This window comes from Sturnira hondurensis, unplaced genomic scaffold (genome assembly GCF_014824575.4).
Source record: "Sturnira hondurensis isolate 20B ecotype Veracruz unplaced genomic scaffold, ASM1482457v3 Scaffold0016663, whole genome shotgun sequence".
NCBI classification, from domain to species: Eukaryota; Metazoa; Chordata; class Mammalia; order Chiroptera; family Phyllostomidae; genus Sturnira; species Sturnira hondurensis.
The window spans coordinates 8,591,268-8,879,625 of record NW_028089294.1 but is presented as its reverse complement, the minus strand read 5'-3'; the positions used below and the strand labels follow the sequence as shown (position 1 = coordinate 8,879,625).

The following is a 288,358-nucleotide window of genomic DNA, read 5'->3' as shown; positions in this document are numbered from 1 at the left end:
GAGCTTGCTAAGGACTTCTCTCAGGTACACCAGCTTGGCCAGTCTTGGCATCAACAAAAAAGGAAGCTGATTATGTGCTTTTGGCCCCAAATTGCACAGAAGTGCAATTGCCACTCTTCAAGCATATGAAAAAAACTCATATACAGAAAAGGAATGTTCCGCCAGGGGCACATGGTAACAGTAAACTCCAAGGGTCTGTAATGCAGCCAACTCCAGGATATGCTAAGGAAGCGGGTAGGTTGGGGAAGGTTTGGGGAAGGTTTGGAAAGCCATGACCCATGTCAGGGTTGGGAAATCCATTTCAGAAGCCTGAGAGCTAAGTGGTGAAAGAAAAACATCTAAGAAGACATCTCAGCTGGGTAACCAAGAAAGCTACTATGCTATTAGGAAACATGTAAATATCATGTCTTTGAAATAGAGTTGCCAGGCTTTGCAAATAAAGATGCAGGATGCACCAACGCTCCATAAATTTGAATTTTAGACAAGCAACAAATAATCATTTAAGTCTGTCCCATGCAATATTTGGGACACATTAAACTTAAATTTAATTGAGCATTCTGTATTTTGTCTGGTGACCCTTCCGCACTTAAATGACTGATGTTTCTCTCTGAATTATATCTCTAGGCCTGGGTCCACCAGAGCAGCAGTTTTCAAAAAGTGTAGTCCCTGCACCAGCAGCCTCACCCACACCAGGAAAGTTAAGTTAGAAATCCAAATGTTCATTCCCACTGCAGACCTACTCCAGGCCTGGGGCCCAGGAATTACACTGAGGGCCCTGGGAGATTCTGCTTGGTACTCAGATGCAGAACCACATCCCTGAGCATCAGCAGGCTGAGGGACTATCGAGTTTTGGTGAGATAATGAATAAAAGATGACAACCTGATCTGGGGAATCTAGAAGAAAGAGAGTCGGTTACAATCCCAGGTACATCAGCTGGGCTGAAAACCCTGAGATTCTTGTCCCCTTGGTAGTACGACTGTGTTCATTAAATAGACTTGGTTTCCACCGTTTTCTAGTTCCTTCCAGCAATTATTAATAAAAACATTGATGAGGAAGAGTTTGTTTGATTATCATCAAAGACTCTGAAGATAGATACATGCCATTTTGGAAGAGTCATGTAATAGAAAAGAAGTTGTGGGCTCCACAGCTGTGCAAAGAATGGCCTCTAGTCCTGAAAAATGACCCAAGGAGGTTCCAAGCAGGAAGATCCTTGTGTTTTCTGACATGAACATGACGCTGAGCCTGGGGACTAGAGTCTCTCCGCTGGCAGTCATACTTAGGGACTAAAAATGGTCCGGACCTGGGGCTTTCTCTGGGATTCCTGCAGCGTGCCAGCACGTTCCAGGCAGACGGGAGGGGCCCTCTCCCCACCACCCAGTCCAGACTGCCTGGTGATCCTGCTCCAGGACACAGGCGCTGCTTGCCAGGCCCCTCCCTTCCCATGCTTGTCTTCCTGGGGTGGGCTCCGCAGTGGACCTGCCCCCACCATCACCCTAACCAGCAAAAGGCTCATTTGAGGCTCTTTTATGTTTTTTCATTTTTATTTTTATTTAATTCTTGTTCAAGTACAGTTTTCTGTCTTATATTCCCAACCCTGCCCCCCCAGTGCCCCCCACCTTAGTTATTGTCCATGTGTCCTTCATACTTGTTCATGTGAGTCCTTCCCCTTTTTCCCTGTGATTCTCTTCCCTCTCCCCTCTGGTCCCTGTCAGTCTGTTCCATATTTGAGTGTCTTTGGTCATATTTTGCTTGCTTGTTTGTTTTGTTGTTTAGATTCCTGTTAACGGTGATGTCATATGGTATTTGTCTTTCACCACCTGGCTTATTTCGCTCAGCATAATGCTTTCCAGTTCCATCCATGATGTTGCAAAGGGTAGGAGCTCCTTCTTCCTTTCTGCAGCATAGAATTCCATCGTGTAAATGTACCATAGCTTTTTGATCCAGTCATTCACTGATGGGCATCTAGGTTGCTTCCAACTCTTGGCTATTGTAAATTGTGCTGCTATGAACATCGGGGTGCATAGGTTCTTCTGGATTGGTGCTTCAGGGTTCTCAGCAATTCCACTGTTAGGAGTATACCCTAAGAACCCTGAGGCTCTTTTAAACTGAAGGGATAAAGCCCTCTCACTTTGGATCTGCTGAACATCTTAGTCAACTTTCAAATTTATCTCCTCTTGAAATGCAGAGTAACCTAGTGATTAAGGGAACAGGCCCCTAGACCTGCTCTGCGCTTAACAGCTGTGCCTACGTTTTCTCTCTGCAAAAATGTGGGTACCGATAATGCCTATCTTTGAATATTGCTATGAGAATTAATGAATTAATGCATGTCTTTTTTATTTACTCTTTATTGTATTTATTCCATTACAATTTAGTCCCCTTATACTATCCTCCCCCCATTAACCACCACATTGTTGTCCATGTTCATGAGTCCTTTTTCCTTTTTTGCTCAACCCCTCCACCCTGAAACTTTCCCCACTCCACTAGCTGTCATCCCACTCTGCTTCTATGAGTTCTGTCCCCATTTTCCTTGTTAGTTCGGTTTGTTCATTAGATTCCACAGAAGAGTGAAATCATATGGTATTTGTCTTTCTCTGACAGGCTTCTTTCACTTAGCATACTGTTCTCCAGGTTCACCCTGGCTGTCACAAAGGGTAAACTTTTCTTCTTTTTTACAGCCGAGTAGCATTGTGTAAATGTCCTACAGCTGTTTTACACACTCATCTACGGGTGGAGACTTGGGTTGGTTCCATACCGTGGAGACTGTAAACAGTGCTGCAATGAACATAGGGGTGCTTATGTTCTTTCAAATTAGTGTTTTGGGTTCCTTCAGATATATTCCAGGAAGTGGGATTGCTGGGTCAAAAGGCAGATCCATTTTTAATTTTTTGAGGTATTTCCACCCTGCTTTCCTCAGTGGCTGTACCAATCTGCAAAAGGATTCCTTTTTCCCCACAACCTCCCCAGCACTTGTTGTTTGTTGGTGTATTGATGATGGCCATTCCGACACGTATACGATGATACTTCACTGTGATTTTAATTTGCTTTTCTCTGATGATTAGTGGCATTGTGCATCTTTTCAGATGTCTATTGGCCCTCTGTATGTCCTCTCTGAGAAGTGTCTATTCAGGTCCTTTGCCCATTTCTTAATTTAATTTTATAAATTTTGGATACTAACCCCTTATCAGAAGTATCAGTGAATATTTTCTCCCGTTCTGTGAGTTGTCTTTTTATTTTTGGGATGATTTCCTTTGCTGCGCAAACACTTTTTAGTTTGATATAGTCCCATTTGTTTATTTTTCTTTGGTTTCCTGTGTCCGGAGAGATACATCCAGTAAAATACTGCTACACATAATGCCTGGGATTTTACTGCCTATGTTTTCTTCTAGGGTTTTTATGGTCCGGGGTCTAACATTTAAGTCTGATCCATTTTGAATGTATTCTTGTGTGGGCGTAAGAAGGTGGTCTAGTTTCTTTTTTCCACACCTATCTTTTCCATTTTCTCACACCATTTATTAAACAACTACCGTTAGCCCACTGTAAATATTTGCTTCCTCTTCCAAATATCAGTTAACTATAAAGGTGTGGGTTTATTTCTGGGATCTCTATGCTGTTCCATTCAGTAGGAATTTGACTGATTTTGTGTCAGCACCATGATGTTTTGATTACTATGGCCCTATAGTATAGTTTGGCATTAGGTATTGTGATACCTCCCACTTTGTTCTTCTGAGGATCATTGTTGCTATACAGGGCCTTTTGTGGTTCCATATAAATTTTTGAAATATTTATTCCAGTTCTGTGAAATATGCCATTGAAATCTTGTTAGGAATATTGTTGAATCTATAGATTGCTCTGGGTAGTATGGACATTTTAGTGTGAAAATTCTTCCTATCCATGAACACAGTATGTACTTCCACTTATTTACATCTTCTTCAATTTTTCTTCTTCAGCGTCTCATAATTTCTCAAGTATGGGTCTTTTACATCCTTATTTAAGTTTATTGCTAGGTATTTTATTCTTATTGTAGCAATTATGAATGGGATTGTTTTCTTAAGTTCCCTTTCTGTTAGTTCATTGTTGGCCTATAAAAGTACAACTGATCTCTGGATATTAATTTTGTATCCTGCTACTTTGCTGAATTTATGTATCAGGTCTAATAGTTTCTTGGTGGAACCTTTGGGTTTCTCTATGTACAGTATCAGGTCACCTGCAAATAATGACAGTTTCACTTCTTCCTTTCCAACTTGGATGCCATTTATTTATTCTTGTCTGACTGCTGGGGCTACTGTGTTGAATAAGAAAGGGAAAAGCATACATCCCTGCCTTGTTCCCAGTCTTAAGGGGAACACCTGTAGATGTTGCCCATTGAGTATGGTGCTGGCAGTGAGTGGGGTTGTCATAGATGGCCTTTATCATGCTTAGGTATGTTCCCTCGAATCCCACTTTGCTGAGAGTTCTACCACAAATGGTAAATAAAAGGCTGGTATCACTATCATTATTATAAAATTACTGAGCTGGAAGATTCAAACCTCTGATTTCCCAGGCCAACCTAGTCCTGAACCTTTAAAAACTAAGTTAATGCATTGAAAGTTTAGAACAAGGCCTGGTTCAGAGGAAGGGCTCAGTAAATGTTAGCTGTTATTGCTGCTGTTATCGCTGCTGTTATTGCTGCTGCCACTGCTGCTGCTGCTGCTGCTGCCGCTAGAAATCATATTCCCTGGCTCGGGGTTTGAATAGGAAGAAAGAAAGGAATGATTAACACCAGGAGGATAAAACACTGTGCACTCTGGCTTGGCTTTCCCAAAAGTTGGTCTATGATCGAAAGCTACACTGGCTTCCTAAAGATGAATTTAGAAGCTTATTTTATATATATATATATATCCTGGGTCTTTATCTCAAAGGTCTGATATGGCAAGCATGGGATGGAGCCCCACGGTCTGCACGTTTGGCAAGCACTCACGGGGTTCCCGATGGTTTGTGAGGTTTAGGAACCTCTGTTCTGGGAGACAGCACCTCAAGACACAGCTGCCCACAACTTCAAGAAAGACCTTTCCCAAGCAACTCATTCTTCCATTCAATCAATTGCTTCCTTCTACTCCAAGTAAATCCTTGAAAAGTCAGTTGGTAGAAAGTGTTAAATGGTTTATTCTGAGACGCTCAGTTCTGCTGGCATCGAGAAAGGCTATTTCACCGCGGTGATGTATGAGAAATAATAGTAGCCGCTATATGTTAAGTGTTTACAATATGCCAGGTATCATACTAGGTGGTTCTTACACAAAGCACTTATCTTTTCCAGGAAATGGTATTAGTCTCATTTTTCATAAGAGGTAACTGAAACAAAAAAAAAGGTAAACATGTGCCCAAGGTCACAGTGCTTCAAAACGACAGAGTCAAGATTCAAGCGCGTCAGTCAGTGAAGCTTAGGCCTTTTTCTCTACTCCAGTAATTCTAAACCCTTAGCATGGAGGGGAAAGAACAAATATAGAATCCCTGAGCCACCAAAAAACAAAAAAAACCCTCCACACAGATTCTGGTTCAATAGCCCTAGTCGTGGCCTAGAAACCTGCATTAACCTGCACGCAGGTGGTCCTAGCCCACATTTCAGGAAACACTACTCAGTACAATTTGTCTCAACGTATTTTTCTTCTGTTTTTAAAATACATTATTTTTTTAGAGAAGATTTAGATTCTCAGCAAAATTAAGAGGAAGGTACAGAAATTTCCCATGTACTCCTGATGCCACACATGCACAGCCTCCCAACCTACCAAAACCCTGCACCAGAGTGGTACATTTGTGACCACTGATGCATCCACGTAGACACAGCATGGTCACCCAGAGTCCATAGGCCCACAGTTTCCACGAGGGTTCACTCTCAGGGTTGTATGTTCTATGGGGTTGGACAAATGCGTAATGACATGTGTCCATCACTGCAGTATCATATAGAGCAGTTTCACATCCCTAAAATCTCTCCGCACTCCATTGATTTTAAACCTCTTCAACCCCAGTGACTATAAAGAGGTTCAAATAGGTCCCAAATGTTTTCTAAAATGATTGTTTCATGTTGATTTTGAAAAGTTTGAATAAAAGTTGTGCGATTAGCACTTGCTCCAAGGAAATCTTAACTCTAGTTATTGCCTCCAACGGCAACAGATAAATAGCCAAGCCTCCTTTTGGATTATGTCTTCATCAAACACTCTACTCTGAAGAAGATTAATTGGTTTTTAAAGGCTGCTGTTGTTGCCTTTTGTTTTCTAGCCATGTTGCCTAGATGAAATATACTTCCTTTTACATTATCTTGAAAGTGAAAATTATATTCAGGTTCCTGAATGGAACACGCAGACTTCCCTATTTTTCTTTATCTAAAGTAACTACAGGAATTCTTTAAACATCTGCAGTGCAGACAAATAAGAAACTACTAACATTTATGCCTCAGCATACAATAATATCAATAAAAAATATATGCTTGGAAACAGAAAAACAGTGACTTTATTTAAACTCAGAATTCAGATCTGATCTTGATGTGATTGTCCTTCAATAGTGGCAAGAGTGGATGTTTGCTCCAGGGCACAAACTTAAGCTCTTTTTTTAGAAAGTTCAGACCACAGTGTGTGACCCATCGCCTCAGGGAATTGGAGGAGGTCCTAGTCGCAAATCAGCTGAGTGTGACATTCAGAAAGAACTTGAGGTGTGACCTTCAAAATTGGAAGAAGGTCAAAATATTCCCATCCTCAGGTAAGCACCAAAAGATAGCTTGCTGCCCCCCAAGTAACTTCAAAAACATCAAAATGGACAGGCAGGCCAGACAGATGGGAAGAAGCAAGACTTTACTCACTCAAATCCATTCATTTTTCTAAGTTTCAGTTTCCTCCTATATAAAGTTAGGGGAGAAATCTCCTTCCACATGGAATTATGAAAAGAATTAAAGATTTTTGGTCAAGATGGAGGCATAGGTAAATGTAGCTCAACTCCTCACACAACTACAGAAAAATTACAGCTAAGTTACAGAACAAATATCACTCAGAACTCTCAGAAAACCAAGCTGTATGAAGTCCAACAACTCCGAAATTTAAAAAAAAAAAAAAAACACCTTCATCCAGACACGTAAAAGGGATGGAGGGGTAACAATGCCAAGATGTGGATCTGGCTGCCCCCAAACCCACATGTAGTGGGTATAAAATGGAGGAATATCCCAGGATCAAGGGATCCCAGCCCCACACAGACCACCCTGCCCAGGGTTCCAGTGCCAGGAAGATAAATCCCCACAACTTCTGTCTATAAATACCAGTGGGGATTGGTGGCCAGAAGAAACTGTGGAATTCTCAGCCCTCTCCTCTTAAAAGGCCTCGCACCACGCACAGACTCACTCAGACTCTCGTCCTCTGAGCTCCAGCACTGGGGCAGCACCTTGAAGGGCATCAGTGGCATACAGGGAGGAAGTGAAGTGTCTGGCAACAGAGCAAGAGCCGGGAGACAGCTTCCTCTCAGACAGAACTTCAGACAGTAGCCACTGTACATTTTTGAGCCCTACCCCACACAGAGCCGCAGTGCAGTGGCACCATATCTGAGTTTCTATCAACCCGTTTCACACAGTAAGCTTCACCCTTCCTTCATGATTACCTAACAGTCTGCCCCATCCAACTTACAAGCCCACCAAGCTGGTAACAGAGGCTTTTCCATTTGAAGGGCTGGGCTAGCTACAGGCTTCAGACCTTCCTAAATCTGCTCAAACAAGCAACAGCTGAGCCCAGCCCTCATACCTCTCATGGAGTGGCCCCAGGCCCAGCACTAGCAGCAGACATACGCAGATTGCCTTATAGCTTAAGTGAAGGAGCCCCAGACAAAACATTAAGTGGAGGCTGATTTTAGCCAGCACCATCTGGGAAACCCCAGAGCCCGTGCACCCAGGGGACAGTTACAGTCCATGCTGGACACCACCTAGGGACCTCCACACACCATGGAAAGACATGATTGCTAGCCAGGGGTCATGGCCAGTCCTAGAGGCTGTCTGGACTGGGTAAATCCCTCCTATTGGCCTGCTGACAGCATTCAAGAGTCATCTACAAAAGGAAGGAGTACTCAGCCCACACATGGGGTACACCTCAAGTACACAGCTTGACAGCTATGGGAGGCTGTGCTAATGGACTCTGCAGGACACCTACCAAGACACAGAGTCAAAGCAGCCCTACCTAATACATAGAAACAAACACAGGGAGCCTACCAAAATGGGTAGACATAGGAATATATATAGCCCAAATGAAAGAACAGAACAAAACTCCAGAAAAAGAAGTAAACAAAATGGAAATAAGCAATCCATTAGATGCAGAGTTCAAAACACTGGTTATTAGGGTGTTTAAGGAACTCATTGGGTATTTCAACAGCATAAAAAAGACCTAGGCAGAAATAAATTTTATACTAAGTGAATAAAGAACAATTTACAGGTAATCAACAGTGGAGGGGATGAAGTCAAGAATCAAATCAATGATTTGGAACATAAGGGAAAAAATTTCAATCAGAACAGCAAGAAAAAAAGAACAAAAAAAAGGAGGAGCCTTTGGGACAACTTCACACATACCAACATTTGAATCATAGGGGTGCTGGAAGGAGAAAAGAAAGAGCAATAAATGGAAAACTTATTTGAAACAATAATGAAAGAAAACTTCCCTAATATGGTGACGGAAATAGATAAACAAGTCCAGAAAGCACAACCGTCAAAAACAAGTTGGGCCCAAAAGAGGACCACACCAAAACGCATCCTGATTAAAATGCCCATGGTTAAAGATAAAGAGAAAACTTTAAAAGCAGCAAGAGAAAAGCAAATAGTTACCTACAGAGAAGTTCCCATAAGACTGTCAGCTGATTCCTCAAAAGAAACTTTGCAGGCTAGAAGAGACTGGCAAGAAGTATTCAAAGTGATGAAAAGCAAGGAACTACAACCTAGATTATTTTATTCAGCAAAGCTATCATTTAGAATCAAAAGGCAGATAAAGTGCTTCCCAGACAAGGTAAAAAGCTAAAGGAGTTCATCACTACCAGGCCATTATTACATGAAATGTTAAACGAATGTATTTCAGAAAAAGAAGATCAAAACTATGAACATTAAAAAGGCAACAAATTCACAAGTATCAAAATTGAATCTAAAAAACAAATTGAGCAAACAAGCAGAACAGAAACACAATCATAGAAATGGAGATCATTTGAATGGTTGCCAGTTGGTAGGGGGAAGGGAGAGAATGGAGGAAAAGGTTCAGGCATTAAGAAGTACAAATGGGTAGGTACAGAATAGGCAGAGGAATGTTAAGAACAGTATAAGACATGGAGGAGCCAAAGAACTTACATGCATGACCCATGACATTGCTGGAGGGAACAGGGGGTACTAGGTGGAGGGCCACAAAAAAGGAAAAGTTAGGACAACTATAATAGAATAATCAATTAAAAAATTTAATTAAAATGGATACATTTTAAAAGACAAATAAATGAGGTCACTTTTAGGGAGCACTTAACACACTGCCTGGCACAATGACATGGAGAAAATACTAAAATTATGTGTGTATAATTTTCCTTTATTATCCTTCGACAATATATAAATTAGAAAAACACTGAAAAAGGCTATAGGGCATAGTAAAAAGGGAAGCTGTTAAATAGTGTTCTCTGGGAGCCTTTTAATGGTCACTACCTAGCCCACATTATGAAAGTGCCTGGGCTTAAAGTAAATAGATGTGCAGTCTGATCGCATAGAAGTGTTCGGGTCATTTATGGGGGAGGCGACCTGGTGAGTGCACCTTGCATTAATGTTTTCCAGGAACAAATTTTACCTAAATACAAATGTGCTCACCTCAGGCTCTCCCGAGGTGTCAATGTTCTCTGCTGCAGAAAAGCGAAAGAACTCTGTTTATGTTCTTTCGGTAACAAACACCCACTAATCGAAAGTAAAAGGCTCTCTCTGGCCCTGCTTCCCAGGTACAAAGCACTGTTTCTCTGATTAATGACCTAGATATCGACAATAACTGCAAAGGCAACATCCTCTGGTTCTAGCAGAGTCAGCTGCCTCTGCCCAGGTGCTAAGCCAGCCAATGCCCTTGTCCTGGGGGGGGTGCTTGGTAATTAGTGGTACCAGCAGGTGTTTGCACTTGCTGCTGTTCCTGGTAGTTGAGCATATGTGTCAGGTCCCTGTTTGGGGGAGAAACGAGGGTGAAATAAATGTCAGCCCAGCTCCAGCAAGGTCAGCTCCTTAAAGAAAGAAAAAGCAAACTTTCAGCCTCTGCTTTATACGCCATCTTGTTCATCTGCCCAAACTCCCAGCCAACTGTCCAGGTGGCTTTGCCTCTGTCTCCTGCTCTCATACAGCGACACCTCCTCAAGGGGGCACTCTCCAAATAGCTGCCCTGGGATTTGCTGTGCTCTGGGCTTTTGTCAAGATTTTGACAAGATTTTCAACACTTGAACTTCCCTGTCTTGAGGCTTAACCATGTTTTCTCAGACCCTCCTCCCTGACTTTCCAGGGACTGCTTAGTTAGGCTGATAAAGTAACTCTGCCGAGGTTTAATGAGTGCCCAAGTGCTACTGGAAATGGGTCTCATCTCATACTAAGCCCCTCCCCACAGAGCATGCTCAGAGGCTGACTCACCCTGGCCTGGAAGGGGTGCAAGAGAAAGAACCGAGACTTACGGCATTGGCTGTTTCCAAGGTGCAAATACTCCCACCGTGGCCAGTTTCGAGATACCAACCTGACAGACTCGTGCACAGATGTGCAGATCAGCTGAGTGAGTTCCAGCAGACCCCTGAATACCCCGCGATCCACTAGTTTCTAAAGAAAATGCCCTTATTCTCAGGGAGTGAGAACAACATAGCTGGACTGAGTTGCTTTCAGAAATATGTTAGGGCAACAGGTCATCTCACAGAATTCTTCAGATTGCATTGAGGACTTGTGCAACTTGGGAACATGAACTTGTATGTTTAATGCCTCTCCCTCCACGGGGCTCCTTTAAAAAAACTACAAAGGATTTTTTAAAAATGTACAAATGTACGGCAAGATGCCAGATGATAGCTTTTCACAAATTTCCATGAGACAGAGAGGAAATGTAGTGTTGACTGACAGACAGCACAGAGTGGAGGAAGTGTTCCAGGAACCCTCGCAGAAGGGACAGGATGGAAACCTTAGGTAGTCTGGCCATCGGAGCCCTCTGAAGGCTCGGCATTCTGGGGGGACTAGAACTGTTGGCGAGAGTGAGGAAAGCAGCTGAAAGTTGTGAGGAAGAGTAGGAAAGTCAAATGGTTCCTGTTACTAGAAATACTGCTGACTGACAAATAACTGAGTGAAGACAGTACATAGGGAATCCAGAGAAGTTTGGACTCAGAGACCCTTGAAGAACTCTCTAGTTCCAAGCAGATCAAATTCCTCAAATATCCTCCTCGGGGTATTCAGATCAATGGTAGAGCGTCAGGGTATCAATTTATATCAAGCCTTGGAAGTCCTGCCGAATAGACATATCTCCATAGATGTCAGTGAGCAGCTATGTTAATGTGCACTTTGGGCAACGGCCTCAACACTGTGTACTGAGCAAGAGTAACTCACACCCCAACAGAAGACAGCACTGGAGCAGATGACTGTCACACTTAGGAGACTACTGAGTACTCTGGGGAACACAAACTTTAGGTAGCAGATAATTTTGCCTTCAGAAAAAAAGCTCTGGCCCTGAACAACTTGCTGATGTAGCAAATGCCCTCATTTCGGTCTATAGAAACACCTGTGCATCCATTAAACAAATGCACATCCATCTACTAAGTGCCAGTTCTCTGCTACATGTTGTGGAGATAAAGAGATGGATCAGGGAAGGCTTGACTTCAATTTGCTTAGAGGAGAAGAAATACAATAAAATTAGTCTCCGAGTAAGTGTGATGTCACAGTCCCCTGGTGTCTTAAGAGCACAGGGAAGGGACAGGGCAGTTCATAAGAGAGAAGGAAGATTTCCAGTACGGAGGACACACTGCGGCGCTAGGGTTGTTCGAGAAAACACAGGACACCCAGTAACATTTGAATTTCAAATAAATAACAAATCTGGTTTCTGAAGTAAGTATAAGCAGACTACCGTTGAGGCTGGGTTTTGTAGGGCGGGAAGGGTATGAATTGCCAGAGAGATTGGGAGCGATGCATTCCAGGCAGAACGGAAAATAGAGTTTGTTACTCAATTTTTGAACCTAAATGCACCTTCCCAGAAAAGCCTTTCTGACTGCTTTCTTTAAAACTGTAACTTCCCATCACACAGGATTTTTCTCCATAGCATTTAACATCGCATGACACATCGTGTGCTTATCTGCTTATTGTGTGTCTCCTCCTTCTAAAAGCTGCAGCAGGAAATGTCTGTTTTATTCACTGCTGTAGCCCCATGCCTACAAAACCCGACAGCATAAAGTAGGTGTCCAATACGTATTTGTTGACTGAATGAATGACAAGTGAACAACTAAATAAATGAAGAAAACAGTCAGGAACGGTCTCATTTTCTGCCTCCTGTGACTGACACTTGGTAACGCTCCATTTGTATCTGTTGAAATGTGAAAATACCAAGGCAGTCCCAGCCCTGAAGGGCACCTGAACTAAAAGCAGACAGAGAGACAGTAACAAGAGGAACCTGTGATCGTAAAGAAATGCAATCTTAACCAGGAATCCCAAATAGTGTATGCAAAACCCACGTCACTTCTGCCAAGCCAGTGGCCGGAGGACCCAAGTCAGCAGTGCTCACACCATAGGAGGGGTGGACCTTGCAGAGAGAGGAGGATGCAGAGGCTCTGGTCCCTCTGGGTCTCCAGAGCAGTTGAATTCCTTGCCTTCAGATCTCTTTCCTCTACAGGGCTCACGCTCCCAAGAGGCAAACACCCAGCCCAGCCTCCTGCCGCTCATCTTCCTCCAAAGCAATTGCCGGCCTTGCAGATGGTCTTCAGAGGTGATAGAGGGGCCAAGTGAAAGGAGAGTATGCATCTTGCTTAGAGGGGGATGATGTGTTGGAACTAGAAACCAGGAAAGTAAACTTTTGCCTACTGCCTCTGGTAGATAGGTGTTGCTTGGCGGTTTCTCAGAATCAATCAATCGATGCTGTAAATTGTGGCAGCGCCCCTTCCCCCCACCCCTGGAGAGGCCGACACAAAAGCAACATCTCCTACAATTAAAGTCAGGCCTGGTCCCTGTCAATCCATATCCCCATATAACATGCTCTCTGTCAAGAAAGATGCATGTGTCTGTAGATATTAATTGATGGGTAGATTGAAGATAGGAGACTCTCAGAAAGGAAGAATCAGATGGCCTTGCCATTTAACAGCTCCTGCATCACCAAGACCATTTAACACTTAGCTAATACAGTAAGTGTATCCCTAATGCTTTCTGTACGCACAGGTCACCAGACTGCTAAAAAAAAGAAAAGAAAATTAACAAGTGCAGGCAGAACTCTGGATTTTAATGGTTGCACATTTGTGCCTCTAGCTTCCCATTTCCCCACTTTCTAGTGACATCTCAGAGCCTTAATTCTGTTATTAAATCGTCGGTCACTCTCTTTTATGTGCTTGTGTCATTTAGACTAGTATTTCCAGGAAGAGAAAACAAAAAAGGAAAAATGAAGAAGGAAAGGAGGAAAGGGAAAAATAAAAGAAAGGAAAGGAAAAACATAAAATATGATTGACTGTGTTTCTGGAACACTAAACAATAGGAAAACAAAGCCAAAAACCCCATTACAATATAAACCTCTGCTATCTTAGAAATTATACACCTTTAAAACAGTGAAAACTTAATTTTATTGGATTCAACCTGAATTTAAGAGCTCTGAACTATTTAAAGATTTGCTCACTGGCATCTCTCCAGGGACTAGAAGAGGATCTAGCACATAGTAAGCACTCAATAAACATGTATCAACTGCATAAATAAATTGGATTAATTTAGATATCTTGGCTGAGAAATGTAATACAGTATTCTTACTTGAATGTTTTATATGAAGAAAACTAAAAATGGAACAAGGAGCCTTCCGTTTAACTTAATTAATTAACCCAAACCCTGTGACACTGTGGATGAGAAAAAAAAGTCGATTTTTGTCCAAGCCCTGGCTCAGAGCAGAGCGTGAACACCCATAACCTGGGTTGGCACCACCGCCTGGATACTCACATCACTGGGAAGAAAATAATACCAGCTCCTATCCATTGCTGAGTCCCATTCAGCACCTAATGTGGTGCCCTTCCTGGGAAGAGCACCCATGTGCCCTCCATTACCATGGCACATCCAGCCCAGATGGTCCTTGCCACTGACTGACCATGTCGGCAACATGATGCCATGACAGCACTGGCAAGAGATGGACACACTGCTTATTCTGAGACTAGGCTTAGCTAGACCGATGAAACCTAAGAAATTTTGCATGGTTATGTCAGCCTTTATTCCTTCCAGCACTTATTATCTTAATTCCAGCAGGACATCAAAGCATCTATTAGAATCAAGCAGTCTGTGATGTCCCAAATACTTGGCATTTCTCAGACAAGAATCGAGTAGAAAACATAGACTTCAATGGTTGTAAGAGAGGAAGGTGAAATTGAGTGCAGTGGTTAGGTGTCAACTCCGCCTCCTAGCCAGAAATTTATTTTCTTTTTTGAAAAATGTGTATTGAATTTATTGAGGTGGCATCGGTTCATGAAGTTATGTAGGTTTCAAGTGTACAATTTTATAACACACCACCCCAAGTCAAGTCTCCTTCCACCACCTTCTATCTCCATTTTACCCTCTTCTACCTTCCCCCACCCCTTTGCCGTCTGGTAAGCACCATACCGTTGCCTGTGTCTATGAGTTTTGCTTCTATTCTAGTTTTTTGTGCTTAATCCCTTCACTTTCTCACCCAGCCCCATACCCCTCCTCCCTTCTGACAGCTGTCAACCTGTTCTCTACCTGTGAGTCTGTTTCTATTTTGTTTGTTAGCTTATTTTGTTTATTATACTCCACATATGAGTGAAATTATAGGGTACTTGTCTTCCTATGACTGGCTTATTTTACTTGGCATAATGTTCTCCAGATACATCCATGCTGTCACGAAGATAAAATTTCCTTCTCTTTTTACTGCTGAGAAATAGTCCACTGTGTAAATGCACCACAGTTTTTTACCTCCTCCTCTGCTGATGGGCCCTTGGGCTGCTCCCAAATCTTGGCTGTTATAAATAATGCCACAATGAAGATAGGGGTGCTTACGTTCTTTCAAATTAGTGTTTCAGGTTTCTTCAGATATGTTCCCAGAAGTGGAATCACTGGGTCACAAGGCAGTTCCATTTTTAAGTTTGGGGGGTAACCTCGTATTGTTTTCTATAGTGGCTGCACCAATCTGCAATCCCCCCAAGGGTGCATTAGGTTTCCCTTTTCCCCGCATCCTCACCAGCACTTCTTGATTGTTGATTTATTGATGAGAGCCATTCTGAGGGGTGCGAGGTAACATCTGACTATGGTTTTAATTTGCATTTCTCTGATGATTAATAACGTGGAGCATTTTTCACATACCTACTGGCCATCTGTGTGTCCTCTTTGGAGTGAGCTTCTCTCACACAATCCAATCTCTTACTACGAGAAATAGCACTGAGAGGAAAATGGCCCTGAACACATTTCCGAATGCGCCCTGCTCTGGCTGCGTTGCCTGCCGACATGGCCCAGCTGACAGGCAGTGTGGTGACTTTAGGGCCACAGGTGACAGAAGACCAGAACAGCAGCTCTTCGAGTGGAGGGCAGAGAAGTAGGAAATGGATTAAGAAAAAATAGATTCAGCAACTTCGCATTGTGGAATCTGTTGAGTCCCTCATGCGCTTTCCTTTCTCTTTTTTTCAAGAAAATAATTCTTTTCTTTGAACAGTCAACTTATATGTACCCTGTCGTATCGGGGTTATAAAGTTAAATAAAACATTGTTCAACAAGTATTTCCCTAGTGTCTCCTCTGTGCCCTCACGGATCTTTGAAGTGAGGAAACAAGTTCTCACCCAGAACCTATAGCCTCCTTGAACTGAATCCAAGGTTATTGATTCTCTTTTTAGAACACCCGCAAGACTAAATAGAAATGGGTTTGTCATGATTCATGGGATTTTCAAACCCGAACTTCATTTGGACCAGAAACTTGTTAGACAATGAGATCCACCTAGACATGTTAGTTGGCCACATTAACGAAAGGTTGCCAACCAACAATCTAGAGAAGTATAAAAAACTTCCTGATCTAAATGTAACTTAAGCTTCCCCAGGCCTCCTGCACCAATGAGTACAGAGGGCAGCACAGAAGCAGAAACAATGTGCATCTCATTGGCTCTTCCCCCATCTACTTAAAAAGGGTCCAACCCAACCCCTTTCTTGTATCTGGTAATGCCCTAAGTTGTCTCTCGGGACTGGGAACTAGTCTGTGAAGTACACATTCTGCCACATTTTTCTTCTGCTCTGCACTCCTCTCTTCTACTTGATGTCCACTTTATGAGTGTGTGCCTTCTGACATTGGTACTGCTGCCCTCCTGAGAATAGTCATGTCTTTGACACCTGTACCCTCCCAAAGGTGCCACCCCTTGAGGTGCCAAAATGGCCCTGGGAGCAATGGAGCAAGTGTCTCTCATGTCAAACACCAGGTGTGTCACATGCCTGACAGACCCTCCTGGACCCTTCAGTTCACCCCCCCTCTTTTATCAGAATGCTCCACACAGAAAGCTTTGCAGCCACATTTCCATTTTCTTCCTCCCACGTATGTGAACTTAATAAAATAGGTACAGTTTCCTGTGTGTTTCCCACCCTCCCAAAGGACAAGCCCTGATGCATCTGAACCCAGTGGCTGGCATCATTCAGATCCAACCTGAAGCCCTTGATGAAGATAAATCCTGGATTCCTATGGCAGAGTCAGTAAATATAAATGTGGTTCATTTATTCTTTAAAAAATACAGCATCCATACTGTGTTAGATACTGGAACTATATTGAGATTTTATAAAAAGCTGATCACTATACTTATAGAACTAGTAAATTCAACAAATTATAGTTAAATTTATAATTAATAATCAAGATGAAGTGTTATGAATAAAATAAATAGGATGGAATGATTTTTCCAGGCCTACTGACACATAGCCAACATCACGGAGCCAGCCTGAGAGCTCTTGACAATGCTTTATTGTCCATGTTGTGTTGGCTACCGCAAAGCTGTTGAGATGGAACAAAAATGTCATCCAGGTAATTCTTGCAATTCAGTGAGTTCTACAGAAAGAAGCACCCTGTACTTTCTCATTTTAATGATAAGCCAGACTACTGTCAAGTCACTGAAGAGGATTTGGAACTGCTCTCAAGCTTCTTGACTCGAAAGATTATGCTATGTTCTTTGTGAGTGAGCTGTGCGGTATTAAGCCCCTCCATTTTGGTAGTGTCTGTGACTTGATAAGGTTCATAATGCATTATCCAGGTTACTGATTAAAAAATAAACTATCAATCGCATGTCACCCATTGACAATGTCAACCGGGGTGGATAGATATTAAGTCAGTACTACTACAAAAAAACACTTCTTGTTGATCTTAATGCCATGAGAAATGAAATAAAACCCATTAAGATCCAAATATGTTGCCTGTATCACTTTTCCCTTCAGCAAACTGCCTGAAAGAGACCAAAACCTCTGATACAATCAGCTCTTCGTGGAATGACTGGGGTGACCATGAAGTATCCTCAGGTCTTAACCATACTTAACCAATGGTTTATTCATTTATGATCCCACATCACAGGCATATGGTTTTACTGATGCCTATTTTGGGTCAAACTCTGTATGAATTGAGTTACCAGAGGCTGTTCACATTTAGCATGTGTGTTTGGTTTTGCATTAGGCATTCAATATTTTACTGAGACATCATGTAAATCAATTACTTTAAAAACTATTGGATATGGAATTCCAGTCAAGATGGAAGTGTAGGTGGACATGCTTCGCCTCCTCACGTACCCATAGAAATACTGTACCCTTGAATACTGCGTATTCAAGATGTGCCCTTCGTGTGTGCTAAGTACTCCCTCTTCCATAGCTGAGTCTTTGATTGTTGTTAGCAGGTCAATGGGAGAGATTTACCCAGGCCAGTCAGCTGCAAGGACTGGCTTTGACCCCTAACCACCAACTTCTGACCTCAGTGGAGGGTCAGCTGTGCAGGAGCAGGATGGTGGTGTTTCAGTGTGGTCTGTAGCTGTCCACTGGGTGCCCAGGCTCTAGGGTTTCCTGAGTGGTTCAGGCCAAGATCAGCCCACACCTGTGTTCTTCCCTGAGGCCATCCTGCCTGAGCCACAGAGCAATCTGAGATGGCTGCTACTTGTGCTGGGCTTGGAGATTCCCATGCAAAGCCACACTATTCTAGCCAAACTAGAATCTAGGCTAGTTTCTGCCAGTACCATGCCTGGGCCCACTTAGCAAGAGGTATGAGGGCTGGCAGCTGGCTTAGGCCAGCTTATTTGAGAGGATTTAGGAAGTTGTGAAGCATGAACCAAGACCAGCCATTCACATGAAAAAGTCACTGTTAACAGCCTGGGTGTACCTGTAGGTTAGGTGGGACAGAGTCTCGGGGAATCTCCAGGGCAAGACAAACAGTGTTAGCTAGGTTAATGGAGTCTCAGATATGGTACCCACCTGCTGTCTCTGTTGCTCTATGGGGAAAGGGTACAGAAAAGGGACACTGGCCTCTGCCCACCTTTCTGTCTGGACAAAAGCTGTCCCTCAGCCCGTGCCTTGATGTCAGACACTTCAGTTCCTTCCCGTACACCACTGGAGCCTTCCAAGCTGCTACCCTAATGCTAGAGCTGGGAGGAAGCGAGTCTGAGTAAGTCTGTCTGTGGGTTTTTAAAGAAGAACTGCTTGGGACTCCAGAATTTTTTTTCACCAACTCAATTCACATTGATGCTTGTGGCCAGAAGTATGGGGCCTTACCTTTCTGGCACTGGAACCCTGGGCTGGGGGTCCAGATGTGGGGCTGGGACTCTTCACTCCCAAGATATCACTCCTGATTGGATATTTCTACCACACGAGGATAAAAAATTGCACATCTCTGGCCTTCCTGCCAGTCTGGATGGATGTGGTTTCTTTAATTCCAGTCATCAGACTTCCTTCCAACTCAATTTCTGATGGTTCTTAGTGGTGGTTGTTCTATATTTTAGTTGTAACTTTGATGTGGTTTTGCAAGGAGGCAAACTGTGTTTACCTATGCTGCCATTTTGACTGGAAGTCTAACGATGCATTTTTCAAGGAGCACATAACTGATATGGAAGTTAAACATGTAAAGAAAAATACTCAATATCACACATAAATGTGTTATATTAAGGAAACACTGACTAATTAATTAATGAACATGATAAATATCATCAGAAATATAGTTGGAGTTTTATCAGATTACATATTGCCACAGTAGCTGCTAGACTCCCTCCTCCAATAGCACATGACTAAAAATTCCAAAGAGATGAATACACCCACACACATGCATGTGGAAGAGCTACGCGTTACAAGTTCAGGACAGAAAATTCTATAGTAGCAGAGGTGGACCTCAGCACCTTCCAACTCCCTCTCCCTGTTCAACTCCTTCTTCTAGTCCATTCCATTCCAAGAAAAATGAATCCACGTGCTGGCAGAGGAACCAGCTCTGAAAATTCCAAAATCATTCCCTTTACACAGAATCTTGAAGCAAATAAGTGGGCCGTGATCTTTTTCATGCTAACAATACCCCCTTGCCCACTCAATAAATTCATACTCATCCTTAATACCCCAGCCCAATCACCACTTCTGTGTTACATTCAGTGTCCCTAAACCTCACGCTCAGCAAAAACAAACATTTTATACACCCTCGACTTAAATACTTTTTGCACACTGTAAACATCCTACCTCCCTCAATGTCCTTACAAGACTGCATTGGGATTGTTCATAATAATCTGTCTCCCCATTGGAGTAGTTCAAGATGGGTAGTTTAAGAGCCCATTAAGACTATGCATTATAGTTGTGTATTTTCAACTTTTTCTCCAGTGTCTAGCACAATACCTGGCACAGAGAAACAAAACATTCGATATTTGCTAAATCACTGAATTAAATTAAAATTGATAAGAGTCTCATTTCTCACCTCTACCAGAGAGAACTGAATGGGAATTGATCTGATATCTTTACTCTTGGGTTCATCAAATTGTTCTGTACAATTCTGTTTGAATACTTCTCTTGCTATCACTTTGACCTAATCATGCATAGTTCTATGAAAGTGTATTCCCTCTCATCTGTTTGAATGAATGGAGCAAAATGAAGAAAGGAGGAATAACTTTACGGCTAAAAAAGTGCAAACTGCAGCCTAGAAGCTTGGTTCAAACCCTGGTGCCCGAATATTCAAAGATGGGTCATTTGGGTTCTGTGAGCTTCTGTTTCCTGCCTTGTAAATTGAGGGTGATAATGCCTCCCACTGGGTGTGCTTGTGGAAATCAGAGCAACTGTGTGCAAAGCCTCGACCAAGCACCTAATACACAGTAGGTGCTCCACAAATTACAACACTGGAATGTAGGTGAAAGCTCTCTGGAAACTGTAGAGCACAATGCAGCTGTTAGTCACAGAGATGACCCCCTATCCTGGCATTTCATTGTTATCTACACTTATGATAATTGTAACATTTAGAAAAGTGTCCAGGAAGAAGCCAAGGCAGAGCCTGGTCCCACTACCATAGTAACCAATGGAGGGAGAACAACAAAAGGAGTACAATACACACCTGATTGCTTTTTGTTATGCTCACATGTTTTCTGGATGATCAAAATCCTTCCCCCTTTCACACCTAAATGTGTCTTAGATGATTTAACAAGTATTTGTATCCCTAGTAGTCCCAGGTAATTGCTTTATTCTGTTTACACAATAGCCATCACTCTCCAAGTCAGGCACTTCAGTTGTGGCCTCCTCGCAGCTCCTCTGTGGGCGTGATGACCTTGGCATTGGCCCACTCTTTCCCATCCTCAGTTCTCTAATGTCAGAAATGGAGATTCACTTGGGACACCCTGGGATGCAAATAGCCAAACCTAACTCCAGCTAGTTCTTCAGGAAATCAGTCAGGAGGTGCCCAGACTGAAGTGGAGCTGGAAACTGGAAATGCCTTTGGAATCTGGAAAAGGTGTCATCTTTTGCTTGTCATCTCTGCTTCCCTCTTCTCCCCCGATTCATTCACGCTTGTTTCTCCATAATCTGCTTCTCTGTTTCCCAATCCACGCTCACCAGCCTCGCCTCTTACCTTTCATTTCTTCGTCACCCACCAGTCCTCATCTTACACATGTCCCTCAGTTCTGGCCACACGTAGAAATTAAGTGGCGTCTCTGGATCAGAAGTGCACCCTGTTCTCGTCAACACCGGTGGGAAGCGGATGGGTAGTTGAAGTATGGAAGCTACGGAAGGCAAGGGAAAGTGATGCAGGGACAAAGACCAAGGCAGGAAATACACTTCAAACTATGACACAGGAGAGCTATAAACTAGAAGTGGTTTCTCCTTACAAAGGAAATGCTATCCCTAGAAAGAAGTAGTAACTTTTTTTCCTGTCTTATTTAAAAGGTCAGAAAAGGGCTAAGCACAAGATACCAAATGAATGCATATATCTGCCTAAATAGAGCAAAAGTTAGATCTGTCTATTTTTTGCTGACCTATTAAATAGGCTATCTCGGGAGGAAGTAATGCAGGGTGAAGCTGGAAGGATTATGCAGACCTTGCAGGAACTCGTAAGAACATGGGTCATTCGCCCAAGAAAAATGGGCAGCCACTGAAGGAACTGGAGTAAAGGTGGGATGTAGCTCCCTCTGGTTATTGGGTGGAAAATGAATGAAGGGGCGCCATAATAAAAACAGGAGGCTCCTGCAGATATTCGATCAAGAGATAATAGGCAGAGATCCTTGGGTTTCTTCTATTTTTCCCAACTTGCTTCTGGTCCTTCAAGGTTTCAAAAAGCCCTTGCCCTTGTGAATGAATTCATTCCCACTTTCTGTAGGTGGTTTCATCATCGTTGTACTGTCCACTAACGTATTAGGACCGTAATGTTTGATTCTGCCCAATATCACTTTCCCTTTAACAAAATCTCCGAATTTCCAGGTCGGTGAACACGAGGTGTTCCGGGAGGGTGGTGAGCCCGGGGAGGGCACAGACGCTCCCCGCCCCTTGCCCCACACCTTGCCTCGTGCATCTTTTCCATTTGGCTGTTCCTGAATTGAAGCCTTTTATAGTAACCAGTAATCCAGTTTCAGAGGGAAGTTCAATGCTTTGTGCACTAAAATAGCAAAGCCACTTGCAGGAGAAAAAGAGTTTGAAGTTGAATTGTGTATTTCCTCATTGTCCATCCTGGGGGCTTCTGCTATTTCACATGCAGCAGGCACTGACTTGGGGGAGCCAGCACCCACCCAGGGAACCACGGAAGGGCAGTTTAATTAATCATCCTTCTTAAATGTGTCGCTGATGAAAGGCAATTAGTCCAGAGTCAGCTAACAGTCAGTGGCTCCTGCCCACCCCTTGGCACTGAGGCACCCTACATGCCTGCAGTAGGAACTCAGTTCTTGCCCAGCATCCAGTGGTTCGGTCCCACAGACCTGTTCACATCGTCTACAGCCCTGCACCCACCTCTCTTACTATTAATGCCAATCCCCTGTCATGCAGGTAAACAAGATGATTAATATAAAAAATCCCATTCAACCTGTTTATTTACAGCAACCATCTCAGATTTTAAAATACACACTAAAAGAATTTTACACCAGAGACTTATACTTACCCACACACCTGACCTCATTTTATTCCGTATTTTTCCTTCTTCCCTGTCTTTTGTTCTTTGGGTATTAGCCTTGGTTCTGAGTGCTAAGCTTCACTAGTTATTCCTAAGACAATGGCCAAGATAGGAAATCCACTTCAAACTATGACACAAGAGAGTTATGCAAACTAGAAATGGTTTTTTCCTTATAAAGGAAATGGTATCACTAGAACACAGCAATAATTTTTTGTGTTATTTAAAAGGTCAGAAACAGGGCTAAGAGGAAGATTCCAAATGACTGCCGATATCTACTTAAACAGAGCAAAAGTTAGATCTATTTATTGCTGACACATTGAATAGGCTATCTTGGAAGGAAAGAAACTTTTCATCCTTGGGAATATTTAAACAGAATTTGGACAGCCACGTGACACAGAGTTCAGAAGAATCAAGCACCAGATGGAGACTGGAACTGGATGATCCTCAAGGTCCCTTTGGGACCTTCCCCTCCACTACACCTAATGCTCCATCAGCAACCCTCACACAGGGGCGGGTGGAGCTGGGCCTTGTTTTCAGGTCCCAGATGACAGAGAGGAGACCGTACCCCCAAGAATCAGGCCAGTGTTTGCAAGATGTAAGTATATGTTTAGGTGACTTCATTCCAAAAATATGTCCACTCAGTTTAACTGCTGACTTCAGTCCTTTCCAAGAATTCATACACTATGCTGCTGATTTGCATAAGATGGTTACATGTTAATCAATCACCAAATTTGTAAAAGAGAAATTGCTACTTTTCAATACATCCTCAAACAAAATTTGTCAGAAAAACCTATACAATCTTAATTTCTTTCAAAAGCCTGCATTTTATGTGCTTTCAGTGACAGATTTAGTGATATCTATTTCGACCTGGTGTGCCTAGCAATTAAAACATAATATTTGATGATGAGGAGATTCTAGTTACAAGTTTCTTTTCCAGCACCGGACAATTTAGCTCTAAAGGAGAGACAGCAAAGAAGAAACTGGTCATGCCGACATGACCGTGATGCTTAATTCCATCATTTTCTTCTCCTCAAACAGACGACAGCACTAATTATTGCTCTTCAGATGCATTTAAGCTCCAATGCACAGCTCCGTATATGGAAATGATTTAAGCAACCTGATGGAGCAGAAGTTGGCCGGGGGGACCTGTCTCCCCTCTCGCTGCACCCATACGTACAAGCTCATGTTAAAAATCCCCTGGGTTGTCTCCTACCCTCATGAAATTCACTCCCAATCAGAGCTTTAAAGAGAAAACACGTTTCTTTGTTCTTATAGGTCACTCTTGTTTTCCTTCTACTTTCATCTCCTATCCTCTCTTTCTCCCTCCTATTGGGTGTGCACACACACATGTGTGCACACCTACAGCTATTCCCATGACGTCTCAATACGGCATTCTAAACTCCTCCCTTCCCACACTCCCATTTTTCTCTCATAATCAGTTAAGTGGAGGTCAGTGGAGAACACAAAGAGCAATGAACCAACTAATTTGCCTAATGAACGGTCTTTTAATTACAGTACTAGAAAGTCTGGAACTTTTGAGTATGTGTCTTTTTGAACTTTAAAAACATGTTCTTTGAATGTCTTCGAAACTTGGGTGATGAGAATATGGTTCAAATTTAATAACAACAAACACTGGAGAGAGAGAAATGGGGGTTTTGAAGTAATATGATAACTATATAGTCTGATTTTTTTTTACACTGCTGTGGGCAGGCCATGTGGTACAGCCAGTCCAGAAACAACCTGGGTGCACCCAATGAAGTTAAGTGACATATTACACATGGTCCGTCAGTCCTACTCCCAGGCATATACTCCCTCCACCCACATTCTGTAGTGTGATGTTCACAAAGACATTCACCAAGCCATTGCTTGCGATAGCAGAGAATCAGAAGCAACTTCGGTGTCCATCACTGGCAAAAGGTATGGTAAATATAGTGGACTCATATAGAAGGGAACTGAAATCATTTGCAACAATGTGAACAGGTATTATAAATCTTACCATGTGGGCTTCCTTAACATGACCACCTACTTCATTAAGACTGCAAGGGGAATCTCTAACTCCAGTCTACTAACAGAGCCGTGTACGACCAATGTAACCTAATCAAACCCAGTCATGAGAATGACCTCCCATCACCTTTACCGTAGTCTATTGATTAGAAGGAACTCACAGGTCCCATTCACACTTGAGGAAAAGAAATGACACAAAGATGTGAGTGCTGGGAGGTGGGAATAAGGGGTCACCTTAGGGTCTATCACCACACCAGGCAATGTTCTAGATCTTGACAATGAGATTACATTAGTGGGAAAAAGAGGGGAAAAAGTCTGCCTTCATAGACAGTACAATCTAATACACATTAGACTGAATATATATTCCTCTTTTTAAAACCAATAAGGCAATACTGCACATAATCTTTTGTATCTTGTCATTTCAATGTATAACCTAGCTTGGAAATTTTTCCTTTCAAGGACTTACAGAATTTAGGTCATTCTTTAAAACAGGTGCAACAGTGCCCTCACATATATTGGGCAGGTTTATCCAAATTTTATCTCCAGAAGGTCATTTGTAAAGATGTTCTAATCTGCTCTGGCCTTGGCTTTGCTTCATTCCAGCTGTGAGAACTTGGAAAAATTACTTAAGACTTTGCATTTCATTTTGCTACTGTATTACAGAATGGTAATTTAAGTGGATTTGTGTTCAAAAGGCACAGAATATAGTACCTAGAACTATGTGCCTATAGTGTATGGTACACACTTCACCTATTACCTTTCCTTTCTTGTGTGCTTTACCAACTACTTCATGGAATGCATCCCAAATCTCCCTGTATTTTCCAAATTAGATAAGAGAAAAGATGCATTCTTAGAAAGGTGAGACAGAGAGGCAACTTTGCAACAGGGGTGGATGATGACTTTGGCCTCTCTACATTTCCTGTGACTCAGTCCTGCCCAGTTTGATTGTCTTGATCAAGACCTGTCCCCACTCCTTTTTTTCTTTGTTACTTAAAACGTATACCCTCAAATCTAGGCCCTCTGCATTTTTCAAGGAGACATACAGGTATTATCACTTTAACTGAGTATACCTGCAAAATCGAATTTAATGTTAATGTGCTCATGAGGAGTACAATATAATATATACATCTAAGTAACAATGTTATTACTTATATAATGTGCCTAACTCAGGGGTAAGATTCCACTGGTGGGAACTTCCCCCCAGGAAGGAGGGGACTCACTAATGAAGTGAATATTAGAGGCGGGGAAATGATTGTAGTCATAGCTTCAAATCACACCATGAAGGTACCTCCCCCACAGCCCCCGGTGAAGCTTGCCTGCCCCCAAAGGATCAGGAGTCTGAGGAGGTGCTATACTTGGCTATGTAACCTCCAAAAGAACATATGTTTCTTCAACCAAAAACAGCGTTTCCTTAGCTTTAAACTCAAGGGAACAGAAGATTGACCTGAGGGGAGGAACTCAAGAAAATTTTCTTTCAGATCTAAAGAAAAGGCAAATTAAAGACTTTCACTGATGAGGGAAAGGAAACTAAACTCATTGTGTGCAGATTTCTGTCTATCGTAGAAAAGGAGAACAGATTTACCAAGGAATCAGGTTTTCTTGCCTTTGCATCTCTAAGTATAGGCATCTGTGCAGAGCGACACCTAGTGGTCACCAGAGTGTCTTGAATAGCAAGTCCAATGAACACTGTGTGTGTGTTTGAGCATTTGTAAAGGCCTGTTTTCTTTCTCCATATTCACAAGCTGTGAACAAACTGAGCTGTTGATTAGTTTGGATTCCAATACAACTCTCTGGCCACATATCCACTTGTTGTTAAATCATAGAAAAAATTAATATTTGAGTAGTGGGTAGAAGTTGCCAAGTGGATAGGAACAGTGATTCTGATGTGTGAGAAAAATGATTTATCCAAATTTGGAATCTGAAAGGCAGAAGCAAAGCACAGTACCCAGCCTAACAGATTTCAAAGGACCACTGGCTTTTGTGGTTTGACTCTTTTGGGTTCATGCTAGAGTTCATTGCTACATGGTTCCCACTCTGCCTTTAAAACCACATCTGGGTGGACCTGTCCAGTTACCCATCTGTATTCCTAATCGGACAGAGGAAGTTAGAGAGATGAGAAGTCTATAATGGAGGAAGGAAATGTCAGCTTATTCTGGTGATCTGCCTTACCCAGGAGCCATTTAAAATTCCCTAGTGCCTTAAGAAAGGAATTTCTATTTCCTCCACTTACCAATAGGTTGTCTCTGGAGTGAGATACAGAAAATTTTGGACTTGGCCTCCTATGGCTTGAGGTGACAAAGACTTCTTTTTAGGTAATGTGCAAAGTGAAAATTGGGAAAGCCACCAAGAATTTATCAAATCTAACTCTCATAAACTTCACTTTGAGGATTAAAAAAGACAGGTATAATGAATATGACTGAATTTGGCCACTAAAACAGATCGTGAAAAAAGAGCCTGGAAACTAATAATGGGAAGAATTTTATGGGAGAATTTACAGTAGTTCAGATTCTAGTGGAACCATAAGAAACTGGTTTTCCCAACTTCATAAACGAAAGGTTAATGGCCCCAAAGTTTGTCCATTTTGTTACCTGGGACCTGGTATTATTTCATCACATTTCACAGTTGACTTCCCAAAGCTTATACCAAAGGAGATCCAGAGAACACTTCTTACCACAAAACTGAGTGGTGGTCCCTGATGATTCGTACACTGTTTCTCCTTGTCATCTCTACAGGTGTAACTCTATCTAATTACACTTGGAATGCACCCATCCCAGCCCATTACCTTACAAAGTGTGCAACTCCAGCTACATTGGTTTTCTTCTTGATGAATCTCAAACCTGTTCAACTCAAAGAGCAAGCAAGCTTTGTGCACATTTCGTTTTCCTCTACTGTCTACACTTTTATGTTCTTTGTCACCTTAAGATACTATCTGTTGAAAACAACATATAATGTTGTCCTCTAAAACCAGTCAATGATGACCTACACTACACTAGTTCAATGAAGATTGCCCAGTTTTTTAAAACCAACACAGAACCTGCATATTACCATAGGGTTAGGATATTACCATATTACCATAATGACCGTATTACCAATGGTCATCAACAAAATTTGACCAATTTGACCATTTACCAATGGTCATCTTTTTGAATAACTAACAATTTGAAATGGGAAAAAGTAAGAACGTGTCTGGCTTTCTTTATTTTTAACCAGTATCTTAATATGTTTTTTTTTTCACAACCTGGGTGCCTACACTCCCATGTTCCCCATGCTCAAAAAAAATAAATACATAACATAAGAATTATAAGCATTTCCACCTTGTAGATGGCTTCATGTGATTGCCATGCATTTACTGGTCTCAATAGACAACGGGCCCTACTTTCTATACAAAACAGTCACAGTCCAACAGTTTGAAGCCCCGGGGCCACTTCTGAAAGAAGCCCACGGCACCAGCATGCACCGGCTGCAGGTTACAACCCTGCGGAACAACACGATGTATTCGAGTTCTTAGTTGTACATTTTGAAGGTAGTTCTCAGATTTCTCAAGGCAGTAGGTTCTATTGGTATTCTACCAAGTTACTCCACGTTCCATGTGGGCATTTGTTTACACCTCTTATGAAATAGCTCTAGACTGATAGTATTGCGATCCTGACTAGGGACTAAAGGTTTAGGATCATGAGCAGCCTTCTTCATAGAGATGGAGTGAACCCAGAAGTAGTTCAGAAAGAAAGTTTTGGCCCAGCCCAGGAATATCACCTCTCCTTTTCTGATGGGCAGGGCACCAAGGAGGGTACCAGCGGCTTTTTGTTCTGGACGCATGTCTTTCTCAGTGTCCTCAGCCTCCCTCAGAGGGTATAAACCCTATGTCCAGCTCTGCTGAGTGGACGAATTCACAGTTCTTCTCTTAAACGATATATACGGGAGCTTCTACCTGGTGCTTTTCATATCACGGAGGACTAATTTTAACTCAAAGTCACTTAATATTTATCAAAGGTTGAGTTGAAGATAACAATATTTATATAAAACCCTTTATAAACATAGGATCCACTTTTCAAATCAAGAAGGTAATTAGAAAAATGAAAGTAAATAAATTTTGGAAATAGAACTTCCCAAGAAGAGGTATTAATAAAAAATATAAATCAATGTAAGAGATGTTTAAATATATTCTTTTTTACCAGAAAGTTCTAGGATACATGTCTCATCTTTTAAGGTTAAATCATGAAAGATAAATATATGTATAAGTAGATATCTATGGATGTTATCTTTCATTCAATTTATTGGGGTGACATTGGTTGATAGGATCATACAGGTTTCAAGTATACAGTTCCATGATACATGATCCGTATATTGCACTGTGTGCCCACCACCCAAAGTCAAACCACCTCCTATCACCATATATTTGGCCCTCTTTGCCCCCTGACCCACTTCCCTCTGGCAATGTATTCTGTAAATATATTTCTGGTATATTCATCTACCATTGACAGGTAAAGAATCCTTGTGTGCCTGGAAAATGTGAGATCCCAGAAGACAAGGGCTTTTAACTTCACTTATTGACAAACCCTAATCTCTCAACTTAACTTTGAAAACACTGAAGTTCAAAGAGCCGTTTTGCTTTGTGGACCTTTGAGGTAATACTTCCCTCCTTTATCTGTGGATGTGCAATACAGTTTTCTACGATATAGAAACAGAGTATAGTCTTCTTCCACTCCACCCACCTCCCTGATTCTTTGCTTCAACATGTCTAATGGAAACAGAGAATTGCTTGGCACTTTGCTGGCAACCTGTTTAACCGTTGCCTAACAGTTGCCTACGTGTTTCTTGAGGAAACACAGAAGGCAGAACAAGCTGTTTAAATGAAAATATGGGTGTGTGTATGTGCGTGTGTGTAGGGGAATATATACTATATTTCCTGATGTTTTCTCCCTCTTCAAAATTCCCAAATCATAGAGCCCCAAAGTACATGAAACAAAATCTGACAGAATCTAACACAAAATAATTTAACAATAGTAGTTGGAGACCTAGTACCTTACTTCCAGCAACAGAAAGACTAAGACTGACAATCAACAAAGAAATAGAAGACTTGAATAATAATATAAGCCCCTCCCCCTAACAGAGACCTGCAGAACGCTCCATCCAACAATGGCGGAATACGCTTTCTTTGCCAGTGAGCATGAAATGTTCTCCAGCAGAGGCCATGTGTCAGGTCATAGTATAAACTTCAATAAAGTCAACAAGAGAGGAACACTACAAAGTGCATTCGTCAACCATGGTGGAATAAATAAAAAATCAACTACCAGAAGGAAATTTGGGAAACTCACAAATGTATAAAAATTAAACAGCATGCTACTACTAAATAACCAATAGGTCAAATTTAAAAAGTCCCAAGAAAAGTTAGAAAATACACTGAGATTAGCCCTGGCTGGTGTAGCTCAGTGGATTGAGCACAGGCCTGCAAACCAAAGGATCGTGGTTCAATTCCCAGCCAAGGCACATGCCTGGGTTGCAGGCCAGTTCTCAGCAGGGGACACACGAGAGGTAACCATACATTGATATTTCTCCCCCTCTCTCCTTTAAAGATAAATAAATAAAATACTTTTAAAACAGAAAGAAAATATATTGAGATTAATAAATATGAAAATACAGCACACTAAAATTTTGGAAAGCAGTAAAAGTAATGCTTAAAGTGTTATTTACAGCTGTAAATGTTTATATTTTAAGAAAAAGATCCCAAATCGATAACTGAAACTTCCATTTTAAAAAAACTAGATAAAGGAGAGCAAACAAAAGCAAGCAGGAGGAAAGAAGTAATAAACATTGAATTGGAAGTCAGTTAAATAAATAACAGAAAAACAATAGAGAAAAAAAAATTCAAATGTGATTTCTTGAAGAGGTCAACAAAACTGGCAAACATTTAGCTAGACTGGGCCATGAGAAAAGTGAAAAGACTTAAATTACCAAAATCAAAAGGAAAACAGGAATATTGCTACCAACCTTAGAGAAATAAAAAGGATTATAACACAAAATATAATTGTATGCTAAGAAATGAGGTAATCTAGATAAAATGAATAAATTTCTAGAAAGATACAAACTACCAAAACTGGTGTAAGAAGTAGAATATCTAAATAGACCTATAACAAACCTTCCTACAAAGAAATTCCAGGATGAGATGGCTTCATTGATAAATGCTACTAAATGTTCAAAGAATGATGAACAGCAGTCCTCCACAAACTCTTCCATTAAAAGGAAGAGAAGGGAATACATACTTCCTAACATTCTAATATTACTGATTTCAAAAGACCTCACAGGAAAGGAAAACTACAGGCCAATATCTCTTATGAATACAAAAGCAAAAATCCTCAATAAAATACTAGACAAATCGAACCCAGCAACATATACAAAGCACACCATGACCAAGTGGAATTTACCCCAAAAATATAAGGTTGGTTTAATATTTAGTAATCAACCATGTAATATGCCACATTAACAGAATATAGGATGAAATCCAGATGATGATCTCCATAGACATAAAAAGCATTTGACAAAATCCATCACTTTTTCATGAATAGAAATAACAAGCTGGGAATAACAGGAAACTTCCCCAACCTGGTCAAGAGCATCTATGAAAAATCCATAGCTAACATTATATTTAATGGGAAAAAGGACTGAAACTTTTCACCTAAATCAAGAATAAGATGAAGATATCCATTAATAGGCATCCATTTGGAAAGAAACAATTAAAATTATTTCCCTTTTCAGATGGTATAGTTTTATACATAGAAAATTATGTACCTAAGGAATCTACATAAACACTATTATAACTAATAAGCAAGTTCAGCAAGGATATAAAAGCAACACGCAAAAGGCTATTGTAACTTTATATACTAGCGATGAATAATCAGAAAATGAAGTTTTTTAAAAATGCCATTTACAATAGAATAAAAAAAAGAATACCTAGGAATAAATTTAAGAAAATAAGTATATGACTTGTACTTTAAAAACTACAAAATATTGTTGAAAGAAATTAAAGAATATCTCAATAAATGAAAAGAAAATGATCTTGGATTGCAAAGCCTAATATTGTTAAATAGCAATACTACCTAAACTGACGTAGAGTTTAAATGGAATCCCTGTCAAAACACCAGCTGACCTGCCTACAGACAATGACCAGCTAATCCTCGAATTTATAGGGAAATGCAAGAGATTAAGAACAGCCAAAACCATTTGAAAAAAAAAAAAAGTATACAATTGAAGGATTCAAACCAAATTTCCTGATTTTAAAACTTCCTATAAAGCTCCAGTAATCAAGCCAGTGTGGCACTGGCAGAAGGGTAGGCGTAAACATCGTTGGAATAGATACCAGAGTCCAGAAATCTCACATTTACAGTCACTCTGTGTTTCAGAATCGGGTGACAATATGGAAACCCAGAGAGACAAAAAATAGATTAGTGTTGTCAGAGGCTAGAGGGAGTGGGGAATGAGGAGTAACTGTTAATGGTTACTAGGTTTCTTTTTGGGTGATGAAATATTCTGGAATTATATCACTGTGATAGTTGTACAGTTTTATAAATATATGAAAATCCACTGAATTGCACACTTGATAAGAAATGAGTGAATGACTCTTCTAAATCGTCTTCATACTTCTGGGCATTTATCTAAGTTCGTCCCACTATGTAATTATTTCCGAATATATATAGTCTCCCCCTATAGACTGTATGATGTTTGAAGACCGGGATTCCATGTTATTCACTTTTGTACCATGCTAAATATTTCTACGTAGTAAAAAAAATCAATAAACACTTTCTGAAAAATTTGGTATCCCCAACACTTCAAGCTTCCCAACATTTGTTTCCTTAAGAGCCTTCAAAGGGGCTTGAGTCAATTCCAAAACCACTGATCTAGTTAATCCAGCCTCTCCCACTCACTTTGGAGATTTGCAGCAAGCAGTTGCTGCCAAATAATTAGAACCAAGAGCTCGTTTGTGTCAATGCTGATTTTACTCCATTTCTTGTCCGAAGAGTTACTTTGTTAGAGTGTTTTTCATCACTTCAGTCATTCAAGTCTCTTTTATGTTGATCTTCCAGGTCCCTTGTAAATCCAGGCCTCACTGTTCTCCCACCGTCCCTGCTACCTCTACCTGTCCTTCTGCGCCTCCTGCTTTCTCAATCTGGAGTTCTGTAGCCAAGCAATGAACACTTTCTCCATGTTTGTAGTCCCAGTCTAGTGCCAGGCTGCCAATGACCTCTGCCTTCTTCTTGAGCATTTATTCATTCATTTACTCATTTGTTAAGTAAATATGTATTGAGTGCCTAGTACATACTTGCATTGTTCTAGCTGCTATTGCTTTGATTACCTTTTATGTTTACTCACCGATGTGGAAATGGAGCATTTACTTATACAACTAAAGGAATTTATGTCCGATAGTTAAGAATGTTAGAGGAATTTGTGTTTCGCCATGTAAAACACTAGCAGGCTCACTGACTCATAATTTTCATATGTGAAGGACCTTGGAAAATGAGGCAACTTCTTCTCATCTACTACAGGCACTAGTATTTTTAATCAATTTTTATTTCAAATCTATCTTGCAATGTAAGCAAATTAGCATCAGTTGCTTGGGTTGTATTGGTTATGACTTCAGTGTCAGGGTTACCTTCACTGCTTAAATCAGAAAAGAAACATTGTTGAACATTAAGTCTTGCTTATAAGTGTATTCATACCGTATGATTACTGCCAGCTCTTCAGAAAATCTGGCCTAATTTCTGGAAGCCTCTTCAGTCTGTCATATTAAAAGATGCACCTTAATTTAATCAACTCAAGAATTTGATTATCTTCACCTATTATTTTAATAGTGCAACGAAATCCTTCATTCTCATTTTAAGAGGGCCCGAGGAAAGCCGAGGAGGGCTTCACAATGAAACTGAGTTCAATCAGCCCGGAAAAGCACGGATGTGAGCCTGGAAGGATTAGTGGGGCCAAACCCCCCAGCTCCCAGGCTGACAGGTCCAATTTCCAAAGAGTGTCTGCATGCCTGCATAGTGCTTGCTCAGGCGTGCCTCCTTCTCTTATGTTTCCCCAAACAACCATTAGTCCCATTTGGTGGCAACTACCTACAGAGAAGAGGGACCAATATATATTTTTTAATTTAATATATTTTATTGATTATACCATTACAGTTGTTCTATTCCCCCTTTCATTCCCCTCCACCCTGCACACCCCCTCCCCCACCACTCCCCTCTTTAGTTTATGACCACGTATCTCAAGTTCTTTAGATTCTTTATTTCCCCTACTATTCTCGCCCTCCCCCCATCCATTTTCTACCTACCGTCTATGCCACTTATTCTCTGTACCTTCTCCCCCCTTCTCCCCCTCCCACTCCCCTGTTGCTAACCCTCCATGTGTTCCTCATTTCTATGGTTCCACTCCCGATCTAGCTGTCCTCTTGGTTTGCTTTTGTTTTAGGTGTGGTTGTTAATACCTGCGAGTTTGCTGTCAGTTTTTTAATTGAGTCTCCTCTGGTCCTCGTGCACAGCTGCCCGCTCTGTACACATACAGACAGAATGTTTGGGCAGGAACTGGCCTTCCCCTGCCCACCCAGACCTCTCTGCCGTCTGGCAACTAAACATCTCTACCTGAAAGGTCGGGTGTGTTTAAATCCTGACACTAATCCGGAGTATCAGAGCTGGAAATCCCCTTAAATCCTTGTTACTCAAAATCTAGGCTACAAACCAATAGGATCAGCATCTCATGGGTACTTGTAGAAATGCCCACTATTAGACACTGCTGCAGATCTTAAAGGAATCAGACTCTCCAGGGTGGGGACTGAGAATCCATATGGCAACAAGGCCTCCGGGTGATGCTGATGCTCTCTACACTTTCGGAATCACTGGCCTGGTTGTTGTCCTATGTCATTCTAAATATGCAGACCTCTGCCTAAAGCCTGTTCATTTCTTCCCCAGACCCTCTGGCCTGCTTTCCTGTCCCATTGTTTCCTGTCCCTGTTACTTTCTTTTTCTCCTAGGCGAGGTTCCTGACTCCAGCCTCCACCGACGTCTCTGGATAGGTCTCCTCACCTGCATATTTCTTCCTGCATTTGCTCACTTTGCTGAGCTCTGCCTCTGACTTGTTTGCTTATGGCAGCTACCTTCTTACTTCCTTTCCAACCTACCTCTCGGCCTAGGGCTCCTCCTGACCTGGCTGCACAGGTGACATCTACCCATGAGAGCCTCCAGGCATGGTCCCCATTGGCACAGGTCTCCCCACTGTCCTCTCTGCCATCTGTCTTCCCCTCACAGCCTGTCCTTCTCACAGCTGCCAGAGACTTTTCTAAGGAACGAAATTGATATTATCTTTTGCTTAAAAACTCCTATAGACTTCTAATTTTCTGCACCATAAAGTCCTAGCTCCTTAGCATGACTCCCGAAATCCTCCATGGGCCCCTCTCTCATACACTGGACTCTCTCTCTTTCGCCCCATTTCGCTACCCACCCCACCACAGTGGCCTCGTGTCCCCACGCTTGTTCTCAGCCTGTGGACTCTCACTAGCTGTTTCCTCTTCCAGGAAGAGTCTTGTGTCTCATACTTGAATGACTCACCTGTCATCCTTCATATTTTAGCTTAAAAATTACTGATTCAAAGAAATCTCCCATAAATCATCTCCACCTAAAGTAGCCCCTTTGTCCATCTGAGATGACCATCATGTCTGCTTTAAGTCGCTATAAAGCACTTAATACCACTATATTTTTTTCTTGCTTGTTTGTGGTCTGTCTCCATTCATTTTAGCCTAAGCTCCATAAAAGCAGAGACCTTTTCTGTCTTGTTCATTTAGAAACTGTGCCTTGACAACAGGGTAGCTTCTCAATAGGTTATTTGAAAAAAGATGAAATGCAAGGAAGGAAAAGCAAGAGAAGGTAAGAAACACATAAAATAAATGTGAGTGAGAAAGCATTTTCCCATATTATAAAAGTAAATGCATGAGGAAGATATGAAAAAACAACAATAAAAGTGATGCTGGTGATGGGGTGGCAAGCTTTGACTTCCTGGCTGCCCCTTGGCAAAAGTTAATCGTTTCACCTTTGCCAGCACAGTGATTTCTGAAAGTCCAGGCAGTAGCATTTCTCACCTTGTGTTGTCATTACTTACTCTCGCAATTGTCTCTCCCTAGAACCTGTGATCTCCTTGCGGGCAGAACATGTGTATTTATAGCCCCGGTGCCTGGCACAGAGCCTGGAAAATAGCAGAAGCTTAATAAATGCTGAAAGAACAAGTGGGCAAAAGAGAAAGAAGGAAGCATGAGCACGATAATGTGAGGAACTGAAGGTGTGATAAAATTCCTCACCTTTTTTGCCGCTGTTTCCTGGTCCAAGTCATTGCAAATGAATGCAGCAAAGTATCCACTTACAAGGTAGGCACTAGACCAGACAGCATAGCCTGGAGGTTAACTGCATGACTCTGAAGCCAGTCCATCTGGGTGTACATCCTGGAGTAAGCACTTACTGGCTAAGCGACTTTGGGCAAATTCGTTAACCTTTTTGTGCCTCAGTTTCCTCATCTGTAAAGTGGAAATGATGAGGAAATTCACCTCAGAGTGCTACGTGAGAACTAAGAGTTCATTTACGTGTACGTTAGCATTCGATGCATAAAAAAAACTATCCCCAAATTTAATGGTTTAAAACAATTATTAAGTCATGATTCTTTGAGTGGACAATTTGAACTAGGCTCAGCTAAGGAGTTGTAAGTGGTTCTGCTGGCCTCGCATGGGCCCATTCTGTGCTGACAGTCAGCTGGAGGGTCAGGAGGGGCTGGCTGGCCCCAGGTGGCCACACTCACATGTTGGGTGACTGAGCCGTGCATCTTCAGCGTGGATCAGTGTAGCCTGGACTTCATGCAGTGGCTGAGTTCTAAAGGCTGACATGTGAGGTCAGGCACAAGTACCAAAGCACTTTCAAACCTTTTGTCACCTCTGCTGATTTCTCATTGGCCAAAGCAAGTCATGTGGCCAAGTCCAGAGTCAAGAGGTAAAGAAATTGACTTTACTTCTTGATGAGAGGAGTACTGTGGCCATTTTTTTTAACTACACGAAAGCACAGGAAAAAAAACCCCTTGGGATAGTGGCTAGTACATAACACACAGTGCGTAAGTACTAGTTACCAGTCCCGGTGGCAAGACCCATATAGAGGCTTCACAACCCTGCCCTATTGCACTGCTCTGGGTGACAAAGTGAATTATTACAAAATTAGAAGCAGAAACAGAAAACAGAACCAGAATGGAATATCCTCACACAGTTTTATTTTATGGGGGAAAATGGTAAATCTACAAAGACAACTCCATTTACAACAGGCTCTTCAGGTTTCTGTATTTCACTGTGGCTTAGGAGGCAGAATGCTGGGTTCTGGGATCAAATTGCCTATGTTAGAATTGTGAAAATTCTAGCTCATGGCTAACTTGCCAGGTAACCTCAGACAATTTGCCGAAGCACCCGAAGCCTTGCTTTCTCCATCTGGAGAAATGGTAAATGTTAATTCTTGAGGCTTTTAAAAGAGGTTGAATATGTACAGAGCTTCTGGCATATAGCAAGCATCCAATAACAGTACCTATCATTTTTCTTATTTTCTTAAGAATCAAAAATCATCTGATATAGTTCAGAGATTTCCAAATTTGGTGGCACATTGGAATTACCTGGGGAGCTTTGAAATACTGACACTTGTCCAATTCCAGAGACTCTGATACATAGGGTCTGGAAGGACACCCTCTGCCTGGTGGATTTTTTAAAGCTCCCAAGGTCGTTCTAAGGTGTAGTGGAGATTTAGAACCATGAGTCTATAGAAGAGGTTGTTAGAGATGATCCAGAGTAAATGCTTCATTCCATAAATGAGAAATCTGAGACCCAAAGAGGTGATAGACATTACTTCATGGCAGCCAGCTGATGGGTAAGAAACCTGGAAGCTGGTACCCACAGTTCTTTCCCCTCTGTCTGGCCCAGGCCAGGACAGGTTATCCCAGGTTATCCCAGGCTGGCCCCTGTCACCCTCCTCACCAAGAACCAGGAGCTGAGAAAGGGGACGTCGATCTGATGCCAAACTCAACGTTCCGACATTAACTCCAGGAATGCTTTGGGTTGCCCTTGGTTTTATTACCTTCTCCCTACACTTTTCAGGTTTGAGTCATAGGAGGACTCGGATGCTGCGTATGTTTGTTTGAATGGGACTTTTATTTCATTTATTCATTTTTCCTCTGCAATGAAATTTCATCTTACAGTTCCATCCATGTAAGCTTTGAGCTGTATTTCAATGCAGGAAGAAAAGCAGACTTTTCTCTTTTTTTTTAATTTAATTTTTTATTGTTTTTCCATTACAATTGTCCCCATTTTCCCACCGTTACTCTCCCATCACCCCCCCCACCCCATTGCCTTTGTCCATGGGTCCTTCTTTTCTTCTTTTCTTCTTCCTTTCTTCTTTGCATCCCTCCCCTGACTCCACCCCATAAAGCACATTCATCTGAGATTACTACCTTCCGAGAAGATGAATAATCTTTAGTGTTGGGAATTTCCTGCTCCTTTTAAACTGTTTATGGCAATAGAAGTGTTCCTCAGTTCATAAGAGTGATTCCGTTGAAAGGCCCATAATTCTCAGGCTCAGAGGGCCAGCGTCCTTCTGAGGTCGGGAAAGATGGGCCGGGCCAGGGTGGGGGAGGGAGGCGGGGCTGTCCCCTGAAAGGCCGACCCAGGAGGGCCAAGGTAAGAGGAAAGTGGGTGGTGTCGGGCATTTCTGAGGAGGAGGCAGAGTACTCAAAGAACATTCCTTTATCTCTTTTCTTTTTCAGCTTTAGCCTTTACAAGTATTAGCCCTTTGTCATTTTCTCAGAACGTCTAATTACTAAGATGGACAGGAACAAATTTAATGAGCAAGGAGAAGGTGGGTACAGAGCAAGATTCTCAGGAACCCGGCCTTTTAAAGAGGAAGCCTTCTTATTTGAATCCAGTTGGACACCAAATTGAAAATGCAGCATGATCTCATTTTGTGTGTGTGTGTATACACACACACACGTGTGTACACACATATATATACATGATTATGCCACTGAATGATGGAATCATAGAGAATGTTTTTATTTCTGATTTTTTATGATAAATGTGCATTACTTGTGTATCTGAAAACAATAAAGTCATCATTTCAAAAACAAAACAAATGCTATGGATATTCAAATACAGCCCTGTAGTCATTCTCTTTTAACGATCGTTCGACCCAAACTGTTTTCACAAGATATCTGGGATCATTCAAGTTATCCAATTAATCAATTTCTTTAATTACTTACTGATTCATGCATGTACATGTGTGCACGTGTGCTCAGGTCTGTTGTATTTCTGGCCTTTCTTCCAACCCCTACTTATCACTTTAAGCCAATTTGTATCATTTCCCTGGCCTTCTCAGCATTTGTGACATTTCCAATTCCATCTGCAGATTTAATTAACATGTTGCTTATTCACTCTTCCACATCGCTGATAACAGGAGACATAAAACTGGACTCCACAGTGACTGCCGCATCACTTCAATACCTCCCACAGCTGGACACATCCTCCTGCTTCACCCGGTTTTTAAGCCAAGCTGATTGAAACTGATTTTGCAAGTAAAATTCACTTAGACATTGCATCAAATGATTTATGAAGTCCACACAGCCGTGTGGTGTCCCATTAATCACAGACACTACAATAATCTATTTGTGTGCAGCAGGCCTCATAAATCGGAATAAAATAAATTCCACAAGCGCATCCTCAGGTCCTGTGGCAGGGCGTGTGGTTTTATTCAGGGCACCATCCGCGTAATGCAATGTTAGCAGGCTTGCAGATTCCTGAGCTTGGTCAAGCAAGTAGAAATATGCATTCATTTGAAAATGCATGCCAAAGCTAAAGAAATTATGGCAGTTTGTTAATCCACCAGCGAGAGAACGTCTGCAGGGTTCAGCTCTCTCACATTATTTTATGAAAGCTGAAGTAAATAAACAGACCATATGAAGCACAAGTGATGAGACGATTTTGTTAACAAACAGTCCAGAATCACATGATCAAATAATAAATATTGAGCACTTAAATGTCATCATCATTTGGAGAATCTCATTTCAATGATATTATTAAATAGCTGTGTAAATTCTCTTTTGTGATCATTCTGTTTCACATAACAAAACAGTGTTTTCGGTTATGGCAAGCTCACTTCTTTGTGAATGTATTTCTTATCTTAAATACACTGCAACATTATTGCAAACCATGACTGGTAAAGATTGTGAATGATCTAGCTAGGAAGTAGCCTTTTTTTCCTTCCAAAATGTAAATAGATTTATTTTTTAATTATAAAAATAATATTTTAAAGTGAACATTTAACAATATAAGAATACATTGCATGAAATAATAGTAGCATGAAAATATATTTAAAAATGCCCTGGGTGGTGTAGCTCAGTGGATTGAACGAGGGCTCTGAACCAAAGGGTCGCCAGTTCGATTCCCAGTCAGGGCATATGTCTGGGTCTTGGGTCAGGTCCCCATTGGGGGCCACGTGAGAAGCAACCACACATTGATGTTTCTCTCTCTTTCTGCCTCCCTTCCCTTGTGTCTAAAAATAAATAAATAAAATCTTTTAAAAAAAAGAAAATATATAAAAGAATTGATGAATCCTAACACACAAAGATGATGGCTCTTAATGCATTAGGTGAATAGCTTTTCAGAATATTATCTACACATGTATGTTTTTGTGTACAGAAATAGATATAGAGATACAGGTATAAATAGAATGAGATGAGATTCTACTGCAATTGTTCTATTATTACTTGCATTTTCAACACTATATTGTGAATATGTCTCCAATATAATAAATATGGAACCCTGTTTATTTAACAACTATATTTTTCCATTACATAGATTTAGTTCATCAAAATTCCATGAATGAACACTTGGTTTAGTTTTAATTTTTAACTATAAGCAAAACTATGGTGTATATCCTGATTACTAAATATTTGTACATGTAACCTTATTTTCTTCTTAGAATAAAAAGCTTTCTTAGAATAAGAATTCTTTTTAAAAAAAAGACTATTTATTTTTAGAGACAGGGTAAAGGAAGTAGAAAGAGAGGGAAAGAAATATCAATGAATGGTTGCCTTTCATGTGCCCCCCCACTGGGGACCTGGCCTGCAACCCAGGCATGTGCCCTGACCGAGGATCGAACGGGCAACCCTTTGGTTCGCAGGCCCATGCTCAGTCCACTGAGCTATAACGGCCAGGACAAGAATTCTTTTCTTAAAATAATCTCTTACAATTGTGATATCTGATCAGGGCTTTATCCAGGTAATATTTTGACATTTATTGCTGAACTGCCTTCCCAAAAAAATGTACTAAGTTATACCATCACCAATAATCTGTAAAAGTATTTATTGCCCTCATCATTGCTAACCCTGGATATTGCTACTCTTTAAAAATGTTTGTCAGCCCTGGCTGGTGTAGCTCAGTGGACTGAGCGTGGGCCTGCGAACCGCACGATCGCGGTTTGATTCCCAGTTAGGGCACATGCCTGGGTTGCAGGCCAGTTCCCAGCAGGGGACTCACGAGAGGCAACCATACACTGATATTTCTCTCCTTCTCTCTTTCCTTTCCTCTCTAAAGATAAATAAATAAAATCATTTAAAAATGTTTGTCAATCTGATCAGTGAAAAGTGTTTTCTCATTATCTTAATTTGCATGTCTTTGGCTATATTGAATTGAACATCTTTTTATATGATTATTGGTTATTTATGTTTCTTCTTTTGGGACTTACCTGTCCTTGTGTATTTCCACTTGGAGGAGGCAATGTTAATCATTTTTATTGACTTATAGAAATACTTCTACACTATGTTAATGCTGCTTTTAATCAAAGCCATGGTATGAGTCTAATGAGTCTAATTTCCTTATAGATTTGCAACTGAATCAGAGGTCAGTTCCAAAAATACACTGAAAAATGGCAACATTCTTAGAAAATAGATTTGTCCCCCAAACTGACAATGTTGGTGCTTTGAAAACAATACTTATCTGTATATCTGATTCTTAGAGATTTATTTAAGTAGAATGCTATAATCCTGAGGCTTAAGAGCCCGTGGTTTGAAGTCAGACTGTCTATCTTCAAATCCTGCTTCTTTCATTTAGAACTTGGATGACGACCTAAGACAAGTTATTTAACTATTCTGTGCCTTGGTTTCCTCCTCTATAGAATGTAGATAATAATAGTCCCTCCTGCACAAAGTTGTTGGGTAGTCAACGAGAGTAAGCACACGAAGTATTTATAATAGAACCGAGAACATTTAGGGCTGAGCTATTTAATAGCTATTATTGAGTGTACTATTATACGGTTTCACAAACTGCTCCAACCTAAACCACAAGGTGTACTTTAAGGCATTTCTTGAATGTATGTTTATTGCTCTATTTGTAGGTAAGCTGCCCTGATGATATGTTCAGCCTCCTCACATTTCATTTTAAGAACTTAAAAATAAAAGAGAAAGTTCTAGAGTGAGATACAAATCAGAAAACAAAGGGCACTCTCTCCTTAGTCCCTTTGGTAGTTTTTTAATATAACAAGAGAATAATAATAATAATAAAAAGATGTTCTAATTCTTACACAGGTCTAAAGAGTTTACGCATCGCCTAAGCAGGCTTGAGGTAGTTGAGAAGCAGGACAAGGATGAGTTGGATGATGAATGGGTGGGAAAGACCTGCAAGCTCAGTTGGTTGGTCAGTGAGGCTGGGTAAACTCATTGTACTGAAGAGGTGAACGAACGGCCACTGCCCTGATCTTCCAGTCAGGACCTGGAACCATGAGCAGCCTAGCCGAGCTGTTCCAATCCTGCAACAAGATAACCAGACCTGACTCAGTGTTTGGTGAGTTGAGGGAGCTACAGGGTCACAGGGAGTAAGGAGTCACCCAACCTGGATCTCAGTCTCCTTTTCTTTCTTCCTTTTTGTTTTGTTCTTCCTTTGCATTTAAATTGATTCTTTTTTTTTTTTTTTTTGGTATGTGGTTTCTTTCTTTCTTTATTTACTTACTTATTTAGGATCTCAGTCTTAACTCAGGCATGCGGTCTATGACCTTGGGATATTTATGTAATGTCTCTGAGCCTCCATTCCTCTTCCATAAAAATATGTTTGATCAGCCCTGGCTGGTGTAGCTCAGTGGATTGAGCACGGGCCTGCAAACCAGATGACCGCGGTTCGATTCCCAGTCAGGGCACATGCCTGGGTTGCGGGCCAGTTCCCAGCAGGGGACTCATGAGAGGCACCCATACATTGATATTTCTCTCCTTCTCTCCTTCCCTTCCCTTCTAAAGATAAATAAATAAAATCTTAAAAAAACATTTAAAAATATGTTTGATCATACTTTACAATCCGATTGTCCTAAAGATTGAAGGAGTTAAGGTATGGAAAGCATTTAGCCTATACCCAGTTCCATGTGTTCAATTAATGCTTGCTAGGAAGCAGAGGAGACATTAAAATCATTTAAGACCTAAACTCCATGAGCACCAATTCATCAGAACGAATGCCTGACCAGTGAGGCCAATTAGAAAAGAACTCCAATGAATAGAAGTCGTCCCAACCAATAAGGAGACATACAGCCCTGCACAGCCCACTGATGTCTACTGTTTCTTAGGATAAAAGGGGGTTTTCATGTTGGAAAGCGATCCAGAGTTTGGGGCTTGGAGAAAAAAAATAAATACTCAACACAACTCCATCCAGCATGCCATATAAACAGTCTGGAATCAGATGGAGGGGAGAGGGGGACAGTAATCTGTGGAGTTCTGTTTTTTTCCTAGAGCGGCTACTCTGGAACCAGGTGAAATGCCTCAGGGTGATGGGGCAGGAGCTGGCGCTCAAAGAGACAAGGGCTGCCCATCAGAAACCCCGCAACGAAGGCCCAGGCATCCAAGCACAGCGCAGACACTCTCCCCCTCGGCTGAGGGTAGGATGATGCAGACCACCAGGGATCTGGGCACAAGGAGTAAGATTCCGGCTATAGAAGGAGTCCAGAAAAAGAGAGAGAGAGAGAGAGAGAGGAACGAATAACAAATTTATTAATTCTAAATCATGGTGATTAGAAGCAAAGGATTCTCTTGTACTGTCTGCTCAGCAGCTGGAGTCAGAGCACATCGGAGCGGAGAAAAACCAGGAAGCTGCCCATCCAGAGGAGAGGCGGGAGGGTTCCACGCTGCAGCCTCCAAACAGGAGGCTGCTAACAGCAAATGTGTGGTCATCTGTATCCCAGGACCTCATGTTCCGCATCTACAAAATGGGTATCTGGAGCCTCTGCCAGTACTTTAACTTCATTTCTTTAAGAAATAAATAAGAGCAAAGAGCGGACAACTGGGTAGGGCACTAACAGGGCCTCCAGCTTAGTGGGCTTGTCCTGTCCTCACAAAATGTCGACGCCTAATAGACGGTAAATAATGCTCCTTATACTTAAGTTACTCATCTGAAAAAAAATAGAGTTTTCATGAAAAGCTAGAGGCATTTTTAGGTTCTAACCAGGCAGCCAAGGACAAAATGAAAAACCCCAAAATGTTTAATTTGTTAGACTCAGGGACTCCTAATCGACCTCAGAATTTCAACACGTGTTGTGGCAGCGTGGGTTTTGTATCACGCTTCATCGTCTCACAGAGATGCCATTTGGCCTCCCGACTCGTTTTCGGGCTTCCAGCCATTGTTCCTCTGTTACTTTGTTGACACCGTTTCAACTTTGTTATTAATTAGATACCATCATGTGCAATCAATGACATTATTTTATAAGCCCCTGAGCAAGTAAACAAGTGTCAATTAAACCAAGACATGCCATCAAATGTGGGATGCATCTCACGTCACAGTTTTTAAAATATTGTAAAAGTGTTTTAAAATCAACAGGATACAGCAGCTTTATGCAATAGGAATCTGAGGAGGTCACTTGTCTCTAAAAGCTCCCAATAGTCCCCTGTAGAATGAAGTCTAAACTCTTTGCTCTAGAGCTTGGGCCTTTACAAGCCGGCCCAACCTCACTGGCCTTGTCTCCTAATTGTTACCACCAGGCATCCACTCATCTCAAACTTTTTTTTTCGTCATTGCAAAAGCACATGTTTTTTCTTATAAAAACATACAGGGTGAAGCAAACGTGGGTGTATAGTTATGAGTACACAAAACACAGAGTTTATTCTTGTATAATTATTTATTGGGTATTGCATTATTTTCCAAAAGAACAACTATAAACCTACCTTTGCCCCACCTTGTATATTGAGCACCTACTATGTACCAAGCCCTGTTCTAGGTACTTCCTATTTCCTTTGCTTGCAGATTCTTCTCTTCCCTCCCTCAACCTTAAACCTGGCATCTGTTCTTCCTTCAAGATCCAACCCAACCCCCAACTATCTCCTCCCTCATGAAAAAGTTTTGTGAATCTCTCTCCACTCTCCTCATGTAAAGTTCTATTGCACTATGTTAAAACTGCTGACTTACCAGTTGCCCATGCTAGACGGCTGACACCTCAAGCACAAGAAAAGTGACATTTGTTTTTATACTCAGAGTAATGATTAGGAGTGTAGGGTCTAGCTCTGCCTGTTTGCAAAGTCCCTAGCCTGCCTATTAGGAAACTGCGCCTTAAGTGGGGAGACAGACGTGAAGAATACACCTGAGGGGAAAGGCAGGCTGCGGGGGAGTGGAATTACTAGGCGGTGAAGTTCTTGGGTGTGATCCTGACACAGGCCAGCAGCACTACCGTGTTCTAGAACCAGAGACTAGGCCACGCCTAACAAGCTTTAAAAGTAGCAAACACTTAGCGAATATCTGACCCTATTACAGGTTTTTAAGAAATCCCATCATTACAAATGTCAGAAAACGTATTAAGTATCACAAGCTTGGAATCCTATAGGTACCAATTCTCTAAGTGACTGAGGGAAAAAATGGAACACATAAAGTAACACTCAAAGTCACGCAACGGTAATGAACACAGAACTTGACCCTGTCGGCCTGATTCCCAAGATCATGTTCTTTTCATTAGAGCCCTTTTTGGCCAAATGCCTTACCATCATTGAAGACATTCCTAATTTAGGCAATAATCCATCAAAGAAAAAATAAAATAGCCCTCTTCTTCAAACACCTGTAGCTGGCATGGCTGGCTACCCCTTCTCCCTGGCAAATCTAAACAGAAAACAAGGCATGAGCTTTGGCACCCATCAGCTAATGATAAAGACGTTCTTGGAGTCTCTTTCCTGTATCCTCTTCCTACAGGGTTTCCTGCCTTGTGAGTGCAGACTTCGAGTTTTCTTGCTCATCTCAGGGCAGTCATCATTTACACAGACGTAGCCTCCTGGGCACTAGCATTTGGTCAATGAACTTGATTTGTGGCACAAACTTGTTTAGCTTGAAAAAGCTGGTGAAAAACAAGCAATGTAGCCAATAAAATGACCAAGGCACACAAAGCTATCAAAGAACATTAATAATACGATGGAGATGATGACCTAGAAGCCAATGTCAAAATATTAAAATATTCTTTAAATTCAAATGACAAACAGTCCTGGTAGGTGTGGCTCAGCGGACTGAGAGCCCTGGCCTGGGAACCAAAATGTCGCTGGTTCCATTCCCAGTCAGGGCCCAGGCCTGGGCTGTGGGCCAGGTGCCCGACGGGGGGGCGTGTGAGAGGCGACTGATCTCACACGACTTTGTTTCCCTCGCTGCCTGTCTCCTTCCCTTCCCCTCTCCTTCCCTTCCCCTCTCTCTTCCTCTAAAGAAAGAGGAAATACATAAAATCTTTTTTAAAATGACAAGGAGATACTGCTTTGAAGACCATAATAAACCTATGGATTTCATGCAATGAGGATAATACTAGGGAGGAAGACCTCCAAGTGGGGCAAGTTTTACAAAAGAGGTGTGAAGAGGAAGTAATAGATTCTGGAGGACCTGGCAAAAGGGGGAAAAGCGAGGACTTGAAGGGCCTCATTCTCATTTTCCTGTGAGCACACACAACCTTGGTAACTCACCACAAAGTCATGGGCAGAGGTGGTCTGAGCATGTGGAGGCTCCGAAATAAAACGTACTGGGTAGTAAAAGGAGATGGCCGCCCTCTCCTTTGAGTGGGTGGGAAGTTTTGTGTTACTTATTTTAATTGCTTTTAATCAGTACGAACAAGTGCTAAGGTCTTTTGGAGCATTATAATATCGAAAATATTTTAAATGCCAGGATTCATAATCTAATCATTATACATTCATTACATAGTCAACAAATAAATGCAAGTTAGTTATAAGTACATGTCTAATTCCATTTTGTCTGGGAACATACAATAATAATTGGGGCCTGAATAAATAGTAAATATTATTTCTATCCAAACTAGAATAGTGTGTTAGGACAGGCTAACCGCTGTAACAAACAGCCCCCAAATCTCAGTGACTTATCCTAGTAAAGATTCATTTCTCATTCATCTCTCACTGTGAGATTCAGTGAGGTGTGCATGCGAATGTGTCATCCATGGAAGGTCTGCTTCATGCAGTTTCTCAGGGATCTAGGACCTATCCACTGAGTGTTTCCCAATTCTTCTAGGCCCTCAGAGTCCTCTGAGGTGTGCTATGTAGTCTACCAGCATAGGGAATAAAAACATACGCAGAATTGTGGAGATGTTTCAAAGGCCAGCCTAGACAAGATCCCCGTTCTTTCCACCGGCATGCCACGGCCCCACCCAGCTACAAGGAAGATGGCCAAGTGTTGTCTAGTTGTGTGTCCATGATGAAAAGCAGGAATATAGGTATTGGTAACCTAGGCGGTGAATTCTCCTTTCAACGACAAGACAGCTGTACGGAATATGAAGCAGAAACATAAAAGTACCAGAATTCTAACTAGCATGATCATACCGGAATTTACATTCAGATGAGTGATGTCTCCTTGTCACCGGTCACTGGAAAACCTATATGTACCCTTGTTCCATGGAAATGGAACCAATGCCTACATTTTAAAAGAAATATTTTTTTCTCAGGCGCATGGGTTGGTTCTTTTAAATAGTCCCAACAAGTCTCCATCCTTTGAGGATCAATTTGCAAGAGGTTATAAAACATTAGGTGGAGCCAAGTCTGGTGAGTGAAGAATGACATTAGATATGACAACTAAACAAGGAGGCTGTTTGCTCATGGGACCACATCGGGCAATCCAAAATAAACATTGTAAGAATGTTGGGAGTAATACCGTCATTTCTGAAAGAAAGGTAATTTTATTTATTAGCACAGATGCCATGTGGATTTGGGGGGAAAGTGCCTACAATTTGGATATATGACTTTTCGGACTACTGTAACCAGGTAGTGAAAGAGGCAGCTGGGCGGATGGGAGATGGGGAGACGGGGAGCAAGAGTAAGTGGGGGCCCCTCTTTCTTGTTGCAATGCAGGGCTGGATCCGCTTTTCTCAATTTTCTTACACTTGCTTTTTCCAGCTCTCCAGAAGGACACCTGCAAGCACAGAAAATCAACTAACACAGCCTCACCTTTTGAAGAGAGAATCGTCTATTCACTTTTATTAGTTCCGTTTTATAAAAGCACTCCTCCCCTGGGGGCAATTTTTAATTGAGGACATAACACTTTCCCTTAAAAATCCACACTGCATACAGTTTGCCAAGTTATATGATTTGGTGATTTGTAAGGTTAAAAATATTTCATGATTCACAGCTAAAACTTCCAAATGTTGAACATTTTCAAGGATCTAATGAAATAATGAACTCAAACACAGTTTCTAAAAGTTACCAAAAAAGAAAAAGGAAAGGCTTTGCAATATAAGGTGCTTTTCAAGCCAAAGGAAAAGGCCTTTAACCTGAAGGCCTTGCCCCGTGGGGGAGTGAGCACTTCCACTTGGTGCTTGAGGGACTGTGTGCAGATTACCAAGGCTCCCGGGGGGCAAGCTGGCAATGTGTGTAAGAAACGGGCAGACTTTTTGACCCAGAATAAACAATTCCCACTTTAGAAATTTACCAAAGAGAATCATTGGACAAGTGCTTAAAACTTTGGCTAAATGGGAATACATTATAGCTTTGTTTGGGACGGCGGGAGTGTAAAACAAATAAACAAAAATCCTAAGGGCATATTAATACAGCATTATTAAATATAATGTAGAAAACCTGCTCAATGGAATGATATTCAGTGGCACCAAAGGATGCAGTTATTGATCCTGAAGATCAATATACCATGTATAACTATATGTGAAAAAGCAGTTATACACTAGGATGTGAATCCCATTTTATATTGTCTATTTTATTGGGGAAAATAAGTCTTCAAGAATGTGTAACAAATATTGGTGATTAATATCTCAGTGGTGGGATTTGGGGTGATTTTTATTTCTTCCTTTTTAGAAACTTGCTTGTATTTCTCTTACATTTCCCCCAATGAGCACCTATTTGTAAAAAATATATATTAGGAGCAGCATTGCATAATGTGCATTCTTGAGGCACAATGTATGGGTTTAAACCCCAATTTTTCCTTTTAAATAGTGTGGCATTGAATATGTTACTTAACTTTTCTGTGTTTCTGGTTCTCCACCTATACAATGCTGGTACAGTAATTAGGAACCTATCTTTTCAGGTTATAGTGAGGATTAGATGTGTTAATACACCCAGGTAATTAGTGTACATACATAATAAAGTCTATATAAGTATTTGTTTTTCAGTAATTAGGAAAACAATGGAGAAAAGCGCTAATTACTATTTTAACTTTTCACATGCAAATTAGCAAAGAAGGCAAGATATTGCCATAGATGTTAATTTTAAATTAGGTCCACAGAAAGTGATAAAACTGAATAGAAAAGCAACTTGCCATTTTCCAACTCCCTGTAAGAGGCAGTTAAATATACACAGGTTCTCAAGGCAGAATAGGGTGGGGTGGGTTTCAAACTCAATAGTCATCCTCACAGCCCTGAGACCTCGCAAGTCACACCACCTTCTGTGCCTCAGATTTCTCAACTATAAAATGGAGACAATAGAAGACAGTGGAGCTGATTTAAGGCATTGGCTTTATCAGGCTATTCTGCAGATCAGTTAAAATAACCCATGTGAAGTGCTTACTAGTAAGCACTCTGTAAAGCTTAGCTACTACTATCATTATTATCATTATTTTTAATTACTACCCTTTAAAGTAAGTCTTACACTGGAATGAGTGCCAAAAAAAATATCGGAAAGGCTACAATTCCAAGACTGGAAAGACTGCAAAGTAGGACCAACAAGAAGAGTGGCAAGGAGGGGGCTGGAGGAGCACGTATCTGGTCAGCCCGATGTTGTGAGGTACCACACAGCAGGGAATTCAGCTCAGGTGCAAAACTGGAGGAGACATTCAACGAAAAGGACTCTATAGCAATAGGGAAGGAGAGCAACCGTTTTATTCACACAATCAATGCCCTGTGTGGTTGGTATTGTTGTCCCCATTTCACAAAGGAGGAAACAGATTCAGAAGGGATAAATGCCTTGTTCCAACTTGCGAAGGAATTGGGGAGAGGAATCCTAGGCCCAACTTGAAAGACAGCCTGTGTTCTACGACATGCCTCTTCTAGTAGCTCTGAAGCAGCTGCCATGCCCAGGCAGGGGAGCTGAGGCAGAAAGTCCCTTAGTAAAATGAGGTACTGAGTGGTGATAAGACACCCCAAGGACCAGATCCAGTGTTCAAGGTCAGATGGCTGAGTTCCCAAACTAGGCGTCCCCTGACATCCCTGAAATGGCCCAAGCCAAGATTAAGTGAGAACCCATGTATAGGCGACACGAGCTGAGGGGAACCAGAGATGGGGTGGTGGGGAGTGAAAGGAGCCAGACCTGTTGCCTGGATTTTTTGCAGATCTTTCTGCCATCATTACAAAACCAGACTTTTTATTCTTGTGCAACTCGGTTCTAAGAGTGTGTGTGTATCAGATTCAAAAGGCAACTTCTACATTTTTCTTCTTGTCTCAGGAAAACATCCTGGACTAGACACTGTATCAGGGAGGAGGGATGATGCCTTATTTCCACTCTCTGCTAGGCCCCCAACTGGGCACTTTGATTTCCAGACATTTGCAACAATGTAGTAAACTCCTCCCACCCAAACCCCACAACGGCCGATAGAGGGCAGACTGTCTCTTCCTCAGACCTCCATCAGGAGCATATTCTAGTTCCCTTTCCTTTCCCACCTGTGGGATCCTTTTGTTTTCTGGGGTGTTTTTGTTTGTTGTGTCTTTTTCCAGTTTAAAAGACTCCCTCTTGCCCAACCATCGTTTCAAGTGCTTCTTTTAGAGGCATTTACTAAAACCAAGAGACAAGGGCCACAGACAAGAATATTCAAATATTGTTTAGGTCTGTAATTCTTCCCTCCCTCTCTCAACTCACCCATGCATGTATTCTTATAAATGCTGCCCCCTTCAATGAGCTGTCAATCTAATGGAGTTCAGAGCTATTTAGATACATATTTATAATATAACATAAATGCTACAAGCAGAGGTCCTTACAAAATGCTATGGGATGAGGGAAGAAGCTCAAGACACTTCCCAGAGGCAGAGGCATTAAACCATGTTCCATGTATGATTCCAGATCTTGTATTTGTATTCAATACATGTCTTACAGGGTCTATGGAATCTCCCTCAGTCCACTTTCTCCCTTGACTGCCATTTGTCACCATGTTGGGCCCGCCAATTTCTCTTCTGCAGCCTTAGTCTTGGCTCTAAAGATGAGGGAATCCTGTGTTTGAGCCTCAATCTCACTGCCTTGGCTTATGGGAGAAACAGCGACTTGGTAACAAAGCTCTAGTTCACACTCTGGTTTCCCAAAGTTGCCAGGCCTTTGCCGGGTTTCTTATTTGCCACCAGTTACTGGTTGTCAAGTCACTCACTATTCCTGCTTTCTCCTTTGTTTCTCTGACTTATCAATTCTATGGCAAAGGACTACCCGTAACTTGATTTTTTTTTTTTTTTTGAGCTGATCCACCTTAAGACTCTCTCCATTTCTAAGTCTGGCTTGAATTTCCATAAGAAGTCAACCACTGTCTTCCTTCCAGGTGGTTCTACCTCTGGAATCCCAGGAAAGATGGTGACCTCCATATTGTCCCTTGCCTGTGTTCAATCTCTAGCTTCCCCTAACCTAATATTGCCTTAAAAAAAGAAAGTAAGAAACACAAATAAAGAAGCAAGGCCCAGTAGTGGTTATTCCTTTTTTTCAAAGGAACGTGGTTTTCTCACTTCTGCATTTTCTTCCCATCGCCTGACCTTGGCTTCTCCTGTTGAGTCCTACCAATGTTATCTGCTGTGTTTAAAAAATGTCTTTCTACTTGCATTCGAACAGAAATACAGATAACCTCCTCTGCAAAGAGTGGGAAGGGCCTTTTAACACGTGACAATGATGACAGTTTGTTGGCAAGGTCCCCCAGGGAGGTGCTCCTGCGTAGCTGGGCTACAAGAAACAAGCCTGTTGAACGGTGTTGTGCGGCTCACTTTTCTTGGATTTTGCTACTCTCCAATCTAGCATATTTTATTTTAGTTTATTCATTCGGAGGGAGGGAGAGCCCTAGAGAAACACCCGCTTGTTCTTCCACTTGTTTATGCATTCACTGGTTGATTTCAACCCCTGTTGGAATCTGCAACCTTGCCGTACGGGGACAGTGCTGTAACCAACTGAGCCACCCAGCCAGGGCTAGCGTATTCTAAATGACTTATGACTTAACACTTACAACCATAGACCTTCGGGTATGAAGTCCTTCCGAGGTCATTTAACCTGACCTCTCCACAATTGCAGGAATTGTCTCTACAGCATCCTTGGAAATGAGTCATCCCAACAACTCTAGAAGGGTTTACCTTCTAGAAAATGGGGTGCTCATCCCCCCTTTCCACTGCTGGACATCTTTTCTACTGCCCTCTGATAATCAGTGATCAATCGTGAAGGAGCCTCTTCCCTTCCCAGGGACAAAGGCAGATGACTGGAGAAATGTTTGGATTTCTGATGCCAGAGACTGGGGAATATTCCACTGGTTTCTTTGGCTTTTCTGTTCAGGATTAGAGTGGCTAAACCAAAATATTTATAATAAGTATAAATTTGTTCCGCAAACAGAGGATTTCAAAGGCATCTTTGTTTCCTTTCTCCTTACACTGCCAGGCTATTAACTTTGGTTCATTAGTCATGATTTTTAGGATCCATTCGCCTGCCACCTTCGTGCAGTCAGATCACCGTGGATCCGAAAGCCCACTGGCCAGGACCACCTCCCACCTGCCACAGGACCCGACTGTCTTTCCCACAGGGACCCCAGTCCTTTTTGTCAATTCACTAATTTCACTGACTCTGGGACTCTTCCTGTGAATGAGTGGCCGGCCACGACAGAGTCCCTCATCTCAAGACGCTTTTCCGACAGCTCCAGGAGACAGACGATGCTGCCGGAAGCGTTTTTTGCATCACTTCTGTTGCTTTTTCAAACTGGTTTATCATAAAGAATATTAAGCAAACGTCTTTATTGACATATTCACAATACATGAATAAAAAATGAAACCCACCATTTTTGTCCACGAGTTCGGGGAAGAAAAGGACACTGTCGGATGACGTTACCGATGCAAGAGCTACACGGGTCTAGTCGCGTCCAGACCTGCGATCATCCGGTATCTGGCCTTACTCGAGGGAGAAAAATTCAGCTGTTACTTTCCATTCGCCCCCTCCCATAACACGGCACCTCAGCGCAGAGCACGGAGACAAAACGTACCGAATGTGGACAGTTAAAATTCAACTCAAGCCACAGCAGCCCCCAAGAGTCCTCCCCCACCACCGTGGTATATTTATCGAGACCGTTTAAAGCACTTAATTAATTCACCAGCAGCTTCGCTGGAGGCGCCTCGAGCTTCCCGAGACTCCATTACATAATATCTTTTACAAAGTCTATTCCCAGCTGGAGTGGAAGATGGATTCTCATTCAGTTAGCGAATGTTCCACGCGTTTGCTTCCCTTTCCCGGGGTTCGGTCCGGAGGGTGCCCCAGTCCAAGCTGCAGCAATACCCTCGGCCCCGAGCTTCTGGGACCGCGTCGCTGTCGGAACTCAGAACTGGCTCCGGGGGTCTCGCCCTCGGGGCTCCCAGGCAGGCCATGGTGGGCAGGGTGCGGGCGGGCGCTCGGGACGCCGCGACCCCCGCTGCTCGCCCGGAGCGCCCCAGAGCCTGAGCCGCAGCGCGCCCGCGGGAAGAGGCGCGCAAAGGCTCGGCCGCAGGGCCGGTTCCGTGCTCCGAGCTTCGGGAGGAGGAGGGGGAGGAGTAGGAGGTTTGCGAGGGAGGGAGGAAGGGCCGGGCCGCCGGGGAGGGGGGCGGGGGGAGGGGGAGGGGGCCGGCCCGGCCGGGAGGGGTGGGGGGGCAGCCAATGAGCGGCGCGCGGCGCGGGGGGGGCGCGGGCTGGGGGAGGAGGTAGGATGGGGGAGGGCGCAGCCCGGGCGGCGGAGGCTCCAGCCATAAACAAGCGCCGGAGGAGCAGCGCCGGAGTCGAGCGGGGCGCGCGGCGCTCACAGCGCGGACCTTCTCTGCTCCACCGCGCCCACTCGGCGGCTCGGGAGGCGGGGACCCGCCCGGAGGCTGCGCCGCCGCGGCGGAGGAGCAGAGGGAGGCGGCGCGGCGAACCCGGGCTGGAGCGGAGCGCAGCCGCCGCCGCCAGAAGTTTGGGTTGAACCGGAGCTGCCGGGAGGAAACTTTTTTCTTTTTTCCCCTCCCTCCCGGGAGGAGGAGGAGGAGGGGGAAGCTACCGCTGGCGCCAACGCTAGTGGGCTCGGGGTCGGCGCGGCCCGCACGGGGGGCGGGGGCCTCGCCCCGCTAGGGGAGGCGCGCCCCGGGGGCCCCGAGGGGGGCGGCGAGGACCGCGGGCTGCGGGTGCTGCGGCGGCGCGTGTGCCCCACTCAGGGGAGGGCGCCCGCCCCGCTCCCGGCCCGGCTGCGAGGAGGAGGCGGCGGCGGCGCAAGAGGATGTACTTGGTGACGGGGGGCAGGGGGCTGGCCGGCTGCGGGCACCTCCTGGTCGGGCTGCTGGGGGTGCTGCCGCCGCTGCTGCTGCTGCTGCTGGCTGGCTCGGGCACCCGGGCGCTGGTCTGTCTGCCCTGCGACGAGTCCAAGTGCGAAGAGCCCAGGAACTGCCCCGGGAGCATCGTGCAGGGCGTCTGCGGCTGCTGCTACATGTGCGCCCGCCAGAGGAACGAGAGCTGTGGCGGCGCCTACGGACTCCACGGAGCCTGCGACCGGGGGCTGCGCTGTGTCATCCGCCCTCCCCTCAATGGCGACTCCATCACCGAGTACGAAGTGGGCGTTTGCGAAGGTACGGCCTCCCGCTGTGGACCCCCTCCTACCTGGCCCGTGCCGTCCTCTAGCGCTGAACAAAGTTTGGCCGAGACTTTCCCGGGAAGAGAGGACTCCGCAGGGGAAGGGGAGGCCCCCGACCCCGGGAGGGAGCCCCCAGCGTCCCAGCTTTCCCACTCACTGCCTCTCCCTACGCCTGGCCCGCCGCGGGCGGGGTTGGATTTCGTGGGTTGGAAGCAGGCAAGTTGGGGGATCGCCCCCGGCCGCATACAGACTCGCACGCGTGTGGCTATTCGGCCTTGGGCTGGGTAGGGTGGCCGGGCCTTACGCCCCGAGGTGGGGGTGCCACGGGCCGGGGGCACTGCAGTGCCATCGCGAGCCCCGGGGGGAAGCCGACCCCTGCCGCCCTCCCCACACTGGCGCAGCGTGGAACCGAGTGCCGCACAGCGACTGCGAAATCCTCTGTTGGCGGAGCAGACGGGGCTCCAGCTCACTCCCTGGGACTCTTTTATTATTTTTTCCTTGCTTTCTTCCTTCACCCCCTTCCTCCTCCGCTTATAAATCAATTGCGGCTCCAGCATATGTCAGCCCAGGGGAAGTTACATACGGTGGTTACTCGTTTATTTGCCTATTGAAAATGGTCAAAGGCTTTCTCTCCTGAATGAAGGGGGGAGGGGTGTGCACCTGGGAGTGGAAGTTGTTTCTACTAGAGGCTGCTTTGGGGGATCAGATATCCGCGTGCTTCCAGTCGCGTTGCTGCTTCCTTCTTTTGGTTTGTGTGACAGCGAGGGTGGTTCTGCTGGGCTCTGCCCTGAGCACCGCGGTGTCGAGATGGTTGGGAGGAGAGAGAGTAGGTTGATGGAGCCTCCCCAATCTGGAAGAACGTCTGTGGAAGGGTGTTGGCCTTAAACCCGGCCCGCCTGCCTCGGCCCCGAAGTGCCTGGTCTGATTTGGGGTCTAGACAGAGGCCGTGAGTTCTTTTTATTTGGCGAGTGGGCAGGACTCGTGGGCACGGGTTGGACGTGGGCTCGCGGCTGGGGCTGACGTGGGGATGATGCTGTTCCGGGGCATCCTTGTGCCTGAGCAGAGGAGCAGCCGCAGCCTCACCTCTGGGTTAGCGGCGAGGACAACGCACAGGCGCCCTCGGCACCTCGTCCCTTCCTTACTACTCACAGCCAGCGCCTAGTGAAAGAAGGGTTTATTCTGGAGCATCCTTCAGTATGTATGGTTTATTGTGCTGAGACAGTGGAAAGAGGGCAACCTTAGGGATTTGATGGGTCTGTTAGAAGGCTTGAATTCTGCAGTTTTCTTTCAATACACAACCTATGCATATTTACTAATACCTGCGGATTTTTGAGTTTGGACAGGAAAACCCCGGGAGGGCTTCCTGGTGGGCAGTAATGAATAGAAGGGAACTCTCCTCAGAAGGGACGCGCACTGCACCCGTGGGACACTGGGTTAGACGAGCTCATTTGCTTGAAGTACAAATGCCTCTCACCTGGTGTTAAGTCCCGTTTTATAACCTTTGGATGTATCACATCAGGAGAAAGGGCCGGGAGATTAACTTCTGATACAATGTAGGACCTGGACTAAAAGATGCATCTTTGCACCCTGCCACTTGTTACAAGTTACTTAAGCCAGCCTCCCATAAATCTACAAAGAACAAGCAACGTAAAACAGGGTTAAATGTAGTGGAGACTGCTGTGCTCGGAGAAGGTTCTAAAGATTGTAACACTGGTTTTGTTTCTTCGTGATATATTTCTGGTGAAGAAAGTGTGGAGCTCAGGAAGCAGTCCCAGAATCAAGTGTTTCGGCAACAAACAATAGACCTGTGTCACAGTCAACGTGATTTTGGCAGCGTGGGGGTGACCTCCCATTCCTCCGAAATGATGCGACTCCTCGCAGCTTCCTTTCTTCTGGTAACACCCCGTGCACTTGGTATTAGCCTTGAAAACGCTAAGGAATATTTGTTGCCGTGATTATGTCTGAATTCATGTTCTTTAGCAACACTTTTCATTTAGCAGGCCTGTCTTCGGCTACCAATATTGAATGCCCAGGGCGTTTTTATTTTATTTTTATTTTTTAATTCTAAAAGCAGCAGTAAGTTGCATTCTGATCCCATGAAACCAAAGTTAGAAGGACATTGTTACCTGGCATGATATAATGGTTGGGTTTAGAAGTTTTCAGAAGTGTGCCTAAAATTTCTGTATTTCCACATTGCTACAAGACATATGAAAAACATAGCTTAAGTGAGTAACCTTTTTTCTTCCTTTTAAGAATTGGAGGATTCTTTACATGTCAGTGATTATCTAGGAGGTGCTGACTTTCTCTTTTGTTTTCCTGTTACTTTGGAAGAAATTTCTCAATGGCCAGTGTTTCCCCCAGTTTCCATTTTTATTCCAAGAGTCATACGCTGAAATGCGACCATCACAACAAACGTGAATAGGAATTGATACACTTTATTCATGTGGAAGTCTCTTTTGCTGAAATTTTTGCACTAAAATGACCCCTACTGGTTGTATTTGTTAATGAAAACTCTTGAAAAGCTTTAATTGACTCCACTGAGAAAAAATAGTGCATGGTGTGGAAATAATATCATGACTACCTTACCTGCTTTCGATGACATAATTTAAATGCAAATCACATTGCTCTCTTTGCCAGCTTGCCTTGGTTTTTATTTGTGTTGCTTCCCATCCTGGGGTTCGGTGGGGGTGGGGACGATGGAGGGAAATCATGTTTTCAAATCTAGTTCACAAAGTGAGTTAGATCAATTAGGGCAGAAATAGACCCCTTTCAACTTGGGGTTCACTCACTGCCTCCGGTTGTTAAGGCTTGCCGCCCCGCCCCGTCCCATAGTGGGCTCTCAATAAGCGTGCGCTGGTGAGTCTTCCAGTGCCTTTGGCAATATCCCACGTGGCCTGTTTCTCAGCTTGGCTGCTGGCCTCCAGGTAAATCGCCTGAAAGCCAGAGAAACAAGTTTGGGTTCTGAACTCTGGAGAAGGAAGCCAGACGGGAGACCTCTTTAGGAGATCAAAGACAGAGCGCTGAAAAATGACTGAAGCGGGATTTTCCAGGAAGACTGTTTTAATTAGACGGTGGGGGTTATATTTTGAGATAAGGGGGTGAGGGCCACTTTTTTTTCCCTCCTAAAGTGGACTGGTGCTTGCCCTTCGGTAATGGGTGGGGCCAGGTGCAGGGCAGTGCGGCCAGTCTTTTCCCTAAGTAATAAAGGGCAGGTGCTGGCTGGAGTTTGACTGTGTGAGGACAGAGTGACTTGGGAGCTGGTGGACACACTACTGAGTGCTCGGCCCTGAGAACTTGGTTGTATTAGATCCAGGCGATGCCTGTTGCAGACAAGCACCAACTTTCTTCCCAGTGATTATTTCCTCGGTGGCTTCATCTTTATGGAGCACCTGTGTTTGCACCACTGCCCCTTTCAAGACACAAGTCCCCCTTTTATTTCCCCGGTATTTTAAACTTTTCTTCTCCCCACTTTTTTTCCCCCCACAGGGCAGTGAGTAGAATCAAGGAAATGTTCTGGGTACTAGCACAGAACAGAGTGTGGTTTTCTGATACTGTTGCCATTGGAAGACTATAGCTTGTCTCCTAATCACTGCAAGACAGTTGTTGAGTAATAAGTTTCACTTTCTACCCCAGAGTCTGTAGGTCGAGTGAGCTCTCCGTGCTAGAGAGAGCAGCAAGCAGAGGGCCTATAAAAATATATTAATAGGGTATGGAAAGAGAAACCAATGCAAATAAACAAGGAAATAATTAGTTTCTCCTGAAAGTAAATATTGACAAAACTTGGAGAGACTATTCACTGCACATATACAAGTGACAGCCCTTCCTGACCTTCACTTTGACTGTCAAACTCACAGAATCCTCACTGGCATCTAGGAGTCCAGTCACATAAAACACTTGGCAAAGGAATTGCGTAAGACCAGAAAGGCAAAAATAGCAAATCTGGAGACATTTGCAGCCATTAATATCTCTTTACCAGTGACCGGGGCAGTCTACAAGCAATGTTTTGGCGGTGCGGTTGTGAACAGATAGGTTACTTTATGAAGAAAATTATTCAGAACCATGCTTAACGATGGGTATTCTATCCACCTGTAGGAGGGACTTAATGATTTGGTGCAGGTTTCTGTGTTTTGTGGGGCTTGATTAACGTGTAATGATCTGGACAAACACGGGGATAGCTTGGGGATGCAGGAGGCAGGCATTATGAAGTTGGGGGAAATGGCTCAAACAGATGACCCTAAAGAGGTAGGATTAAGGAACAACAAATGGGAGAAGGGAAAAATACTGAATCCATCTTAGGGCAACTATGTCATCCTTTGAAGAATAATCCAAAACACATTCCAGACATTAATTGTGAAATTCCTGAAAAAGGTGGGTGTGTTTAACATCTTTCAGGCTATCGCACTGACACGGGAGATGGCGTAACTTCTTAGCATGTGAATACCATCAGATAGGAGGTGGTGAAGTGACTGGAAGGAAAACGTGTTTGGGGAAGCAGGTTCCCATAACTCTGAGTTCCATTCGGCCCGTGCAGTATCAGGATTTTGGAGACTCCCTAGGAGAGCTCAATTATTTGAGGAAGAAACAGTGGACTAGCCAAGCGTGCATGAATAACGAACTAAAAGCCTTTCTTCTCAGATTGAATTCTCCAGCGCGGAATTTTCAGAGATCTGACTTGTCTTTGCATAGAAATCAGTCAGTCGTTCATTGGTCTTCTGCTCTGTACAAGGCCTGCTGCTGGGGCTGGGGAGCAGTCGGGGCAGAGCCTGGGGACCTCTAGGGTGAGCTCCACACCCTTTACACTCTTTTAATCAAGATAAAGAGTAAGGCAGTAAAGACTTAAAAAGTCCACATGATAATGTAAGTTCAAGCCCAGTAGAATGGATTCTGCCAGTCTGTATATGATTAGTGGTAAGTGAAGTATGTGGTTAAAGTTTGTTCTAGGAATCACAGGATCTGAGATGATCTTCTCAGCCTCTGGTGGCAAAGCTGGAAAGGGGAATTCAAATTTGCACCGCGCGTGAGAGTGTGAGCACAAGCTCTTTTGGGGGGGAGGGGACCCTACCATTCTTCTTAGAGCCTGTGCAATACAAAACTGAGTGTTTCCCAACATCTGAGAATGAGGCTGTATTCTTAACACTTTACTAGCTGTGGTTCAAAGTGGCAAGCTGCCTTTTGAGAGTGATTTTCTCTTTGTTCTGGCTTGTCCCACCAGGCAGATGAGCGTGGGTAGTGAACTGGGAGGTGTCCCTGTATTGGCATCTCCCACTCTCTGCTGCTGGTCCCAGCCGATTGTCCTGGTCTAATCACTGAAAACCTCTGCTTAGGCGAGGCCTCCTCTGCCTTATGGACAGAGAGAGGGTTGAATATACGTTTAAAGTTAAGAAAGCCCTCAGTGTGAACACTAGCAAGTGTTCATTTGGGGCCCACATTAGGAGAACATCCAAAAAGACCCCTTTTCATCTGTTACCAAGTGAACAGGTTTCACTCCCTTGCCCTGATGAATTGCCAGTGTGGAACACGGGGCTCAAATCCGCACTCTGCTTTTCCGTGCATCTCGGTTTTCTCATCTGTGGAGTGGGTTCGTAATAATGGGATGGCTGTAAGGCTCAGTGGGTGATGAACCCCTGTGAGGCACTTAGAAGAATGACTGGAGGAGACAATAACAGCAAAGCTACTAATCGTGCAAGTGAAACAGCTGATACAGGCTCATTAGCTCATTTGCTTCATCCCCATCCACCTGAGTAACTGATCATCAGTAGTTAAGGAGTTTGGATTCTTAGGAAGGAGCGAATTATTACTGAGTTCACATCCCTCCTCCCAACAGTGTAAGTGCATCGAGTTAAACGGCTTATTTAAAAGCCTCTGAAGTTATCCATTCCTTTTCCCCCTGAAGCCCATTTGTTAGACTTGGTCTAAATAGTTTCTACCAAGTTGGTGTATTTTGGGTGAAAGTAAAGAAAGAAGGATCTGAAATTTTTTTCATTAACTTGTAGACATTGTTCATGTATAACCATTTTTCTGTGGGCTAATATTTTATCTGAGAAAGAGGGGCACCAGAACTTGCTATAACCAGTGATGTATGTTTCCCTTCCCACGGCATTCTGGAGAACTTAGCTTCTAAGCTCTTGGAGTGCTCACAGTGACCGCCACCACAGTCGCTGACCTGGCTTGAGCTGCGGAAACGGCTTGTCTTGCTTAGGGCCCCACTCCCGCCTGTCACCACAGTTGGTACAAACTGGGCAAAACCAGAGGTCAGACATCTGACGAGCCCATTCCTCGGTTTACTTTCTTGCCCTCCCTGTTCCCCCGCCAGCCTTCCACTCACGCGTATTTACTGAGCAGCTACTATGGGCTCTGGTTTGGGGTGCAACATGGTGGCAATACCACTTCTCTGAGCCCGAGTTCCCTTGTCTGTTGACAGTGATAGTTACCACCTATGTGTGCAGGAAGGATAAAATGAGAAACTGTGCTTCTGAAATTTTAACGTGCATACAAATCACCTGGGGGGTCTTGTTAAACAGGCAGGTTCTGATAAGTAGGTCCGAGGCAAGTCTGAGCTTCCGCATTTTTTTACTAAACTCCCAGGTGAGGTCAGTGCTGCTGATCCAGGGGCCACACTTTTCCGGGGCGAGAAGCTGGCTGGTACCTGTAAAGCACGTGGCAGCAAGTGTGGCAGGTAGTAACACCTGCTACGATTATGATCATTGTTTCTCGACCAAAATGAGTAAGGGAGGGGCCCTGCTTTCACAGAGGCCATGGAGTGATGGTGGTCAGCTGAGATAGTTGGTACAGGCCAAGGCCGCTGCAGCTGAGCCGAGAGATAAGTGTTGGGCCTCTCAGGAGAGCTAAGGGGGTGCTAACTCTGACTCCGACCATGAGGAAGAATTGGGGGAGGGGGGCTGCAGCACCAAGCAAGCCCCAAGGATGTTGCCTTTTGTCCCCCCTTCTGAGGGCGGTGTTTTAGAGAATAGGAAATAGGCCGTAGGGGGGGCAAGATAGACCTCTGTCCGAATCTCAGCCCCGTTGCTGCTCCAACTGTCAAGGTCCAGCTTGTTGAGTTGTTGGGGCTTCGGGCTCCTCATCCATGAAAACGGAATTTTAATGGCTTTCCATCCAGTAAGTATTGTGGTGAGGATGGGAGGGAATTCATACATCTGTGTTACATATATATGTGTGCATAACGGCCAGTATTCTTGCTACCAAATAGGTTTCGAAAAGATTAATATTTTAATTTTCATTCTGTTTTCCATCCTTTCTCATTCTCTTCTGTGTTAGCTTTTTCTTTATATGTTTGGTGTTGTGTTTTTTTTTTTAATTTAACTTATGGACCTGGAGAACATTAAGTGAAATAAGCCAGTCAAACAAATACCACACGATCTCACTCGTATGTGGAGTCTAGTGAACAAACTAGACAAGGACAGTGGGGACAGACTCATAGATGGAGAGCAGGGTGACAGCTGGTGGAGGGGAGGAGGTTGGGGGTGGAAAGATTGAGCAAAGTGGAAAAAGGGTTCATGGACATGGATAACAGTGTGGGGATTGCTGGGGGGAGGGGGTATAAGGCGACTAAATGTAATAAAAAATACAATAAAGATTAAAAATAAATAAGAAAAGTATCTACTTTGCCAGCACACACACTTCCTCCACATAGGACCGGGGTGCTTGTCAGAGAAAATGGGCCTGTGAAGTACTTAAAACAAGGGATTGTGAGCCCAGGTCTGCCTGGGGCGACTGTGCTTCCCGGCCCTGCTGGGGTTTCAGCGCAATGCGGACATTTGCTGGATTTGGTGGTTTGACCCCTTTGCTTCCGAAGAGCTATTGCAAATTAGTATTTTTTAAAAAGTAACATATCTTAATGTTGATGGCATATGGTTTTATGAAAGCGAATGACATTTCCTTTTGTTCAAAGTGTGCTGTGAGTTTCCGGACATCCCTGGAGATACTGGAGGTCCCAAGGGTATCACCCAGGCCAGGTCGGGATGGCTGGGGCGACAGGCCCAGCTGGCCCAAAGGCGAGGGCAGGGTTGGGGGGTGAGCCGGAGGTGGGGGCTGACCCACAGTCCGTGTGTTTCTTTCCTCAGTCCCATGTGTTCCATACATGTTTCATGTGGACTGATACTGCAGCTGAACTGTGGATCAGCGTGGTGGTTTCCCTGGAAAATCTTTGCACAGCAATGGGAGGCCAGAAAAGAACACCGACAATTAAAATATCTGATGTTCGTGTCTCCTCGTTTCCTAATGTAGCTTTGGGCCCACTTTAGCAAGACAGAACTGTACCTCTGTCCTCATGCCTGGAAGTAAGTATTGCTTTTTTTATCCAGTGAATAGGGTCGGAGTGACTCATAAGGTAGATGCTTTGTGTTAGCTGTTGCAGAACAAGGAGAACTTGCTGAAGGTACAATCCCAAGAGAGTCCACAGTGGACAACTTGGTTATTTTCTTCTTGACAACCAAGTCCCATTATAACAAAAGTTGATGAGTATCTCTACTAATTGATTAGTATTGAGTAACATGAAACCTACAAGCAAGATGAGCTAAACCTCCAAATTTCAGAGTTTCATTTAAGTATATGTTTATCAAACTGAAAAATATCACCCTAGTGTGAAGTATGCTGGGACTATTTATCTTATGAACACTTAAAAAAGAAAATTAAGTGTTAATTATATTTTAAGGTGTTGTCCTTTTACATTTCAAGTTCCTGAGAAGGTTATTTGAAGAGTCTATCTGCTCCGAAAATTTTAGCTAAGTCTTTAGCAACCAGCCACTCCAGCTACAGCAGGTTAAAAAAAAGAAGAAGAAGATACACTGTAGGCTGTAACTAGAGACCATGCCTGTCTTGTTTAGCATTTCAAAACAAAAACCATAAACAAACATCTCAGATTCAAAACAGAAAGGAATTTCTGGCAGGGCAGAATGAAACCTGAGCCTGCAAAGGCCTGGTCTACCAGAGGTAACTTATTTAGCTTCTTATCCAAAGCCAGGAGCAAAACAGTTCACAGCTGTGATAAAGCAAAAAGGCGTCTCAATATGGGAAACTTGTGATACCTCTTTTTTAAGCCTCCAAAAGACCTAATGAGGCAAAGCCACCTTGAGGAAGTTTGACCTGACCCCGTCTTACAGTGTTAAGAGTACGTGTACAGGACCACTTCAGCCCTGGGCGGAGTGTGGAGTCGCCCATCCGTACCGGGTGTGTGGGCCTCACAGAGGGCGTGAGGAACATTCCGTCATCTCATCAAAGGCGAAGCTTGAAAACCTTCTTATTGTTTTGCACTTTCCATAGGTTGGAGCTTTGCTTTAAAAAAAAAACACTGTAAATGGCATTTATATTCTGAGTGAGGAAAAGGGATAAATTGTAGACAGTTTTATCTCTGAAAGCCAAAGTAGAAGGATTGTTGAATGGTTAAGGACTGGCTGTGCTGTTTCTTTTTCAGAACCATGGAGTTGTCATATTTGCAGACAAATTTTAGGAACATTTATTACCACTATCTATGACAACGTGGAGGGTCAAATAAGTTCTCTATCTTAATCAAAAGAATAAATGGGTTTGTGTATATCTTAGCTTACTGCAGGAAGGATTTTAGGCTGCACAGAAAGGTGAATTATCACAAAAATGCTTCTACGTGAGGATGGCTTGATAAAGGAGAAACAATAGCCATGGCTTCCAGGTCCCCCCTCATCCCCTAGGAACTGGAATGAAACCTCCTCACCTTCCTTTGACTTGACTTTGCCTTCATTTGTCAAAAGGGCATTACATAGTTACCTACAAGAAGGCAGGGGAACTGAAGCAGGTAGCGTAAGGCCCCTCTGGTCATAAGATCTATGTTTTTTTATTACAACAGAGTGCTGGGCAAGAGTCACATATTACCTTGTGTTTGCAGAGCTAGGGAAGGAGAGGGTGGTGAGTCTCTTCTGGGTTCTTTGCCAAATGCTATAGACAGAAGAGTTTGGAACAGGTCAAGAGTTCTCCCATGGTTACCTTTAGTGGAGGGGGTGGGGACAGCCAAACATCGTTATCTATCGGGAAGTTAGTGACATCTTTTAAGTGCTGGCAATCTTTAAGCTTTATTAACTGGCCTAACCTGGCTTCAAGGTAGAATTTATGCCTCTCTTTTAGGTCAGTGCTGGCCTGCTGCTTTTGCGCACTCTCCATTTTCTCATTTACTTCATTCATTCTTACAGCTCTGAGGTAGGTGGGTGACAGATAAGGAAAGGGAGGGAGAAGCTTGCGCAGAGACAGGCCAAAACTTGCTGAAATTCACATGCTCCTCGCTGCCTCTACACTGGGAGGGTTGAGTAATTGCCGTTCCTCCTAATACTGCAGGCAGCAGCCAAATTCTCAGCATTCTTTTACCTTTGCTGCTGTTTTCACTTGCCAGGGAGTCTCCTGCAGAAGCAGACTGGATTTAAAGGAACATCACAGGAACAGTGCGTGAAAGCGGAGGCCTTGGCCGAAGGGGACCCCCGGGTGCCTCGTGTCGGGAGAAGGAAACATGGGTCTCTGCAGCAGGACCTGCTGCCAGCCTGGCCAGCTCCCCTCCCCACCTCACACCCTCCCTGCGGTACCAAGCCGCCGAGGCTCTTTGGAGTGCCTGTGAGACAGCAGATCTTCTCTGGGTTTCAAGTTCAGGGGAACAGTGAAGCATAGAAAGTGGTCTCTTGGGGTCTAGAAAGTTCACCCTGTGCACGTTGCCCAGTGGCAGGACATGGAGCGAAGTGAGTTGCTGGAGACCCGTGGGTCTGGAATTTGGTGTAATACCGGGCTATTCTAAAGAATGTGGCGCTCAGCACAGCCTGCGGTGCACACCAGCAATCGAGTTTCTTTGCCTTGTGGATATTACGTTTTTGCCAAGAGCAGCCTTCCAGAATGAGGTGCTAGTTAATTCCAGTTGGGCATTTATTCGCTAACAAGTCTGCAGAATGCTAAATACTCCATTGGGGAGTGTGTGACATGAGAAAACTCGGCAGCTAATTATTATGTAGATCTCTTCCACAATTCTTACTTGCAGTTCAATTACCTAAGCTGTCAGTCCCTAGAAATGTGAATTTCTTGGTTTTTCTGTAATGTTTTACTTCTTTGCTCTCTAAGATTTCTTTTTTTATTGTTTTTGCTCCAATCTGGAAAACTGCTGTAAGTTTTACTAACAGGGTGGACATTTCATGTTGTTTAATAGAAAACACTTCCAGTGGAGTACTGTGGCCACTCTCTTTCCTTCTTTTCTTTTTTAAATAAAGATAATATCAAAAGTTACATCCCGTTCCCGATCTTATCCTCTCTCTTCCAGGGTAGATTTCTGGACAGCTACTAGGAGCGGCGATTGAAATAACCATTGAAGGGATGGGTGTTCGTTTACTAACCGGAGCTTTTGCCTGAATAGATTTACTTTCTTTCAGTATGTCAATAGATCTTTATTTGGTTTTGTTCCTGCTTGGTTGGTACGTATGAGCTTAAGAACTTCAACTGTGGGGGCAGTAATGAGAGAGTCTGCCTGCCTGGGGCCAAACACTTCTCTGTGGGAAGGAGCCAATGGGTGCAGTGTGTGTTAGCTGCCTTCAGAGTCAGTGAGTGCTAGAAGGCCCACTGGGGCCTCCTATGCCCATGGCTTTGGCTGGGGTTTGGCCCTCCTTTCCTGAGGACTTTCTGCCATGACCCCCTGCGGGCTGGGTCCCAGATGCCCTGGAAGCCATTGGAGAGGCTCGCTTTTCCAGCCGTCTTTTCCTGTGCCTCTCTGTTCTTCCCAGCACGGCTGCACGTGGTTCTCCAGCCGTCGGTAACCCAGATGTTAAGAGTTGGCATCAAGCGTCAACTCCTCTGTGAGGACTCCTTGCAAAAATGGTGTCTGCACTAACAGGCGAACAGAAGGGTTCTGTAGAAATGCTTGGAGGAGAGTGTTTGCCGGTATATAAAATTCATTTGACACTGTGGAATATGATACTCTGGATCAGAAAGTGCTAAGACTTCATAAAACAAGGATCTCTACAAGGTGTGGTAGACTTGCTGGCCTACAAAGATGTGCCCAGGATGGTAAAATATATCTGTAGCATCAGCAGGTAGGCCCCTGGTATAGCTACCTGTATGAGAGAGAGAAAGCTGTGATAATTCCTTCCTTCAAGACGGAGATAATTTGTGCCTTTGGACCCAGAGTTCGTGTGCACCTACACGCATGCGTTCCGTCGCTGCGGAGGGCTCAGTATGAAGAATACTTTGTGCTGTATTATGCATGTGCTGAAAAACAAATTAAGTATACTCTTTACTCTGTACATCAGCAAACTGAAAATGACTTGAAATGCTTTGGCTTTTAAACAGCCTCGTTAACTGGGAGATCTCTATGGAAGCAAGTGGAGTTCAGTAATATTACTACCTTCATTTCTCGGTGATTGGGACAAAAGTTTGATCATCCCAAAGGCAGCGTGGGCTGATTTTTATAGCAGATGATCACTAATCATAGTTTTGGGGAGGCATTTCAGAGGGGATAACAAAAAGGAAAAGCAGAAATCTGGGGTGAAAATGGAATAATAAGCAAAATAAAAGAAGCTGGAGGTGCGGGGTTTTTTTGTTGGTGGTGTTGTTTTTGAAAGGTGATTAAATTATTCTTAAAGACCCTGTTGGGAAAAGGTGAGCCCTCAGCAACCATGTGTATTGGCTGTTTGTTCAGGAAATTGTATTCAGTGCTCTGGAAGGAAAAAGACTCTGCCAACGCGGTTCTGGAAAACTTGAGGGAGATAAAGTATTTACATGCTTTAATAACATTAAACATGTCCAAAAGAAATATATAATTACAGCTACCTTTGGCACTGAAAAGAGTCCATGGATTATATTTTTTCAATTGTGTGTGAATATGTCAGCGTATGCCCTTGAGTCAGAAATACTTGGGCAATACTGTTTCTGCAGAGACTGGAAAAGTAGAAGATACTGGGAGCTACACACACGCCGAAAACAGGGTGGCTTTCCAGTAAAGAGGAAGAGTGGAATTTTCTTTAGAAGGGATATATTTCATATGCATAATGATTCTAACTTTACTTTCTTAAACAATTATCACAGTTTCATACTATGATAATAGTATGAAACTTCCCTTAGAGCCTCAGTCAGTTGCCTATTCATATAAAAAGCCCCCACAGGAGAGGGGGAATGAGGGTCCTGAACTCAGTATCTGACTGTTCGGCTGAGGTTTTGGTTTTCCAACTTCATTTCAAGTTTGTCTACAACAGAGACCCTTTGAGAATTCCGAAAATCAGGAGGCACATTGGACACACCCTGTCTAATATCTGTTGCAGCCAGAGGTGTGGGGGTAGAGCCCGAAATTGGAAAACAGGTGCGGTGTTGGCTTTCAAAAGCCCGAAGTTATCTTAACATCCTTCTAAATGTGCTCTCATCCTTCAACCCTTACCGTTTTATGCTGGTTCCTTTTTGAAGCCTTCCTGCCCTACCCAGGAAAAAATGCCCCCCCTCCCCCCCCTTCCCACCCCTCCCCACCCCGCAACCCACTGTGCCCACAAATAGCACTTTCTCCTTCCCTTGTTGTAGCACTTCTCACACTGTAGATTTGGAATTTCTGGATTCCGGCCTCCCTGTGATCCACTTCAGTGCCAGGATTGTATGTTATTCTAGCGCTTGGCACACAGGAAGATCTCAATGAGCATTTGTTGACTAAATCTAGACCCAAGGTCATCCAAGATATTATACAAAAACTTTTCCATCTGAACCGTTTGGTTTTCACTGTGGAGACGGAAACAAACAAAAAGTACCCGTTGAGAGAATCCCGGTGAGAAGTCACGTTGCTGCCGAAGGAAGCTGGAAGCCCGTTAACCGGACCCCATCCTCTTCCTCTCCCCTACCCGAAATTCTTCTTAGAATTTATTTTTCCGATTTTACCATGATGGGTTAGTTTTAGCTGTATTTATTTTGGCAACTATTTAAAGGTCTCTTATTTTTACTTGTGAAGCCTTTTCTTGCCAGTTTGTCAAAAAGGGGTCTTTCATGCACCAGCCCTTCATCAGCTTGTCAGAATTTGCCTCGCGGGTGGCAGCTTGTAACCTTCTTACCACCAGGGATCTAATGCACTGACCAGTTGAGAGACAGTGGTGATCAGCTGCTTGTAAGCAACTGATAAACAATTATGAATTACTTTCTAGACACCCTTCAGGTGGCCATTGACTAAGTTGATTATAATAAAAGAGACTTTTATATTTTCAGGAAATCCAGGGTTGGGTCTTAAACACGTATGTTGACTGATCAGGAGGGAGGGTAATTTCACGAACACGCATTGAATTTTTAGTGCTAGGCCAGTGCAAGCAGCAACCTATTTACCGCTCCAGGTGATCTCCAAATGGCCTCTGGAATTTCTCCGGGGAAGGAAACCCTGAACCCCCAACAGAAGGGTGGAAGCCCGTGACTGTGAATAATAAAAAAAGTGCCTCACAATGGTTTGAGCAGGAAGTCCACAGGAATGCAATATAAGGAATTTAAAAAGCAAAATCCCGTTTGGATTTACTCCAAACCCTATGACTTCAGGGACTGAGGAATTCTTGATGACTCACGGATGGAGTCCCAACTTGCTGTTTAGGGGTGGTTTCTCCTTCAGTACCAGTCATGAATGCTTTGTTTGTTTGCTTACTTTCTGAAGGTCTTAAGGTGGTTTACAAATTAAGACAGTCAGACATTAGCCACTTAAGGATACAACAGCAAATTACAGCGTTTGGGTGGTACATTTGGCACTAGGCCCAATGACCCGTGTGGCTTGGTTGGGTGTCATCCCACAAAGTGAGAGGTTGCTGGTTCAATTGCCAGTCAGGGGTCAGTGTTTCTCCCACTCTCCTTCTCCCTATGTTGCCCTCTCCCTGAAAATAAACACAATCTTTCAAAAGAATAAGGAGAGAGGTTCGGCCATGATAAAATGGACAGGGTCATAGACACAGGTATGAGCTCCGGCACCTGTACCCTTTTATCATTAGTGAGTGTGCCCACAAGGCCCTATTTTCTTCGGGCAACTTTAGTTTTGATGTCTCTGCTGAAAGCAGCTTCATCTTCTCCACCTTTAAGATGCTCATCTCGCACTTGCTGATGGTGGTTCATTATGTTATTGTCTTGGTTGGTGTCTCTGTGATCAGCTACTTTGGAACCTTTTGCCAGTTGCAGCTGTCGTTAATGAGAGTGTCAGGAAAGGGGAAGAGGGCAAAGAGTTCTCTTTCTAATGTGCAAAGTGAGGATTCTAAGCAAGGTAGTTTTTTGAGGGCCCACTGTTGATTGTCCTGTAACACTTTAAAGCTTTTATGTGCTTTCATTACTACTGAAATTTAAAAGCCAGCACCCAGACCTGGGAGCAAGACTGTCGCACTTGGTGGTGGGTACTGCCCAGCTCAGAACTGTGTGTATCGTAGAACCTGTGATTCCCAGTTACTTTCAGTAGTAGTTGAAGGACCCAGAGCACTTCTTGCTGCTGGCCTAAAGCACAGCTACTCTCCGTCTTCAATAAAATAAATGAATAGAAGCAGAAGACTGGGAAACACACTCGAAAGAGGGAGCGGCCCTCCGGTTGAAGGCCAAGGTAAACAGTGTTGGTAACTGAAAAGTTGACTTCCTGGCAGGCAAGAACCCGAGGAGTGGGTGTGAAGTGCAACCACCAAGAATCACTTTAAGCTGGAGAGATTGCTGCATGTCCCCAAGTCCCCTAAAGAACCTCTTGGAGCTATTTGGGGGAAATCGGTTTTGGAAGGGGCCTTTGACTATCCTGTCATGCCTATATCTGGACCCAGAGGCAGTGCGTGGGGAGGGAAGGTCAGCTTTGTGCTAGAGAAAGCAAGCAGTTGGGGCTCTCAGAGGGGTGGAAATGAAGTCGCCCTCAACCTGGGAAAAGCTTTGTGGGGGAGCCAGTGAACTGGCAGAATGCAGCAGAAAGGCGTCCCCCAGTCTGTGTGTGATTTAGAGTGAATGGAAACACAGACCTTTTCTTTCTGTCTTTCATTACAGCGGAAAACTGCATCATTACAGTGGACAGCTGTGCACACTTTGCAAACCACGTGGTGTGTGCAGATGTACACATGCATATATATGCAACATGCACACGTAAAAAAACCCTCAGGGTCCACGTTCCTGACTGATAGTCTCTTTCTGTCCGTTCCTGCAGGATGACAGATGGCATTTTCTTCTCATTGAAGCTGTTAGGTCCTGTGAATGCCAACAAAAATAAAAGATTTCTGTCCCTGGCCAGCATTAACTTATTTGTATAAAGAAGCACAGGTAGATTCTCTCCCAAGCATCTTGCTCCTGTGTCTTCTCTTGTGTAAGTACATCAGGTTTGTAAGTTGTGGGTGTTCTGCCCGTGCCTCGTGTCGAGAAAGGTGACCCATCAAAAGTAAAGAAATTCTGTAGAACTTTTCAGATTCTTGGAGCTCTGTCGCAGGTGGGAAAGGGCCCTGCCTTTCTTTTTTTTTTTTTCCTGCCTTGTAAAAAGAGACCCACCCAGAGCCCTTTCATGGTCCCTTTGAGAGGTCGTACTACCTCAGTTCCCTCTCTGAGGTTTTATTTCTTGAGCATCTTATTTCCCGTAAGTAGCTATGTATGTCATGGAAAATTTTTAGGTCCTCTACCTAAAATTAAAAAAAAAAATTTAAAGAAAACTGTCATAAAGACAATAGAACTTTACTAGACAGTTTGGGACATAGAGAAGAGAAACAGTGATCTGGATGCTCTTGTTCTGGTCACAACTGGTTTTGTGTGTTCGTATCATGTGCACTCTGTCTAGTCTTCCTCTCTCCACATGCTTTTACCATGCGTCGTGTGTCTTGCTTTTTTGCCCTTAAAGTGACATCCAATGCATATTTCTGTGTTCCTATGTGGTCTTCATTATTACAACTTAAACTGAGTAATGCAGGTGTTGTGACTGCACATTACAACTTTGTTTCCTTTCCCCCTTTCCTTTCAGGACTATATAAAAGGCGAGAAGGGGGAGGGGAGGGGATTCCAGGTGAATTCAAGGGAAAGTTCTGTGTAGCTTACTTTGTTTCTGTGAGTGTGTAGGCGCGTCAAGCTGAGGACCACAGTGGTCTCCCTCCCTCCACTAAGGATCCGACCACTGTCCCTCTGTGCGGCCAGCCCTTGCGTCTAGGGCTGGGCCATGAGGACGGTGGCCCATCATTGTTTTGTCTGGTATCTTTGCTGCCACCAAGATTGTTTTGACTCTTAAGGACATCGAACCTTTTTTTTTAACCTTTTCCCCTGTTAAGTCACAAGCAGTAGGCTATGGGCAAATAGCCAGCCCTCTGGGGTAGGCACATTTTAATTCCGTTGCTTTTTTTTTTTATAGTTCATTATTGGAGTGCAAATGTTTATTTTGTATGAAAATGGATATAATTAACTGTATCCTAACCTAGGGACTGGCTATTAACTTCAAGATTAATTCTCAACCTTTATGCTTTGCATACATGTGGCATATGTTCTTATTACCAAGGATTTTATCTGAGGATTTGAAATAGTTTTCCACTTCTACCGTTTTATAAATGAAAACCAGAGGCCTTGAAGTCATCCAGCCGTACATACAAAAAATTTGGAAAAACTTGGATCATTTTCGGGGTTAAGTTTGTTGAAATTCTATGAGAAAAAAAGATATTTTTTCCTTGTATTTTTATTGGCTGATATATTAATAAGTAGTTTTTACACCTCAGATACTGCCTTCATATTCAGAAGGTTTATATAGCATCTGTTGTAATATTTGATTCATTTCTGTAATCTTTATTTAAAAATAAAAATTTTCACTCAAGACCAGTTGTGCAAACAGTAAGCGAAATGAAATCACCAGGCTTCAGATATATTTTATATAAATTTGAAGCCCTCTTCGGTTTATGAAAAAAAAGACAATTTTGATGAGCTCTTCAATGCTAATTTACTGTTTCTGAATTACACACCTTTGAGAGCTCATAGATCCTGAAGACACCTCCCAGTTAAAACGTTCCATCGAGGAAACACTGGCCCTGTACCCCGCTGCTTGTTTGTTGGCGGCAGGGCCTGTCGAGACTCCTTCAGCAGCACTGTGGGGCGAAGCGACTGTGTGTGCGCACCTGGACTGTCACAGGCACTTTCTGGACCAACACAGTGATGTAAAATAAAGCAGACTTTGAACTGGAAAATTTGAAGGTGAAATCACCTCAAATTTAATAGTTTAACCATGGATGTTTGTGGAATTTTAGCTACACCATGGGACATTAACATAATTAAAACAAATGTGTAACTTTTTTGGAAAAAGCACAATGTTTAATAGATACTTGTACTTAATCACACCGAGCAAATCATTGGCACCCACCACCACCACCACCATATATATGCTGCAATTGTGTCCCTGCTGACCACGCCTTGGGGGAAACGTTTGTGGAGTGGGAGGGAGCTTGGGACTCCCCTAAGCTTTGGCCCAGCCTTTGGCTTATTGCTCTTGTTGTAACTATTTATAAAACTTTGTTTGAAGGTGGGAATCAAGACATTGTTTCCAACACTAAACAGTTCATCATTAACCAGTTGATCTATATTATCAGTCAAAATGGCTTGTGTTTTCTCTTCAAAAGCTTCTTAACAATGTGGTTCTGAATGTTTCAATCGCTGGATACTGAATTCAGTTGATGTGCGTGTTCCGGAGGGTCTGGGGCTGCGCTCCCCGACGTAGGTGAGGGCTGATAGAGTGTCGCTGGGCTGCATTTCCTTGCTTACAGAGCCTGGAGCTTGGCCAACTTGGATGAGAGCGGGGGAGGAAAGGTTCGGGTTTGAGAGCCCTGGGTTTATTTCTGGCTGTTGAGATGTGAGACTGTGGGAGAAGGCATAAATATAGTTTCAGGGAGGTCGCACGCTCAGAGGTTCTCGCCAGGGGTAAATGCTGGATGGATTTGTTTATGGATGGATTTGTTTATAGCAGCTTCACGCTCTTACCCCGGGGAGTTGGTGCTTCCAAGGGGCGCCGCTCAGCGTCTGGATCTCATTTGGTGGGTGTCTCCAAGGTCTCCCCAGTGCACTGACCACGGCCCCTTTGGCCCCTTTCTTTCTGAATTCGTAGTCAAATAACTTTCTGGCCTGCCAGGAGAGTTGATTTAAAGAGAGAGAGAGAGAACAATGAATGGTTTGGGGAAAGATGCTTATGTAAATACTAGAAACACATAGCTTTTAGGGCTGGAGTCATGGGATGTGGGGGTCTGTGGGGGTCTGTGGCTCTGTCTGTGCATCAGCACCTCCAGGGCACCGAGAGAGCAAGGGCAGCTGCTCCCGAGGCCCGGGTCCCGAGTCTTGTCTGTCTGTGGGTTGGTCACTGATTTCCCCTGGACACGGGCTGAACCCCTTTTCCTGCCCCCACCCGAGTGGGTCCAGGAGGGCCCACATCCAGCCGCCACCCTGGTCCACCCCAACCCTGCACACAGGCGCCATCTGCAGTTAGCAGCTTGAGGACACTTCCTAGGGAGCCCACCACAGCTCTCGCATCGAGGGGCACTCACTTGCCTTCACCTGGGGCACTCGTTGCTCCCACTGCTGGCCTTGCTCCCCAGCCCCCTTGCTTGCTCCCTGGACCTTCAGCCCCCGTGGTCTGGGGGCTTCGTACCCACCTGTGTGGCTAGAACACGTTGGGACTTTCTGCCCTGCCTTTTTGTCCAGCCCACGTTGCTTCCATTTGTCGGGGAGTGTTAGGGATGCGGTCTCAGGAAAAACTTCCCAGAGGGTATGACTTCCTCCGGAGGAGTGTAGACGACGGTAAGTTCCTTAAGGAGAAACGCGTTTTATTTAGGAAACACAATATTGTGCACTAGTGAGAGTTCTGGCTCTGAAGTCTGTTCATAGTCCCACCCAACAGCTTGCCTGGTGCGGTCTCTTGGCCAAGCTGTGCAGTTTCCATCTGTAAAATGGGAATAACAATAGTATCTGCGTATTTAGGGTGGTTCTAAGGAATAACTAAGTTGACTCATTCTTATAAAGCGCTTGAACGGTGCCTTGTACGTAGGAAGCACATGGTAAATGTTAGTGGTGGTTGTATCTTTGCTCCTCAACATTGAATACTGTGGTTTATACATAATGGGTCCTCAGTAAATGTTTTGTGGAATAAGTGTTATTCAAAAGGTGGGAAATGATTTCCTCATCTCTTGTCGTGTTTGGCTGCAGGAAGCTTTGTAGGCATAAGGGCGCTTACCCCTTGGGGGGGGGGGGCAGGGTAGAAGGATGTTCCATATTCAGTATTAGTAACCTTGTGCCCGTGATTTGTTCCTCAGACGTAACATACCCAGTGTGTCAGAAGTTTGATGACTGTTTACTGGCCCCCAAGGTAACTTTGAAAGTGGGAAATAGCTTGATTGATTGGTTGATTTCTAGTAAGCATTGTTAATTGGAGTATTTCAAACTCCAGCGTATTTGATGGCTGTATGAACCAGAATCTGCTCTTCCTGGATGAGTAGATCAAGTCTTTCTAACTTGTGTTTGCTTTCAAGGTAGGAGATGAGTAGAAAGACGCTTTTTAATTTGCATATATTCTTGCCCACTCCGTGTGAAGCATTGGGGCCATGCAAGTTGTGGTAGCTCAATAAATAATGTTTTCAAGTTAATGAGTAAAAAAACAAAATGTTTTTTCGAATTATATCAACATTGGTGGCTGGAAGGTGCTTGAGGGGAAGTTTTTGTTGCGTGACCCCCCCCCCCACACACACACAAGGCAGATTGTTCCTCTCTTGCTGTGGGGTACAGGATGGGGGCGCTGCTCTCAGAGTTATTGCCCATCTACCATGAAAGGAGCAGACGGTCCCCAGATTGCCCAGATGAGGTGGAGGGGAAAGGCTGCCACAACGCACCCGTGTTGAGCTGTCTGGACCGTACTCCGGAGGAAGGTCACAGCTCTGACAGAAGGAGGTGAGCCAGTGTTTTGTGGTTGTTTTTTTTTGTTTGTTGTTTTTTTTTAGTTAAGAAAGTTTAAAAGTTCACGCTGATCCTAGTTCATGTGGCAAGGACTGAAGAATATATGTCCTGGTTATATATCCTGGTCTTCTGACAGGGACTCTGCCCCTAAGGACGGGAGTTTTTGGCCGAGTTCCTGGAGATTACAGTTTGGAAAAGATGGTTTTACAAAAGTGACAGGAGCATGAATCCGAAGTCCCATGTGCTTTCCATTCTAAAAAATACTCACTGATTCAAAAAGCGAGTTATGTGACAGAATCGCAACAGCAGTAACCGTCCTTTTTCTATAGAGGAGCCCAAGAGCCTGAAACAGACACACACATAGGTTCGCATTCAAACACAGGGTACCCTGGCATTTTAAATGCCATCTCTGTTGTCATTTTAATAACTATTTCCCTTTTTTTAAAAAGATCGCAATGATGTAGCCTACAATGAAATAAATAAATAACTACATCGATTTCAATGCAAATAAGTGCAGTATGGTTCTTGGGTAGCAAGTTGTTTTCACAGGAGGTTTGAAGGATTCCTTGTTTTGTACAAAGAACAGAGAAAAACAGTTGCCATCCCTCTTCCTTGCATCTCTCTCACCCAAATGGAAGCCACCCAGTGAAAACTTGATCTTTGTCAAGGAGCCGTTCCAGGGCACACTTCAGGGGCATCGGACTGCTTCCGCTGGACTCGGGGCAAGAATCCGCCCTGAGGTCGCGGTAGTCTGAGACAGCCCCGGGCAGCAGCCTGGGGGGGAGGCGTGCAGGTCCCCGCTGCACAGGACCCTGAGCCAATTTCTTATAAAAGGTGATATGGGCGGGGGGCGGGGGGAGTCCCAGTCCTGGTTCGTTCCAGATGCTCCACCACACAGAAAGCACATCCCCTCACTAGTGTTTGGGTCTTGGTAAATAAAGGGAAGTGTTTTGTATTGAATCCTAGCTTGACACGAAAGTGGTGAAAATTGATCAGAGTCTTTGTCTTGTTTCGTTTTGTTTTCAGTAAAAGCAATTGCTTCAAACAAGTTGACGCCACATCAGGGTACCTTTTCTTGGGGTCATTTTTATCATCTCATCCACAGACTTTACTCATGGGGTTTTATTGAAAGCAATGGTTGGCTTAAAAAAGGAAAAAGATAAACATTTACTGGGTTTTGACGACTCTGGGTGTTTTCTCCACAGTGTTGTGTGGATGCAGAACCCGGCCAACACGCTTTGTGTGACTTTGTCTGACACATGAATGGCAGCCCTGAGTGGCTTCGTCTTCCTTTATTCCGGCTCCCCATTCTCCCTGGCACCATCTCTCTTTTCCTTCCCTCCCACATTCTGTTCCCATCAATCAGGTAGCTGAGGGGCAGGCAGACTCCTGTCCCAAGGTGGCCCAGTGCCAACCCGGCCAGGCCCTCCCACTCCCCCACCCTCCAGGAAAGGACAGTCACCTTGAATATCTAGGGAAGAGGGGGGCGTGAGGAGGCAGAGGGTGCTGCACCCAGACTGAAGTCAGCTTCCTCACCTGTTCACGCAGTGACCAGTTTGGGCTCCAGGTCCTCATTCCTCCCATTTCTGGCTCCAATGGAGTGGAACTTCCCTAAGCACCTCCCCTGAGTCCCCGTGGGGCCTGAGTTGTCAAGCCTCATCATGTTGTCGCCCTTATGTCCAGAGGGCAATCTTGATGGAATGTACTTTCTGGAGCCCGATTTTATGAGCCTTGGGCCCTTAGGAGCAGGGGTTGGTGAGAGGCCCATGAGAGATCAGGGCTTGAGTGTTGGGGCCCAGACTCTGCAGAGTTAAAGCCCCAGGGACGTGGAGAGATCACCAGAGAGACAAGACAGTGCGTGGGAGGTGGAAGAATCCACTGTTGTGAGGAGAATGTAGTTGGGGAGGTTAAGGAAGTTTGGTTGCCTTCTGAGGCAAAGTGGCGTTCTGTTTCAGCCAGAAATACATCAGACCTTGACACTGGGTGAGGTCAGAGAACCGTTGCCATACCAGGCATCAGAGAACCAGGGAGTTGAAAGGGCCCTCAGTAAAGCACCTCCAGGCCAGCCCCTCATTTTATTGGTTAGGGGACCGAGGCCTGAAGCACTGTGTCGTGTCTCTTAGCTTTTTACAGTTTCTACTGTGCATGCAGTGATGGGTGGGCTCCTTTTGAGCCCAGAGAGGTTTAGGGACTTTCTGTTGCCCACCCTGGAGGGAGCCCGTGGGCCCTTTAGTCCTCCCTGCCCCGTGACCTTGTTTCCAGAGCAGTGGGCATAAGCCAGCTGAATGAACTGGCCTCTGCTAAACTTTTCGCTCCCTCCCTCCCAGCCTGACTCCTTGCCCCACCTCACCCCCCACGCAGGAATCCAGCCTCCCAGCCTGACTCCTTGCCCCACCTCACCCCCCACGCAGGAATCCAGAGCCCTCTCCATGGGGGGTGTGAAGCCACAGGAATGTGGCACTCTGACCCCTGGCAGTTGAGTGTCCTGGATGGACCTGGCCTGGGAAACAGGAAGGACTCAAGGGAGGGGGGAAAGACTGCCCCATGGCCTCCGGGTGGGATGGAGGGAAAGGAAGTGCCGGATGGGACAGTGTGACCTCCTGTCAGCTAGCGCCACAGAAGACCAGGTGGGGAAGTGGGTGGGCACCCCTGGCAGAGCAGGGGATTTTAGAAGGGAGGAGCAGGCCAGGATGCAGAAGAAACTGTTGTGGGGGATAGTGAGGGTGATGGTGGAACAAGGCATGTCCAGCCACTGTGTAGATGACACATCTGTCACTTTGGAAACTAGGTATGTTAAAAGGTGGGAAAGATCCTCCTAAGGGAATTTCCATCCCAGTTGGAGACCCCAGTGTTTTCAAACATGCTAACCCTCGGCAAGACACAAGTCACCCGAGACAGGGTTAGCAAAGGAGGTGGCTGCCCATTAAGGCTGCCCAGTGGACACTTGCCTGTCCCTTTCTGCTTCTGCCAGTAATGGAACCCCTGGACCGTGCTCGGGTCAGTGACCTCCCTCAAAGAGGTTTTCCATAGCTGGGAGGTCAAGCTTTGGGGGGATGATGTCCCACCAGCTCCTTGCCCCTCTGCAGGAAAAGGGAACCGCGTGTCCTCAACTTCCTCCCAGTTAAAACCTGCAGCAGAGCTGGGGGTGCAGAGCGAAGGCTTGAACCCTCCTCACACTAACTCACGCGGAACCACGAGCCATCTGTGCTGTGGCCAAACTATGCATGGGGTTTGCCAGGAAGGCCAGCCAGCTTTTTTCATGGGGGATGTTTAAAATTACATTTCGTGCTCACGGGGAAAGAATAGAAACTGTAGTCGGCAGAGTGTTTTCCGAAGCACCTGTCGGAGAGAGCGATCCTAACGGCCGCCCGACCTGGAGGCATTGGGTTTCCCGTGTGGCAGCAGTCGCTCCGCGCCGAGTCAGCTCACTCTCCCCGCGCCCAGGTTGTCGTGAAGGATTATTAGGTGTCATGCCACATCCTCTCTGAACAGAGGGTGCTAATCGCCCTTTCTTCTTTCTCATGTCACATTTTACAGAGCCCTGGGAATAGGGGCCCTGCTATTAAGCAGAAGTGTCTTGGTTATTAGACCCGTTCACTGGCCCTGCAACCCTGGGTGTATGGCACACCTGTCTTCGCTCCACTGGCCCCAGAGGCACCAGAGGTTGGTTTGCTGTAGTCAGTGCAGCGGGTAAGCAGGCCAGTGTCTCGCTGCGCAAGGTGTTTATCTCATGGTCTGCCCTGAGACTCTACCGGATTTCTGTGAATGTGGATGTTTAAAACAACTGAATTATTAACACAATTGGTGCCTGTGTGTAAGTTTAGAGCTAGGTATGTCTCCATAGTCTAATCCTTTGAAGATTGGTGACCCTTATTGCTAGTTAAGTAGGATATGGATTTGATTAGGGCGTCCTTTGGGCTCTGTCTACACTTGATAACTTGCTTTTGTGTCCTAAAAACCGTTAGTTCCTGAAAGATATTGAATGTAATAGATCACTTGTAACCTTTCAGGTAGGAGTTAAGGTAGATCTCTTTCCGCAAATTGTAAGTCTTATCGTTTGAACAGTTTTCCGGTGACAGCCTTTACACTGTAAAGACTAAATAGGATAATATTGCAGAATCATAACTTAGAAGATCCGCCTACCTAATTGCATATGGGAATACATATTGCTCTAGCTTGTGGAAAAGGGGTGGGTGTCTCACGTGGGTCTTATTTATGTTTCCTTTTGGGTGCAAATAGTTATTCTCTGTCTATGCATGCATGCATTCTAATTTGAAATGTAGACATGTATCGATTTTAACTTTGACCCTGCGTTGTTTTAAAATACCCAAAGGTACCCGCTTCCTACATCTCCGGAGACGTGAATTGCTATACCGTTTATTCTTTTGCATGTCCAATACTCCAGAAAGGTATTAACTGTAAAAGCATAAGCACTGAAGCACTTAATCAAGCCTGAGTCTTAGACACTCACAGAATATCTTTAAAGCTGCCGCTTTTCTTTTCACGTGTTGTTGTTAATCGGCAATGTTATCTCACAGAGCAGTCACCTGGTCTACTCTGCCATTTGTTTGTTTCCATTTAGTCCATGGGATTGGGGTCTGCTCTGCGCCACTACTGGGCTCAGCATGCAGCGGCTGTAGGAACAAGGAAGCCACAGTTTCTGCCCCAAAGAAGCTCAGAATTCAGCTGCTGACAAATAGCACAGTGCATTGGGGTGCGTGAAATGGTTGTGGGGGGCAGCAAAGCAATACATAGATGTCTTTGAGGAGAAGACAGTTGAGCTGAGCATGGCCAGATGGTGGCAGATTTCCAGGTGAAGAGGGGACAAAAAAGATCCTTCCTCTGAGGAGGAAGCAGCATCAGCAAAGTCCTGTCAGAGTGCAAATGCACCCTATGTGCTCAGGGACTTGACTGAGTCAGTATTTGTGGAGGACCTACCACGGTCAAAGCCCTGGTCCAAGTGCGGAAGATGTAGTGGTGAACAACAGAGATGCCCGTCCCTACCAGCCTGAAGGGGCAGAGGTGTTTGGTTTGCACTTTAAAACAGAATGGTCATGGAACGTCTTGCGGAAATGTTGAGATTGATCAGACATCTGAAGGAGTGAGGGAGTGACCTGATCACATCCCTGGGAGAGGGTGTTCCAGGTGGGAGGAACGCCATGGCCAAGGTGCTGAAGCTGCATGGCCTAGCGGGGAAGAGCTGATGGCTGTGCAGAGCGCGTGACAGGGAAGGGGACCTGGGGCTGCCTCATTTGTCATTTGAGGAGTTGGACTTGACCTTGGAGGCAGGTGGGAGCCATTGAAGACCTTTGCATGTTGTTGATAGTGTTAGCATGGACGTCACGGAGACCCCCAAACTGGAGTGCTCAGTGAGCTGGAGCCGGCATCTGTTAGGTGTGGAGGTTCCAGTACTACTCAACAGAAAGCCCAGTGCTGTGAGGAATGTGCAAACGTATGTATCAGACGTGTTCTTAAGATTTCTTAGTCTTCCGGTGGTCTTGTTACCTTTACTTTGTGTGATCTATCTCATGCGAACCTTACGGATTAAATGGTTGCTGTGTAAATCAGGTCCTCCCAGATACTAATATCCGTTTCTTGACCTACCCTGAGGCAGGAGACCTGCTTTTCATTGTCCCCGATTTACATTTTCTTCTCGGTGGAGAGGTCCAGGCTGACTTTCCAGGGCTGATGCCTTTAAATGAATGCGTCAGACAGGCCCTGCACAGCAGGAAGTTTCCTGATAGGACACGGTTGTCTCTAATTTTCAGTTCTAAATTACAATACTACTTCCTACGTAAACAAACAGTAGCAGCGTGGATTTTAATGGTGTATTAGGAGGAAAAAATCTGGACATTTACTCTACATCAAACTTTCACTTACGATGAAACTGCAGGGCAGTAGGAAATTGGAAATTGTGCACACACATGAGAATGTCCGTCGAATATTGCTGGCGTGCTGTGCTTTGTGCCGGGGTCAGGTAGCAGGGCATTCGGGGAGAGTGAGGAGGTAAATGAGGTCAGACATGGCGATGCCTGCACTTCACGGAAGAGTGTAAAGGTTTGGGTTCTGAGGCCTGATATTTAAGGGTGACTTTTCTTTGTGGAACGGTACTGGAGTTAGTGGCGAGGATCAGCGAGGGATATATTGTTGGAATTTAAACTTGATCACTCTTTCACTTCTTATCATCTTCCACTTGGTTTACTTCAGAGAATTTAGATACATTATTGAGGTAGAGTTCACAGCATGGTCACGTTGATTTGTAAAAACGTTTCTTACAAAACAACAGCTAACCGATTTCACAAAATTATCATCCTGAAAAGATCCCTTAATGCTAGTTGCAGAGAAGTATACATTTTAAAAAACCATTGTTTGCACCTCAGGAGTGTGGCTGTGCACTGTATGAGAAGGCATGGCTGCCCTCACCAAGAAACCTGTGTCCTGGATGATAGACTAGTTCAGATTATATCTATGTGGTTGGATTTCGTGTTCATCTGTTGTTTCCCATGTGACTCCATTTGCTTGGCTCAGCAGGTGTCAGAGAGAGCCCCCTGCCTGCCCCTGTGGTAATGACCTTCAGCAGCGAGCCACCTAGGCCATTTTCACCCGTGACGGGCTTCACCACAGTGAGATGGGAAAAGAGCGGTGGACCTTCCTTCTGTACCAGTGTTCATTCCTTTTTTCCCCCTGATGCTTGTGTCCTCTGGACTCACTTGAACTTGAACTTCTGCCCAACCCTTTGAGGATATCACTTCCCTGTTTGTTCAGGTCCCCCTATCCTATGCTTGATGCTAAGTCCCTATGGAATTCAGAGCCACGTTGCTTAGCTTTTCTCCTCCGCCAAACGTGTGAACCTTAGAAGGCGCCTAGCGTGATTTCTGGCACATAAAAACGTGGCTCACTAAATGTGAACTGTTACCAGAAGATTTATCTTGAGGGGGTGAATGTGCCTCATTCTCTGTGCTAACTGTTCAGCTGGTATAATGAAAAATTTACATCCTTCAAATGCTTATTTTCAGAACTCCATGTTTATTTTGTTCTTATTTGAAATTCTCGTCACGTTTATGCTTTTCGCTGTCGTGGCTTATACTTTCGGATGAGTGCAGTTTAGAAAAAAGGCATTCTCATATCTAGTCTTGTGTTTTGCTCCTGGCCATTCGACTAGCTGATTTTAGGTTAGAGCGTACATTAATATTTATAAAACGGTACTGCACATCATTCATACCCACGAGTCCCTTTCTGGCAAGACACATGAACTTATGTCACATCAATTATGGTCACGATACGTGAAAGTGGTAGAAAGGGAGATAATAGAGTTTATTATCTATTATTTAATATGGTTGAAGAATATTTATTCATTTGGGCATATGATAAATATTTGTTGACATATTGATGTATTGGTCAATACAACTTGAGTTAGTATTAATATGTCACAGGTAGAAAGACTGAAATATAAAAACGCTTCTGTTATTTCTGAATAATTGACTTGTTTTTCCTCACCACTGAATTTACTTTCCAGAAAAGTTTGGCACTCAAAGATTCCGATTGCTTCGGATAAACTCAAGTCTCCTTGTCCTCTAACCCCATTTCTGTTCATTCCTCCTGCTGGAATCTATCTTGCCAAGCTACTATTTGCTAAGCTTTATGGCAGCCCAATAACAAACAGAACAGTCAAACGAGATCTTTGGCATCAAAGAAGCCACTTTCTGCTGGCAGAGGGTAGGGGAGCCATTCCATCACGCTGCGTGAGTGGAGTAACGTTAGTAGGAGAACTCCGGGGGAGGAGCCGATACTCCTTTAGTTCCCATGGGGTGAACGAAACCTGGAGAAAGTGTTAAAGACCGAGCAGGCGTTTTTCTAAGCAGGTGATGAGAAGAAGCTTCCTTGCTATCAAGCAGGAAATTATCCATCTCTTACCAGTTTCCTCTGTTTCGGGATTCCTAGAAACATTTTATTCACATACTTGCTGCAATTTAGGTTAGAATGGTGGGAAAACTACTTAGAGCATTAAATCCTTAGCACCGTGCTTGGTTCTTGACGTACTGTTGAGAGTCAGATATTTGTTCGAGAAATGAATGATTACACGAAAGAATTGGTGAATTTACAGCCTGTGGTTCGTCTGTGGTCCTCCCTTTGTTGTATTGCTAAGGTAGCTGACGAAAAGAACAGCAATGGAACATTTGCGTATCATCATTTTACTGGAAGCTGATTTAGTAAATTGGATCAGTACTATTTTTTTGAAGAGTTCCCCAGTTAGACATAATATGAATCCGTGGTCATTTGTAAAATATTTATTTATTTATTTTTAGAGGGGAAGGGAAAGAAAAAGGGAGAGAAACATCAATGTGTGGTTGCCTCTTGCTCACCCCCTAGTGGGGGCCCAGCCTGGCCTGCAACCCAGGCATGTGCCCTGACTAGAAATTGAACCAACAACCCTTTGGTTCGCAGGTTGGTACTCAGCGCTCTGAGCCACACCCGCCAGGGTGACTCAGTGGTCCTTTGTGTTTGCTGTAATTGAGAGATTTGTATTGGTTGAAGAGTTCGTCTTCAAACTGCATTTGTGTGTGTATTTTAGTATTTCCATTGTTTTAGATTCAGGCTTTAGCCATTCCGGGATAGAGTCACCTATGCCTAACATAGCGCTTTGTGGAAAGGTCTGTAAAAACAAATTTTTGTAACATGAATCATTTCTGATAACTGTAATTCTGGGTTTCCTGCTTTGCACTGATTACAGCACAAGAATGAGAGGGAGAGGGAAGCACCAGCCTTTGGAACCTCTGTGCACCTTGAGCTTGAGGCAGAGAGAGTGAAAGCTCACTGCATGCGATTCCTCCTTGAGCAGAACCGAGCGCCCGATAACAGCCGGCCAGAAACTGGGGGAGTTAGAGCTGCAACTGTACATTACACGGGAGTTTCTCTGCGGCGTGGAGAGAGATGCAGGGTTAGCTGTTTGCATCTGACTGTAGCTACAGGGATATGTGAACAGCTGGAGAATTAATTTGATATATATTCCCAGAAGCCGTTTCTCTGCCAACAGAATTCCATTACTGTGAGTTTTAGAGTGTGTACTGTGAATTTGTTTCTTGCCTTTTAATATTTGCTATAGCATATTTCTGGTGAGTGGAGTGCCACATAATGGGGTGTGGCTGTATCTTGGTTTGGAGTACACTCCGTTAACCTAAGCCAGCAATTTCCAACCGGTGTGCCACAAGAATTTTTAAAACATGCGATACCTGACTATTTAGTCAGGGGGCACCGACCTCTTTTCCCTTAGATTGCCATAAAAAAAAAAAAAAAAACAGCCAAAACAACAAGAACTGTATGGTGAGAATAAAACAAAATTATACCTGTTTTTTGTTTTTTTTTTTTGTCAGATCAGCAAAATTTTTTTGGCATGCCACAGAATTTCAGTGATTAGTTTATGTGTGCCGTGGGACGAAAAAGGGTGAAAATCACCGATGTAAGCACAGGCAAGGTAGGAAAGGTAGGGCTCTGGGTATCCAAGTGCCTTCGACCTTCAGGAAGTCGTGTTTCAGATGAGCACACAGTGCTTTGTCCAGCAAGGGCAGTCCTACTGTGTGTTTCGTCCCGTGTTAGTAGGATCTCAGACACCAGCAATAGACGGAAGGTGTTTAGAAGGACAGAGAGGTGGATTCTAGGACCAGTCAGGCAGGGTGTCCGTGGCTGGTGAATAGAGCCCCGGGCACAGAGAGGTTTGTCCTCTGGAGCTGAGGCTCCCCAGGTCTGGGATTGGATGTGTTTTCATCCCTGTTCCAAGATGCCTCTTCCTTCACCTCTTTTTCCTGCTCACTCCCTTTCCTACTCTCAGGACTGAAGCTGTTCTGTTACTAGACTTTTAAAATCTTTTGTGTGAAATATGGAAGGACGGCATCGTCGTGAATGTTAGAAGAGACTTCAGAAAGACCAAGTCCAGGATATGACTGAATAAGGCTGTCGGAGGGGCAGGCGTTCTTGTTTCCGCTCCCCATGTGCGCTCTTAAGAACAAAAAGGTGTCCTGCAGAATCACCATGCTGGAAACAAGAGTGGTTATGCAGAATAGGGTTAGGGGCTGGTCTTTCAAAACCTGTGGACTCTGTACACAGAGGGTAAATATAAATGATAATCCAACCAGGTCAGCCGAGCTGGGCTGGCCCCTTCGGCCTGGGCAGCCCCTCCTTGGCAGCCTCCTCTGCTCCTGAGCTCATGCTGTTCCCTTCAGGGCACAAAGCCTTGAGGACATTCACTTTCTTTTTTAGTCTCTTACCTTTTATTGTTGTTCGAGTACAGTTGTCTCTAGTATCACCCCACCACGCCCCTGCCCAAGGCATTCGCTTTCACGGAGACCAGTTTCATCTGAAATACAAATGAGATCCAAGAGTAGTTTCTTCATCAGGATTTTTAAAAACAGAGGAAAATGTCTCTAGGTTTATTTCTACTTGCAATCTTCTTGGACAGTTTAATGTTGAGAGAAGAAGCCATTTCTGGCATTAAAGGAAGGGATTTCAGCAAGCTTATCAGCCTTTTCTTAAGGTGATCACGTACTGCTAAGGCTTTTCCTTTAATTAGGAGAGAACTTGCTCCCGATCTTTCCATACCATCAACGTGCTGGGAAAAAGGTCATGCATGAACTAACGCCAACTTCTGCGGTGTCCTGACTCTGTTTTCCAATGTACCGGTTACCTACCAGCTGAATCACGTTAAAAGAACACGCGTTCTTACGGTTCAGGGGTAACTGTTCAGAGAAGAGGCTCCAGAGTGCCTTTTGCTGATTGCATTGGCCCAGGTGCACCAGCAAGACATGCCCCTGCGCTACAACAGCAGCTCTCAGAGCATGGGCCACGGACCTGGGGGACTCCAAGGACACAAGCTCAGAACTCTTCCATAGTCACGTTACATGTTACTTGCTTTTATTCTGTGTGTCGGCATTTGCACGGGTGGTGCCAAAGCAATGGTGGTAGAGAGGCTGGCATCTTCGTTCGTAGGGAAGCCATTGGCACCACACTCTGCCATCCAAGCCTTGCATTCGTTACTGCCATGCACTTGCAGTCAGTCCTAATGACACAGTCGTAAGCAGCATCAAAATTAATGTCCCTTAACAGTTCCCTTGATTGAAGCAGTGCGAGTGATTACATTTCGGCCCTCCATGACACATCTCATGAATGTTCCTGGGATGAGATGGGACACACACGTGATGTGCCTGTGCCTCAGCGTAGCGTAGCCCGGTGGCCATCTCAGGAAAAAGCACCGCATTTCCAGACGTCTTCCAAACGTCCACGGGGAGACTGCAGGTTAGCGGTCAGATGTCACTGACCCTTCCCTGCAGTGCTCGCATTGGAACGCCTGTGGGTGTTGATTCATACGTGAAATCACTAGGTTTCTCTCGCTTTAGAGAAAATCACATCCTGATTTGGTACTTGCGCAGGTTACATAGTTAAAAATGCATTTGCAGAGTTACTACCTCAGTTGTCTTGACCTTTCAGGCTGGGAGAATTCTTATCACGTGGAGAGAACCAAGAAACAACCGGCTATAAAGTGAAACAGGACAACACTCCTGTTTTTAACTCCTTCCATCTCCGCATCACCACCAATCCAAGGAGAAACGGGGGGGGGGGGCAATGTCAGAGAATCAGAACCTTCATCCTTACACTGTATAATGTGGATTTACTTTGGGGGGGGAAGATTTTAAAGCATCAAATTTTCCAGGTGCTGTCAGCAGCATGATTGGGCTCAGATTTGATTTCTGTAATCAAACCTTGCCACATTTATGCTTCCAATCCCTGTTAATTGGCTGTTAAAGGATTTTAAAATATAATGTCCTGTAATAGAAAAACATAAAAGCGTTTGTCTCAGAAGCATGTCATATTTGACCCAATAACGTGGTGGTTGCCAAGGGAACTCTTTTCCAGGAAGAAAAACCAAGTATTGATTAGGGTGGGGACCTAGAATGGGAGGGATTCCTCTCAAAAAGGAAGATAAAAGCATGTAAGACAATTTTGGCTTCAGAGTCCAGTGCTTTCTGACGGGATACGGTGGCCATGACGTTTCCTGAGGGGACCAGCGGACTGACTTGTTCATCTTGAGGACGGCCCGTCACTCCTGCCGAGAGGCATTGGCTGAGACCGAAGCAGAAAACAGTGAGGAGCCAGGAAGAGCATTGAGGGCTGTTGCCTTCTAGTTCCAACTCCACATTCAGGAAGAAGGGCCCTCCTGTGGGGAGGCAGAGAGAGCATCTGGCAGCGCGCCCAAATTGGCTCGGAGACGGACTCCTTGGGAGGCCCGCTGCTGCCAGCCAGGTGGTAGGAGGCCGATGTCTTGGAGCTGCCCAGGGAAGCAGGCCGATGATGGGTGATTCCTCGTGAGGAAAGGGCCCAAGCAGCCAAGCATTTTTTGTGAATGTGTGCCTCAACGCTTTACTCCTACGCTTTTGAAAGAAGGTTTTTATTGTGCAGACGTGTTCTTTATAGGGAAACATTTCCTTGTAATGTTACAGACGTATTTTTAAACAGAACAGTTTCTGTTCAAAAAAAGCATAGGCAATGGCATCGACCACACCAGTGACATGAAAAGGTAGATAATCAATAGTGAACACTATACAAAATCCCGGGGTTAAGGGCGTTGAGATTTGAATAAGACCTGGCTCTGTTTATAACTCTTGGTGTAGTGGGGAAGTTTGAGGAACACAAAAATCAGCACTGTAGGGGCCAAGAGGTCCATGTGGGTGTTTCTGGGAGCTCAGGGGATGGAGCCGTTGGTAGATGGAGAAGACTCCTCAAAAGAGGCATCGTTTGAACTGGGCCTTGAGGGATGAATAGGAGTCACGGGAGTACCCGGAGGAGGAGTGTGCAAGCAGATGGCACTCAATAAGCAAAGGCTGCGCAGGCATGAGACTCATCATGAAGAACCTTATATTTCTGTTCTCACTCTAGTAGTCAATAAGAAGTGTGGACCTCTTTTTTTTTTTTTGCTATTGGCAAGAGACGGCCACTGGACTGAACAGGCTTGTTTTTTGAGGAAGATGATTGTGGTGACAGCCTGGGGGGATGGTGGGACAAGAGAACCATGCTGGAGTCCCAGTGGAGGGTATTGGGTCAGGAGAGTTCCAGTTCCAGTGGAAGGTGACAAAACCTGTATCAGGATCCACTCAGTTTGGTTACATGTTCACTGTACATATTTATAAAATATAATAAAGATATTTTTTCTCAGAATATGGGAAAGAGAAATAGTTACTTGAATTTCTTAGAACCATTTTTAAGCTTCTAGGGTTGAACCGTATTTGAGTTACAAATTTAGATGTACAATCACAAAAATTCCTTCATGGCAAATTTCATTGGATCGGATGAGGCTGGCAGTACTAAATGACACGTCAACAATTAAATAGATAAATCATTTACACGTGTGGCTTTGTTACATATTAGAACTGAAGACTGGATCATCACCTACTTTTCCATGTCAAATCATTTCGGTATATTCTCATTTGGTTTTTTTTTTCCAGAGTAATTTAGTGACTTCACTGTTGTCTTGATAGGGATGTGTGCGTATGTTTTCTGTCATTTCTAAAGACAAAATACATAGGAAAACATTTGAAAACAGATAAATCGTGGTTTTGTATAAACTTCTAAAACCATTTTCCTAAGAGCTACAGCTTTGATCTGTGTGAACTTGATCTCCTGGAATCAAAACACAGGAGGTTTTCTCCACTCGCTTTTCAAAGAGTCACCCTGCAGCTCTTTGTGTCGAGAATGACATCCTTCCCAAGACCCCCTTGACGAGGAAATTATTGATGTCAGTGAGGGAAACAGTCTTTTGCCTAACTTATACCGTAAATCAGCAATGTTGCCAAGAGTAAAAGTTAGCCCCATAAAAATCATAGCCATTCATTTACACCATCTTGGAGAAAACACATTCTTAAGATGGCTTTCTACCTGCCTTTGTTTGAGCAACGGGTTGAAGGTATCTTTAATTCGAGCACTTTAAAAATTCTCTTCAGATACGGTATCAGAAACATGTTATTTAACAGTCAGTACCCAGTTAAGGGGCGATAAGGTAGCTGCTAAAGATAACATGAAGAGGGGAAAAACCCACATAATGTCCCAGAGATTGTGGAGAAATAATCTGGTTTTCTGTAGCAGGTGTTTCAACTCTGAGGACTGTCTTTAAGGTTGAGTCCATCTAGGGCCTGTCGTTTTTGTTTCATTTGTGTGAGCTGGGTCCCATGAAAACTGGTTGTAGAAGTCTACTTACTCCATTCCATGACCCGGACGCTGATTTTGGTCCCCGGGTCAGAATTGGACGATCTTAGCCTCTCACCAGGCTGTAGTCCTTGGTTTTATTGTCGTGTCTAGCTTGGGTTGTGATAGCAATGAATGCTAACTGAAGTACACTGGAGGGCATCTCCACCGTTGCATCCTGTTCTTTTTCTTTTTTTTCTAAGAGTTTTATTTATTTATTTTTAGAGAGAAGGGAAGGGAGGGAGGGAGAGAGGGTGAGAAACATCGAGGTGAAAGAAAAACATCGTTTGGTTGCCTCTCATAAGCACCCTGACTGGGGACGTAACCTGCAACCCAGGCGTGTGCCCTGACCAGGAATCGAACCAGCAGCCTTTCGCTTTATGGAATGACGCCCGGTCAGCTGAGCCACACCGGTCAGGCTGTCTCCCTTTCTTAATTGTTGCTGGTATCTGACTTTTTATATTAGCTGTCTTGGTGTATTAAGTTTCAGAGCCACTTTAAACCTGAAGTTGGTTTCTGCCCGATGGAGTAAAAGATCACGTGCTTTGGGGGGATAATTTCTGGATAGACTAATGTGAACCCTGTAATTTGATTGAACATGGGAAAATCCAGGAATCTATGTTTAGCATTAAAAATTATAATGGCAGTTGTTCTTGAAATAACCCATAAGAGAAGATAAGAGAAGTAGTGGGTTTTGAGCACAAATGTCTGTTTAACATGTGTGGCTATATTTCAGTCTCCTCAGTTATTAGCAGGTTGAGTTTCATTCATCTGTAAAATCGCAGCCAAACTGCTGTTTGTAAATTGAGGTGTCAAAATCGGATGTTAATCTTGACATCCTTGTACATTTTTGCCTTCCAAGAGGCCTTTCTTTGAATGAAGCTAACATTATGTGATCCTCAACTGTTTTACAGATGAGAACTGGAATGACGACCAACTGCTTGGTTTTGAACCGTGTAAAGAAAACCTGGTCTCTGGCTGCAATATAATCAACGGGAAATGTGAATGTGTCACCATTCGTTCCTGCAACAATCCCTTCGAGTTCTCAAGGAAGGATACGTGCCTTTCGGCTTTGAAGAGGATTGAAGGTAAGTACTAATTTTCACAACTGTAAGCTGGGCATTGTGGAACCCTGAGCACTGCCAGTGCGTGAGCTTGAAAGGGCACAGACAAGCTTACAGAGATCGGTAGCTTATATAACCCCAAACAAGATGCATGAAGTTGGCCGGGGCTGATGTAATGGGGTGTGTGCCCACATGCGTGTGCGTTTCTGGGAAGCCGTGGAATGGTAATGCCGTGGTGCCGTGAGCAGGGCACTTGGTGCCAGCTTGCCTAGGTCACCTCTGCCTGACGGAGCTTTCACGAGCGGTCTACTTGAGATCAGCATCTGTTGTCCCCAGGTCCATTCTGCTTGATTTACTGTAGGAAGATGCTCCATGGGGAGAGTGCTAATTAGAAGTGCATATCATCTGGCAAGAAAGTCTGTCTCTTTAGATGAGATGGGAGGGCGGTGTGGTGATGACTGAAGGCTGGGGTTGCTTTTGCCATGGGGCAAAATTGCACAGGTGCGGATGGATCACTGGGCACTCTGCCTCTAGAATGAAGTCAGGGGTCACATTAAAATAACAAGGAAAGTACATTCATGTGGCTCCTAACTTTTGTACATTCATGCATAAAGCCTAGGAAAAAAAGATTAAGGACTTGAAAATATGATTCATAACAGCAGTATTCACAAGTAGTATACCCAGAGTTTGGTGCTGTGGCTCACCACCAGAATTAACGAGGGGTAAGGTCTTGGCTTGGGTCTCAGCCCTGTAACTGAACTCACTCAGCTTCAGGTTTCACTTGGGGTGGGGCACTGAACAACACACTCTTAAATGTACCTTTATCTCTAAGATAATGCCATTCTGAGGTTTGCAAAGTCTGAAATCAAATTCATAAGGGGTAGATAGAGCAGGACCGAAGTTTTTGAATTACATCTGGTTTCCAAGTCATGTTAGATGGCAATAAAAAATAAGAAATTCAGAATAGCCTCTAAAATAGCATCTCTTTGTATTTGCCAATGCTGCTGAATCCTTAAAGGAGAATACAGTGTTGTAGAAAACGACAGACATAGAATTGTGGAGCCACAGAGAGAGTTAGATAACATTTAGTCTGATCCATGAGTTTGGAAATTGGAAAACTGGGCCCCACCCCGCGGGTCACTTACAAGCCTAGGACCAACCCTGTGTGACTGAGACAACACAGTCAACTAACTCGTTTCTACTGTCTTGTGACGCTTTGCTCACCCCCGTGCCCACCTCAACTTCCTGCCAAAAAAAGGATATTGCCAACTTCAGTAGATAGCTTTCAGGGATGTAGGTGCAGTAGTCAAATGTCTATTTAAACAGGTAATTCAGTTACTCCTGCGTGTTTTAAATGGCATTGTATCAAATAGGACAGCAATTTAGCTGACTGCTCTTTTGCCATTCTTCTGTGTCATGAAAGTATGTCATTCAGACGTGTCAAATGCGTCACTGCCATTGTCGTCGCCTAGGTGGCCTTCCCAGTCTTTTGACCCCCGGTTCCCCAGCACACCCTCGTCCTACCACCTCAGTTGCTGAGATGCATCACATTTTGCGTCCACGTTGTTACAAGAAGTTTTGTTCTAAAACACAGTGTGTTTTTGCATAGAACTGGGACTGTTGCATTTTTGATTCGCTAGGTGTATGTTTATGATCTTTACAGTGTGGGGATTAACTGCACTGATTTTTAAAGTGATTCTAAAAAGGCTGTTTACAAGATCCAGCACTTCCAATTTTGAGATCCTTCTCTCAGGAATAATTACTGTAGCTGATTAAATTTCTGTACCTCTTTTTTCCTTGTTAACAGATTCTGTCAGGTGGCCACTCTATAATCCAGAAATAGGATTGGTTGAGGTCACTTAAGGTTAATGTATCTTCTACAAATAGTACTTTGTTTTTTAAAATAAAGCACCCCGCCGTATTTGAGGTCATATAAGAAGTCAGCATTAGGGGATTTTCCGTTTCTGAAAAGCAATTTTGGAGAAAAAGCTCTATGTACAGTCAAGTATATATTGCAAGTGAGAGAATTAATGAAGATATTTAGAGCCCTAATGTGGGGCCCGAAATTATATAATAAGGTGTGATGAAGGAGATGGAATCTGAACAATTTAGAATTTAGATGGTGATGGATTCCAGGAAGGGGAACGATGTGGACAAAAGAGTAAAATGTAGAAGTGAGGTTTGTGTGACTTACATGACAGATGCTTGGGGAAGCCAGTCTAAAATGGCAAGGTTTTACGTTGCTACCTAATAGGAAATCAAGATGGGAGGCAGGCTGGGCCCAGATTCTGAAGTGTCCTCGGCATCATGCAGGGAGCTTGTGCCTGGTAGTAGGAGCTCTCAGGAATCATTGTGGGTGATGAGCGGAGAGAAGGGGAGCATGGGGAAGTCAGTGTTTGGCAGGACGCGGTTGGGGGGGTGCAGAGTGGATTAGCAAGTGAGGGGCTGCGGTCCAGAGGCTCATTGGAGAGCTGCTTCAGTTATTTCCATGTGGCGCCACACGAGACTGGGCCGGGGGTGGCGGGAACCCTCAGGGGGGAGGTGGATACACACCATGTTGACAGAAGAACCTGCAGCATCGTCTAACAGATAAGGGAAGGATGAAAATGCATGAAGATGCTTCTAGGGTTCCTAACCTGAAATCGCAGAAGAATAATACAGTAGGTAGCGGAGATGGGAAAGCTCTTTTGAGATATCTGTGCTGGATATCTAGGGTGGAACTGAAAAATGGGGTGACCGTGTGAGGGGGATATAAGGGCAAGAGGGACTTTTGAACTACAGATGTTACAGCGTGTTTAAATGCTGACAAGAATGATCTAGAAGGAGAGAGGAATAAGGTAAGAAAGGTGATGGTGATTGCGGGAGCGAGTCTTTGAGGAGGGAAAGGAACAAATTCCCGTGTCTGGGAGATGGATAAAGCAAGGTCCGCTGACACGGAGGTGGAAGGAGAGGTGTGAAAAATTGAGGGGGGAGATGGACTGTAAAGCAGACACCTCAAAGAGGGATGAGGGAATTAACCAGAGAAACGTATTCCGGGCACCTGGTGGTGCCCACGGCTTGCTTCGGGTTAGGGGTGATGAATGTGCGGGGATTCCAGCCAGCACGGTTGCGTGCTTTTTCTCCAGCCCCAGAGCGGATGCATTGTAGGTGAAGAGGTTGTTTTAACCGGTGTCGGATTCTTCCCGGTGAGTCCGATAGAACGAGGAAGGGCACGGAGATGGAGGATACACCGGAGAGGTAGCTGGGAAGGGGACAGGAGTGCACTGGGGAGAAACCACCAGCCAGACGTTCCGTAGATAAATGCCACAATGTGTAGCTGGTGCATAATTGGACTGCGTGTGTTTCACATGAACGAGGTTTTCTTCTTTAAAGGGGGAGCAGGAAGAGTGATCTGAGAGTGACAAGGAGAACAAAGAAGACACCTACCCCACCCCCAGGAGTTATGGAATGTGGGAGATGACACTGTCCCCACTTGAGAGGACTTCTAGGGACAAAGAGCTGCCAGGAGTATCCAGGTGTTAATTAGAGCACAGAGGTGAAGGGAACATCTGGAGAAGAGAATGACAGCAAGTGGGAATTTGGTGACAATGACCGTGAGTTTAGGAGGCATGGTAGAAGGATTGTGCAGAGCAGGGGTGATTTCGCAGAGCTAATAAGCAAAGCTGTGTCAGGTATTGATGGATGACCTACTAATTCAGACTTGATTCTCATAGTCTCTCATGGGACAGTTCATTCCAGTTAACACGTTCTTTAGAGGACTTTTTAGGGGGCAGTTTAGAGTCTGAAGGTGTATGGTTGGGGTGGAGCAAAGGGGCGAGTGTTCCTGCCAGGCTATGAGAGAACAGGAGTCCCCATTTCTGTGCGGTGGGTGTGAGGTCTGAACATGAACTCTGAGCATCACTACGACAGCATGTAAAAGTGCGTGAAGTCATTGCAGGGCATTTCAACCTCACACTTGTAGGTTATGGAGAATAATGGCAGTTTCTGGGTACTGAAGTGTTCCTGTGTGCTCCTTATATCTGTTTAAAGGGAAGGAGATGGTCCTGGATTTTACCAAATGTTTTCTTTCCAAAACTCTCTGAACGTATTACCCTAAAGTCAGGCTGTCACAGATTGGGAGGACATAGGGTGCTGGGTAACAGCCAGCCGTGGTTTTGTACAGACTGGTTTGTCAGATTGGTCCGGTCTCTCCGAGGAAGAAGAGGAAGACTGAGGAAGGGACTGACGGGCACGTGACCCATCCCACCTGGATCCTAACAAAGCTGATAATATTGTGCCCCATCATCGATTTGGTTTTTGCTGTGCTGAGCTCTGCCAGAGTTAAGTCAATGCCCCTTCAGAGAAGGGAACCAGATTAGCAGAAACAGTACGAGGCTCTGCGGCTGCCACAGGGGTTTTCTGGAGGGCCCGCTTAGGCATCGTAGTTACAGTCGGCGCCGAGACCTCCACGATACAGTGAGTAAGTTCAACTTTTCAGTGTGTATGTGGCTCCAGGTAGGGGTAACTGGCCTTTATTTTTCTATTGGAATAAAATATTACTGCAATTCAGAGTGGCTGTAATAAATTCAAGAAGTAATCAGAAATATGAAACCATGCCAAGTTCAAGGAATGATATAAAACACCCTGGAAACCATTCATCCATTTATCTATTCAGAAAATACTTGTTGAGTGCCGAGTATGTACTAGGCGCAGGGCTAGTCGCTGAGGACACAGCTTCCGTGAGCTCATATTCAGAAGGGGAGGGGTGACGATAAATGCAAAGTGGAACAAAGAGATACAGTACAATCAGACCTATGAAAAACAATCATCAGGATGATACAGGAGAGAACTATTGGGATTACTTGGGGGGGGGGGGTTGCTGTAGATTCGGGTATCGGGGAAGTTTTCTGTAAAGGGAGGGGATCTGAACCAAAATCCGGATGGAAGAAGAAGTCAAACTTATGACCGGAGGGGTGAGAATTCCCTGCCCAGGGAGCTGGAAGTGTGAAAGCTCTCAGGTGAGAATGAGCTGGGTGTGTTGAAGGAATGGCAAGAAACACCAAGAATGCACGTGACTGGAACCTGGCGAAGGAGGGAGAGAGGGGTGAGGGCCGGATCACAGGCTGCCTTGTAGCCTGCACTTTGGGTGAGCACATAGGAAAGTCATTTAAAGAATTGTGAACGAGGGTGTGATGTCATTTGAATTGTGTTCTAAAAAAATTAAGATGGCAGAGAAGAGACTGTTGGCAAGGCTGGGAAGTGCAGAAATGACGACAGAGTCCTCAGGCAGGGGCTCTTGTAGTAGTTTAGGGAGGAGAGAAGAACCTAAGAGCTGGAGATGGAGAGATGACTGGATTTGGAATGAGATTGGAACTGGAATGAACGGGACTCTTTGGTGCATGTGCGGAGGGGGCGGGGTGAGGGAAAGAGGAACCGCAAATTGTAGGGCCTTTACTAGACATTGGAGCAAACTTAAGACTAAGAGTTTTGTTGTTGCAGATTAAATTTGACACCCAAGTAGCGCCACTTGTTATTTAGGTAATTTCTGATGTAATTAACTCATTAAGAAGCATTCGACATGCATATCTCTGTAGTAAGTACACTGAGGATGTCAGAAGTCCACAAGGAGGCTGGGAGGTCATGGAGAAAAATAAAAACAACCCAGTTTTCACTGATTTATCACCAGACAGAGTCCAGCCAAAGGGATGTCTGCATGGGATCCATGAAATGTGTTCCTGAATATACTTTTTAGCCATTGCTGCATTGCCCAGCACTTGGGTCACAGGCAAAATAATAAGTTTGTGTCGAACCTATTCCTACTGGGAGCTGTGCAGCGAACATTTTGTAAGAGGAGGAAGATGTAGGGACTTGGGCATCTTCCTTTGCTTTAGCTAAAAGCTCTTAGAGATAAATGGTGTATAATTTGGGGCTGCATTTAATTTTTTTTCTTTACAAAATACTTAGAAAAAAAGATAGCTAATTAAAGATTGGCATGTGATACTTATATATTCGTGTCCTATATTGAGTGGACAAGAAACACAGCTGCTGTACATTCATAAGACAGAAAATCTAGGAAGGCTTTGGAGAGGAGCTGGGAACTGAGTCCAACTCTGGGAAATGTGTTGGGTGGGTCAGCAGGCCGGCAAGGATTAAAGAGCATCCTTTGGAAAAGACAGAATGGGGGTGTTCAGAGAGGCGGTAGTTAGGGTGGTCAAGTCAGTGGGCTGTAGCAGCTGCCTGACTTCGCAGGATGAGGAGGGGGAAGACTCCCAGATCTGGGGAGGAGGGGGTGATTGTCAGGATAGAGACTTTGGGAGGCATGATGGTCGGGAGAGATGGTGGTGTCATTTACTAGAACGTGGAATACCAGGAGAGCAGCTCGACGGTGAGGCGGAGGTTGAGTTTATGTTCGAGATACCTGTGGAGAATCAGGGGGAAGATGAGAGAGTTAAGGATCCCGAGCTCAGAAATCTGCCCTGGAGATGAGGATTTGTGAGTCATCCCGCCAGGGAGAATGGGGTGGTGGTGTCATTGTGGCAGTAGTGGGCATGACAGAGGCTGAAAGTGACTGCCAGTGTTGGGACATGCAGGTGAGCTGCAGGCCCTGCGCAGTGACCGCGGTGCCCTGAGCACTCTGACCATCCTGGAAGGAAGCTGGGGACTCCCACCGCCAGCCAGCTGCACGCCAGCCTCAAACGCAACTGTGGCACCGTGATCCTGGGGTGTATAACATGGGACGTATCACCTAATTATTAATTAATTGATTGAATGATACTCCTTTATGCAAAAAAGACTTTAAAAGGGTTTGAGTATATGAGCTCGGGTGAGATTTATACCTGAGATTAGAGCCGTTCAGAGTGGGAACACGAGAATGATTAAGTTATCCCACAGGAAGGTAAACAGCATCACAGACGGGTCCAGAAGGATGCTCTCCTTGGCATTCTCCACAAGTGCCTTCCGAGGCCACTCCTTCCATTTCAGAGCTGCTTTCATTGTTCACTGATTTCTTCATTTGAAAAATAAGTATTGAGCACTTATATGCCATTAGCCCTCAGAGCACACCAATTCAACTTCGTTTTGCCTTTGACTGGGGGACCCGTTTCTAAACAGCCTTTAAGGCACAGGCACTTAACATTGAAACATGTTTTAGATACACTGTGGGAACTTGCTTTTTTATAAAGATATTTTATAAATGTCTTAAATGTTTTTAAGAATTTATCTATTCAGGAAACTTACATTGCATAACATACACACACACACACACTCCGGCTGAAATTAAAGATTAGAAGATAAAGATTTGTTTATACAAAGTTTCATTTCTGTATTTTTCTGCTGCTGAAAACCAGAGGAAGTTTGACTTTGCATAGCCTATGAAAACGAACTAGTTTTGACACAGAGACAAATAGCTTCTGTTTTATAGACTTCCTTTTCTTCTTTCGGTTTTTTAAAACCCAAATAACAGGCTTAATTTTCATTAATTATTCTGTGCTCTAAATTTACCGTTGCAATCTTACCTAAGGAAATGATAATATTCTGTGAGCTTGTTATTCCATTTTTAGCTTTTTACGCTTCAGTTATTTCTTTCACACAAGCAAAGTGTAGGTGCCACATTTATTCTCGGTTGTTCCCTTTCCCTTCGACTGCAGCCTTCAGTAACCTGTGCTCCGAGGGGCCTGATCGCATAAAGAACTCTTGATGCTGCTTGCAATGTTTGTCTGTAGACAAACAGTATTTACAAATATCTTTCTTTTCTGTTTGATGGTATTGTTTGCTTTCATTCATAGAACTTTTTTCCTCAAATCATTTTTGGCTTGTTTTTTGTGGGGGGGGAGGTTAGAGGTCAGGGGCGGTCCCAGCAATCGCCGACAAGAATGTGATTAGATGGATGTGGCACATTATTTAACGTTCATTCCATCTCTGAGAGGGTGCAGCAGAACTCCCTCTTGACCCATGGCAGGAAAGCTGCTGCCACCTCCTGATACAAGTCCAGGGATGACAGGAGCATCGGCTCTGCCCGACCCATGTCCCCATAGGCAGCCCACGGTCCCTGGTCAGGCCTCAGTGTCGTGCGCACACGGAATCTCCAAGGCTTCTTAAATGAGAGAGAGCTTCACGGTCACACAGAGATTTCATTTTACCAGGACTGGGGAGTCTGCATGGCCGGTGAGCTGCCGGGTGCAGCCGCCTCTGCCGGGTTTCCCCCAGACCCTGAGCAGCGGAGCCAGGGAGGGTGTGGGTGACCCTGCCTCTCTGCACAGAGACAGCATTCGTGATGCTAGCATGAGAGCACGGCGTGTCTTCAAGCAGTCGTTGGACTGACTTTGGAGTTCTGCTTTTGTTTTCAAAAGCCTTAAGCTCTTGTTATAAATTGCTCTACTTCAGATATTAATACCCAGCCATGATTTCATTTTTACAATTTTTAAAACTTTTTTCCCAAGTGAATACGAGAAGAAATGAAAACTCATTTGAGGCATTTCATAACACATGCACAGGGTCCCCTGGTGAGGAGCAAACCAGGTCCTAAGACTGGACGCTGGGGAAACTGTTGGTCGTAAATGCAGATGAGCCTTTACATACGTTCACCTCTTAGATCTTTGCTAAACCTTAGGAATATGTGAACACCTTTGGTCTGTGTGGTTTTTTACAGTTATATCGATCTACATGGTATTCAATGCCACTATCCCCGAATCTTTCCTAATACAGTATTGACTACAGGGAAAATGATTCGGTGTAATCATTGTAATCATTGTAACCAAGGTTCAGACACACTGGGAGTCAGATTGTGTGTTCTCCCAGCATGGACCTCCCGTAGACTGGAAGACGGTGACCGTGACCGAGGAGACGCGTGATGGATAAGGTCCTTCCAACTTACCAGCGCTGTGCTTTGTGGGAGGGAGGACCGACATGGGGTAGATTTTATACATTACGAGGTTTATGAAATTGAGGAGAAAAGGTCTTTGGGAAGCAATGGCCTTTCAAGATTGCTGTCACATGATCCTTGATAATAGAATATATGAACATAACTACCAAAAAAAAAAAGATGTAACCTCTCAAACTCTGATGCTTGTTTATTCTGAAGCCAGACATTACGAGGGCAGTGCTTTGTCTCCTTCGGGGCTTTGACGCGCACCGATCCGTAATTCTGTGAGTCAGTCACGTGCTTCATCAAACGTGCTCCTCGCAGAGGCCCCTGTGCTCGGGCGAGGGGCCTCTGAGTCCGGGTCATGCTTGTGCATGTATGGGCGTAGCTCCTCTCTATTGTTTAAAAAATATTTTTGAGGAATTCAGTTAACATGGCTTATCAAGTTGGGAAACTCTAGCCCTTCCCTTGACCAAATTTTTTTTAAAAAATGATTTAACCTTAACCTTCCAGGTGGATAACGGGACCTGGTTACCATCCGGGTCCCAGTGATGCTGATTTTTGCCCTCTGGCTATCCAACTGCCATTAAAGAGATTTGTTTAAGGAAGGCAGCCAGGCTCTTAGGTAACTTGAAATCTGCACTGCAGTCACCCTCTCTTTGTGAACTAAACACAAAGTGATAATGTGACCTATCTTTCCTTTTGGGGAACATGTATGTGAAAAGTGACTTGGAAATACAAATATACGTGTTTCATGTTAAATTCCAGCAACGTCAAATGTAAACAAAGTTACTTATTTTCATAAGCAGGAGCCTTTTTATCTGGTTGACAACTGAGTCAGTGTTTTAGAATTTTATGTTATAGGTGCCAATTGTTGTTTTTGATAAACTGGTACAGGGGAACACAAGGGCTACCAGAAGGCGGAAACCAGTTTTGACTCCCTGGGAAATCAAAACAGGAAACCCAAGGAACTTGGCGGAGGGCCGGTGGAGAGGGGCAGTTGCTAGAGTGATTATACCTGCATTTTAACTGCTGGAAGTCGTACCGCGACCTTCCGGTCGGTCGCTGTGATTTTGTGTGTCCAGCAATAGTTCATATCCTCATGATAAGAGTGGAGGGTGGGTGTGTGTGTGTGTGTGTGTGTACACAAGAGCATTTTGTTTAGCCACATTGGGGTTAAAGTAAATGGTGAGTCCTGGACAGCTAGCTCTATTGGTTAGAGCATTGTCCCAGTATGCCAAAGTTGCGGGTTCGATCCTTGGTAAGTGCATTTACAAGAAACAACCAGTGAATGCACAAATAAGTGGAAGAACAAAATAGTGTTTCTCTCCCTCTCTCCCTTCCTCTCTAACCAAGAAATAAAATTTTTTAAATAAAAATAAATGGTGTGGAAAGCAAATTTTTAGTCTGACCCTTAGAATGATGCTTTCTATACAGTTATATGTAAATAGCTGGTATCATTCTATACCATTTGTTGATTTTCTTTGCTTTAACTCTTTATCTGTGCTTTCCAGCCATCTCTTCTGTCCCCACCTTGTGTAGGCCACACATGTGCTGTCCTCTTCCCGTCCCTACTCCCAGGTTAGTTTCAGAAGGCGTAGTTGACCAGCTTTTGCTCCAAATGTGTGCTTGTTTCAAGATTAAATACCATGTCCTTGGTGTGTATTTTTAAAAACATACTTAACCCTGACCGTCATCAGGACAAAAAGCACCCCAGCACCTTCAGCCAGAGAAACAGCGTTCCTGAGGGGCCCTGCTTAAAGCCTTCGGCTTCTGCCTTGGGGCTCCAATGGTGCTGCTCTGAGGACAGCCTCCAGGAGGTTAATGTTTTCGCTTCTTGGTAGCCCCGAGGGGTCCCTTGCGAGTTTGTGGTTTCTGACTTGGCTGTGGGCAACCTCTCGGTTATTCCCAGGGCTTGGCGTGTGCTCTCTCACACAGAGCTGTTGAGTTGCTGCTTTGCCCAGCTGTGTCCAGCTAAACCCTGGCCCCCACGAACGCTCTTCTGACGTGAGCCAAAAATCTGGACTCCCCGTCCCAGAGGCTTTCTCAGCGGCTGCAGAGGGAGCTGAGTGGCAACCACTCCCCACTGCAGGGCCCCCGTCCTGAGAGGAGTGAGGCCTGCCCCTTCGTGTCCTTCTGCCCCAGGCCAGCTCTCTCCGCCAGCTCTCCAGAGGGTGGGGACCATCAGCTTGTCATCCCCAAACTCAGGCCCTGAAAACCTCATTAGTTAATGTCATTAGTATTCCAAAACCATAAACTGGGATTTGGGACACCGCGGGCAAGCTTGGTAGTTGATATTATTTGTTCTGCGTTTAGTAAAAAAAGAAAAAGTCTGTTGAGAGGAAAGTTCAAGAAACAGTTTGGGAACAGAATCACTTCAGCAGGAATTTACATTTTGTCGGAAAGTGATCCTATCAAATGTTTACATAAATCTGTCCATGTGAGTAGGAGTTCTGTGGTAGATTCTGTTGTTTCCCTTTCGCACACGTTCCTGCATTTTATATTTTCTTTTTAAAATTATTTATTTATTTATCTTTAGAGGGGAAGGGAAGGAGAGAGGGAGAGAAATATCAATGTGTGGTTGCCTCTGCCGGGGGCACACAATGTATTGTGTGTCCCCTGCTAGGAACTGGCCTGCAACCCAAGAATGTGCCCTGACTGGGAATCGAACTGCGATCCCCTGGTTTGAAGGCCCGCGCTCAATCACTGAGCTACACCAGCCAGGGCTCATTTTATATTTTCTTAATCAAGAGGTCCTTCAGGGGAGGGGAAACAACTTTCTTTTTTCTTTTATTTATTTATTTTTTAGATTTTATTTATCTTTAGAAGGGAAGGGAAAGAGAGAGGGAGAGAAATATCAATGTGTGGTTGCCTCTCGTGAGTCCCCTGCTGGAAACCGGCCTGCAACCCAGGCATGTGCCCTGACTGGGAATCAAACCGCGATCCTCTGGTTCACAGGCCCGTGCTCAATCCCCTGAGCTACACCAGCCAGGGCACAACTTTCAGAATAAAAAGTGTTTTAATTTCTTAATAACGTGGGATCATCTTTATGAATAGGAGACCAGGCACACATAAAGGATACAGGCACACGTAAAGGGTATAGCTCAAGACAGAGCTGGAACTTTGCTGCCTGAAGGGTAACAGAGCTGACCTTCAGTCACAATGGTGAGGATTGCCAAATTTGTCTTTTTTCTCTCTGGCCACCCCATTCTATTTTCTCATTTCTTTTTACTCCAGAAGCCCCCAACTATGGAAGCCAGTTAGTAGAAGCTGACTTTTTACTAAAGAAGCTCTCTTTATCATCAACACCTATAATGTAAGAAAAATAAAATTAAATTAATTCGTCTTATTGATTACGCTCTATAAAATGTTACTTTAGCCCTGGCTGGTGTAGCTCAGTGGATTGAGCACGGGCCTGTGAAGCAAAGGGTCGCCGGTTTGATTCCCAGTCAGGGTACATGCCTGGGTTGCAGGCCAGGTCCCCAGTAGGGGACACATGAGAGGTAACCACACATTGATGTTTCTCTCCCACTCTTTCTCCTTCCCATCCCCTCTCTCTCAAAATAAATAAAAAATATTTTTTTAAATTTTAATAAATGTTACTTCAGCCATCATCTGCATTTTAATCCTTTCTAGCTGTGAAATTCCTATGAAAGGAATTTCCGGGCTCTCCAGCCAGAAGCAGGAGAACTCTTCAGGACGGAGCCCCTTCCTAACTATGTCCCGACCCTGTGGGGCGCCCTTGGGGAGTCTGGACCTGGGGCTGGCCCGGCTGCCCAGGGGCTTTCGAGAGGCCGTGGACAGGACTTGGTCACAGGGGTCTGTTTGGTGGGGAGAGGAAGACGGGCACACAGGTAGTCGTAATAAGAGCAGAGCAGCCATTCACGGTCTGAGTAGTGCCGGACATGATAGGCACTCAAGAAGATAAATCAGAATGTATTTTAATCCATTTAAAAGGTGTTTTATGATTTATAGGCATATTTTATGTATACTCTTCGAACTGGTGCCTTTATCTTTGTGAACATATAATTTTCTCAAGAAAGGTATTAAAGAGCACTAAAATTGAATATTTGGGTTTTTCAAAGCAATGTTCCAGTGCAAATAAAATGTGACTCATTCCCTAGTTCATAGTGACCTTCACGAAGCATGCTGTTCTGGGCACTGCAATAATGTATTTTGAAACCTATGACAGAATTCTTTTAATGCTGCATAGTCTCTGAGATGAGAATGATGGACTCGTGCAGGTTACCGATCCCTCTAAAGCTCGGGGTGTGGGGTATAATGCTCTTCAGTTGGGGGCCTTCCTACTTTTTATGTGAGCTCTCTGTCATGCGTGTGTTGCATCAGGAGGAAGCAACAGCTGTAAGTAATGCCCGTGAAGTTAGAAGAGGAAGGGAATTAATACATGATGAATTCGTATTTGTGTGACTTTTCAAGAGAGTGGAATGTTCCTTTAAGTTGTGGATGTGTTTTTCCTTTTTTGTTTCTGGGTAACAACCACTTCCTAGTTTTCCTATCCTTCATTATTCTTTTCTCTGTCACTGGGATTTTTTTGGTTTTTTAATTTCCCGAAAAGCAAGTAAAGTGCTTCCTCCTTATCAGTAGGATTTCTTTTCCTGTTCCAACAACAGAGAACAATAGAGGAATTCAATAGTGGTTTAAAAAAATTGATACTTCTTTCTTAATATATTCATATATTTGTCAGGAGATAAAACCCAAGTTTTATAGACATAGAGAAAAGCTGCATGTCAGTAAAAATGAGCTCATATTTTACTGTGTACTTCTTAGGGGTTTTTTTGTCTTCCTTTTACACAGTTTGGAAGATTAAATAGAGAATATTTTTTCCCTCTTTAAAATCTGTTCCCATGTTCTGTTGTTAAGAGTAAAAGTCTGGAAATTGAGAAAGCTAGGTGAGGCCACCGGTTGTTCACCTACTTAACAGAAGGTCACTTTAGAGGTGTCTAGAATACATTCTGATCTTATTTGTGTATTTACATTGTACAAAAAATTGTTATTTACTGTTCTGCTTTGGCAAAAAAAAAAAAAAAGTCTAGCCTGCCTCCCACAGCGTTTATAAATATCAGGGGTGTGTTTTCACAACAGTGCATGTGAAAGGACGCTTGTCTCAGTGTTTTCATGCAGTTGGACTTCATGACGGAGGTGCGTTGAAAGGAGCTGCTGAAGGATCCCTGGAACCACACTGCGCACGGGCGCTGGCGACCTGTCCCCTGGTGGTCCTGCTGTACCCTCCGGGGACTGGTTTGCTTCCTTTCTGAGGCATGAAACAAAATCTGGTCATCTCAGTTGTGTCTGACCCAGGTCTGGGCAATGAGTGAAGTTTTTAAACCTCACCTAGAGTGTTTAAAGTTGCGATGTATCTCTGCAGTGGTACAAAGGAAACACGGTGTTCTATTTGCACGTTCTTCCCTCCCTTTGCATTCTGACTGCTGCTAGCCACGGGGGGACCTTCTGAATGTTTTCACATTGGGAGCCGCCTTGTTTCTATTCTGTTAGGAATTTTTCAAGTGAAATCAGGCTGCGGTGTCACACCTCAGTGGGACATGGAACTCCCAAAAATGTTACCTATGTGTTCTTTCATGCCTCCTGTCCTGGCCTGTGTTGACCTGAATTCAAGCCTTATTATAATGTTTCCCTTGGAGGCCCTTGGCATACATCAGTAACTAAGCAAACATCCTTAATCCAGAGAGGGTATCCCATATTATGGTGTGTGCTCATGTGTGTAGGAAACGTGTGTTTCCCCTCTAAAAAAATCTCATGGGCCACATGTGTGTTTGTGTATTTCCTGTGCCATGAAGTGCATGGTATACACACATGTCCCAAGTCCTTGTGTGACTCTGTAGAGCTCAATGTGTGTAAGCACATGCACATTCATGGTACATAACAGTTTACCTGTGGAAATCAGTGCAACCATATAATTATTTTTATCTGATATGTATATATCTGCAGGGGCGTATTTGTTGCTAAGTAGTTTGATGGCGCTGGTAATGGTGTTCCATTCTCTGATTAAGAGTTTCCGGAAAGGTTCACTTTTCTCTGTTGGGAGAAATTAGTCATCGAATGTGAACACCAACTCTACGGTCCAAACGGTTCCTTTGTAAGAGTCGGTGTAATGTTAGGCACTTTGAGAGTAGTTTATGGAAGAAAAGGCAAGACCCTTCGGATAAATATTATTCCAACTCCTTCCACTTTCATTTCCCTTATCACTATAACAACCGCACCCAGCTTCGCTATTGAGCTGCTTTGTGTGTCTGTTTCCCACATGCCAGGAAGCTGCTCCTATTGAGTAGCAAAGGAAATATGAGAGATAAAGTTGAAAACTGTCTTCCTTATGTTGACATTTCTACAGCAACAAGTCAAAGCTCTTCTCCCTCTGGGTGGACGAGAGCTGCGACGGGTTCATAGTTAGATGGTATGCCCATTAGTAACCATGCTGACTCCCGACACAATTATGTGAAACATTCCAGCAAATAACCTGGAATTCCGGTAAACAGAAAACAAAACTTACAAACTGTTTCAGTTCTATATATGGAAAGGAGACTACTAAGTGTCAGCATAGCAGGAAATTCTCCAAATTTCTGAGATTAATTCATTCTGGACAACCGTAAGGAAAACTGTATGTTTCAGGAGCCTCCGTGTTTGGCCAGTCAGGGCTTTGCAGTGGGAATGCTCTGCCGTATTTTACTGCTCTCTTGATTGATGTGAGCTCTCTATTACATCTTTGGCACATTTTACAGTTGTATCACTGCTCAGTTCACAGGGATTTTTAATTAAATCACACACAAACGTGATGCTTCATGGTTTTGTGTTGTGTATTCCTCAGTCATATTAACCTTTCCATCAAGATTTTTGCTATTTCTTAAGAACATTTCTTTGTGTAAATGGGTTTTGAAAACTTTGACTGATATGAGTCATATCACCAAATGGGGCATTCCATTTGACACACATTTTTAAACATAATGTAACGTGATGGATTGTGTTGCGTTTCCCCTGGGCTGAGGTACTGTTTCCTATTACCAGAAAAAACATTTGGTCCTTGTAAATCTCATGTCAGGTGCTTCCTTTCGAGTGAAATAGAATGATTAATCTCACATAATTCACTATTATCTGTAGCGTCAAAAATAATGAAATGTCCCCAGAAAAAAAACAGGTTATAAAATTATAGCACATAGGTGTACTGAAGGAGGCAGTGAATGTGAAATAGACTTAAAAAGAACTTTATTCACCTCCTGGCATTTTGGAAGGACTTGGGCTGTCAGGGAAACAGACTCATCTGTATTAATACAAAGCACTGGAAATTTAAATAAATCGTGTCTGAAAGCGATACCAGGATTTTTCTGGACTGCTGCTGAATAAATTCTGCTTGTTAAATGTCAGCCTAATATGTGTCACTGGCATGCGCACGCTGAGAGGGCCACCAAAATATCCATTTCAGGCTTTCAAATATTTAAGCTCTTTAATGTTCTTTTGACCTTCAGTTAAAGGACAGAGTCACATAGCAGAGGAAATGCCTCAAATTCTAGCATCTGGGCTTGTTTCCTTCTGCTTCTCTGGCACCGTTACAACAGTAGGACTTTTCTTTCCTTTAATTTTTTCCAAAGTACAGTCAACACAGGCTTTTTTTGCACAAGCAGGAAAGGACAGTTGTGGGGCCAGGAGCAGTGATGTGTTTCTGCTCTGTGCTTGGGGGCAGGACCTCCTTGAATGGCCTTTTGTTTCAGAGGGAGCCTAGGATCAAAAAGCAAACAAACAGAATCCCACAGGAATACAAACTTTGGGTAAAATCAGGTACCTGAAAATGTCCCCATGAATATGCGTGCAAACTCCAACCTTCATGCAGTCAGTGCCCCGAGCTTGACCTCGTAGAATGATGGCCGGGGTGTTCAAGTCATTTCTTCTGTATGAGGCTGTAGTTTGGGGCCCTTCATCTGGATTTTCAGCTGCTCGAAGATGCTTCTTCAAGAGTGTCTTTGGTAGCCGAGAAGAGATCCTAGTTTAATTAAAGTGCTTGTAAAGGGCATTTATTTTGACATAGGTGCTTTGTTTCAGCTCTGTTAGTATTTCAGCCATTTTCTCATTTATCGTTAGTGGAAGGGTCTCTTAAAACCTGAGGCAATGAAGCCCTGGGTGGCGTAGCTCAGTGGATTGAGTGTGGGCCTGTGAACCAAAGGATCGCGGTTCGATTCCCAGTCAGGGCACATGCCTGGGTTACAGGCCAGTTCCCAGCAGGGGACGCACGAGAGGCAACCATACATTGACATTTCTCTCCCTCTCTCCTTCCCTTCCCCTCTAAAGATAAATAAAGGAAATCTTTTTAAAAAGAATGCTTTTAAAAAAAACTTGAGGTAATGAAGCAATGGCATCTGATTTCCAATTAATTAATTATTTTTTAATCCTCACCCGAGATTATGTGTAGAGAAGAGGGGTAGGGAGAGAGAGATGTGAGAGAGAGACATTGATCGGTTGCCTCCGATATGCACCCTGACCAGGGGTTGAACCTGCAGCCCTGACCAGGCATTGAGTCTTTTGGTGCACAGGACAGTCCTCCAACCAACTTAGCCACCTGGCCAGGGCTGATTTCCTATTCATTTAAGTACCCCTATCAAAACGGCACACTGGGATGTCTTCCTGTTTCCTTGTTTTTCCAGCACTCCTTCCACTGTGTTTCTGTGTACGTAAGCTTTTTTGGAGGTTTCGAATTCTACGAAAAACGTTCCTTCGATGCTCTTTTCCCATAGGAGCTGTCTGGCGGCCCATGCCTTCCTCTACGTGGGTCATGTTGGCTGCATGGTGCTGGAGACCCTCGGGCTTTTGCATTGTCGATGCTTGTAGGTTATCTGTGCAGTTCTGACCTGGGAAAGTCTGGAGCCAATAATATTATGCATTGATGTTAACAGACTTAAAATTAAAAATGGCCTTAAAAGTTGTTTTCAGAAGACATCTGACACACAAAAGCTTGTTCTTTCCCTGAAAATTATATATTGAAAATATCTCATAAAGTCATGTTGAAAGGTATAATTACCTGCTCTTAGCAAATGCCTATATAGTTTTCCCTAATTCATTCATTCACAGCAAATATTTATTGAGCACCTGCCCTGGGTCAGACACCACCAGGTGCGAGGAGAACAAGACAAGCCAGGTCCCAGTCTCTTGAGCTTCCAGTCTTAGGGGGAAAATAAATCAAAGCCATACATAAAATTGTGTGAGTACAGTTGGGTGACAGAATGCTGCGACCAAGATGGGATGACTTGAGGAAGTCTCTCTGAAGAAATGATGTATAAGTTAGACTGAAAGTTAAGGAGGGGCTAGCAGTGCAAGGAGCCTAGGGAAGAACATTCTAGGCAGAGTGAACCACGTAGTCAGCAACCCAGTGTGGGAAGGAGCTTTTGTGCTGAGGGACTAACGGGCTTCCTGCGACAGTAGTGGAGTGAGTGAGGGTCCTCCTCTTCATACAGGGATTAAGTTTTGAAATTAAGTTATGAAAGTGTTTCATTGTCTGGAACACACGCACAGAATTCTGCAGCTTCCCACCTGGTGGCTTTCAGTGCGTTTTCTCAGCGTGGTCTGCTGCTGACCATCTCGTCCTCTACCTCTTTTCCTGGCAGTGTTTCTCTCCCCAGCTTTTATTTTAGGGTGTCAGCACATCCCCTCCCCACCCCAGTGTGCTTATCCTCCCTTTAAAGTAGATTTTCAAAGTTTCTGACAACGTGCAGTCACTGTCTCAGGCATGGCTGTCCTTACGCTAAAGTCCCAGGGGACCAAGGCCACCAGGGGAAATGCATGTGCATCTCTCGCTTCCGTGCACACTCCGGAGCTTTCCAGGAAGCCCCACCCTGTGTGAATCCTCCTCCCCCACCTCCTACCCAAGGGCCTGTGCTGCTTTGTGGCAGGTCCTCGTCGCACTTGCTGTGGCTGTGAGCTTATACCATGTTTCACTCCTGTGCACCTGCCTACATTCCCTGAGGCAGAGAAAGTGCTCAGTACCTAGAGGGTAATGGATGAATGTCTGACGATGAAACAGCGATGGATTAAAGCCTAATTATAAAAGGTTACTCATAGATTAAAAAAAAAACCACCAGACTTCATATGGCATTTGTGTGGATCTATTGTAGATTTTTAAATAGAAGCATTATGATATTGTGTTTTCATGATTGAAAACAGTTCATAAAGAGATACCATCAGATTAGTTTTCAGAAAGTAGCCTTAAGTATAAAACACTCAGAATTTGGAGATGCTTCAGGGTCATGATTGCGAATGTTAATTACCATTGGCCTGACTAGGAGAGAAGTATGTAATTATTTGAGATTTCCAGCTGGTAGAAAACAAGACACTAACTCAGACTGTAATAGTCTGTAGTCCTCTGAAGGGAGACACATAATAGGGTTAGTACTTTTTGAACTGTCATTTGATTTTACTTGTGTCTAATTTCATTTATCTTACTCTTTGGCCCCGGTCACATTTCTTTTCCGTACTATTGCTGCCAATTTCTCAAATACAAAGCCAAAATCAAACTTGCTGTGTGCACTTGGAAGAAGCCCTGGCAGAGACCCTCCCGAAACCAAAGGGAGAAATTATTAGCCATATCCAGAGCAGTAGCCGACTGGCTCAGATTCTTCCCCCCATGGCCATTCCTGATTAATGGGAGAATCTGTTCTGCAGTTGAAAAGCCTCTTTCCTGAGCCCAGTCTCTTCTGGCTTCAGAGCGTGACCAGCTGCACAGCTGAAGCCATTGCCAGGGCTCTGTTTCTGATTCCATCCCCCACACGTCAGACGTGGTGGACGGGGAACGAAGAGGTGGTCAAGCATCCAAATCAATTTAGGCATTTCAACGGATAACAAAGACTCCGCTCCCTCTAATCAGAAGCCCTTCACTCACATTGGACACCATGCCCTCTTCCCAAGTACATCATTCGTCTCTGTAGAAGTTGCAGTTCTTCCTTAGGCTTTTGTTCTTGACTTCTCTCCAGCCCACTTAGCTCCTGTGTCTGCAGTGATTGATTTGCTCCATATCTTCTCCTGACATCCCTTTCTTCCCCAGGCTTCTCTCTTTCCTTACCGTCTCCTCCTCCCTCCCTCTTGTAATTTCTGTTTGCCTTCCATCTCCCTCTACCGTCACATTTCCCCCTCACACTGAAAGAGCCTTATGTCAGCCTTTTCCCAGCAGTGCTAATGCACCTCAATCTTTTACCAACCTACAGTACTGGTAGCCAGAAAAAAAACAAAATACTTTTGTAGCGGATTATATATTTAACTTTCTTGTTTTCCTTATTCTGGACTCCATTTACGTTACTTTATTTCAGGGACCTGTTATCTGGGTGGTTGGAGTTTGGGATCCGTATAGGGTCTTCAAAGGTAAAAACCTATCTCCCCTGTGCGGTATCTTAAAAGCAGTAATAGGAAGATCCACTAAAATTCATTTAGTAAGACATTCTTCTTACTAAAGAAGATTTTAATACAATGGACATTTACATAAACAACAAGAGATAAGATGTAGCCCTAGCTCACAATGCTTCCAGTTCTTGTGGGGTGACTGGCATGAAAACAATTGAATAGGTAGAAAGTAGGATGAAATAAGTAATTTCCTCATTTATAGGTACAAGCAAAAGTCTCCAGCAGCGCTGAGACAGGAGTGTTGTTCTGACAGGGAAAATCAGGGATAATTTTTCTTTCCTGGGAAGGTGGCATTTTATTTGAAGCTTGAAGGATGGACAGGATTTCCATAGCTGGAGAAGGACAAAGGGAGGCAGTTGGGGGGTGGGGAGAGGGCACATCTGGCCTCTTGGAGTGGCGGGCGTGTTGCACACATGTGAGCACAGACTCTGCTTTCTGAAAGGTTGTGGCAGCAGGGGCAGGGAGTGGGTTAGAATTGGAGCCCGAGGGTAACGTGAAACCTAACAGAAGAGTGTTTCTTACTTTCTACATTTCAGAAATGTGAGCGTGTTTATAAACAGAAGGGAAAGAGCCAGCAGAGAGGGAGAAATTCAAGGCCCAAAACGAGAGTTGGCTGGCCCCCGATGGGGCAACAGTCTTTCCTTTGAATCCTCATTTCCAGACTTTTTTTGTGTTGGCTCTCGTTCTGCTATGTCCCAAGGTCTCCATGGAATTGGGACCTTGAACAAGTCATTTAACCCCTTGAAGCCTTCTTTGCCTTATCTGCTAAAACAAGACAGTGATCCTAGACTTACCAGAGGCCACTGCATGACTGCTGTTCAAAGTTGGGTTCAAAGCCAGGCTGCATCCCTCCTGTCTTCTCTCTTCTTCTTTCCCTTGCCTCTTGCCCTCATTATTAACCTCATTTATCCCAACACTGTCCCTGTTGTAAAGATAAATGAGAGTTGCAAATGCAACACTGATGTATTTTAGGTAATTTGCTAACAATTTGGTAAAGAATCTGGATGGTTTAAACACTTCATGTCCAAGAGGAAGGTATGCTAAAGTTTAAAACTCAAGCTCTCATCATACACGCAGCTCTTTACAATCAGGACAGCAGAGGAATTTTGTTGAGAAAAGACTTACTAATTTTCTGCAACATTAAAACCTACCTATCCTTTAGTCTGTTTCATTAATAGCCTCGTCCTTTTGATTTCCATCTAGTACCTCTCTGGAAAGCTGAGGTTCATGTTGGGACCAGCACATGGTTCAGTAAAAACTGAAGCCCCTTGAAGGACTTGTTCACAGTCTCCTATTTACATTATTAGCGGGAGTACATTTTCTTGCCCCATGAAACAGATTCACTGGCATCCCAGAGTAGATAGTTTTGATACCGGCAGCCTGTTAGGGCTGCACCCAGGCCATTCACATTCCATGTTCTTTGCGATGTGCCAGATTCTCGGTACACGTCCCTTATTTGCCGAATTGAAGAGACCAAGTGCACTGATTTTACTAAGGAGGTTTCACGCCAGGGCAGCTAGCTCTGCGAATAGTCCTTTTCTCATTCCTGAAGCTTATGTTAGAATCTGAGCGGAAAGTTTCATTTTTTTCCTCTGGAGCTAGTTGTTATTTGAAGATGAGAAATTCATGAGTGAATAAAACAAAGGACTTTTGGAAATAGTCCGTCACGGCTGTTCTGGGCAACCCGTCTAAACTACCTGAGATGCAGTCATGTTATGGTGGTCCTGTTCAGTGCCGAGATTAAGCCATGATGCAGCTCGTAACTATTTTTAATTTGTACCCAGTTGATGGCATTGGAGCCCAATGAGGCGACTGATTTCTTTGGTCTGCTGACCCTGCACCTTTAAAATCCCATCCTGTTCTCTACTCATTTTATACATTCACCACTTACTTCTGATTCTGTTTCTCCATGGTCTCACTGTTTTCTGTCTTTGAGCCCCTCGCTCACATATTCTCTCTCCACCTTCCCATTGTCTTTGTCCATACCTTATCTCTCAGATCTTCCACGGTTAAAATGTTTTCTTTTAACCGGCAAGCTGTATTAATTTGATTTGTTTAAACACAAGTCTCTTATTTCTGAGAACGGGACTATGATGTAATGTAGCTAGCATTTCTAGCATGTTTATTATGTAGCAGATGTCACCAGGCACTTTATATGAATGATTTTATTTAATACTCACAAAACCCCATGAATTAAATTGAAAGGATTAACTAACTTGCCAGGGCCCCATAGCCAGGTACAGATAGAGCCAAGATTGGAACTACATGGTCTCATTCTGGATCCCATGTCCTTTTTTTTAATTTTTCAATCCTCACCCAAGGCTATGTTTATTGATTTTAGAGAAAGGAAGGGAGAGAGAGAGAGAAATATCAGTATAAGAGAGAAACATCAATCAGTGGCCTCCCACATATACTCCAACTGGGGTCAAACCCACATCCTAGGGTTTTTGCCCCGACCAAGAATCAAACCCGTACCCTTTTGGCGTGCGGGATGACACTCCAACCAACAGAGCCACCCACCAGGGCCCTGGAACCCACGTTCGTAATCAGTTCTGTTACTTGTCTCATCTGTCCAATCCGTCAAGACTCAGTGATCGCTAGTGATGACACAGCACCGTGCTAGACACAGGAGTTGTGACGAAGGTCCCTTTCTCCTACAGTGCCGGGTCCAGGAGTCATTTGAGAGGCAGGTTCAGGCACTTCCATTTTACCTATGCAGGCCAGACGACTCTTTAAACATCAGGGAAGTCATTGCCTTTATGGAGACAAAGTTTGAAGATTAATTAAGAGTTTGGGCCTGGAAAACATTATGCTAAGTAAAAATAAGCCAGTCAGAGAAAGGCGAATACCATCTGATTTCACTCATATGTGGAATCTCATGAACACACTGAATGAACAAGAGAAATAGAGACAGACCCGTAGATAGAGAGCAGGCTGACAGCTCGGCGGGGGGTGGGGGGGTGGAGATGGGGAGCGGGACCAAGCCAAAAGGAAAGGACTCGTGGACATGGACAACAGTGTGGTGATGTGGGGGATGGGAGGGTATAAGGGGGCTAAATGGTAATGGAAAAACTACATTAAGAAATAAAATTACATGAAAAAAGTCGGCCAACTAGGAAGGAAGAGAAGGCATGAAGACATGGGGTACGAGAGAACGTGGGGCAGCTGAGCAAGCGGTGACATGGGCCCTGCGTTCATGAAGAAAAGGAGCCAGGTGGTGGCCATGTGTCATGGGACTTGTGGGGCCCAGATGCCAGGGACTTGCCACAGTCCAGATTTGGACTTTTCTTCTCCAGCCGTTAGGAAGCTGGTGTGACCATACCGTGTTTACCTTTTTGAATCTCGCGCTCCTGTCCCCCATTCTGTGGAAGCCACTGGTGATCCTGGGAGTGTCGCATGGTGGGGTATCAGTAGCTGCGTGTTGAGTGATTGGCTTAGAGGAAATTTTATTGCCGTGGCATTGTAAAAACTAGTGTGTTCATACAATCTTTTGATCCATGGTCCTGTGCAGCAACATTAAATAAAATCCAGAGCTATAAACAGAAATTTAATTTCAGTGCTTATGTCCTTCACTTGTAAGATTAATACACAGATATTTTTTCCCAAGAAGTTTTTTTTTGTGTGTAAGCTCAAACGTATGGCTCGTATGTAATTATGGTTTGTTTCTCCTAATTAAATTTCCTTTCTTCTTGAGAAATTGTGCATTTAAGTGATGCCGTGGAAACGCATTTGGGCGTTGTGGGAGAGCTGCAGTCAACGCTGTCTGACATGCGAGTTCACTTCTGTTCACCACGACTTAAAATCAGCCTTTGTAAAGCAAACCTCTTGCTTGACGGCATTTTTAGTTTCCAAAAACATGATATTAGTCATCTTCCTGGTCTTGCAAGGTGACCAGATAGGGACCCAGTTGCTTTTTTTTTTCCTTTTTCATTTTAAATTTATTATTTCTTTCCCAACATTCATTCAGAAAAATAATCAGAAAGTATTAACCCTTCAATCAGGTTACAAATACAACTAGAAAAAAGGATCAATGAAGTGTAGTAAGGTATACTTCCCACTGAGATTCTTAGGTGGGCATTATTTAAAACAAGTTCCAGACAAACTTTGAAAGTCTAGGAGATGTTCTTTGGCCGTCTTTGCCTTGGGAGCCTGTGCTTGTCCTGGTGAAGCTGCCCTTGTATGAAGGATGAAAGTCTTTATTCCCTTCCCCTCCCTCCCTCCCTCCCTCCCCTCCCNTCTTAGGTGGGCATTATTTAAAACAAGTTCCAGACAAACTTTGAAAGTCTAGGAGATGTTCTTTGGCCGTCTTTGCCTTGGGAGCCTGTGCTTGTCCTGGTGAAGCTGCCCTTGTATGAAGGATGAAAGTCTTTATTCCCTTCCCCTCCCTCCCTCCCTCCCTCCCTCCCCTCCCCTCCCCTCCCCTCCCCTCCCTCCTTCCTTCCTTCCTTCCTTCCTTCATCTTTTTTGTCCTTAGTTGCCTTCAGTGTTTGCTGCATTTTCTTTTGAATGCCTTTGGTAGTGACAAACTTTCATTCTTTGAAGTTGGATTTTATTTAGGGAAATAGCCAAAAGGCATAAGGAGTCATATCTGATTAATAAAATAGGTGAGCACTTTGGGGAATTCTGTTTTTGCTAAAACATAACCTGGAACTATTAGACATGGAGGCTGATTTTATGGAATATCTCATGACCCGCCTTTAAAGAAAATGTCAAAAAGAACATTACAGAAAAGTGCTGAGAAATGGCAGAATTGGAATGACTATATAACTTTCTAAGGTGACTTTGAAGAACAACATGATTTCAGTGTATGTGTAAGTTTAATCATTTCTTTCCTTCAGTTTTGTCCTTTTATTTACAGCCATAGCTTACACTTTATTGTTAAGATTTTTTAATTCAAAAGGAATTTTAAGTGTACTTTAACAGCTCTAAATTTTTCGTTTGAACTTTGGTTAGTGTGTTAACTATACATGCAGGGGTGTGGCTGTACCAGGTACTAAGGTTTCCAGTGAATAGAAAGTAGCCAGGTAAACCTTTTTCCCCTGTGTAATCAAATGGTTGTAAATGCCATTTGAAATTCTGAATATCCAAGATATTATTGCCTTCTGATAACCATACAGCCTGACAGGCTTTGCTCCCATAACTGCCAAGGTTTATCCTGCATGAGTTATTTCACTATTCATCCCTCCTCCAACTCACCCTTACCTGAGGTAGTAAGGGGAAAGGAGTAAGGTCCGTTTCCGAGACTGTTATGTTACTAAAGGTTTGTTTAGTCAGTGATGTTACCTATGATGTGATACCTGTGTGTGGGGGAGGGGGGGGAATTTAAGTAATGTGATAAATCAGCTTCATGAGTGAAATATTCTCCCGCCCCTTCCTTACTTTCTCGCCCCAGATTTCATGAAGTGTGTTTTATTCTGTGATTTTTTTCAACGCAGCTCCCTAAATCCTCCATTTAATGCTTTGGAAAAGGCTGTTCTTGCTGGGATCTGCCCTCTTCCTGCTCATGGAGAGTGATGGGCCTGGGGCTAAAATTTGTTCTGATTCTTGTCTGTTGGCCTCCTTGTCATGTTTTCTCAGTGGCCTTAAATATGTCAGAAACAGACCCAGACTGGTTACGGATATACTGCAATGTATTATCACGTCTCAGCCTTTTTTTTTTTTTACTTTCTTTTGGATGAGCTTTTAAGCATATAAATAGTACATGTAATAGAGACAATATTTAGAGCACTGGGTAAAAAATAAAAACTGTGGCACTAGATTATCCTGCAATTCTGACCGTGGGATCTCTTAATTTTGTAAATCAGAGATTCTCGGGTACTTCAGAATCCATTTCAGTGCACTGTAGCCCTTTGAAGATTANCTCAGCCTTTTTTTTTTTTTTACTTTCTTTTGGATGAGCTTTTAAGCATATAAATAGTACATGTAATGGAGACAATATTTAGAGCACTGGGTAAGAAATAAAAACTGTGGCACTAGATTATCCTGCAATTCTGACCGTGGGATCTCTTAATTTTGTAAATCAGAGATTCTCGGGTACTTCAGAATCCATTTCAGTGCACTGTAGCCCTTTGAAGATTATAAATAAGTATAGGTGTTTTCAGAGCAGATTTTGAGAATTTCATCACACTTCTTAAAGTAACTAGTGTCTTCCCAGGGTGCCCCAAGCCAGAGTCAGCCGGGACTCACTGAACCGCCCGCCCACTTGAGGCTTTGGATGGTGGAGGTCTCTAACTCTTTAAAATAATCACTGTGCTGCATCTGGAGACCTTTGGAAAGTCCATAAAGCTAATTACACCTTGAGATATACCACACCCTCCGCTCAGCACTGTATCAATTTTACAGGATGTCTTTCTTAACAAAACCAACATGGTCGAAGTACAGTATGTTACTAACATGCAGCTCATTGTCACAGTGTTAGACTAACACAATAATCACACACTTATTAGGGTCCCGGCCTTTTGCTCTTGTCATGTAGGTAAGAGGGACTTGTGAAAGTGATGAATTTTTCTTAGTTTGCATTGGGGCTACCTGAGCGTTGTCATTTCTGAGTCCTTTACCCGTATGTCATTTGATTTTTTTTTTAAACTTTACATTGTTGATTTGGCTCTGTGACTTATAAAAAAGACCCCAGAACCTTTGGTAACTATTTGCAGGTCAGCAGCTAATGATAATCAGCCCCAACGAGAGCTGCTTCCTCTTGTACCTGGTATTCATATAAGCTTTTAGTGTAGTATTTGAACTTTTTAACAAACCAATGAGGTAGAGATTTTTATTCTCCTAATTTTACAGATGAGGCTCGGAGAGGTCACCCAGGGTCATACACTACTAGTAAGTGTTTGAACCGTGTAGGTAGAGAGGGAGGTGAGTAGAGACAGGAAGAAGCAGACGCTAAGAGTGGTAAGGGGATGTAATAGTTAATCGGCTGCCTGCTGTGGTCTAGGTATTACCTTGGGCAGTGAGCGAACAGCGAAGTACAAGGTCCAAGTGCAATCCTCATGGAAATCACATTTGGTCATAGAATGCCAAGATGTAAATCTAAGTAATTAATGAAACAATGTGAACATTGTCTAGAATTGATACGTGTGCAGAGTATGAGAAAATAGACTAGTGGAAGGAATGAGACGTGAGGGGAGTCAGATGTGAAGGCATAGGGCACAGAGGAGATGACTTTTGCTGGAAAAAGACCAGGATGCTGTTTGAAATTAGGGACTTTGTATTTTCAGCTTCATACCTGCGAATCCCTAGCAAAGTGCCCAGAGTGTTATAAGTGCTCAGTGAGTGTTGGGTGGGGAGCCGGTGGCAGTCTGGCTGGCTGCGTGGAGTGGGGGAGGAGCCCTGGAGGAGGTGGCCGCCCCAGTTGAAAACACAGGGGCAGAGGGCGTGGGTGGCTGTGTCATTGGCGGTGCAGGGTACCAGGAGGGTGACTGGTGTGCTCCATCACATGTCACTCTCCTGCTACCTGGGCCACATCCCCTACTAGGAGGAGTCTCTGCTCTCACTTCCTCGCAACACCTGCTTTAAGTCCCATCTCGATTCCAAGGCTTTGGTATAGACTTGAAGCTTCTTCCATGAAGCCACGCACAATATTCGCATTTCTAAAGTTGCCATCTCGCCCTGGCTGGTGTGGCTCAGTGGGTTGAGTGCCGGCCTGCTAACCAAAGGGTCGCTGGTTTAATTCCCAGTCAGGGCACATGCCTGGGTTGTGGGCCAGGTTCCCAGGAATGGGTGCACGAGGGGCAACCACACGTTGATGTTTCTCTCCCTCTGCTTCTCCCTCTCTTCCCCTCTCTCTAAAAACAAATTAAACCTTAAAAAAAATAAAGTTACCATGGTTTCTGTCTCTACTGCTCGCTTGCTGCTTAATGTACTACATGGAGTCTCCTTTTTAATTACTGTTTTGTGTTGCCGTTTAACTTTTCCTGTACTGTTCTCTGTTTCTTGGAGTGGAAAAAACCTTAGGAATTGTCATCTTCTAACCTTCCATTGGCAGAAGAGGAAACGGAAACCCAAAGAGATGAAAGGGATCACACAAGGTCACATAGCAGTTGGTGGCAAGCCCGGGACAGAGTTCGAGGCACTGCCCAATCGGGCTGGCTGGTCCTCTGTTCTCTCCCCCAAGCTCAGAACTAATGTTTACTTCATGGTGACATAAGGAAGGGGGGAAATTAGGTTCCACAGTGCCCTTGGAATCACTAAGTCACAAATCCTTCTCTGACTCCAGTGGAGGCTTCCTGGTGACAAACTGTATTTCCCCAACATTTCCATCAGAGGCTCAGCGGTGGAGCCTGCTGAATGCATTGTTACGTGAGCGGGAGAGGGGGAGGGCAAAGAGTCCGATACGGAGGTTATTGCTAAATAAGAACAACCGTGACTTAAGCAACATTCATTTCTCAAATCAACACAGTCGACCCTTGTGATTCATTGATTTAACATTCATAAACTCAATTATTCATGAAACAGTGATCCAGAAGATCTGTGACTTGTAATAATCTGTAATTTAAATCAGGTATGCTGTGAAGTACTTTTGAAGGAGCAAAGCACTTAGCTGGTGACACTCCAACTGCCCGATTGTTTTTAGCTCATTATCACATATGTAGGAACCCATGAACTGGTCAAAACTCTTTTCTTTATAAAAGAAAGCCAGCTGCTAGGGCTGGTGATAAGAGTGAAGAGGAGTAAAGAGGTCCTGGAAATAATGGTTCTTTACCAGAAAACAGAAATCTGGGACGAATGAAAAAGCTGGTATGCCACATTTGGCAGTATATCGAATCTCTGAAATGCGTAGTATAAAAATGAGGAAGAGCGATTCCTAGAAATACCTCTGTGAGTGCACTGGCCACCATGGAAAATGACATTCCGAGCAGCCATAATAGACGGCATGGTGCGCCAGTTAGAGTGTTTGCAAAGACTCGGGGAATTCTCCTGTGGAAATGCTTAATCTGTTGTATTACCATCCCTTTTTATAGGAAGCCCAGTAATGCTATGGTGACTGAATAGCCTTTTAAATTTGCACCATTCATCTTGCAGGTCAGTTGAGATGTCTCAAATTTCATATTGCTTAAAGCTTTAAGCTCAAGTAAAATCTAGCGTATATCAGTAAGCACTTGTATCAAATACTGCCTATGCTTTCTAGAAGCATACCTGGCTGATCAGATCTGCAAGCCCCCTGGGAAGAAAATTTTGAATAGGGAGGGCAGTGAAGCAGTGGGGTCTCTGAGAACTAGGAATCAGGATGATAGTCAACCCAGAGCTTGAGGGTTTGAGATAGCACAGTGACTCAGAGAGAAAGGATGGCTTCTTAATCTGTTTTTTTTTTTTTAAATGCTTAAACTAGAAATTTACAGCCAGCCAGGCGTAAGTTCTCAGTATCACTAAAGAAAACCCGTGGGATTACCTTTCCCACTTGTTCACATCTGACCCTCTAATAGGCTGGCTCCCTTTCCACCTTCGAAGGCACATTTTTATACTCTCAATTATAACATGGACAAAAGATAGTGCTACCACAAACCCTGACTTAAAAAAAAAAAGTGGCTTTTCTGGGGGGTAGCTGTGACTTTGCAACAGGAAATACTTAAGGAAGAGGAGTAAATGCAGAATGAATAGGGAAGACTGGCTGTCTCATTTTCTAGACAAGGGCTCCCCCAGTGTCCTGACAAGACTGGGCAGCAAAAGCTTCCTCAGCGTCCAGACAGAGTCTAAACATTGGGGGTTACAGCTGTCGGTAGGATTCCCGCCATCACCCTGTGCAGATTCCCACAGAGGTCAAGCTCACCCTAAGAAGCGCGCAGAAGCACTGTTTAAAATGTGAGGAAACCGTGGCGGCATGAAAGGCTTTTTCAGAGGCACAGGCCACACCAGGCCAGGGCCCTGGAAGCCGGTATTTAGCTTCCCCAGGAGGTTCCCCCATCACTGAAGACGAGAGACCCTGTCCAGTATTGCCAGCTCCTCTGGCCTTAGGTTCCAGTTTTCCTCTGGCTTTCTCTTCTGAGTCGACTGGTTGAAACTGCCAGGTGTCTAATTCCTGGGGATTCGGTGTGAGGCTCTAGGGTTCCCCCACAGGAGCTGTCTTTCTCCAGGTCCCCAGTCCCAAGGCTCCTGTGTACACACACACAGGTTGCCCTTGCAGGGCGTCCTGGCAGGCCTGCCGTCCATCCATCCCAGAGGACATTTGTTCTCTGAGTCTCGGAGGGTGAGGCTTTCCCTCTGTGGGTGCGGAGCCTGTCAGCACCTGAGCGGTGGACAGCACCACGGCCGCCCTGTGACCAGAGATTGCTCTTCTGACCTTTCTTCGTCACTCCACTTAGAATGGGTTACTTTTGGTTTGGTTTGGTTTGGTTTAGTTTAGTTTAGGTTAGGTTAGGCTAGTTTGTGTATTTAGCAGACTTCATGACAAAGGGGCTTTGTGATCCGATGTTTAAGCTGGCATCTAAGCAATGCTAAGTATGATGAAAGAGCCGAGTAACTACCAGGGAAAGGTACAGGCTGTAGATCAAGGACTGAGAAAGTCAGGGCGGTGGGTGTGTGCCCTGGTGGAGCCGGTGTAGGGTTCTCCGGGAGACCTGGCTTCTGGCCCTGCCTCAGCATTAATTAAGGGAGTGGCCCTTGGGCAAGACATTTGCCTTCTCTAGGCCTGTGTTTTCTCCTGCTGTGTCTCAGAATTTCTGACAAAGAAAACTCCTTTGACAAGTCTTGTAGATAGACCCATCCCCACATTTTTATGCAAGAACAGGCATATTAATTACTCTGCTCTCTTGTAGGAAAGATTAGACTGGTTTGTTGGAAGCTTTAAGTTATAGTACATTTCAAAAGAAGCCCAGGCTTTCTGTTTGAAGTTTGTAACTAGGGAAAATCTAGCTCATTGATGGCTAAGGCCTGTCTGTCTGTCTGTGTGTGTGTATGTGTGTATATATATATATATAGAGAGAGAGAGATACTTTGTTTTTATTACAGTGTCTCACACATGGTAGTTGATGATTAAGTATGTGTGGAACTGATAAATGACTAAGACTCTCCCTAGTGCTTGTAACATAGTGATGTAGAGGTTTGGTGAGAAACACACGTGTTGCTGCTTACTCGAGTTTCTCAAGTGATTCTTCATAGTGCTGCTTTAACTTTCATTCTTCAAGGGGAAATATATTTCCCTTATTTATATGGTTTATATTCCTAAGAAGCTGATTTAGAGCTTTCTTGTTGTCCCCATGTCCACGTGTCCATTCCCCTCTTCTCCCATACATAGAGATTTTAATTGGAGATATGACCACTCACAATAAAAACTACATTTCCCAGACTTCCTTGCTGGCAAGTGGGACCGTGTGACTAAGTAAGTCCCAGACATAGGAAGGGAGCAGAATCAATAGTGCACCTTTTCACTATTGATGCTATTTAGAGTTGTGCCCTTTCCTTCCACTTTTCTCCCTCCCCACTGGTTGGGATACGGCATGGACAAGGGCAACACAGTAGGTATTAAGGAGCAAAACAATAAAAGGAACTTAAGTCTCGCAACTTTATGGAGCCCAGTCCCCATAAAGTCAGGTTTCATGGCACTCTTATTCCAAATTACCATAAATTCGCAGCTAGTGGAGTAGGAACTTGTGAGAATTGGTTCATCAGAAACTACTTTGTGCCCTTTAATTTATTCTTGTTAGACTTATTTATGGAATCATTATATCCTTGTATTTGAGACTATTTGGAGATTGGCTGTATCTGTGAAATACAGGAGCGGCCCCAGTCCTAAGCAGGTGTTCACTTTGGCGGCAGCCCCCACCCGTCCTTGCTGCCCAGCGTGTAAGTCTGACAGTCTGCCGCTCTCTCTGGGAGCTACTCTCAGAATTCCACCTCAGGCCTGACGTGGTAGCTCCACACAGGCGTGCTGTCCCACGCAGAAGAGGATGAGTTTAGCGGGGACCGCTGTTGTTCAGATCTGCCAGGCTCGTCAAGCATGTCACTGTCCTCTTACACCTAGAGTTAGCTCTAGCGCGCATCTGTAGCTGGGGGAGAGAGATGGTAGTGGAGCTTAAAATGAGATTAAAATGTCCAAACAGCCGTGGTCAAAAGCATGGTACCTGGACTGCAGCATCAGCGAACTGTGAGGTTATCAGAAGCGCACAAATGCAGGCCCCAGTGCAGAGCAACCAAGTCAGCGGCTCTGGAGGTGAGATTCAGCATCCTGTGCCTTCGCAAGTCCTCTAGCATGCTCAGGTGAGAACCAGTGATCTAAAGAGTGTTGCAAAGCTCGAGAACAGAATGGAGATCAGAGTCCTGGATCCAGGCAGACCTCGGCAGGAAGAAGAGGGCCAGGTGGAGGAGGTGAGGAAGAATTTTGCCGGGAAACAGGAATGAAAACGAGCCGAGATTGACGCGGTACCCCTGAAAGGAGTCCAAACACTGCAGACACTCTCCCTCCTGTACTCGGTACCAGGAGGCATCTAGACTCCTGCTTCCGGCTCAGGCATGTCATCGGCCAGACGTGCAGAAGTGCCTTTGTGTCATCCCTCAGACACTAGGGTTCTTACCTCACTGTATCTCTGAAGTGGAAAAGGGAGCTAAAACCCTCGCTGACGGTGAGGATGGGAAGGGTTCTTTATTTAGTTGTCTGCCTCTCAGCTCTGCAGGCTGAACCCCACCTCATCCCGGAAGAGGGTTTTAGCCAGGAGCCAAGCCCTTTAATGGGTAAGAAGAGGGGGCAAAAGGTAGAATTTCCATGTAAGGACTACCAAGAATATAAGTGCCTACTTAATAAATTATTTTTTGAAATGCTTTTTCCATTTTGGTAGTTGAAGTTTAAAACATGTTTGGAGTACTATAATTATCATTGCTAGGAAAAAAATACACATTGCAATATTTTTGTTTTTGCCATAGGTCAAGTTGTAGTTCAGGGTGGAAAGTAAACACGTCCCTTTGCTCAGCTGCAGCTTGCGTATTTGTAGTCTCCAGGTGCCCTCTCAGCGGTCAGCAGAGGATGAAGGTTTGTGCAGTGGGTACACAAAGAATACAAAGAAGGCATAGAAACCCAGGGCCCTTTCAGGGGCTGGGCCCTGGGCGAGGCTGATTAGGAAGTTGATGCTGGAGCTGAAGGACGGGTCAGAGGGTTAAGGAGGCCTTCAGGGAAAGAGTTGTGAGGAGAGAAGGAGGCTGTTCTGCAAGGAGCTGGGCAGTGAAGCAGTCCTTTCTCCCCAGGGAATGACCTTCACTGGATAGGTCTAAACACCCGGAGGCCTTTGTTTTCTTTTGGGAGTCCCTCATTACTGTCAGGTGCCATCTGGTCAGTTTGATAACTTTGTAAGCCGGGCCCATTACCACATCTCGAATGCAGAAATGGCTGGGAAAGGATCTCCTGGGAGAACTACCTGTATAAGGCAGCTTTCTTCCTTGTGTCTGGACAGAGCAAAGGCTGCTCTCTCAGTATCCAGCCTTTAAAACAAGGGACTAAGAAAGTCATGGAGTCTTGCAGAGAAACAGCACTTGGAAACTTTGGGTGGGCTAAGATGACTCCGGGGGGTGTAGATCATGTGTGTGTATGTATCATAATCAGCTCCACCTTTATCAACAGCAACAAACGTGTAATGATCGCATCTGTGCAATTAGGCTGGGTATTGGGTTTAAAATGAACTGAGAGGGAGAAGTGAGCTAACCTGAAGGTCTAAGAGTGCCCTCTGCGTGTGTACGTGTGTTTTGTCTGTGTGTGCATACATGCACACACACAGGGTAGGCAAACGTAGGTTTACAGTTGTTCGTGTGGAAAATAATGCAATAAAAGATAATAGTACAAGAATAAAACATTTTTGCATGCTCGTAACTGTAAACCTATGTTTGCCCACCCCATATAGGCATGTAAAATGTATGAAACATTCTATTTTCTAATGTGATATTTTGTTATGTAAATATCACATGTTGTGATATCAAAGAATCTGTATTTTCTCTTAACCTCCAGAACAATCCTGTAGAATAAGTGCTTTTATGCCCTGCTTACTGCAAGTATATGAGTATTCTGGGGTCTGACCCAAAGCCTCGACTTCTGATAATCAAGGGTGGTGATGGTGATAATGAATCTGTTGGGCGCTTAGATGTGCCAGGCACAGTACTACTTGCAGTATCTATTTCTTTCACTTAACTCTTATTAACAACCCTGAGGAAACTGACACAGAGAAGTCAAGAAACTCACCAAAGATCACCCAGCCAACTGTGAAAAGCTAAGATTTGACCATAGTTCTCTTCGGCTCTCAAACCCTTGTAGTCAACCGGTAGCTATACTGACTCTCATTTAAAAGGTAAAAATTAGCTGAAAAGTGACCTTCGTTAAACGACAGATAAGTGGTACAAAGAAGTAATAGTTTATCTTCAGTGAAACAAATTTGAAAAGGAGGAAGAGAAAGAAAAAGTAAATGGCCAAAATAGTCTCTCAAAAATCTTTTATACAGCCCTGGCTGGTGTAGTTCTGGATTGAGCACGGGCCTGTGAACCACGTGATCGAGGTTCGATTCCCAGTCAGAGTACATGCCTGGGTTGCAGGCCAGTTCCCAGCAGGGGACACATGAGAGGCAACCACACATTGACATTTCTCTCCCTCTCTCCTTCCCTTATCCTCTAAAGATAAATAAATAAAATCTAAAAAAATATTTTATACTTTTTATCCATATGATTTTTTTTCCCAGAATGTGTAAACCCTTGTGAGAACTACCAGCTCGATCAGTGAAATAGCCTGTTCTTTATCTGTGCTGTCACTTTCAGGGACCTCTGAAGACCTCGGGTCAGCATATAACGTTCTTTGGAGTCCTTCTGAAGACTTTGGAAATTCCTATACTGCCTTAGGGACTCGGGAGTTTTTTTGACAATATTGCTGACAATAAATAGCCTTGGTTTAACTGTTCCTTGTTTTTTAAAATCATAGAAGATCACATTTTCTTCTGTACTACTGTAACTCCAGAGCATTAGCAAATATTGGAGTTTTAAAAGAGAAGAACTGGCTTGTCCTTTAATTAAAAAATCGTTGGCCCGTCTTCCTAAGGGCTCGGGAATCCCTGCAGCCTGACCGCACAGAGAGAGAGGGCTCGAGCTTCTGGTCAGAGGAAGGAGTTCGTAGAAAAACTCCACCAGTTCCAGTCCCTCAGTTTGCAGGTGAAGAACGCCAGGCCCTTCGTCCTCACCCCTTTAAATCTGGCACTTTGTAATGTTTGTCCTAATCAATGTCATCGTTCCACAACGGTAGAAGCAAGTTATAGCATCCTTTCCCCGGGGGAGGAAAAAGGGACCCACCCAGAGCCTGAGAATCACTCAGCAAGATAGAGGTTTGTTTGTGTTTTTCAGTGGGCGTTGCCTTCCGTTTAAACACCACCCTGGGGAGTGCCTCATTCCCAGTGTTTATGCCGCTGTGACATTTTCAAGCTGTTTTGAAGATTCCTCTAAGATGTTGCTGAACTGACTATACACGTTTCGTTCATTGAAGTTTTTCCTCATTAGTCATTTGTCCCATTCCCTCATACTTTTCATTCCTCTTTTCGTGGGCTTGTGTTAATGGCCAAAAAAAAAAAAGTGGGGAGGAGGGGACAGGTATTCGGAGAAGGCTGTCATTTATTAGGTAAAAATCGTCTTTTATGAAGTCGGTCTTCACTTCTTTGTACATTTATCCAAACCATCCCTTGGCCCTATTTTTGCCAGATTTCTGAACATGGTTGGATTTTGAAAATTTGTTGCTCTGTGTGAATGCAGAAATGTCATTATTTGAATGGAAAAATCCCTCTGGGAGTAAATTGAACACATGTTCCTGGTGTGAATTAGCAGGTAATGAAATAAAATGTCTCTGGCTCAAAATCCTAATGAATTTTCATAAAGTGTGATTTGAGATTGAGTAGGGCACGTATGCAGGCGTTTGGAGTCTGACACTCTCACTTCTGAACTCCCCACCACCCACCGCCAAGGCGTGCCTTTAACCTCTCTCAGCTCTTTTTACTCCTCCCAGGAAGCTCTGACCTTGCCCAAGAAGGTTCCAGAGAGGTCGCTGATTCAGATTTGCTGTGCATTAAAGCAGCCTTGAATCCATCCCCGGGGGAGTGTGCAGGGTTGGGGGAAGGGGTGCCTGGACTGGTGAATCAGCCTGGTCTGCACATCGGTGTCCTTGGAGGGCCTTTAAAAAATACTGATACCAGTGTCTCACTTCCAGTGCTTCTGATTGCACTGGCATGAGGTGTGCTCTGAGTTTCCGCACCGTTAAAGTTCCCCAGGGAATCTGAATATGCTGCCAGGTTTGAGAATCATTATTCTAGCGCCGTGGTTCTCTAGCTGTAGTGTGCATGCCAGTTACATGGGGGGTTGTTCAGACTGTTGGACATCGCCCCAGAGTTTCTGATTCTGTAGGGCTGATGCGTGGGGTCTTAGACCTTGCATTTCTAGCAAGTGCCCAGGGGATGCTCGAGCACTGGTCCCTAGCCCACTGTTTGAGAAACACCATTCTAGAGGCAGTTCCTCTCAAACTTGGCAGTACAGCTCAGTCACCTGGGAATCTCGCTAAACTGAACTGCAGGTAATTCGGTAGATCTGGCGCAGGGGTCTAAGTCTGGAGCTCTACCAGCTCTCAGGTGCTGCTGATGCTGTGGGTCCAGAGGCCACCCTTTGGTAGCAAAGCTGTAATCTAAAGCATCGTTTTCAACCCCGTCCAGTAACATCCTACATAGGAAAGATGCATGGCCTGGGGCATTCCTAGAGGTACCGTGGGGCTCAGCGCACAGCATGGACCCCTGGGTGGCAGGCAGAGAGCCGGAGGGCTCAGTGCGGCTTTGGCGTTTGGCCAGCGGCCCTTTGAGCTTGGCAAAGCTCTGTTGTCAGTGGGAACTTCATTGTACAGATTCCCAGTTTGCTTGGAGGAGTAATGCAGGGACTCTCAGCCCTGATTGCACAGAAGAATCAATCACCCAGGAAGTAAGGGAACCAAATGCTAGTTCCCAGGCTCCTCCCCTACTATGATTTGAATTAAGGTAGGATCTGGGCAATGGTATTCTTAAAAGTTCTGTAAGTGATTCTGATGCCCAGCCAGCATCGTAAACCATTAAAACATCACAGGCTGCAGTTTTACAGATCATTTTTTTTCTCTCTCGATTTGGCTGATTTATATTCTAGGATGCAATCTGACTTTGTTAGGCAGTTGAGAACAGTTTCCTAGGGCATCTTGAACAAACCACCAAGGAAAGGCTCAGCGTAGATTCCATCCCGGTTCAAGCCTAAAACCGGAGTAAAAGAAAATGCTGGGAAAGTACAGCTGGTGTTTCTGAACGAGCTGAAATTATGAAATATTTCTGGGACTGTATCAACAAGCCTAATTTTTCCCCTCGGGGTTATGGTTGTGTGGAACAAGTCTTCACTGCGAAGCTTGCCAAAAAAGGTTATGATAAAATCATGGAATGTGAATGAAAGGAATTCACAGTGTAACTTTAAAGGAGTCAGCCTCTAAATTTAAAAATGCGGGGATGACATAGGCCTTGCCTTCGTAACAGAGGTTTTGGGAACAAAATAATCCCAGGTACAAGAAAACGTCTCCGTTCATCAGGTGACATCTGTAAGGCCAAGCGGAAATGAGATTGGGAGGATGGCCAACCAGAAGGGGAGGGGACACACTATAGACCCTGAACCCCCTTTTTTTTCCTTTGGGAATTACTTTTGCATTCTGTTGATATATGTGAGCCAAAATGCAGCCACTGACTAAACCTACAAATTCCAGGAAAGCTAACTAGGAAGGCTGAAGTTCCTTTTGCGTTCAGCACGGTGGACGTGGTGGGAAAAGTGTGGGCTGTGGAGGCTCTGCCACTTGCCCTGTGACCCGGCCAAGTTTCTTAGCTTCTCTGTGACTGTCTCCTCCTCTGCCAAGTAGATGTCATCTCTTCATGTGGGAGTGCAAAGGGGTGTGACAACGAGTAGAGGCATGATGCCTCAGACATAGAAGGTGCCCAGTTAGTAGAGATGGCTTTCATTTCTTTCTCTGGCATGATTGTGAGAATTGTATCCTTAATAAGAGACATCCATCAAAATATTTTTTGTATGTTTATTAATATTTTTACTGGTGAATTATACTAGTTTAGATGTCTCCTTAATAGTCACAAGGTGTATTTTCGCATTTGGAATGTAGGCTTATTCTTGCCATAACACCTTTTTTTGTTTTTAAATTCTCACCTGAGGACATTTTTTTTCGTTACTTTTACAAAGAGAGAAAGGAAAGGAGTGAGAGAAACATCGATGCAATAGAGAAGCATTGGTTGGTTGCCTCTTGTATGCGCATAGACTGGGGATTGATCGTATGTGCCCCGACCAGGGAACAAACCCACAACCCAGGCATGTGCCCTGACCAAGAATTGAACCCACAACCCTTTGGTTATTGAACGACACTCCCACTAACTGAGCCAGGGCTGACCAGGGCTGCCTTAACACCTTTATTCTTGCTGCTCCCTGCATCTGGGACACTCCTGCCTGGTTATTTGCATGCCCTTCTCCTTTTATTCATGACTCTGCTCAGGTGTAACGTCGTCAGAGAGGCCTGTCCTCACCCACCTGGCTAACGCAGTCCAACCCCATCGCCGGTTCTGCTTCACAACATTTACTGCCACCTGGCATTGTGCCGTGTGGCTCTTTGTGTTGTCTAACTCCTCTAGAGTTGTAAATCCAGGAAAGCCAGGACTTCGTTTCATTTCCTGTCCTAAGCCCTGGAACGCCTGGCACGTGTAAGTCGTTCAGTAAATGTTCGTTGAATGAGTGAGTGATGGGATTGGAGACAACTTCACAGATTGCACCTCAGCTGGTACCATGAGGAGCTTTGTCTCCCAGGACCACTGAGTGGCCCCGTGACACCCAGAGCTGATGCCAAAGGGACTTGGGGACTTAAGATTATAAGGAAATGAGATTGTAAAGGAGGGAGATTACCAGAGCGAGGTGCGGGGAACACAGTGATTGCAGACTCCTCCCTTCTTTAGTCTGTGCTCTACCCACTAAATTCTGTGATACAGGGTTTAATCAAATTGGGATCCCTTGAAATACCTATTGTCTCAGTGACCCTGGCTGCCTGTGTGTGAGTGTGAGTGAGTGTGAGTGAACCAGGATGGGTTTCAGGAAAGGACTGAGTACCGGCAGCACCACCATTGTAGTTGTCTGTCGGAATTTTATCAGTCCATTTATGCTGCCTGTTTCCCAGGAATAAGTGTGCAGTGTATCAGTTGTCATTTTTAGAGATTTTGAAAGAGGAAGAAGGCTTAGTGGCAGATATGTGAGATTCTATAAAAACTAAGTAGATAACAATATGATTTTTCTCTTCTCCTCCCATCTACTAATTTTTCATTTGGATTCAGTTGTATTTAAACAGAATACTCTTTAATGCGTTTGTTACGTAGACCATGATTGTACTTTGCCTGTTGACATAGGGGCCTGGAGGTCTACAGCTGGCCAACATGTAGTCACACTGGTTAAAGGGACGAGGGTTGTTACAAACTCTCCATTATCACTGTAGTTAATACTGGATGAGCCTGTCAATATTTTAAGGGCTGACCTCTTACAGGAAGATTATTTGAATGATAAAATCAGCTTATTTTTCCCTAATTACCTCTGTTGCAAATGATATTGTCACTTTAGTCTTGGTATATCTTGGGCATATTTTGTTGATTTTTTAATATTATTATTAAAGATTCCAGTTACAAAGTATTGTTGCCAGGGCAACCAGACTAACAAGCTTGTTAATTAACTTATACATAGGTCTGTTAGACACCATAGGGAAAGAGTCGGGATAGGCTTCTTTTCAAATGGATAAAATTAAAATTTCAGTGGTAATGTCAGGAAAGTCTTCTGAGTGGTGCAAGATGCATAGGGTGGTGTAGTGTTCTCACACTCTCATGGAAGAGGGGTGAGAGAGAGGCGTCGGTGGCTAAATGAAATCTACTGCAAGACTTATTTAGAAACAAGCTGAGAAGGAAGGTATCAGAAAAACAATTCCTGGTGCTATGGTAACCATAGTTTTGAGCTTGAGTGGCAGGCCGGGTGACTGGTGAGGGGAAGGGAAGGATGCTGGGTGAGTACATTTTCTGGATAATCTACTGAAAGGTGAATAGAGGGCTGAAAGAAGAGAAGAATAAAGCTAAGAAAGTTAACAGTTACAAAATGAAAAGAAAGATAGAAATCTTAGAAATCTAAATTGTTTTAAAGCATTGTTTTCTGGTTTGCCAAGTCATTATAACAGGCTTGAATCTTAGGCCTGACTGTCATGAAATTAACAACACAGTCTTTTTTTTTTTTTTTAAGATTTTATTTATTTATTTTTAGAGGGGAAGGAGAGAGGGAGAGAAACATCAATGTATGGTTGCCTTTTTTTGTGCATCCCCTGCTGGTAGTTAGCTTGCAAGGAACCGGTTTGCAACCCAGGCATGTGCCCTGACTGGGAATCGAACCGCGATCGTCTGGTTCGCAGGCCCGCGCTCAATCCACTGAGCTACGCCAGCCAGGGCAACAACACAGTCTTAAAAATTTAAATGAAAAACTTAGAAATACAAGAACTTACAGATTTGTTCATGGGAGATTTCTGTAGATCCTTTTTGGAAATTAGATTAAAAAGGAAAGATACAGATGACCTGAATGTCATAAAAAGCTTGATTTGATAGGTTTCTGTACGTTTGTATCCAAAAAACAGAGAACATGTTCTTTTCAGCTATCTGAGTATTTTAAAGTTGGCCATAGGCCATGCATTCCAAAAAACCAAAAACATTAAAAAACTCACAAATTCACAGAAGCAGAAAATTGTATAGCCTACATTCTCCGGCAACAAGGCAATACAACTATAAGTTAAAAATCTAAAGGAAAGCCAAAAAAATCTACCTGTGTAGAAATTCAATAACAAACCTTTAGGTAGTCTTTATTAAAGAAGAAACCAAAACTATAGATTGTTTAGAAGCGAGTTGTACTGAGAGTAATGCATTTCAAACAGTAGAATGTAACCAAAGCAATAATTGGCTGAAGTATTAAAATCATAATTAAAATTGTAGCATTTCTAAGAAAATAGAAGCAAACTTAGCATTAATCTTAAAGCACTAGAGAAAAAAATCAATAAAATAATTAGAAAGACAAAGAAGGAAGAAATTCAAGTGCTCAAAAGAATCCATGAACTGACTCCATGAACTACAAAAAAGAAAGCTTGGTCAATAAAAGGCCGAAATGAATTTGAAAATCTAGATGAATTTGATAGAACTTTGTACTAAAATATGTTAGTACGGATGATTCTAAAAGAGGTAGAGCACCAGAATAATCCAGCACCAAAGAAGAAATCTGTCCCTTCTTCCTTTAAAAAAAATACTGCATTGAGCTTCAAAGAAGAAATAATTCCTGCCCTGGCTGGTGTAGCTCAGTGGATTGAGTGTGGCTCTGTGAACCAAAGAGTTGATGGTTCAGTTCCCAGTCAGGGCACATGCCTGGGTTCTGGGCCAAGTCCCCAGTAGGGGGCACTCAAGAAGCAACCACACATTGATTTTTCTCTCCTCTTTGTCCTTCCCTTCCCCTCCCCTCTACTAAAAGTAAATAAATAAATAAAAATTTTAAAGGAAAATATCAATTCATCAAAAAAGCAAATGAAAAAAGAGAATTCCTATATTTAAACTGTTATACAGCAGAGAAAGAGGTAGAAAGTGAAACAACTCATTGACAAAGTTTGCGTAACTCTGAAAATAAGAGTGATGAGCTCACCGCACACACTAAAGGAGAGAGGTACAGGTTAATATTACTCAAGCTTATAAATTTAAAGTTGTTTTAATTTTTGAAAGGTCCAGCTGGATCTTTCAAAACAGGTTCATTTTAAGAGGATGGGATGCTTTAAAACCCACTACTTGAGCATATTAGGTAATTAAAGGGAAGGCCGATATGATCATCTTGAGAAAAGTTGCAGAAGCATTTAATAAGACTTCATTTTCATTGTTAACATTCTTAAACCTTTTTCCAGTGTGGTTTTGCAACAGTGTATTATTACAAAGGCAGTTCTTAAGAAGTAAACAAATCTCTTAAGGCCCTGACTGCAAAGCACACGTCAACAGGTGATAATGCCGGGAACGTTCCAGCAAACACAAGCAGCGAGGGGACTCAGGGAGGACAAATATGCTGGGTATTAATGAAAACATGTTTTATTGATGCGCATGTTTGAAAAGTGATTATACTTGCCAAATATTTTGCATAATGAGAATGTAATAAAATGTGATACCGAATAATTTAATTACAGCCCATTAGCAAGAGTAGGAATTAATGCTATTTGCAGTTAAAAATCACAGAGCTCTTATTAATTATGACACCGTGTGTGTGTGTGTTAGGCAGACACCCGTCTACTGAGTGCAGTTTACAAACTGTCTCAGTCAGTCCCCACACAGGCCAGGTTCCCTCTCCCCCTCTCGGCTTCTTGCTGTGTTCTGCCCACACTACCCGAGCATCCGCAGGTGGAATTCCTCTTTACTGCTCTCAGAGCGCTTGCCACACCCACCCCTTTGCTGGTCCCGGGACACACGGGGGTACACTGCCCCCCTCTGCAGGATCCTGTCTTCTCCCTGCCGTCTCCACGGCCCACCCCTCACTCCTTCACATCCTGGTTCGGGATTCAGCTTTCCAGTGATGCCTGTTCTCGCCAAATTGTGACTGCCCCCTCTTTCATGCCTCTCCTTTCCCCTCCGTTCTGTTGCACCTGTCGCCCTGTGCTCGCTATATAGTGTGCTTAGTTCCAATGTGTATTGCTTACTTTCTATCACTCCCCACTGCATTGTCAACTTTTTTTTAATTGCATTAATTTATTCTCAGAGAGAAGGGAAGGGAAGGGAGGAAGAGAGGGAAACACCGATGTGTGAGAAAAATGTCAGTTGGTTGCCTCCCGTGCGTCCCCAGCCAGGGGCCTGGCCCACAACCCAAGCATGTGCCCTGACTGGGAATCAAACTGACGACCTTTCCGTTCACAGCCGGCACTCAGTCCAGTGAGCCACCCCAGCCTGGGCGGCACTGTCAACTCTGCGAGGTCAGGGATGTGTGTTTCTTCTCTCTCTGCTGTATCCCAAGCTGCTGGCACAGCAGAGCAGGCCCTCATTAAGCCTTTTTGAGTGAGTTTACTTAGAACTGTGAGTATGGAGACTTTCCTAGGGTATGTTTCGATTAGCCAGGAAGTAGTTAGACAAGGAAGGTGGGCAGGAAAATGAAAGATACAACACGTAAGGTAGAAAACAACCCGAGGAATGCTTGGTTTTGGAAATAGATCTGCTTCTGTACCGTAAAGCGCTGAGTGAACTGAAAATGTGGATTCTTGCTTTAGTTTTACCATTGACCTTAGGCATATCACTTGAACTCCTGGGCTTTAGGTTCTTTATTTACAAAACCAATTGAAGTTTTTCGTTGAGAAGACTGTACACTAGGTCTAACCCTGCTTTGTGATTCTGCATGGGCTTTACAATAGGAAAGGCAGCCCTTGTGATAACGTATCCCGGTATTCCATGACACTGTTTTCATCCAGTTGAGGGTGTTTCTCTTGAGGCATGGACTGAGGGCTCCAGAAGGTAGGGCTCTATTTGGTTTATTTTCATTTCTGAAATTGGGGGGCAGCTGTAGATCATGTACATCATACAAGAGAGAGAGGGAGGTACATTTGATGCATCTCTGCTAGAGACAGAAACATACCAGATGTCATTCAGGCAGATTACAGGGGAATGCGGCTCATCGTCCGCCTTATCGTTGAGATCCCACATGACAGAATTACAGAATCTTACTAGTTCATCTCCTCACTGTTCAGAGCTGGGAAAGTCAAGCTCTTCCATGCTGATTATTATTGTGTACCTTGTCTCCAGTCCCTGAAGCAGCCATGACTTATTTGTGGGTCTATTTTGGTGTTTAAGAGTGTACTGTTTCCGAAGAAGATCTCTCATTCAGTCAGTGGTTGAGTCCAGTTTTCAGCTTCTGCAGATCATGTAGGCGTCTTCCCCTCGCTGTTCTTCATTTTGGTCGGTGCATTGGACGTTGATTATTCAACAGAAGTGAGAAGTGGAGACAAAGGCCACTTCAGCCTCCCGTTCTGGTGCCGTGAGATCTCAGGAGAGACTTCCATGGTCGGCTAAGCTGGGTATCAGGGCTTTCGCCAGATTTCCTTCTCCCTTGTCCTCTTTGGGTTAGTAAATAGACCATTAGGACTGCCCGTGCTTTTGCAGAAATCGCCCCACAGCTCCTGGCATGTGCTAAGTTTTTTCTCTCCCATGTAGAAGAGAAGCCAGATTGCTCCAAGGCCCGCTGTGAAGTCCAGTTCTCTCCACGCTGCCCTGAAGACTCTGTCCTCATCGAGGGCTACGCTCCTCCCGGGGAGTGCTGCCCCTTGCCCAGCCGCTGCGTGTGCGACCCTGCGGGCTGTCTGCGGAAAGTCTGCCAGCCAGGATACCTGAACATCCTCGTGTCAAAGGCCTCAGGGAAGCCGGGAGAGTGTTGTGACCTCTATGAGTGCAAACCAGGTATGCATGAGCCTGTCTCAGCAGTCACAGCCCTATGCACCAGGGGGTCGCAGGCCCTCTGCCCAGCCGGGGTCTCCCCTTCCAGGTGAAGACGGGCGTCCTCATCAGCACACTGCCTGCCTGCCACTTTGGGCTAAAGGCAGCCTAACTTCTGGCCTTCTAGTCAGACAACCAGAGAAATAATTTGCTGGTGCAAAAGCGCCTTCAGAGAAGGATCCTGTCTCTTCTTTTTTCCCCTCAAAGTATGCTCAATGGGAGAGTTGGGGTTACAATTTATGGTACCTGCTGCTTCCTTCCCCAGAAAAGGTCATAGTCCTCATTTGCAGATGTAACTGTTACTTTCAATTATTGCATTTAAAACAACCATTACACGTAAAGCAGAAAGTTGTTTTTAGGTACATGCGTGCATCCAAACACCTGACGTTTTGTAACGAAATACTCAGCCCCAGTCTTTCCTCTTACCCGCTCCCTGTCATCTGTCTGCTGGCTTCAGGAGCACACGCTAAGTCATCTTTGGCCCTTCATGCACCGTCTTGCCACGTACCATTCATCGTCATGGCCTACCTGTTTCCTGCTTTAAATTCTTTCGAACATCCTCTTTCTCCTGGCAGTATATCTAATGTGTTGTATGAACAGGTCTAGACTATAGTGGTTTCCTCTTTACAAATTTCTAACCATTTGGTCAGATTTTCTTTTCTGCCAGATAAATGCTTCAAGCAAAAGCATCTCTTTTCCGTCTCTTGAAGAGTCTTATTAGAAACGCCCCCGGCCAGTGGTCACCCCCGTCCACCCCCATGACCACCACTGATTTTACACTCTGTCTGTATCTTAACTCTTAAATATCTCGTCCCCTGATTTCCTGGCACAGAAGAACTGGGACGTGGTATAGGTCTCTAATGTTGAGTGAAACGGAAAATAAAAAATTGCCAGTGTAAGGACAGGGTTCAGGGAAGGAAGGACACTGCAGAAATTTGTCAAGAGCCAGTGTTTCATTGGGGGACTCAAAATGCTAGTAAATGTGGTAGTAAACAGTGCCTCTATCTGCCCCTTGCAGTGTTCAGCGTGGACTGCAGCACGGTGGAGTGCCCGTCCGTCCAGCAGGCCGTGTGCCCCCTGGACAGCCACGAAACTCAAGTCAGACTCACGGCGGATGGCTGCTGCACTCTGCCCACAAGGTCGGTTTGTCCTCAGTTTCCCAAGCTTCCTCCTCTGCCTTGGGTTGTCAGCATCCTGGAAGGCACAGTTTCAGCCATGCAGTTTGTTTTCCCCAGCAGTTAGGGAAACCTGATCTTCCCCTGTTTCTGTGGAGACATCACTGAACTGTTCGTGTGACGTGGTATTTCCATGTATTGCCATGTATTGCCAGGTGTTGCCAGGTGAAGTCACTGATCCTTATAGATTCTTCGTACTGGGATGCCGTGCAGTTTTGCCTGCTAGGAACTAGGTAGGCCAATACGCCCCTCAATATGTAGCCAGGGAGGCAGTGAGGTGTCCACCCGTAGTGGCCATGTCGTTTGACCCTCTGCAGCGAATCTTCCAGGAGCTTAATCATCGTGTCTAGTGGGATGAAACCCTGCCTGCATCGTAGAATCGCTCCCCAGGGACCCTTCACGTTTGCGGCCACACATCTGCTCAGACCTGTCACTTGTCGAGGCAGAGAGGAGTCCAAGTTGTGACAGGGCTTTGTGGGGTAACAAACACATCTCCCTTCGGCTGGATGGGGAGAAACAGTTGCTGGCATTCTAGCAGTAGCCGGAGGACATCCACTGAGCCCACGGGACCAGACTCACTCTTGAACGTGCAGGGCTGCACGCAGGTCCTGTCCCTGAGAGGCTTCCTGGCCCCACCACAGGGCTGGCCCTCGCACTTGGCCTGGGGAAGACACTGCTTGGAAACATGGGGCTTACCCCCGCTTCTCCTCAGATGTTCTCTCTCTCTCTTTCTTGCCATGACCTCTCCTCCATCTTCCCCAAGCCACTAAGACGTCACTTTGACTGAGTCATCTCTGTCTTTCAACATTTGCTCTACATTCAATGTCCGGAGTTAAAAGAGTGCTTTATTTCACTGTGTCCGCCTCAGCCCCTGAGCCAGGCACCGAGCTTCTGCGCCTGTTGCGTGAGTAGCTGTGATTGTATAGGTGGGCCCCTCAGTGGTCTTTAGTTAAGGTAAATGTCGTCATCTGTCTACTCCTAATTGGAGTAGACTTCCAAAGAGTGTTCTGATCGTTTTTTCTTCTTCTCTCCTTAAAATACATTAGTTCTTTCACATCTTCTACTCTTTGTCCTGTCCAAAACCCTAACTCTCAGCTATATTTTACATGACTTGCCCTGTTTTTTGGTACTGTATCCTAAACCATACAAAGATTTCTGCGAAGGTACCATACTAACCGTGGTGCAGTGCCTTCTTAGGATGTTATGATACGGGAATTTCCATGGAAGATGCTTGGGAAGCAGTGAATTGCTGTGCCAACATAAGGCATTACTAATCAGTGAGGGAAGACAGGGAAGCATCACTAAAAGCAGCAGATAGCCCTTCAAGGTCTCTATGAAAAGGGAGGCGGTGCGTTATTCCAGAGAACCTAATTAATCAAAATGAAGCCAGTTGTTAATTAGTAAGTCCTTTAGTGAGGAGGAGGAGGGACGGTTCTCATGCGCCGCTGCGAGTAACGTAGTGCCATCTGCATGTAGGAGGCACACGGGGGGGCGCAATGGGCAGGAGCTGCAGGAAGACACATTTAATGTCAGTGGAGGAAAAAAACTTTCTCACCGGCAGCGATGTGCCGTAATGAATTGAGCTGCTTCCTGAGATAGACCGAGCTCCCTGGAGCTGGAGCGATTTCTTTCCGTCTGGATGGCCACCTGCCAGGAATGCTTAGAAGAAACATTATGTTGGAAAGGAGGTTCAACTAGATGCCTTCCAGGCTTCTGTGGGTCTTGTAAACATAAACCTTGGGGTGGTTATTATTGTATTGATGCAACTTTGACTTTGCATGCAGAACTAAGGAATGGTCAGTTAAAACAAGGAGGAGGAAGTCATTCAAAATCCCACTGTAAATTATTTGCCCGGAAGGGGTAAGTTCTCACAGCTCTTTAGTTTCCTGTATTTGCGATAGTTGGTGACCCCTGCTCACCCCCTGCCCACTCCCCACGCTCCTCACACTCCTCCTCGTTGCCACCTGGCAGGGCCCTCCCCACGCCGTCTCACGCTCCGCAAGGCAGCTTCTCCTCCTCCAGGACCATGTTTCCTATTCAGGGACGTGATTTTAGGCTTCAGCCCCTAAGGATGAATTCTGTGTCCCTCCTCTGCTCCCTCTTAATTTAATCCCCGTGCATCTCTTTACCATCGCACTTTTATTCATACATAAAATCATTAATTTTTTCTTGTCAGCTTTTTCATACTCTGTGATTTTCAAGGGAAAAGAGTGTTTTGTAGCCTCTACTACCTAGAATAGGATTTGACGCGGTATGTCAACCTGCATTTACCGGTGAATGAACAAATGAACGCACAAACGAACCCACTCTTAGCCATAAGGACTTGTATGTTGACGAAGACAAAAATTATCTTCCTGTGTTGTCTCACTTGAAAACCTTGCAGTTTTCCCCCAACCCCCCTTTTTTTATGGCCCAGTTTCAGTACTCTGTAAACCCTCCATTCCGAACACCACACTCACCTCTCAATGCGTGGGATGCCTTTATCTCTTCCTTCCACCTTTTCTAAGGCTGTTTGTTCATCCCGCGGGACTTCAATTAAATTCCACTTTAGTCACAAAGGTCTCCATGCTTCAGCCAACCCCCATGCCACTCCCCAGGAACTCCCAAAATAGACCTTTTCATGTTGCCGGTTAATCATACACTTCCTTGCAGTGTTCTTTGTGTTACCTGCATTAAGTCTTGTCTCACCAACGAAAGCATGTTTCTGGAGGTCAAACACTGTGGCTTCCTTCTCTTTCTCTGTGTATGCAATAAGTACTGAGTGAATTGGTGAGTACAGAATATGTTCCGACCGTGGCTTAACCTACTTGAGCGCATTACGTAGGCCCCCAGTTACTGAAGAGCAGGATAAACAAGTCATATTCTGACGACAGAATAAGAACCCAGTCCCGTGAAAGTGGAAATAAAAAGAAGAGATCCTAATGCCGAGTCATAGCGGCAGTATTTTAAGAGAAAAAAAATGACATACCTTTGTTCCTACACGTGAGCCAGTTCAAGGTGTACTCTTAATAAGTGTGATATTCAGGTATAAAGAGAAGTATTTTAGAACATGTAAAATCTTGTTAGGAATATTTGCCCTTTACCAGCATACCTGGAGCATGGTTAAGAACCGAAGAGCCATCTGAGATCAGAATTTATTATGGGGAGCATTCGGGGGGGCGGGGGGGGAAGCCCTGCAGAGTCAGGACAGAGTAAAGTTGAAATAATGGGAAAGTTCAGCAGTAGACACTCACCTTTCTTGGGAGGGTTTATGGCACCTTCTGTAGACTTCAAACAGAGTCCTCGGACCTTCTCCCTCTCACTTCCCCTCCATCCCCGTCCAAAGGGAATTCCGCTCCCCGTGAGACCGTGCCAGCCCCTCAGGCCTCTGACCACGCTGTGTCTGGGCGAGTGCGTGCTCGGTCCGTGGATGTTCTTCGGAGCTGTCTGTTTTCGGTTCGTTCGCTCGCTCCGTGACTCATCCCTTCATCAGACATGAATTATAAGGGACAGACACTGGCCTCCAGATGTTCTTTGCACACAGGGGTATCTCTTTCCTGTCTGCCCCTAACAAGTACTGCTTTACCCACCACCCTCTGCCCTTTCTAAGGACAGGTCGCACCTCCTCTCCCTGCCTCGCCTCTGCTATTCCTTAGTGCCCATCCTGCATTTTCCCTCTTTGGCTCTGTTTCCTCGTGAACTTCATCCTGTGTGGACGTCATTCTGCTGTGTGATAGAATTAACTTTTACTCATTTTTCCTTCTCCCTCCCCTCGGCTCGGTTTAGGCTTCCAGGCACCCGGCCAGTCTTTCCCCGCTTTTCTCTGCCCTGGGCACTGCACTGTGATGGGGGCTCTGTGGCCCCCCATCCCCACCCCCACCACCTTCCAGGACATGGTGAAAGGGAACGGGCCTCACCCTGGGCCTGAGCACGGCCTGATGACAGAAAGGAAATGGGGGTCTGTCCTTGGGGCTCAGGACACTTGGTGTCTTTGGAAGGCCTTCTGTGCTGTGTGTGAACCTCCCAAGGGCCTGCAGACAGGAGGAGGTGTGCAGCATCGTCAGTTAGGGTAGAACCTTGACCCACGTGTTGTCTTTGCCAAGAAGGAAAAACAAAAACGTCTCTAAGTAACCTGTGGGCAGCAGCACCAGTGACAGCTTAACTGTGGAACGTGCCTTGCTGTTTACAGAGCCTTCACTTTTGTTGTTCTCATTGTCAGCTGACTCCGTGAGGAATTCATGGGTGTGAATACTGAGGCTGACAGAGTAAGTGGCTTGTGCAAAATCATAAATGTTCTCTGGTACCAGGGACAGACCAGGTCCATCTTGAATCCAGGTTTTTTTTATTCAAAGGCCTCTGCTGTCCGTTGCAGTTTTTCTGATAATAACGTTTTACTGTTTTTAAGCCCAGAAAATATACCAGTGAGTATGAATTTAGATCTCATCAACATAGATATATAGATAGATAGATAGATAGATAGATATCAGCATAATATTAACAAAATATGCGTATGTTTCAGTTACTCGTTGCTGTGTAACAAGCCACCCGCAAATGTAATGGCTTAAAACAACAATGATTTATTATTTCTCATGACTTCGAGTTAAGTGGATTTTGTATCTGTAGTCAGCTGGCAGGCTGTCTGGGGCTGGCTGGGCTGAGGTGATGTCACTCACGTGTCTAGGAGCTCAATGGCGATCAATGGCGGATGGCCAGAAGCACCTTGCCCTGGGATTCTTTACCTGATGGCAGAATTGAGAGGAGTAGCAAAGCCTTAAGAGACCGAGACTTGGAATTCACCTGTCACTTCCACCCCATTCTGTTGGTCACAGCAAGTCCCCAGGAGAAGAAAGCCCTTATTCAAAGAGCAGACAGTAGGTTCCACATCTGGGCGGGAAAACCTGCAAAGAATTTGTGGCCATTTTTAAATTCCCCACAACTTCCATTAACGCATGTAGTGGTTAGACTTTGTTTTCTGATTGTGGACAGTTGGTGGAGGGCTACAGCTGTGTGACCCCTTCCAGAGATGACTGTCCTTCTGGCCGCAGTCATGATCGGGGGCTCTGGTCCGCGGGTGCAGCTCAGGCAACCTGGTGGTTCAGCCCCTTTCCCCTTCAGCAGCTGCCTTTCACCTGGGAGCAGACAGGATTTCGGAGCCTGGGAGCACAACCTCGGCCTGAGCCAACCCCTGTTTTTAACTCCTCCTCAACGAATGTTGTGAGCACCTAGTTAAACCAGGTGTCCCCTCAACACCCAGCAGGGAAGCCACTAGATCTGCCTGATGAAACTGGGTCAGTTGTAGAAACAAACCCACAGAAAACCCTTTTAAAGGTGTTGAGTAGAAACTCTCCTCTATAATGGTCGGTCAGGTAACGGTTGTCCAGGAGAAACGGACCCACCGGATGCGGCAGAGCGCCAGTGCAGCCTGGGCTGCCCGTCTGGGCATCCATGGCCCCTGCGTTGGCCAGCCCAGGGCTCAGCCCAGTTGGGCTCTTTCTCAAGGAGACAGCCCCGAGGTCCCAGTTTTCCCCAGTACACTCCTCACTCTTTGCTTTCTCCAGTGTGTGTGCCCAACGTTACAGAATCTCACCTCTGTAATTTTTCACCCATCATTTTAGGTACAGCCTTCCAGGGTACATATTAACTAGTTAAAAATCTAGGTAGTACCACTTCTCTACGTTACTCACTTTCACTCTTTAAGATCATGAGTTTTTCTATGCCCTGTGCATTTTGATTTGTTATTTAACTGTTTTTATTAAGATGAATGGATGTTACTGACAATCACCCTTTCTAAATTTATTTTCATGGGATTTGTCCCTAAGTTTTTGTTCTGAAATGGGGTTACCAATTTCTGCCTATAAATACATGTTTCTTGAAAGTTATTGAGAAAAAATCCAATGTGATTGTTTTGTGGTGGAAATAAGCCACTGTTTTTAGTGTTCAGAACTTAAAATAGGGCCTCTCCTGGGGTGTGCAGAGTGCGCGTGCCAGGTTCCCAAGCTCCCTCCTGGCTCCGGCTCTCTGACTAAAGGGTCTGATTCTCTTTGAGAACCTATGTCTGGAGTGTTTATATCTCTTGCTTTCTGAAACACTATGCGAAAACGCTATTTTATTTTCAAGTTAAGATATAGAAACATTTTAAACTTTTTGAACCTATATCTGGAACATTTATGTCTCATGCTTTCTGAGACACTATACAAAAATACTGTTTTATTTTTAAATCAAGATATAGAAACATTTTAAGCCTTTTTTTCTTCCTCCAAAATATTTAAACATATTATATGCTAGCTAAAATGTTGGCTGATGTGTGTGACTTTGCACTGGAAGTGTAGTCAAACCAAAATCATAGTGCTTCCCTTGAATGTGTGTACACACACACACACACACACACACGCCGCAACCCTCCCCCAGGAGGCAAGGCCGTGCGGCTCTCCCATTTCAGAAATGGAGCCTCACGAGCTGGAAGGGCCCTCCCTGGTGAGTGGCAGAGCCAGGCTTGCTGGTGGTGCAGACCCCCCCAGCCAGGCAGCCCTGTCCCCTGTCATCCTGAGGCCCTGCCCAGCCCTACTGCACAGAAGGCCTAACATTCCGTGTCCTGCGCTTCCTTTTGTTACTGCAGTCTGTGAGCGAAGTACACGTGAGTAAACTGTTCAGCAGTTAAAGACTGAACAGTTCACTCCCATGCACTCCTGCCCGCATCACCTGGTACCGGGCAGAGAGAGCATGCATGAAGCCAGGCCCATTTCTGCATAAATTTGGACAAGTCTCTCACTTCATCTGGGTCTGCTTTCTTACCTGGGCAAGGAGGAGAGGAGGGGTTTGATGATCACAAAAGGACAATTACTCCTACTTTTAAATTCTTTGACTTTCCCCAAACCCTTTAGAGGGGGAAAAAACCCAAGCTGCTGGTGACAGGAGAGTCCTGGGAGAGAAAGGTGAATTTTCAAAATTTGTAGAAAATTCCAGGACTCGGAAGATAATAGGGGAAACGCATGGTTCGCATAATGAGAAGAAGGGCAGAAGGTCCAAAGAAAGTCACAAAAAATTATGTTTGCTTTTTTTCACTTCCGAAAAAACAAGCACAAAGGAAATCTTAGGAAAGGCAAAGTGAAACACAAAAATGATTAGACTGATGATTTAACCCGGGTCATCAGCACTGGTTGAACTGTGAAATCTGGGTGATAATCCAATAAAATAGCTTGCCTGTTAGTCGGTGGCTCGCTTACTATTGCTGGTTACTTTTTTTTACACACGTCTATAAATAGATAGTCCCTGACATAGCAGATACAGAAAATATCTGGCCAAAGGCTAAATCGACAAGATAAAGCTTTACTCTTAGAAACTGCTTTCTGATAGGATGTGGCTCTCTTGCCTGTCAGCCTGCCTCGGGGGGGGGGGGGGGTGTTCGGGGAGGGTGACGCGTGTGGCGCGCTCGTACCTGGCACTTGCGCTGGCAGGAACTCCACGCTGTGCTTGGGTCTCCCAGACCCACAGTCGGACTCACCTCTTCCAGCTGTTGGACCTGTACTTCGCCGAGCTTCTGCCTGCGTTGCTCTTCCCGGTGACTTCTCTTTCTCCAGCTCCTCCGTATTCCTGTTGCATTTCTCTGCATGCCACACTAACTTATATGGGTTATGTGTTGTAACTTAACTTTGCCGCACAAACACATGGACAGGGGGAGCAGTACATTCATGGAAGAGGTTTCGATTCTTTGTTCCTAACTTTGATGGGATCATCTCTTTCTATGCCTCTTAACATCCGAAGCAATCTGCTGGGTTAAGTTCCATGTTTTTGTTTGAGCCTCAGTTTGATTTCTCTGACCTAAGACCTTGTCCTTAGAAGACAATTTCTACCTCATACCCAGGAAGTGATGTAAGATAAAAGGAAGGATGCCACCGCCACTGTATCTGAGATATGTCAGGTATATGGGCCGCAACAAGCGTGAAGATCAGGAATTTACTTTCGCTGTAACGTCTAGACATTTATACCCCGTTGCTTCAGGTTGAAAATCTCGGGTGCTGAGTTTCCATTTCTCAGTCCTGGCTTCCTTGTGTTCTCAAGAAAATTCATCTTGTTAGTATGATATTGTATTATAGGAACAGAATCTTAGCTGATTGCTAGCATACTGTTGCCTATGGTTAGATGTAGATATTTAGCAAAGGAGTTTTCAGGGGTTCCAGAATTTACAGGCTGAAACTGATTCAATATTGGATGAGGCCAGCAGAATGACATCTTTGGCCGGTCATAGCTTTTTTTCTTCAGAAGCTCAAGTGAAATCAGAATTAATCTAACCTCAAAACTACAGCGAGTGAGAATAAGGCACAGATCTGAAAGTGCTCAGGTAAATGGCACAGACTCACGGAAGACAGACCTCTGGGCTTGGTGTGGGGCATGGTGATGAGCGAGTTGGCCAGGCATGAGGGAACGCAACGCCTCACCACTACCACCTCAACCAGTTCAAAAACGTCACAGACTCTGGAAGGTAATAAGAAAGGAACACAGGAACAGGCTTATCTGCCAAGAAAATAATTAATAGACTGGCTTTGTACCAAATAATAAAAACTGAATTTCAGGGGAAAAAACTATAAAGTAATAATGCCAGCTTTACGTCCAAAGTAAGATATCAAGGACCTTAAAAAAAAAAAAAAAGTGCGCACACACACAGAATAACTGATGACAATTTTTCATATCCCTCCCTATTTGCCTATATTCTCAAATCTTAGAATCATATGGTTTCCATCTTCCTGAGAACTCGGTGAATTTTTCTTATTCCTCTTCTCTAATAACCTCTGAGTAATCTGTTTGCTTCTGAGTAATAGTCTTGGAGGGGCAGTGTCAAGAGTCCTTTTAACTTTCTGTTTGCTAACGCACTTGCACTTGGGTGGTTGAGTTTTCCAGAGCTCCTCAGTCAGCTCTTATCTCCAGAGCCTCACTCAGCCCGTCGTTCTGCTGGTTGAAGCCTTTAGGGGGGTGTTGAGGGGCAGGGGGTAGAAGATTGCCCAAGGGTCAGGGACACAGGCACACTGGCCCAGCCAGACACATATGTCAAAGCCTGAACTTCCAGAGGGTAGCTTGACACCGACAGGATTTTTCTGTTGTTTTTTTCTTGTTTTATTTTGTTTTTCACATAGCACAGGGAGTAATTCTTCGTTCTTTGAGACAGTGTTAAGCAATTTAAATCACTAGGTGATATTTATTGTAGACCTATATGCTTTTAACAGTGTGCTAAGTAATTAAATTGCTTGTTTAATACCTATTCAAATAGCCAATGGAGATCGTCCCTAAATGGACATTTTGAAAAGGACATTATCATATTAAGAGCCTTGTAATTAAGTATCATGTCTGTTTGTTCCCAAGACATGGACTCACAGAAGATGGCACTCAACAGTACTTCTAGTTTTCTTTTTTTTAAAGGCTTAGTCTGTGAATATACAAATTTCTCTAATTCCATTCACTTTGTGGTGGTTTCCTTTAATTTAGATAACTTATCTAGCTGCATTTAAAGGACTAAATAAAATTAAATTATACAGTATATAAAGTGTGCATTAGCATAGCACAGGTTGAAAGCAGTTCTGACTCTTGACACGCTGTCATGGTAGCGTTCTTTGTTTTTAAACACAGGCAGAAAAAAAAAACTCGAAATGTATTTGAACCCCTTCTTTCTCAACTAAGAAAAGAGAATCTATTCTGTTGCCCTCTGTCACAGTAATTTTTGGCCCAAAAGAGCAAGTCAACTCATAACTAAAAAAGCCAGAGTCTATATTAAACTCTGATGTTTTTAAAACAAAATAGTTGGTAGGAATTTCATGTTATTATTGGACGGATCCCCAGATTGAAGAAAATATGCTTTCCTAGAAGTAGAGCCTGTGCCCACTGGAGATGAACTATCTCCCTGATCGAGATGTTAATTTGTCAATAATTCACATCACATGTGGAAGCCCTGAACGTCCTATACACGTGCTTCAGGCCTTTTGTGTTTCTCCATGAACTTGACCAGTATCTAGTCTTCCTTTATATGATTCAGTCCTGAAACAAAGCTCAAGGCTCTCACTGTGGTGTTCAGTGGCTTATAGTTTGGTCTGAGTGGGTCTGGCCATCCCCAGATACTAAATACATAGTCCTCTGACTCTCCCTGAAAGGCAGTAACTCAACCAAATTCCCTTAAACTTGCCCTACATTAGAAAAGCAGACCCCGCCGCATGGAGAACGTGAACCTCTGGGGGCTTCCCCTCCCCACCCTCGTTGGTGTTTTGTTCCCTCCTCACGACACAGGCAACCTGCACAGCTCCAGATAGTTCTGCAGACATGGATTGTGAAGTTACTTACATCACTACTAAGCAAATCTAAAATGTTAAAATGCGGCGTCTTTTGGAAATGACAAAAGCAGCCCCAAGTGTCACAGAATGTGTTTTACTCTTCATTTGTACCTTTGCATTGGATGGAAGTGACCGGGCTCCTCAGTGTTGTGCAGACACGCTGGGCAGAGGGCTTGGGGGTTGTAAGTGCCCAGTAGACATCAAATTGCTTCACCGAGACCCCGGAGGTGGAGACGGCTGGCTTTTCTTGGACTTCATGCTCAGTCTGTTGTACATATGTCCTACAGACCACTGCATTTTGAATGACCTGTTTCTGGCTTTGCCTTTGTTTGAAAAGGGGAGATGTTATCTCGTGGCTCTGTGATAACATGATCAAGAGCTTCCATTTCCATAGTGAGGTCCTGAGGCCTTGAAGGCTGTTACGATACCTTCTAACACATTAGATTATGGACTTTCTGAGGGTAGGGATGCACCTTCCATGTCTCTCCCTCACCAGTGCCTAGCACAAGTAAATGCTCAATAAATGCTTTTCATTACATATGTAATAGTTCATCTGTGGCAAGTGCCACCCTCAGTATCCCATGGTGTTTTGGGTCTGTTCAGGGAACAGATGAGTGTTTTTCATGGGCCCCAGGCATCGCGCTCCCTGGTGGGAATCGGATGCAGTCCCTCGTGTCAGGAGCTCGCAGTCCCTCGTGTCAGGAGCTCGCAGTCCAAAGGGAAGGCAGACACGCATAAATCATCATTTAAACTGCTACGCACTTGAGAAGTAGAGGTGTGCAAAAAAGAAAAGTAAGTTCACAGAGCAAAGAAAGAGATACCGATTCTGACCTGGAAAACTGTCGGTTTTGACTTTGAGCTGAGTCTTTAAGAATGAGTCCGGGTTCAGCGGATGGAGAAAGAGGAAAGGGCTTTCTAGGTCCTTGTGGCCATTGCGTTTTAAACTTCTCACGTGTTTTGTAACGGGAAAACATCATCCCTAATCCCACCTAGCTTTGTGATCCAAGAAGAATAGAATTCATGACAGTTCTTGTTTCCTCCTCAGATAACCTCCCCCTTGCAAGACTGCATTCCTTCTTTAAACGTTTTATTACTTCCCCATCGCTTTCCATTAAAGGTGCTTCTTAGTGTGATATACAAGACCCCTTGGTACCCAGCCCTGGCCTAGCTCCCCAGCCACATCTCCTGCAAGTGCCCCTATAATAGCCCCCAGCCCCCCTCCCAGTGCATGGTGCCCTCCTGGTGGGCTGAACCATTTGTTCCAACCCAAGCTCTCTAGTCTCTCTTGCCTGTGTACATGGGAGTAGGCTTGCCCGCTTTCTAGGGTGTCCTTCCCTCCACTCCTCCACACGGATGGACAGTCACACAGTCCGTTCCCCTCACACCACCCTGCAGGCATGTTCCCACAGCCTCAGCTATTTATCCTCATGCCTCTGGTCAGGAAAAGCGCCCTGGAAGAAGTGACCCTGGGGGGTGAGCGGAGGTTTGTCAGCCACAGGAGGACTGCCAGTGTCAGAGAGGTGGGACAGCTGCTGCCAGGCGGGGCTCCTCCCAGCAGCCCTCAGCAGCACAGAGGAGGTCATTGGTTTGAATCACAGATCGCACTCGGCAGCCTTGGGGCTGAGTTTGACCCCCGAGACATGTTTTCTTTTTGCTGTGGGTGAGGGGTGGAGGAGCATCCTTAAATTAGTCATCACCATTTAAAAACTGGGAGGCTTCGCATAAAAAAAATCTGGCTTCTCTTGAGCAGTTTGGGAGCTTTGGGGACAGTGCCTACCTGTTTTCTACCTGGGAGGAGCAGCAAAGCCCCGTCATAGGGCAGGGGACCTCCTGCGTTGTCTCTGGGACCCCTCTTCTGTCGGGGTTCCTGCCCTGCTCCCAAACACACTCAGGTTTGCATCTCTGGCTTTAACACACTTGGGGGTGGAATTAAGGGACCAGGTAAGAATGGAGGTTAAAAGGGCAGGATGTTTAACGGCATGATGAAGATGGCGGCTCAGGTACCCACCAGCGTCTGGGACTCAGGCCTTGAGGAGGTGCAGTCAGACAGGGTCCTGGCCGAGGAGAAAGGGGAGGGTCTGGGCAGTGGACATCCCAGAGAGTGTGAAGAGGCAGTGTGGGGGCAGCGTAGGCCTGAGAGAACTGGCTGAACCACTGTGATCAGTGAGTAGGATGCTTGACTTGAGAGACGTCAGAGAGCTGTGGCCGTAGGGGTAAGTGGCTGAAGCAATGGGGTTGGGGGGCAGCCAGGATCACTGGGTTCCAAGAGGTCAGGGTGTTGAAAAGGCTTTGTCCACATAGACACCAAAGCCTTCCAACTTCTAATTACATCAAATAGCTAACAGGTGTGGAATGCTTGTGTGTTCCAGGCACTTTCCTAGGTGCTTCTCACATCTCGGTTTAATCTACATAGCAGTCCTATGACATATGGATGCTCTAATGATCCCATTGTACATACAGTACAGTGGCCAGAACTCAAGCCGAAGACTGAAATCAGAGTGCATTCTCTGAAACCCTACCTCCGTAGGAAACGGGTAGGAGATGCAGCCCCGGCGAGGGAGGGCTTGGGCAAGAGAGGAAAGCAATGACGTGAGGCTGGCCGGAGGGCAACTTGGAGGACACTGGGCTCCCTTCTAGCCCAGGTGAATAAGTAAGTGTGGGGCAGTTCACTGTCTTCCTGGGGGCAGCTGCAAGGAAACTGTGTTTTCAGGCCAACTGGGTAGACAAGGCAGTAGAAAAGAGGTGAGCGGCCCCCTCTGTGATGATGTTCAGGGGTCGAGGGAGTATGTCTGCGAAGGAAAGGTTGGGAGGGCAGGGGAGGTGGCGTGGAATGGGGAGTCCTGGGAAGTTCGAGCAGGATCTGGGGTTATGCCTTCCCTTGAGGATGAGAGACCAGAGGGTCTTGCCCTTTGCACTGGTGACAAGGGTGGACTTCACCCACATGGATCCAAGTGGGTGTGTGCTTGAGGGCAGCTGGGGCAGCCCCTGCTCAGCCCGGATGGGCCCTGGAGGAGGTCCGCAGCCCTGGCAACGACGCTTTGCTCAGGTTTTCAAATAGAAGTTAGTCCTCATGTCAGTGGTGTTTTTTCTTCCCTGGTCCCTGGGAAGGGACACAACTGTCCGTGTCCCACTGTGCTCTCATCTGTGATTATATATTCAACACCTCCCTGAACTGAGGGCCAGGACCCTGTGTGTCCCCAGTCACCACCCAGCATAGTGCCCTGCTGCGTGGACACAGTGAGCACAAAGGTAGGAAATAATTACCTGATCACAAACAGGCGGATTCCAGGTTCCAAAGCGTGAACTTCTCACGCAGTTGACAGTTCTGGCTCCGAAGTGAGAATACCTTACGCTGCTGTATGAAAATGTGCACATCCAGACCCACTCCTCCTGTTTCCTAGAGTGCACCAGGCCAGTTTCCCCTCCTCCTTACTTTTCCAGACTGGTTTCATGTACCTCCCACTCCTGCCCCTTCTTCGCTCTCTGAGGCCAGGTGGCCCACCGCGACCACAGGAAGTAAAGGCTCAGAGCCTATTGAGGCTGGGGCTTGGTGGTGAGCAGATTGTTGGGCCCAGTCAAGGGCAGTGCCCGAAGCCTGCCAGATCCTGGACATCATCACGTTCTCAGCAGGGCCCCTGGCCCCAAGGATTCTCCTCAGCGGCGTTTCTGGGCCTCTGGTTTTCCTGCCGCCAGGACTCCCGAGTCCCATTGGAGCTTTTCCAGCTCTCTTCCCTAGCTGGCCACAGCGAGTCGGTGACGTGTGTGCAGTGCCAGCGCCTTCTTGTCACCCCACCTACGTAACTGTGGGGCATGGTTCTAGAAGGTAATTTATAGTATAAAGTGTATAGAAACCATGTGGGCCTACAACTTCCATTTTTCTATACTCGATACCACTTTTTCTTTTAATTCAGCGCCTTAGTATAGGTTTCCTGAGCCACATACCAGCTTTGAGGAGGGAGCTGTAATCGTCGGCTAAGAAGAAGATAAGTGTAGTGACCGCTTTATTAAGAGCCTGCAATGGACTTCATTATTATTTCTAGGGAGCACAAAAGAATACCTAGTAGCCCTCAGTCTTTACCTTCCCTGCCTTGGAGCACATCCCCTAATTCTCCCCACCCCCAGGAAAAGTGTGAGACCAACCACCATAAAAACGCAGAGTGACTCGGAAGGGAAAGTGAAGACTGTGTCATTTCTGGTCGAACAGGTGACAGCTCCTGTAAAGAGAGCTGGCTGCTGGGAGGGAGGGACGTCCTCAGACTGGACCACGTGCTTGCTGTGCTGATGTTCCCCGGCCTGGGTGGGCAAAATGCAAGGAGATCATTCAAGAATTAGCTTAAGAAAATAAGAAGGAGGGTTTGTGCCTTAGAGCGCGGGTGGTCTCTCCTGAAGAGATGTGGGGAAACTTGCAAAGTTCCTTGGGGAGGAGCATGGTTTTCCGTAAGGATAGCGTGACTCTTGGGTGGGAAACTCGTTTCTTTTTGGGTGTTTTATTTGCAGCCTCCTTTTAAAACTTACACATTTCTGGAAAGAGTTAAGCAATTTAATGAGTAGAAAGATAGTACATCAGATTTAATTAAAGTTGAAGCTACTTTTTATAGAACAGGAATGCTTTATGTGTCATTGTAATTTTCATTCTTGACAGTTATTTCATCACTACGCTGCAGAATCCTGGTAGTACAAGTACTTTGCCCTCTTAACTCCTGGCTCGTCCTTGTTTCCTGACGGAAAGGAGACCTCCCTCCCACCTGCGAAGAGTGCTTTTGGTTTGCAGACAGTGGCTCTCGCCTTTTGGAGGGCTCAGGCACTCACTCCGAACGGGTGGGGGGGGGGGGTCCAGCAGTCCTTTGCAGAGGGCCCCACAGAGGCATTTGTCCTGCAGGGTGTGGACAGGGGTGAGGATCTGCTTGGGGAACAGGAGGAGTCTGCTGCTTTCAAATTCCCTCCCCTGCAGCAGCAGTGTATCCTAGGGCAGTGTTTGGCTAGCATTTGCCCTCAGCTCTGCGTGGCGCCCACCACGGGGGCACATTCCAGGGCCACTTCCGTGCTTTGCTGAATGGCATGGGAGTGGCAGACGGGGCTCCTCGGTCCCACGGCCTGTAGTTCAACATCCTCCACCATTTCTCTGGTCATTCCAGGGAAACAAATATTGATTCTTCTCCTTAGTAACGAAGCCATAACTTGGTTACAAAGACAAGTCTAGTGTGTGGAAACACCAGTGCTGGGCTTATTGTTTCTTCTCTTGCATGGCTTGGTCTTCGTGAGTAGGAAAGGAAAATGAGTAGATGTGTAAGTGTACTTTCCCTCCAAAGAATAAAGACCAAGAAAGCGTCAGAGAGAAGGCCAGCTTGAGCTGGGTCTAAAGGTTGAGGTGCTCGGCTATAGGGGGAGAGGGGGAGGGGAGGGACCAGCGTGCAGTGTGAGGCTGTGGTATGCGCCACGCGCAGAGTGCAGGCAGTCAGCAGGGAGGCATGAGCCAGAATCAGACCATGGCAGCGATGGGCATAGGGTTGGCACTAATAGAATAGTGGGGTTTTATAGTTAGAAGCAAGCTCATTATGGTCCAGCCATCTCATTTTATGGCTGAGAAGACTTGAGCGTCCCAGAGTTTAAATGGCCTGCTGGTGGTCACGCATTTTCGGGTGGATGGTTGTAAATAAAGTGGTTCTATTCTCCGCTGCACAGGTCTCACAGGAAAGAGTCTTTGTAAATGACCGAGAGCAAGCGCTATTAGTCCTATTCTCATTACCATGCTAAAACGAGTTGACCTTGGCTTTTTCCGATGGAAAGTGCAAATTAGGTGATGGTGACCCAAGAGCCTACATCTCAAGGAAGGAGTTTCTCTGAGAGTGGGTCCCAGGTTCTATTCAGGGTAATCTCCTGGAGAGCTTTTCAGAGTGCACAGGCACACTCCGGACCCCTGACCCCCACCTGCAGAAAAACAGTCTTTGTGTTTAGCACCCAGGAATCTGCATTCCAGACATACTCCATAGTCTTTTCCTCCACACACTAATCTTGAAAAACACTGCACTTATTGGCTCCCAGTCTAAAACCTTATAAAAATAAAAACTATAAAAGCAGTGAATGGTCTAATCTCTGGCGTATTAGCCATGAAAAAAAAATATTTCTTTCGGATTATTGTTCCGATGCCTTTATCATTCAGTATTTTCATTTACAAGACAAACAAGGCGCGTCTCCTGCACAAGCGGAATGCACGGGAGGAAAAACAGAATTTTGATGCGGTAGGATGAGCAGACATTCTCCAAGAGTGCGTCCCCCTGGGTGCTGTTGAAGGTCAGAGGAAGGAAGACGAAGCCTGGTTGCTTTTTGATCAGAGAGGGCCTTGTCGAGTGGGTGGTCTGAAGCTGTGTAGAATTCACCAGGGGCAAGAGAGAGGCCGGGATTCAAAGCGGGTGGACACCTGAGCCGTGGCACAGAGTGATAAGGGGCCGGGGTGGGTAGATGGAGTGAATGGCAGATTGCCGTGGTTACTCAGCTGCGGGGCGTAGGAGGGACCTGGGGAAGCTGGAAGCTGGGAGATAAGGAGAGGCCAGACTTGAAGCGCCGTGTAAGCTGTGCCAGAGCCTCGGGGCTGCCTGGGACTGTCTGTGTAGTCCCAGATTGCAGGGCTTTTCCACAGGCGGAAGGAGCCAGCACGGGCTGCTAGGGAAGGAGTGCCCTCTAGGGGCCTAGATGATTTCTCAGTGCCGTTTGTCATTGTTCTCGGGCACTCGGATGCCCACTGAGCCGAATTCCATTGCCTATTCTGGAGGAGAAAGGACAGCTTAACCAACCCACCTTGGCTGCAGCTGGGAATGGCGATTGCATTACATAAACATTTATTAATATGGCACCTTAATTGGCCATTATTTTAATACTGAGGTTAAAATTGGAGGCTTGATTTGTCTACACATGGCAAATATAGGTTGTTTCTGGTTTGAAGTTAAAAAGCCCTTAGCCCATCTATTGTGTGATTCCATTTAATAGGAACTGTCCAGAAGAGGCAAATCCCTAGGAATAGAACATAGATTCGTGGTTGCCTGGGGCTGGGAGGGAGGGTGAAGAGTACAAGGTTTCTTTTTGAGGTGATCAAAATCTTCTGAAACTAGGTAGCAGCGATAGTCGCACAACCCTGTGAATATAAAAACACCGAATTATATACTTAAAAGGGCGAATTTTATGCTATGTGAGTTTCATCTCACGCTGTTGCTTTTTTAAAAAAATTTCAAAGCCCTGGACACTTCTGTTTCAAGGCATCATGCAAATATAATAGCTTTGCTCTAAGTACTTTTTTTTTTTTGAGCTCACAGTATAGAGCTCTCACTGCTTTCCTTCTCACTTTCTTTTGTTTGTTCAGTTACTATTGTCCCTCTTTCTATTCATCTCTAGTTCTGTTTCACTTAAATAGTATTTATTTCATGAATATACGTGAGAGATCCAAAGGGAGCTGGTGGAAAGATGAGTACTCCAGTCACCACGAAACAGTGAGAGAGAGGTGCCTTCAAAAACGAGAGTATTATTTGAGGCTGGCCCAGAAAGACAGATGGTATCTAGACAGGCAGCTGGAGATGAGGGCCAGAGGGGGGTGTTCGGGAGGAAACAGGGTGAGCAGTGCGGGGACCGCGAAGCCAGGGCTTGTCTGGAGAGCAGCCTCCTGCTTTCCAGAGAAGGGGAAAAGGACGAGAAGTACCACGAGAGACGGTACACGGACCTGCGAGGGTCGGATGAGAGTCCGAGACCCGTGTGATCAGTCAAGTGAGGAGTAACTGAAGGTTTTTGATGACAGAGGAGCCGAGCCAGAGGGTGGATATGGCAAAGTTAGGGAGCAGAGACTTGGGTGAGCGGGACCGAGTTGGAGTCTAGACACTGAGGGAGGGAGGCTTTCCGACGTATGCGGCCAGGGGTGCATCCGTTCAGACACCACCTCTCTCCCCCTCGGGTGAGTCTCCTTCCCCTGCGCCTGCCCCGTGCCTTCTGCATCCCCTTGCCTGCTCTTCATTCAGGCATTGGGGTACAAGGCAGGAGGAGAATGGGGGAGGGGGAGACAGTGACACAAAAGAGTGAAAACAGGAGAAAAGGTGGTGAGGACAAGGTGTAGTTTGCCTGCTTCAGTTCCGTAGTTCAGTGTTTCCTCTCCCTGACTCGACAGAAGAGCATCTCCTTTAGTGGAAAATACACACAGGACAGGAAGTCCTATTTAATTTCAGGTCAGTTGATGGAGCTTCCTGCCTCCCCATTCTCATCTGTAGATGGGGATCATGTTTATTAAAAACATGCAAAAAACTACATTGGACTCACCTCATTTGTGGACCTAATAAATTTCCTTGGCAAATAAGGGTCTTGATGGTGTCCCCCCCTTATTACCCGACAGAGTGTAGACATACCTGTCAAAAGGTAACTCACGTCGGCTGGGTTATGTTGCACTATGTGAAACTGCTGTGTGACTGTTTTCAAACTGTAAAAAAAAAATGGCTGTTTCATAAAGTTTCAACCCCATGAGTAGTTGCTTGATATATATCTGCCATGAATCCACATTTTCACCTTTCCTGGGCCCTTCATCAATTCTTTCTGTCTGAAGGTGCTCATGGTCTTTAACATCTGCTAACCTCAAGTTCAGGGGAAGCTGTGAGAAGTCAGAAGGTGGCCCAGGGAGGGAGGGCTTGCCCGGGGAAATGCAGGGAAGGGGAGAGGGGCTGGGAGGAGAACAGCCAGCAACAACCAGGGCATCCGAGTCCCTGGATCTTTAGTATTCGGTCATTCTGGTGCAGAAGTGAAACTTGAGTGTGAAGGGTTTTCTTTTTCTAAGCGTGTTCCTAGGCAGCTGTGTACAGTGTCAGGGCTTCTGGAACAAGCTGGAGACAAGCTGTATGGGTCTGTAGGGAAACAAGACATACAAATGCTGGGACATAGGTCAAATGTTCAAGGGGAAGAAGACGACTTAGAACGACTTAGGTTTTCAGGTTGGCATGACTTCCGAGAGCCTAGCATGGGGCCAGGCACAAATGTATTCAGTGAAGGTCACTGAAGGGTTGAAGGACATCTGAAGACCCACTTTTTGGTTGATCGTATGCTCTTTGGTGTTTAAATTAGAATGATGGGAACACATCAGTAGGCCAGAATGTGAATCCCAGATGTTCTTGTAGGAATCTTTCATTGTAATCGCATCCAGATATTGGGATCAGAGTGTGGGCTCTCGGTACTTAGAGTGTCAATTGCAATAAACATAAAGAGCATATTGCTGCTGTAATATCACAGTGTATGGTTATGTGCTTAATACTGCAGTGGGTGGCTACCTGAAAATGGAAGACTATAGAATGACCTTACTAGGAACTAAAAGCCCAGCTCATACTTATTCAGTCCTAGAAGATGATTGTCCAGTAGGAATACAGATTACAAATCAAGAGCTCCCAGCTCTGCTCACAGAAAGCAGGCAGACGTTTATTTTAAACCATAGATAGAAATACCATTGCAGCAAAACCTTAATTATCTCTAACACCTTCTTCTCCCAGGAATCTGATCTAATGGGCCACCCCACGTGGAAGAGGCCTGAGAGGGCTGGCCCTGAGGGAGGTCATTCACACCTTTCCGGTGGCTTGGATGATCCTTGGTGCAAATTGTAACTTTCATTTGCATTTCCTTCAGTTCTAGTTAACTGGAAATGTAATTAAACTTCTGGGCCTGATTACTGAGGTTCTCGTGGGCTACAGGAATATTTTACTTTATTAAAGATCCGAAGAACGATAGAGGAACAAAGTAATCACATAAGAAGGGGGGATAAAACAGAATTAATGGATGTGTTAATAGTTCTTCCCTGCTGGGAATGTTCCCTTCTGCCACCCTTGACCCCTACTGTACATAAACACATACTTCCTGTGAGGATGTCTCCTTTTAAGGTATCTTCCTTTCACTTCTGTCTACCTGGGAACTCCCATAGTCCTCCTCTCCGCCCTCCGACCACACCTCCCTCCCCAGGGGAGTCCCGGGGTGGGCAGCTCACTGCTCCTTCCCTGTGCAGGTTCCCATCCTGACACTCGGCTGCCCTGAGCTGTTCCTTTCCTGCCTGCTGTTTCATCCCAGCAGATCAGCATCAGACAAGGGGCCGCATTTTTCCTTTCTCCTCTGATTTTTACCTGCCTCTATTTTTTTATATTCAGGCAAATTTCACAGTAGAGTTGAAGTTCACAGAACACCTCGTTCGTGCCTGTAGCGAGAAATGCATACAGTGCAGCTTAGAAGATCCCAGAATTAAGGCTTTCATCTTCCAAATAACTGTCACAGAGTCCACTTAGAAAAGCGCAGGCCCTTTCTTTATGAAGAGCTCCCCAGTCTTCAATCAGAGTCTGTTTCTTCCGCTAGACACAATTATGAATTAATTAGCATGGATCAACATGAAGGCACTACTAGGCACAATCACACACACAAAGAAAAGACTGAAAAGCTAACAACTTAACCGTTGAAAGGAGAGCCAGAAAAATCTCTGCAGGATTCCTAAAGGTCAGCAGCAACATGAGGCCATTGCACGCAGCAGCCCTCTCTCTGCGCAGCCTCTGCAGGCCTCCCTGATCTGTGGAATAACATAATGGATGCATAGAAAAATGGCCCCGAGTCATCAAGAAAATGTTATGCTCAATACTGATCTAGTTAAGTAAGAAATGAAGTAACGCGTTTTGGAAATACTTCTGTCAAAATGGTAAAAAGTTAAACACCGGGGTGTATATTAGGTAGGTGAGCCTTGGTTACATGGAATGCAGATGATGTGAGAGCCCCCTCCCCATCCCCCAGGGACACCAGAGAATCGAGACAGTGTCATAGAGTGGAGTTACTTGGCCACAGCCACTTTGTGGTCTCCCGACTTCTGTGTTGTTGTTTATTCATGGGGTTTTCCCTCCCTTTTCTTTGGTTTCAGATGCGAGTGTCGCACTGGCTTATGTGGTCCCCCCGTGTGTGAGGCGGGATCCATTCCCCGCATAGTCTCTCGTGGAGACGGGACACCTGGAAAGTGCTGTGATGTCTTTGAATGTGTTAATGGTACGTGGGGTTTCTCTTGTTCTCAGAGAGTGCACATTTGTGCAGAAGGAGGAGGAGGAGGGAGGGTTCAATCTAGCTGTTTCTGCCTTTTATCCAGCAGGGAATATACTCAGGCGCTTGATGAAACTCATGCAGAAAGGAGATTTGGTTAAGATTCCGGTGGGCGGTAAAGGACCTGAGGGCATCATCATTCCATCATCCAGAAGAAAGAGAATTTTGTAAACGTACTAGCAGATTGCGTGGAGCTGTCCTGGTCTGCTGTTTCAGTAGTAAAGCAATTTTAGGACTTCAGAAAGAAAGGTGGTGGAGCCTGTGCTCAGACTCCTGCCATCTTCCTCCCTCACCTCCTTGCTCTCAGGAGGTAATGGAGGGACTGAACACCACGTTGGAGCTACTGCAGTGTGAACCGGGAAAGACATTGTTCCTCTAGGTTAACATTTGCCTGCTCAGAGAGAACATCTCTGTCCAGGGCTTGGTCACTAGCCTTGGCCTGCTTTCCCTTGGAGCCGTGTGGCCCCGAAATAGGATTCTCTGGTCACAAGATTCCTTCAAATAGAATCCGCCTCTCTCTCTCACCTTTCTCCTTTCATGAGAAGGCGTGGTGTTCGGGGGCAGGGTGTTTATTGGATTTGCACGCTAGAAGGAAGGAGAACCTCAAATGTGCCCCTCCATCAGAATTTCCAGAAGAAAGACAAAGCGTGAAACACAAGTGAGACATCAGTAATTGTAGAGCATTGCTTGGCCAATACCTAGATTCACAAGGAAGATGAGGATGGATTTGGACAAATACAACAACATTGCATATACAGAAACCTCTGTACCAACTACTGCCTATAAGGAATTAGTTCAGAAGATTATATGCCCCCCAGGCCTCCCCTCCCCCAGAGGAAAGGTTTTATGACCGTTGAGTCCTGTCATTGTGTCCTGTAGTGTTCAGTCCGGTGCGCACATGGTTTGGTTTGGTTTTGTAGAAATGCCTGCAGGACGGCTTTGTGGTTAAGAGAGAGCATTGAGAGGAACCAAATGGCCTCCTTTTGGAAAGGGGTTCCTCCACTCACTAGTGTAGTTTGGGCATCTCTCATCCTCCCTGGGCCTCAGTTTCCACGTCTGTAAGGTGGAGTGAATGCCAGTAAATTAAGTGAGGTTTGATATGTGAAGCACTTGGACTTGTGCCTCCAGAGCACATGGTCTCACTGTCTTGTATTCCCACCTCCTGTTCCCGTGCCAAGACACTGTTCTGCAGGTTCCAGGGAGTAGAGAGAGCGAGGCGGGCTTCCTGACTTACAGATGTGGTTGGTACAAGCACACGAGTGGAAAAGATTCCACATGCACCCACAGATCTCTCCTTGGCGCCTCCCCGCAGCCGTGTGGTCACCAGCTGGTAGTAATGCCTCTTAGGCACCAGCCAGCAGCCAAGCAGAGGCCTTCTTACTCTGGGACCACTGCAGCCTCGTTGATGGTAGAGGATTTTCTGTGAGTCTTTAACTGGCGCCCTTTGACATGGAACTCGTGGCTCCTTACCTTGGGCCCCAGCATCTCAGACGTTCTCCCTCCAGTGCTCATCTCCCTGCAGGCACGCGGTCTGTCTCTCACTCTAGAACCTCCCTCCGGAGGTGGCTGTGTTCATACCAGCCCACAGAGGGGTGACTTTGACAGCCCCACACTTTAAGCCTGAGTCCTTGTCCCCTGGAAATACCACCTGTGGTGATGCAAGGCACTGTTCTGTCCTCCCAGTGATGAAGAAGAGTGGGCCAGCCTTCTGTCTTTGCTTTGTGGTTGTAGATACCCAGGCGTCAGGCCTTTCCTCTCAGGATGGGAGCTTTACCTCGCGGTCCAATGTGACCCCCCCACCTCCGGGGCTTGGACGCCTCTCCAGGGCCCGCCCCTCCCTGTGGAGCTCCGCCCTCAGGAACTGCACTGGCCATCTGCCAGGAGGAGATGTCGAGATGACAGAGCGCAGTCACAGTGTTGCTGGCGGTGCCCCTTTTTTGCCACCATGAACGTGTTGAGTGATCTTTGTCTTACTTCTCGGCCCACTGTTAGTGTCTCTGTTGAAATGGTAGTCATTCCGTTCAGATGAGACCAGGAACTCTCATGCTGTGAAACTTCGTAGTCCTGCAGAGTGATGTTTAAGGACGTTGTGTCTCAGTCTGTATTTGACTTTTTTGGGTACATACATGCACAGGCGCACGCATCTGCCCTACACACACACATACGCACACATTTCTGTGTGGGGGGGTGCCTATTTGCTACTCGGTGCCCTGGGAAAGTCTTACTATTGTCATAAGGTTGCCATCAAAGGCTATTACATATCAAAGATTCATTATCACCACCTGGAAAAGCAGAGGTTTAGTGTGTGTGTCTGTGTGTGTGTGTCTGTGTGTGTGTGTAAAACCTGGCTTATCCACAAAGGATTTGAGGCAGCGTTTCAGTGAGAACAGGTACAATTTCATAGTGGAAAATTATTCATGAAAAAGGAGACTCAGAACGGTAGAGTAGTACATAAAGGGTGAAAGAGAAAAGCAAAAGGAAAGCGCCCACAGGTATGCAGGCCGCAAGTGTCTGTCTGCCTGATGCTGGCAGGCTCTCGGCTGCCTGGCCACCAGAGGACAGGGAGGCAGGGTCGGATCCACTATTCTGATTTTTAGAGGAGAGAAGCCCACTCACTGGACAGGGCAGCACTCATCTCTTAGGGAAACTTGGGAAGATGCAGTAGGTAATGTCCTCTGTTTTTCTGATACCACCAATGCAGACACCTGTTTCCTGTGGCTGCTCTTCTCCACACAAAGCAAAAGCCAAGTATGAAAATGCAGCTCAGTGAAAGTAGGTCTCGGAGATCATTTTGACACACGGCTGGAACCCAGATGCCTGTAGCATCCATAGTCTCTCGGTTTCGAGGCTCCCACAGCGTGGAGGAATAGGTAGAGAAAACCCACTTCAGAGGGCAGTGGGTGAGTGGTTACATAACAGACCCCACGAGCAGAAACGGAGGTTGCCCGGCGGCACTCAGTTCCTGAGCTACCATCCAGATAACCCATCTGCTTACATTGTTTTGTTTTGTTTTGTTTTAAACGATACACATTGAAGGCAAACACAAGATTACAAAATGTTCAGAGAATTCAGGAACTCCTGAGTTTTGAAAACATTCCCTTGGTTGAATAGGTGGAGAGAACATTTTCTATAAACATTACCTCCCTTTGCGGTTTGGTTTGTTTCGGTTGTGTTTTGGTGGAAGGCTGGGCGGGTTGCCAGCCAGATTGTGATAGTTCATGGCCACATTCTCTGATGAAGGCCGGACTTGGGAGGTGTTGGCTGAACAAGGGCCCTGTTGTTTAGAAACCAAAGGGACAGATGGCATGCTTGGGCTCCTTTCATGTAAACTTAGAAGCCATCAACATCAGTACCTAGAAGGATGATCTTCATAGCAGTGGTGGAACAATCCCAGACATCCCTCAAAACACAGCTCCGTACCTGCTCCAGCCCACAAACACAACTTGTATCATCTGTCCGCCAGAGCCAGGTGATGGCCCTTCCCTTTAAGTGGGCATGTGCTCTCGATCTGCGACCAGGACACCCTGCTGTCTCCCCCAGGCCCACCTCTGTCCTGCCCGCAGACATCAGGGTTTGAAATCTCAGGCGTAGAATGTGAAATGCTTGGTTTCTTAGATACGATCAGTTGTTAATACATATGACAAAAGTCTAAATAAAATGGAACATTTAGGTTTAAGGCTCTTAGCTAATAACTGACTCTACCGGCCTCAGAAACTGACCTGTTAAACCAGATCAGTTACAGGAGAGCCATCCCCAAAGTCAGCTTGATCCTTATGTAAAATTTTGGTCTAGAAAACTCAGACCTGAAGTCTGTTAATAAGAAAATTAGTATAAAAACACCTATTGAGAATCCACTGTCTGTATAGCAGTCATGCTCAGTGATGTTCCCCGGGACAGACTGACTATCTCTGCACTAACAGAGGGGATGTGGCACTTGGAGAGAAATACTCCACTTAATATGCATTTACTGAGCATCCATCCTGTTCCCGGAGCCTTATCAAGTTGATTTTGCTCAAAGAGTGATATAATCTTTTGCAGTCCTTTGTAAGTATTGTTCTGTTTTTCGTATCCCTAAATAGTATCTGCTTGGCGTACTATAGCACACCAACTCCCTTTCTCTGTAGGAAAAATAAAGGTTTTTATCCATGAATCCTGTCTTTGTGTTTATATCAGCTTGCTGTTGACTTATGGAGAAATTTTCAGACGATCCTCACCTGGTAACAGTTGTGTCTCTTTTGGCTTAAGATGTCTAATCTACTCTCTCCCCACCCACTGTGAAATGAGACCTGAGGCAAAATATTAGCTGTTTTCTACTAGGAGATTGAAGAGAAAAGGCAGCAACTGTAACTGTTTACATTTCTTCCCCGCTGATGTGAAGTTTTATATTCTAGTCTTTTCCTCCATGGACGCTTTATACCTATCACCATCTGCCAGTCAGTGTAGTGTGGCTGGCAGTCAAGGTTATTATCAGTCAGTACTACCTGGGGCCAGGGGCGGGGGAGGTTCCCCAGGAGATATGGAATATACAGGGTCCGGCACAAATAACGCCCCTATTTTATTACATAAAAGTATTTTATTACAAAATCATAAGCTTATAATTCTGTAACATAACAATATCACACTTAAGCACACCATATGACATTTTAGGGGAAACGCTCAAATTAAGACTATAAATTACTACACCTATATTATTACCCTATCAACCACACTCATTGGTGTTACTGTTGCCGGACCCTGCATGAAGAGGGAAGAGAAGATTTCAGAACTTAGAAACGTAAAATTTAATTGGGCCAACACAAAGCACAAAAGCACTAAAGAGATACTTTTTATGCACCTCTGCATGGAAAAATACAAATTATGTAGCAAATTACTTCTCCGTAGTATTTTTTTCTTTTCCACAGCCATTTAAATTGCCCTCTTGCAGAGGCTGTGGTAATCCCCACACTGAGATTCGCATCTCTCCCCACCAGGTGAAGAAGTAATTGGTTGTTGCTCCCCAAACACCACCGACAGCCTTTTTATCATGCACTTTTCTGAAGAGCCTCTATAAATTCTGCCGCAGTGTCAAACTGGAATTTCATTGTGGGCTGTGTGTGTGTGCGCGCGTTTAATTGTTGTTCTGTTACAGTTGTTCCAGTTTTCCCTGTTACTCTCCCCTGCCCCGTCCCCCCAGCTCCCACAGTCAGTCTCCACCCTCTTGTCCGTGTCCATGCATCATTTATACTTGGTCCTTGACTAGTCCTTTCCCCTTCTTTTTCCTTTTATCCCCCCTCCTCCTCCCCTTTGGTCACTCTCAGTCTGTTCCTTGTTTCCAGGCCTCTGGGTCTATTTTGCTTGCTTGTTTTGTGTCTTAGGCTCCCCTCGTAAGTGAGATCGTGTGGCATTTGTCTTTTGCCACCTGGCTTATTCCACCTAGCATAATGCTCTCCAGTTCCATCCATGCTATTGTGAAAGGCAGGACTTCCTTTTTTCTGCTGCGTAGTGCTCCACTCTATAAATGTAGCCCAGTTTTTTGAGCCACTCATCTACTGATGGGCACTTCGCCTGTGTCCAGCCCTTGGCTATTGTAAATAATGCTGCTATGAACACAGGTGTGCACAGGTTCTTCTGAATTTGTGTGTCAGGATTCTTGGGGTATAATCCCAGCAATAGAATCACTGGATCAAAAGGCAGTTCCATTTTTAAATTTTTGAGGAAATTCCGCACTGTTTTCCACAGTGGCTGCACCCGTCTGCACTCCCACCAACAGTGCACTCGAAATTCCACTCGCTGGCTCTCTGGGCATTAGCTGGTGAAACCTAACGGGCCCAGGCCACACATCAATCCGGCCGGCTCCCCTGCTGCTTAAGCTTCTGTGCACCTCACCATAAACCTCTGGAACCATTTTAGTCATAACCAGAATCTTCCCTCCTGACTTCTTGAAATCTTGCCCCGAAATTTGTGGCTTCACCCAGATGGTAGATGTGACTGATTAATGCAGCTAAGTAATTAATATTGATTGGTTTGTGAAATTTTTTCTTTCAGTTTGAGTGGATGCTCAGCATGGTGTGAGCATAGCATACTATTTTTCCTCACCCCCAGTGTGCAGGTCTAACTTGTAAAAGCACCCCATCTTCTGCGCTTTGGAACTTGAGGTCTCACTGCCCAGGTCCTTCTGACCTCTGCTCAGATTAGTGTGGCTAAATGTATATAAATGAACGATTCCTTTTAACATACCATTAATTTTCTGAAAAAAGAAATAATTCACCCAGCAGGCATGGGGAAACAGGCGCAAACACATTCTCCACCTGTGTCAACATAGACACACAGCTTGTCTCTGACTAGTTATGAGACTTTAGGCAAGTCTTCTGACCGCTTTCAATTCCATTATCCTCATTGAAGAAATGGATATCAATACTTGTTCTGTCTTCTCTACAGAGATTGTTATACAATCAAGTGAAAAAGTCATTGTCTTTCAATACAATACAAATGTAAATACAGGGTCCAGCCGAAGTAACACCTGCTTAAGTGTGGTTCATCAGGTAATAATATGTGCTAATAATTTATAGCTTTAATTCAAACATTTTACCTAGAAATGGTGTGCTTGAGTGTGATCATGCCATGTTACAGAATTACATGCTTATGATTTTATAAAAAGATTTTGTGATAAAAGTGTTTGTAATAAACAAGGGGCGTTACTTGTGCTGGACATTGTGCACTCCAAATGCAGTGAGAGTCTATTTCAGACATGCAAGGTGACATATTAAGAAGTGATGTTGGACAGAGGAGTCCATGAAAGACATAATCCAGCTTTTCTCACCTTCTCACAGGGTGTGTGAGCTCCGGAGAACTTTCTTCCTCCTAGGAGTATTTTGATTGGACCAGATTTATTGAAACACATGCCATGCAATTCATTAAATGAGGTTGTACAATTCAGTGTTTCGACATGTTCCCAGAGTTGTGTAATCATCATCACAACCAATTGCAAACCACTTTCATCAGCCCCTCCCCCCCACTACTCTGGAACTCATTAGCAGTCCCTCCCCATTTCCCTACAAAGCCCCCAGACCTAGGGACCAGTAATCTACCTTGTGTCTCCATAGATGTGCTTATTGTGGGCATTTTACATAAGTAGAATTATACAATAGGTCTTTCACGCTGGCTGGCTTCTTTCATTTAACGTTTTCAAGGTTCATTCATGTTAATTGTATATATCAGAACTGCGTTTTTTTCTTTATGGCCAAGAAATATTTTGATTGTATGGATATACAAGGTTTGTCTAGAAAAAGTCCAGCCATTGTTAATATAATGAGAACAGTTTGCACAACGTTGATGTAACCTGGCAGCCAAGGCGAGTGGACTGGAATGTGCATGGGTGAACAATGATGACTTTACTGTACTAGTCAGCAGGGGCAGTAGACACTGTTGAGTGAGCGTGTGTACTGTGTGGGCGTTGCTTTCAAAATGACTGAGTGGGTGGAGCAGTGAATCTGCATCATATTTTGCATTAAGCTTGATTATTCCACTGTGGAAACTGGATGATTCCAAAGGCTGCAGCTATGGGCAACGGGTGATTGGCATCTTCATCACAACAACATGCTTGCCTACTCAGCCATCATGCTCATGCAGAGTTTTTTTGGCTAAACATGAAATCACCCAGGTGACTCAGCCCCTCTACAGCAGGGGTGTCAAATTGTTTTCACCGGGGGCCACACCAGCCTTGTGGTTGCCTTCAAAAGGCCAAATATAATTTTAGGACTGTATAAATGTTGTAACTACTCCTTCATAGTTAAGCGAGAGCTTGGTGCTGCCGCTGGGTGGAAACAAGGTACCGGGCCAGATAAAACAAGGCGGAGGGCCACCCGTGGGCCTTGTGTTTGCCACTTGTGCTCTACATCCTTGATTTGGACCCCTGAGCTTCTGGCTTTTTGCCAAACTAAAATCACCTTTGAAAGGGAAAAGATTTCAGATCAGCAATGAGATTCAGGAAAATACAATGGGGCAGCTAATGGCAATCGGGAAAACTATGTGAGGTCCAAGCTGTCTACTTTGAAGGGGACTGTGTGATGTTTCTTGTATCTTCTTCAATAAATGTCTCTATTTGTCATATTACATGGCTGGATACCTTCTGGACAGACCTTGTATACCCAATAAAAATAAAAATATATACCAACACAAAAACTTGTATACAAATGTTCATAGCAGCATTATTTACAAGAGTCCCCCCCAAAAGCCTCAATCTCCACCATCTGATGCATGGGTAAACAAAATATGGTATACTTGTCTACCTAGGATTGGAGTTGCCGGGTCATATGGTGACTCCACATTTAACATTTTCAGGAACTGCCAGCTGTTCTCCAGAGCAGCTGTACCTTTACATGCTCACCAGCCACGTATGAGTGTTCTAATTTTTCCTCATCCTAATCAGTATTTATCTATAGCTTTTTAATTATAGCCTTCTAACCATATGAATTAGTGTCTCACTGAGATTTTGATTTGTATTTCCAAATAGCTAATAATTTTAAGCATATTCTCTTGTGTTTATTGGCCATTTCTGTATCTTACTCGGAATAACGTGTATTCAAAAGTTTGCTCCTTTTTCAGTTTGGGTTATTCTTTTATTGTAATAAGAGCACTTGATATGTTCACAGTTATAAGAGGATACAACTCATTTTCAGGTATATGATTTGCGAATATATTCCCCTTTTCTGTGGGATACCTTCGTACTTGCTCAGTGGTGTTCTTTGAAGGGCAGACATTGATGAAACCCAACTTAACTCTTTTTCTTTTGCTGCATGTGTTTTTGGTGTCACATCTAAGAAACCTTTGCCAAATCCACAATGACGAAGATTTACTCATGTTTTCTTCTAAGAGCTCTGTAGTTGTAGCTATGAGAGTGAAATTGTAGCTCTGTGACTCATCTCGAGTTCATCGTTTCATATGACGTAATACACAGTGGCTTATTCTCATTGTTTTTCCACGTGGATATCCGTTGCCCCAGCACTGTTTGTTGATAAACCAGTTCTTTCAGTGAACTGTCTTCACACCCAGGTCAAAAGCCAATCGATGTAAGAGTTTATTTCTAAACTCCGAGTTAATTCTCGATTAATCAGACTGTGTATCTCTTCTTATGCCAGGGTCTCGCTGCCTTGATTACTGTGGCGTTGTAGCAGTACTTGGTACCAGGAAAGTCCAAGTCCTCCACCTTTGTATCCCTTTTCAAGATTGTTTTGTCTGGGTCCCTTGCATTTCCATGGGAGTTTTAGGATTGGTTTGGAATTTCTGCAAAAGGACTCCCTAGTGTTTGACAGGAGTTGCATGGAATATGTACATCAATTTTGAGAATATTTTCATCTTAACCATATTATCTTCCAGTTCATGAACATGAGCTGTCTTTCCACTTATTAAGGCCTCTTTGTTTCTTTAAACCATGTTTCATAGTCTTCACGGTCCAGGTTTTGTACTTCCTTTATAAAATATGCTGTTCTTTTATTCTTTTTGAGGCTATTGTGAATGGAATTGTTTTGACATCATTTTCAGATAGTCCATGGCTAGTGTGTAGGTATACAGTTAATTAGAGTTTGCAGTTGTACCTGAAATTCTATAAACTTGTTAAGTTAGTTTTGATAATGTTTTAGTAGATTCCTTAGATTTTTTTTTTTATACGCAAGATTATGTCATTTGCAACTAGCGATAGTTTTAGTCTTCCCTTTCCAATCTGGATACCTTTTCTTTGTTTTCTTCCCTGATCGCCTTAGCTAGGACCCCCAGTACAGTACTGATCCACAGTGGTGAGAGTGGCCATCATTGTCTTATTCCTGATTCACTGCGAGGTGGGATGTTGGCTGTGAGTTTTCCGGAGATGCCGTTTACCAAGTTGAGGATGGCCCCTTCTATTTCTACTTTATTGAATGTTTTTTTATAATGAAAGGGTATGTGAGTCTGTCAAATGATTTTTCTATCATTGAGTTGATTGTGGTATTTCTGTTCTTTATTCTTTTGACATGCCATCATATTACATCATTTACTTTTGGATATTAAACCAACTTTGCATTCTTGGAATAAATTCCACTTGGTCGTGGTATTTAATCTTTTTTATATGTTGCCAGAGTCAGTCTCCTAGTATTTTTTTGAGGATGTTTATATCTATATTCATAATAAATATTGATCTGCAGCTTTGTTTTTCTTGTGATATCTTTGGTGGGAGTTCTCGTCAGTAAACCAACATTAGAGATAAGGAATGAGTTTAGGGAGGGTTTTTCAGGGCAGAGAAGAAAATTTTAAAGGCAGGGCATTGAGCCTTTAGCAGAGGAGCACAACCTGGAAACACAGTAGGAAGTTCACAAGGTTTCAGTTGAGGAACTGGTTTTGCTTCTGTCATTTGCTCAGTCTGTGACTTTAGCAAATTCCGTAGGATGCACTCACTTCTAAACTTGGGATGAGAATATCTACATCGGGCTTGTGATACTGGGATTACATAAAGTGATGCATATAGAAATAGTTTTGTTAAAGGCCAAGTACTGTTAAAATTACAAATTATTAAACCACATGGAGAGAAAAAAGCATATAGGTGGGACCCATGGAGAAACAGAAGAATATCACCTCCAAGAAAAACCTAGCTAAATTTTTGAGGGAGCACAGAACCCAATGTGAAGACAGGATCATTTCTTCGAGGTAGAGGCTGGTTTATCTACACAAATGGAATCTCTTTAAAGCTCACATTAGTGATGTGAATGTCACAGGCAAATGGTCCCCTTTGTTTGGAGTAGGGGGAAGTCAGCATCAATTTTGCTAAGGAGAATTTCTACTACTTGGGGCAAAGAGAATAACTATATGTTTTGTTTACTTCACATTGCTTGATCGCTTGTTACAAGAAATTATATTGAGTTTAGTAAGTTTCCATTGAATTATAACCCCCTGCCAAAAGACACTTTTCGAGAGGCTGTCTGAAAAAAACAGAAGAGGAAACAGCCCAGACATGACTTTGACTATGCCTCGCTTGCTTGCACTCCTTTCAGAGACGAAGCCATTCTGTGTGATCAACAACGTGGAGTATAACGATGGAGACCTGTTTCGCATGGACAGCTGTCGGTACTGCAAATGCCAAGGGGGCGTTTCCATCTGCTTCACGGCCCAGTGCGGCGAGCTGAGCTGTGAGAGGTACTATGTGCCCGAAGGGGAGTGCTGCCCCGTGTGTGAAGGTGAGGACTGTGCTAAGGAAAGATTAATATGAATGTTCGTGGCTCAGAGTTTCAGTGTCAAAACTGACCTAGTTCAGTCTCACCCCAAAAGAGAGGATAATGGAAGGAGTTCCTGTTTTACGTCATCTCGGTCTCTCTTTTAGGACCGATAATGCCACATAGACTGTGAAAATTCTGCCCCGAGGGAAGTCATGTCCTGGGTGTAGACAGCAGATCCCCTGTCCCCAAGGATCGACATGAGATGTCCCTCCAATGCTTTCTGTTCTGCCCCTGCCATTCCAACAGTTGTCAGCGAGTCCTGGGGACGTTCTGTTCCCCATGACCCTAGAATTCACCTCTCGCTCTCCTTGGATTGCTCAGCCAGGACAGGACAGCCCTCGTCACTGACAGTCTCAGCCAGTCAGCTCACAGGGGAACGCGCCCTGTGCCCTTCCCGTTACCCACGCCCCTCCAAGTGGGGCCAGGACTCTGCTGCTCCCCCTCCTTTGGGACTGTGTGGTGGGGGTACTGGGGTCCCCGTGTGGCATGGTGGGGCCAGCACCCGGAGCCCCATCTGAGGCTCTCAGAGCCCATTCGACGTCCCCTTCTTGCCTCCAAGAAGTGACAGTTCCGTATTCCTTCAGCAGGCTCTGCCCTCCCGTGTTTGGTATTCAGAAATAATACACATTATTTCAGAATGATAACTCTGAACCTCATTTACTGCAACTCATACCTTTTCGGGATTAAGATACTCAAGTTCAGAAACGCAGTCACTTGTCTGAGTGCACGGTGAAGCCAGGAACAGTGTGCCCTGCCTGTCTTTTGTCTTGCACGCTCCGCCGTTCCCCAGGAGGAGTGTCCCATGAGCCTGCTTGTGCCCGCTGGGTCTGGCCATCTGGAGTCAGGCGTGTCCATCTTGCCTGTCACATGGAGCAGGAGCACAGAATGCCGTGTCGTGTGCCATACTTCTCTCTGTTTTCCTAAAATCCCTTTCGGTGTTTGAGCTGTAGTTAGTACCTCGTATTGAAGATCAGAACATGTTTGTAGTATACCAGCTACAGTCCTGACCCTGAGCAGTAATTCATAGCGGTGAAGTCCTTTCCCCTTTTAGAAATTATTTTAGCCAACATAGGAGAAAGGTGGTTCACTCTTCAGATGTCTTTGGGATTTTTAAAAAGCACATAAACCTTTGAACCTTCCCCATGGATTTGTTCCCGGCCTTCTCCCAGTTAGCACAGTCTCTGAACTGCGTAGCAGTTGGTGGTGTGGAAACGTGGGTGTGAACCTCTGTGTAGTAATCGGGGTGAGTTGTGTGGGCACAGACCCGGTTGTGTCTCACTCCCTGGCATTCGGACCCAGGCTCAAAGCAGAAATGAAGCATGCAGTGTAATCGTCTTTAGAAAGGAATTCATAAAGTCTTATCTCACTCAGGGCTCTTGGCCACTTCCATCTCCGGGAGATTGGCTTTCTGAAAAGGTGTCTGTGTGATTCTGAATTTTTGCTTTTTTCTTATAATGCCCTGTGTGACCTCTTTAGAATAAAGAGATCCAAACTCAAAGGTGTGTGGACTTCCCTCCCATCACAGCAGCCCTTGTTTGTTGAGACCAGATTTTATGTGCTTCTGAAAAGAAGGAAATTGAATGATTTATTTAGTCACTCCCATTATCATGGTATTTGGGAACTTTGTATGCAGCATTTATGTCCTGGTTGAAAACATTTTATTTTATAGTAGCCTTGGCTGCTTTTGTTTTTCGTCCTCGCTTGGCTGCCCAGCTCACAGGGAGAAACACAGCGTAGGTTTCGTTTTCCCCGCAGGGCATAAGCAGTGGCCCCACCACGGTGTGTCTCACCCAGCCTTGTTGTGATCAAGGTCACAGTGAGAGCCTGTGCCCTCCTCACAGTTGTCCACACGGACCTCCAGGCGCCATGAGATAGAGTTCTGTTCGTCCTGGAAGCAACGGTATCACTGGAAGTTAGACGAGGGCATTATCCTTTCCACATCACAGGGAGTGAAACTGAGGTGTGATGAACATGTAAATGGACAACTTGGAAGGTGATGTCAGAGCCTAAGGTGGATCTGAGTTTTCTAATTGCCAACCCTCAGCTCCGTGCCCAGAGTTGTGCAACTTTATGAAGTGATAACACCCGCACACTGGTTTTTATGCTGCAGGTTCCCCGTCCTATGTGCTTGGGGGTGGACATAAATTCAGTGTGACGGTGGCTTTTGCATGTCCCTGGAGAGACAGGTACCTTGTGCAACCCTGAGCTGCTTGCTGCTCACAGCTGGAAGAGAACTGCCGATAACCAGAACCTGGGAGAAATGTGTCTACATTCAGGCAGAGATAAGACAGGTAGAATGCCCTAAATCTCACTGTGACTTACGCTTTCATTTAGATCCAGTGTATCCTTTTAACAACCCCGCCGGCTGCTATGCCAGTGGGCAGATCCGCGCCCACGGGGACCGGTGGCGGGAAGACGACTGCACCTTCTGCCAGTGCATCAACGGGGAGCCCCACTGCGTCGCCACGGTCTGCGGCCAGAACTGCATGAGCCCCGTCAAAGTGCCTGGGGAGTGCTGCCCCGTGTGCGAAGGTGAGTCTCGTCGGTTCTCCCGAGGCCCCGACGAACGAACGTCTTGTGTGGGATGAGCTGCTACCATTACGTGCTTGTCTGTTTGTTATTTCCTCAGGCGTGATGTTTGCCTCACGCCCTTACTAGTTGCCAATGAGTTTATCATTTGGGGGAAATGTTGCAAATTCACAGAGGAGGATCGTGGGGTCTGTTTTGCCACTGCAGATATGGTTTTCTGAATACTTCACAAGAATATACACATTTTAATTCAATTCACTTCAAGTCTAATTAACATCCAAAGGTCAGTGCAGTGAAATAAAATTGGAAATAAGACCCATGACTCCAGCATAGCCTGTTCGACCTGTGATGCTCCCATGAGCCCAAGAGTCTGAGCCGCTACAAAAAGAGCCTGGAGCCATCGGAAGTGATTCTCACTGCCTTCCGTCCTTACTCTGAGCGCCTGTCCTACTTCTGATTTCAAGGTGGCGCTGGCTTTGCGGTCCCTTTCAGGCCTGTACTTAACATCTTGGTTCCCACATTCACTACCTGTCCTCCCATTTAATGGAAAGGAGCCTGAGGCATCCTGAACCAGTCTTTTGTCTCAACCTCTATTTCAGTCCATTTCGCACATCCTGGGAAGATTCTTTACCCACTCATGCAGGTCAGTCTTCATCCTCCGTCCATTTCTGTTAGCACAGAAAAAAGGTCGGATATTTATACTGACCAATCGATCCAATAGTGAATATTCATCATTAAGCATATTTGCATAGTTAAAGTGAACTGAAGTGGGTCAAAAATTAATCTGTATTGGAGACAAATCCTTCTAGAATTTTAGGGGAAAAAATAGCTATTAAGGAACCCACAGCTCTTTCCAGGAATTCATTCAGTAAACCCAGTCCTCTATCCAGAAGTCTTCTGCTTCTACCGAAATGTTCATGAGCTCGCATTTCAGAGTCTGCCTGGCTTGCTGTGTTCACCTCTGAGGGGTTAGCATCATTAGCAGCCTTAAAAGTCATATAAAAATGTAAGCCCGAGGACTCCAGTTCCGTTGACATCACCAGTTCCTCACCATCACTCGCCTCAGCGCAGCCGCCACACGTCACAACTGTATAGCTTCCAGGTGACCAGCCAGCTTTGTGGGAATCACCCCCTCCCTCACGAGCACGCCCCTCCCACCCCCTAAAGGCAGCCAGTGGCTCAGGCCTGGCCGAAGGAGCGTACAGAAGGACGTGCGCCTGATGTACCCTTGGCGTTACAAGAAAGGGTGCCTTGCCCAAACCGATTAAGGTGGGACTGTCCCTCCCTGAGAATCAGAAGTGATCTGTTGTCAACTTGAAATATTGAAGGGCACGATAACGTAAGAAAAATTAAAAGCAGCACTATGTGATCCAGTGGGCCCTAACACTTTAACTTCAGGAACCTTGAATCATAAATGGAAAGTAAGACTATGAAAAGGCATAAAAAAAAAAAACCAGGGCCGTTCTGAAAGTGAGTGGAGGGAACGCAGCACTTCCACCCACTAGCGTGTGTCTTGTGAATAGCAGAGGGCCGTCGGTGAACAGAACTAAATACACGTGAAACTAACTGATTTGTTCTCACGCCTGTAGCTGTTTGCATGGGCCGTGAGGGCTGCTCTGATCACCTCACGTCGGGCGTCTGCGGCTCAGGCAGATCTGTAGTCGAATCTCGCCCTGTTTGGGGAGAGAACGGCAGCTTTGGTTGGCTGTCGATTCCAAAACATCATTAAGAACTTCTTGTAATCCACAAACACCACTGGACTCGAAGAGGAATGAGGGACGGCTCCCGGTTTACGTCACAGAAAATATTGAGGCTGTTTGAATTGAACCCAAGAGACAAAGAATGTCTGCATTCAGATTAGGTGGGGTGAGTGGTTTGCACGTGTACCTGACTTCAGTGAATCCTTACAACACCACTGTGCAGAAGACCTGCCTGGGCCATTTTAGAGGTGTAGAAATCAAAGTTTAGAGAGGTTTACATCACTTCCTCCAAGATCAGTTGCCGTTATGTAGCCTGAGCTGGGATGCAGCAGTCTGTTGGATTCAGCTGCATTTTTGTCTGCTCACACTGCTCCCGAATGTTGTCTCAGTTCGCTCACGCCCCAGTTTTTAGCTCTCCCCTTGCTGGTGCTGGGAGAGATAGGAGTGTGGTTAAGGGGTGGAAATCATTTGCAGTTTGACAGCTACCCCAGGTGTTTCTGACGTGACCTCCCACCTGCCCTCTCCTCCCCCATGGGGACCTCAAGGAAGGGGAACTTCAGGACACATCCTGGATTCGCTTCTTCAGCCTCATGCCCAGGCCCCCACCGCACAGAACTCAGCATCTTTATCCCAAGCTCACAGGTCCTTCTGGCCCCAGTTCCTCTGTGTCTCCTTCACACTCTATGTCAAACCTTTTCGAAAATTCCCGGTCTGGCTCTCAGAAAACTCATTTATCTTGTATGTCTTATTTTTGTTTTCAACTTAGGTAAGTAGTGAGTTTCGTATAATATTTTGTTTGCTTTTCAGTGACCCTCCCACTTTAAGCTGTAATAGGGGCGCAGAAAGTTTCTTTGGGGTGGCATCAGAAACAGCGCACAGCCTCAGATAATGGTGCTACTATACAAGGTCATTTATTATTAATAATAAGAAGAAACAAAAATAATATAAGGTGAATGATGCTACAAGGTTATTTGTTGTTAAGAAGAAGAAGCAGAAACTTACAAAATAATACAAGGTGAATGAATTGCATTATTTAGTTTGTGGGATCTGGAGAGAGTCAGTGGGAGTGTTTGAAAATATTTTTCTCAGCAGCATCTTTCAAAGGGATTTCAGGTGACTTCAGAAAAGCAAAAGGGTTGGATGAAGTAAGATAAAAGCAAGGTTAATGTGCAATACACAGTCATCCAGCATTATTTAGGGAAAAACAGAAACACTGGTGTTTATGCAGGTTATCCACACAATAAATTCCTCTGCACACAGTTGCATAACAAATTTGGGCCCTCGCCCTATTAGCTGCAATCCCAAGGTACATAGTCAGAGCCTGAAATTATGTGAAAGGACTCCACACAAAGATTGTGGGTTTCGATTTTTTCTAAATAAAGGACTGCATTACCAAATACAGTGTGTAGGACTTGCAGGGAGGAGGGACTGTGTAGTGGCTGTGGTTCTTATTAAAGATACATACCTTCCAAGTGACACCATGATGTGCTCGGTTACTCCTGGAGCACTGGGGACGTGATCCCGGGGGCCCGCGAAGACCAGGCAGTCACTTGACAGCTCACTCGATTCACAAGTACCTAAGTGCTTTTTAAATGGGCACTTAAATACTCTCGAAGTTAAGTCTTACCAAGTTATTGTCAACACCCAGTTCAGGTGTACAGATAAGCCATCCCGGTCGGTAGGTCTGTAACTGACTGTGTCCTTATGATTGGTCTGCTACTTCCCCTCTCCTCCTTCTCTTGTTCATCAATCACATCATTTCTATTTTCTGGCTCCTGTATGGAGCCAAGATGGAAATGCATGGAATAGCATATGAAGTTTGCAATTTAAGTGTACATCTGGAAGCTGTGTCCTTATCTCCTTCAAAACTAAAAACAAACAAAAAAAAGAAGGCAGCACAATTAGGTCTTCCTCAGCATCTTGCACTGTCTGCATCACTTATTTATAACCCTTAAGGACGGTAGCTGACATGTCTTGCACACTGACCGTGAGCCAGGCCTAAGTGCTGTAGGAGCATCAGCTCATTTGCTCCTTACAAGTTCCCTCTTTTGCAGATACTGTATCCCAAATTAGCATCCAAGAAACCAAAGTACAGAGGTCATGTAACTTCCTCAAGGTCATGCAGCTCTGAAGTGGCAGAGCACTGTGTCCGAGAGCCCAGGCCCTGGGCCCTGCAAGGCCCACTGCCTGTGATACACACAGGGCACTACTACACCCCTGGTTCGCCAGTGGTCCTAGAGAGACTGTGTCCCCCGTCAGCTAGAAATGTACCATATTAGTTCGGATCTCTAAAACAGCACCTGTCAGGTCAGGAGGTGCTCAGAATTGTCAACAAATAAATGATGAACGAGTGAGTTAGGAAGACCAGGCTAGCAAATCACACACAAGCAGACTCCTCTCACTGAGTCAGACTGCAGATTCGAACACAGGGTTTCCCAACCAGAGCCTCGGACACTGATAGCCATTGGGACCTCTGATTGGTTGAAGAGAGAATAACAATAGAATGTTTGTATGTGAAAATGTGCTCTGAGACCGGAACCCAGAGTGGACCGAGATGTCTAGAGGCAAGTTGGACCAGTTAGTGTCAAACTGACCACTCACCCTCCTGATGAGCACGGAGCTCTCATCCGTCCTCCAGGGGCAACCATGTGGCCCTCCGAGCCTGGGTGTGAGGTGTGGCTCATTCCCTCCCAGGTCAGCCCCTGAAATCTGGAATCACAGAGTTCTCCTGGGGCCTCTCCAGGCCCTCTGAGGCTAATGCCCACTGTCATGTTTAATATACTGCTTCTAAGACATGCATCGTGGGCGTGTAAGTACTGCTGCATTGTTGGTCTGGCTACTTCCACGGGCGGGAATTTTTATTTTAACATCACACTTAGCTATGGAGAATAATTTGCTAATTTGTTCCCAGTTACATCAGGTACAAATGCAGCCTAAGCTGATTCTTAATGTCAGAGGGACCCAAAGGACAGAGTACCATTTTCCGTGAAACATTTTGTTTGTTTTATAATTAAAGGAAAGATAAGGTGTTGGAGAGGGAATCTTTGGTTGCGAGATGCGTGTGGCCTGCCCATGAAGACTAAATAAGAAAAATGCAAGAGATGTGGGCAGGTGTGAGGCCAGCTTGGCTGCAACACCTGATGTGATAAGTCTTGATGCCAGGCTTGATCCGCCGCCTCCTCCCCCCCGAGCCGTGGCTGGACCCCACCCAGCTGGCTGCTCTTCAGGTCTGGTGTGTGCACTCTCCTCCTGGGAGGAGCTGGTGGTTGTGATGACCGTGGGGGTTTCAGAGCCAATGCCAAGAGTATCACTTTTCAAAAACTTACAGCAACCTAGGTAGTATTTTACAGGGTAACATTCAGTGATGTGTGTTGCCAGTAAGTAAACGCCAAACTCTGGTGGGGTGAATGGGTAGTTTCCTTTCTACTATTTCTCTTTCTCTGAGACCAAAGCAACATCCATATCCCATTTCAGATGGTAAATCAAAGAGTTGTCTGTAGATCATCAAAGCCGGGTAGTGGGCGTATGAGTGTCCATTGTTCTATATATTAATACTTCAGTACCTTTTAAAAGTTTTCTACAATGGAAACTTAAATGAGTGTTATTGGCAGAGCTGAGTTTCAGGCAGACCTAATCATTCTGCTGGACTTAGCCACCCCTCGAAGTAGAAGACTGAGACATACCCTGCGCCCAGATTACTTCTGATTCTCTGGATTTAAGATGAAATGTGATTGAACCAGACAGTTGGCTGCCACCTCGCTTTCTTGGCTCCCTCACCTGGGGAGTCCTGGTCCTACCTGGGAAGGTGTTGAGGAGAGGGTGTTGGGCATTTCTTGACCCCTGTGGATTTAGTAAACACATCAGTACCAGCTCCCCCGACAGAGTGCCTGCTGTGTTCTCGGCTCTGAAGGGCCATAGCCTGTGAGCTGTCCTTCCTTCGTACCTTGAACGTACTGCCCCTCTCCTCGCCCATCCAAGTTTCACAGAAGGACTATACTCTTTCCTGTAAATGCTGGTAGTTTGAACCAAGCTGCCCTTCAAATACGACGTCTACCAGCTCACCAGAAAAGTCTGTACCAGGCACATACCTGGGCAGGAATTCCTTGAAACCAGAAAAAATGTTTTCAGCCCTGCCCGTCCTACTTTCTTACTGAACAGAATCTCCGATGATTAAGCTACTGCTTCTGTGGCAAAGAGTCAAACATAGTTTGGCTGACCTGAGAGGCAGTGAAGTCAAAGATGCCACAGGGCCTCATGATATTACCATTCTAGTGTGTAACAGGGAACGAGACTCAGTTTATAGGTGGTATGGCTTCAGTCAGTATACCATGCCATCATTAGTGGGCCAAAAATAATCAGATATTCATAATATCTCAAAGAATCCTAGGCATGTTGTTTCATCCTTTAACTCTAAATATCCTGGAAACTAGCTCCATAAATGGAAGTTAAAAAATAGCACAGTCTGTTTTTTTGTTTGGGGGAGGGTTTTGTTTTTTTTTTTTTTTTGCTTGTCTAAACAAGGTCATACGGTGAGTAGCAAATGCAAAGCCAGTGACCATGTGTTAGCCTATGTCTGTAACCTGGGCATCAGAAATTTCTCATGGATGAATTTCATAGTGCTTTGATTTTACTTGGTCGTTTAAAATGCCTTTAGATATTTCAGGTCACATCAGCACATCACTGTTTGGGACTGATTCTGAGACGTAATCGGACAAACCTCTGCCTCTGATGGTGCAGCATTCAGAGCTGTGACTGTCGGGTAAAGGAAGCGGCCTGCAGGGGCCAGGGGCCTCCTTACTTCCCCTCTGTCTCTTTCCCTACAAGGGCATTACTGCTGGGAGTCTCATCATTTTCCTCCTGAGATAATAACTGGAGCTAATAGTTCAGACTCAGGCCTGCTAATTTTCATCTAATCAACAGAGGCAGGAAAACATAGTCTGGAATGCTAACTATGTGAATGAAAAATATTTAGTCATTCTGGAAATGATAGGAATGTTTTTCCAACAAACTTAAACAAACACAATCTCTACTGAGACTGTGTTAAACTTTTTTGGACAGGAGACAACTCTTAGGTAACCAAACAGGAGTTACTGAAGGTTATTAAGAGCCATGCCCTTCAGAAAAGGCGTGCCGACTTTGAACAGGAAGTTCCTATCTTCCTTCTGGTACAATTGTTCACCAGAAGTAGCAGAATCAGTTTCCTCTTGGCTTTTGTCAACCTCATAGAATTTAATATTTTAGCATTTTCTCGTTTTAAAGAGATTTTTGGCTTTACCTCACCATGGCTTTCTTAAACCATCTGATTTTAAAATTCTTGTCTTTATCATCTCTGACTGTTTGCCTCTATTCTAAGGACCAGATGGGTCTCAACAAACCTGTATTTAAAGCTCCCAGCAGCACTTTTCAGGTGAAGCTTGTTCATTTCCACCATACAAGGTCCGACTAGACAGTAATGAAATAATTTTTAAACATACCAAGATTTACATATTCAAGTGAAGAGGTCTTCGTTGCAAATAGTTACATGGGAAAACTGTATAGTTATTATAGAAATAATGATCATTCAGAATATTTTTGGTACCTCTCTGTTAACTGATGTGAGTGCTTGCAGTAAGTATATCCTTTCGAATAGTTTTAGTTCTGTAAGCCCCCGGCTTTAAAGCTGTCTCAGACTCTAGGAAGAGTGGTGTTCTTTTGCACCTTCATTGGAAAGCAATGGCCCTGCATATCAACTCGCTTTTTAAAACAAATCAGGGAGTCTCTGTTTTATTGGTGGAGCTAAAAAAAAAAAAAAGTTCAAAAATGGTAAGCTGTCAGTTTGGAATGGCCTCAGGCCTTGGATATTGAGAAGGATCAGCAAGCTCTGATCTTTACAAGGCCGTGACTCTCTCATGCTTTCTGGGAACCGAGTGTTTAAAAGGCTCCAAGTGGTTTCAGGCCGGATGGATTCAATAGGGACGCTCCGCAGGCCCGCGACAGAGACCCTGGGAACATTATCATCCGGGTGAGACACTCCCAGCATCGTCGTTCGCAAAGTGCTGGCTGAGCTGTCTCTCCTTGTCAACATGAGTTTTAGATCACGGAGGTTCTGAAACTGAGGTTTGCTGATCAAAGACAGCTTTTAGAGATGGGTCTTCTGTGTCCTCTTTCAACTCGAGAATGGCAGAACTACTAAAAGCTACCAAAACAGTCTGTGACACTTTGATGAGTTTGCCCTCAGCCCCAAAGATCCGGCACAGCCCCCTCCCTGAGGGAGGAAGAACAGGGTCAGCCAGGCACGCTGAACCATTGTTTCTACTCATATTGGATAAGCTGATTACCAAGAGATTTCTGTTCTGTTCGAGACGCCGGGGACACAGTTGAAATGCCAAACAATGGTGCCGCCGGACCGCTGCTCAGCAAATGTGAAAAGCGCCAGTGGCTGGTCACTAACGCGCCCCAAAGCTCACCAGACCATGTGAAAGGGCGTCGTCACGGACCCCGCCACATCCCAGACGCTTTTCATGTTATCGGCACGGATAGAAAGTGATGCTTAAGTTGCATAGGACCGGGTTTGGAATGTCAAACCAACGGCTATAGCGTTTGTCAGCTGACCAACTGAGGCGTCCGCACAAGGGCACCTAATTCATTTGCTCAGCCATCATCCGAGACCAGTTCCTAGCCAAGCAAGCAGGATAGTCATTACAACAACTGTAGCAACAAGTAATGTTCCTGTAACCCTCAGAGTCCAGAGAGTAGTCCCCTCTTCATGATCGGGGTTGAGCCTTGCTGCCAGGGACATTGTGAGGTGGGACTTCTGGGTACCCCCATTTTATAGATGCCCACAGGGGTCAGCATCACATGTAAGATCATGAGAGAGGAGGAACTTGGGCTAAGCCTCTTCTGACCCCCAATCCGTGTCCTTGTCATTGCTTCTCTGGAGTCCCCCATCGTGAGAGGGGAGAGGGTAAGGAAAATAAGGCCGTGAATATAAAAGTACCTGATCACCACTTCTCAGATTCCAAAGCCATTTTTGCTCCTGGCTCTCTTCTCGTTGCCGAGACCCAGTTGCTGTCATTTGGAGCTTTTGTGGCCTAGCCTTTGGTCCAGTTCTTTTCCGGAGCTTCTGCCTGGATTTTGACCTCGCTGTTTGACCTCCAGGAAAGCTTGCCTCCCCTTGTCCAGTCCTGCTTGACATACATAGGGTTACTCTCCATCCAAAGCAGGGAACGACTGTCCCAGCCATCTCTGCCGTCACGCGGGCCTCCTGCCCAGCTGTATTCCCATCTGGCCCTGGGTCCTGACCAGCAGCACTCAGATCCCCACCGAGTTAATGAATGAGCAACTCAGCGCCCCGCAGTGGGCCAGGCACTGAGCCACCATCACTGGCACTTGTGCGTTCTGGTCCCAACTCTTCCCTCTCCCCTGCTTGAGAGCCTTTACTTCATTACGTGTAAATTTGCTGAGCAAGCAGCCAAAGTGCTCATCCCTCAAGATGAACAAGATCAATTGCTGAATTGAGCGAGGTAGTCACAGAAGCGAATTCTCCAGGTAATTGAAACTGGGGTGAGGGGATCGGATTTTGTGTTATTTTGAAGGGAGACCTACAATGCTCTGTGTACTTTTGTGCCTTCTGAAGTCAGAGGTACAGATCATAACTGAACCCGTTTTAGGCAAATGAATGTCTCGGTTTGGACTGCTTGGGTGTGGAGATTGTCACTGTTTTCGTTACTAGTGCGTCGGGGTCACAGCAGCCTGCTGGTCTAGCCCGCTGCTCCCGCGCATCTCATTTACTGACAACCTGCTTTGTGCAAGGGACTGCCACGGTGAGGACGGTCCAGAGGAATGCACTGCCCGGTTCTCCAGGTTAGGAAATTAGAGATTCAGCGTGTTAGGGACAATATCGAGTGTGGGCCCTTCATCACAAAACGTGCCCTGACTGTAGGTAGGTGCGCTGGTGTCTTCATTTCCTCTTTGTTCATTTGCTAAACAGGAAATGGGGACACTCCCTCCCAGGCCCTCAACTGTTTCTCAGAGAGGTGGGTTAAGATGCCGAATTCTAACCACCTGACACTCCCACGTTGCATATAGCTGTCAAAGTACACATACACTTATAAATACAGCACACTTTTTATGGTTAAAGATTGCTCATATACGTTGTCTCTGAAAATGAACAAAATATATATAGGAATCAAATATGAGTCAAGCACAGAAGGTACAGATTATTCTTGGCATCCAGTCATTTCGTGAGCCCTTCCCCAGCTGAATTCCTGGGAAAAGGTGCTCCACTCTATATGAAAAGTTTTTGTTTTAGTTTGTCCTTTGTGATCTTATAATAATAACCTCAGAATCATACTCCCGTCTTTTTCTATTAAATATGAGATTGGTAAAGGAAGAAAAATATGTCCAACTGCCAAGGTTCCTTGGAAAAAGCAGACAAAGTTAATAAATAGGTCTAAAGTAAATATATGATTGCTTCTCTAGCTGACCATAAAATAATACAAATCATGGGAACATTTTCACACCATTCATTTTAAAATAAAGAAACTGCTCTGAGATAAGTGCTTTAGAAATTACAAGGGTGTGGGTGGTGTTATAAGAAATATATACAGAAGAAAAAAGGATAACCAAATGTGCACTGCCTGAAAGAATCTGAAAACTCTACTGTAGGAGATATTTTTCCACGACTTAGAGTTTCTAAAATACGCATTCATACCCCATGGGAATTCCCATTTCCAGACTAGGGAATTTTTGTATCTTCAATTTTTTTCTTATTATCTACATTAATAGAGATTTTCCTCCAGCTTCATTTGAGAAAAGTTTATCTTTGTAGTATTTCTCTTCCCACTCTGTAGTTATGTTGACAGTTTGGTGATTTGCTTGAACAGCTTTCTGGCTAGATATGGTCACATTTGAAAAGCGGCTATGGTAACAGAGTGGCCTATGAAGGCTCGATAAAGAAGCTGGGTTATGTCCTTTGGTCTTGTCTCATCCACCTCCATCTCCAGCTTTGTGGCCTGGACAGGCTACCAGTAAGTGCTAGGCTATAGGAGGCCTGATACATTCAGCCGTGTCAAGTGAGCAAAGCTCTGGAATTTTCCCATTCATGAGATATTCCAGTGCCTTAACTGAGATCAGCCCCCAGTTCCCCACCCTCCCAAACCCCTCCCCCCGAAAATACTGAGAGCGAGCCTGAGTTGGGTCTGCAAAGAAAACATAACTGTTCAGCTTAGTCTCTCACAAGCAAATAAGCAGGCTTGTGAGTTTACAGAGAAGAGCTATGCGAAGTATGCGAACCATTATTAAGAATGTGTCTGCTCTAAAAAAAACCTGATCTTTCTAGAAATTTGCCTACAGTGAGGTTCTTCCCGAAAGACTTTCTGTAGTGAGCAAGTGCGTGCCTGCACTGATCTGGATTTGGGCGAACGAAGGGGGCGGATGGAGGGCTGCTACCCACAGCCAGGCCCTGCAGCCCAGACCCCAGCACCGTGAGACGGCATTCCCAGAGGCGGTGGAAATCTGGCCCCGGCACTCCTCACCCTCCTCACAGCCGGAGCTGCTGGCGGACCCAGTAGGGGTGGCTCTGTGGCCTCCCACGGGCATGCCCTTCAGGAACCACCCCTCATACTCAACAGCTAGGAACGGGCCGCCAGCCTTCCTGGGGCTGCTGATCAGCAAGAGTGCTTCTCACAGTGTTCAGTGGAAACAGTTAGCGTTAGTTGCAAGAGATAACCAGCTGATAGTAATCAAGGTAATGAGAACCTTGTACCCATTAACTCCAAAGCAGAAGTTGAATGAGAGAATACGTGAGAGCCACCAAGTTTAAAGCATCTGTTAATATTTTCATTTAATCTACATCAACCTGAAATATAAAAAAACAGTTATGGTATAAATTTCTGAAATTTATACACAAGTTTCAGAAATCAGTTAACGTAATTATCACACATTTTTAAATACCTTAAGGTCAGAATATATTTTTTGTTGAGTTAGTATCCCAAACATGTTATTATTATCCAGTATGACAATAGGAGTGATACTAAAACTTTACATCAGTATCTTAAAAAGTTGAAATTGAATTTCAACTTTTACTTCCTTTTCTCCTTTTTGGAGAATTTTCCATAAAATAAAATAACAAGAAGCAATAGAGTAGAGCATTTACTTAGATTTGCTTAACATTTCTATCTCTTAGCCAATCAAATGTATATTTTATGGTCTCCTGCGGTGGCCTTAGAGTGTGAATAATGATTTTGTTTTAACTTTATACTCTTGACCAGATTGTGATCACAGTGCCTTAATATCCCCGTTGAAGAGAGAAAATTGCTCCCAGGAAATATTTGAGCATGAATATTAAATATTGGTGGTATCCTAGAAACTTAGCATCTGACCCTCTAAATCTTGAAAAATGTTTTCCTGGAAATGTTTTTACTGATCAGTGGTTTGTTGTGCTTTCTAGGATATGAAAGAAATAGTCTCTTCTAAATTTTAAATAACAAAAAAAAACCCCAACCAATATATGTTCATGTTGTTGCGTGTTATAATTGGTTTCCTTCCAAAATTTTGTTCTCTAGGACCTAGGGTAAGAATTGGTGGTTGACCATCTGCACTCCTGAGTCATTTCCAAGGATTCTTGTAAAAATCGCTCTTGAACATGTAAGGTGTTAAAAGAGTCTTTGCAAACCATTCAAGAAAACAACAGGTTGAGGAGAGTCATGATTCCCACTCAGATGCAGGGCAGGAAACAGCAAACTGACATAGACATAACAAACACCCATTTGTGTTCTTTATTGCTTCTAGGCTCAGAAAATATTTCTAGAATTCTTCTCCACAAAGAAGCTGTTCCAGGGTTCCCTTTAGAAATAGTTGTAGCCAAAGACAATGAATTTCTGCAGTTTGAAGCCTTCTTCCTTTGGAGGACGTTAAGGTATTTCTTTAATTCCTCAGCTGATTCAATACAAGATGAGATGGAATTTCAGGGTTATCCGGTAAGCAGTGTGAATTTCCTCTCACCAGATCATGCCTCTGTGCACGAAGCATTTTCTCACTCTCCTAAATGAAAGAGGCCCACTAACACGTCTCTGCCCGACCAGTTTAAAGGGGACAATTTTCTTTGCTCCAAGCAGCAGGCATTATATACAGTGATGCATTAGTGTCTGCAAGAGTCTTAGCAGAATTCAGCTGATAATCACCAGCCTTGTCATCAATGCTTCCGGAAAGGCGTGTATTTTCTGCATATCGTTTCACTATTGTACCCTATGTGACAGAAGAGCACAGAAATGTAGGGTTAAGTGAGAATCTTTTAGGGCAAGACCCATTAGGATATTTTCCATACTCAGGGCACAGCTGCATAGACTAGAGAAAGTGTGGGCTAATAACAATGCCTGGCACACACCTTTCAGAATGTTCTAGCAAGCAGAATTCATGCTTTCCATATTTCATTAACACTCCTCAAGCATCTGTATGTATTTTGGATTAGAAACAAGCATACTGTGGTACCCTGATCCTGGATTCTTCAAAATGACTCTATCCCCCACCACGACCTTCCTTGGACAGAAACTATACAAAAAAAAAAAAAAAAAATCTAGCCAGCTCTTGGTCACGTCTCTTTGAGGACTGTAAATGTCATGTTGATTTTAAATGCTCTATTTCAGGATGGCATCAAATGTGGCTCACTTTGGAGTTCGATATTTGGAATAAGAAATTGAATTTCAGCAGTTTCCCAGCACTTCATTCTCCAAAAAAACTGCCCCAAAGTTAGTATTAGAACCAGCTCAGAGGTTACATACTAAAATATTGGGCTGAAAGCAAATTTAGATCTCTTCAAGAAAATCTATCAGGTCTTTGCTAGATCATGTATAGTTGCCTATTTCTGACATAATATTATTCTTGCTGAGACCTAATGTTGACATGGCCCCACCTGGGAGGAGACCGACCGTGGCAGTGCTGAGCGAACAGTGAAACGGAGTGGAATGTAATGTCTGACTTCAGACAGCAGACCAGGCGACAACTGTTTGCCACCTGTGTCTATTACACATCGACAGTTAACTCCAGTGACTTAGGACAACAGCAGGAAACACCCCTAAAATGTGCATCATTACCCTCAAAAGGCTCTCATCTCTCTTTTTTTTAATCCTCACCCAAGGACATGCTTATTGAGTTTTGAAAGAGAGGGGGGGAAGGAGCGAAACATCAATCAATTGGCTCTCCTATGCACCCCAACCAGGGACCCAACTCACAACCTAAGAGTGTACCCTGACCGGGAATCACACCCGTGATCTTTTGGTTTGTAAGACACTCCTCCAACCAACTGAGCCACACCAGCCAGGGCTCAAAAGGCTTTTAAAATTTGTTCCAGTTTGTATTTGAAAAGGGAAGCTATACTTATTTGTTAAATATAGTAAAATACTGCATTGGCTAAAAAGCCCGTTTGGTTTTTCCCATAAGATGCCTCCAGCAGCACTTACTTTTCTTTAACTTCATTGGAAACGATTTTGTTAGATTGTATTGTGACAACTGTCATGTCAGCGTGCATTTCAAAAAAAATAAAACCTTCCCAAAATTGGTAGATTTTTGTGTAGCCATTTTAATATTGAAGATGGAAGAAAATATGCATTTTCACCATATTATGCTGTATTATTTCAAGAGAGGCAAAAACACAACTGAAATGAAGAAAAGATTATTACAGTATATGGAGAAGGTGCCGTGAGTGATTGACTGTGTCAAAAGTGGTTCGTGAAGTTTCTTGGTACTCTTGACATTCTGGTCAAATAATTCTTTGCCGTGGGGTTGTCTTATGCATTAGAAGATGTTTAGCAGCACCCCTGGCCTCTACCCACTAGAAGCCAATAACAGGAGACAGCTGACATACTCAAAATATTCAAATCAATGAGGTTATTGGTGAGAATCAAAACCGTATTATTTATTTTATGGAAAAAGCCATACAGATTTTTTGCAACCTAATAACTAATGTTGAACTTTTTTTTGAAATTTTAGACTTGTGTTTATATTTATTCTATCACAGAGTGTCATTGTGTTCAGCCTAATCTACTGAGGGGAAATTGAATAATTCCAGAGCAAATGAACAACTTTCATGAATAAATGTTTGTTGAGTTTTGGGTTTTTCTGTGTTTTAACATGAAGGGACTCAGAATGTGAAATGCATATCTTCTCAGTTTCTTCCATCTAATTTGTATCATAAATGAATGGAGAAATAGTAATTTTAGAGGCACCTAATGATTTTTTGTTGTTGTTGTTTCTTGCATTCTGCCCCATCGTTGAGGCCTGGAAGACACCCAGCAGGACTTGTTTTACCTTAAAATGTTTACAGTTGCACCACTGTAGGATCAGCACCTACGAAACAGCCCTTCCGTGTGTTTTTTGTTTAACTTTGTAAACTGAGCAAAAGCTGTCACCGAATGTTGTAGGGAAACACCGAACGTATTTCCTGTCCTGGAGAATCGTGTGCTTGCTGTGTGTCTGTGGCCATATGCTGGGCTGATGTAGCAGTTTGGGTAAAACGTGGGACTATTCATGTCAGTGTGGACGTTCTGATCCTCAAGCAACCAATTCATTTTTTTCTTTTTCTTTCTAGCCACAGACACAGTCCTAACCCCCTCCCTCATCATAATACGTGCCCAAAATAGCATATACATCACTGTTAATTCTCTTAACACCCCTCAAATTCACTGAAAGTAGAATGCCACACCGCCTCACATTATTATGTATTTTTGGTGTCAGCGGAGTCTGCCCCAAAACATATTTTTCCATGATATGTTTTCTGAAAGCCCAAGTTTCTCGTAAACCTAATTGTCAGTAAAGAACCCAAGGTTTTGGTCTGCGTAGATATACTGAGGACATTTCTGTACCTGTAAGCCATTTACACTCGGAATCCAACCCAAACCTCACTCTAATAATACAGTCTTTGTCAATCTGACAAAAAAAAAATAGGAATAATTTTGATTCATTCACACCAGATGGCTGTTGTTGTGTTGCCTGTTGTCGTTTCTTTATTTGACCATCTGAGGGGTGAAGGTCAGTGCCCCCAATGAAACAGTCAGGTGTTGCACGTTGTCAGATTCTTGCAGCACACCCGTGGGAAGTCGATGCTGTGGAAGGTGGTCCTAACCCCTTCCTCGGTGGTACGATCTCTGCTGCGGTCTCCTTGAATGTGACATACCCATCTTATATTTGTGGTTAGAATAATTTTGACAAAATATTGACGGTCTTAAGGCTGAAGGCTGAAACAGAATCATTACTTTGGACAGCTAGTAAGTGCAATGCTAAAAATAAACTATATGAGTTTCAAAACCAAGGTTATTGCTGGCAGACTTTAAGAGAATATGGAAAAGTAGCATTACTGTATTTAATCCACTATTGTTTTAAAACTTGCCTACGCTTAAGCTACTTTTTGATGTTTACGGTTATGTCAGAAATGATGCTTCAGGCATTGAAGGAAATTAGAAATGTCACAGCAGTGGAAAGTTTATGTAGAACTTTCAGGGTGATGTTCTCCAAACTGTGCTGTAATAAAAATGCAGAATGTGCCATGCCCTCTTCGTAGGAATTTTTCCTGGGAGCGTGCTGGGCAGAGCATCTCTTTAAAACGTCACAGTTGCCTACTACCTGGGAAGAGTTGAATCACCGGCCCCTTTTAGATGGTGGGTAAAAATTCAGAACTCCTGATCTCAGCAGTGGCAGCTAAAACACTTATTTTGGTCTCTCCTCCATGGGAACGGGGAGATGAAACGTGAGAAGACAGGGTGGACTCGAGGATGGAGTGCTGGATGGGAGGTCGGGGACCTTTGGTCTGTTCTATTCCCAGCCGGCTACTGGGTTGCTATGTAAACTTAGATAAGGCATGTACCCTCTCTGCACCTCATATTTTCCGTTTGTGAAAACGTAGGTAGAGACATTCTGTACTTAGCTCTTCAAAAAATATTATGAGAAGCAGCTTGTGCTGAAGACGTTGACAGTATCTTTGGGTTGAAAAGAGGCCACACAAGCACGTCAGTGTCTGTTCCCCATGACAGCACTAACCGCAATCTGATAGGCAACTGTCCCTGTTATTGCACGGCAGGGCAGGTCCCGTTACAGCGACCGTGGCATTGCACAGAAGCTAAGGGCGAGACCTTGGAGCCAGAATTCCTGAGTTTGAATCTTGGGTCTACCACTGACTAACTCTGTGACCTGGGGCAAGTCAGCATACTGGATTTCCTTATCTGTAAAATGGGGCTAACAATGGCACCCATGTCCCCGGAGTGTGACAAAGCTGGAAGGCATTAATGAAGAGGACTGCAAACATTACATATTCTTACTGCCCAGAACTATTCTCCATTATTAATGTGGTGGGGAAGGTGAAACCTCACCCCAGGCCTCGTTTTTTCTATGTGAGAATGGCTGCCCACTCTTCTTCCCAAAGGCTTAGATCTCACTCTGCTGTGTCCATCAGTCCTGGGCCCTGAGTATAAGCTCCTAGTCACTGTGTGACCCGTTGTATCATCTATAATAATTGAAGGGCTGTCATGTAAAAGATGAAGAGAAATCTAGGTGTTTCAAACTAGTCTCAGACACATCTCTGATTTATTAACTTGAAAATAGGCTAACATTTCAGAAGCGCTGTAAAACGGAGAGATCACTGACGGCTGGAGCAGCGTCTTGATTATTATAGAAAATGAACCCAGAGAACACCAGGAAGAAGCGGGAGAATAGTTAACAATGTCGACAGAGTTCACCTTAACCTCTGAAAGCAGCTTCCCACAGTGGCAACCCTCAGAGAAGTATTGTGTGAGGGTAGCAAAAAGTGCTTCAGAGGCTCAAGCATGAAGAAGTAGAGCTTTTGGATTGTCAAAAAATCTAAATAATACAAAGATTTTTTTTTTTCTCCAGGAGTTAAAGACATTGTGATGTGTTAGTGACTTGTACACTGGAAACCTGTGTGGTTTTACAAACCATTGTCACCCCCAATAAATTCAATAAAAGACATGCAAGTGTACAATTTCGAGATTTGATGAAAATTTATTAGTTTTTGTAATTGACGGCAGTGTGGAATTTCAGAGACTGAGTGGCATCTTAGAGATAATCATATGTTTCATTGATTTGTTTTTTCTCTTTTTCTGGTTAGAGCCAACCTACATCACAATTGATCCGCCTACATGTGGGGAGTCATCAAACTGCAGTCTGACCGAGCAGGACTGCGTTTACGGCTTCAGCGTCGACAGCAGTGGTTGTCAGACTTGTCAGTGCAAGAGCAGTAAGTACACAGAAGACTGGTTTGGGGGGGGGGTTTCCCCCCGAGCCTACTATGACATTGTCAAAGCATGCTATGTGATGGAATGTTTTTTGCATTTCTGTTCATGGCATTCCCTTAGCAAGCTGAAAGAAGAAGAAAATAATTGTACTCAACACAAACAAATAGGCTGTCATTTGGGGAAAACAAACTGCTTCTTTACTCTGGTTTTCATCTTCATTCCTGTGTATTCAGATGCTCCTGCATAGCCAGCTGCATCCTGGGTACAGCCCTCGGAGGTCCGAGGACATATTTGTAACTGCCCTGTTTTAACATAACCTTGCTGGGGTCATTCCGTGACAAGGAGGTCCCCCACACAGAGGGCGTCACATTCCGTGTGTGGCTGTCATAATCCTTAGCATGTGCTTCACTTTGTTGACCCCTGCTTTCCTCCACGTGGATTCTAGTCAGGCCCCCAAGGCATGACCTCTGAAACCTGATAGAGTCTGTGACATTTCATCTACATACACATGGAACACCGTTGTCCTTCATGTGTAAAATGATGTCAAATTCCCCTGATTCAAATTTACTTTGAAAATACATATCTTCATTCCCCTCAGGCGTTCCCCAGGTGGTACACTTTCTAGGACTCTTGTGGTCCTTTCCATCTTTTGACACACTTACAGGATGTCCTTGCCCTCAGGCGTGGCCCCGCAACAAACCAGATGCTCCAGAATGTGCTGCAGTCAGCGCAGCTCTGCGGCGCGGTCCAAGTTCGCACGGGCCCTTTGAGTTGCATGCTGCTGCTGGCTCACACGGACTGTGCAAGCGGCTGGGACCCGGGGTGCTTCTTGTCGCAGTCACTGCCGTTAGCTGGTTCTCATCTCTTCTGTATTTGAACATTTGAATTTTTTTTTAATGACCTAAAGGACACATTTACCAAGAAATTATCTGGAGAGTTTCAAACTGTTTTCCAACTAGTTGGGATATTTTTAAATCTTGAAAATATGATTTCCTACCTCATCTAGGCCTCCAGCTTAGAGTAAATAAGCATAACTTCAATGTCCCCATCTCACACATTGAACTGAAGTTAAGTCATACAGAATGCAGGACAGATTCCTGTAGACCCAAAGACCTTCTTGACAAATGACCGTGGACGTAAATCTCACTCCCTTGGGGGAGTCATTCAGCTAATAACATGTCACCTCCATCTCCACGTGGGAGTCTTGAAACATTCGACCCGTATCTTATCTGCAGTCAAAATATATGGTCTTTGTAGCATCCCTTTGCTGGGAAGCCCATTTTAAATTTAAAATGCAGTTACTGGGGTCTGGCTAGTTCTTCATGAGCCTAGGCTGGCTCCTGGTGGTCCTGGCTCTCTTTTCTAAATGTCACAAACCTCATGTTTAGCAATTCTTTCTGCAGAATTTTCCGCTGTGAATGTCAAGCTTAGTTTCTGAAGTTTTAGAATCCTTTGTCTTTTTTTTAATTGACCCTTGGCCTCCTTCAGTTTTCTGAACTCACTCTCCATTCTCTCTGGTCTCTCCTAAACATAGACAATGCTTCTATAATAAGCAGGTTCTTTGTGAGCCTCTGGGTGTAATTATCCTGGGCTCAGAGACCTGGAATTACTTAATGCAAATAGGTGCTCACTTTCCAATTTATCTGTTATTGTGCACTTTCTATTCGTCTTAATCTTCATTATTCAGTCCTCTCTGTTGTAAGAATATTTTGATATGAAAGAGAAATACAAAATAGGAGTCGAGTAATTTGGCTTTCTTAATTGCATGTTGTCATCCCTCCATTTGCATGATGGAGTTCGTGCTAAACCCAAGTTTATAAACGTGACCATGGGGATTGCCGTCTCTACATTTCCCATAAGCCTCTAGCCATCCCGGGCTGTCCCACCTTCCAACCAGTTGTTTCTGTTCCCAGGAGGCCAGTCCCTGCCATGCACCTGTCTGCCTTTTATAGCTCCCTCTGGGAACCCAGTCCACAGGGGAGCTGCCTTGGCAGGCACATTGGTTTACATAAATGGCCAACTTTGTTTTTTGACAGCCACATAATTAGTGATTGTACCAGGAAGCATTTATATTTTAATCCTCCTTATCTCCCGTGAGCGACACATCCTTTCTGATCATGGGAGGGCACCCCAATTTTTTTTCTGAAGTTTTTGATGTCTAAAAATACAGATGTCATTGTTTTTAATCACCCCACCTGCCACCTTCACGTGGGCTTTGCTGTTATGAATCTTTTGGCCCCACGATCGTGCTTACATAAGACCCCCACCCCTTCGCAGTGAGCCCTTTGTAGTTAAGTCCAAAGAAGCAGTCTCCCTTCAGTTATCAAAGCAAGTCTAAGACCTACCACTGGCATTTTGCGAGTTGGGACTATTCGGAAAATTCTGCTCTGCCTGTCTTTGTGTTACTGTTGCATTCTGGCTTTATGAAAGGAATGTCCATGCGTACCACCTGTTTGCAGCTCCATTTCATTAACGTGTAGAAAGAAACATGTACAGGAGACTGACAGAAATCATTTGTCAATGATTTTTTTCACATGCAAACTTTTATTAGCCATTTATTCTTTGCAAATTTTATCTATTTGCAGGGTTAGCTAGTCTTCCTCCCTCCTCCCTCTCCCCTCTCTTCTTCCTTTGCCTGGTGTAGATAAGCATCTGCCGAGCTCTAGCTACTGTAGTAGGTGTTAATGCCACAAAGTTAGATAAATTAAAAGAGCTGCCCTATGCAAAAAAAAAAAAAAAAATTGTACCCGACACACTAATGAAATATCATTTCAAGCCAAGTTCTATAACTCACGAAAGTATATTCTATTATGAGGGTGCTTTGGTCCCGTAGGAGAATCTGAGCACTTGTTTAGACCAGAGTAGGGAAGTGGCTGACCCATCTCCCCGGCCCACACTCTCCGTGCTCAGCAGCTGTTGGTGTGTGAATGAGCAGGGAACCATCAGAACTAGGGATGCCATTGGACATCTTTCTTGTCTGAAATACTCTCTGAAGTCTCGCCGTTCTGACCATGTAACCATATTTCACATTGAGATTCTCAACCTGGGTTCATCTTCTGTTCTCTTACTCACTGCCACCGTATACCTAAGAGTGTAATTAAACACCAGGTGGAATTTCTCCGTCTGACCTCATCATCGGAAGCCTAGTCATGGAGCATTCTGCTCTCAGCCCTGCAGTCGAGGTCCTGATTATCGGACAGGTTTGGAAGCCACACCTTCGGGAGGGGAGTCCAGTTAAAGCGAAGTACCCCGCCTCCTGTGGCGGCGGGGACCCAACCCTCTTCCAGGCTCTGGCATCACGCTGACTGGCCTCCACCACAGCAAGTGGCTTTACTTCTCTGGGCCTCTGTGTCGTCTGTATCTGGGAAGGGCAGATGACAACCCCTAACTAATGGGTTATTTTTTGAGGATTAGATGAATGTGTGCAAAGCTAGCGCTACTCACTGGCATATGGTAGTTGTTTATGCCCCACGATAGCTGTTTTATGACATCCATTTCTGAGTCAGCCCAAGTTGCCGAGGAAAGTCCCCAGCTCCCCCTTTGTTCCTACTCCAGCCTGCCTTCGGTTCTTCCTGTCCTCTGAGGGCACTCACGCAAACAACTTTCCTGTTACGTTTCATTTGAACCCTCAAATACTCTCGTTCTCTTTCACCCAGTTTTGGGGAAAAGGAAGTTCTGTGTCGTGAAGGACTGCGTGAAAGTGTGTTCTTCTCCCCATTGCAGCTACTTGATGAGTCGTGGTTTTGTCCACATTTCTCCCAAACATCATTTTTCTGCATCCCACCAAAAAGCCTGCTGTACTTGCCATGGTCCTGACCGTCGATAACTTAAGTTTTCTGGCAGGATTATACCTTGTTTAAGTAGACAGCCTGGCATCAAGATTTCTTAGAAGTAAGATTAGCCCCAGAATAAATTTTTTTCCTCCTGTTCATTGGGTGGTGGTTTACTCATTCACTTTTGTCTCCCATTCATCTAGCATTTGTTGAGTGCCTACTGTTTGCCAGGCACTAGGAATATGAGAAATATCCAAATGGACCTTATCTTCATTAGTGTAGTGAATGTGTTGGTAATGTTGGTAATATGCTAGTGTGTTGTAATGGTACTGCAACATAATCAAGCATATGATACACAATCACTTTTAAGACCGAAATTAAAACCCAGTAAGGAACATGCCCTTCAAAGCACATGGAAGCTGTGACAGAGGATTCTTTTGTTTCAACTTATAACAAAAACCATTCTTATAACCCTGCTAAGCAAAGTACTGTATCCAGTGACTACAGAGAAATTTAAATTATCCCTGACTCCTTTTCTCAAGGGCATATTTAGAATAAAGAAAAATGTGGAAAATGTTTAAGAAAGTACAGTAGCAACAAAAATGAAACAAGTCATTTGGATAATATACTGATAACCTCACACTATTGGTACAAGCTATTAATAACATTACTTCTTAAACAAAAATACTTGCTGCTGTTAAACAGACTTCAGCTTAGTATATGAGCTATATGTCGTAAGTGACATTTATATAAATTAAATACCATTCATCCTTTGACATCTTATTTTCTACACCTTTAAGTCAAGTCGATTCGCTGGACTATTTGTGATGTCTCCACTTTTAATATCTTTTAATTCTAGAATGAAAAATGTTTCCATCTAGAAACCAGTGAAGATGTAGACAGTTAATGGTAGCAGAAAGAAAAGGCCTTTTTCGGGGAACATAGATCTGAACATAGATGAACCAGGCATCTAAAGGGGGTTGTGGCATCAAATAGAGGGAGGAAGGCTTCCCGCTTTTTATGTCGCTGTAACTCCGATCAAACATTTAATCAGGGTCTCGATCGGGACCACCATTGACAGTGTTGCATTTCTTTATTTACTAGCTTCAGGCACTTCCTGGTGTTCTTACCTGTCAGAGCAGGTGGGTGGGCACTGCCAGACCCAGAGGGAAGTGTGCAGCGAAGAGGAAGGGCAGCCAAACTCTAGCCGCCCCCCTCCCCCACCCTGCCGACACTGTGCTCGGTGTGAGCCAGAGGGTGCTCACCTGCAGTGAAGTGTGAATGGATGGTGCCTGCCACGGCTGTGCCACCCCCTGGCCTGGGAGCCAACGTCTCTTTTCCTCCAGAGTGAGGAGAGAGTTCACTTTCCCTTCAATGATAATTTCCCCCTATGGATTAGGAAGCATTTACAGATCACAGGAAAGTCAAAATGCTGAACAATTCTGAACCCAAAGCCACCATTCTTTCTTTGGTTGCCTTGAGTGAGGTTCCAAAGCTTTTCAAACAAATTTATATTCCCCCCCACCCATCTGTGAATAACGTGCTTCTGATCTGTCTGTGCTTCTCTTTATGTAGCTGTTGGCCTTGATGGTACATTTCTTTTTTTTTTTGAAAAAGCCCATAATTGTTACAGTATTTCAGAAACTTTTCAATACTACCGAAGTAAGTCTTTTTTTTATGCTGTTATTTTCCTGTTAATCTGGAAGCCTTGATGAGAGTGCAGGAGTGATTAACTAGAACATTAGTTGATTGGTTCATTCTGCAAGTACTCATGGAACACTCCCTCCTTGCTAAGCATCATGACAACCCCGGGACTGCATGGATACAGAAAAGGGGTTCCTGCCCTGGAGCCCCTTCTGTTGGGAACGCCGAGACCCTGCAGGCCGAGACCCTGCAGGCCGAGCCCCTAGCGTGCTGACGTGCCCACGGGGCAGCACTGCAGCACCCCACCCTGCGTGGCGTGGCCTGGCTGCTGTCCCTGAACACCTCGAACGTTTGTTCTAGCAGCAGCCTTTGCTTGACAGTCTCTTCTATTGCAAAGCAGAGGTGGTGGAAGGCAAATTTAGTTTTTAATCACATTTTTTAAACTTGGTGAGGCAACAGTTTTCTTTAAGGCTGAATATTGAAGCCTGTTGTGGATTAAGATCTATGGAAACACTTGTGTTTTTTTTTAAAGGACTAGAAAAATAAAGGCACAAAGGTGGTGAGACTCCAAAGTTTCAAGGAATTTAATGCCCAGGGATGCGGACTCCGGAAAGTCCTCAGAGTGTGTTTAATTCGTCTGTTTCCCAACCTAATCTGCTTGGTGCTGTGCCTTAAACGTTCGCGCAACAGAGAAATGGGCTCTCAGCTTGGATTTCAGTGTTAAAGAAATGGGGCTAGCAAGTCTTCTCCCTCCTTGTCACGGGGGAGAGATGAAAAAAGGTGACCTTTCAAGTCATAAAATTACAGATTTTTAGATGAGACATTTAGAATTTGGCTTTTAAGGATGCAAATAAGTAATCAGCTGTTTCCCAGTGTAACACAGACCCACGAGGTTATGTTAAGTACGTTTAACGAAAGGTTCATGGTAATGACAAAGTAGAAAATTATACCATAAATCACATTTTCCTTTTTAAAAGATAGCAAATTAAATATTCCAGCACTGCCAGCTAGGATGCATGAGAGATGCCATCTTAAAATATTAATGTAAAACATAAGCTCATTTTACCTATTCATTGTAGCTAAGGTTTAATTTTAGATGAGAAGACATGTGTGCGGAAGGGACAAGTGAGTTGTGCTTCTCCCAGTAACCTAGGCATTATTTATAATATTTTGCTTCAAGGATGTCCAGGTGAAGTAAAGGTTAATTTACTAGTTCGCCAGCAGTAGTCTCTGCATCCCGTCTCACTAATCCCTGCAGAGCAATGATCAAACGTGGTCATACCTTCACTGTCAGAATTTGAGTACCTGGCAGATTCCGTGGTTAATTTAGACAAGTTCCATCACCAAGCATGCTCTCCTTACCTAGCATTGTTATTTTCTGTCTTATGCGGTTCACCCCTATACTATGCCTTTTAAAATCTTTCTAGAAGACTTCTATTAAACTAATATTTCTGGTAGTTTCTTCTGCCAGTCACCATTGCTTCTTTGTTTTCTTCTCTAAACTAGTAAGTTAAACCTGACCCATAGGGGCCACTCCGAGCATTTCAAATGGGGGGTGTTAAATGTCAATTAGATATTTCTTTGGCAGGGGTATACTTTAGTCGTTTAACTGAGGATATCCATATACCTGGATATTGGCCACCAGGAGAGAGAGAAAGAGCTAAATGAACCACTCGCTATCATGTTGTAGGAGATGAACTTTTTAAGGAAAGGGTAAGAAATCCTTTAGGCTTCATTATGTAGTATGCAGGGGTTACATGGTAACATCTGAAACTTGTCAGAGCAAACACGTGTGAACATTTAGGAACATGCATTATTATGGTCATGCGGTGGTGACAAAAGAGATAATGAAATTTTAGGTGTAAGTTTCTACTTCTCACATTTTATCAGTACATGGTAATTAGTAGTTTCAGGTGACTAGCGAGAAGAAATTTCATGAAAAAATATCAGTTTCATCCACACCGCAATCAGTATGCACCAGCCCCATTAGAGGGATAACGGGGAAGAAGAGGAAGGGTCTAGTTAAGGAAGATTTATAAAGGACCCATGGACGGGGACAGCAGCAGGGTGGGGACTGACTGAGGGAGAGGGGTGGGCGGAGCAGGGCAGAGCAATGGCAGGGAAATTGGGAAACCATAATTGACCAACAATAAAAAGTATGTACTTCAGAAATCGAGTTCTCAGCGTTGGACTTTATTTTGCATATTACCCAGAACGTGGAGTTATGTTGGGATAACCACAAAATAGCATCACCTGTGCGTTTCACCCACTCCTGTTGCTGAGGCGGAGCTGGGAAATGCACACGTGTGGAGAACGGGAGGGCAGGGGAAGGCGCCGAAGCGTCGATGGGTTCTGCCCGGTTCCGCTTGGCAAGGCGCATGTCGCATGTCTCCGCAGGGGAGGAGCTGTGCAGGGGCCTCAAGCAAGGCTGCTCGTTGGACTGCCCCTTCGGCTTCCTCACGGACGACCACAACTGCGAGATCTGTTCGTGCCGCCCTCGGCCCAAGAAGTGCAGGTTCAGATTCACAGACTGTGACAAGGACTGTCCGTTTGGATACCAGTACGTATTTCTGAATTCCGAACATCTGTTCTTCCTTGGCTGTGACTTGGCGAAACGTCTGTGCCTGTGTTCGTTAGCTGTTTCGTGTCTTTGCGAATGAATCAACGAGACACTGAGTCCAGAATGTCTGTGTGCGTTTTGTCGGGTGACTGAGAAAGGAGGGAGGGGATGGTGGCCCCACAGTCAGGTTTTACTCTTCTCCACTAGGAAGATGGGCCAGAGCCTTGTCGAGACTCTCGGGGCCTGTTCTAGGGGACTTCTCCACGCAGGGGCCCTGGGACACTGCGGGGGGAGTGGAATTGTCACGCCCCGGTTGTGGAGGTGCTGTACCCTTCGCTACTGCCCAGGGACTGTTTGGTAATGACGTATTTAATCCGCTGTTAAGGTCAGTTGACAGGAACGCACTTGCAGCACCGAGCGTTCTTACCTGTCGTGCCTTCATATCTGGCCTGGGCACCAGTCCGTAGTCTATAATGGTTTATCTCTGTAGGTAGCACTAGATTTTATGAAGATAAGGACCATGACTTGTGTTTTCAAATACCCTTGATTGAGTCAGAGCCCATATGCCAAAGTCAGATTATCCCGGGGTCGGGGGCAGTACAGTCCAGAACAGACAGTTCACATTTGTTCCCCAGTGTCCGTGTCAGCGTCTGTCCCTGCCTTTGTATCAGGCTGGTCCCTTAAAAAATTACCTGGCAGAATAGTATATTATCATTCCTTTCTTGGTTCCCTTCCATTTTAGTTCTGCCTTTGCAATTTGACGTATTTATAATGCACTACTCATAGTAAGGGACATAGAGCCGTCATATCCTGCCCATCTTATTAAAGTCGTCATTTTTATTCTTCTTGGAAATGCCAGCTTGGCAAGGGAATGGAGAGTCTTAATTTTAATTGCATAAAATGGGGACATTAATCTTAAAAGTTTCCCAAGTAAATCATTGGTCTTAATCCTAAAATATGAATACTATGCCAATAATAAATACATATTTCTTAGCTTAACTAGTAATGTAGAATGAATTATTATCATAACAGTAGCTACAACTACTTGATACAGTATTACTATAGCTTGGAATGAAGGCTGCATTCAAGTCCAGTCTTCATCTCAGTGAGAAATCTCTCAGAGCAGGGTCCCCCGCCCCTGGGCCATACCACATCCCTCCCTCTGCAACCTGTTAGGAACCAGGCCGCACAGCAGGAGGTGAACAGGGGAGAGCAAGAAGCTTCGCTTACTGCCTAAGCTCTGCCTCCTGTCTCTCCCTCCCCCCACCCATGGAAAAATCATCTTCCACGAAATCAGTTGTTGGTGCCAGAAAGGTTGGGGACCTCTGTGTTAGAGGACTGTGGGTGTCACTTTGTATTCCTGTCAGTAAGCACACTCAGGGAGGACCAGGTTGACCACAGAGGAGAACTGAGGACCGCATTAGCTAGAACAGTAGCCTCCTCTCCAGCTGCACTAGCTAGGGCAGCAATCGGAAGGCGAAACCTTGGCCAGACACCACGTGGGCGGGTGGGGTCGAAGGCGGCCGTTGGGACTCCTTGCACCCGCCTGTGGAGTAGAGTGTTCCTGTAGGTAAATGCATCAAGAAGGGGGGGGGGGGGGCAGTGCGTGGATGGATGAATAAATGAGCAAACAAATCAGTTAAAGCCTTGATAGGTCTTGAAAATCACATAGTGTAAGACATGTGTACAGTTTGTTTAATTCTTTGTTCTTATTGTGTTAAAATAAACAAGGAGACCCTTTTACCTAGCAGACCGTAGCAGTAGCAGTGATGATGCAGGTGGTGGCCCAGGGGTTTCCTGTAGGGCTTTTTCTAGAGCCTCTTAATTTTGCCCAAGATGTGAAAGAACAAGGATTTTTTTTTTTTTGAACACTCTATTGCCACTTAGGGCTAAAGGGATGGTGAAACCTGAGGGTAAACAGCATAAGCCCTCGCAGAAAGGAAGTGTGAGTCTGAGAGGGGTCAGTCCTGCGGCCAGTGAGCAGGAAACCAAGGAAAGGGCGCTCTCCTTTTGTCATGGGCCGTGACCTCTTTTTCAGAAAAAAAAATTATTGGCAATTTTTTTTGTCCAGAAAATCTCCACGTAATTTATAAATGTATTCTTATGTATTTAAAATCATCTTTCCAGTCAGCACAAAACATAGGCACTCTAGCCTACTTAAGGAAGAAAAGTTGAGCCAGCCTCTTTTTCCCTGTGCCCCACCCCCACCCACTTCCGTCTCCCCCCGTGGATGGAGCGTGTTTCATTCAGCTGCTGCTCTCTTCCAAGTGACGAAGTGACTGCTGGGCATGGAGTGTGGAACCACTCAGGGCTTCTATTCCTTTTCGTTCGTGTCACATCCCCAGCTCTGTAGGTCCTTAACTCCTTCCACCTCCTATAAGTTTCAGTAGATTTCTCATCAACATTTTACTGAAATTTCTCAGAGCACGTGGTCAATGAAGAAGCCTATAGCCCATACAAAAGCAGGACCTTTGTCCCTAGTGCTGGCCTCCAACACTGACCACCAATATATCCATCACCAGCCCGTTCACAGAGTGGCACATCCATCCTGTTAGGTTGTGGGACCACTTTTCCTAATTAAATACAACAGTCCTGTTCCTGGGATTTTGACATTTACATCCCAGAAGCACATGAGCAACTCTCAGCCTTGGCCATGGATGGAGGCGGGTCATGGCCACAGGGAGCTCATTACACATGGCCCCAGGAGATTTTGAGAGCAAAAGTCAAGTCATTCTGCTTAGTAACAATATCACTTCAGGGACCCTTTAGGTCTGAGTGCTTGGGCGTCATTGAAGACTTTTGGATTTTTCTGACCTCTGACAAAATTTCACTTAACCCAGGAAGAATAAGCACGGCTGTGACATCTGTCGCTGTAGGAAGTGCCCAGAGCTGCCCTGCAGAGGTAAGTGTGAAGGCGTGACCCTCTCCCCACCCCCAGAGCACCCAGGGACCCAGCAACAAAGAACAGAAGGACGTTATGTAAATGACACAATTTCAGTGATTGCTGTCTACTCTACCACAAATGTCCCTCTCTGGGGGACCATCCCTCTCCCTCTCTTAATAGGATAAAAGCTCACAACAGAAGTTATGATAAGCCTGTAACAGACAAGTGCACTGACCAAATTAATCACTGCTTGGCTCGTCAGTCTCACTTGTCTCGGGAACTTTAGCCTCCAGCACTTTTATCCTGACCTCCCTGGTTCCCCTCTGTCCCCGGCGGAAGGCTACAACGGACACAGCGAAGGTCCCTTTGCACCCCCCCCCCCCGAGCTGGGCGTGGCTGAGCAGTCTGCTCATGTTTTCTGGTCACCCTGCTTCCATGAGAATTTTGACTGCAGCTCAGTGAGCACATGCCAGCCTGTCGTTGTGTGTAGGCGCGAACCCCAGGGTGCCTTTCATCTGGGGCTTTCCTGGGGCTTTGCTCCCGCTCGGGGGATGGTCCTGACGCCAGACAGTGTGCGCCTCCAGCAGCGCCCTTGTCCCCAACCCAGCCCGGCTGCCTGCCCCACTGTGTTTTAGTCAGCAGCAAGAGCCACAGATGAAGCCATTAAAGGTCCCTGGAGTTCATTCTGTGTGTTTTCAAAGGTGGACAGTTGCCACCTGAATGGTGTTTTAAGGGGTCAAAATAAACAAAAATCTAGTCACTGCTTTCATTGTTCTGCAGACGCAACTGCATTAGTTGGTGGGAGCCCAGGACTTTCCCACTGGGTGACTTCTGAAGTGATTATTCTGCATATATGAAATATGTGGGTAACATTTGCTGGGATGTCAATGCTTGTTTATTATATAAAAATGAGAAAGTTGAATGAAAGGAGTAAAACTCAACTATAATCCCACCAGTAGGAGAGAAATATATTTGCAAGGGTTTTTCTATTTTTATTTTTTCAAAACTGAGAGCGTAGAAACTTATGTTTTTTCCATGCGTGAGCCATCTTTTGTAGGCGTGCCTTTGGGTGGCTGGGTGGTGTCACCTGTGAGGACACCGCAGGCTATGTCTCCTGTGCAGTAGCTGCATCTTCACCGAGGCTGCCTTCTGTCTGTGCAGAGGTCCCCGCGTCCACCAAGTCGCCCATCCTGTCGGGCACCTGCCTGTCCATGGATGGCTACCCTCACAAAAACCAGGAGAGCTGGCACGACGGGTGCCGAGAGTGCTACTGTCACAACGGGCGGGAGATGTGCGCCCTGATCGCCTGCCCGGTGCCTGCCTGCAGCAGCCCCACCATCCGGCCGGGGCAGTGCTGCCCATCCTGCTCAGGTAAAAGTGGGCTGTTGCCGTGCGTGTTCCCTGAGCGAATCATCTCTGCCTAGCAGGGTCTGGTCCCATTGGTGGCTCCGGGTGGCTCTAGGCAGGGACGGGAGTGGGGGAGGTGCAGGGGGACGAGCTGGAACACATTTCAGTTCTTCTTGGCGTTTGTCAGCAACAGCCACAAAGTCAGCCAGGTGCTACAGATTATTAGCCAATGGCCAAAGAAAATTCTAAACTTCTCAACACTACTAATTTTTGAATGGTGCACTCAATTACATCGGTCTCTGAACTACATTTGTGTAAAGGTTTATAAGTGCATGTACTTAAATTTCCTTTCTCTATTTTATGGAGAGGGTAGTAAGGCTGAACATCACAGTTAATTGAGAGATTGGTGTTAATTTTATTCCATAAAAGCTTATTATTTATAAAGCAATCTCGGAGATGGAGGGGATGACTGAAGTCTGTAGCTATTGCTCTTTTTTAAATTAATGGACCTGTGGCGTTCTTGCCAAACAGAGAAATTGAAAGTGACCTAACATCCAAAACATTTAAAATCATAATAATGGTCATCAAGATGAGTTTCCAGAAGAGCAGAACTGAGAGAACTCATGGGGGTCTGACCTCGGGTTGCCAGTAACAGTATTATTACGATACCTCACCTAGTGCCTGGCATCCAAAGAGCTCATCAGTTCTGTATCCATTACTTCTTCCTCTGTGCAGGCCGCTTTACGTTGGGGAAAAATACACTTACACCATTTTTCGTTTGGCAAACAAAGATTAGGTCTTTTACCCAGTAGTATGGCCGCTGGAAAGCTAGGGAGAAGGAAGTTCCCCATTCTTACATCAGATTTCTTTTAGAGTCGAAATGGACTTGTCAGATTTTGGAGTCATGGTTACTCTCCCCCTAGTCCGCCTTGGTCCCGCATCTCCCCTTGGACCAGTCCACTTCTGGGGTGGACACAGTGGGGAACTGAGTGGGCAGGGGACACTGCACGTCTCTTCCAGCTCCGCGATTCTACACTCCTCGTGTCTACAGGATCCAAGTGACAGGCAGCCCTCGGGGCCCCTGTAAAGGACCAGGCCGCAGAGGGCACTGTGTTCCATTTCTTCCCATGATTTGGGCAGATGTGCTCTGCATTGAAACCATTTCCTTGTACACGTGTTTTGCCAGTGAAAACTCACTCCTGTCCACTGCAGCAGAAGCTAAACGAGCAATCTGACAAGACAAAGCTCTGTGTTGACTCTTCGGAGAAGGAAAAACGTGTTCCGGCAGACACCCCTTACTTCCATCAGAAGCCCCAGTGCGTCATGGAGTGCGGGCCGAGCCTGGGTCTCTGCTGAACACACACCCTCATTGAAGGCGGGGTCAGGCTGGTGGCAAGGCAGAGATGTTCTCAGAGCAGGTGGTTGGCTTAGGGACTGACAGTTAGTGGAGCCAAAGCTAGTGTCCTCTGTTGTAGAGCTGTGGTAAGTGCAAATGCAGACACACGCACACCCAGTTACTGCCGTGTTATTGTGGGCGCATGTGTGAAAACATATATGTTGTACATTGCTCTACAGGAGTGGACAAAAAATGTACATAATACAAATAAATAATACAATGAGTAATGAAGAAAAACACAAGAATAAACTCTCACAGATTTGCGACTGTAAACCTACTTTGGTCCACCCCTGTGTATGGCTGCATAGACACATTGTCTCCAAGTATCTTTGTTTGAGTGATTTGTCACCTACAGATTTTTCTGCCTGGAGACCCTAGAACAGCTGCATTCATGGACTCTTGCCTTAAAGAATATTTTCTCCCCTCTCCATTCAAGAATCAGCTGGATTTGGGGTTTGGCCCCTCCCTCCCCTGGCCGAGCTAAGCGAGCAGCTCCTAAACTCTTCTGATGGAAGATTTACCAAACGATATTGTTTTCTAGTTTTTTTCACTCTCTTTCTCACCCTCTACTTTACCTCCTCTAGCTCCGTCTCTCTGGCCACTCTCGTGCTTTGCCTCGAGGTACCCAGCACATACACAGAGCTAAGGGAGTTATTAGCAAAGAGACCAGCAAGCATCATTTCTCTTCTGGCCACCTCTCTCTCCCAGCCTTTAGAGGGGCAGATTACATCCGTCTTCTCCGCGTCCCTTTGAAAGCAGTAAGGGGGTCTCCTTCCAGCATTAGTGTTTTGATGCTCTTTGGAACAGTGTTTTGCTTTCTCTGTAAACCACAAGAAAGGCACTTTTGTCAGCTCGCCCCAGCTCCATTTTCCTTTCGCCTTCCTCTCCACTTTCCTCATTCCCTGGAAGCCTTGGTCCAGGGGCTCACAAATATCAGCTTCGGCTGACATCAGTTTTCTGTCGCATGTCCGCTTGGTCAAAGTTGCAGTCTTACAAGTTCCCCTGAGATGGAGCTGCATGAACAGTGACCTCCTCAACTGGAGGTCCGCCCCCTTCGCTGCACCTCATCAGTGTGGACTCTCATGCTGGCCACCCCTTGGAAATGACAGCCTGGGAGCCCTCGGGTGATTCCAGCTCTGGGCGTCTGCACAGACAGGGTGGGTCTTCGGGGGCTGGATCTCCACGGAGCGCCAGCCCTGCGCTCGCCGCGTTGTCTCCAGACTGCTGCTCGGTGGGGCTCGACTCTGTCAACACCTCCTTGAAATGCTTGTTGTATTTGGATTACATGGGTTTGGTTAACGTCTTCATACTTCTCACTTCCTCAGCACAACTTCAGGGCCACTCCCAGTTCCTCTAGACACTGTCAACATTGAATTCCCTCTCTGTCATTATCACCTCACCAAGAGGCAGCCAGAATCGCCTCTCCCCTGGGGAAAGAAAGCATAGTCATCATCAGCCTCTGAGCATTCACCTCGCTGCGTGATGCTCTTGCCAGACAAATGTTTATTCTCAGGTGAGGGTTTTCCGACCTTTGATTCTGCAAAAACATTCCTGCTCAGTTTGCTGGCAGGGGACCTAGATTGGGGAGTGGCCTGCTCAACAGCAGGATTCATTTCCAAGTGTAAACGTACTCAGGGTCCCAGAGATAATGGAGACGACGGAGCACAGAGCAGTTGGACATTGTGTTGAACCTGGAGGCATGTCCACAGTATGGACATAGACTTGGGTTCAAATCCCCTGTCTGCCCTTAATACTGAGCCCTCAGTTTCTTCCTATGTAAAATAGGTTAACAGCACCTACCTCGCAAGGTTGATGTAAAGAGTAAATGAAGTAACACATGTAGGGCACTTTGCATGGAAATTCACGATAGCAAACATTCACGTAAATTTTTTAAATCTCATTCTAAACAGTTTCTACATTTTCACAGAGATCCCCTGAGAGGCTCTAGTTCTTTTCTCTAGGGTAGGAGTTCTCTCTTCTGTGATTTAATACTCTTGTGAGATTCTCTCATTATTATTGATAAATTCACACCGCTTGAATCTTCCTAAAGCTCACTCTTCCGCTGTTGCCTTCAGTTTACTTCGGTGCATGGAGTATTCCCTTCACTCTTCTCTTGCTAAGAGCAGAGTGAGTCAGCCCACAGTCAGTTCATTTCCGTCCCTTAAAGCAGACACCAGGTTCTCCGAGCACTGGTGTGATTGCTGACGAACCGTTTCTCATGCTCCGATTTTGTGTCCTTCCTCAGATGATCTCGTGGTGCAGAAGCCAGAGCTCAGCGGCCCCTCCATTTGCCACGCGCCCGGGGGAGAGTACTTCGTAGAAGGAGAAACGTGGAACATAGACTCCTGTACTCAGTGCACCTGCCACAGCGGGCGGGTGCTGTGTGAGACCGAGGTGTGCCCGCCCCTGCTCTGCCAGAACCCCTCGCGCACCCAGGATTCCTGCTGCCCACAGTGTGCAGGTAACCAGTGCCAGGCCAGACACACGCGGCAGGAGGGCTGCCACTCAGCTTTGTCACTGTGCGGGGCCAGCAGGTCAAACCCCGTGTGGGAGGGTCCCAACACCCGTCCCCCAGGCAGGAACACGTGGCAGCCTGCTTTCTAAATTCACCCCCTCTGGGGGCCACATATTTGTGAAGTGAGTGTTCCAGGCACCTGAGTTGACTTTTAGAACAACAACAACAACAAAAAAAGGTGATTGTTTCTGCCGTTTTCTTCACCCTGCGTCTCTTTGGCACAGCAGGACTTCCTCCACACGGAATTGCTGCACCAGATTATTCCAGACCATTTTGCTGATGTTGAAAGTCACCTTTGCCTTTAACAAATGGGAAGGGCTGTTACTGATAAATAATACCAACAATGGTTTTTGACATAAGGGTGGTGAAGATTCTTGGAGAATGTTAAACAGGAATCACTGAAATACACATCATGCTTGCTCCCTCAAACCTGTGATGATTAATAAGTTAATACCCAAAAGAATTGAGTGACTAGCACTGAATGTGCGAAGAGTAATATTGTTTTATTCCTTTTTATTCTCAGATCATCTGGCCGTAGCTGGAAAATTTATGGTCATGAAACAAATTTAATCAAATTTTGTCAGCATTTTAAACATAAGTTACTGGTTTGTAACTAAAGTAGCACTTCAAATTAACGCTAGAATGCATGACTTTTTTCCAAAAGATACCTAATTTGTATACGTAAAATTATCAAGTTGACAGGTCACTAGTTTTATTTTGTTGCTTAATCTTTCATCTTACCAATTTGAATCAATAACCATTTCCCTTCTAAATATGTATTCTTAGAGCATTTCTACTCAGTAAAACAACAACTCTTGCATTTTATTAATCCATTTATTTCACGTTGGATTATCAAGTCAGCTGGCCAGAGCCCCCTGCTCCGTCATGACATCCAGCATGGTCTGTGTCCGGACTCATTCTGGGCCGTGCCGGCTGTCCTTTTCCCCTTGCATCAGCTGGACTTGCAGGAATGGCCACACACTCACTGATGCCCGCATGCACTGCTGCCCAGGTGCAGCCGTTGTAGTACCGAATCCTTGGTGTATTAGAGCATGTCAATCTGAGAAGCTTAATTAGTGCAGCATCCTTTCTGGTATGGAAGTCGTTCATACGCATTACATCATTAGGATATGTGTAATCTAGCCTCTACCATATATTTATCATTATTACTGTTTGGTTCAGGTGCCGACCCTGCTGATGACTCTGTGTCGATCGCCCATTACCCTGATTTCCCGTCCTCCTACTAAAAACCACTCTGAGTGGTTGCTCCACCGGCGATCACAAAGTTACATCCATTCGTATTCCTTTTACAAACACTGTGGAGTGCCTGTACTGAGCCATGGAGATCCCCGGGTTAATGAAAATAGATGCAACTCCTGTCCTGTGGAGCAATGAATAACCCAAAGGGATAGCCGGGCAATCCAGTCTCTGCATTTACGTTAATAATGACAAAGTGAGAGGGTTCCCTAAAGGGAAGCGTTCAGAGCACATAAAACCCGGGAAGCTTAAACGGAAGTGGCAGGTACCTTTGGTACCACTTGTATAGGATCTGGGGGCAAACACAGGGGTGATTAAAGGAGAGGGACCAAGGTAGGGAGGAACTTCTCCGTGACCAGTGGCCCAGATTCACTGGCAGGGCCCCTGCCTAGACTCAGATCGGCCCCAAGATGGGCTGCCTGAAAGTGCGCCTCCTTTCAATGGTAAGGCTCGAGTGCTCAGAGCCGGCTCCCGAGGCAAGTGCGTATGTGCAGAGGCCCCACATTTTGTAGCGGAGCAAGGGGGAGGCGGGCCACCGCTGCATGGCTGGCTCGACTTGTCGTTTGGAAACGTGCACCTGGGCAGGGGTGCCTTTCCTTGTACATACTTTGAGAGAGAACTTGAAGTGACAGCCCTCATTTTAAATATTAGGATTTCTTTCTCTCATTTTTTTAACCCTGCATCTCTTTTGTTTCATACATCAGTATTACAAGGTGAAGAAGAGCATGTCTGGAATCTGTATTTTAAAATCAGTCACCACCCCATAATGCTGTTGATCTTTCTGAACTTTCCCTTCGTAATTGTATTACAGTGATAAAAAGATTAAAAAGCCCTAAAATGCAGAACATTAGTTTCTCCTGCCACAGTAAATGTCAACAAGTAGCAGCATCAAATGCTGTGTCACACATCTACTGCAGAGAAACACCATCTCTGCTCTTAGGGCACTTGCATTCGAAGGTGGTCCAAAAGCAGTGTGCGTGTGCAGGAGGAGAGCAGCCCCTGCAGAGCTGCGTCTCTCGTGGTCATTGTGTCTCCCGGGAGGCTTGCCATTCGCTCTGTCCCTCAGCGTCCCCTCTCCTCTGGCCCGGTTGGTGCGCGTCAGGGTCGGGAAGTGGGTTCCTGAAGATCGAACACCCTTACAGGTGATGATACTTCACCAAAGGGAAAAAGGGAGAGAGCCGAGTAAAGCAGAAATAAAAAGAATGGGTGAACCTCAGCGTGAGACCCACTAAAAGCAAAGTAAAAGAGGTAGTATTTGGAAGCAGAAGTATGAAGAAGGGATCTCTGGGGCAGGAAACATAGGGAGAGAGGCCCAAAGAAGAAGTAACAGTAGGTCGAAGGACCTTTCCGGGCAGTCGGGGCCTGGCGAGGCGTCTCCTCCTGCCTGGGGGAGAAGGCTCCAGAGGGTCCACATCTGAGCTCCAGCTCTCCCTGCAGCATTACCAGCACGTCTCAGGGTCGTCTGGGGGCTTCTCCAGGCCCCGGTAGGAGGCCTCCAGACTCTAGGACACTCACTTCAGCTGTCATTTCATAGCATTGTTGATGCTGTCCCTGCTTCGTCTTCTAAATTTTTGGACTTGGGGTCCGGCATTGCGTGAAAGGACAAAACTATCCTAACTTGCAGAAACCTGTGGGCAATTTGCAGAGCCCAGCAAGGAGTGTGAGTTGTCCTGATTTCCAGCCAGAGCAAACATTTGCGTGTCAAGCTCTTAAAAAATTCCTGGGCATGGATGACCCAGAGAGGTCACTGAGGAAGTCATCCTGTCTTAGTCGCTGACTCATTTGGATGTGTCAGCACATTCGGAGCAGTAGGACCCTCGGGGCTGGTAATAGGTACTGTGGTTACACCAGTTGAAGGAAAAGGTGTGGGCCCATTTTGTTGTGCTGGCTTCCTTCCATCCCTCAGACAGGGCCCAAAATAAAGTAACCTTGCTCCTCAAAGAGGCTGTAATTGTCAGGGCAAACTTATTGGCCCCAGGGTGTGCTCACAAGGTGGGTGGAACGGCATGCGTCATTGAGAACTGCTGACTCCCTGAGATAACTGCACGTCCATCGCAGGTATTTCTGTTTCGTGGCTGAAAATAGCCGAGTTCCTGAAGTAGAATCTGAGGGGAGGGAATGATCATTCTTATGGCCATGTGTCCACTAGGGAAGCGTAGGTCTCATAGATGTGTGCTAGGTAGGACTGTCATGGACTCGAGTCACAAAGGTGGTTGGAAGTACCTTCTCTCATCAGTGAGTTATGAGGTTGCTCAACTAACAACCTCACTAACATATTTCTCTCTGGTATGTCCCAATCATTTTTCTGCTTGAAGTTACAGTTTTCCTGTAATTTCAGTGAAAGACCAGACCCAAAGGGAAGTCTGGGTTTCCTGGTAGCATCCTTTCCCGTTTCAAGGGGTAAAAAGATCTGGGAAGCCTCCAGTCACTGTCTTTAGGTGAGAGACAGACATGATTTCTGTGGGTGCATCCTTATCACTGATTTAGTTTCCCATCATCTTCCAGCCATTAATGTGTATGGATGCCTGAGTGTTGGAATATTACATACAGGTGTTTGAGGGCGGGGGCAGTGAAAATATTTGGGTATTGCTTGCTTAGGATCACTTATTATAGCTGCAATCAAGAGAAAGCCCCACTGCAGTTTCCAAACAGGCAGACGTTCTTTTCCATGCATTACAAGATGCTCAGAGGCAGGTGTTTATCAGCATGAGTCCAGTGTCTTGGTGATGTCGAGGCCTTTCTCTTAACAGGTGGGATAAGGAGGTGCGGCTGCAGGTAACACACTCGTATTCAAGACAAGAAGAATGTGGAAGGAGGGCAGTAACGTTGCTTCCACCCTTCTTTTCAGAAAGGAAAAGCTTTCCCAGAAATCCCTGCGTTCGCTGCTAGGCCCCACTGGCCACAACCAGGTGACGGCCACCCCTAGTTGCAGGGGAAACTGGAAAAGCAAGGAGCAGGATTGTCCAGTTTGACTATACCCACTGTGACTCAAGTCCTCAACCCCACCTCCCCACACACACACAAGTATCAGGATTTTATTAAGCCAAGGGCGAAGAGTAGAGTGGATGTTGTGCAAGCGACTGGTAGAATCTCTGCAACAGATCTTTTGTGGTTTTCGTTGTTCGGCTTTAAAATTCAGCATTCTGCCTGAATCAGACTTGCCATTTCAAGACTGAGACTTTTTTTAAGGAGCGTGGCACACAAAGCCACCGTGACTGAGAGTGCTTGCTTCGAGACAGTGAAACTCACCGCGTCCCACAGTTGGGGGCCTGCAGCATCTTCTTCTCCCAACCAACCTCTTGTTCTTTTTCTTTCAGATGCACCTCTCCAGCCTTCCCCGCCCCATAATGACAGCGTGCCTAGTTACTGCAAAAACAGCGAAGGGGAGATATTCCTGGCCGCGGAGTCCTGGAAGCCTGATGTTTGTACCAGCTGCGTGTGCATGAACAGAGCGATCAGCTGTTACTCCGAGTCTTGCCCATCAGTGTCCTGTGAAAGGCCCGTGTTGAGGAAAGGCCAGTGCTGTCCCTACTGCATAGGTAAGACCAAGGAAAGCAACCCTTTGTCTCCACCTGGGGCCGCTGCGTCTGCGGTGACAGCCACTTACCTACTGGCATTTTTGAAATCTGGTTTTCTGGTCGGCATGTCAGGCAGGGGCCAGATGTGGAAGGTGTGTTTCTAAGCTAAAACGCAGTAAGAATAAAATGCCCCCAGAATGTCGTGGTGTTACAACACTGTCGCATTCCATGGGGCTGCTCTGCCGTGTCAGGGTTCCCCAGGCCAGAACTGTCACCCCGATATTTACAGCGGTCCTTTGTTCCACACCGAAGCCCTGAGTCCCATCACACTGCACCCAGTACCTGACACTCGCCGCTGCCTTGCCATCAACTAACCACCACATACGAACTTCATCGCCCACTTACAACCTCAGCTGCAGGCGATTAATTGATTTCATTTCATCCACACCATTGTCCATCTTTAGGGCCTAGGGACACAAAGTGAGGCCCGAGTAACTGACAGCCCTCTCCTTCCTGTGACCCGGAGGGCGGGGTATATCTTGTGAGCAGAGGACATATGTATATGAGCCCCTGGCATCCATACGAAAACCGGTCCTGGGGACAAAAGCCAGATGCTGTTCTGGAGCCCAGAAGGCGAGGCTCAGACAGCTGGCAGCTCTAATAAAGGCGCAGTCCCTGCTCCCAAGGCTCTCGCTCTCCTTTATCGCTTTTGTGTCAGGTAAAGCTCATAAAGTCAAGTGAAAGACGATGACGTATCTCAGTCCAGTAGTGAGCTGTATTCATTGCTGGTAGTGTGCATTTTTTGTTGGAGAATTTTGCATGCTGTCTATGCAAGTCATGGCATATATTTGGGGAGGTATCTGAGGAGAAGGAGAGATGGTCTGGGCACAGAGCTTTGTAGCAGTTCCCATGGGTGAGCCCTTGACTGGTGCTCAGGTGCATAGTGACCATGACTAGAGCTTATCAGAACAGCTCCTGTCCTTGACTGTGACCTCTGGCCTCCACACAGAGGGCCACTTCCTCTGAGTCTTCTTTTGCATGTTGGTAGACAAAAAGTAGAAAGATATTTTAAAAACATAATTTCTGCTCTCAGGAATTTTACAAAACATAGGTAATGGTCTGAGAGTATTTAAATTCATATTTAAACTCTGGATTTTCTTTTAGTAGGTTGACCATCTGTATAATTTGTTCCTTAAACCAGGATGCTTTTGAGAGTACAATGAAAGCCCTTAGTAATCTGTGACGGGACCACAGCTGTAGACCAGGAGCGTCCCAGGCAAGCTGGGCCCTGTGCGGGTTCTAGCTTTCAATGCTGGGACGCCGGGTTCCGCTGTGACACTTGTCAGCTTTGTAACTCCTGAGTGAAGCCAAAAGTACATCAAGGCACACGTCTAACTTCGAGCTGCTGCTGGTCTTGTCAAAGAGCTGACCAAAATTTCTATGAAAAGTAGCCTGCCTAGGGTCTAAATAAGATCTAAATAAACGGTCTACCTTTTTATTTTATTAAAAAGGTATACCTTTGTACTTATTTAACATAAAAAGACCACTATTTCAGGCCTGTGGGTGGAGGGAGGAGGCTGTAGAGCCAGTATCGCCATAATGAAATGTCAGAATGCCCATCTGGAAAGAGACAGTTCCTGGGCCCACCGTGGGGGGGCCGGGGCCAGGAGGCCTGTGACTGCACGTTGCCTTCTGCGGGGAGATCCAGCAGCGAATCGCTCCTATGCTGGAAGTTCTCAGATTATTTTGTTTAGGTAAAAGTTTCTGTTGTGTTTTGCTACTTAACTGACGCATTTATAAATTCGTGCATTGCTCAGATAGTACATTTATCTCCAGATGATAATGATGAATCATTTCTCTTTCTCATAAAACCAATTTAAGACATTCAGACTCATGAAAAGATAGCTGCAGGTCATGGTGTTCTATGCCCTTGCTTTAAAAAAAAATTTTTTTTTGGCTTTTACATCACCTATCCCAATTTCTGCGTCATTGAGACAATACAACTCTTCTTTAGTGTACGGAGGGAAATTCCAGCTTGGTCCCAATTTGTGATTTTGATTTTAAGTTGAATTGCAAGCACTTTCACTAAACTGTGGCTCATAGAAGCTCTTAATGGTGTACTGGGAATTCTGTTTCTGCTACATCCTCCCCCCGCAGGTACCCCTGCCCCCGCTCCTAACTGACGCAAGTGTAATTGTATCACACGAACCTGTGGTTTATCTTCAGGGGAACATATTGGGGACACTTAACATCTTCTGAGCACACTGTGTGGGGCTGCTCCTCACACTCACTCACCTTAATGCTCTGCACGTGTTGTTCTAGCACTGAAATTGCCGTGAATCCCCTTCTGTATTCTTTATACTTATTTTGCAGGTAGCCTTGTTAGATCAGCCTGCCCCGTTTGTTCCCCCGCCACCGTGTCCAAGCCTGCAAAGTCAAGTTCAGTTCATGACCGTGGTGTGGGGTTTTCTGACTCTCCAGTTTGCTCCCTCCCTTTCTCCAGGCTCACACTCCTAACAACTTCCCACCCACGTGGTCCCCCATAAGGAAGGCATGGAGCTTCACAGTATTAGTGCACCTACAGGCACTTACTGTGCCTCAGCGGCAAAGCCTGTATCAGCCTCCAGAGATCACCTGGCAAAGGAAAAAGATGGAAAGGCCCTTGTTTTGCTTGTCGTAAAGCACCCTGCTGTATCTCCAGTGGGCGGTGAAGACCGGTGCTTGCGCTATCTCCTGTCTTAGGCCTTCTCCCATTGAACCCAGCTCCTCCTTAGCCCAGATCATTGTTCCCAGGATCACACATGCTTCACCCCCACCTGCAGCCCTGGCCGCACTGTGGCTGCGGATCTCCTCCCTGGGTGAATCTGCTCCCTGAGCAGCTAGACACAGATCTCTGAACACCTCAGACCTGCCTTTAATCTGACTTTTTCTTTTCTTGTGATAAAACCCTGTAACAAAAGCATGCTTGCTTTCACCTTGTGAAGTATTCTTCTCTCTTCCCATAAGAAAAATGAAAGGCAGTAATCCCTCTAAAAGTAGTGTATTTAGGAGGTTTTGTGTGCCTTTCAGCTAAATGATCAAGTCACGAATGTGCAGTGGTGTTGCTTCTCTCTGATGTGTGAAGGCCTCACATTACGTGCGCTAATCTAGTAGGATGTGTAACACAGGCATAAGAGGACTGATGGTTAATTTTAAAAAGTGAACAGCTTTGTCTAATTACTTACAATACTGAACTCATCTTCAACCAGCAAATGATTAATAATATTTCTCCTTAATAGAGGCAATGCCTGCACCTTATGGCAAGTCAGTCTAATGTGGCATTCTGTTCCTTTGTGCTTAGATTTGTTCGTTTCTTTGGGTGCCTTTTCTCAGAGATAAATGCAGGTGCCGTCCCTTCGGAACACCTGCTGCTCATTGCACCTTTAACTCAGCCCAGGAATCTAACGTCGTAAGCACAGGGGTGGGCAGAAGTAGGTTTACCGTCGTGAGTATGCTAAACACAATGTAACCTTGAATTATCATTTATTAACTATCGTAGTATTTATTTGTTCTCCGACTGTAAGCCTACTTTTGCCCGCCCCTGTATTTAATGTTGCAGTTCTAATCTAAGATACACAACCCATGGAATTAACACATTGTCCATCTTTAGGCCGCAGTGTTATGGCATCATCATTGGAAGATTTTTCACAGCTGTTTCTCCAAGGTGTTTTCTTAAAATGATAAACTTCTGTTTCTTAAATTGGTAAACTTGTTTGTGTTGGAAAGAGAACTTACTCTGGAGCCCAAGGGCTGTGGTCCCACCTCTGGCTCGTGCTCGCCACTTGTCTCGGTGACACGACGCAGCCGTGTCTCAGTCGCCTCATCTGTGCGCTAGGAAGAAGCGTGCCATCCTGGGCATCGCTGAAGCACCACGGACGTTGGTGGTCTGCACAGGTGAACGTACTTAGTGAACAGTCTACACGACGTGAACGTAAATTGGCACCATATCTCTTCTAAGCCCAAACAAGGTGGCTATAAGCAACATACATCAAATCAATTCTGGTCTTTCACTTTAAATAGAGCACCTGTCTGCCTTTCTGCAAGAGGAAGACCTGGAGGGGGCATCCCAATGACGAGCTTTTGAAGGATGAGACTAGTTTGAGTGAAGCTGCGGTGGCGGACCTTGACCTGCACACTCGTAGCATAAAGGTCGCGCCGTGCCTGCTTCAGCCCCTGAAAGGGGGAAGCAGCACGTTTCCGAAGGGCTTGTGGGGCAGCTGGGTGAGGCCGCGCCTTGCCCACAGACCTCAGAGATTCAGTGGCCTTTCGTGCTCTGGATGCCGCCTCAAGAGAGAGAAGGGAGCTCGGTTTTTTTTTGTTAGCAAGTCCTTGAACTCGTTGACGTGACATTGAGTTCCTGGGAACAGTGCAGGGCGTTTCTCATCAGGGCAGACTGGTAGGGCAGAGACTCGGTCGGCTTCCTGCGTGCCCTTCAGCACCCTCATTTCCTTTGGCCCCCACACCACAGCCCCAGGGGTCACCGTCAGTGCTGGGGTGACTTAAACAAAAAAGGCGGGAAGCAGGAGGCTTGGCTATGTATTGTTTGGAGGGTGTAAGACTGAAAACATTCTGGTTGTCATGCACTGGACTAACTTTGGAAGGGTCTAAAGCTGTCGCCGCAAAAATAAACAGTGTTCGATTTCAGTTTGTGGAGGTCTCCACCTCCACCCTAGGAAGCGTCTCGTCTTGCTCATTCCATCAGCAGCTCTCAGGATCCTTTTCGGGCCCTCAGCTGTGTAAGCAGAAGCTCGAGTTGTTCTGGTGAACTTATCTTACTTGAAACAGTTCTGTTGCCCAGAAGGGAGACTGACGTTGCTTCCAGGGAACCCACCAGCAGGTGCCCTTTCCTTACTCCTCCTGCCTGGGAGGCTGACCCTGATCAGAGCCCTCTCGAAGTAAAGGACAGCCCCCTGTGGAAGGACTCCGTGTCTGCCAAGGAAATGTAATCAGCTGGGAGGGAGGTCCGCCCCCAGGCCCTCCAGGGGCTGGCGGAGTATTCCCACAGCTCGTGGCTGCGCCATGGTGAAATGTCACCTGTGGGTACAGACACTGGACACTCAGGGACGTCCAGGGGCCTCCCCCGAAGGTTTTCTGGACAAGATTCTGTACTCGACTCTCACACAGATAGCTTCCTGTAGGCCCTAGAGGAAATGTTACATTCTCCTGCTTATTTGGGCCGCCTCAATCTTCCACTGTGAGCGTCCCTGCCTGCCATTCAGACAGCATGACGTGTTTTCAAAACAGTCTCTGTGTCTCAGCTCCGTGAACCTACAGGCCTCTGGTTGTAGGCCTTGTGAGAAATGAGACCTCATTTAAAGTTGGAAGTACAATGTCTCCTTGAACTTTCATCCATAAAGTGCTGAATTGCCCCATAACTGATGCTTAATATAAGGATTCAGGTCTTTGAGAGATCGTCTTCTTTACATGCAGTAAGAATCAGCCAGAAATCACTGTTTAGCAATTTGACAGAATTTCGGTTGTAAATAGACCCAGACTCCCAGCCCAAGAAGCAGGTAGAATGAAAGAAAATGAACATCGTCTCCCAGCAAAGTTTGGAGGTCATGGTCAGGTCCGCTCTGACAGAGGTCAAGGCATCGTATGGAGAGATGGTAGTTGGCCTTCGCAGCAACCTTGATTCAGCTCTTTGTCTTCATAAAAATGAATTAAGAGCAGTTGTTTCATTTATTAGAAGCTAAAGGTTATTGTTAAAGTACTTGAGTTTTGAGTTAAATCAAAGGACTTTTTTGCATTTTTCGTCAAAATCCTTCAATCATTTGTTGATAGCATTACTGTGTATTCGATCTCTCTGTCTCACTAAAGTTGTCTAGACTGCCTGCATCACTGTAGCACCGTCACAGTCGAGTTACACTGTCACGTCCTTCCACAGTCCGCGGCAGTCCACGGAGCCAGCATGTTCAGGGCCGGCTGCCCTCCCCTGTGCCTGCCGGCCTCCACGGCCTCTTCGCAACCTGCACGTTATTTTCTGCATTTCTCCTTTGTCACAGTGTCTGTCCATCTCCTCTCTATGTAAAAAAAAGTAAATGGTTTCGCAAGCAGGAGACACACACATTGTGTTTAGTCTCAACGTGAGATACAGAAATGAAGACGGTGTCACAGGCCAGGGATTTCAGCGTCTTCTCAGTTAAGAAGGTGAAATATAAGGAGATGGAAGCGTCCTGTGCCTTCCTAGGGGTGAGAGAGGGAGCACTGTGATGGACTGGTCCACTTACAAGCCCAAATTCTTACAAGTAACCCCCTACCGACCTCAGTCAGCCGGGTCACTGGGGAGACCTGGCTCCTTTGTCCATGCCCTTTCCTAAATCTCATGCTACCCATAGTGCACCTGGCACCTTTCTCTAGCAGCCTAAATGATTTCTTTTAATCCCTCGAACCTCAAACTTGAGAAACCAAATGGAAGTATTACGTTGTTAGCAGGGCCAGCAATTCGCACATCTTTTCAAAACATTTGGCTCATCTCTTCGGACCTAGTCTGGAAGCATCTCCCCGAGGGTAGAGACTCCACCCCTGCGCTGCGGGTTTGGAGCACTGCGCTCTGTGGCCGCCTGCAGAAGGGCCCAGCTGCCCACACCACCCCTGCACTGGGATATTTTGCAGCGGGACTTACTCTGAGCGTAGGAACTGCCTTTAGTTTCCTGGCTGCTGAGATCCTAGAGTCAGTGACTTTCCAGGACTCGAAATAGTACACTGGAGATTTGGGAGAACTGATGCCGTTGCTAAAGCTGCCTGACTTCCTCCCAGGAAGTCAGTTACCCCTCCGCCGGGATGCTGACTCCATGACCACCACTGCCAGATTTAGAACCTGGAGTGTTTGTGCAAGCCAGACGTCTCCTGGAAGACAGGGAAAAGTCCGACTGTAACATAGGTTCGAGGGGAGTGCGGTTTTTACGTTCCTGCCCAGAGGAGAGAGGAGGGGAGACTCTGGACATGCTTTCCTTTCAAGGCCTAATGTCGATCCCTCATGGTGGTCAGATTCCGAGCAGGGCCGCAGCTACCCCATCAGTGATTCCCAGAAGCCTGAATTGTATCTTCATGGAGGAGCAAAACCTGGAGTCTGGGTTTTCCCAGGTGTTACAGCTTTATAGTATAATTAGTAAAATAGTTCATGAGTAAAAGCACAGTCCAACTTGAATAGCATGTCAGGGCTTCTTTTCTTATCTTGAGAGGAGGGTGAGCAGTCAGGGAGAGGTCAGCCTGAAAGCAGTTAGCATTGCAAGCCCTCGCCTTTTATCACCCCCTTTCGTACCAACTGGAATCGAGGGAGATGAAAGGGGGAAAAACCCATGTGAATTCTCCAAACTCCCCACTGTGGGACATTGCGTATTTGTATTGTAGCCCCAGATGACACAAGACAACACTGCTTCTCGTTGATTGCAGAAAGGGGACCGTGTCTAAATACCGGTGAGCTGAGTGCCTCTGCTGAGGTAGCCCCAGGCGTAGGCGTTCCAGGCTTCCCACGCCCTGTGGGCTTGATTGCAAAGGCAAGCCCCCATTCCTTAGCCGGAACTTGGGAAAGAAAGACGCCAACGTTCATTTTGAGCCAAATCTGATGGATAAGATCCAGGCCAGAGCTGTGGAAACCAAATTCCAAAGCTGACCTAAACCAAGGGATGGCCATAGAATAGTAACCGTCTTCCTTGCATGTCTTGAAATGGGCCTCTGAACGCAATGGGGAAAAGAAAGCCCCACAGCTGTGTGCGGCAGGGCTGTGTCATCGGAATGTTCGCAGCCCTCTACAGTGACTGCTCAGAGGAGGGTCACACCTTCACACACATTCGTGTCATACCTTCTGTTTTCCTTGAAACATTCCCCTCTTACAGACAGAGAGGGCTCTTAGAGATGGGCCTGGGAAGGACCTTGAGTCTCAGTAACCTCTTCCTTATCTCTGCTCCTTGATAATCCAGGTTCGTGATGCGTCAGTGGGAGGGGATTTCACCTTTGAAGACAAAAACCTTAAGGCCCAGCAAATACAAAGGGGAGGAGACCCAAGGGCCCACTTTCCAGAGTCAGAGCCGTAACAGCATGTGTTGTGTGGCCCGGAGCCCTGCCCAGGAACGTGCCCCGCCCCCCGCCCCGCCCAGGTCAGCCCACTCTAGTTCCCTGGCCTTGCCACTTCCGAGCCATTCATCTCGGACACGTAATATAATCTCCCTGTCCCTGAGCTTTCTGTGGAATTGGAATAAGACCCTGTCCCTTTGGGCAGTGCGATCAGATGAACTTGACACATGTGAAATGCTTGCTTAGCACAGTGCCCAGTACACAGAAGGCACTCGGTCGGTGGAAGTTTTGGTTATTATTAGGTATTAAAGAATAAAACTAATGTCATTGCCAGTGTAAGCAAGCCAGTTGGCGTGGTAAATATAAGTCCATAGCACCACTCACTCGGGAGCCAGATAGAGACCATTTATTTACTCTCAATTGTAGATCACTCTTAGTTGGATGTTTCCAACGTGTCTCTTTCTACGCCCCTCTTCAGCCCCAGCACTTCTAGAGGTGCTTTCGATCACCCCACACTGTCTCCCCCAAAGAGTGCACCGGCATTATGAACTTCTTATTCAGAACCTCAAATTACACAGAGGAGCCAGCCCAGTCTCCCTGTAAACCAAGGAGTGTCTGAAACTTCCTGACACTTTCTCAGATGAACCCGATGTGCCCTGGAAGGAAGTGGTACGTCCGGGAAAGAAATGAGCGTGTAAGCAAGGACCAGGCACACCGAAGTCCATCTGTCCTCCGAAATCCACCCTGTGCTTTCAGGCCTCTGTTTACATCTTGCCTTTCAGGTGACATTTAGTCAAAAGCAGAAAGAGTTCTGTAAAGCCTTACTAACTAAAATCTAATTAATTATAATCTAATGGAATCTGGGCATGGAAAAGATGAAACCCCTGGAAAAGGGTTTTAATATAAGGATCCTCCATTTATTTTATGTGAAACGTCAGTGGAGTGCCAACATCTTCCATGGGCCTTTGTCTGAAAGCGTGTTTGCAGAAACAAGTCCTGCCACTAGGAAAGGTAGCAACAGTGATTCAGACCAATCAGCTGTGGAGGTAACGGAGAAACCGCCCCCCGGCCAGCAACAGGGGGAGCGTTTTTTCATTGCTGTCTCACTGCAGACTGGCAGCCCCAACCCCAGGCCTGCGGCCCTGACGTGGCGCATGTCCGCTGCTCCATGGCCCACCCCAAGGCAGCCTGTTGGATCTGGCTTGGTCTTTCCCCCAAAATGTTGCATAGATGAAAAGTTGGCCACTTCCCCAACGAGGCCCAGGCACACCTGAGACCACATGAGGAGGAAAGGAAGACAGGGAGCCCTTGGGTACAGGTCAGGGCACAGTTCCTGGGCCTTGTCAGATGGAGCAAGGGGTCTGTGCAGGTCCCACTGTGCACTGGTTTGTTTCCACCTGGTTACTTCTGCTCTGTAATGGAGTCTCCCCAAGAGCAGAGAGGATGGCCCTACTTCATCGCATGCCCGTGAGGTTGAACCCCCAGCACTCTGGAGCCCAGCACTGATGCCAGGATGCTCAGAGAACGCTTGTTCTCTTCAGCAGGATGGGGCCCCTGAATCCTTCTTTCAGAACCACCTGGTGTTGCTCCTGCCTCCCACCTGCCTCCTCCAACCTCCTGTCAGCTATGAGAGAGCCAATCATGGGGCTCATGGGGCTCCTGGGTGGCCTTGCCGAGCTCTACCCAAAATCAGTAGTATTGCTTTAGAAAGAAATGCTTTGCTTTCTTGCATAAAGAATTCTCTGCATGATAGACTCTAGATTTGATGGTGAATCTAGCATGCTCAGTAAAATGTTGGCTGGAAGTCAGAATACTGCATGAGTTAGGTTCATCCATTCGTTTCTACTCAGCCACATGGTGTGAATGTTTGGGAACCTGAATGAAGTTGCCCCTCTGAGGACTCCTATTAGCAAACGCATGTCTTGTGAGTTGGTTCGAAAACCTCCAATTGAGTTTCCAAGCTTAAGAATCAGTGCACCAGAACACTTCCGGTGGAACATTTACAAGTGCAGTAAAGTGTGTTACTCAATAGCCACTGAGAAGGATTTCTGTTTATAACTAGGACTTTCTGTGATTGGACCTCAGGCAGCAATAATGAGAGAAATCATGGGGAAAACGTTGGAAAACACGTCTAGGGGAACACAAAACGTTGCAGTGACAGTTCACTGTCAGCGCCCGAGTAGTTGGTGAGAAAGGAATGATGACATCAAGGCAGATCTGGGAGCGTTTCTCTCTGGGAGCCTCCTCTAGACAAGTTCAAGGCAGAAGCTTTGTGCTTAGAATTCACAGGGAGGGGCTTCCAACAGCCTTGGCACAGGGTTTGGGGCTGCCAAGAGGACATGGCTCCGGGCACCACACGCTGGCCCCTGTCCTGCCACACCCACCTCACTCACCCTGGGTTCCATGCTTTGCACCTGGGTGATGAATACTCTTCCCTGCACAGCTCCCCAGAGGCCTCCTGGGGAGAACCCTGATCCCTGGACACTACTCCTTAAAGAACCTTCCTTCCAGATACCCGTGTAGTTTTCCATTTTCTAGTGACCAGTACCAAGTGGAAGTGTCTTTGGAATCTGAGCAGGAAAACTTCCCCAAATTAGGAGGGGTCATCCAATCATTGGCCTGTCCAGTGACAAAGTGCTGCCCCCGCCACCATGTTTCTCCACTGATTTGCCCCATTTCTGCCTTGCTGGTCACGTGGGCTTCTCTGCGAGCCTTTGTTCTTGAACTCTACAGGAAATGTGACTGCTGGTTAGCCGGTGAGATCAGGTAAACCAGGGGCAGGTGCTGAGTCACACAGAAGGGAACTTGGAAGGAAATCTTGGGCAAGGGAGAAAAGGCGTGTGACCAGGGAAAATGGAAGGGAGAAGAGGAGCCGAAAGTTTTCAGCTGTAAATTCTCATACATAAAAGTAGCCCTTAAAAATATATTGTTCTCAAAAACCATGTATTACTGCAAAATGGATTGAAATGGCATGAGGCTATTTTTAAGGTAAATTTATCTTTGTTGAGAAGGGAGTCCACCCAGCATCGCTGGAAAAGGAAGGAAACAGTTATATCAACGCTGATTCTCGCTCTAAGATGGGTGGGACCCCTGCTGGGACATGCCATTGCCATCCCTTAAAACTCCCCTGAATCACTTACAAAGAAAGATCAACCGAAAGTAGGAAATTATTGAGTTGTTTCCTTAAACATACTTATACATAGACAGACTTTTTAAAAAAATCTCCAGAAAGAACAAAACCTCTGAACATGTCTCTTACCTACTTGAATTTCGGTTTTAGTTTTTTTCATGAAGTTTATTCAACAGCCATTCAGCGACCGAATGTGTACATTCTGTGATGACAGTCTGATGGCACTTACCCAGTGGGTACCTTTCCCAGCTGGTGGTGACAGTTGCCGCCCTGGGGTAGCCGGGTCCCAGACCCTTGGGCAAGTCCAGGCCACAGGATGAAACCTCCACGGCTTCTCCTGGGCAGAGGAAAAAGGCAGTAGGGGGCCTGGGGAAGCAAAGGTGCCCCCAGACTCTGGAAATCCTAAAGCACCTGGGGATGGCACAGAGCGGTTCCTGTTGTGTCTCCAGTGCGATGAGGTGCTGTGCTTCGTCTCATCAGCCACCGTGTGCTGTTCTTTCCCCCAGAAGACACCATCGCAAAGAAGGTGGTGTGCCGCTTTGGGGACAAGGCCTACGCGGACGAGGAGCGCTGGGACATCGACAGCTGCACCCACTGCTACTGCCTGCAGGGCCAGACCCTCTGCTCGACCGTCAGCTGCCCCCCTCTGCCCTGCTCAGAGCCCATCGACGTGGAAGGGAGTTGCTGCCCAATATGTCCAGGTATCATGTATATGCAAATTGAAGACGAGCCTAGAGCAGACTCAGAGCCTCTTCCACCTATCGGGTTCGTGCGGCCCAAGCAGTGTTTCGGCCCAGCTGAAGTCTCCCTGTACCAAGACATGGGGGGAGAGGGGACCAAGGACACCAACTGGCAAGGTGAAGGCCGATTTTGCGTTCTCTAAGCATTAGTGGCAGTCAGGTCTCGTGGGTATAATGGGTGCATTAACAACACCTGCCGTATCCAAGCAGCACAGTGTTGAACCAGCCTAGTGAAAATGGTTCAGGGTCAGACATGGAAGGAAATACAAGGTGAGTATATATCAGAGCAAGCATGGAGGACCTGTATCTAAAGAGTATGCTGTGGCTCAGTCTTTTTTCAGTCCAACTCTAGCAGTACCGTCCCATTCCATGCAGCCTTCTGCCAAGCCCTCTGCTGAACTTTGCATCTCTTCCACGCAGCGGGTGACCGCTGAGCATGCCGCCAGCTGGCTGTCGTGGACTGCCCACCCCGACCCTGCATGCCCGCAGCTTTCCCCACATCCATCCCACCCTTTGTGAAAGCTCAGTAGTTCACCTCCTAGTTTCCAGCCTAAAGCCCCACAGCTGCCCAGATCCTCCCCCAGGCTTTCCTCTCATGCCCATGTCTGTGTCTCCCGCATAAAAACAGTTCCTTTTTCCTCTGGTCCTAGTCCCAGCAGTGCAGGGCCTGAGTCCAGCTGGTCAGCCTCCCGGCAGGGTTCTCAACAGAGCCCTAAGCACAGGCTTCACAGGCAGTGCGGACCACACGGGCCAAGGAGAAGACTCACTTGAGGACCCACTGAGGTCCGCAGTAAGCCAGGAGCCTCTGCATCTCCACCTCCATTCTTGTGTTTCACAGCAGCATTATATTAGAGAATCTTGCTCCATGCAATGCACTGAGCCGGGAGTCAGGCCAGCTGACTGCTCCGATACTGTGCAGCTGTGAAATGGGCATCATTAAACTCAGAGTTCCACTGAGTTCTGCACACATCCGACTTTTGTTTAGGCGCTTCACTGACCAGTCCTAATTGAGCCCTTCTAAAAATGTCCCTTTGTGCCCTAAAGAGGGTGGGGTATTGTGCCAGGTCAGAAGCCCAACCCCTTTGCAGAGCCTTCAGTTAGGGAGTTCTCATGTTTGAGCCTCATCGGCCTTGTTGAAGGGACAGATTGAGTCAGAGGATCGCTTCTGTGAAGTGTTATCACTCAATGTGCACCTGGGAAAAAATGGAGTCCTGAAGTGTCTTCAATGAGAAGAATGAGGGGGAAAGATGTAGTTCTCATTGGAGTTGTTATACCTAGTACACGGCACCTGTTTCACAAGTTTTGTGACAGTTTTCCTAGTAACATGCTCTTTACAATATAAACGGTGAAACTTGACCTTCCTTATTCAGCAAAGGTTCATTCAGTGGCCCCCATGCACGAGCTCTGTTCAGGCACTGGGGAGACCGCAGTGTGTCAAAGTCCGCACAGAGCTTGCGTTTTCACAGGGGAGAGCGGCAGCAAACCCGTCACGGTGACTAGATAGCACACAGGTGAGGGTCCGGGCTGCAGAGGAAACACAGCAAGACAGAGGGGCCGGGAGAGGTGGGGATTGTTTTGTTTCATATACGCTAGTCCAGGAATGTCTCACTGCCAAGAGGACATAAAAAAAAAACAAAAACCAGAAGAATCACAGAAATTGTGAGGAAGAAACAGAACTCTCTAGGTAGGGCAGAAAGAAGCCCTGGGGTGGGAACATGCCAAGCACGTTCGAGGGAAAGCAGGAGGCCTGTGGGGACTGGCCCTGTGAGCAGGGACGGTAACGAGCAGAGCAGACAGGCAGCCAGAGGCCAAAACACCATCTCACAGCTGATGGTAGTTTATTGAGATAGAAACTTTGCCTCCGGGGTTTTGAGCAGAGGAGGGCGTGATGTGACTTTTCCCTGGAATTTCTTGGTGCTGGGCTGAGCATAGACCATACTGCAGAGGGCAGGAGTGGAAGCAGAGCATGTCAGAGGCCTTCCAGTAATTCCGGGGAGAGAACGGTGGCTCGGACCAGGGGAGTAGTTGGGGGGGGGTCCGATTCTCACTGTATTGTAAGGGCAGACTCGGTAGGATTTGAACTGGACACTGGGAGTGGGGAAGAGAAGAGCCAAGGACGACTATGTTTTGGGCTAATACACCATGGAGTTGTATCTCTAGGGTAAAATCAGTTCAGTTTGGGGCATTTTTTACTTTGAAATCCCCATTAGACATCTAAGTACAAATAAATAGTGAACGTTTAATCTAAGTTCAGGAGAGAGACTGGAAATCTGTAACTTGGAAAGCTGTCAGCCACAGGTGGTCTCAACCTTGAGACTGGACAGCATCACCCAAGGGGTGAGTGTAGACGGAGAAACACCGAGAGCCCCGGACTGAGTCCAGGGACCCCCACCCGGGCTTCTCGGGTTTTGTTTCACGTTGCAGTTTGTTGTTGATCAAAGGGCCTGTGTGATCGAAAATATAGTCACTGAAGGTCGGTTTCCAGTCTCCACAGTTCACTGGTAACATAGCGGACATTGAAGACCTAACTCAGGCGGCGGCTTCTGAGGCCTGCAGATGTTCGCAGTCACAGAAAGAGATTGTAAGGGAGGGCTGAGCACCGCATGCAGGGTGGGAGGCGCTTCGACTCCCTCACTTGCTGTGACGGGAAAAGGGCTCCACAAGAACCAGTGGTTACAGTAGAAGAGTGTTTATTTAGCTGATGGAAAGAAAAAGAAATCCTTCCATCTCAGCCAGTCCAGACACGCACAGTCCTATAATATGCACCAAATTATAGAGACCAGAGTATCTGATTCTGGTAGGGAAAAAAACTCTTTTTTCCTCTCCTTTTAAACAGTTATAAGGGGGGAGTAATGGAGGGGAAATGGGGACAACTGTAACTGAACAATAAAGAAAAGACGGTTTTTTAAAAGAACGCGTTCCCCACCCCTCAAAGCCAGTGACTCTCTACCCGTAGTGACGCAAATGCAGAAACTGCGTCTATCACGTCCCAGGACAGACCATGTTGGACTGAACGCACCATCCATTTGGATTGCGGAAACAAAAGTTAACAGTAAGCAGCCGCTCCATCATCTCTTACGGAAAATGTCCCTGTCTTTTAGAAATGTATGTCCCGGAACCAACCAACGTGCCCATCGACAAAATGAACCACCGCGGCGAGGCTGATGTGGTGGTTCCCGTGTGGCCCACACCCAGTGAGAATGACGTCATCCACCTCCCCAGAGGTGAGTGCCAGTCAGCTGAAATGGGCCTGGTTTTGCGTAGGGTCTACTTTGTTTTGTCGTTGTTGTTTGAATTTTTAAAATGCCTTTAGATAACTTTTTAAATGGAGTGCTAAAGTTCAAATAACCACTCTAGAGAAGACAGGGTTGGCTGTAACATATTTAACAACCCGAATGATAAAGTCAGTCTGCAGGCCACTGGACTTCCGGCCCCGAGTGTCCAGAGACTTAGTGATGATGGAACAAAATACATTCCTTGTCCTAGGTAGAATTTCTAAGCCATCACCGATATTTACGTATGTGAATAAACCCAGTAAGTAGAGTAACAGCAAAGTAGTCACTGTCCCTTTGGGTTCTTACATGCATCTGTAAGCACATGCCTTAGACTGCCCCTAATTCTGGGTCGTTTCCACTCCACGAGAGTTGGATTACATGTTGGTTTCTTCACTCGCCAGGTTTATTCCGTGCTTTCTCTTGCTCTGCCCTTTCAGCTGTGTATAATAGAGATGTTACTGTCTCTCAGCAGTTAAGTACTAAAGCAAAGCAGTGTTTGTCAGTATTGCCTTCCCTTTGAAAACCGATCTCTTGATCAAAATAGTGTAATCTTGCTCTTAGCCATGACCCAATACTGGCTCCTGTCTATTCTGAGGACACTTCCAAAATCATTGCTACACAGTTTTTATGTTCCTGGAAGAAGCGATGTTCATTGCTTGAGAGAGTAATGGTCTGTTATGCTAGCTATCCAAAGTGCTATGCTTAGATCATGCCAGGTAACCCGGGAGCCAGATTCCTGGGCAAAGATTCCTGGACAGTTGCTCTGAATGCACGTCGCTTTAGCACTGTTGACCTTCATCCGATCAGTAGATACTCCTGATTAGTCTGTACGCACCGTTCTCCACACCGGGCTTTGGCCACAAGGTTAGCCTCATTCATTGTAATGTGTTGAGGATCTGTGTGTTACGTAGTAGTGTGTCTCTGGACCCTGAGGGGAAGTTTTCTCACGTGGCAACAGCAGGGAAATCCATGCTTCTCCTAAGCAACAGACTGGTTTTAATCTTAAAGACATTGTGGGTCTTACTGGTGATACTTCATTTCCATGGTTTGCTTTGGCTGCTAGGAAGGCGCGGAGGTAAATTTTATGGCCTGCTTTTACCATCCAGACAGAAGGACTGTGTTTTGTAAACAGGGCTTGGTTGAAGTTTCATTTTCCTCTCACCAAGATTTTCCTTCATTTACTTTTTAAAAATCTTCTTGTATGACACACATTCCGAAAACCATTTCTAATGTCATTTGGAATGTTTAAACCAGAAAGTCATTCTTTTATTCATTGTGTATTTAAAGCCTGAATTCACTGATGTTATTTTTACCTCTGGCATTTTTCTTGATGCTGATACATGTGTTCCTGTTTTTTCTCCCATAATAGTTCTATGAACTATTACTACCATCTACACCTACCCCCCCCATACACACAGAAGCATACTCATAAACACCTGAGTTTTAAGCTATAGACACTCTGAATATCACAGAGCTGTGCTACTCCATGAGCCGAGTTTCCAGAACAATTTAGGAGCGACTCCTTTGATTGTGTGTGTCCTGTGCCTTTCACTAACCTGGTCTCTGATACATTCAGACAATGTGACTACAGTGGTTTATTTGAAATGAAACAAAAGTAAGGAAATGTCCAGGGTCTGTTCCTGATTGGTGTGTAGTTAACCTGTTACCTCCATCTGCCAGAGTCATTGCAGGAATGACGACAAAAGGACAGAAAGACACACGTCACGTAAGCACAACCCAATGCTCTCCCATGTTCAGTACGTTAATAACTGATTAATAGGCCTCGTGAGTTTGCAACACATTTATGCAAAGTAATTTTGCTAAGAGTTCAGTACCAGAATACCAACCAAAAGACCAAGCTCTTGATTGTAGCTTAATTTTTTACCATTACACTAGTAATTAGTCTTAGCTATTACCCTAGGAAGACAAAGAATATACTTTTATCTAATCTACTTGCAAGTAAGCAGAGCTGATATTTTTGCTTTAAAATGTTAGAAGCCAATAAGTTAATATTAATAAAAATATTTTAGTACCCCATAAAAATTTTCTTAACTAGAAGCAGCGTCCTCCCGTGCAGTCGCTAACCCCTCCTGCTCACAGTTCCTCGTTTACCTCCATCTGAGTCTGCCCTCTCCTAGGAGCTCTTCAGATCAACACTAGATTGATTTCAACCCTGTTCTAGCTTACCATACCGTGATGCAATGAAACCAAGCTGCTGATTGCACTTTACAATGTAATTTTAAAAGTCCTTAAAAATTCTGGTGTAGATACTAAATACTCATAATATTCCTCCCCTCCCCAGAAATGGGTCACCTCCAGGTGGATTACGGAGATAACAACAGGCGGCACCCAGTCGAAGACTCTTCGCTTGACAGCATTGCCTCGGTGGTGGTCCCCATCATCCTGGGCCTCTCTATTATAATAGCATTCCTCTTCATCAATCAGAAGAAACAGTGGATACCCCTGCTCTGCTGGTATCGAACACCAACTAAGGTAGCATCCTGAAAAAGTTTCAGTCTCTTGAATGATCAAACTGGCAGAGCTTACATGCTTGTCATTTGCTTAAATTGTCGTATCTTTTACACTAGCCAGTGAAATTTTTACTTTGCTCTTCAAAGCCTCAGGTACACACCAGGCTGAAGCAGTCTGATCTCTAGTACTGGCCCAGGGCTGGGTCAGTCATTGGATGAGTTACCCACCATCCACTGGTTAACAAAACCTGACAGTTCACAGACCCAGTTTGCTAAATTTACTCTGAAGTTTTCAAAGAAGTACCTCTGGATTGATTCCTAAGTCATTAGTTATATAAGACATTAAAAGCTAGTCATCTGGTGTTTCTCAATGACCTTTCAACTTGGGAGAGAAAAGTAACCATAAAGGGAGGTTGATGATACACGGAGAGGCAAGAAGGGGGCTTAGCCGACTGTGAGGACATACGGAAGTCCAAAGGGCCCGGAGACGTGTCCGAGGGAAGCAGAGAGAGGGAAGGGAGCAAAGGAGGAAGAGACCGCGTAAAGCAGCACTAGGCAAGGCAGGAAGGCAGAGTTCATACTGGGGGAGAAAGAGTATTTGTGGTCAAGCCTATTTTAAAAGGCAAAATTTACTTTCATTAAAGGAAATAAATCGTGATCCTTGCCAACCCTGATTCCACCTTTTGCATTTAGTTTTTTCCTAAGAAAAATCATACAACATTAAGGATGGAAAACAGCCTGAGTAATTATTTTACCCAATTTACCATCTAGATAACCCTTACCTATAAAATCCCAGCTGATGGTTTATCCCGCCTCTGTTTTTCTGTTGACAAACCAGCACTGGGCACAGCCTGTGTGTTGGGCACAAGCTGGGTCAGGATCCGGGGCAAGGACTGAGCAAGAAACAGTCCCCACCGTGCAAAGCTGGGAAGCAGACCCACTGATAAAGTGCGTGGAGAAATTAGACACAGACTGTTACGTGGCCTGAGTGATTCCAAAGTGCCTATTTCTCTTAAAATCTGCCTGTCTGGTAACTTTCATTCTTCGGCCGTCCTGAGTACTAGTTTGCACTTCAAGGATTTGAAAATGGCTATGTCACTCACCTTGCCAATCTTGTTTTCCCTCATTCACGCCATTTGACATAATTCACTGACATTTCACCTTTAAACCCAGTTTGTCAGCACCCTTTGTAAATTGTCATTGGTACTAGAACAGAGGTAAGGACCACGTAGAGTCTGCCCATCAGTATCCTGTGAAGCTACTATCCTACTTGCTTTAGGTACTATGTTTGCGTAAATTTGTGAAACATAAAGCAGCTAATTCTTTATGGTTTTTCCTCCTCTCACTACATAGCCTTCTTCCTTAAATAATCAGCTGGTATCTGTGGACTGCAAGAAAGGAGCTCGAGTCCAGGGGGACAGTACCCAGAGAATGCTAAGAATTGCTGAACCAGATGCAAGATTCAGTGGCTTCTACAGCATGCAAAAACAGAGCCCTCTACAGGCAGACAACTTCTACCAGACGGTGTGAGGGGCAGGCAAGCTGGATGAGGTTTAGAAGACAGAAGCGACTAAATCTGCTCTTAAAAGTAAACTAGAACTTGTGCACTTGCTTAGTGGATGGTATCGGACTGTGACTTGACGTGCAGCGCGGAGAACGGACTGGGAGGGGCTCTGTCTCCGGCAACGTGCAGACCAAGCATTCCCACCTTTCCTCAAGATACTGACCAAGTGTTTTCTTAGAACCAAAGTTTTTAAAGTTGCTAAGGTATATTTGCTTGTGCTATAACTGTAGAGATATTTGGGGGTGGGGACAGGTGAGTTTGGTTGGGGGAGTGGGTGGGAGGGTGGTGTCGGGAAGACAGATTGGTCAGCTTGGCTCGGGGGCAACCCCAGCAACACAGGCGCGGTGCGGAGGCCCAGAGGGTAGCTTTTCCTGTTGCTCTGAAGACTGCACTGGTTGCAGCACACAGCTCAGGCCTGAGCGAGCAGGAAACACAAGAGGCCCTGGGACCCAGCTGCCACGACCGCCTAGAACTACCGGGCGAGCGCACCAGAACCTTTCGATAGCCATCCCAGGTCTAAAGCCACAGTTTCTTTCCTAGAGTCGCAACTGCAGTGGGCAGTGAGGAAGCAAGAGAAGTGTGAGGGCGGCATTTCTCTCAGGTGGGTTACTAAGGATATTTACAGTTAGACTTTTTGCTGCTTTCGTTTTCTTCCAAGCCAATCAGCCAGCCCCTAGCAGAGTCAGCAGACACACAGGACCTAAAGTCACTTCTTGATGTGAGCGAGCGCTGGAGCTTCTGCGAGGACGGCGTGGTGGGCGGGAGGGGGAGGCGGAGGACGCCGGGTACCCCAGGGGCTGCACTTCCCTGTGTGTTGTCGCTTTGTTCTGTGAGGTCGTTGGTGGTTCGTAGTTTTCGTTGAAGCTCTAGCTTAAGGAGAAACTTTTTTTAAAAAAAGACTTTGGGGATTTTTTTTCCTTATTATATACTGATTCTACAAAATAGAAACTACTTCATTTTAATTGTGTATTATTCAAGCACCTTTGTTGAAGCTCAAAAAAAATATGCCTCTTTAAACTTTAGCAATTATAGGAATATTTATGTAACTATCTTATGCTTCAAAAAACAAAAGTATTTGTGTGCATGTGTATATAATATATATAAACATATATATTTATACACATACAATTTATGTTTTCCTGTTGAATGTATTTTTATGAGATTTTAACCAGAACAAAGACAAACCGGCATTCCGTATCAATGCTTTTTGATCACTTACAAATTTTGAACACAAAATCTCATTCTACCTGCAGTTGAATTGGGAAGAAATACATGTGTGAGTGTGTGTGTGTGAAAGAGTGTCGCACACGCGTGGGCAGGCAGCACCACACCTGCTGTGGAGAAGGTGTTCCTTGACTAAATCTTCTGCCTCGTTCGGATTCGCTTTCAGCTGCTTTTCAGTTCCCTCCGCCTGCCAGGAACCCCGGTGGCAGTCTGTGCGCGTCACTAATCAGCTCCTGGGTCTCGTTTTCCTTCAAACAACTGTTTGGAACAACTACTGGAATATTGTCCATAATAAGCTGGAAGTTTGTTGTAGTTTGCCTCAGATATGACTGACTGTATACTATAGTGTTAACTTTTCAAACAGCTCTTAGCACTTTTATACTAATTACCCATTTGTGCATTGATTTTTTTTCTTTTAAAAATGCTTGTTGTGAAAGACACAGATACCCAGTATGCTTAATGTGAAAAGAAAATGTGTTCTGTTTTGTAAAGGAACTTTCAAGTATTGTTGTAAATACTTGGACAGAGGTTGCTGAACTTTAAAAAAATTAATTTATTATTATAATGACCTAATTTATTAATCTGAAGATTAACCATTTTCTTTGTCTTAGAATATCAAAAAAAGAAAAAGAAAAAAGGTGTTCTAGCTGTTTGCATCAAAGGAAAAAGATTTATTATCAAGGGGCAATATTTTTATCTATTTCCAAAAGAAATTTGTTAATGATATGTTACCAAAATAGACTTACATCAGCCTGATTATTATAAAATTTTTTTGACAATTAATCCATTCCTGGCATAAAAAGTCTTTATCAAAAAAATTGTAAATGCTTGCTTTTTGTTTTTTTCAATCATGGCCATATTATGAAAATACTAACAGGATATAGGACAAGGTGTAAATTTTTTTATTATTATTTTAAAGATATGATTTATCCTGAGTGCTGTATCTATTACTCTTTTACTTTGGTTCCTGTTGTGCTCTTGTAAAAGAAAAACAAACATGATTTCCTGAAGAATAAAACAGATCTATGGCAGGCACTCAGTGTGCATTCTCGTACAGTTTGTTTTCTTCAGAAAACCAAGGCTACAAGGGGAGGGTTTGCAGTTTGGTTCTCGCAGCAAATAAACACTTTCAGTCTTAAATCACACAATGTAACTTTCAAAAAAACTCCCAGGTGGTCGGCGTGACAGCCTGCAAGGGTCCCCGCAGCCACAGACTGTTGCTGCACCGTCTCCAGGGGCGGGTGCTGCCATAGCTGCAGCCAGTGTCCCACAGGCTCAGAACAGGTCCCTCGCCCGCTCCTTACCGTCAGGAGGCTACTCGGGGTTTCGCCAGCTCGCGCTCTGCGGTGGCGGACAGTGTGTGGGGGAGTAAGGGGAAGAAGCTAGCACTGCAAGGGAAGAAAAAGCGTTAAGAACTATACCAAAAACTCCGGAAATAAAAACAAAGCTCTCAAGCATACATTACGTGTCAACATTTATTAAAGGACATTTCGTGATCAGAAATGGCAAAACTGTCATGACCAGTGATGGATCCGTGAGCAGCGGTTTCTAGAATCAGTACTTCAGGAACACACGGGCGTGAGTGAAGGTAACACCGTAACGGGGGATGGGCAGCGCTGCAGGTTACGGTTGCTTAAGCACCTTAAGGATATAAACTCCTTTGAAAGGACACTTCTCCACAGATACACGAGACAAATGTTTTAAGTTAGAAATGACACAAGACTCTGAAAGGAAATGGCAACTTCATGGTTAAAACACGATCGGCGGCAGAACAAGCAGCAACCTCTGAACCCGGACCTCGCCGCCGGTTTCGATGTTCACAACTGTTAGGCCCGGACAACACACATTCTGGTTTCACCACTGCTGGGAACAACCTAAGTTTAAGTTGCTAGCCCTCTGGACAATACTGGGAGGTGGTGTTTATAGTGACAGTTCTCATAAAAACCAGTGTTGGTTTCCACCGTCACTGGAGAGTAGCTATGGTATAAATCTCAGTGCTTTAGTCCAGTTCTCCAATGCAGCTGAGATTAGAAAGCCGTAAGAACTGAAATAGGCATACTGTCAGTTCATGAGAAATACTACTGTACATGCGTGATTAATACTACGCCGCCTTACTCTACAGAGCTGAGGAAGAGTTCATAAGTGTTGGTATTGAACAAAAAACCACCCCTCGATTTCAAAATAGTCTCTTGGTTCATAATAAAAGAATTAGTGAAGGCATGATCTATTAATACTGAATCACAAACCCAAGTTCAAGTGTGCTGAGTTCCCAATAGCAAGAAGGCGACGTAGCCAGCGTTCAGAGGAATGCTGTACGAAATCTAGCTTGTAGTCCATGAAAGACAGAACTGCTCCTGAAGTGATGCTGTCCTATGTAGGACACAGGACTAGAGGGAGAAAAAGAAAACATGGAAATGTACCTTTTGTATATGCATATGTAAGATGTATATTCAATTTATATACATCTATCTTATAGCTATATAAAGACACCATTAAGTAAAACTAAATAGTAATACTATTATTCTATAGTAGCAGATAAAAACAAAAGGTTTTAAAAGGCTATATACCCACCAGTGACTCTTTCTCTTAAAGACACTTGTTAGAATTGCCCAGAAGTGAAACACCGAATGGTCATGTCTCTTAGGGTCCCTGTCCCTTAGAGAGAGGCCCATAATGTTAGTTAGCCCTGTACCATGAGGCTTGTAACAAAGCAGAGAGACTCAAAAGTGCAGGTCTCTGCACACATTTTCTTCCTATCCGGGATCAGCCAGGCCTTTGGTACAGCTGTTGGAGGCAGGCAATGAGGCAGGCGAGAAAGAAGCTCAAGCAGCCCAGACAGCGTCCGAACCATCTTCCTCAGGCCAAATGAGGCCACTTCCTACCTTCTTTCACTTCTTACCTGGCACCTTAAAATTAAGGTGGCATATTTAGCCAGCCAAGCCTGTCACTGGTGTTAAAACAATGAAAAAAGAAAACCCACCAAGGAAAGGGAAGGCAAGTTCTTTCTCCCTTGGAGCAATGCCACCTTTCAGGCAAAGGTTCTACTACTGATTCCAGAGGGAGAGGACCATCAGCTGGCTGTGGGTTTCCAGGATGGGTCGAAAACTGCGTTGAAATCACCCCACATCCTCATGTTTGCATGCACTTGAACCCCTCTGGGCATTACACTCCCTTCCCTTCACGCTCTTGGGCTGCAGCGCCACATTTGTCTGAACCGAGCGCCTTTTCCACCCAGTCCTTACGAAGCAAAGGCACAGCAAAACCACAACACACGCACACACACAGCTCGGAGGGGCGGGTACAGGACAGGCAGACCCGGGCCCAGAGGAGAGCCGGCAGCCTGCACGTGGGAGCGGAGCTGGACGCGTGCTGCTTCCCGGAGGCATGCAGTTTAGGTTCGCAGCTGCAGCCCAGGTTTTAGAGGGAAATATTAAAAATCATTTCCCCCCAGAGCACTCTGTTCTCTGCATCATAAAATTCTTCCCTGAAGTCATGATAAAACAGAATGCTTCAGAAGCTCATTCTCTCCCCCCCTCACGGCAAGGCCTTGGGGACACACGATAATTAAAAATTGACATGTTCTTTATGTTCATCTCATTCCTGTTTCACATCTATAAGAACCAACCTCAGAATAATCCAGCTTTCATACCAACGCTAGCACAACAAAAAGCAAACAAAGATGTCAGATGTTAAAATTTTCAGAATACAATAAGAATAAGCCTTCTATCACAAAAACACAGCTTATAAAAAAGGCAACACCTGTTCTACCCCATTAACTACTGCCTAGCTCCATCCACACTGAGTCTCCGACAGGTGACACTGAAGTACCACTCCCTTTAGGCTCCTGTGCCTACCACCGACACCACCTCTTCATGAAGAAGAAACATCCCATCCGAGTTATCAAACATCTCAGAAATCCAAGCCTTCCTTCCGTCCAGCTAAGAACAGAGAGGAGAGAGAGAACTGCCCCCAATAAGGAAAGTTACCAGAAGAGGTTGCTCTTCAAAGTGGCCCCAACCCCAAAGGATGCGCTTGGTGATGCTCTGAAAAGCTGCCACCTGAATCACTGCTGCTTTTCAAAAACAACTGCACTGAAGGCTATTGGTTCTGCCCAGAACTACAGTCCTCGGTGCCCCCTTTATCGTCCAAGTCTTGCCCTCCCTAAGCACAGCAGGCAATCCAGCTTCTGAGCCGTCTGCCGCCTCACTACCCCTATCCTGTCTGATCCTGCTCCTAAGATTTATGGCTCATGTTTCACCGCCCTGGGTTCATGGAAGTCCACTCTTTCCCTTTTCCTGGCTCTGTCCCCTCCTTTCCTCAGCCCCACTAGTCTGTCCGCTTCCTATCACCCTCTAGGGGGCAGAGACCTCCCTTCTCAACCCCACCGTGGTAGCACTGAAACTCACAATCATGGCACCATGTCCACAATATTCCCTCCACTCCCTGCCTCCAGGTTTATAACTCAGTCGTGGAAATGATTCCCAATTCCCAGCTCAGGGCCTCAAGGAAAAGTTAAACTTTATATAAACATAATTTATAATGTTGGTAGCATAATTAAGCCATATATCCTCACCCTGCACAAATGAAATTAATAAAGGCTGTGCACTGGAAAGTTATTTTTAATCTATTAGCAAGACAATGCATCTACTGAGTAGCCAGAACCTCCCAACCATTGCACGTAAGCCATTATAAAACTCACCTTTCAGTATATAATCGGTTAACAAGCTCGGAACTTTTTCACTGTCGTCTTTCATGGCACGAAGAACTGCGAAATAAGAGAGAAGGAAAAGGCAGCAATTCTAAATTCAGATAAAAAATGCCATTAATTTTAATCACTGTAACCTTAATCATAAGTAACCCATGGTATAATCAATTCACAAAGTACTATTTTATGCTCAAGTATAGTTGAATTAGTCCTTATTCAGGTAAGGATATTACAGTTACCCGAGTTACTTCCCCCATTTAACAAGGACTGGAGGCGGGAGGAGGAAGCTGGTCATTTACACGGAAGGAGCACACCTGCAAGACTTCTCGGACATTTTTAAAGAAAAGACCCAAATGAAGACCAGATGTCCCTGAAGCGGCACCAGGGAGGCTGCCACCTGCTCTACTGACCAGGAACCAGGCGACTCAGCCTCGTCCTCAAGGGAGTCTGATGACCGCACCTCTAAGCAAAGGTTAAAAAACCCCAGATCACCAGGTACAGATAACCTACAGATGAATACTGCACCTTCGCAGTGATTGGCAACTCCAATTTCCTCCTGCACATCCTGGCAAAATGCCGCACGCACAGTGGAACCTCCCGGTCAGCCTTCCTGGGTTTAAACCCGGCTCTGCTGCTTCCTAGCAAGTGGCTTCACCACTCGGGACACCCAGTGCCTCATCCAAGTAAAGGGAGAATGATCATCAGACCCGCCTCCAAGGCCTGCGGTGAGTATTCAGTTACTTACTCAGATGTGAAGGACCTAGAATCTATACGGCACATACTGTATGTGCCTACTTTTGCCCCGCCCTGTATATTAACTTATTTACTCTGAGGTCACTGGAGCAATTATTTTTGGCCTCATTTTTCACTGAGACCAGCAGAGGGTGAGTGACTTCCAAGGATATCCCTGTAAACAACAGGGACCGAACCAGAACGCCGGGCTCATTTATGGCAATCCTAAGAGACACTCAATATTATGTATAGTTAAGTCTTACACATAATTTTTGTTAGAGTATTTTTGTCTGCTTTGTTCACTAAAGTATCCCAAGTGCCCAGAACATGACTTGGTACAGAGGAGTCTTCATCAAATGTTTGCTGAATGAATGAATATTCTTAAAATATCCCTCCAATTTATGTTTTGCCTGTATCTACTGCCTGGGGCTCTACATGCATGAGAGAGAGAGAGCGCACACACAAGCATGCCATACTTCTCCTAAATCTTTCCTATTCAGTACTGAATATTTACATAGGATCCATGAAGCATCTTATTTACTGATAAACGGGAATGTTTTCAAACATGCAAAAGGTAATGGAGAATCAAGTTACATTTTTCCCCAGAATTTCAGCTTGTACATTTAAGAACCAGAAAATTTTAAGAAATATAAAACCATAAATCAACTCCAGATTTGGTGTTAGATGTCATAACCATTTATAGTTCCCTCCTCAAAAGAGCACAGGAGACACCCATCATTTACTACCCCAGATCAACAAAACAGCAGTGTAGTCAGCCAACTAAAATCAGTATTTAGAATCAGCAAAAGGTAACAGTTTAATGTCTTTACTCACTTTTTGTTAGTATTTGAAGATCTTCAACAGATGGTGGTCCATTTTTTTTCTCATAAGGAATAACTGTTGTCAAGTACTACCAAGTTAAAAAAAAAAAGTGTCACTTAAATCTGAATTACCTGATCTGCAAAAATTAGAAACAGCTGCTAGCGGTCTGTCTCATCACGTGAAACCTGAGTGACTTCGTAACAAACCCAGGTAGGTATCTTACCGCCCTGGCCAGAGCTCATTTCTTTCACCCGCCTCTACCTGCCCCACGCAAGCCCACTGTCAACAGGAGGAGCCACTTCTCCACCTTTCAGTTACTAACAATCTCACACGAGTGAAATCGTCTGAGGACGACTGGTCAATTTGTTCATTTGCAAAGTGAAGTCGTGTCTAACATTCTCTACGTATTTTTCAACACATTTTAAAAATAGTAATTTTAAGTAAAAACATACTTGTAATAGTTTTCTATAACAAAATAGTTCCCAGCAGCCAAATAATTCTGTTTGAGACCATTTTTTTTTTCTGGTGGAACAAAATGGTCACATGAATGACTCGGTAAGTTTAAAAACATATACTAGCTTCTTCCAGATACTAACAAAGACACATTTACCCAAATAATCAAAAGGTGATTATTATTATTATTATTTATTATCTTAAATTATTGTGTAAGTAGTTATAAATATTTAAAGGTATTAAAGGAAGAGAGAAAGTGAGAGCAAGAATGGCCTCAGGGGGAATGAATCACGAAAATTCCAGTCTGAAATTGAGAGAAACTGCCTAGCTCACTAGTGTGATGGCCCCAGGTAGCAGAGCAATGCCCTGTAAGTATGTCCCATAAAAGCACAATCTAAAAATCATTGTCCAGATTATCCTATTCTGGCTACTCCACCACAAATTCACAGCTCAGAGCAGGCTGCACAGGCTCACCTAGAGACCTGCCAGTTTCCTTGGAATCTCTTCAGCCCCTCCCACTACTTAGCCCCGCCCCACACTCCAGCTCTAACCCTAAAAATTCTCTGAGTGATCTTCATCCCACTCAATCAAAAAACAAGATAGACTTGCTTAACAATAACTGGATCCATAGACAAGTAGAAAAAGTGAATCGTTCAATCCTTAAGAAACTTAGTTCCCCACCATCCTTTTGGTGTAGACCTCTCCAAGGTGATACTCAGTTGTACAACCGCAAATGTTTCTTGAGAACACCACCCGAAAAGCGGGACGCATGCCCTCTCGAGGCTTCACTGACGTCAGGAGTTACAGCCAGCCTGGAGAGCTCAGGAGGCCATCCTCAGCATGCATGCCGCCGCCTGGCTGCACTTCCAAGCCTCCCTGCCTTCCTCCCATGTGTTGGGTCAGTTTGGAAGTTACTTTGCCACCTTGTGGGTTCGAGAGAGGTAAGAAGCACCAAAATTTAAAAAAATTAAAAATAAAAAAACTTTCAACCATCCCTGCATGGAACTCCTTTATAAGCTGCAAATGCCAGAGTGAAGGATTATTTCCCTTCTTAAAAAATACGAAACTATCTTCAGTAAAAACCCCAAGCTCAAATGCCTTCTTTTGATAACCACCTACAAGCTGCATTCTGTACTTTCCTAACCTTCACTTAAGTGCTAAATGGAAGAGTTTTGTTTTGGGGATGGAAATTTTAAATTATGAAAAGTAATTTGAAACACACTCAATGTCCATGTGTTTCACATGTTTATGATACTCCTGAAATAACAAAATTGTTATAAAAAGCAAACTGCTGTTCTCATATCTATGCATGATTTCGTAAAAATAATGCCTCATGCCTTGATACACGAGTGAGCTGGCTGACTTTATGATACACCTTAAAACACATGAATATCATTTAAAAGAAGGTGAGATAAACTCTAGGGATATTTTTGACCTAGAATGCTAATCTAAAAGATATCAACGTCTGGTTTTCTTTCCCCAAAATGACATCTTGTTTCTTATACTTTTAGAATTAGAGAAGCATACTCTAGTTATTTTTCACAATGATATATTCCATGCATGCAAGTAATTATATTCGTGTTAATATCTATTTGTTTAAAGGTAAGAGTGAAAAACAAAGCTCTACAACATGTATTAAGAATGCATTTAGTCTATTGTCCACACTGAAGAAATGCTTTTTCCCTAAAGGAAAATTCTACACATTATCCAGACCATAAATATAACAAACTTTAATTTCTCTTTTAAGCAACAGTCTTAGTAAATTAGTAAAAATGCCAGCTTTCAGGACCTTCACTTACACAGGAAATGAAAAAGCAGAGAATGAGGAAAATAAGGATAACTGAGCACCTGTTTCTCTCCACCTGAATTTCCAAAGGTGTGGCGGAGGCCATTCTGAATGACATTTGAGATCCCTTCCATGCTGAAGCGCTAAAAGCAGCAATATACGGCCCGGAAGAAAAGGACAGAGAAAGAAGTTCAAAGACTGTTAGTGAGAATGTAACCCGTCGGCTTCTGTGCCCAAGAGGCAAGCAGTTAGAAAATGCCACTACTCATTCACATAAAGCAGACAAATTCATGCTGTTTTGAAAATGTTTTTGCTTCCATTTCTTTGCAAGTCAAATGCAAAAGCAACTGCTTTTACCCACTATGTTCAAGTTTTCCTAATGTAACTGATAAATTTGCTCCAATGTAAACACTGTAAGTTGTACATGTTTGTTTTGTCCAAAATTTACATAGTTTTTAAGATAGCTTTCGATATTGTTTACCTACATTTTTATCAAAAGCCTGAAAATTTTCTATCAACAGTATGCATATTTGCAGCCTGAGTTTGTGTATTCTACCATAAGTTTGGTCAACGTTTGTTAACACAGATCTGGCACATGAAATGCCGTTGCTCGGAGAGCTGATCGCCGCTTCCCACTCCCTCTTCGGGCCACCGCCCACCCCCGCTGCCGAAAACGCGAGCCGCCGGAGCACAGTAGGTCCCACGTGCCTGCTGGGCCTCGCTCTCCCGCAAGAACTCGTTCACTCTGTTTCTGGAAAACGATTCTAGATTCTTTCTCCCGGCAACCTCTAAGACTTCCTAGAATTCATTGTACTGAAAAGGTACTATTTCTTTCCAAATGTCTTATCTTGATTTGTAGCCATCCCACCATGCCATCAGGCACAGGCCTGGATGGCTGCTGAGTCAAAGGCCTTAGATGATTTCTCACACCGTGACTAACTGGGAGGAAAGGCGGTTCTGATTCACCCCATGGTTCCTTGCTCTAGAATTTTCTGGGGGAAAGTTGACTCAGTACACACATCTGAGGAGTGAGGAAAAAGAAGATTTCACAACGCTCCCAGGAACACAAGCAAAGAAAACAAGGCAACAGCCTCTGCCCTCGAGAAACGGACAGTTTTGCCCAGTGGTTCTCAATTGTGGTCCAGGGGCCCCGCCCAGGATGCCCCAGAAACCCTCTCAGGGGTCCATGAGTTGAAGTTATTTTCTTAGAAATACCAAGACACAACTGGCTTCTTTCACTCATTCTCTAATGACTTAGAAAGAAATATTCCAAATGACTGGATGCAGAAGCAGATTTGAAAATCTAGCTGAATTCAATTTACGTCAGATATTAATGAGATCAACAGGAATGCACAATAATGCCATTATGCTCTCCAGATTTTTTGAAATATATTTTTTTCATAAAAATACTATATATGTAAGCACTAATGAATTATTTTTAAATGAATTAATGTATGTTAAACTTTTATCAGTTTTAATTTCTCATACAGTAAATATTTATATATATAAATATTATATATTTATATATAATATATAATATTTATATATATAATATATATATTATATATATAATATATAACCTACATAACCAAACCATAACCTATGTATACAAAATATAACCTATATAAACAAAAGCTCTTTCAGGTCTTCGATAAATTTTAAGAATATAAGTCCTAACAAGAAAAGGTTCAGAAACACCCAAAGGTCTAATTTCAGAATTAGAACTAATACATATGTGGATATGTCTTAGTCACGCCCCCAGTGGTACCACTGACGTTCTCCAACCACACCCGGCCATCTTCTGGGAGCTCCCACACCTGTGCTTCCCCGAATCGCCCTTCCTCCCCACCCTTCTTCCCACCTGTCCTTCCCAGGCTGTGTTTCAGCAAGAATTGAATGTCCAGTCAAGGCATCTCGACTGAACATGCTTCATCCTGCTGACAGCACACTACCACCTTAGACATAATGGGCTTGTTTTAAAAGAAAAACCTACAAGGAACTATTTTTGTGTATTTTTCACATGCTATAATTTGTTCACTTTTTCAAAATAGATTATCGAAAGGAATGACTTATTCTCCAGAATCTACAATAAAAATTATGGGAAACCCTTTTCAAATAAATGTCAATGCATTTTTAATTCTATTAAAGGTTTTTCCTTCCCAAAGCAACAAAGAGAGAAATACTTCATTTTTATATTATCTAATCCATTATCTATAGACATTAAAACCAGATAAAAATTCAGAAAATCTCAAGCAATATGAAAAATTTTAGAATCTGTGTACCAAGAAACTAAAGTATACTTTATATTTGAACAGCACATTGTAGAAACACTCTACTTTTTACTTTGCCAGTTGGAAACCTAATTTCTATTTCTAAAGATATGGTAGATGCAAATTCTTACATTTCTACAATATACACGTAATTTAGGTTTCCTTACTAAACATGCATTTATTGATATTGCTGAGCCATTTCAACCACAGGTAACCTGACCATTTCTGGAAAATGACCTTCATGCAACCGTAACTCCAGACTTAGTGGAGATAAATCACAGTGCAGTCAAGTGAAGCCACAGTAATGAGGAAAAGCACAAAACTAACAATTGGTCCTAGTGAAAGAGGGTGAGTAAAAGGAACCTCTGCCCTTGTGACTAACAGGAGCTGAGTCAGCAGCTGTGGCCAACAGGCCCCACCGCGTCCCGACCAGGCAAGTAGCGTAACTGGGCAGCCAGCAAGGCTCTCCTGTTCCCGTTCCACTGGGGGAAAGACAGACAAGAAAATGAGAAGGCTTGTGGGATCACAAAGAAACAAAGCTCGGTTGCCATCAACTCCCACCTCCGGGGAATCACGCAGTAGCCATTTTCTGCCTTCAGTACATTTTCAAACTCTCCCTCTCCACTGGCTCTTTCCCATGTAAATTCTCCAACCCTTGACCTCATTCCTCTCCCCAGAGCTTCCTGAAACAGCTCTTTGTAGGTGTCATTTCTCTGACGCTGAGGTCCACTGACACTTTTCAGATCGGAGACATCCAGCAAGCTCCCCTCCTTGTACCTGCTCCCCAATTCCCAGACACCAAACGCTCCCCACGTCCCCACTCTCGAGTCTCTGGTTGCTGCTGCTGAGACGTGCCTCATCCATGCTTCTCTCTTGTACATGGGTGTCCCCAGGATCTTGCCCCTATTTTTTTTCTCATGGACACTCACTGAACATTCCCACTTGATAGTGTCAACTTTTGCCTCCATCACTCTACAGCTCCATTCTGCTAAGATCAGTAAAAGGCTAAGAACAGAGCCAGGCAGAGGCTCAGTAAATAGTAGCTGTCTTTACTGTAATTTTTCACTCATATGTTTAATGGCTTATTGGATACCTGTACCTAAATATTCCCAAAATTCATATCCAAAACTGATTTCCTCTTCCTCTCCCCACCAAAAATCAAACAAAATAAGAAACCTGTTCCCCTGTCAATGTTTTTTATACCTCTCATTCATTTACTCATTCTATCAAAATATATTTAGCCAGATATTATTGCAGGTACTAAGAATTCAAAGTTAACATGTCAGCCAAGACCCATCCCATCCTCAGGAGCTGACACTCCAGTGTACGAGGGACAGAAAAAGTACGAGTAAATGAACTAGAAAACTGCATACAATGGGTGTCCTGCCAATAGCTACAACAAGGCGATTAAAGATTGGATGTCTACTTTGTACCCAGTTCCCAAGGAGGTGACATCTGAGCTGAAATATGAATTACACGGCCTCCCAGATGAGCTACAAAGGACAACGAACAAGACATCCTCTCAGACAACCAAACCCACAGCAGCCAAACTGGCCGACCAAGGAGTTCATGCCACAGCCCGTGCCCGGGGGTCCTGTATTCTACGGCAGGATGGGCAACAGCAGCCTCCAAGCACCCCCATTCTCCCCACCGCCCGGTGGTACTGTTCTCTCCATCTCCGCATGCTGAGTGTGCTGAGATGGGAGACTTAACCTGTATACCATGGGGGGCAACATCTGAAGCTGATGGAAAGGACAGCAAGCCCCCAGGACAGTGCCCTGAGGCCGGATGCAGTCAGGGTAGAGGGGACCTGCCTTGCTCCCTTGGGAGAAGGGGTACAAGTCAAAACTCAGTGACCTGACCCTCACTCCTCCCTGCCCCAGTGCAGAACCCGTCAAGCTCCTTCATATCTCTGAAATGCGACCACTTTCTCATCCCCACTGACATTTCCTTGGCTCATTTCCACCTGAATGACTGCCACGGATTCCTGATCAGCTCTTTATCCCTAGCCGTCTCCCTCCAGTCAGTACTCTTCGAAACACTGATGTCAGCCTTCCAAAAAGACAAATCGGAACATGTAACAAGCCACTGAAAACCTCTTTTTGGTTTCCTACAGCCTTTAAGTAAAGACCAAATGCTACAGCGTGGCATCCAAAGCCATCCATTTTCTGGTTCCAGTCTGCCGTTCGCACACCCTCTCCTTGACTTACTTCCTCTCCCTCCTAGCTTTCTCCCTCAACTTCTACTCATAATGAACAGCCCGCAGCTCCCCACATGTCCTATCTGTCACCTCCAGGTAGCTGCCCATACTTCCTGTCCTCAGGATTCAGCACAGCCTTCCCAGACCCCTAAACCAAACCAGGGGCGACTACAGCACACACACACCGACCAGGAGGCAGTGCCAGGCGGAAAAGGCACTAAAAACATAGCCATCGTCTTCAGTGTAGCAATTACCACGCTGTACCTAGGTGTCTCCACCTGGGCCCCACTGACATTTTGGGTGTATCATTCTTTGTGGTGGAGAAAGTCCCATGCACTGCAGGGTGTTACATGGCATCTCTAGCCTCCACCCAGCAGGACATCAAAGGCACTGTCCCCCATCCCACCCAACTGTGGCTGGGACAGTGACAAAGGTTTCCAGACACTGTCTGGTGGGGGGGCAAACAAGCCTGGGTGAGAATCACTGCATAAAGTGAAGGGAATGGCTTCTCTCCAGGCCCCTGGTCCACAACAGGCAGCACGTCCTGGAGGCTGGGATGCACTCTGCGTCCCTGACACCCTTGCCTGGCACAGAAGTAAAGAGCAATATACGTCTGATATTAGGTAAAGAATAGATAATCGCAATATTTCTTTCAAAGTGAGATGAGGCACAAGATCTAAGAAAAACAGCAGAGAAAAAACAAGGACAGTTTTATTAGTCGGATCATTTTTTATTCAATTCAATCCCCAAAATATGTAAGGAGAGAAGTGGCGTTCGCTACTCCTCTTGCTCTCCCACCTCAGCACGCACGCGGCGTCTGATCCACGGCCATGGGCTGGGGCCGCAAAACTCCTCAGCAACTGCTGCCCACGCCAGGGAAATACTTCCAGGTTTTTACATGCAACCAGGAATCGCGCCTCAGTCAAACGTGTTTGGAATCAAAAAAAATTTTCAACAGTCACCTTGGACAGAAAACTGTGAAACTAGAAATGAGAGATCCGGTTTCTCTCCCAGCTTTGCTACTAACTGTGCGGCACAACAGCAGTCTCTGACCCTACCGAGGTCTGCTTCCTCACCCGTGAAATAGATGATTAAAATGACATCATCATTAAAGGTCTTATTTGTAGATTCTATGAACCTATGAATTATTTCAACCAAGATACAGTATTTTTAAGACAGCACATCAAAAGCATACGCATCACAGTACGGGACTGAAGGGCCACACAGAAGTGCTCAGGACTGACAACTCCATGACCAGACGGCATTCAGAGATGTCTACTCCAAAAGCTTCACTTCTCACGAGGAGTGAGTACAATCTGAGGAAGGAGAAAGGCGAGGGCCCGTTCTCTCTCCGCCCCAGTGACTGGCACGGCACCTGCGTCAGAACAGGCACCTGTCTCTCAGCGTCCGCCAGGCCGGAGCTGTGAGTCTCCAAGGCCAGAGCTCAAGTCTTAGAGCCGGTGATCACCACAGCGTGAGGCCTCCTGCTGTCTTGCAGGGGAGAACATTTTTGTAAACAACTAAAAGGCAAAAATGATCTGAGGGTGAACAGAAGAAAGATAACATAGCTATAAAGTTATTTGTCAAAGATGTCATCAACGGACTTGTGAAAGAGTCCACCGAAGAACCTGGTCTAGGGAGTCCAGACGGGGTACTGCGCTGGCACGATTTGTAAAACAACAGTGTGACCAAGAAACGCAAAATCCCTGGGATAGTAAAGAGCAGCAGGCAGGTCAGTGGGTTAGAAGGACGGAGGGTGGCAAAGCGAGGGCCCTGGGTCGGGAGGAGCCGGGGGAGCCCTGATGAGCACACAACGGCTCCGGCTTTACACCTGCCCTCCGAATTCCAGAAGCAGTGCGCCCTCCGGAAGGCAAAATGAAACGTAAAGACAAAACCTCGGAGACAGATTAAATTTACTTTTTCGCAACCTTCACCTCATTTGGAAAGACTACCGCCTTGGGAACAGAGGCAGTGTGATTAGGTGCTTATGGGACTTCACTGGGCCACAGGGAAGACTTTCTCTACGCTTCAATTTTGTAAGGAGGGAGCGGGGAAGGAGGAGGGAGGGAAGGGGAGGAGAAAAGTATCACAAATGTGAAAAAGCACTAAGAGACCCGAGCCCCAGGGTGAGGGACACTGGAAGAAATGAGGGGCATTAACTAAAGACCTGTTAGGGCTTACGCAGAGTAAACAAGTGTGGTGGTAGGGGTGTCAGAGGACCTAATCCTGCCTCCATTTAGTCGACCATTCCCAAATTTGAGGCAAAGAATCCAAATGGTCAAATTCCAAGTGAAGCACTGGTAAAGATTCGGTGAGCCTACAATTATTTTGTCATCTATCCAGCCTTCCCCCCGTATCTTCGTGAAGGAGTCAACAGCCCTATCGAATGCCCTTCTCAGAATGGGACTGTTGAGATTAACCCATTTACAAGCAGGACAGTGATTCGGCAGTACAGTGTTCACCTTATTGTTCCCCTCCCCACTGACCAAGTGCCAACGTGACGGGAAAGGTGGGGAAGAGGCTGACTGAGCACAAGGCCTAGGTCACGACAGATCCTGAGAACATCCACGACTGTCTCAGGGCCATTTCCTCCCCTGGCGCACGTCTGTACTTAAAGTTTCAAAATCAGCCATTCTCGAGAAACTTGTCTCAGACTAGACCAGGAGCAACAGAGTGTAAAGAAGATACAGAAGATGTTTTCTTTTTAATCTACAAAAATATGAGAGAACACAAAGAAATAAGCCAAGATCTCAAAGCCCGCCCACAACAGGCCTGCACAACTCAGAAGTGAAGAGTGTGGGGTGTCAGGGTCCCCGCACCAGCCTCTGCGTGGCTCGGCACAGCCTCACTCCTTCCGCGCACACCGCTTTGTGACCTCCCGCTTCCACTGACCCACCCGTCACTCACTCACGAGGTGGCAGTCATGATGATGACAATGCTGTGACGGTGTCCATTCTGTAGGGTTGTTGTGCAGCTGCACAAGATCATCCATGGGCAGCACTTTAGCAAAGTGTTCAGCGAATGCAAATATTCAAAACCTGTCTGGGCTGTACTCCTTTAAAAAGACCAGAATAACACTTGGGACAAAACTCCATGGAGAAGTTACCATAGCATTCTACCTTTCTCCAGAACAGTCTAATAAACAGTAATTTCAAGTTCTCCCCAAAGAAATCAAATGGCAACTGAGAAACATCAAGTTCCTGATTATAGTCTGTAGCTTAAAAACTGAAGGTAATGTGAAGAAAAAACACAGTGTATGACTGAATATAGAAATCAGCCAAAAAGCTGAAACAGAAAATAAGTAACATTTTTAGGTAATTCACTGTCTTTCTTAACCATAAAAAGAATACAGCTTGAACACACTACAGAAACTGAAAAGCAACAAGGACCAGATGTAGCTTCATTCTTTTCTTGAGCCCTAAACATATCAAGTCACTCTCCAGTCGGCATATTCATCAGGTCCACTAACTTCACGGAAAGCAGAATCCAAAGAAAAGCAAACCTAACCAGGACGCCAGGAAATTCAGGCGATTTCTGCTATGGAACTTTTAGCCTCATCTGATACCAGCTGGTACAGATCTCTTAACTAGTCACAAAACTATCAAAATTTCAATATCAAAGCTCGATGTCAGAAAAAAAGGTCAGGAAAAGCAATTAAGAAAGACTTTTATCTAACGTATACTCTTATTCCATTAATATACTTTATACTCACAGGTTCCAAAATGAAGAGAAATTCAAATATAAATATTATTCTTTATAAATCACATCATTTTCAGTAGTTTGAATGACATGATTTTCAAAATTAATTTAGTAGTTTTAACTTTTAATAAGTTAAACTTCTTAAAAAAATGAGAAAACAGAATAAAAAGCAATAGTTAAATGTAAAAACATTACCAAGTAAATATACTCAAATAATTAGGATATTACTTTAGATATAAAAATTGATTTTGCTTATTTTGACACATCTTTAAATCAAATAATTTTAATGTGAATTACAAAGCAGTTATAAATGCAAATTCCACAAAAATAAATTTTTCAAGTAAATCAGATCTAAGTAAATGTAAATTATACAAAAGCAGATAAATACTTGAAAATGTCTTGAATATTAAACCACTATTTTATAGGTTCAGTCTAAGAGCAGAAAGATATGATATGAAGATTTTTAAAGTTAGGAGTTAAGTGGAATATTATCAAATAATATAACAATTTTATACTACTTTTAAATTTTTACATAATTTAATATTAATATGATAATTAGATTAAGTATGCCAAAAATGTCAGAGCCACTGAAACTTGAGTAAGATAACTAATCTTGGAAATTTATAAATTTATTCTTGATATTTATGGATATCTAAGTACATAATACAGTACAATTTCCTGGCACACTATGGTTTTTACATGGACTTGTATTACATTAACAAACAATTAACAAAACTCTCCAGGACCTAAAGGACTTTACTACATTAGCTGCTGGGTCATGATACCCCCAAAACAATTGCAAAATACCAACAGTAGATAATGGTAAAATAGAAAAAACTAGATATATATTTCTCTAAGCAATACTATCTTTTATAAAATAAATGTGTTCCCCATCTAAAATACTTCATAATTCATAGGTGTGCGTTATTAAAACATAAACACGACTTATCCATGTTTCTTTTCCCTCTACAATGACCTTCCATTTAGAGCCCTAACACTAGTTTTTAGGAATGCTCCCTGCAGTAAATGAAAATGCAGAGTAATATCAACTATCATCAACAAATTAGCGTTGAAAACGTGGTAATATTTACATTCAAGTACATGTACAGGGCAGACTTCACCCTCTCCAGCACAGCTACTCAGGAAAGGGGCGGGAGGAGCAGTGGGATCGGCCCCTTTTCCCACTTCTCTACCTTCTTTAAACTGCCTTGCATCACTATGTAAAATAAATACAGGGTGTCCAGGGACTGCCAATACTTTTACATTTTTTGTTTGTTTCCAGATCTAGAGACAACTGGTCTACCTGCTGGTTCTCATCACTTAGCTACAAGAAATATGACACATACAATAAAAGTCTGTTGCTAGGCAGGGTGCCGGCAGCCAGTACCTTGGACACGGACCAGCCAAGGCATCACCATCTGCAGGTACCACTCAGGCTGCTGGACAGGGACCCAAGGAAAGGAAAGCTCAACACAGCCTTGAGATAAAACAAGGCTACATTTCATAATAAAGGTGAATCACAATATGGCGATCTTTTCATCTAGACAGACCCAAATGGAGTTCACATCTTCTTTTTACCTTCTAATTTTTTTAGTCTAATCAAGGGTGGCAAGCTTTTTCTATAAAGGGCCAGATCGAAAGGACTTTAGGTTACAGGCCACACAGTCTCTGCTGCAAATACTCAGCTCTGTCGTTTAGACGCTAAAGCAGCTGTTAGGCCCCAGGTGAGCGGACGTGGCTGTGTTGCAATAAACTTTTATTTATAATACAGGCAGAGCGTCAGCAGTTTGCCTTGCCAATCCCTGGTCTAAATCATCTTAGCAACTGTGAAATTTTAAAATTTCAAATTTAAAAAAAAAAAACGGAAAGGGGAGCCGGACCCATGTTTTTCTTAAACAAAAGCCACAAATTCCTTTCAAGCTAGTTCCTTCTAGGCTTAGAGCTAGCATAAATCAGAATAACTTCCAAATGACCTAATAGTATAGCTGTCTAAATAAAAATAAATTTCTCTTATCTTAAAATCAGCTTTGGTCAGGATTAAATGAAAAACTATTACTTGGACATTTCTGCATGTAAAAGAGAAACAAAATAGATCGACTATTAGTCATAATGTGAGCTAAGTGAGCCATAAAGACAGATGGGAAACATATCTGTGAAAGAAAAATATACAAAGAAAGAGCTCTCTCCCATCTTTAAGCAGTCATCCTCCCAGCCCCCAAGAAGCAATAAATTAGAGTAATGGGATTCTTTTTACAGCTGAGTTGCTGATTGCCAATATCCCCAAAATTTTCAGAGCAAACTTTGCTAGACTGAAGCAATTGTATACATTCTTGCTGATGGTGAAAGCAACACAGTGGCACTTTCTCTTGAAAGTTCAACGTGATTGTGGCAAATAGAAAAGATCCAGATTCCTGTCTTTTCAACCCCAAACTCAGAATAAGCACACGTACACGTGATGACGTTTAATTTAAAAACGTTACAGAATTCTAAAGGAGGAAGGGTGTCCATTTTCATCCACGTGAGCTGACTAAGGTCTGATGCTAAGCAGGTATACCCCAGCGTCTTCGTAACTTCAGATAAGATGGCCACCACCTCTGAACTAAAGCATAACTGACGTACTTGAACCTGTACTCATGTGACCTGCCCCTGAAATGCAAAGGCCTGTGAAATCCATTTGATGTAAACAGAAGACTGGCAAAAAAGAAAATCCCCGATGGATCCGTAATTCAAACACTACAAATCCAAATCCTCTGGGATTCCATCTCCTTCACAGTGAAGTTTCAATTCAACAATCACGCACTGAGTGATGAGCACCATAAACGAGGTGAGATGCTGGGAAAGCGATGTGCGTGACCTTTGGGAAGCCTGTGTTCTTTCCCAGGACAGACTGAAGCCAATAGTTACAGTAGAATATGGTGCTGTGACATTAGAAGTAGTTACACCCTCACAAATAAAAAACATCTCAAATGTGACACAGTAGGCAACTCACAAAAAGAATACAAACAGCAGAAGAAAAAAACAGTCTTTGCCTGTCAGATCAGAATATATGAAAAGGTAGTCATATCCATTGCTGGATGGAGGTGTGGGGAAATGGCCACACACTCTTACTGGTACTGGGTTACATTTCTATAGAACAATGTGGAAGGCCAGTTATTGTAAATCCATTCAAACTATCTATGCTTTGACCTAAAAATTCCATTTGTTTCCATGAATGAATAGAGTGTAGTTTCACTAACAATACATAAGAAATAAATCCAACTTCAGAAAAATGGTAACTTTGGTTTGGTAGGGTAATTCCAAATTCCCACTACATATTCGGGAGAAATGTCCAGGAGGCAGCTGGACATACAATAACTGGCATTTACTCAAGATGTATGCTGGTCGTGCACATGTTACTTCCTTCTTCGGAAACTCAAGGGGGTGTGTCTCCCGTGGCAGAGGCAGGACCCAAACACAGCTCCTAACGCAAAACTCTGAACACTCTGGTCAGCCTCCACGGACTTAGCACTGGGCAGAACGATCTGAGGTCCAAATACAGATTTGCGAGTTTACCTTCCTTTTACGCACTAACTTATTCAGCAGAAACGTATTAGGTTCCTGATGTTGGACCTAAGGATACCAGGAAAATAAAGTTACATTTCCTATCCTTAGGGAACCATGTTTTCAGGAAGACAAAAAACAAACAAAAAATTTGCACTATGGTACAACAGTGCTAACAGAAGTAGTTAAGAGGAGTACCACTACCCCCAAAGGAGGAGTCGTCAATTCCACATTGGAGGAATCTTGGCGAACGTTCTAAGAAAGGAAGACGCTTCTTGACCATGATTTCTGAAGGATGAGTCTTAAAAAAACAATCCAAATGGACAGAGGAAGGGGGCAAGGAGGGCCACTCTGCAAAAAGACAGTGGCCTGCACAGAAGCCCGATGCCCAAAGCAGCCCAGCCAGCTCAGAGACACACGCACCCAACAACAGACGGTGCCCGTGAATCATTCCGGTCTCCACCCACCCCTCTGCTCTTCCAGATGCCGAAGGACAGGACAAGGGAGAGAGAAAGTGTCCTGCTCTCCTGAGTGTCATTTCTCAAAGAGAAGCCCTACTCCTCCAACCTCCCCTCCAGAGGGAGCGTGGCAAAGGGAAAGGGGACCTGCCTTGCCAGTCAGGAGGAGCAGTGACACGGTGCCCACCCTGATGAAGGCAGCTCCCTAACAGCGTCACCATGGACCACCCTATCCAGCCTTCGTTTTCCTGGTTACATTTCTTACTACTGAAAGTGTACTGTCCACTCCTTTCCTTGTTTGTTGCCTGTCTCCCTCGTTAGAATGTGCGCTCCAGGAGACCACGGGCTCGGTCCATGCTATTCAACCCTGATCTACGGCAGGCCTGGCACACGGGAGATGCTCTGCAAACACCTGCTGAATGAATGAATATTGCTCTAGCTTACCCAACATACGGCATATGATTTTGAAAATTCTAACAGTTTGACAATTCACTTTTCTATGAGACTCAGTATTTTACTCCACATCTAACAGTATTTGCACGTTCCCAAAGAATTGTTCTAAATGCTCCAAGCAGCAACCCTGAGCCCCCAGTGCTTTTCACTGCAGAAAATGTTTAAAACAAAACGTGTCTCCAAAATTAACACCTAAAAAGTTTAACTCTGCTGTATTCCCACCCAGGTATTTCATTACACTATCCTTATAGCAAAAAGAAGAAGCTAGCAATTCTGGATAAAGTGTTACACCAACTACAAACTGATGTTCTGTTTCAAAGAAACACGTATAAGGAAAAATGGAAGGAAACCATTCCACGGTGAAGGAAAAAGTCCAAGTCCTGCTACTGAAACAAAAAATATCTAAGGGAGAAAGAAAAGGATGGCTGATGCTATCAGAAACCAGATGGCTTTTGCCTCTCCAGCTGACCCATTCGCCTCAGGGCTCCTTGAACCACCTGCCACTGCTTTCGGAACCACAGGTTTCAGGCTCCTCTGCTCACAGACGGGGTGGCCTTTCTCCAGCACTTTAGGCTTGGGGAAGCTAGAGGGAACCGGCACCACAAGCTTAGCAACACTGTTCCTAGCCGATTAACGGCTTTGACACAAATAAGCCAGGGTTCAAGAGGCAACCTTCACAAGTCCAAATATTGTTTAAAAATATATATATATGGTTATTATGAATCTATTTCAAGACTAATAATGAAGGTTCGAATGAGACCTACATGCTGCCTTGCCTTTTCTCAATATAAATGTCATGTAAAATGACACAATGAATCCACCCTCTTTTTATATGAGAGCCTTCAAACTTCTTTAGGGATAAATTTATTTCCTGAAGCCAAGTGTTAACACCAATAAATGGAGAATTAACATGTAATCCCTAAATGCAGACGGGCAGAAATTACCAACTATGCCATCTATGACTTTTTAACCAGGCATTTTATTTAATCACACTCACATAACTGGGCAATCTAAAGGGTGCAACTTTAAAAAATAAGATATAAGCTATTGTCCCTGATATTTTAAAGCAAACTTTCCAGGATTATATACTCAAATAAATGTTTGGGGGGTTTTTAGTGTCTTTCCCCAGAGTAATCACCAGAAGTGACTACACACCTGTTTACCAATACTGACACTTCTTGAAAGCATTTTGTACCACACATCTGAGACCTTTTCCAAAGTTGGATTATAAGCTATATCCTTTATATGCACAATAGACTTTGCTCTAAGGAAACTCCCACTTACTCACAGGCCAAGCACAGCACAATGAACAGGCTATAAATGGTGAGACTCTTTTTGTTTGTGTCCACTGCTCGCCGGTGGCCTGGCAACCCAGACCGCATCCTCCTTCCTGGATGCCATTGGCCTGTGGTCAATGAGATCTATTTCTCTGATAAGTTTTCTTTAGAAACAACAAATCAGAACTTGAAGACAGAATGTATATTATTGCAAATCATTACAGCCAGTCTGTGGGGATCCGCATTGCCACGTTACCAACACCATAAACTAAGAAAAGTGCATGCCTTTTAGAAAAATGGGTATCCCTGTCTGATCATTACACTCTACAAGTAACACATTCTTTCATACAAACAAAATGATGGTGGCAATATACTAGGTCTCAGCTGATCAAAGCAAAAGACCATTAAGACCCATAAGGAAATGCATCTCCTAATTAAATTAATGTTTATGATAAATTTTAATCAAGTAAAATTAATAGGACCACTTAAGAAAAGTGAAGGAGCAGAAAACAACAAACTCTGTATGAGTCAAAGACTCAACTATCCTAAACTTGCTTTCACCACTCAGTAATATTCTAGTCCGCCAGGTACCAGGACAGATGGCTGATGTCGCCTAACTGCCTTCTACATCGTCATGTTCCACTTTAACTGATAATCAGGAGGAAGCTGTTTACAGATCAATCCGTGCTTTTAGGCTCGGCACAGCTCGTCTACTTCTCAGCGTGCCCCCTTTTTAATATTTTACCTACAACTCGTGATAGATAAGCAAAAATAAGAAAAGTAATAATACCCTTCATAAGCCAAACATAAATAAGCACCAATATTGATGTATTAAAATGGTCACTTCTAAAGCTTTTTCCTTCAAGAATTCCCCCTTGTTTATTCTGCCTCTTCCGCCCACTTACTGCCCTCCTAAACGCTTCAGCACTGAATCACCCCAATGACCACGCTGCTCCCACCACAAACACTCCTCCCTGAAGGCGTTGAGCACGGTGGTATTCTTGAACTGAGTCCCTTGAGCTCCCTGGTGAGCGGTACCCCACCCCACTTGGCCTGCACATGGAGGCCAGCCCGCCCCTCCTGGCTGGAGTGCTGGGATTACCATGGAAACCATTTCCACTGGGCCATGCCGCCTGCAAACATCACTTACTGTGCCCGGCATATGACTTCTCTCGTTCCTCCCGTTCTGAGAGCTGCCATTCTTGAGTTTCTTTTTTTTTTTGGCTGTTTCTTTGTGTTCTTTCTGTTTGTTTTGCACTTCAATGAGAATAGAAATAAAGCTGTTTTTCACTTCCTTTTCAAACTCCAGTTCATCTCGCAAGGCCAACTGCTGCACCAGCTCCTCAGAGTATTCCTTAATGGCAGTCTCGATTTCTTCCAGGAGTTCATTTAGTTCAGATACTGAGAGCCTTTTTACTCCTGTGACCAAGAGCAAAGCACAGCAGACACTAGGACAAACACGTTTCAATGGAGGATCAGAGGGAGTTTCATGCTACAGAGCAACACCATATTCTAGGCAATTAACTGGTTTGTGATCTCAGAACCCTAAACCTTCTGGTGGGCAGGTCTACGTGGGGGTAGGTGGGCACGGTTACTTCTCAAAACGGCTGAGAAGTGTAACAATTTTTTTACTTGCCTAAAGCCATCATCCCATAAATAATACTTCAGTCAAGGCTTTAAAAATTATACAAAGAAAAAAACAAACATGGGGAAACGCAGACAGTACAGAAACCACCTGCTGACAAGAGAGCAGAGGCAGTTTAACAGAGTTCTGGCACACATCTGGCGAGAGAAGTCTTCTCGAAAGAATTAAACTAAATGCATATTTAATCACAGAGCCCAAAGTGTGAGTTTTCAGACTGTGAGGATGAAAAGGAAGACTGTGCACTGGAAGCCCAGTTCAGTTTTTCTCAGCATTCCCTCAAGCGAGAGGCCGGACATCATCCAATTCCTCACCCCCGTACCTCGGAAAGTAACTGTTTGGAGGTGGCTCTTCAAAGAGAGAGCTGAGTTAAAACGGGGTCATGAGAGAGGGCCCTGATTCAGTGTGACCGACGGCCCTTACGGAATGAGATTAGGGCCCAGATGCACACCGGGGAAAGTCCATGTCAGGACAGAGAGAAGACAGCCACCTGCAAGCCAGGGAGAGAGGCCACAGGAGAAAGCAGCCCTGCCGACACCTGGATTCCAGACTTCTCGCCTCCAGAACTGTGGGGAGACGAACGCCTCTTGTTTAAACCACCCGGCCTCGTCACAGCAGCCCGAGCTGACCAATGCGGGATTCAGAGGTGAATGTGACACAGTGCCTGATCCAAATGTGTCCCCAGTGTTACTGGACGGTGGGTAAGGGCATGCAACCCAGCCAGGGAGAATCAAAGACTTCTGGTAACAGGCACACTATGTGCTTAAAATACATCAAAAAGCACAAAGAGCATTGATTTAAGTAAGGTTTCTTACTCTCTTCATAACTGCTTGTACTAGACCTCTTAAGAGTTTGAATTTCCTGGGAAAGCATCGAAAGGCGATCTGACTGTGTGGGCGTTTCGTCATCATCCGGGTCGGGTGATTCCTGCATCATTTCTTCAATTTCTTCAATAACCTTCCAAAACAGACATGCCACTGTTAATCACACGCACATGGGAAAGGGCCCGTCTGGGACACGGCACTCCCGAGGCAGCCAGAGCAGAAGCACACCGAACTCCCATTCATCAACAGTGTGCGGAGCGCATGCTCCGAATGATCAAATCCCGACTGTAAGAGTGAACACAATTTATCCAAAATAACTTACAATATACTAACTACAAACTTAAATAGAACATGATTCAATACGGCCGCCGTGGTTCAGCAGGCCCTATCAGATCTCGCAACTCTGAGAAACGGTGCTATAAACACACGTGTGATCTACTTCAGACGTGCCAGAACCAGACCACAGTTGCAGTTACACGGAAGAAAAGAACATTTACACCCAAGCAAGTGCTCAGGGTGAAGCCATTTAGTCAAACTGACATAAAATTTAGAAAGTACAACAATATAAAAAGTTACATATAAAGCAAGAAATTACCTCAATGGCAGCAAAATTCTTTTAACAGCAGAAAAAATTTCACATATTAATTCAATGGAAGATTAGGGTTATTCAAAAATTACTCAAAATATGGAAGCTTCGAAAAAGCTGCACAAAAGTAGTAAAATTTCAGAAATATATCTGCCTTCATTTAAACAATGACCCACTGTCATATGCAATGGTGCTCGAATTTTACAATAGCATCTTGTCCTGGTCCAGATTCCGAAAGTTGAGAAGGACATAGAACTCAGAGAAAATTTAAGGAAAACCAGAAAAATCACAGTAATTAGGAAAAACAGACCTTAGTTAAAAAAAAAACTATTAGAAAAAATACAATGTGAATCAGCAAGCTTAACATGTAACACTTACAATGAAGAAAAACAAAAGTAAACCTGAAGGAGGGAGGGATTATGTCGATCAGTAATAAGATTTTCCAAAACTAGGCACTGAAGAACAGTAAAATGAGGCACCTCATACACTCCATGCAATCGTTTCCCTAAGTCTTAAAAGCAGGGATAGCTTATGGAATTCAGGCCATCTACTGAGGAGACAATGATCTCTCAGGGTCACACATTTGCCTGGAATATCTCACTCACCCCCACTCAGCCTTCTAAGCTATTATCTTGCTTTGTAAGCACCTCGCTCCCCCCAGGCCCAGAACACCCCAACTTAGAGTATAACTAAGGAGCATCAAAATGACACATTTTAAAATGCACCCCTCCCAGCCTGACCACCATGTATCCCTTTATTGACCTCGCTCTCCAGCCTAAACACACAGTGCGGGAGAAGGAACAGGCCAAGCAGCCGTGAACATTCTATTTCAGGAAGCAGTTCTTGCATCACATTTGGGCAACACAACAGAAGTGGGAAGAGCATTCAGAAAATGAGAAAGTTGATTCAACTGGCTTTGCATGAACAGAGGGTTGGCATTACCAGAGCATTCCACAGGAATAATGCTCACTTCTTCCCACAGTACATATCACAATATGTACATCCTAATAAGCGCTAATGATTTTTGCTTAGCTTTCAGAGATACTAGGTAATTTCTACACAAATATAGCATTGAGGGCCCATGTCTGGCTAAATCTAAAGAAATAATAAAAGTCACAATTTTTTTCTGACTCCCCTATAAGTAACACTCCCTAAGTACCTCGCTGGACTGTTCTGGCAATGCTGATCACGGACACTGTCTATACCGGAAAATCTTTCCAGCTAGCACACAATCCCACCTGCTTCAGGGGACATCCTTTCTTCCCCTCTCCGCGGAGGAGCCGACTGGTGAGCCACAGAAGCAGGAAGTAGCGGAAAGACAAGCGGACCCCCACAACCCACCACTCACTGCCACGGTCAGAGATCATTTCCCAGCCCACGTTCCCTTTTCCTTCCGTCGATGAGCTTCTCCCTTGTACCTGATCTGCAGTGAACAGGGGCTCCTCATTCACACAGGAGACGATGATTGAATGCATGTCCAGCTGTTCTCTCAACTCCTCCTCGTCTGAGGTGTCGAAGAGCAGGCTGTCACTCCCCTAAAAACCAAAATAACCCGCTATTACAAGCAGGGCCTTCTGATCACAACGAAGTCAAAGTGTCTTTGAGGGAAGCACCGGCTGAGCACTCTCCGTCCAGGGGGAGAAATTATCACAGTTGCTCTGTAAAGCGAAGTGCTCTGTGACGTGCTTTACGTAGTCACCTCCAACAGAAACCAGAGGAATGCACAGGGTCCGGCACGAATGACGCCCCTGTTTTATGAGCTGGTAATCTACACCAAATCTTTAATTACAAAATCATTAGCATGTAATTCTGTAACATAACAACACCACACTCAAGTGCACCATGTGACATTTTAGCTGAAATGTTCCCATTGCTGTCCATCTCGTGTGAGACGGTCACGCACCCCACCAACCAGACTCAACGGCATTACTTCTGCCAGACCCTGCAGAATAAATGGGGCACTGGTACATGGCTGCAAGCATCTCCTACAGACACACACTCAGCTGTTTTCTCCAGGGGAAGGGCGCTAACAAGCTGACTGATAAATACAAAAATACCGGGATAGGGCACTTGGTAGGGAGTTGTAGGGAATTATGGCAAAAGCGGGGAGAGGTAATGGGCAAGCTAGGAGGCAAATGTTATGTACTTAACAATCTAACAGTAGGATTGGTATATACAAAAACTCCACAGAAAACATAGTTATTTGCAAACTAACTTCTAATCGTTTAAGTAAAACAAAGTAATGACCTCCCTGGTAGAGAGGAACAGGAATCAAAATGTCGCTTGCATTTTCAACAGCAACAACAGAAGGTAGAAAACAATCAATATATTGATCATTTCCTCACTTCAATTAATTCTGCCCTAGAATCCTAGCTAAACTAACAACTTGGTGGGAACTTAGAATAAAGACATTTTCAGACATTCAAGTTCTCAAAAAATTCACCTCTCATGTGCCCTTCTCAGAAAGCTACTGCAGGATATGTTCCATTAGAACTGGAGGGGAATGAAAAAGAAAAAAGATGTGGGACCTAGTACGTGGAGGAGGTGAACGGAATCCTCGTAATGACAGCGTAGATTCCAGAATGACGGCTGTGAGCCAAACTGGAGCACGACCGTTCAGGTGAGAGCTGTTAACTGCAGAGGGAGTCAAGAAAAGCATCGAGAAAAAGAAAGGTACAGCGCAGGGAGAGACTGACAGATTATGTGGTGTCCTTCAATCACTAAAATGAGTTTTACGGCTCTGTTGAGGCTGAATTAGTGATCTAATGACAACCTAGTCACAAAAGGCAATTATTATTACCATAAGAAAAAGTTACAAGTGAAAATGTAATCATAATGAAGTAAACTGGGTCAACTGTGAATATTTAAACAATCAATATAAGTGATGAAGATTAAATCAGCCAACTATTTTGATATGATTATACTGGAAAGATAGGGGAAGGAGAAGTTTCTGTGAGGGCTACAGTGTTGGGGTTGGAGGGAGCACTGTGAGAGAGCTAAACCTTCTATCCTCTGGGTAGAATAAGTGGATAAAGTCTAAAATTTAAAAATAAAATCCAGTAAAATGATATGAGTGTGTTACCTGTTAAAAAAACGGTGAAGCGGTTGAAAGTGGTCGCCCCTGGTAAGCAGAAACCAAAGACGGGATAAGTGGGGCACGGCCTCGCTTTATGTTAAGTCCTATAGTTCTAGTATACTTTTTAAAGTACGGCAGTTACACTTTTAACTAGAAAGGAGAAAGGTCAAGAGATTAGGCTCTTGATGGGAGAGGACATCTGATTTCAACACTGAAGAAGCAGAGAAGAAAAATTCCACAACGTGACCATAATGGTGTATGGATGACGTGGAGTAGACCAAACAGTAACTTCACTGATCCTTACATTTCAACAGCCCCCCTCACTCTTCTGTGTTGCAACGTGAAGACCACAGTTTTGTTTTATTTTTCCCCTCAAAGACAAGTTGTCCCTTACAGACAAATAAAAGCTTTAATTTAAAAATTACTCCAAGTAAGATGTTATTATCTTTTGTGGTTTCTACTTTTAGAGATATAAAGGTGCATAAACAAAGCTCAAGTCCTTGAAGAAAGGCTCATGGTAGGAGGAAGGAGATGCCACAGGACATGTCCCTAAGGCAAATGACTGAGAAGCATTCTATATATAGGCTTGATCAAGAAAGGCCCTGGATTGGGAAGCGGTTTACAGCTATTGTCAAAGTACATGCGTGACACCAGTAGGCCCTAAGAATGAATTTCCATGACAACAGAAATAGTGATCCCAGATCCTCATTCCAGGGAGGGAGCCAAGCCCATTCCACATAGAGAGGGCACATGTTAAGGGCTGGAATCCCTTTCAGGCTTTGAAAACTAACCTTGGCTGTCATGGGTATCATTATTCACCCTCCCATTCAGCATCCATGTGCCTTTGCTTTGCCAAGCATTCCAAACATCACTCCTTCCTGTGCCAGGGTCAGATACAGAGGGGTGATGCTGTCTCCCTCTATGAAAACAGAGCTGCCTCACATGGAAAAAAACGTGCCCGTGGAAGAATCTGGACTGCACTAGATGTCTTAAAGACCAATCGAATTTCATCTCGTGTTGTCAAAGTACTTTCCTACAGGCCCTGTTTTACATTCGGGACAATCCGAAGAATGCTTCCAGAAGGTAAACAACACTTGTCTCAGTCAGGACTGCTGTCACTGAAGAGACAGATACAAACATACCTACCAGGAAGTCGTAATCCAAGGACAGAAACGAATGGGTAATAAGAGAACACAGCAGTGATCTGAGACATGACCGAGGGCTGTGGGGACTGGCACCCAGGAGACAGTGGGGCTAAATTCTATGGAACATACCAATTCAGTAAGGTTTCCACACTCGAGAGTAACGGACTCCCATAGAGAGGAGCACATGCCCCTTCCCTGCAAGGATTTAGGCCATGGCTAAACTACCATCTGTCAGACGGGCTGTAGATGGGGAGTCCCCCCAAGTGCAAGGTTAGATTAAGTGTCCTTTACAGTCCCTTCCAACTCTAGAATTGTACAATTCCATGAGATCAGCAAACACTAAGACAGTAATAGGAAGCTTCAAAGAGGAAAGGAAACTTGAATGAAGTCCAAAATCATAGCTAGGATCTAAGTAAACAAAAGACAGAGGATAAGATATTTTGTTGCATTCCTTTTCATCACATGTACCTCAGGTCAGCCTGCAAAACAGCTTAACTGGGTTAATAATTAGAACAAACGGTGTGAATTCTGCATCTACTAGACTACTGGGAAATACGGCCAGAATTCTGTATTTTACTAGGAAATAATGACTCCATTCTTTTCTGAATCACATATTTAAGAAAATCATTTTCACAAAACATTAACAATGCTATTTAAGATACTGACAGGCCTACTGCACTTAACTCCCAGTAATTATGCAAATACACTAATGAAATACAGAGCATGCCAAAAGATCTGGCACGAGCTTACAGTTATTTGACGAGGAACTTACAACAGTCAGGCCCTGAAACTGACATAATCTGGCTACGTTCCTCCTCGGCTTTAAACAACAGTGCAATTTTCCACTTAAAGCAATTCTCTTCCCTCTTCTGTCCCCCTTGCTATCCCACCACTTGCGCTCATTTTCCTCACTCAAGGCATCTTCACTTTACAACACCAAGACAGAGCAGCCTCAGTTGGCCAAGAACACATTTAAAAGTCAAGACCTAAAATGTCTTTTAAAAGGTCCCCCGTGTTCACACTAACACAGTCTATGGGCAACATGCTATATCCAGCAAGCCATAAGCTCGGCTGATGTCCCAGTACTCGTAGTACAGGCACATGCCACGTAACGACGTTTGGGTCAACAACTAGCCACATATACCACGGTGGTCCCCTAAGATTACAATGCAGCTGAAAAACTCCTACCGCCTAGTGACACCTAGCGCACTACATTACTCAGGTGGTCGCTGTGACGTGAACAAACCTACTGTGCGGCCAGTCATATAAAAGTACAGCGTGTACAACTATGCACAGTACATAACACCTGATTATGATAACAAACAATGACAACGCTGGTTTATGTTTTTGCTGTGGCATACTTTTTACCATTATTTTAGAGTATATCCTTTCACCTGTAAATGTTTGCTGCAAATCAGTGTGCTGTTGCTGGGACCCACCCTGCCTGGATTCAGAAGCTGTAACCCCCCATGGCTAAGGTTGAGGGACCTTGGGACCTAAGCCACTAAGGAGACAAAGCTTATCTCCCTGGCAGGGGCGCCAGCTCTGCCCCCTTTACTTCACCCTGCTGGGCCCCCAGTGGATGACCAGTTGCCAATGACATGACAGGTAAGACTCCTCAAAGGAGGGATGACCTAAGACAGGCACAGTCATGACGGGAGCCCTCAGGGAAGGTCTTGGGGAGCTATAGAAAAACGGGGTGATGGATCCTCACCCCCCAGCTTTGACATTGCCTGAGTCCTCATTCTCTCTTCAAGAAGTCTCCTAATCTCTTAGCTGCCCTACTTCCCCTGCCTGACCTAAGCCTGAACCAATGCCGGTGGTGGGGATGGCCCTATGCTGGAAAGGGTGGGTTCCACTGGCAATCAGGTCTAAGAAAGAATATACAAAATCCTGTGACATCTGCTTTGCTAATACCCTCGTTTTAAATGATAAGGGTCCAATATGAAATGAGTTTGTTTCCCCAAAGTTTTATGGCCCTTTAGCCATCTGACCCTGAACAAGCCCTCATAGTTCTTTGAATGTATATTGTTTGATCATCACTGCCTGACAATGATTGATGAGCTCTATGTATGTGCCCTGTATTCCTACGCAAATGAGCCCAATAAAAGCCCACTGAGGAAAAGGCTCCTGTCCCTTCTCCTTTGAGAAACTGGCCACCTTTCCTCCCCGGGCAGACCCTGTCTTGGTAGACTGACTCTTACCCTCATCCATGGGGGAGGTGCCTACAGGCAGAGCCTTCCCACATGCCATGCTTCACCTTGTACATCTCATATTTACTGTGTGTCTTGGCTGCCTCACGTTCTCTTGCACTTGATTTAATCTTGTGTTGTTTTGTAAACGTGTTGTGTAGGCTTGTAGCCTAGGAGTAACAAATAGGCTATGCTACACAGCCTACACCACCCAGGTTTGTGTGAGTGTGCTCTATAATGTTCACACAACAAGGGAATTGCTAAAAACACATTTCTGAGAATGTATCCCCACCGTTAAGCAGCACGTGATTGTACTGGGTCCAGAAAAATAACGCCCCTTTTTATTACCTAAAAATCTTTTATTATGAAATCATCAGCGTGTGATTCTGCAACATAACAATATCACACTCAAGTACACCATATGACATTTTAGGTGAAATGTTCAAATTGCTATCTATCTCATGTGAGACATTCACATACCCTACCAACCAGAGTCAATGGCATTACTTCTGCCAGACCCTGTATATTAAACCAAAGGCTAGGATTCTCACTGAGTGTTCTCGGCATATCAAAATTGTGTTATTTAAGATGGGAAAGAAATGCTGGTTATTGATGCTCATATACAGGTGACGAAAATTTAGCTAAACATAAAAAGCAAGTGTGTGCTGGGGAAGGCCTGGAGGAATGTGCTAGAAAATGGACCATGGCAGGTAGTAGAGGGCCAGCCCAATTGCTGCAAGCCGGGAAGTAAGAGGCAACTCACGAATTTTGCTGTATCAGAAATACCCCTTCTTAGTCCATTATCAGAATCAGTAACTGAGAAACGACTCGCTGGATTCCTGACTTACCCCTTTTTCCGAGAGGTTCAGGGTGAGCAAGTGCAAGGTCCTGGTGTGGGACGACTTCCAGTCCACAGGCATCACATTTCCGTAATTATCTGTCAGGGCGTTCCAAATCCTTCACGGGAAGAAAACTACAGTCAGTGAAAGGGAACATTCTAGCTGTCTTCTATTCAATAAACACCCAGTACTGCAGTGAAAGAAAAACAAAAAACATCAACAAAGTAGAGGCCCCGGAAGGAGGCTAAACAACAATCACAGAACTAGGCTGCCATGAAGCCCCGTGGGAAGGTGAAGTGGGAAGCTCCTCCACGCTGACAACTGACCCCTTCCACTGATACCACGTGGCAGGCACCATTCTACACAATTTATACACTAACTCACTTAAGTCTCAGCAACAGTGGCATGAAGAACCATTAGCATCCCCACTGCACACACAGGCAGCTGAAGCACAGGGAAGTGAAGTCACGTTCCCAGAGCCAACCTAGTAGCGGATACACTGTGCTTTACACTCAATTTTCTTCTGCAAGTCCTGAACATCTAGAGCATTCCACAGAGTAAATAAGTCGACTAAAGGTTTGTTATCCTTTTGGGGGAAATGATTCCGTCGTAATGTGAGATAAAGGTTAAATATCTACTTTGTAACATAATAGATTAAGGACTAAAACTAACAGAATGAAAGGGGAAAGGAGGAAGTTCTCACATTCCAGTGCACACAAGTTACATCTAAGGCAGTTGCACCACCTTATTATCAAGCAACATTCTGATGAGGCAACAGAGCACGTGACTAAATTCAGGCAACATACGCCTGGTCTTCATTCTTCCTCAAACAACGAGTCCTTGGTCATGTCCTTTAATCCCTCCACGTGTTAGCCTCCCTTCTATAAAATGAGAAGCTTGGAGAAGAAAAACAGACATCCCTCCCAGTTCAATTATTCTAAGCATTAATTTCAATGAGTTGAATTGAGGATATCCCCAAAGCATACCACATAAGTACAGCAAACTCCAATTTCATGATCAAAATGCAGGTTTCGGTACCAAGGTAATAGCCAGCGTAATACAACAATGTATGTAAAAAAACTGAATTCAAAGATATAAGTGGCATGAAATTTAGCTGAAGTAAAATTAAACACTACACAAATAGGCTACTTAATAGCTAGAGGTACACACACACACACACACACACATCATAAAGAAAAAACACCCTACATTTTGTAAGGTATCTAATTGTGAATAAGCCAGGACATAATTAGGTGGGGTTTATTCTCAAGTGTGTGAGCCATTAGGATACAAAAGCAAACCACTAGCCTCAAAATAAGGAGGCAACAAAGTTGGTTTAACGCATTGGGATTTGTTGCTAAGAGATGAAGCAATGGGACCCCGCTGCCAAGAACACAAAATCCCATCCCGATGCTTGGCTTTGGAACACACACCAGCCTCAGTGAAAATGCAAACCCAAAGGCCCTAGAAAACTGGCTTGTTTACCCAGCAAATCTCCCATATGCTTGGTTCATGCCTATTCCCTTCTCTGTTGGTATCGTAATTTCCTCTCACGCCAACATGCTCAAATGTTGGCAACCCTTCTGGGCTGTTAAATGTGCTGGTTTAAGGCCCATACCTTCCTAGGTAAAAGATTTTCAAATACTGAATCACTGACTACATATCTAATCCTGGTGGGGAATTCAAGTCGGATATTCTAGGAGGTGAAGGCAGTCCAGAGTTTTGGGGACTGCTTGTCTGCCCCTTCTTATATGAGGCTGTAATAAAAGGACTGGTGGAGTGGAATACTCCACCCAGAAAAAGTAACTGAGACTGAATCTGATCTTTCAAGAAAGAGAAGGATAATCAACCGTCCTCTATCTCCAACAAGGTCAGAAGAGTTCTAGAATTCTCCCGTTAAGACTTGGATTGCCTTCACCCTTATCATAAAGGATTACAAGCAGTCGTAAACAACCGGAAAGACAGCTCTTTTCGGAGGTCAAAGTCCCTTCAACGCTAAATCCTACACAAGACCCTTCTAAATTAAAAACTTAGCAGGTAAGTACAAACTCTGTATTTGACCAAAACTAAAACCGGGGCTCAGAGAACTTTAAAGTGCCCGAAGGGAAGGCAGTATCTGAGTGAAAGAATCCTCAGCTCTCTCTGGGGAAAAGAGCAAGAAATGGACTCTAACGAGCAATGGAGAGCTTTACGCAGCAGAACAGGGATAACGAGAGTGGTGACCAGCTCCAGCCCCGGAAAAGACAGAAATTTTGGATGCACTCCCTAATCAAGTCACACACATTACCAACATATCTTCTACTAAAAACCACGTTCAGGAGTAACAAAAATTTTAAGTTCTTGTATCAATCTAAGATTTAAACAAAGGCTAAAATACACTGCTTTCCTGACAGCACAAGTGAAGCAAAAATAAGGAATTTCAACAATCTGTGTACAAAGTACTAAACTGTTTTGAGAAGTTACTTTTGACAAACCCAAACTCATAATAAATATAATTTTAAAATCCAAACTATGTCCTGAGTCTAGTGATTCAGAGTATACAAATATGCATGATGTACATGTGTATACACACACACGTGCGCGCACGCACACACACACACACACAACTATCTTCTTTTGGAAACAGAATTTCCAAAATGTCACATAATGCCACTGAGTACATGCGTATCTGTGTGTATAAAATCCCAACATAAATCCTTCCCTCTACACCTGAACACTGTACAGAAGTTCCAATTAAAAGATAAGTAGCATAGACGGTAGGTAAAAAATAGGGGGAAGGCAAGAGTAGTGTAGGAAATATAGAATCTAAAGAACGTGTGCACATGGACATAAACTAAAGGGGGGAATGGTGGGGGAGGGGGTGTGCAGGGTGGAGGGGAATGAAGAGGGGAAATGGGACAACTGTAATGGCATAATCAAAATATATATTTTAAAAGGATTTAAAAAAAGATATAGGCTCCAAGCACAGCTGAGCTCAAACCACTGCTCAGTCACACTCACAGGCACCCATTCCCTCTTCTCAAGCTTCCTACCTTATTCCTGATAAATCTGCCTCACAGAGGAAAGGAGGCCATCAAGCTAGAAGCCCCTTTCTATGCCCATGGATCTTCCTCTGTCTCATGAGGCGAGTTTTTCCCTAAACTCTAATTTCTCCATCCCATCAAAGTTCTGAGAACCCATCCATACCCACGTCCTCAGTATTTATTCCATCAATTTCACCCTCAGCCTCTTCAGGGGCGCCTCCCCCTGACATTACAACACGTCTAAGTTTTCTCACTCTCGTGTTGGGTTTCTTTTAAACCACCTTTCGGGGTACTACCGTGGTACATAATCACAACCCCAAATTATAGTTACAATTCAAAGTGCTTAAATAAAGTGCCCCCAAGAACTCTATGGTCCCCTTCCCCCAATTCTCACAAAGCCCTGTGAATTCCCTATCATTGCACTTAAATAATTCTGTAATAATTACCTGTTATGCATTGGTCTCCCACCAGGTTAGGAGATCCCAGCTACTAATAACCAGGACTCTTGGTTTTTGCCTCCGTAGAGGTCTGCGCTGTACCTGGGCTCTCAGGTGAACCCAATAAATTCCTGTGCCACACAGAACACTGCTTCCACATTGGTACCCCTGCACGTGCTACATCATCGAGCTAGAATGCTAAAACTTTCCTCACCTGCCCAGCAAACTCCCACTCACCACTGGGACCCAGCTTTCACATTTCTTTCTCTATCAAGTCTTTCCTGACTCTCCCCCCTCCCCACCCCACCCCTACTTTTAAATCTCCTAAATTTTACAAATCTATCCACTAGAGCATTTGTCACACCCAGACAAATATTTGTTTACAAATCTAGCTCCCACCCTAGGTTGCGCCCTACTTGCAAGGGTCAGTCATCTTGGTATTCCCCGTGCGAAGCAGCCTCTGCCACTTAACGGACACTTAATACTTGTTAAAAGAATGAATGGCTACACCTGTGCCTGAGGAGGTACTGCCTCTGAATGCCTGCTCTACAAGGAGATTCCTCGTAAATCACAGAACAGTCGTCTCGAGGCAGGAGAAAAAGGAGGCAGGAGAAAAGGGGGGCAGGAGAAAAGGGGGGCAGGAGAAAAGGGGGGCAGGGGTGGAGGTTTAAGGATCCGGAGCAAGGAAGCGAGGGGTTTAAATCGCCCAGCACGCAGAAGCCGAAAGCCCCAGGGAGGGAGGCGCGAGAGCAGGGAGGGGCGCGGACTCCTGGGCCATCGGAGACGGAAGGAGGACGCGGGGCGGGGCCTGTGGACCCAGGGCCAGCGGACGGGGAGAGGGGCAGCAGGAGCAGCAGGGGCACCCGCCCACTCCCGGCCCGGCCCGCACTCACTCGTCCCCCTGGAGGAGGCTGCCCTCCGTGATGGGCCGCACCACCGCTCTCGGGGGCTCGGCGCCCAGACTCGAGGGGCGGAAACATAGGCTCAGCTTCTCCTCCAAGCTGCGGGCCAGCGCTGCAAAGCCGTCGCCTGCCCCGCCGGGCCCTGCTCCGGCCTCGGGGCTCGCGTTACAGTTCTCCTGGTCCTGGAGGGTCCCGGCCGGCTCCTGGAACTCATAGAAATCCTGCCAGTCCCCGTCCGCCGCCATCACCGCCCGCAGCAGTCGCGCGCCCCGCCCCGTCCTCGGGCCCCGCCCCCGGAGCCCTGCCCGGGCCGAGGCCCCGCCCCTCCCGGCGCGGCGACTTTGGTCTGTCCTGGGCGGATCAGCCTGGGTCTACCCTTTTCCTGAGTCTTCGAGGGATCTTCCGTGGGTCCCTTCGGAAAGAAAAACTTTAACTGCGTTGAGTCATTTCCTATAGTGTCAATGATTCCGCAATAACTTTCCCTCTTAGCTTTTCTTAGTGGGAACCTGGCCTAGATGTGGCTGAAACAAAGGGCTTCTTCAAACTTTTGACCTAATGTCAGATTATTCTCGAAGCCACTTTCCCAGGGTAACCTGCTCCTTTTGCAGCTTTCCCACCAGAATAGCAGCCAGAGTCAGTTGGAAATGCTTAAGTGATACCGAAATTCATTCCACAAATACCTAAGGTCTCCCTCGGGAACATACAAAAGTGAATAATTCTGTAGGCTAATATTTGCAAAGCACTTAGAACAGTGCCTGACAGTAAGTACCCCATCTGTACAAGGAATACATAGCTGCTCCTTACAAGGGGCTTAGTTGTAGTGATAAGACCAAAGGCAATCGTGTATACGAAATAAAAAGTAGGTATGATTAGAAGTAGAGAGTTACTGATGATTAACGAGTATACAGTTTCATTTTTGCAAGATGAAAACAGCTCTGGAGAGAGATGGTGGTGATGGTTGTACAAGAATATGAATGTACTTCAACAACACCAAAAAAGAAACTAGAGACCAATATCATCAAAACTGATGATATTGATATTGATCTCATCAGTATCATCAGAAGAAACCAAAATAAATAAAATGTTACACATGAAAAAATATTAATGTACTTACTTAATACCCCTGAGCTGTATACTTGAAATGGTTTAAGATGGTAATTATATGTTATGTGTGTTTTATCACAGTAAAACAATGGTGGGAAGAGTAAGTGTGATTATAAGGCAGTGTGAGTATGTAAAGGCAATAGATACCTAGGCTGCAAGGGTCTCCTGCCTGAGCACCAAGTAGCCAAACCGCGGTGCTGACTTTTGAGAAAACAAAGGAGCTTCATTTACAAGTCTATGGGCAAGAACACAGGAGGTAACGCTTAATGTGTCTTCCTGATCCAGGATCCAGGGTGGGGCTTTAAGGGGCAACACATGTAAAATTCACAGGAGTTACTCATGAGTGGTGTATCCAAGGCTTAAACTTTGTTTCTGTGTCTTGTTAAACAGGATGGTTTGAACTGATCTACAGTTAAAGGAGCTGGTTTGTAGAATACGTGAAAGAGTTACATCTTTGGACTGTAGTACTCATATGCTTCACTTAGGAATGGGATGTTGTTGGGTGATGAAGGATGAGTTTGTATTTTGAAATACTAATCTGCAGTTAATAATAGAAAATAAGATTTTCCCAGAATGCTTTGTTCATGTCTTGGAAACCTACCCTCAGGAATACATGTTAGTACCAAAATTTCCTATTTACTATCGTTAATGACTCATTCCGTGTTAAACAAAATACATCTATGATCGAGCCTCAGAAACTGTGGACGACTACTTTAAAGGCCGCGCTGTGGAAGGCAGCAGGTGCTGGGCTCTACTTGGCATGGAGTTGCCGTGTGTAGTGATGTAACAAGATGCTGGGTTGGCCAAAAAGTTCATTGGGTTTTTCTCATATGATATTCTAGTAGTGCTTCATTGCCTTTAATCTCATTAAAAACAATTTTCTTAGATTCTATTGTGACAGCTGTCATATCAGTGTGCATTTAAAAAAAAACTTACCAAAATTGGTACCTTTTGTGTAGCCATTTTAATATTGAAGATGGAAGAAAATATGCGATATTTTGAGCATATTATGCTGGTTATTTCAAGAAAGGTAAAAACACAACTGAAATGCAAGAAAAGATTTGCGCAGTGTGTGGAGAAGGGGCTGTCACTGATTGAATGTGTCAAAAGTGGTTTGTGAAGTTTCTTGGTACTACTGACATTTCAGCCAAATAGTTCTTTGCTGTGGGGCTGTCTTATGCGTTGGGAGATGTTTAGCAGCACCCCAGGCCTCTACCCACTAGAAGCCAGTAGCAGGGGACAGCTGGCCCACTCAGAATACCCAGATCAACAGTTATTGGTGAAAATGAAAAATATGTCTTTTATTATATAGAGAAAAAGTAACGGACTTTTTGCCCAACCCAACGCTTTTAAAGCTCTAGCATCAGAAAAGAGCATTTGCCAAGCTGCACTGACCCCCTGGTCCTGACTTCCCTGGGGAAGTATTTCCGTTGTCACCTTCAGTCTCTCCAAGAAGCTGCCGCTCCTGTCCCAGCTCTTGGTATGTCAGTACAGCAACGTTCTCTGTTTGAGAAGTCCTCAGAATAACTACTCCTCCCTTGGCTGTCTGACCAGAGAAATGAACCTCGTTACTCCCCAGTATTTTTCCACACTGTGTGCCCCCCCAACACACCCACACATGCCTTCTCCACCCCCAATTTTTCATCTGAAAAGCACTTCTTACTCTGAAACAGAGAACCTAACTGTATACATTAAATTCTCTAGAAAACAATGTCTTGAGCCGTAAAGTAGCGACTGCTGGTGATTTTTTTTTTCTTTTTACTGTTAAACTTGGAACTATGTTGGCTTTTGGAGAAATGTCATAAATTACTATTTTGCTGAGATTTAAAAAGAACACCAAATCTTTGGTCCCATCATAAAAGTGTCACGGGTGAGGGATATTAAGTACCGAAAACCACGGGAGACAAAAGACACCAGTTCTGCAGGATAAAGGAAGCAGGAGAGGAAGTGCAGTCCAGGTGAAAGAGGCAAGGTTACCTTACGCCATGAGCTGCTGTGATTTGGGTCGGCACGTGCACCCATCATTCCTACCTCAAAGCTCAGGGCTTTGGTATTTGACAAACAGGGACACTTCCTCCTTTGCCGAATACTCGGTTTGATGCTAACAAATCATTTTTATTCGGCAAAATATTTTTAATTATTTGTTTTTTCAGCTTTGTAATTCAAGTTTGCTTTGTCACAGGCCTCAACTATCCAGCCCTGCGAACACAATTCCTTGAAAATGTTGATAGGGAAAAAATAAGTCACAGTTTTCCAAAGCCTCTGACTCCTGTTAAAGATTTCACTCCTTTACTCAATAATAATTTTCACTAATGGAAGAAAAACAGCCAAAATTTAAGAAGCAACAGAAACCATTTCCCGTCATTAGCACCTGAGAAACGTTTTAGGTCACAGAGAACTGAAAAGTTCTCTCCAATTGTCCCAGTAAAACGAGCAGAGAAAGAATAGCATGTGGAAAGGTTCTTGAGTCCGAACAAAGGAGAAACTGATAAGCCTGTATTATTATGAACAGTGTCCTAACTATGAGTAGTTTATAAAAAGGAATGTGTGTCTGTGAATTGTTTTGAAGATCAGTTTGTGTCTAATTTTGTTCTACATCTAAAAGTGATATTAAAATAGTCTCCTATGAGCAAAGGGCGACATAAGCTAAAGACTCGACTTTTAATACTCCCTGAAGCAGCCATTGATTTTGTGTGTTTAATAATAAATGTTAAGTGACCCTGGAAGCAGAGACTTGTTCCCAGTGTAAAAATAAAATAAACAATATTTAGTGCTTTGAAATTACATTCTTTAATCGGAGACCTGCTAAAAGGAAAGATGTCATGTACATCCTCCAAACATGTCAGAAGTGTAAAGAAGGATGATCAAATTAGTAACTTCTGCAACATACTTATTTGCAAATAATGATGGTTAGAATGCATCAAATTATTTCTGAAAAATAATTTAAAACTTATTTGTAAAATAAAATAATAATATTTTCATTTATACCCTTGGAATTTTTAATTAGGCTTTGAAGTTCTTTGAATCACAGGAAGTTTTCTCATGGTTGGTAACCGTATTATCATATTGCTTGTTTTGACAATTTGCAAATAACTGGTTTTAAAATAAATGATGGGTAAGCACACCATTAGATGCTGTGTATGATTTAAAGGCATGCATTCACTCATTCAACTCTATAGCCTTCAAATATTATTCCTTACCCTAGCCCCCCACCTATGTACCTTATTTATCTCCTTCTTCAAATTTTTCTATGCTATTTGTAGCATTACTTATCTTCAATTATTTTAAGTACTTTCTACTTTCTCATCTCTCCCCCCATTCTTTTGTTCTCCTCATTTGTTCCCAATGACTTTCTCCACCCTACAAAATCATGACCTTGGACTCAAGCCAGACCTGTGTTTACAACAGCCTTTTCCCGATTACTCCAGTATCATCATTGTCATTCAGAAAGACGTTTGGAACGCTCCTGTACAAATAGTCTTTCCCAGCTAACCCAAGCCTGATCCTAAAGGGGAAGTACACCACCCATGACCCTCCCACCTTCATTTTACTGTCATTTCCGGTGATGGGGCTGAACAGGGCCTAGCCCACCCATGCCCACAGGATAGACACACTGCGCGAGTGCGGGGCTCCATCGTGCCTAGTGTGTGCCGAAGCGGCAGCTCTGAGCTGTTGCTGCCCGTTCTGATGAGGAGCGGCCCCGCTTCCGCCAAGCCTCAGCCCCTTCCTTCGAGAACCATGGCCTCTCACTCGGCACAGCCCATGGTGTGTGGCCATCCACAGGCTGCTAATGGGACAAAGTGGTCTCTGTGGGGAGGTGGGGAGAAATGCCTCTCAGTCTTATGCTCCATGTCTGTTACACTCTGGTGTCTTAGTAAATTGTTAAAAACCTCTGGTTTCTCCAATCCTTGGACATAGGCATTCATAGACATGAATTTATGGAGCTGGGCCCGGAGTACATTTGATGTATAGGTAGGTCACGGCCCTCAGAAACATGCCTTCCCTATCACTGTGGGACTTGCTTTAGCACATTTGTCCTGGCTTTGTCTGTTCTCAGAGCGGAGTCTGTTCAAGAAGCCACCTCAGAACATCACGCAGAGAGCATCCTGCTGATGCCAGTCGGCCAGGCTTGCCGGAATCCCAGCCTAGGCTCAGGCTTTGTGAGCCTGACCACGTGCCCAGCTGGTGAAACTGCCCTCTATATACCTAACTCTCCGAGGGCACAGACCCTTCAGTAGTCTTCATGTTTCCCTGATTTTCCCTGATGACAAGTCTGGGAAAATGAGAGACCCTAACATAGGATATTTAAGAAAGATTTTAAAGGGTAAAATATGAAGGGTAGAGATTTTAATGGGTAAAATAATAAATAAAGTTAATATTTATTTTACTCTATTACCACGAAGAGCCATTTCTTAAAATTGAGGCTTTGGAAAGAAAAAAAGGAAGGGAGAAAGGAAGAGAGTAAATGTGAAAAGATGCATAGAGTCTATTCATTGACTTACTCTCTGAATCCCGTAGGGGAACAAAGTGAAGGAGGAAAGGGAGGGAGGAAGGGAGGGAGGGAGGGAGGGGGGAGGGAAAGAGGGAGGGAGGGAGGGGGAAGGGAAAGAGGGAAGGGAGGGAGGGAGGGGGGAGGGAAAGAGGGAGGGAGGAAGATTTTCTTAATTTTCAATTCTTTTAGCATTTCTCACACCCCCAAAATTTTGAGCAACAATTATAGCTTAATTCATTTGTTACAGATTCTGAATCCAATTCTGATGCTTTAAAACGACTTTTTAAACAAATCTCGACATTCTTATATGTCTTCCTCTTCCCAAGTATCCGTGTATTAAAAGTGTTAGGAGTAAAGATAATCCGAAGTATGAAAGGATATGGACTCTCACAATTTGCTTCGAATAACGTATACCAAAGATAACGTTGGGCAGTTCATTTCTTTAGTGAAATGACAGGTATACAGTGCTCGGGTACAGTGTTTAAAAGAGGGCCGGAGAGGTGGCTCCTGTGGCACGTGAGGAGCCGGTGCTTCCCCAAAGAGCAGGGCTGTTGGGGAGGAGGGATGTTTATGAGGAGTAGAAGCCGGACAGCTCCCATCTGTCGTAATGAGTAGACTGTTATGGGCTGAAGCAATCAGCGACTTCTCAGGCAAGACCTTGACCAGCCTCCTGGTAGCTCTCCACGTCACCTCTAAGACAAAACAGTACACCGTTAACATGCAGTCACAGAAACCACCCTCAGACCGCAGGATGGTGACCTGGACTCTCTATGAGGAAGAGGAATGAGCCCTGGGTGACACCAGTTACAACCACCTCCCATCACAGCAGTAACTGACATCCGAACTGAACTGGGGAGATTCAAGTTGGTCAGCATTCCTAACTTCCACAAAAGTAAGCAACCTGAAGGGAAGGCTTCATCAATCACATTTACCAGATTGCCTCCTTCTGCCGCATTGAGGATAAAGCAGGAGTCTGCAGTTTCTAGGGGTTTGGTAAATAAGGCTTTATTGGAACACAGTCATTAGTTCACCCATTGCCTTGACTACTTCACACTACAAATGCAGAATTAAGTAGCTTCGACAGACACTGTACCACCCACAAAGCCTGAAAGATTTACTATCTACCTTTTTAGTCCAACCTTGGACCAAAGGGATGGAGCTGTGGGGCCATCGCTATACTAAGGAATTAGTTGTATTTGATACTGAGAAAGAGAATTGTGGACACCCTGTCCAGCTATCCCCTTTTATTACCAGGCCCATAGCATAGTCTCCAGGAGAGAAATGAAGCAAAACAGATCATTGGAAAATTATGGTTCCATAATGAAAAAAAAAGTGTCCTTAGGAAAGAAATAGCAGAAAAATGTGTTGTTGTTATTGTTATTATTATTTGTATACCAGTTACTGCTGTTTGCTACAAAATTTATCAGGGCCCAATCTCTATTCACTGCTCAGAATAAACGCTATTATCTACAAACTAACAGAAAAGGCAGATCAATGGTTTTTTGATCTTGGGATGGGAAAGTAATTTCTAAACATAAAGGCAAAGAAAAAACTGATAAAGAAGAAAAATGACTCATCCTCCAGTGTAATACTGAGTAGAAAGTACATATAAATTTTTACAAATTATGAATACATATCCATTCAACACATAATTTCATCTCCTAAACCAGCTGAAAAAAAAAAAAACCCAGCAGAGAAGGGCATTAGCTAATGCTGAGCATAATTTGGGGTGTGAGGCAGGCCCCAGAGAAGTCTCCAGATACTAACGAAAAACCACTTTCAAGGCAGGGAACCCAGAGTACAGAGATGAGGGAAGCGGCTGCTCTGACAAAGGAGGAGGATCAGCCTCCGGGACTAGAGGGCCGAGCACCTGGCCGTTACTTCTCTGGCCACCACTGCACCCTCAGGGGAGCAGCTGCATGGACCACATTCCACTGGGATGGTGGGTGGGGCTCCCTGGCCAGTGAGAGCAGAGCTGCGAGGTTCTGTGCGGAGCATCTCAGCTCACCCGGGGCCTCTCTGTACCACCCTCTGTGCCCCTGGCCCAGCCCTTTGTTATCCAGACCCGAAGAGGTGTGAAGAAGGAAAAATAGTAAAACCACTTGAGAAGCCATGAATCTCTCATTTTATCATCTGTTATCCCCATAACAGATAATAGGTTAGAACAATATTTTACGCAGAAAATTTTAAAACCTTAATTAGCTCTTTAAAATCTTGTCGCAAAGCAGAAATCATGTTGCAAATAAGTTATAGAACTGATTTAAAGTTTAAAACATTAATTTCCTTTTTATGGACCGCCATATACAGAATTAAAAAGCAAACAATAAATTGGGATTATATTTGAAACATAAATAAGAGACATAAGATGAAAGTCCTTAACATATAAAGATTTTTTACAAATCAGTGGAAAAAGAGAGATGGCCCTACAATCAGTGAAGATAACGAATGAGCAAATGGCTAATAAACAAATTAAACGTTCAGCCTTAATAATAAAAAGGGAAATACAAATTAAAATGACATATTTAGTGCCTATGAAATTAGAAGATAAGGTTTAAGGGGTAATATTAAACATATTATTTCTGGCAAAGGTTAAAAGGGAGAAGGACTTTCACTTTGGGACTAAGTATAAATTAGCACAAACTTCCTAAGGGGCAATCTGGCAATACACACTGTCTCGGGAACTGTCTGGTCACACGTTTTAGACAGGGGAAATTTAATACAGGGATTGATCAGAAAATTGTTAGGAGGCGTGGAGGTAGCAGAGGGGAAGAGGATGCTACCTCTAGGTCATAAATCACAGGGAACTACCTCTACCCCTTGGGTTGGAGAAGCAAAAGGCAGAAGGCGGTGCTACCCAGAGTTCACGGGCACCACCACCAACTGAGCAGAGAGCCTGGAGACCTCGGTCCTCCCGGTTTCTGCCGCTGCTGCTTCTGGTGCCTGTGATCACCTCCCGCTGGCTCCCCCATCCGCCAAGGGAGCCAGAAGCAGGGGGTGAAACATGGCTTCTACGGGCAGATAAAGGAGTCTGGGAAATGTAGTTTACAGCTCCCAGAGGCGCAGGTAAAAGGGCAAGTATGGGTCTCAGAGCCAAAATATAAAACTCCAGGACATGCATCAGTAACATAAAAATATCTGTACTGTTTCAACAACTTTCCTATAAAATTTTAAGGAAATAAGCAGCAAAATACAAAATAAGATTTATGTACAAAGACATTTGTCACGGTGTCGTATTCAGTAATGTTTGCCATGTCTGGTTCTGTTTCCCCTTCTGGCCTCTTTGTGGTTAGGTAAGACCTCACCACCAGCTTTGACCAATGAGTTCAGAAGTGGCCATGTGTCACTTCCGGGATGCATTTAATTACCAATGTGAATCTCCCCAGAGTTATCTTCTCCCTCTGGCACGATGACCAATGACATTTGAGAAGGTGCTGCTCTGTTAGACGTGGTCCCTCGGTGACTATGATGTGCAGGGCCCTTCGCTCACTCCACACATGAGTGAAAAATAAACCTCTGTTATTTTAAGCCACTGAGATTTAAGGGTTGTTTGTCATCACACAGACTAGAAAAATAGCACTTACACACACAGAATGACTTATGAGAGCAGAGAATTGCAAACAGCCAAAGTGTTCAATTCTATGGGAAAGTGAAACAAGTTTCTATACATATATATTACAGAATATATTGTTGCCAGTGAAGAGTACTTTTGGCGAATATTGAATAAGATGAGGAAATATTCACTATAGAAAATTAAATCGGAAAGAATAGAATTTAAAACAATATACAAGGTGGAGCAAAAGTACATTTACAGTTGTTTGTGTGGAAAACAATACAATAATTAATAAATAATACAAGAATAAGCTCTTGTTTCGCATACTCACAACTGTAAGCCTGCTTTTGCCCCATCCTGTGTATTATGAGATTCACACATGAAACTATATGTAGGTTGCTTTTTGTAGTAAATGCTCAGTGGTGTTAGTCATTATCGTATAACCAGACACCTGTAAATGTCTTCGTGCTGAGTTCAGCTGATGAGCCACCCCAGCGTGGGAGACGTTTTCCATTCTGGCAGAGGGGACTCTAAGCAGTGGTTCGTGGTGCCCCGTGGCTGTGGCACCAGCCCATGCTGCAGTCCCTCGTGACGTGTGTGGATATGATCAGTGTCTCGCCTGGACTTCCCTCGTGCTACTGGGACAGGAGAGGCTAGGGACTCTCAGCTAAATGCTGCTGCGAACCCCTTAGGCACCCACCCAGCAGCAGCTGTGAGGTCGCCCACTGCAGGCAGGAATGTGGGAAGTGCCACTGACGCACATCTACCCTCTGGCTTGCCCTACAGACTGTGGCTAATGCTGCAGCTGCCACAGTCGCTATCTCAGATCTGGCCTCCCTAGAAGCTGACAGAGGGACCCAGTGGAGCAACCTGGAAGTGTGGGGAGTAACACCCTGCAACGCAAATTTTGATCAACTGGAAACGGAAGCCAGAAGGAAATTTTTCTCCAAACACCCCTGGAATGGAGATGGAATAGCCTCATACCCCCTGTCTGAAGACATCCTGCAAGACTGGGCCATCAGCAGCACCTGTCACCAAGATGGGGGCAGCTTCACAACCCACTCTCGTTCCTCCTTTGCCTCCTCCTGCCTCAAAGAATTGCATTTCCCAATAAGTGTTTCGAGGGTTAGCCTCAGGCAGTGTAGTCTAGGGAATGGTCCCACACCGCCACATCTCCTGGTTCCAAGTACAAGAGCAATGCTTCTACAGTAGCTCCCATATTGCTGTCTACCTCGTCACTGCCCACAGCCATGTCTCCCTCCAACATCACCCTGCCCCAGTCTCTTTCAGGAAGAAACAGCAGTGAGGACAGGATACAGACAGAATATGCAATGGAGGTTTTAGTGCCATGATTGCTTAAAGCTTAGCAGAGCTGTATGAATTTTGGATATTTATTTTTGAAACACAAAGAAAAAAATACAGCCACATTCCATTTCCCAGGAGAGGACAGCAGGTGCAAGGCTTGCTGAGAGAAGCATGCACAGCTTTTCTGATGTTTTGCCATCAGAGGGTTCCATTACAGTGTGTTGCAACCGTCATGGAAAGTTTCTTTCTTCCTTTTTTCTTTGTCCGATCTAACTTTCTGCTGCCTCATTCCCCTACTTGTACCTGGAGGACCTAGCCCAAGCTCCTCTGTGTTGGCTTCTGACCCACACAAACCTGTAAGAGATTAAAAAGAGCTCTTGGCCACATCTCCTTGGCACAGAGGTAGGTGCCAGTCCCCCTGGGCCCCTGACTGCTTACCTTGAACTTTAGGGTTTCAGATCATGCCTTGGTCTGAGCCAGCTCTGGGCTTGAGCCTTTCCATGGTGTGGAGCCAGGCTCCGGAGTCCTTATGACTTCTATAATTGGGGTGTCCTGTTACCTATGAATCATCTTGTTGGTGGACTCTGGCCTGCTTTCACTTCCTGACACCAGAGCTGGTGCTGCTACCTCTCCCCCTTAGGCACTGACCATTGGCACCGAGCAGATGCTCCTGGTCCCAACTTTTGCCTTGACTAGTAACCCCTAGCTTCCCCTATCTTGTAGCATAAAATCTGGTTCCGCACTTTTAAAGCCCTCACAACTCTCTCTTGTTCATACTAAATAATACCAATTATTTATCAATGATCTCAGCTGGTGAAAGCAGAAGCCAAAAGGAGTTATTTCAAATGTGATTATGTGGAAAAAATGTTTTAATTAAAAAAAGAAAATTTCAATATTACAAACACATGGAAACAAGTTCCCCCTTATTCTATAATTAATGGTGTGTAAAATTCATGCATTCATTTATCTAATAAACATTTAGCAAGCTTCTAGTAAAAAATAAAATATGATTATGAAAGCTAAAAGAGGGCCCTTTTATTAGAATAAATATCCTTTAGAAAATATCAGTAATATTTTACTGAGCAATTACTATGTGCCAGGTGCCAGTCTAAGAGTTTTAAAACATTATCTTGTTAAATCACAAAAGCCCTATGATGTGAGTACATTTTATAAAAAGTAAGCACATCTATTCCATTTTATTACCTTGCATGTTGTACAATTGTTGGTCAATATCTTGAATTCTCTCATTAGTCCTATTATGTCTTTCATAACAAAAATAAGGATTCAAAAATAGATATTAATTTCAAGGTAGCCTCAATATCTTAAATTTTAATTTTTGTCACTGGTCATCTTCAAAGCCAAGCAAAGTCCTGAGGCCCATAACAACCCAAAAGTACCATTAGATATCAATATTGAAAATGGCCATCCCTTTTCTTTTCAAAACGTCACTTCTAAAAAAAAAAGAAATTCTCATAATAGATAAATATGTACATTTATGCAGTACAAAAACTGGAAACAACATGATTATCCATCAGCAGAAGATTCATTAATTCAATTCAAACATGCTCAATACTATCCATCCCATTTAAAAGGAGAAGGTACACCTATAAGAACTAACATGGAAACACGTCCAAGATATGGTATTGAATGAAAAAAGATTACAGGTTCTATTCATGCACAAAAGAGTACATTTGTAAATTACACGATTTATAAATTTAAATATATGACATATTTATGTAACGTCTCAACACTGAGTCATTAGTATCAGAGATTTCTCTGGGGCATGAGGCCAGTCGTGGGCCGGCAGTGGGGTGATAGAACACTTTCACTTCCTGTTCTATGTACAATTGTGTTTTTTATGAATTAGAGGCAAGTGTGACTTTTGTAAGAGGAACATCAAATATACCGTGTTGAAATGAAAATGTCTGTGGAGCACAAAGTTTATCCTGGCAATAGAGACCGACTGTCAGACCGACTGACTTGAAAACCTTAGGCCCTTCCTTCATGGTAAAGCTACCCAACTACCCTCCTGATTCTTCAGTCATGCGCTGGCTGCATGGTGCTACGTGAATTCAACCTTTTATACACAAGTATGTAAGATTTCTAGCATATTTCTAGAATTTGTTACATATTTTTACATCCTTCTACTTTATTACATAGTTTTTTATCAGGGGATGTATGTTGGAAACTACAATGTGCTGTTCATGTTACATAAATAGAGAAGCATATTGAATGCCATGGATCACCTCACATTAACCCACTTTAACCAGTTGCTCAGTAATGTCTGTGCTTGACTGTTCGCAAGAGATGTTTCACAACTCTTCACTGTATTTTCGGACGATGAACCCCTCATCCCTCATACACTCCCGCACGGACTTGCTGAGTAAGGAAGGTCCGAATGTGGAAAGACACAACAGGGAACAAACGCATACCCACCCCACAAAGTCAGCCTTGTTACCCTCAAAGGGCTTTTTTAAAAATTGTTGTACAAGTACAGTTGTCTCCATTTTTCCATCATAAGAATAGTAATTGTGGTTTAATTCACAACTGTGTCACAAGTTTATATGATAAACTAAGTTATCTAAAATTGGGGTTATCAACTTAATACATTATTCCTAGCATTTCTAGCCTTAGAATTCTAGCTTATTTTAGGGAATGCCCTACTCTTCCTTCTTAGATATAATCCTCTCACTATGAAAATGGTGAATACTGGCATTTTAATTATTGTGTATATTTGTATAAGTGCCTTGCATTTATTATTGCTTTCATGGGTATGTACAAATTCAAAACTTACAGAAACTGAATCTTACAGAGGGGAGGGTCCATACTGACCCTTAGTACCAAAGAAATCCACAAGGCAGCCCTTGGCATGGACCTGAAGATAATGTTAAGGTAAAAAGATGTGGGTGTAGCTTCAAAAAATAGTCTAAAACAAATGGATTTCTCTTCCAGTGCCAATATCATTGAAATGCCTTTGGAAAAAATAATAAACAATGAAACATAAGTGATATTTAAAACATTACTCAGAGCAGGAAAGTATGAACCAGCGATGTTGTGTTAATCCCCACCGCCCCTCAAGCGCTAGGCCAAGACTAACAAATACTGGACCCTGCACGCTCAGGTGGGACCTAACGGGGCCGGCTTCACCCACCCTGGGATGACCCGGAAGCACTGGCAAAGGAACCGGTGGTGAACATAACCACAGTTAGAAATAGGACTAAAACAAATTCTGATAGATGGGCGGGAAAATAGTATGCAAATGTTATATGCTCTGATGTTATAGAATTAATGCATCTGGCAAAACGGGGGAGGAAAGGGGAGAGAAAATGGATTATGAGCCAAAATGTAAAAGCTGAAACAATACAGCATTTGAGAGAGGGCATAAGAAAATGTCTTAGTGACTGAGGCATAGTCAAAAGCATCCTAAGTTATAGTTATAGTTATAAAATTTTTTAAATAATCAGGTAAATGTCAAAGGTAAACTAGAAATACCTCCTTATCAAAAGATAACACTATGAAAATAGATAAGCCACAGACTAGAAGGAAGTATTCACAAAGTGTATATTTAGAAAATCACTGGTATTCAGGATACTAACACAAATAAACCTACAACTCAATAGTAAAAAGACAACCCAATAGTAAAACAGGCAAAAAAATGTTAACACACCTAATAAAAGAGTATACACAAATGGCCAATAAGCAAAGGAAGTGTGCTCAAGAACACTTTTCACCAGGGTGATAGAAATTAAAACCAAGGTAAGACACCACAGCATGGCTACCAGAATGGCTAAAATTTAAAAAGATGGACAACACCAAGGGTGGGTGAGGAGGCGGAGAACCCACAGCCTTATCCACTGCTGGTGTGGATATAAAATGGCTCAACAAGTTAGAAAATGACCTCAAAGTTCCTCATAAACTAAACACACACTTATGTGTAAACATACACTTAGGTCATACCCTTTGGCCCAGTAATTCGATTCCAGTAGCGACCAAGGAAAAATTCTAAAAACTCACAACAACTTTTTGAAGTCTTCATAGAAACTTTACTTTTCATAGCTCTAAACTGGAAATAAAGTGCGCATTAATAAGAAAATATACAAAAAGTTGTTCTAGGTTCCTACAATGAAACACTGAGCAATAAATAAGGACTAAATCACAAATCTCAAAGACATTACACTGAGTGGATCAAATCTAAAAGAGTACATACTGTATGATTTTATTTGTGTGAAGTTCTACTGTAAAACAGGTAAAATTAATTTATGGTAGAAAAAAATCACAAGTTTGCCTCTGGGAGATGACTGGAGATTGACTTGAAAGGACATGAGAGAATGGTAATGCTCTGTACCTTGTGAAGGGTTAGGTTACACAGACGCACATAAGAAGGCGTGTTGAAGATTTAGGTATTTTACCACATGTAAATTTTACACCAAAAAATAATGGAAGTAAATATTAAGCTCTAGTTAGTGATATGTGTGCTGACATATTTGAGGGGGAATGCACTATTGTCCAAAATTTAGATTGAAACACATCAAAAAATGAGACAGACTGATGGATGGACAGATGGACAGCTTTGTTAAAGGTAGCATGTAGGTGGCGTGTAGATGGGTGTTACTGGAAAAATTCTTTCCACTTTGTTGTAGGTTTGGAAATTTTCATAATAAAATGTTGAGGGAAAATCAGGGAGAAGGAATAGGGTAAATAGAATCACATTAGTTACATCATGAGTAGCCGGAAGGAGTCATAGGGTATCATTTGCTGCTGACAAACAGAACTGTAAAAGCCGAAGAAACAAAGACGAACACAAAGACAGATAATATTATTGACTAAAGTCAGAAAGCAGTTGAGAAACAACTAAACAAAGAGGATGCAAGTTAATTTTATTCTGTTCAGAACATAAAACCAGTATGTGCTAACGAAGAAGAGAACTATTGATATGTATAGTACATATTTTTGAAATGAAAGAGATGAAATGAAATATAGAGGTTGTGTCAATAAATATAACTGGGCTTATCTAGGATAAAAACTGAATTCAACTATATTCTCTATACAAGAGACTTGCCTTAAAAATGGTGATTTGGAAAGGTTAAAAATAAAAGGTTAGACAAAGTTGTGCCAGTCAAAAGCAAACAAAACAACAGTGAGGGTCAAGGTTTTGATATCAGGTAAGGTAGACTTCAAGCCAAAAAGTATTAAGCAAGACAAAGAAAATAATGTATATAACTGTGCTGCCCAATTCAGTAACCGATATGGGGGGTAATGTCACTGAGGAACTGAATTTTTAATTTTATTTAATTAAAAATTAAAATTTAAAAAATGTAATTAAAAATTAATTGTAAATAGTGCAGAAATCATTTCCAGCATCACAGAAATTTTATGGGTTTTCACAGAAAGTTCCACTTGTTAGTCCTGCTTTTTAATGTTAAAGTCTTTAAATTACAATGATAAATATCTACGTACCAAATAACATAGCATCTACTTTCATAAAGAAAAATGGTGGAAAGAGGCACACTAACTATAATAAAAACTTAAAATTCCTTCATGCAAGACAAAACAAGTGGAAATAGTGCTTAAATATTAAAACTGAGGACTTAGTGAGCTGATTATTCTTTCAATCCTCAAAATGTCTCAATACTTTTCTCTCCCAGCACAAGGTTTTTGTTCGCAGCCCTTGAAAATCTCTGGTGGTGGTACTCAATCAATTTTGTTTTCCTAATGACTATACATTGCTAAAAAAGCAGTTATGGGCATACATGGAACTTTTCTAAAAACATACTTGCATCATAAGTTGACTAACCTTCAGAGTTATGGCGAGAACACAATTAATGGAAATTTTTGAAGTGTTCTGAATTTTTAGGAAGAAGGTCATTGCATAAACATTTCTGTTTTGGCCTTTAACAGAGTACATTGGGTCCCCGAGGAAAGACCATTCTTGTCCTGCTTCAACTACTTACCCTAATTAAATCCTTCAAGACCCAGGTCCATTTGAGGAACAATGCTCCTGACTCAGCTGACATTTCCTCTGATACTGAGCTATTGAACATTTGCAAAACATTTCTTGAGACTTCCTGTCTTAAGCCTACAATGATGACCTGTAAAATAACCCAAACTTTCAGCACTTCATTGAAACTTTTGTGGGGGGCCAGGCAGCAGAAGAGAGAGTCGTGCTGATCCTCCCTTTAAATTAAAGACCTATCAAGGTCCATCCACATCAGCTTCCCAGCAAGTACAGGAACAACTATGGGGCAGAATGAATGGTTCACCAGGGAAACGATATAAAACTAGATGCAACCTCACCAAACCATAAAAGCCACTCTACTCCCTTCTCTGACAATGACTGTCCCTCACAAATACTATCCCAAAGCTCTAAGGCCAAAACACAGTTTTCTGCAAACAAAAGCTGTTGTAACACAGGACTGTCCACACCTATTCCAACTGTGTTTAGGGCTCCACAGTGTATGGGATTGCTTATAAGAGAAGGATTCTCCCCTCCTTATAATTATCTTTTCTATGGGCCATAAATAAAGGTCTTTATTTTTAAGGATTTGACAAGAAGGCATTTTGAAGGGTTTGCACATTAGGTGGTGCAAATTCCCCATATAGCAACAAATAGGACCTGGCCATCAGAATACCTGGTCGGCGAGACGCATGGAGTAGCTTGGGTTGCAAATGATGTTTCTCATTTCAACTTCCTTATCATGATCTGTCTTTCTAACCCCCATATCTTACTGTTGCTCACAAGACAGCATAACGATGGGAGCAGCTGAGACTGAGGCAGAAGACACTGAAGAAGTCCCATGGCCTGAAAGTATTTGCCCATCTTGAAGACCCACTGCATAGCTTTTCGCCCTTTTCTCCAGAAGCAGCACGTGGCCACCAGTCAACTGTGAGTGGACAGTGTGGTGTGCCTCAGCTTGGCTGCCGATGGTCAGTTTTCAGATCTTGATCAGTCTATGTCAGCTGTGGTTGATGATGACAAGGGTGCTCCCGCCAGGTAGGAAGTAAACATGCAGTATCCACTCTGAGGTGCCTTTATCACGAGCAATGGATTTTTCAGCACCCAGGACACCCTATTACTTGATTATCTTCCTGTGGCACATGTCAGAGGAGAAGGTCACACTCAGTCTATCTTTGGCAAGATTCCTAAAGTGGCATGAAATCTCAGAGTCAGTGGGCGTCAGGAGCCTGGGAGGGCAAAGATGCCATTGAGGAAGGTGACCACATCTGTTAGGTCAGGGTGAGCCCTCAGGGCCCACTGGGGAAGTCAATAAAATCCTACAACATCTAGAAGTTAGGAGATGTCACATTTCTGTATTAAGGCAGTCTCTGTGGAGGGTTTTCTGTTCACTTACAGAGGTTGCTGACTGGAGGACTCCTCCACCAGAGAGACTGAAGCTGTTTTGTCTAAAGAAACACAGCAAAAGCCTAACGCTGTTCTGCTGTCCAACTCTCTGTGACCGCAGTGACTAAGCAGCCTCTGCATGCCAATGACGTATGCTTCAGGTGAACATTGAGGGCCTCTTCAGGCTAAAGGAACCCTCATCCACCCAGTCTTCAGGGTGAGTTAGCCTTGATAGTGGGGGAGCAGATGAGCCCAGGGGAGAGAGGCCCTGTTTGGATCACTATGTTTATGTACATGGGTGTTTGGTTTTATTTCTTTTCTCAGAGGAGCAACTTCACTGACTTCACTAGTGAAGCATCAACAGAGTTCTCCAATGTAGAGGGTCTGGAGTATTTTCTTTTATAACTTTATAATGTAGATGTCCAATCATCCTGTCTTACCATCTTTTTTGTCAATCCTAGGTGGAGAAAGCAATGTGCTCAGGAGGTTGTGTCTTGGAATCCAGGATGCACTGCAAAGGCGATCTCAGTTTCCCAAAGCTGCAGACCATGGAACTGGCCAACAGACAACACAGGTCTCAAAATCAGAGTCTAGACACACGGCCCAAAATGCACCTGCCAATCCAAGGGGCGAGGTGGAAAAACCCTGAGTATCGCATTCTTTTGTTCATTCATTCAAGAAAAAGTAATTGGTCATCAAAGAGATGCCAGACACTGTTGGAGAAGTTGGAGATTTGCCTGTGGACAACGACAAAATACTCATCCTTTGGGCACCTAATGTTTCGTATGGAGAGGATGAGATTGGAGGAATGTAAAAGTGTGAGAGAGAAATGAGGCTGGAGGGTGTCCCAGAAGGAGGGGTGAGTAGCTGCCACAGATGAACACACCATTTTGCACGGGTGAGAGGGGTACATTTGTGGAGCCTGAAGCTGGGCAACAAAGCCAATGAGCCTACAGCAGGTCTTTGTTCCTACTTTTCCATTTGTAAAACAGGGATGAGGATATCTGTTTTGACATGCTTTGAACTCCCAGTATGAAAATGATCCCTGATGTGAATGCAAAGTTGTCCTCACTCCAACATGAAAGTTCACTGGGCTTTCTGATCTTGTCACATTTCTAAAGTTGTGTGCTCCAGCAGGATGCCCCCCCCCCCGGGATCCAGTTGGGGACCTCTGTTCTGGTCCAGCGCTGCCAGCTGGAGATGTGTAACCTTTGGCAAGGTGCTTACTCTCCTAGAATCCCCGCCTCTTTACCTGTGAAATGACTGAGTGCAGGACCAAGCGATCTTCAAGCTCAAAATTTTTCTGGTCTCTGATATACTTCAAAGAAATATCATCTCCTAAAACAGTCTTACCAATATAAACAGTACTCATGATTAGGAAAAATTTCTTGTTGGGGCTTGTGGCCTGAACTAATATTTGTTCATTGAGGGCAATAATATTATTCTTGTTTCGTTGGCTAAAATTATATATTTTTTTCCTACTGCTCACTTTTTTCTCTGTATCTAATTTGCTAAGATTTAAGTTCTCTCTCAACACTTGCCATATCACTTAGCTTTTTGAATTTACAAATTTTTCTCTTTTTGTTCTACTCCAAATAAATGTTCTTGATGTTGCTTATGCTATATGGCCCAGCATGTGAGTGATGTATAACTGCTTTCACTGACCAAGTGCTTACGATAGGTCATGCACAGAAAGCTCACAGGATCATCACACCAACTCTAAGGAATATGCCATCCCCTCTTTATTTTATAAGGGCAGAAACACATGCATTGAGGGCACAAAGATTACAGACCTAGTGAGAGCCCAGGTGGGACTGTTGGATTCTCGAATTCACACTCCAGGCCTCCGTCCCAAACTGGCTCAGTCGGTATCTAAAGACAGGGAGTCAGACAGAAAGAGAAAGAAAGAGACAAAAGGATGAAAAAAAAAGTTTGATTCAGGGGGAAAAAATTAAAAATGTTTATACTATTTTTCATTATAATTAAAAAAGAATTGTATTTAGTC

The 288,358-nt window shown here is 44.5% G+C and overlaps 2 protein-coding genes and 1 long non-coding RNA gene across 7 annotated transcripts; 1 reads left to right on the top strand and 2 right to left on the bottom strand.

Annotated features, from left to right (window-relative positions):
- Positions 1-54,166: 54,166 nt before the first annotated feature.
- On the top strand, positions 54,167-232,306 carry CRIM1 (cysteine rich transmembrane BMP regulator 1). Its single transcript, XM_037066568.1, has 17 exons — positions 54,167-55,024; positions 91,035-91,208; positions 135,660-135,902; positions 136,957-137,077; positions 158,309-158,430; positions 169,479-169,661; positions 172,035-172,232; positions 190,023-190,151; positions 197,964-198,126; positions 200,967-201,028; positions 202,172-202,381; positions 205,999-206,214; positions 210,843-211,064; positions 222,735-222,929; positions 226,070-226,192; positions 228,546-228,736; positions 230,068-232,306. The coding sequence occupies exons 1-17, from the start codon at positions 54,679-54,681 to the stop codon at positions 230,242-230,244; spliced, it is 3,075 nt and encodes a 1,024-aa protein (XP_036922463.1). The 5' UTR covers positions 54,167-54,678; the 3' UTR covers positions 230,245-232,306.
- LOC119001271 (uncharacterized) lies at positions 134,419-141,396 on the bottom strand. Its single transcript, XR_005069530.1, has 3 exons — positions 141,010-141,396; positions 140,347-140,576; positions 134,419-135,560 (listed from the first exon to the last, which is right to left on the bottom strand). It is a non-coding gene; the product is annotated as an uncharacterized LOC119001271 (long non-coding RNA).
- FEZ2 (fasciculation and elongation protein zeta 2) lies at positions 231,931-268,834 on the bottom strand. 5 transcript variants are annotated; one of them, XR_005069529.1, is made up of 10 exons: positions 268,555-268,834; positions 264,208-264,319; positions 258,368-258,481; positions 256,355-256,496; positions 255,048-255,316; positions 240,063-240,143; positions 237,774-237,849; positions 236,202-236,267; positions 233,749-233,889; positions 231,931-232,890 (listed from the first exon to the last, which is right to left on the bottom strand). XR_005069529.1 is itself a non-coding variant. In XM_037066569.1 (9 exons), the coding sequence occupies exons 1-9, from the start codon at positions 268,806-268,808 to the stop codon at positions 233,873-233,875; spliced, it is 1,131 nt and encodes a 376-aa protein (XP_036922464.1). In that variant the 5' UTR covers positions 268,809-268,834; the 3' UTR covers positions 232,960-233,872. The 5 variants fall into 5 exon arrangements, 4 of the variants coding, with proteins under 4 accessions (XP_036922464.1, XP_036922465.1, XP_036922466.1 ...); XM_037066569.1 differs by lacking the exon at positions 231,931-232,890 and having other exon boundaries at positions 232,960-233,889; XM_037066570.1 differs by lacking the exon at positions 231,931-232,890 and having other exon boundaries at positions 232,960-233,889; positions 258,368-258,484; positions 264,211-264,319.
- Positions 268,835-288,358: the final 19,524 nt, after the last annotated feature.

Coding starts and splice junctions, on each gene's coding strand:
- CRIM1 (XM_037066568.1), top strand. CDS start 54,679: ATGTACTTGGTGACGGGGGGCAGGGGGCTGGCCGGCTGCGGGCACCTC. Junction 135,903..136,956: donor CCTCTATGAGTGCAAACCAG/GTATGCATGAGC, acceptor TGCCCCTTGCAG/TGTTCAGCGTGGACTGCAGC. Junction 226,193..228,545: donor CGTCATCCACCTCCCCAGAG/GTGAGTGCCAGT, acceptor TCCCCTCCCCAG/AAATGGGTCACCTCCAGGTG.
- FEZ2 (XM_037066569.1), bottom strand. CDS start 268,808: ATGGCGGCGGACGGGGACTGGCAGGATTTCTATGAGTTCCAGGAGCCG. Junction 240,144..255,047: donor GAAGTCATATGCCGGGCACA/GTAAGTGATGTT, acceptor TGCTGCTTTTAG/CGCTTCAGCATGGAAGGGAT. Junction 236,268..237,773: donor TCTTCAAATACTAACAAAAA/GTGAGTAAAGAC, acceptor CTTATTTCGCAG/TTCTTCGTGCCATGAAAGAC.